Source organism: Erpetoichthys calabaricus, chromosome 7 (assembly GCF_900747795.2).
Source record: "Erpetoichthys calabaricus chromosome 7, fErpCal1.3, whole genome shotgun sequence".
Lineage (NCBI taxonomy): Eukaryota > Metazoa > Chordata > Cladistia > Polypteriformes > Polypteridae > Erpetoichthys > Erpetoichthys calabaricus.
The window spans coordinates 98309476-98566277 of record NC_041400.2 but is presented as its reverse complement, the minus strand read 5'-3'; the positions used below and the strand labels follow the sequence as shown (position 1 = coordinate 98566277).

At 38.1% G+C, this 256802-nt stretch overlaps 2 protein-coding genes across 2 annotated transcripts; one reads left to right on the top strand and one right to left on the bottom strand.

The window, feature by feature from the left end:
• The first annotated feature begins 13272 nt into the window (after positions 1 to 13272).
• Positions 13273 to 78593, top strand: manba (mannosidase, beta A, lysosomal). Its single transcript, XM_028805207.2, has 17 exons — positions 13273 to 13573; positions 29428 to 29522; positions 34281 to 34386; positions 34474 to 34644; positions 38885 to 39008; positions 40048 to 40226; positions 46357 to 46464; positions 56342 to 56493; positions 57921 to 58038; positions 59229 to 59315; positions 59765 to 59932; positions 64329 to 64547; positions 65635 to 65799; positions 67519 to 67663; positions 68664 to 68806; positions 77707 to 77964; positions 78201 to 78593. Exons 1-17 carry the CDS (start codon positions 13373 to 13375, stop codon positions 78423 to 78425), a joined length of 2664 nt encoding a protein of 887 aa, XP_028661040.1. The 5' UTR covers positions 13273 to 13372; the 3' UTR covers positions 78426 to 78593.
• Positions 78594 to 90078: 11485 nt separating this feature from the next.
• LOC114654582 (nuclear factor of kappa light polypeptide gene enhancer in B-cells 1) lies at positions 90079 to 239450 on the bottom strand. The gene is made up of 24 exons (XM_028805206.2): positions 239060 to 239450; positions 191442 to 191482; positions 190828 to 190915; positions 184706 to 184746; positions 184337 to 184435; positions 138421 to 138569; positions 138055 to 138218; positions 131435 to 131593; positions 130048 to 130152; positions 128047 to 128138; positions 125393 to 125531; positions 122921 to 123079; positions 117889 to 117981; positions 116820 to 117023; positions 115629 to 115770; positions 115068 to 115182; positions 109105 to 109306; positions 104353 to 104522; positions 104025 to 104127; positions 100843 to 100976; positions 99984 to 100050; positions 98476 to 98642; positions 96049 to 96208; positions 90079 to 94186 (listed from the first exon to the last, which is right to left on the bottom strand). The coding sequence occupies exons 2-24, from the start codon at positions 191478 to 191480 to the stop codon at positions 93993 to 93995; spliced, it is 2985 nt and encodes a 994-aa protein (XP_028661039.1). The 5' UTR covers positions 191481 to 191482; positions 239060 to 239450; the 3' UTR covers positions 90079 to 93992.
• Positions 239451 to 256802: the final 17352 nt, after the last annotated feature.

The following is a 256802-nucleotide window of genomic DNA, read 5'->3' as shown; positions in this document are numbered from 1 at the left end:
TCTAATAAATTACCAACAGATTTTTACTGATGCATCTGGAAACCGCAAGGTGGTGCAGTGATTAGTGCTCATGCAGTACCCTTAACATGCAAAACCGAAGTCTGACAGATACCTATACTGTTTTGATCCACAGTCATCTCTGTTTACATTTCTGGCAAGTAAAAGTTTTTGGGCAAATTATTTTCAAGCCTTGAACTTAACATTTAGTGGTTGGTAAGCTTGTACACTCAATCATTTACATAAATTAATACCATCAGCATCACAAAACTGTTAGTCCAGTCTTTGCTGAAATGCATTTTTAGGTGTGGTTTCTTACTTGAGTTATAGATGTGCTTGATTCTCAAGATCTACTGGTAGGTTTATCTTTCTAGTAATTTCTAGCTTGGTGTCATTTTGGTGCTAATGTGATATATAAATCTGTTCTGTGGAGGTTCCTGTGGAAAAGGATTACGTTTTACCCTTCACTTGTATAAGTAAAGGTGCCAGTGTGATTCTTCAACGAAGGGGATAATTTTGGAGTCTGAAAAAAACATCCACATGAAGGTTTCAGAAAGAACCTTTGTATCAGGTTTCCATAAATAACCATGAACTGATAACAGATTTGGGAAATACCAATGGATCAATGATTTTAAAAAGACGAACACTGGCTAAGTTCAGGATTTTCTTGATCTGTTGCATCCTGCTAGATGGCCTACTACTTATTAAACATTTGTTTCGTCCAACTATTAGGAACCTTTTCAAAGCCAGAAAAACTCGTATGCAAAGAATGCTTCCCAGAATGAAATGGTTCATTGTCAAGCAATGATTCTTTGAGGAACCATACACTTTTCCCAGTAAAGTGCCATTTCAGAATCACTACTTTTAGGTTTGTAGTTTCCTTGCTGTGGCTGTTATAGAATTTCTTTTCCATTCAACAAAAATGCATTTTTCTCATCTTTATATTAATAAGCCTTATTGACTTCAAGTGGAAGGGCAAACACAAAAAAAAATACTGCACCACCACCCACAGAACAAAGCCAGAGCTAGCAATCTGTTGATCCATTTGGTGCCTGCCCCAGGTGTGGTTTTCCATCTGGAGTCAATTATTCATTGATGTTCATTATTGGTGTAGGAGGAATTAGTAGAAAATTGTCTTCATACTTGTACAACTATTAGATGTGAGCCTTAATGGGTAGAAAAAGTAATTTTAACTTCTCTTCCTCAGTGCTTATTTGGGACTTCATTCTGTTAACGCCCAAAAGGTTTTCTGAATTGCAAATATCGACTATTAGTATTGTGATATTGTTTATTTTTTATTCAAGTGTAGCATGGGTGGACTTATTAACAGTTGGAGATAGCTGTTACTGGAAATGCAAAAAATAACACTTGAATACTTGGGTGGAGAAAACTGTTTTTGATTGTCCACTCATTCTTGCAAAGCAAAGTGTGGTATGTTGAAATGACGCATCAAAATTGTGGAATTTCAAAGATCCAAATTAAGTGAAGGTGCTGAGAGCGTACTTGTGTTCCACTACTTAATAAAAAAACATCTGAGAGCATGCTGCACTGAAATATCTGTAAATTATACAAGGACCTTGTTCGTTAAAAGTTGATTTTTTTTTTTTCCCTTTATAGAGAATGCTCCCTTTATAGAGAAAGGGGGCAGTGTAACTGATTGACATTGCCATTGGACTGCAGTGCAAAGCATGAGGTTCCATGTCCGAACCAGTTTTATAGTCCCATAATTTGCCTGTGCTGCACAGTAGTGTTAGTTCTTTTAGTTACATAACAAGTTACTTTGTGAAGGTATTTTACTATGAAGATAGTGTAGATGATTGGACAGTCTTTGTTGTCCACATATCTGCTATTATGGACATTAGCATAGACCAGTATTAGAACACACACTCTGCTATGCATTCATTCAATGCAAACTTTGGCCTTACAGGCAGACTTTCAAAGTGAAAGCCATATCTCTACAAACTGACAAAAATAAAGAGGGTTTAAAACTGGCAAAAGACACTGGACTGTGGTTGACTGGACAAATAGTATTAAGGTCAACATCTCCGAGTTCTTTTTTCACTGTTGCAGTAGACACTGGTATTTAGCATATACTATTTAAGGAAGCAGCCAACTGAGGATGTAAGATGTGTGCTCCACAATCCACAGACTGGTGTACTTGTCCTCTTGAGCAGTTGCATATCTGCACCTTCCCCTTTTGTTCTACCCTGGTCCCGTTTGCCCTCTTCTCTCAAGACAATGGCCACCTTTGAATGCAATCTTTATTTTTTGGCAATCTGTTGCATGAAATATGTTTCATTCTTCTTTTTTTTTTTTTTCCTTCCTTTCTTTCAACGCCCTAGATCAGGGGTTCTCCAACTGTCCTGAGGACCTACTGTGACTGCAAGTTTTTGTTCTATCCACCTTGTGTTTTTAATTGGACTCCTTGGCTAATAAAGTGAACTGTTATTTCCCAGATTCTATGTTTTGGAAACAATATAGAAATTAGAAAACTAGCAGTTATGTGGAAATAATGTAGATTTTTTTCTTTCTAATAACATTTTCATCTTAAATTTCATTCAACTTTTCCAGGTGTTTTGTTTATTTAATCCATTTTTACTAATTAGTGGGTCTAATGTGAAAGTAAATTCAGCCTTTAATAATTCAGTGTTGCTTACCTGGGTGTCTACTCTGCTCATTTTTAACTGTTATTAATATACAATGAAGGCAGCAAACTGCATAAAGGGCAAAATATAATGAAATCAACAAAACAGTTAAGCATTTAAATCTAGATAAAAACAGAAATATTTTTAAATGTCTTATAAATGTAAAAATCATGATTCTGTGTTTTTCTGAATGTAGAATAAGACAAGGAAAAAAAAAATACCCACTAATTAAATGAGATCAGTGTTATCAGTTGTTGCCACTGATGAATGAATCTGGTTGATACAAAAACTTAAAGCAACAGGAATGCCACCTTGCAATCCAAATAAAGAACCTCTTTTATAGAACAGAATAGCAAGTTTCAGCTGTGCCAATACATAGCTTTCTCTTTAAAAACCAATTAGCATTTAAATATCATTAAAGATGAAGTTTACAATCAGGATGCTGCAGTAATGGATGCTAACAAATTTAGGGCTTGACTATGCACCTAATTTCTGCAAAATAAAACTGAGTTTTGAATGTCCGTAGTGTCCAAATGCCTAACCTACTGATTGGTAATTCCATGTGTACTGTATATGGTTCTCTGTGTGAAGAAAAGCTTAATATTTATACATTTGCCCTTAATATTTTTTTTTTAATATTTTTTCCATCCTGTTTACCTTAAAGTCTTTGAACTAAACAAGTTGCATGTGTCTAGACTTTAACACTATTTTCTTTCTTTCTATTATTGGGACCAAACTGCACACAGTGCTCCAGATTGAAGCCTTAATTTGGGGTTTTTGTTTCAGCCTCACTTAATCAGAGCCATTGAATTTGTTAAGCATATTGGTGGCTGCTGCAAAAAATGAGAACTAAACCAATTTTTTTGAAACTGGGAATCAGCATTCTGATGGGAGTTATACCACTGTCTCACAGACCTGTATTTCACATTCCTAACCCCGCTTAACCCTTCAATGAAACCTTAGGTTGATATGCCCCACACTTATAACCGTTGCGGTGAGAAAAATGTAAAATCTAGACCAAATTATTATTACATGATTTTTTTCTTGTTTTTTTAAAGCACAGAATAAAATACAAAAATGAAAGATTAAATGCAAATGTTATCTAAATTATTTAGCTTATTGCCTGTTATAACTTCTGGCTCTTATACAGTGTGATATTTGCCCGGACACCACCAGTCGGAGACCACATCTTTATCAAATGTACTTTTTATTTTGTCTTCCCACAACACACTACTCAGTCCCGTACAACAACAATGTCTTCAGCCCCAGTCACCTTTCTCCTGGGCCACCTGTCTCCTCTCTCCAGGAGCTTCGTCCTGCTCCTGCTCCCGACTCCAGCTCAATGACAGGAGGGAGGTGGCCCCCTTTATCCTCACCCGGATGAGCTCCAGGTGCTCTCCATGACGTCACGTCCTGGTGTGGCGGAAGCATCAGGAGAGCACCCGGAAGCACTCCGGGTGACCCTGGAAGGATCGTCCTCCATGGGTGTGGCGGAAGTGAATAAGTCCCAGGCTCCATGAGGCTCGGGGCGCCCCCTGGTGGTGACCAGAGGCCCCAGCGGTCTTGAGCCTCCCTGCTCCCCTTCCGTGGGCCTCTTCTATTCCAGGGTGGTTGCCCCCTCATGGCCAGGAGGACAAATATGCCAGCACCAAGTCCTTCCAGGCGTCCCGGCTGGGTCTGACGCCCAGCCGTGTACGACAACAGTTAAAAGTATATGTAATCAAAATATTTTTTTAAATAATTCTGCAGTGATGACATGCATTGAGATCTTCCATTCTGTCTTCAAGATGATCTCTCTCCAATTTTTTGTGTATGTTGTATAGTAATTTCTGTAAGATATTTGCAGATGTGTCAAAGACATTCCCTTCAGAGTTGGTGCAATGCTTTTTTTCTATAAACCTATGATTAAAGTATGCATTTCTTTTAATAATGAATATTTGCTGTATTTTCTATTCACACTAATATTTATCAAACATTTCAGGCTTAATATTGTAGGACAAAGTGGGCGTTACCCATTTTGCTAGGTTTTAATGGCATACCAGGCCTGTTACGAAAGCAGATTTAATAGGGATACAGGCATCCAGCTGAATAAAACATCCACTTGCATTCCACACTAAGTCCCTTAACTCCAGCTTGTACCAGCATCCCCCTACACATCATCTGATAAAGGTGTAAATCAGGAGTTGCACTAACATTTATCCAGAGGCCCCCTCTACAGACCTAATGAGCCAGAAGGTGTGAAATGGGCTTGGGCAAGGACAAAGACTTATAATTCAAGGCATGACAACTAAGATGGACAGAAAAACCCATCAACAGGAATACACTAGTTTTGTAACTGGAAGTGACTTTAATCCAGTCAGGAGAAGGCTCAACCTTCCTTTAAAACAATCTGCACCACCATCCTGAAGAAGCACTCTCTCAATCTCTCTGGGATATTTGCTGGATACTCCCTGAACTCTCTGGGATTCTCTTGGGTGGGTGGGACTCTCAAAAATGACTAGAAACCTCTGAATTCTGATTTCTGAACCTAAAAGCTATGAGCCTCTTGCTTCGGAGATGTGATGCCGACAAACTTCTCTCTTTGTAAGCCTGAGAGTAGGGATCCTGTCTGCCTATGAGCAGCCATTACTTCAAGAAGGGAACTTCAGCATCTAAAGTCTTGGGCCAGAAAGACTAATGCTGTTTCCCTATGAAGTAGCAAAAGGCAGCAGAACACAAGCTGAGGAAGCAGCAGCAGAGAAAGTACCCTCCAATACATGAAGAATCTTCTAGTTTAACCCAGAGCAACAGGAAAGCAATGGCTCCACACCACATCAGACATCATCCATAAAAAACTGGTATTGTAAAACTGTTTATCTGTGCCAAGATAAAGTAGAACTCTAAATACCAGTAAACAGTCATGATGTATGTTATGTTTGTCTGTGCAGTGTGTCCTTGTCCAGTTTTTAATATGTTAACATATACAGTATATGTAGTTATCCTACTTCAATAATCCTTGTGTTTATCAATAAATTGTTTTATGCCGTTTCTTAAAACAAGTGTGCCTCAGTTACCTTAATACAAGTCTAATTGCCACAGACCCACCTCCTACAACAGACGAAGGTAAGGCAAATAAAGTAGAAGCCTTGCCAAACTACTGGAGTAGCCTCCTTAGGCATTAGACCCAAGTATTACTCGGGTTGCGAAAACCGTGCTAAAAGCATTAGTACCAAGTGTCACTCGGGCACCCGAACAGATGAGTCTTGTGTAAGCATTAAAACTGAGAATTACTCAGGCTGTAAAAGTGCTGTTAGTACTGCCATTATTTTCAGAAATTATGTCCGAGTGAAGGTTTTCACTAATTAAGAAGTAGCTGCACTTACCAGCAATGAAGATTTTGATGAGAATATCCATCCAGCACCCAAAATGAAGAAAATTTGGAAGCGTTTACATTCCAGACCATGATGTCGGCATCAATGAAAGTCTCATGGCTTATAAGGGCAGAATGTCAAGGATGCAGTACATTACAGCAAAAAGAGCAAGATTTGGCATAAAGCTTTACGAGCTTTGTGAATCTAAATGTACACAGGGAAAGGGATAATGTTTGATCAAAATACAATCAGTACAGCATTGCTACATCATCGGTGCCAACTTTGGCAGATGCTCTGCTGGATCAAGGTTACTGTAAAACCATGGCCAATTTTTATACTTTGCCAGAGCCATTTGACATCTTGCTGCAAAGAAAGACTCACGCATATGGAACAATGCTTCCTAAATGTCGTGGCATGCCTGAAGACTTTGGCAGAGCTAAATTACAGCAAGTGTAAAGTGCTTGCACTGAAATGGAAGAACAAGAAAAATGGTTGTCTTCTTAGCACTGTACATTATGCAGCTACAGTTACTGTACAGGCAAAAGGCAACAAGCAGGTTACAAAGCCTGGAATAAAAAGCAATGCTAAGTAGGTTAATTACCAGTACTGACGAAGGCAAAACTGATAATTAGCCAAGTTAAATTTTTCTTTTGCAAATCCCACATTATTATGGCATCCTCCTGGGTGGCCAAGTTATTGATTTAATAATCATCAAACTATCCAACAATATCTTAAAAGGCATGTCTATGTTTAAATATTCAGCTAATAATTGCAAATGCATAATACTTGCATAATAAAACATAGTGGTTAAAAAGCTGTTTTTACTGCATTACATAAAAGAGAAATTGTTTTTTTGGTTTTAACTGAACTCCTTGTCCTCATATTCAGTTTATGCTTTGATTATGCAAATACATTCAACATTTTTGATATTTCAATATTTTACACGCATATTCATCTTGCATGTGTACATACTGTAAATATGTATTTTAAATGTATACTGCAAATATGAGACATTATTTAAGCTGTAAACAAGAACTTTTCAAATGTTAACATGCCTACCAATTGCCACAATTTCTGATAAAAATGTGTATATTGAAGTCATTTCATTTTTTGGGTAGTATTGCAAGTATCAGAGCAGGATTATGAAAAAATGGAAGGTACTATATACTGTGATTGTGTCTTTACAAGTTAATATCTGCATTGTACTGTCGTGGAAGAAACTTTTCTCCACATTTAAAAAAAGACAGCCATGGAACGCAGATGTGAATGCAGAACATTTTTTGATTTGCAGAGTTATGCACAAATGTATCAGTCAAAGGAGTCAGCCATTAATTAAACAATTCATCTGCTTTTATACTTTTTTATGATTACATCACCTAATACATCACATTATCCGACTCTTAATATGCAGATCTTTATTACCTCCCCTAATCAACCGATGCCACCAGTAATTTCTGACTCCTGTCAATTTTCCCATTATTCTAACTAGTACTTTGTTAAGAGGGGTGTTTTGTAGATTATCCTATTGATTTCAGCACCACTTCATATGAGTGGTGTTTGGCTTTAACATCAATTATCCCCACTTTCTGGAGGGGTGTTTGTTACTCATTTACCTCATTCTAACATTAGAAAATGACATTTGGTAGATTGTATAAAACGGGCAGAGACCTCTCAAAGTGCTTTCAGCTTTAAATTGCATTTAGTTCACCTATGAGTTATACTCAAGGCTTTTCCTTGTGTTTAGCAATTCATTCTGTTACGGCTTCATATACAGTTAGGTCCATAAATATTTGGACAGAAACAACTTTTTTCTAATTTTGGTTCTGTACATTACCACAATGAATTTTAAATGAAACAACTCAGATGCAGTTCAAGTGCAGACTTTCAGCTTTATTTCAGTGGGGTGAACAAAACGATTGCATAAAAATGTGAGGCAACTAAAGCATTTTTTTTAATACAATCCCTTCATTTCAGGGACTCAAAAGTAATTGGACAAATTAAATAACTGGAAATAAAATGTTCATTTCTAATACTTGGTTGAAAACCCTTTCCTGACAATGACAGCCTGAAGTCTTGAACTCATGGACATCACCAGATGCTAGGTTTCCTCCTTTTTAATGCTCTGCCAGGCCTTTACTGCAGCGGCTTTCAGTTGCTTTTTGTTTGTGGGCCTTTCTGTCTGAAGTTTAGTCTTCAACATGTGAAATGCATGCTCAATTGGGTTAAGATCAGGTGACTGACTTGGCCATTCAAGAATTTTCCACTTCTTTGCTTTAATAAACTCCTGGGTTGCTTTGGCTGTATGTTTTGGGTCATTGTCCATCTGTATCATGAAACGCCGCCCAATCAATTTGACTGCATTTAGCTGGATTTGAGCAGACAGTATGTCTCTGAACACCTCAGAATTCATTCGGCTGCTTCTGTCCTGTGTCACATCATCAATAAACACTAGTGTCCCAGTGCCACTGGCAGCCATGCACGCCCAAGCCATCACACTGCCTCCACCGTGTTTTACAGATGATGTGGTATGCTTTGGATAATGAGCTGTTCCAACGCCTTCTCCATACTTTTTTCTTGCCATCATTCTGGTAGAGGTTGATCTTGGTTTCATCTGTCCAAAGAATGTTTTTCCAGAACTGTGCTGGCTTTTTTAGATGTTCTTTAGCAAAGTCCAAACTAGCCTTTCTATTCTTGAGGCTTATGAGTGGCTTGCACCTTGCAGTGCACCCTCTGTATTTACTTTCATGCAGTCTTCTCTTTATAGTAGACTTGGATATCGATACGCCTACACCCTGGAAAGTGTTGTTCACTTGGTTGGCTGTTGTGAAGGGGTTTCTCTTCACCATGGAAATGATTCTGCGATCATCCACCACTGTTGTCTTCCATGGACATCCAGGTCTTTTTGCGTTGCTGAGTTCACCAGTGCTTGCTTTCTTTCTCAGGATGTACCAAACTGTAGATTTTGCCACTCGTAATATTGTAGCAATTTCTCGGATGGGTTTTTTCTGTTTTCGCAGCTTAAGGATGGCTTCTTTCACCTGCATGGAGAGCTCCTTTGACCGCATGTTGTCTGTTCACAGCAAAATCTTCCACATGCAAGCACCACACCTCAAATCAACCCCAGGCCTTTTATCTGCTTAATTGATAATGACATAACGACAGCCTTGCCCACACCTGCCCATGAAATAGCCTTTGAGTCAATTGTCCAATTACTTTTGAGCCCCTGAAATGAAGGGATTGTGTTCAAAAAATGCTTTAGTTGCCTCACATTTTTATGGAATTGTTTTTTTCACCCCACTGAATTAAAGCTGAAAGTCTGCACTTCAACTGCATCTGAGTTGTTTCATTTAAAATTCATTGTGGTAATGTACAGAACCAAAATTAGAAAAAAGTTGTCTCTGTCCAAATATTTATGGACCTAACTGTGTATATACTTGTAATAAATTGTAAAAGGTTATCTCTCTATTATAAAAAAAAATCTTGGAAGGGAGACTAGGGAGACGAGACGTGATCTTCTTGGAAGACAATTTGACATCTCGCGAGAGAGACGGCAGTGAAAGAACATTTAAAACAAGTTCTAACCTAACAGTTGTTGGAATGCTTTTGGCAGACACGCTTCATGTGCTCTCAGCTCTTAAAACAACGACAAGCGACAAGCAGAACACGCAGCTCACCAGCAGCAGCAAGCCAGCAGACAGATGATCTGACCGCTTCTCCTTACCATGAGTTCAGCCCCCCCTTCACAACATGAGCAGCGTTATACATCCTGCGAGAAAGAGATTAAACCACGCCTGGGACCGGAAATAAAGGACAAGTACAGTACTGTTTTTACAAAAGTTTTAAAGCAAAAGTGGAAATAATGCATATGTATCAATTCCAATAAAAATAAGAATCTCTTTAAATTGTATATCCGGTAAACCAAACCCAGGGGTGGGCGAGCGAAGCGAGCAGGGGGCAGAGCCCCCTAGTTATATATTAACTAAAATTCCATACTGCCTTTTTCCTGAATGTAGCTGTTTGGACAAAACTGGAGTTTTTTTTTTTTTTCTTTTCATTTCATTACCTCAAGCTGTGGAAGTTAAATTGAATAAATGTTACACATTAAACTCTATTCACCCAACTCTCAGTGGGTGATTCACCCCATTAATATTAGCCTATAAAGATATTAATAAAATAATTTCTACATAAACTGATACAGTATTTACACACTATCATATCTCCAAAGAATGATGTGAAAACTTTCTGGGAAACACTTTAAAGTACAATATACCTGAAGGGACAAATAATCTTTGTGGTTTTACATAAAAACAGATTTCAAACTAGAAGACCACCAAAATTAATTACAGATATTTCTGAAACCAATCGGAAATGTGCAAGATCACCCAATACTGTTCTCTACAAAATAAGGTTGTCATTACAAACCAAATTCAGTTTATTGACTATAACAAAAATACTGTAAATGATTAATAATTGGCAGTATTTTCATTGAGAACATGAAGAAAAGACTAAGAAGATTCTACCTCAACAAGTACAAAAGATGGAAAACTAAAATGCAATTACAAAATCTAATAATGGGTCTGTAGGACAGACCTGCATTACCTGCTTTGCTTTGCTTTGGCTGGCCAGGTCCTCTTAACTTCAGTTCAAATGTCACTTCTGTCCTCACTTTGGAATGCAGTTTCTGGGGTTCATCTAATAAGAATGATTTCTAACCGACTTCCAGAAATGTCTATATGATGCATAATTTAAACACTGGTCCATGAGCAAAGAGTCGTAACTCGGAGACTGGCAACCTTAATGGACAAAACTTTACACCAATTGATAAACAAAAGGTTGAGCTTATGCACACCCAAGAAATCAATGGCAAAATATCAACTCCTTTCTTTATAACTTTATAACAAGTACTAGATCTGGGCTTCTTATATGCTCTCCCTGCTTTTGACCAGGCTGTAACTTTCTGCTCCATTGCAGGAGACCTGTTGTGTGACTGTAACAAAGGCTGGAGGGACCAACTTTATTCTGAAGCACAACCAGGTGTTGGACTGAGCAACAGTGAGACTGCATGTAAAGCCATGTGTTGTTTTGCTAAAGATGGGAATCGAGTTCCCAGCACACATAAATTTTATGCTACTAAAAGAGGATCACTATATGTGAATCTTCAGAGATGAACTCCAATACTGCCTGCAACCACAAAATTCGGCATAAGCAAGGAAGAAGAGCTCCTGATCATTAAAGAAAAAGTGTGCATTAAAGAAAATGCTAGAATCTTACCTTGCTAAAAAAAACTCCCTCTTGACAACATTAATTGAAATGTAACAATTTGTAAGTTACATTCTTTTTTTATAGGCGAGATAAAGTTCAGACTATGCTAGCATAAATAAATGTTTTGTGTTTGTTATTGTCCTTTAGATATCTATATGTGTATATATATACTTGTGTGTATATATACACATCTTCTGCTATTCTTATGTTAAGAATAAATTGTATTATTTGGTTTATTGCGGGCAAGCATGTTTAGGTTATTTAAAGAAAAATAGTCTATCACCACTTCTGAACCACAAACAGAGAAAGTGAATATTATTTAAGGTGGACTTTCACCAGTTTAATAACTTTGTTCATAAATTGTATAAATCTCTTCATGATCGTGGTGTCTCAGGCAGAAGATGAAAAGGAGATCCCTTATACACACACACATCTAGTTACTGAGTGCAAATACATTAAGTAACAATTTAAGGACTGCTAAAGGCTTGGAAACTACAATTAACAGGCACCCAGTGCTGCCAGACTCTGGCCCTTTGCAGCACTGAATTAAGAATGTTTGAGATTGTTATAATGCTGTAGGAAAAGGGTGTGGAGACTGACATGAAAGATTAAATGTATGGGATGTATAGTAGCACTATAATATCCTTGATTGTGTCTTACTAACTGCAATGTAACATATAACCTGCAGTTTATTTAATTTTTTTTTTGGTATTTGGTACACTATATTAATCCCTGAGGATTAATCCTCATATCCAGATTTCCAAAAAGCAGATAAAAGTTAACAGAGTTTCTGTGGATACTCAGTTTTTTTTTTTCATAGTCCTTAAGTTTTATACATTAGATTAACTGGGAATTCTAAATTGGTGCATAATATGGTTTGCTGTTTGCATGACTATACTCTGTGATTGAATAGTACCCTGTCCAGGGCAGAATTTTGTCTTGTGGTCAATGTTGTGAGAATGGACTCTGTCCTTACTGACTCTGAATTGAAATAAAAAGCTCTGAAAATAAAAGGATAAAGAACTAGTGGAAAGTTATTCACCTTTGAATGTGTTGGCTTCCTTGAGATAAACAGGTGCTGTCTTCCTGTTAGTTATACTGTATAATAGAAAATTAAACTTGTAGATCAGAGCAATCCTCTAAATATTTAAATTTATATACAATTTCCACAAATTAATCTCTAATGTACATTTGACAATTTTCATAAAATCAAATAACAAATCTTTAATCTTGGAAAAATAATTGTAAAGCCCATGGGCTGTATTCATCTAATTGAAACAATAATCAAGTTGAGATCATATTTAATTATATCCCTGGGCTGGAGTTTGCTCTCTTATTATTCACATGCTGAACAAATATCTATAAAGTCAGTACACAACTTTGGTGGGAAATAATTAAAGAATTAATCTTCCTAAACAAATCTTTGTTTACTCTAATCATCAGTCACTTGAGTTACAAAGTAAGGACTGAGAAAACTGAAATACTAATATTAATAACGATGAAAAGTCATAAAGAACCTCATTAAGGTTAGCCTGACATTTTACATTAGCATGACCTTTGGGTAGTTTAAATTCAGTATTTTATAATGACGTCGACTTCTGCTTTTCGAATTGTAAAAATCTGTAGCTTTTAAACGTATACCGTACTCAGTAATTTTCTTATATTCTTAATTATCATCATTACTTGCTAATAAATCACTTTCAGTATAAAATACACAACTAAAACCAACGAAAATGCACAGAATTCAATACAAAATTTGCCTTGTGAAGCTGTGCTGAACACATACACCATGCTCACACCCGACTACGTTTTAGCGAACATCTTGGTCTTGAGTGCATGCTTTAAAAGAACTGGCAATGATCAGATTAAAAACAATAACCTTCATCGTTAACATTCCTCAAATGTAGCTACACAAAGCCCCTGCGACTTCTAAGCGGGCACATAACCACACCTCTAACATACGGGTACTAACGCGATCAGCTGACTCTTCACGACGTGTCTTATGACCGTCTTCACTTGACATGAACAGGAAGTTAACAAACAAAATATGAAATCGACAGTATTACATATGCTTCCTTGCTAATCGTTGGACATTTTATTTAGTCGTAAATTTTGGCCATGTTTGTGCAATGGCGTAAAACGGAATTAGTCCAAGTTGCGAGAGGACTGATACTGTTAATTTTCGGTTCTGGCGTTTTATCGGCATCTTATTCACCAGAAAGCAAGTGGAAAGTGACCAATGCTAATGGCTCTTTAAGAGTGGCAGCCGAAGTGCCGGGCTGTGTGCATACAGCGTTACTAAAAGCCCGCCTCATAGAGGTGCGTATCCAGTCAGTTAACACTTTTTGTATTTATTTAGAAGTCTGTTTTGTGTTAAATTTTTGTGTTGTCCGTTGCTTAATTTAACAGTATAATTCATATATTACAATACATCAAATATAACAGTGATTCAAAGGAAAATGTTTCAGTATTTTTAATTACTTGGAAATTTCAAACTTAATTATCGATTTTATTCTTCTCAAGTGAAAATGACGAATCTGTGTTGGTTGTGTAATAAAATGCAATTTCCTCTTATTATTTCGGCTGCTCCCATTAGGGGTTGCCACAGCGGATCATCTCTTTCCACATCTTGTGTCCACTGCATCATGTTCTGTTACACACATCAGCTGCATGTCCTCTCTCACCACATCCATAAACCTTCTCTTCTCTTTCCTCTTCCCTGACAGCTCTGTCCTTAACATCCTTCTCCCAATATACTCGGCATCTCTCCTCTGCACATGTCCAAATCAACGCAATCTCGCTTCTCTGACTTTGTCTGCCAACCGTCCAACTTGAGCTGACCCTCTAATGTACTCGTTCCTAGTCCAATCCATCTCGTCACACCCGTACATACATTTCGCATTCTCACAATTTCATTTTGTATGTGTGTTTTTTTTTTGTCGGCGCGTTTATAGCTGTTGGGCTTGTATTATCACTGTTCTCAGGGGGGAATGCAAGTAAGAATTATGTACACATGACAATAAACTTGAACATGATTGCTTAGAAAAATTGTGACATGTTCTCATTTGTAGTGGTGAAAATATTGGGGAGTATAGGCATCCTTCTTAGCAAGTCATAGAGAAGTGAAATTTAAAAGTTTATATTTTGCTAGTAGAGGCTACAGAGTGACATAACTATTTATTCGGGATGTCTTGAAACCAAATCCAAATTTCGTAAATGGTAAATCAATGTTCGCATTCAGTCCTACTGAATACTTTTTCAAAATATTTATGGTCAGAGATCAGCATATCAGAGAATTCAGATAAAGGTGAAATATATATTATAATGCTAGTGAAATGCACATTGTTAAGGTAAGGATTTCTTCTGTTTTATTTTGAACAAGATGTACTGTAATATTGATAAGCATAAGTAGGATTTTTAGCCACCATTCATATCAATGTAGTTCCAGGGTTGTGGAGAGTCGAACTTGTCCAAAGTGCAAATTTGAAAGCAGACATACAGGAGATACGATATTGGCCTTCTGCAGGGCAAACTTATGCAGACCCACGCTGGGGTTCAGCGGAAGCCCTGCCAAGATCCTAAAAAAAGAGAGAATACAAATTTAAACGGTGGTCTTTAAATTATCTCACTTAGTTTTTAAATATGTATAACTGAAAACCTTCTTCAGTTGTTGCTTTAAAGTAGTTCTACATCAATGGATAGAAATACTGGCTCGCGACCTGTTCCCGGGTATATAATGTGAAGGAATAACGCGCACACAGTGAAAAAGTGATGCTAGCGGCTTCCCTTTAGCACCACACTTAAGCTCTGTTTGACAGTTTTCCTGCTAACAAACCTAAGCCCAGTCTCGCCCACCCCAGGCTGTTATCTCGTCCATGTCTTCCGTCTGCGCAGATTCGAAGCCTTCCCTCTTCATACGTGGAATGTGACGTAAACCCATCCCTCTCTTTTTCCACCTCTTTGAGTCGATCCATGCCAAAATCGAGACTGCTTGGAAACCACGCGTCCAAAGGGAAAAGGCGGAAAACAGTATATAGCAGATGACTGTTGTCTTTCTCACCTTCTCCATTCACCAACGGGAAGTTTTCTCTTTGTCTTTTTTGCCAACATTACCGTATTTGACGATTTGATAAACGTTTTCAGTGTACTGTACCATCATTTTTACAACAGCTGTAGAAATACACAATACAAAGATGAATGTTAATAATAAACACATACAGTATACAGTGGGATAAATAAGTATTTGATCCCCTGCTAAAGAAATGGAGTCTCTATTTTTTATGGTAGCTTCATTTTAATGGAGAGAGACAGAATATCAACCAAAAATCCAGGAAAAAACATAACATTGTCATTGAGTGAAATAAGTATTTGATCCTCTGCAACTCAGCCAGAATTCTGGCTCCCACAGATTGGCTGGGTGCACAGATTACATGGGTGCACAGATTACAATCAATCAATCAATCAATTACAGATACACCTGATCTCAACTCGTTATATGTATAAAGCACACCTGCCACAGAATGAATTTCTTCCATTCTATCCACTCCACCATATATATGGGTTTAATAAAGACTTCAATCTCTAATGAACCTTTTCCCAGGGAGCTTGCGCCCCCTGGTGGATACAGGCTCTCATTTTAAATTCATAAAAATAGTAAAAATGATGCAAGTAAGAAAGATCACCATACATGTAACAATAATGTTCCTCTATGCATCCGGACTGGAGGCATCACGGTTTGGTAATCTGACTTGCCAGCATCACAGACTCCTCCAAAGGACTGTCCATACAGCTTCTAAAGGTCATTGGGTCTTACTTTCTACAGCTTCTACTCAACCATATGTCTGAGAAGAGCTGAATTCATCATCTCTGATGACAGTAATCCAGCACATCCTCTGTTTTCATTTCTGCCTCTGTTAAGCAGAACTGGAGTCTCTCCATCTGATTCATGAATAGCTTGTGCCTCCAGGCAATAAAGTCACTGAACTCACAGTAACCTGATCCTATACCTGCCCTGCACTGTATTACTATACCCACCTGCTGGTTCATGTTATTTTACTGTACATTGCCTTTTTAACTGTCAGCTACTGTAATTTTTTATGCTGTTTTTTCATAAATTTATCTTCTGCTGCTTTAGTTTATGGTATTATGCATCACTACAACTGTGGCACAAGAATTTCACTATGTTTGTGCAGTGTATGTAACAATAAAGATCCCTAATCTATAAACTATTAAAGCTCATACATTATCACACCTGCTTAATTCAATTCAAGGTTATGGAGGTTGAGATCCTATTCTGGCAATTAAAGATGGGTACCAGTACATCTTGGAAAACATTCCTGCATGCATCCACATTTGCTCACCCTGGGCCAATTTAGTGTTACCAATTAACGTAACAGAGAATTATGGTAAGAGAGCTCAAGTACCAAAAAAATAGCAAAAAAGCCAAGCAATGGGGTGAATGTGCAAATTCCACACGTTAGAAACCAGGACACACAAATCTGAGATGACAGTGCAAACCATTATTCCTTTACGTTGTTCATGACAAGCCAAACCACAGCACAATTTTTGTAAAAATGCAATTGAACAGTGTCATGGAAATCAGTGTTTCAAAAACGTCATCTTCACTCATGAAATAAACTATTAATAACATAGGTGCTGCATATCTGAGTGATTGATTGGCCATTGTGGAAGATGACTGTATAAGACTGCTGTTCAGTTCAGAGGTTTATAATGGTATTACTCCAAAAGAAATAACTATCAGTAAAACATAATATTGTCTAATCCACCTAATCCAATTTGGGCTTGCGGCGGGTCTGGGGTACATCCTGGCACAATGCAAAAACCAACCCTGGACAGGTCACCAGTCCATTTCAGGAGCTATCCACACATACATATACTGACAGGGTCCTGGTATAACTCCTTCTGTTGGCCTTGAGATATGTCTGATTAAGTACTTAAAAGCCCTCTGGGGAATCATTGTCTTAGTGTGCTGCCCATATTCTAATATTTTTCCTGTACAACAATCTTAAAAATAAAGGTGACAGAGAGATTCTTCAGAGCAGTGCTGTATGGGAACCATTTTTTTGGCTCACAAAAGACAAATCCACATGAAGATCCCTGAAAAAAAACTATTTCTTTTGATCCATAACAGGTTCCATATAGTAAATATCCATGGATAAGGTGGTAGCAGATTTGTGAAATACCACTGAGTTTCTGATTTTAAAAGGACTCTTGCTACACACAATCGCACAGATTAAGTCCACTTTTCCTTAATCTGTTAGTGTTCTGTCAGGAAGCCTACCATACATTTAAGATTTCATCTTTTTCTACGTATTAGGAAATTTTTCACAAGAACAAAGAATCCTGCCTGGAATGAAAGGTGCTTTTTAAAGAAGTAGTTCTTTGAGGGACCACACAGTAAAGAACCATAATAATTTGCCATTAAAGAAGCTTTAAGTTCCTAGAAACTTAGATCAATATACAATCGCTTTATGTTTAATTTATTTGAACCAGCAGAGTTTGTAAGAAGATTTGTGCAGGGAAGGTTTTGATAAACGTGCTCGCTTATTTTCCATTGAATGGTGGCACTCAGTTTCCAGACCGCCTTGACTGTGTACATTCCCGATTAACATCGGATACGTCAACCCTGGTGGTAACAAAGAATAACACAGTTCAGGGTGTCGATCAAATTGACAAAATACCTACACTGAAACAACAACAACATTTATTTATATAGCACATTTTCATACAAAAAGTAGCTCAAAGTGCTTTACATAATGAAGAGAAGAAAAATAAAAGACAAAATAAGAAATTAAAATAAGACAACATTAATTAACATAGAAAGGAGTAAGGTCCGATGGCCAGGGTGGACAGAAAAAACAAAAAAAAACTCCAGAAGGCTGGAGAAAAAAATAAAATCTGTAGGGGTTCCAGGCCACGAGACCGCCCAGTCCCCTCTGGGCATTCTACCTAACATAAATGAAATAGTCCTCTTGGTAGTTCGGGTTTTTCACGGAGTCACTTGATGCTGATGGTCATACAGACTTCTGGCTTTTAATCCATCCATCATTGTTGGAACATCATGGTGCTTTGGGTAGATGGTGGTGGCGCACGCCACCACCAACAGGACACCGGAAAAGGAAACAGAAGAGAGAGTAGGGGTTAGTACAGATTTTGAATGAATAGTTATTATAATGAATTAGATATACAGAGTATCAGGATTAAATTAGAGTGAAGTTATGAGAAGGCCATGTTAAAATAATGTGTTTTCAGTAGTTTTTTAAAGTGCTCCACTGTATTAGCCTGGCGAATTCCTACTGGCAGGCTATTCCAGATTTTAGGTGCATAACAGCAGAAGGCCGCCTCACCACTTCTTTTAAGTTTTGCTCTTGGAATTCTAAGGAGACACTCAGTTGAGGATCTGAGGTTACGATTTGGAATATAAGGTGTCAGACATTCCGATATATAAGCCGGGACGAGATTATTTAAAGTTTTATAAACCATAAGCAGAATTTTAAAGTCAATTCTGAATGACACTGGTAACCAGTGTAGTGACATCAAAACTGGAGAAATGTGTTCGGATTTTCTTTTCCTGGTAAGGATTCTAGCAGCTGCATTCTGCACTAGTTGCAAACGATTGATGTCTTTTTTGGGTAGTCCTGAGAGGAGTGCGTTACAGTAATCTAGCCGACTGAAAACAAACGCATGAACTAATTTCTCTGCATCTTTCGATGATATAAGAGGTCTAACTTTTGCTATGTTTCTTAGGTGAAAAAATGCTGTCCTAGTGATCTGATTAATATGCGATTTAAAATTCAGATTACAATCAACGGTTACCCCTAAGCTTTTTACCTCCGATTTGACTTTTAATCCTAATGCATCCAGTTTATTTCTAATAGCCTCATTGTATCCATTATTGCCAATCACTAAGATTTCGGTTTTTTCTTTATTTAATTTGAGAAAGTTACTATTCATCCATTCTGAGATACAAGTTAGACATTGTGTTAGCGAATCAAAAGATTTGGGGTCATCAGGTGCTATTGATAAATACAGCTGTGTGTCATCAGCATAGCTGTGGTAGCTCACGTTGTGCCCTGAGATAATCTGACCTAATGGAAGCATGTAGATTGAGAAGAGCAGTGGACCCAGGATAGAGCCTTGTGGAACACCATATAGAATATCATGTGTCTTTGAGTTATAATTTCCACAACTAACAAAGAATTTTCTCCCTGCCAGGTAGGATTCAAACCAATTTAAGACACTGCCAGAGAGGCCCACCCATTGACTAAGGCGATTCTTAAGGATATTATGATCAATGGTGTCAAATGCGGCACTCAGATCTAAGAGGATGAGAACAGATAAATGGCCTCTGTCTGCATTTACCCGCAAGTCATTTACTACTTTAACGAGTGCAGTTTCTGTGCTGTGATTTGTTCTAAAACCTGACTGAAATTTATCAAGAATAGCATGTTCATTGAGGTGCTCATTTAACTGTATAATGACTGCCTTCTCTAGAATTTTACTTAAGAAAGGCAGGTTAGAGATGGGTCTATAATTTTCAAGAGCAGAGGGATCGAGATTATTTTTCTTAAGTAGGGGTTTAACTACCGCAGTCTTAAGACAGTCTGGGAAGACCCCCGTATCTAATGACGAATTTACTATGTCAAGAACATTATCAATTAGCACGCCCGATACTTCTTTGAAAAAATTTGTTGGTATTGGGTCAAGGGCACAGGTGGAGGGTTTCATTTGAGAAATTATTTTATGTAAATCAGGTAAATCTATCCTAGTGAAAGACTTTAATTTGTTTATTATGGGGTACTGGGGTTTAGGAGGATCCTTAGTGTTGGGGAGATATACTATGTTATTTCTAATATCATTAATTTTTTGATTGAAAAATACAGCGATAGCCTCACAGGTTTTACTGGAAGTACTTAGGAGGCATTCCTTTGAGTTACCTGGGTTTAACAGATGATCAATTGTCGAAAATAAGACTCTGGGATTACTAGCATGGTTATTTATAATCTTAGAGAAATAGCAGCGCCTCTCAAGACGGACTGTGTTATTGTATTCTGTTATTTTAACTTTTAATATTTCATAGTCAATAGTTAGTTTAGTTTTCCTCCATTTACGCTCAGCTCTACGGCATGTTCTCTTTAAATCAGACACTCTTTGGGTCTTCCATGGTATAACAATGCTAGAAGATTTTTTAACTGTCTTTTCAGGTGCAACTAAGTCAACAGCAGCCCTCACTTTAGTATTAAATCTTTCCACCTTACTATTTACATTCTCCTCGCTATTATAGTTGGCACTATAAACAGACTGATTGGTTAGAATGTTTGAAAGTTTTAAAGCTGCTGATGAGTCAAAGAACCGTTTTTTAACAATATGCTTCTCATGAGTGTTTTCTATCATTATGTCTATATTAAAGAGTAGAAGAAAATGGTCTGATAGACCAATATCAATGACCTGCTTTATATCAACTTTTAGTCCTTTAGTAATTACTAAGTCTAACGTATGACCTGCTTTATGTGTAGGCTGATTAACGAGCTGTCTCAAATCAAAAGAGTCCAGGAGGTTCATAAATTCTTTTACTTTTTGGTCACATTGATTATCTATATGAAAATTAAAGTCGCCGACTATTAAGAGTGTGTCATAGTTCGTAATTAAGATTGACATCAAGTCAGAGAATTCCTCAAAGAAAGACGCGTTGAATTTTGGAGGTCTATACACGGATAATACTAGAATGTGAGAATCTCCCTGAATAATAATGGCGAGATACTCAAAAGATTTGAATTTACCAAAACTGATATTTTTACATTTTAACCTGCTTGAGTAAATGTTTGCTAGCCCCCCACCTCTCTTTCCTTGGCGATCAGCACGAGTAAAACTGTAATCCGGAGGCGCAGATTCGATTAAAACAGCTGCGCCATCTGAGCTAAGCCACGTTTCTATTTTTTTATCACTAATAAGATCGTTGATAAAAAACGTCTTGTTAGTTAAAGCTCTAACATTTAATAGAGCCATATTCAATGTTTCGGAGGAGCAGAGATGAATACTATGTGCGTTATTGATATATGGAACAGGAATTAAGTTATTTTTATTAGCGCCGCTCTGCGTGTATTTTTTGTTTAATCTATGATATGTTTTTATAGTTTTAATACATTGTTCATCTAAGGTAGTAACTTTAATTAAATTATTGGTGTTTATGCCGTATTGCCTAGATTTTCTATGTGCATTAAGATTGGTTATTACAGTATTTATGTTGTGCACTTTTATGGAAGATTTTATTAAACAATTATCATGACCAAGCACAGGAGTGGCATTTCGGAAGGGGTTAAAAGCAGAGATAGATAATCAAGATAAACGAATTACCTTGGATATGTTTTCGGAGAGGACCCGGGCTCCGAAGCTATTCGGATGCAGGCCATCTTGCTTGAAAAAACGCGGTCTTTCCCAAAAGAGGTCCCAGTTGTTGATGAAACCGATGTCTTGATTCTTGCAGAAGCCCTGCAGCCAGTTGTTTAAACCAAGCAGACGACTGTAGTACTCGTTTGATCGTCTGACGAGAGGGAGTGGACCCGAGATGAAGATCTTTGCCGATGGGGTCCTCTCCTTTGTGTCTTTAATTAATGCAGTGAAGTCTTCCTTGAGGATCTCGGACTGTCGGTGCCTTATGTCGTTTACGCCAGCATGTAAAACAATTGCTCCAACTGCCCTGTTCTTGTAGATCGCCGGCGCACGTCTCGTCACATCTCGGACACGAGCACCGGGAAAACAAGAAACAAAAGATTTTCTATTAGGGCAAGTGATATTGAGGTTCCTAACAATAGAATCACCTACCACTATTACATCACTAGGAGCTGAAGGCGAACTGGGGACGCTTAGAGGGTCAAACCGGTTCTGCGTTACGATGCTTGCCTGTGCCGATGGAGGTGTTCTGGCCTTGAACCCCTGCCTGCATTGCTGAAATACACCGAGGTCATCATCGGTGTTGCTCCTACGAGGCGCGGGGGTGAAGGTGACTTGAGCGGCACAACGCGGGGTTGACGTTACGCTGATAACAGATGGCGAGGACGGTTTATCCAACAGCCGAGCCTTCAGATCTCTGAGGTATCTTCGTCTGGACAGAAGTTTCTGAATCTGTTCATCGAGTGCCTGGAGTTCCTCGACTACAATTTCAACGCGATTCACCTCTCTATCGGCCATTGTCCGCTTCTGTTTCTGCTTCCGCTTCCGCTTCGTGCCTTAGGAAGAATGAGAGAGAGATAGGTTAGACGTAATTCCAACTAACGCCAACAAGATAGGGCATTTCTGGTATAGAGAAATTGTGTTTTTTTTTTTTCTCGTCAAAATAACGACACAGAACTGAGACACTCCAAAAGGTATTTGGTACACGAAATTAAAATTGAACTTTTAGAGTTGAAGCAAATTTGTTAAATTTGGTGTTCTATGCAGGCAGAAAAAAGCTGGTCATGCTTCACCTTTCCTGCTACAAAGCATAATGTTGGAAGTATTTATGGTTATCTATGATCAAGTATTAACAGTAAAGTGGTTAATAAAACGTACAAAATGATTGATCTTTTCAACATTGAAAGTGAGCACAGTTAAATATGTAGTTTGCTTCTTGCAGAGTTTTGATTTTGGCAGAGGTGAAATTTGAATGGAATTCTAGCCAGTACAGTACATACATATAATACAACGCAATCATTTTATGATTAAGGGTCGAAGATTGAATAACTTTGGGAGAAACTTCACATACGCAGAAATGGGGCCTTAGATCTCAGTGTTGTGAGACAGCAGTGGTAATTACTGTCCATTGTGTTGCACTGTTTCAGTATAATTAATAAAAAAGTTTTCCTCAAAGAAAATAAGTCAAAGACTGAGCACCTTTTCACTTCCTTCAGCAAAAATAGAAAATACTCTTGTGCATATTCTCTGTTGAAGAGTAATGTTGCCTCTGTTAATGGAATACATCTATATATATAATTCACTAAGCCAGAAGACAAATAGCCGACCATGGAAAGCACGCCGGAAGGGGCGTGGATTCACTAAACCGCCGACAAGTAAGACGCCAATGGCGCACGCAGGAAGGAGCCACGCCCACCAACTCGGATGCGAAGCCAAGGGAAACATGCCGTCATTTCTGTTTGTCTGTGCCACAGTACAGTTGCATCTCTGAGCCACGTTGACTTTTCATTAGTCAACCTCAGTGGAACCTTGGTTCACACAGAGGCAGCGCCAGAGAGATACAGAGGCACACACAGGCAGCGCGATAGAGAGAGCCGCGCACACACAGTCAGCGCCAGAGAGACAGAGGGGCGCGCACACACACACACAGAGAGGCAACGCCAGAGAGACACAGAGGCACACACAGGCAGCGCAAGTGAGAGCCGTGCAATCCTTTAAAACTGAAGTTAAAACAATGAAGGAAGCAGTCTTTAAAACCCAATAAGCCCTGTGCCTCATTTTCATTAGCTCTCACCTGCTTCAGGCCCTGCAACAGTCGAGACGCTCTCTCTGCAGCTGACCTTCTCTGTGCCTGACTCCACTACTGTCAGTCGCCTGATTAAAAATGGCCTTTTGAAAGGGAGCTATGGACCCGCTATACCACAGGAACACATTGCCTTCGAGCCTGCTCTCGCTCACTGTAACGTACCGGCTTTCTCTCTCTCCTCACTCGCTCACACACTGCACAGGGGAGAAATGCCTGAAGCAGAGAGACAGAGGGGGTGGGGGCTCGCGTGCTGCTGAGAGAGAGAGAGGGCACGCGTGCTTCTGAGAGACAGAGGGGGAGGGGGCTGGGGAGGCTCGAGTGCTGCTGAGAGAGGGGGAGGGGGCTCGCGTGCTGCTGAGAGAGAGAGCGAGGGGGGGGCTGGGGAGGCTGCGTGCTGCTGAGAGAGAGAGGGGGGGGGGTTTGGGGAGGTTCCCGTGCTGCTGAGAGAGAGGGGGGGCTGGGGAGGCTGCGTGCTGCTGAGAGAGAGAGAGAGAGGGGGGGCTGGGGAGGCTCGCGTGCTGCTGAGAGAGAGGGGCTGGGGAGGCTCGCGTGCTGCTGAGAGAGAGAGGGGGGCTGGGGAGGCTCGCGTGCTGCTGAGAGAGAGAGAGAGAGGGGGGGGCTGGGGAGGCTCACGTGCTGCTGAGAGAGAGGGGGGGCTGGGGAGGCTCGCGTGCTGCTGAGAGAGGGGGAGGGGGCTTGCGTGCTGCTGAGAGAGAGGGGGGGCTGGGGAGGTTCCCGTGCTGCTGAGAGAGAGCGAGAGAGAGGGGGGGCTGGGGAGGCTCGCGTGCTGCTGAGAGAGAGGGGGGGCTGGGGAGGTTCCCGTGCTGCTGAGAGAGAGAGAGAGAGGGGGGGGGCTGGGGAGGCTCGCCGTGCTGCTGAGAGAGAGGGGGGGCTGGGGAGGTTCCCGTGCTGCTGAGAGAGAGAGAGAGAGGGGGGGCTGGGGAGGCTGCTTGCTGCTGAGAGAGAGGGGGGGGGGCTGGGGGGGGCTGGGGAGGCTCCCGTGCTGCTGAGAGAGAGAGGGGGCTGGGGAAGCTCGCGTGCTGCTAAGAGAAGGGTAGGGAGCTCGCGTGCTGCTGAGAGAGAGAGGGGGGCTGGGGAGGCTCGCGTGCTCCTGAGAGAGGGGGGTGCTGGGGAGGCTCGCGTGCTGCTGAGAGAGGGGGGGGGCTGGGGAGGCTCGCGTGCTGCTGACAGAGAGAGAGAGGGAGAGGGGTGGGCTGGGGAGGCTCGCGTGCTGCTGAGAGAGAGAGGGGCGGGGGGCTGGGGAGGCATGCGTGCTGCTGAGAGAGAGAGAGGGAGGGGGGGGTGCTGGGAAGTAACTTTCACCAGCGTGGCCTCCATCGTCACAGACGATCCCACTTTCAGTCACAGACAATTGTATGTTGCTCTCTCCAGAGGTCCATCTTTTCATTCACTCACACTGGTATCCACAAACCCACCCCATTTGGACAACTGTGTTGTTCAGCAAGTGTTCACCCATCAATACATAATTATGCGGCGTATGTTACGCCGCGGGTTGGCTAGTCTTATTAATTCTGCATCTGGTATACTTGGTAATGTTTAAGTTCAGAGTTAAAGGACATTAGCAGTTGTTGCTATTCAGAGATGGAAGAAAAGAATGCATAGTTAGTTCTTTATGAAAGTGTTTCCTCCCTGTTTTTTCAGAACTTAAAAGTTGGTGATTAATTGTGAGTATTCCACACAAATTAATAGGTACAAATTCGATTTTTTCATTGTGCAAATGTCCCGCAAACGTTTAGTTCCTCAATCATGCACCTGGAGGGCCTCAGTAGCTAAAGGTGTTCATTCCAGCCAGTTTCCTAATTAGAACTCCGTCATTCCTGGTCATGAAACTTGGTATTTAACTGTATGTCTTGTTAGTGCTTTGATGCATCAAAGATTAATTTTAGTTACATTGTAAATCAAAGGTCCTCAGTCGCAGTCCTGGAGGTCCTCTTGGGCTTCAGATTGTTACTTCAACCAGTTTCTTAATTAGAATGCATTTCATTACTACTAAAGCAATATGTTTTTGGGCTTAATTTTAGTTATCTTGCCTGTTATAATTCCGAACCCTTAATTGCCTGTTTTTGTTTTTAGCATCTGCATTTATTTTCCTGTTTTCTTAACTAGACATTAGTTAATCATGAAATGCAAATAACCAATACACCAGCAGCTCTCCAGCTAATGTTCTTCCTTTAAAACATGTGCATATGCACCATGAAGTATCTGTGTTTAAGAAAATGTTTAAAAATAAATGAGAGGGGAATTGGCAGGACAGGTAAGTTTAAATCTGTTCTAGTCCACAAAACACATGGATAATGTTGTCAAAGAAGGAAACTCTACAGTGCAATTAAAATTTCTCTTGGATAAAAAAATACTAACATGACAAATATTTAATTACCAAGTTTCATTATCAGCAAGGACTGTCTTCTAATTAGGAAACTAGTTGGAAGGAAAACCTGCAGTCACTGCGGTCCTCCAGGACTGTGTTTGAGGACCCCTGTTTTAGTCTCTCTTGCATGTTGCATAAATGTTCAACGTCTTTTTAAATTTACTAATTTATAATTCGACCTAATTGTTCTTTCGGAATGAATATATTTTATTAAATGTTTGTTTTATTAAAATCTCATGCATTGGATTTCCCCTTTCTGTTGTGGTTGCTCTTCTGGAACGGGAAGGTGCTGATTTGCCACTCTTATTGGCAAGTGCACAGCAGGAGTTGAAGATGCAGTCGGATGTCTTTTATTTAAACTGCGCTTTACAAGGAACATAAATAAAATGTGTTAAATCAAGTATAAAAACAGGCTGAAATACACTCCTATACTAAAACCAATAGAAAAATTCAGGAAATTGACTTAGATTGTTTAGTGAATTCGTATTCAGTTTTGCTCCCTTTTATTCATAACCTGACATCAGACACTCATAATTGTTTTTTCTTTAAAATGTCTGTGTGATGGATTTACTCCCTAAATCTGAAAGGTAAAATCAGTGATGCAAGGAAAAAAAAAACAAAAAACATACAAAACTCAAGGAAATCAGCTGTAGAAGTACTCGTGGTTAAGGATGCCACTTCTCTAACTCTGAAAAGAAGCATAAAAATGAGAACGTTCTAGAATGCTTTACTGTGTGAAAGCACAAATCACCTCTGCTTTCTGTTATGTTCTTTATAAATACTGTATCTTTTGCTTTTGGAAACATTCCTTGGTAATCTCAAAGCAAATATGTTAACTGGCAAACTAGTAATGTTCACAGTCATTCTTAAACCTGATTACTGTAATTCAAAGGAGCAGAGTGTAAGAGCCTATCCTGGCATTACTGGGCATAATGCCAGAAAAGGCCCTGGATATGATACCAGTCAATTGAAGGGCTCACACTCACACTGGGACCATTTAACCAAACCTACAATGCTTTGAGAATGGTGGAGGAAGACTGGCATATCCAGAAGAAAAGCTCAGAGACACTGGGAGAACATGCAGACTTCACAGAGACAACGAGATGCTGGATTTGACTCTAGTACGCAGTATCTATAATGTGGCAGTACTGATCAGTGTGCACTGCTAAACCAAAGCTAAAATTTATATTAAGTATATTTTAATTAAATATCTCATATTTCCTAAACAACAGCAGTTACACTTACAGCCTTATGTTGACTGCTATTGTAGCAGAGTGCAGAGAGTTTTCTTATAGGCTCTCTGTGAGCACTTCACAGGCTGGGAGGGGCTAGATGACATGTGGTAGTGATATCAAGCTGGGTGCGGTTGATGTTTGAGTGGAAGGAGCTTGTCAGCAAGGAAGGAAAATGCATTCTTTAAATCAGGAGGGTTTGAGAAAGAGACTATTTTAGTTTACACATAAATAACGAGCCCCACAAAAATTACTGCTTGACTATATGGGGCATATTCTTAATGATAATGAAGAGTGTAATGATGATTATTGATAAAGGGTTGCTCATAGTGTTCAGGTTTGGGTCATCCTCAGCCAGCCATGCCTTGCTCCCATTTGGTGTAATTTTTTGGCATCGTTTTCTGTGATGCATCAAATTTAGAAAGTGAAATTATTGCTGTTATCAGGCTGTTGAAGAACTGTGTTGCTATATATTGTTGTTCAATAATTAAGTCGCTTATTAGGATGGACCTGTGACAGTTCTTCAGAGAGGACTCCAAATCTTGGCAGTTGACAGGAGTTTGTAGAGGCCTATAGGTGGTCATCCTTTTGTAATATGCACAAAAGTTTTCCAAACCGACATCTGCAGTGATTTTCCTTCCGCATCTATAAAGACATACTGTATACATTATGTCAACTGGTGACTCTAAGTTACAAGTATGAGCATGAATGTGGGTTAGTGAATGAATGAATGAATGAATGAATGGATCCTGCATTTAGCTGCTGTCCTGTTCAGGACTATTTTCTTTCTACCTTACACTAGTGCTGTTGGAATTGGCAGAACTGCCTAAGACCCTGAATTGGATTAAGCAGCTTTGAGAATGTTATGTAAATAATCCTATTTAAAACCCACCCTTTAAGTAAAATATATAATGTATAATATGAATATAATTTATAAAGCAAATTACAAACATTTACAATTTGTACTACAACAGAGCAGATGTTTAGATTGCTTAAAAATAAGCCTATTCACCTTATTTATTGTAAAAAACCTAAAAAATGTTTAGTAATACTATTTGTAATATGATTTAATAAGATATTTGAACCATAGCCATCTTCCCTTTCCTTTAGCTTCTTTGGTATTTTGTCTACATCCATTCTCATTATAGACCAAAGTTTAATAATCAGAATGACACTGTCATTGGTACTAACTACAGTAAGTACTTCTGTGTAGTTTGTGGTCCATTTCTCTTGTGAACCTATTGCACAAAACTTAAACTGTTTCAAAACAATTAAAGCATGTGTTTAAAGTTAGTGCGAGAGCAACAATAATTAATTTACCTTTATAGTCTTGTCACCTCACACATTCAGCATCATCGCAAATAAAGTAAACTGCATGGCATTGTCTAAACATAGGCTCAGATCAGTATAGCACACTACTTGAAATTGCAGAAAGAAAGCAGACAGATCTTGTGCATAGTAAATTTAAATATATATTGCTCCTCTGTATTTCATTTAACAGTTGCTAAATGTGTGCACCCTTAGGTTTATCATAGCAGAACAGTAACCCACTAGTTAATGAAGTTTTATAATTTCCATAACACTGTCACATTCTCTTGTCATCTTCCTGACATCTGTGTTAAGTAATTGGCAAGAATATGGAAGCAACTGCTGAAGCATCAAAACTACAACGCTGCTGAAATTCACCAAAGGTAAAAGATGAACACTCCAAGGATAAAGAAAAAAAAACACAATAGGTAGATTTGCAAACTTATTTTATACCAGATTTCAGTAATTTATGCTATCAATGCTCTTCCTTTTTTCCAGAATTATGATTTAAAGACAAAGTAAAAATAACATCAATGTAAGAGAAAAATGAGGCAGTAAAAGGCACTGCAAAAAGCAAATAACAATTACTGGTTTTATTGGATAGGTGGATAGATATAAAGTTTCCATTGTCTTGTTTATATAAAATATTTACAGTATATCCTATTATTCATGAAATATGTTGTTCAGCATACTATAAACTGTATCTGTCATCTATAGATGTTTATTAAAATGTTTGATTTCTTTTTAGGATCCCTATTACAGGTTCAATGATCTTATATATGGCTGGATTTCCCATGACAACTGGACATACTCAACAACCTTCTCTCTGCAATCCAGCTTCAGGTAAACAACATTTAATGCTGAATTAATGACTCAGTGTGAGGGATACAAGTAGTTTGCACCTTCATACTGACATGTTACTGAAACACATTTGTGCATTTCTTTCAATTTCATTTTGCAAAAAGCAATGCTAGATATTTTTCAATAAGGAAGCATAACCACAGTAGAGTCTGAAGACACAAGGTTAGTATGACTCTAGATCTGCACTTGATTGTTTCTTGTACTTTGTTTTGTGACTTTTTAAGCACTTAGTGTTTAGTAGAAAAACTAATTCCTTAGTAATTGTCAAATAAACTGCTGCATTTTGTTCTTGAAAGTCTAGACCTTGCCTATTCAAATGGCAGCCCGTGAACGACTTGTGGCCCAGAAGCAAACTCTGAGTGGCCTAGCCCATGTTCCCTCACGAGACGCAGATAAAACCCGAGAAAAACACATTTTGCGATCCTTCAGAAATCAGAAATTCCTACAGTAGTACAGACCATGTATGCAAGGAGCAGCCTAGCAACATTCAGCCCACAATGTAGCACGTTGTTAGATATCTAGAAGTGGTGGTAGTAGTCTGTGATAGTATGACAACCTGTCGAGTATGACACACAGGAGCCTCTTCTCTGGGGGAATCTCTACCTGCTCCCCTCCTACCCTGATCCTATTACTCAGGAGGAGGTGCCCTGAGCCCCCACAAAGTGCTTTCCCAAGAGACTCCACCCCCCACAGCCCATGCTGTAGCTAGACATGTCACAATATCAACATAATATGGGACGTATAACAAAGCCTTGTCTAAACAGACATGAGGTGATTTAAAACAAACCAGTTTTTCCTCATTGTGCAGTATTCGTTGTAATAATGTGTGTTAGTTACTGTTATCACTTGTTATGGATTTGTGCACTGATGGCTTTTATAGCATTGATAGTTCTTTTTTTATTCTGTGAAATGCACCATATTTAATGTTGCTTGGTTTTACTGTGGGAATAATGTGAGTAGGACTCTGGATGCCCATGGGATATATGGCAAATAAATCATTCAAATGAAAAAGTTGGTGTTTCACTTAACTGCTCAGAATCTCTATTGCACTCATTTTTCCCATAAAAAGATGGCATAATTTAATGCCGTGTACAGTATGTTTGTGTGATATTTCTTTTTTTATAACTGAATTTTCCAAATTGTTTTCTTGAATGTTTTTTCTGTTTCACTATGTACTGCCTGAAAATAAGATGACATACACTTTCTTAGTGAAGTTGTAACAAAAAGAATATTTATTAATGGAAGTATATAGTAAAAGTCATGGCTTTAAAATGTTTAAAGAAGCATCTGTCCAATTTACAATCAAAAATATGGTCACTTCTATTTATCACTGTAATTTGCCCTGAATAAGTGCATTGCTAAATTTCTTGGTGTCTCTTCTCTATAACAAGGTGCTGCCGTGTGTCTGCTATTGCAGGCATACGTTTTGCTCCTGAGTTTAACATATGATAGCACAATGCATAAATTTGTTACCACATTTGTAGCTGATATTTATTGTAGGAGATCCTTTGTTTATTATGTTTGTAGACAATTTTTAAACTGAGTGATATAGGCAATTCCTATATGAAAAAAATGTGAAGCAGTGGTAGTGTTTTATGGGCTTCTTTTTCTTATTGTAATATTTCAATGAAGATTACAGGGGAGGGTTAAATTAGTTTTAGGATAGTTGCAGTCCTTAAAGAATACATTGTCAGGAGACATATAACTGCTGGATACAACTGGTAGTCTTGTCCACTAGACAAATGATTAGTTTACAAATTTGATGATTCACATGAATATGTACTTTGATTAACACACTTTTAACTGAAGAGCAGATATGATTGCTAAGAGCACAGTTGCATTATATTCCAGTTTTGCTTAATATTGTCCTAATTAGGGTGGTGAAGGCATTCCTTTATCTGTCATGCAACGGAAAATTAAGTCTTAGAATTTGTAAAATATGCAATCTTATACTGAAGAGCTGTCTCTCAGTCAAGCAAGTTTCTAGTTCAGGAAATAAATGTACAGTGCTTAGCCAAAAGCAAAACACCTTTCATATTGTACTTCTAAAGTGATCATGTCATTAATATCTACATAAATGGCTTTTGGTAAAAAGGAGCTTTGGTGTTAAAGTTTGATTATTTTATGAATGCTTCACTATAAAATTTAAAATTACATGGCATAATATCGTATAGCATATAATGTCTGGTTAAATGAGTTTCAAATAAATTAAAAAAATTTTAATTGTAATTTGTCTTTAATTCTATTTACCTTTGGTATAAAGCTGTTCGGTGAAAAAAAAAAAAGAAAAGCACGTCAAAAACAGCCTCAGACTCTAATTTCTGAGATTTTGTAAATGAATGCTATGACTGGAAAAGTTGCCTAATGTGATATAACTATAAGACTACATGAGAAAGTTAAAAATGTTTGGAAATTAAATTGTCTTTTCCTATTGCTGGGCGAATTAGGCTGTATTTGGCAGAGCACATAGTGTAATCATGATTACACAATAAAAATATGTTAATGAGCTGGCCTAATACATATAATAATAATTCATAGATCACCTAGATATCCTGATTTTGTTATTTGGTTTTTTAAATAAACTACGGGGCTCGCCAACCCCCGTGTTTGGTTAATCGGATATACAATTTTAAAAGCTTTTTTTTTTTCTTTGGAATTATTTTAATTTCATTATTTGCACTTTTACTCTAAAGCTTCAGTTAAAAACAATATTTGGAATTACCTTTTCTTCAAGATTGCATTGAATTTTGATTCCGTTTTTGGAGATACATTGTGACATCGCAACACATAACTGCCCGTGAGTGAATATTGTTTCTTTTTCTCAAATAAATAATCCGACTTTTTCTAATATTTGTCCCTGTGATTTATAATTGTCATAGCAAAAGCTATTCTCACGGGAAACTGTAAACATTCTAATACGAAGGCCTATCAAGATCTCCTTTGGTGTCTAATGTTATTTACGGAATATATACTACATTACCTTTCTTGTCGCCTGTTAAAATTTGCATTGCTTCTCGGAGATCATAAATATACACCTGACCAAATTGTGTTTTCTTCGCAATTAAACTTGTTGTTGCTTTAATTGTTGCGGAACCACAGATTCTCATAACGTATGGTCCATTATTGTGTAAATCTATTGTTTGAGCATTGAATGATGCGAAGGCGAAAAGATTATTGTAGACTCGTATATTTTGCCTGTAGTGTTTATAGATCCTGTGGTTGCCTGGCACCCTGCCCGGGGTTTGTTCCTGACTTGCTTCCCTGTGCTGGCTGGGATTGGCTCCAGCAGACCCCCGTGACCCTGTTTTCGGATATAACGAGTTGGGAAATGAATGACTGACGAACTGTTTGTGGATTTCTTTTTCCCCAAACATCAAATCTTTTAATTCTCTTGGATACGCCTTCTCATTGTGTACGAATTAGATGATCTACAAGTCTCTGACTTAAACTTCAAAGCCTTACAATATTTCCATAGTTCTGACATATCATCTATGTCCGTATATTCGATCTCTATTCGCCTTTCCGTTATTTCACCGAGTAGTAATTTCTACCATCTTTTTTGATACTTTAGAATTTTTCTGCTTTTATATTCTGTAACTTGCTCTGCATGTATATCGCACCTACATTTTTTTTTGTGTCTTTTGTATTCCACTGTTTTCATTATCTCTAACCTGCTCTGCATGTGTTTCACCCCCTTGTTTTTGAACATCTTTATGACGTTTTACTTTATTTTCTACTCTTTGTATTTTATTTCTGACCTCGCTTTCCCTGCTATTTTTTCAATTACACCTGGTCCGTGATGATTATTTTCCCCTTTTTCGAGTAATAATTTCCGTTTGTTTGCGCTAATGCAATCTTTACTATCTTTTTTTTGATACTTTCGAATTTTACTGCTTTCATATTCTTTAGCTTTCTCTGCATGTGTATTGTGCCATCGTTTTTTTTTTTAGCTTTTCGAATTCCACTGTTTTCATAATCTCTTATCTGCATTTTTTTCTCTCCAACGCTTTTGGGTCTCTTTTCTCCATGCTGCTCTTTCTTCTTCGCTTAGTCGTTGACGTTTCATCTAGAACGTATTGTCCTTATGCGCTTTATATGTGCTGAGAGCACAGGATCTGCGTCTGCTAAAAGCCTTTACACGACTGAATGTTTTGTTGACCGTGGTCTTATTTGAAAATGGTTGTAAGTAGTGCGTGACTTGCAAGAATCTCATGTTCCATGTCCCTGCGAGACGGTCCTAGGATAATCTCTTGGCACCAAATCTCCGGTTTAAGGTCCCCGCGAGAAGCTCCGTGGCCAATCTCTTTCATCTCATGGGTCTTTTAAGTGTCTTCCAAGAAGATCACGTCTCGTCTCCCTGTTCTCCCTTCCAAGATTTTTTTTTATAATATAGAGAGATACAAAAAGCAGTTTTGATAACACTTTTAAGAATAATTATTGTTTTCTTTTAAATTAAGTACAAATCTTGTGTTAGATGTTTTCCATTTAATAGGAGTGTGTCCCAGTATTTCAATGTATTGTAATTTGTAGGTATACATCATTCCTAGTATTAAGAATATAAATCTGTGTTCATATTCTTGAATATAAATCTGTGTTCATATCCTTGATAAGAATAATGTGGCTGTTCAAACAGTTAACTTTTATTTACAGTATTTACTTTATGAGAGTAGAATTTTTAAATGGACTCATTAAAATGCAAAATATTAAACCAAGAACACATTTCTTTCCTTTCACACACAGGCAGCAAAAAAGGGTTAACCTTATTCTTGAAGGCATTGATACAGTAGCAACTGTTTCTGTTAACAAAGTTCTTGTGGGGAATACCAACAACATGTTTCTGAGATATGTGAGTTAAGCTTGCTTTATTATAACTTGCTTCACAAGTGAGTGGACATTTTGTTATGTATTCTACCTCTTTTTGTTCTTGTTTTAGAGTTTTGATGTAACAAATGTTATCAAAGAAGTAAATGTTCTAGAGATTGCCTTTACCTCTGCGGTTACTTATGCAGCAGCACAGTGGAATGCTCATACTTCATATCCTGTACCTCCAGTGTGTTCACCACCAGTGCAAAAGGGAGAATGCCATGTCAATTTTATCAGAAAGGTAACAGCATCATTTTTGGATCTTGCTAACGTAGAAAATATAAATGGTGTTAGAATGTTTTATTTTGAGTTTCATAAGTAAAGACAACACAGTAAAAAAAAAAATAGTAATGGTAGGCAACAACATAGATCCCACCCCACCTTCCTAAAATCACCCTATAAAAAGGGGGCCTATAGGACTAAAATTACTGTTAAACTACTGACTGGAACACAATCCCTTCATTTCAGGGGCTCAAAAGTAATTGGACAAATTAAATAACTGGAAATAAAATGTTCATTACTAATACTTGGTTGAAAACCCTTTGCTGGCAATGACAGCCTGAAGTCTTGAATTCATGGACATCACCAGATGCTGGGTTTCCTCCTTTTTAATGCTCTGCCAGGCCTTTACTGCAGCGGCTTTCAGTTGCTGTTTGTTTGTGGGCCTTTCTGTCTGAAGTTTAGTCTTCAACAAGTGAAATGCATGCTCACTTGGGTTAAGATCAGGTGACTGACTTGGCCATTCAAGAATTTTAAGAATTTTAAGAATTTTGCTTTAATAAACTCCTGGGTTGCTTTGGCTGTATGTTTTGGGTCATTGTCCATCTGTATCATGAAACGCCGCCCAATCAATTTGACTGCATTTAGCTGGATTTGAGCAGACAGTATGTCCCTGAACACCTTAGAATTCATTCAGCTGCTTCTGTCCTGTGTCACATCAATAAACTCTAGTGTCCCAGTGCCACTGGCAGCCATGCCATCACACTGCCTCCACCGTGTTTTACAGATAATGTGATATGCTTTGGATAATGAGCTGTTCCACGCCTTCTCCATATTTTTTTCTTGCCATCATTCTGGTAGAGGTTGATCTTGGTTTCATCTGTCCAAAGAATGTTTTTCCAGAACTGTGCTGGCTTTTTTAGATGTTCTTTAGCAAAGTCCAATCTAGCCTTTCTATTCTTGAGGCTTATGAGTGACTTGCACCTTGCAGTGCACCCTCTGTATTTACTTTCATGCAGTCTTCTCTTTATAGTAGACTTGGATATCGATACGCCTACCCCCTGGAGAGTGTTGTTCACTTGGTTGGCTGTTGTGAAGGGGTTTCTCTTCACCATGGAAATGATTCTGCGATCATCCACCACTGTTGTCTTCCGTGGATGTCCAGGTCTTTTTGCGTTGCTGAGTTCACCAGTGCTTGCTTTCTTTCTTTCACCAAACTGTAGATTTTGCCACTCGTAATATTGTAGCAATTTCTCAGATGGGTTTTTTCTGTTTTCGCAGCTTAAGGATGGCTTCTTTCACCTGCATGGAGAGCTCCTTTGACCGCATGTTGTCTGTTCACAGCAAAATCTTCCACATGCAAGCACCACACCTCAGATCAACTCCAGGCCTTTTATCTGCTTAATTGATAATGACATAATGATGGACTTGCCCACACCTGCCCATGAAATAGCCTTTGAGTCAATTGTCCAATTACTTTTGAGCCCCTGAAATGAAGGGATTGTGTTCAAAAAATGCTTTAGTTGCCTCACATTTTTATGCAATCGTTTTGTTCACCCCACTGAATTAAAGCTGAAAGTTTGCACTTCAACTGCATCTGAGTTGTTTCATTTAAAATTCATTGTGGTAATGTACAGAACCAAAATTAGAAAAAAGTTGTCTCTGTCCAAATATTTATGGACCTAACTGTATGTTTAATTTACAAACTCTTCTATTAACTTGAATTTTCTGATGTGATATATAGAACTGCTCCATGACGTTTTACCTGCTTATTCTAAATCTGACATTGTGAGGATTTAACAGCTATTGTATATATGACATTAATGTTAGTATAGACTGCAAAAAGCAGTGTCCTCCTGAGTTATCTGCTCTATGGAAATACTCTTTGTCCTTGAAAATGTATCCTCTGTCCCAGAATAAAAAAGTAAACCAGTAACCCATATAAATAACAATAAATACCTATTCACTGTTCTACGTTTATATGAGGGACAGGAAATTTAGCTGAACTGCTTTCTTCATAATAAATGTATCCATTGTCTTTAAGTTTCAGTCTTTTATATCTGGATCTTTGTCATTTTTTGCAACCTTCCATTTGTCCAAAGCAATTTATAATCTGAGGAAATTTCAACTTAAACCCTTTTTTGATATTCTATTCAGAGTCAAACAAGTGTTTGTCTCCAGTTTGTTTACAATATGAGCACTAGGCAATGCTAAATATTTTTTTCTTTAGTTGTACTTACTCAGTCAGTTTATTTTAATGCCATATTGTACACAGAATGCTGTAAATGTTTTTCACTGATATTGGGGAAGTGATTAAAGCTCTTTACAGATAAGTATTTGCAGTATTTCTCTTATCCTAGACAGTCACTTTTTATATATAATGTAGTTAAAAATGTGATTTTGGGGAATATGATAAGCTGAAAACTTTCTGTAGAATACACTCTTTTGTCCTCATTTTGAAAATTTTAGCATTCTTGTTGCTCCTTCCATGCAAGACTGAAGAGGCATGCTAACCAACATACCATAAACTACTTTCAGCATCTCTCTTTGATTCTCATCAGAACAAACCTGCAGCCTTACCATTACACAGGTTTTTAAGCACGGCAATAAACCTGGCCTCAATAATTGACTCCATCCATACAATTCAGCACTTTTCTCCCCTAATATCAATGCCTTGTCTATGTTTCATAATAATTAAATATTTTGGTAGAATGTCTTAGAAAAATTTTGTTTCCACACAGAGGCCACTGTTTCAGCAGCTTCTGTCTTGGCCTTCAGGTGCCTTCTGTGTAACCAAGTATCTAATTAATCATCTAAATAACTTCTGTTCAGCGTCTGGTTTTTGACAGAAACAAGTCCACTATGATTTAAAACTTTCCAACACTTCATTATGCAAGTTATATTTAATGTTTGTAATTCCTCAATATGAAACATTACATTAATTTATATTAAACTTTGGCTGCCACATACTGTATTTGCCCAACTCTGAATTCTGCTTAGGTTCAAAGTAACGATTTTGCATGTTAAAAGGTGTCTAGTCCACCTTATTTATTGTGCAGACCTCACATGGCCTGTTAGTAACATACTGTTATGCATATCCAGATCATGAATTATATGAATTAAAAAAAGCATCCTACCCAGCACTGATTCACAGGTATCTTTACATTAACATCAACTAGCACCTTTAGCCATAATTTGATGCTTCCTGTAGTTAATGTGTGTGTGTGTGTGTGTGGATGTATGTACTTTTTTCCCCTCTGTATATATATGTTTGTATGTGTGTGTGTATATATATGGTTTGGAAAGAGCAACATTCTACTTTTAAGCAGTTCTTACTCAATATAGAGCTTACAGTATTTTATGGATTTAACACCAGTGCCCAAATCTTATAAGTGCATGAAAATTAGAAATCAATTCTCATAGTAAATAAAACTTGTATTTTTGTTACTTTTGGTGCTCTCGTTTTACCTTGTCTTAAGATTGTAGATTTTGCTTTTTCATATATTATCCACATTTTATATCAAGTGGAATAGATAGGATATTCTCAGTCTTATAATTTTTACTGTTGTTTCCAAATATTTTATTGAAAAATACTGTATGATGAGTCCCTTGCCTTGTATGTATCCCCTTGTTAACTATCATTTGTGTTTTTTTTAAATAAAAAAAAAAACAGGAGGCAGTTATAGATTTTTAACATTAGAAAACAAGTGAACAAAAATTAAGCCCAAAAGAGATTATTGTGTCAAAACCTTTAAGATCTTTATGTAGGAAAGGACCTCAAAACTGATTTGTTAGAATACTATATATTCCATAGGTAATTACAGAATCTACATAATTATTTACTACTTCACATACTTTGTTGATTATCTCAATCAATGGAAAATTGTTTAAGCTTAATCACTTATGAAAAAGAATAATCTTCAATTACAAAAGGGTTATGATGAGAGCTTGTAATTCTCATCATTTCACTTCCCATCATGTTTATGTGGCTTATTGTGTACTTAGCTGAAACACAAAACCTATATGCATTCATCAAATAAATCCATTTTTTTTAGTTATTTTAATTATTTTAGGCTCTCGCAGTAGAAAATGTTTCACATGGTCTAAAGTAGACCATTGGTAGAATCAGAAGGTAAAGTGTTTATAATGGAAAAAAGGCCATACAGTGAAGGTTACAACATGAAGTTTTTATGTTTGTTAGAGTTTATTTGCTTAAAGTAAAAATTCATGCCATTGACATGGTTTTTATTGTCTTTTTGTAGGAACAGTGCTCATTTAGCTGGGACTGGGGACCTTCCTTTCCAACCCAGGGAATATGGAAGCCTATTGAAATTGAAGCTTTTGATATTTTTCAGTTGGTGTATCTTACATCAGTTCCCAGTTATGGTATGTTTTTTATGTTTGTGAAATATGCAAACATTCATAATATAATTGAATAAATAAATTTGCAATACATCAGAGAGTCTGGTATTAAACAGCTGAAATGCAAACTATAATTCTTAATACATTTTTACTTTTTTTCTTAATAATCATTTTAGAGAAGGATCTCTTGTTAAATTGTGATTTTTCTGGTGACTTTATATTTTAGTTGTATTTCTCTTTTTTGATGTCTGGCATTTCTTCATTTGTAATGTTGGCTGTCTTGTAGTGTAGTCAAGAACATTCCATGTTTTTTTCAAGTTTGTGACTCTCTCTCTCTCTGCCACTGTTTGTCTGTTGCCACTGTCTTTTGCCTACTCGACACTTGGTTTATAAATGGCTTTACTGTTTCCTGGTAGTGCCCTTAATTACAGAATGGAATAATAACTAGCATCATACTTTACCAGTGCATGATTCCTTCACTGTCTTCACTCTAATTCTTTTATAGCCCTTAGCTCTGTTTCTGTCCCATGGTAGCATTATCAGACTTACCCTTGCCCATTAGGTAACCTATCACAGCCCACATGTATGAGTTAGGTAGTTAGAAATTAAAAAAAAAATGTGTTCTTGTATACATGAGTGTTCCCTGTAGTGGACCAATATGTCTACCAGAGTTAACTCTAGTCTTGTGCCTAAAATTGCTGAGGTCTGCTCCTGGTCCCAGTCATTCTAGTTTTGAAATAAGCAAGTACATTCAAAGCAGCCAGATGGCAAGTAAACTAGAATTAAAAACTATAAAACATGACTTAAATGGTAGCAATGATGTCCATGTGTTATCTGTGCTGTCTGCCTACTTGCCTTTTTTAAAGGTCTGATAATATCTTGCAGTATTGCTGTTCTTTATATGATTTATTTACAAAATTATGAAAATATATTGAGATATGCAATGTAATATATTTTACTACATATATCTTCCTGTATTATTTACTTCTTCATACCTGACTTCAATTTCTAGCCCTTTTGCTTTCTTTTGATTTGGTTTAATGTCATCTACATTAATTTGCAGATCTCGTTTCACAGCAGTGGAGTATTGAAATTGAAGTGTACTTAGAATTACTTACTCTGATGAGACAAGTTGAAGGAAAAGTGATAATCCAGATTCCCAAATTAGAAACCCTGGAATTGCACAACTTCATACTTCAGCCAGGGGAGAGTAGAATCAGACTCATCCAGGCTATAAATAAGGTAAACTTGTATAAAGAAGTTGAGAATGGAGCTTGTGGAATAGTTTTGTATTTAGTACATTTTTATGCAAGTTCATATTTTACAAATTTATTAACAAGACTGATGGTGACCAGATTAAAAGGTTATTTGAATATTTAATTTTATATTTGATAAATTTAACATACTGGAATAATGCTTTATGGATTACAAACCAGGATAGATGTACAGTCATGGCTGAAATTATCGGCACCCCTGGAATTTTCCCAGAAAATGCACCATTTCTTTGTAAAAAATAACTGAATTCAAGCGCTTACTATAACCATCAACAAGCTTGTTACACCTCTCAACTGGAATTTCCGACCACTCTTCTTTTGCAAACTGCTCAAGGTCTCTCAGATTTGAAGGGCGCCTTCTCCCAACAGCAATTTTGAGATCTCTCCATAAGTGTTCAATCGGATTTAGATCCGGACTCATTGCTGGCCACTTCAGAACTCTCAAGCGCTTTGTCTTCAACCATTTCTGGGTGCTTTTAGAGGTATGTTTGGGGTCATTGTCCTGCTGAAACACCCATGACCTCTGACACAGACCCAGCTTTCTGACACTGGGCCCTACATTGCGTCCCAATATCTTTTGGTAGTCTTCAGATTTCATGATGCCTTGCACACAGTCAAGGCATCCAGTGCCAGAGGCAGCTAAACATCCCCAAAACATCTTAGAACCTCCACCATGTTTGACTGTAGGTACTGTGTTCTTTTCTTCGTAGGCTTCACTCCATTTTCTGTAAACAGTAGAGTGATGAGCTTTACCAAAAAGCTCTACCTTGGTCTCATCTGTCCACAAGACGTTCGCTCAGAAGGATTTTGGCTTCCTCAAGTACATGTTGGCAAACTCCAGTCTGGCTTTTTTATGTTTCTTTGTCAGCAGTGGGGTCCTCCTTGCTCTCCTGCCATAGCGTTTCATTTCGTTCAGATGTCGATGGATAGTTCAAGCTGACACTGTTGCACCCTGAGTCTGCAGAACAGCTTGAATATGTTTTGAAGTTGATTGGGGCTGTTTATCCACCATTCGGACTATCCTTCGTTGCAGTCTTTTATCAATTTTTCTCTTCAGTCCACGTCCAGGGAGATTAGCTACAGTGCCATGTGTTGTGAACTTCTTGATTATGTTGCGCACAGTGGACAAAGGAACATGAAGATCTCTGGAGATGGACTTGTAGCCTTGAGATTGTTGATATTTTTCCACAATTTTTGTTCTCAAGTCCTCAGACAATTCTCTGCTCTTCTTTCTGTTCTCCATGCTTAGTGTGGCACACTCAGACACACAACAGAAAGGTTGAGTCAACTTTTCTCCATTTTAACTGGCTTCAGGTGTGATGGCTATATTGCCAGCACCTGTTTCTTGCCACAGGTGAGTTCAAACAAGCATCATATACTTGAAATAAAACGATTTACCCACAATTTTGAAAAGGTGCCAATAATTTTGTCTGGCCCATTTTTGGAGTGCTGTGTGACATGATGTCAAATTTGGCTTTTTTTCTCTGTTTTTTCGTGTTGTTCCAATGCACATAAAGGGACTAAATATGTGTATACCAAAACATTTGTGATTGCAACAATTTTCTGGGAGAAATAGTGCATTTTCTGGGAAAATTCCAGGGGTGCCGATAATTTCGGCCATGACTGTATATACAATTAATTTCATAACAATGCATACTAATTGGCTTCATTCAGTAAAGAGAGTCCACCACTTCCAGGTCTTTAGTAGCTCCTCAGTAAAACACACTAGCAAAATACTATAGTCGTCTCTTGCATAGTCCATTGTCTTGTCTAATTTTAAACACTTCCAAGAGGTGAAACATAACTATACATTAAGCAAATGTTAACCTGTTCTTTCTTTGTATTTGGTCTTCTGTGATCCATGTAGGAGGACACATAATGGACAAGTTATCTAGCTGTAAATGTAAATGAACAAAAATAAACCTGTGGGGTTTTGATGTTTTTTTTGTTTTTTTTTGTTTACTGTGACCTACATTAGTACATAAATGTATTAGGGTTTAATAATCTGAAAATATCCACTTTAATCTCTTTGTTTATTTCATGGCTAAAGACAAAATTTCGACTTTAATCTCAAACTGTCCAATTCAATCTCAGAGTTTATTCAGTCATTAAAGTAGAATATCATAAACTTCATCTTAAATTCAATTTAATTTACTAGAGTTTGTCAAACCCCATCGTAAATAAAGTAGCATGTTAAATGCTTCATATTCTAAGTGCTCCCCAACCCAGTCATTAATTGCTGCAGTCTTCTTATATAGACTCCCTCTTGTGCTGAGAGGAGCTGCAGGCAGCAATCATCACACAGAATACATTAAGTTCATGATATTACAGCTAGCTGTCTGAACTATTTAGAATACTAAGATTTTTACATTTTAATTGTGAAATAAATTAAAATGAATTAAATTGAAGCATCTATATTACATTTTACAGAAGTGTTAAACTTCATTTAAATAATGTATACTGTTAATAATTTAACATGTGGGGACACGGTGTCTGAGCAGTATTGCTGCTGTCTCACAGTAAGGGGGTCATGTCCTGGGTGTTCCCTGCTTGGAGTTTGTATGTTTTCCTGGTTGGTTTCCTCTGTGTGCTTTGGTTTCCTTCCAAAGCCATGCAGGTTAGGGGATTTGGTGATAGTAACCTGATGCTAGTGTATGTGGGTGGTCATATTCACCTTGCGATGAGCTAGCGGCTCATCCAGGTATTGTTCCTGGCTCACGCCTGATGCTTACTGGAACAGGTGTGACCTTGGATGGATGGATGGATGGATGGATGGGTGGAACAATTAAACATGTATAATGATGATTTTTCATTATTCCTTAGAACAATAAGAACTCAGTGTTCTAAGTTTATAACTAGTTTTACTTTCACAAAGACATTTATTGTGATTGGTTATGTGGAGAAAGAAAAAGAAAGGATAAGAACTGTGGTGTTTTGCATAAACGGTGCCCCCCATGCTATTTGGGACAAAGACACATTTTTCTGTGATTTACTCCTCTGCTCCAGAGTTTAAAAATTACAAATCAAACAATTCAGACTTGATTAAAGTGCACATTGTAGACTTTAATTTAAGGGTGTTTGCATACATTTTGGTCTGTCTGTAGAAGCTACAAAGCTTTTTATACATGGCCTCCACTATTCATGGCACCATAGTAATGTTTAGGATGTGGTAATGGCAGGTATATTAAAGCAGTCATATTTAGTTCTATGTTGAATATCCCTTGCATGTAATAACTGCTTAAATTCTGTGATGCATAGACATCACCAGGTCCTGAGGATCCTCTCTGGTGTTGCTCTGCCAAGCCACTAATGCAGCCATCTTCAGCTCCTGCTTGTTTCAGGGCTTCACCCATTAAGATTTCTCTTCAGCCAACAAAAGACATGCTAAATTGGATTTATATTGGGTGACTGGCTTAGTGATTCAATAATTTTACATATTTTAGCTTATAAAAACTTCAGTGGTGCCTTAACCATATTTTTGGCATCATTATCTTGTTGTAGGATGAAGTCGTCCAATGAGTTTGGAGGCATTTACTGGAGCTTGTGCGGATAATGTTTCTGTACATCTTAAAATTCATTGTGCATTTGCTGTCAGCAGTTACATTATCAATAAAGAGAAATGTGCCAGTACCTGTGCCAGCCATACATGCCCAAACCATAACACCCCTGCCACCATGTTTAACAGATGAGGTGATATGCTTTGGATCTTGAGTAGTTTATTTTAGTTTCCACATTTTGGTCGTGCCATCACTCTGATACAGTTTCATCTTTGTCTCGTCTTTCCACAAGATGTTTTTCCAGAATTCTGCAGGCTCTTTTTAATAATTAACAAACTGTAATCTGGCCATTCTGTTTTTGTGACTAACTAATCATTTGCATGTTATATTGTAGCCTCTGTAATTCCGTTCGTGAAGTCTTCTGCAGGTAGTAGTCCCTGACACATGCACATCTGCCTCCTGAAGACTGTTTCTGATGTGTTGGATAGGCGTTTGGGGCTTTTTCTTTATCATAGTGAAGATTCATCAGTCATCAACAGTGGAGATCTTCCTTGTCCTACCAGTCCCTTTGTGATTATTAAGCTCACCAGTGTGCTCTTTCTTCTTAACGATATTCCAGACAGTTTATTTAGGTAATCCTAAGGTTTCACCAATGTCTGTAATGGTTTTGTTCTTGTTTTCCAGTCTCATAATGGATTCTTTTACTTTTATTGGTACAGCTGTTGTCCTCATGTTGAACAAAGGCAACTACAGACTCCAAAGGGCAGAAGCAAGCCCATGTATCTTATACCTACATTACTGAAGCAATGAAACACACCTCAGTAATCTTCAACATACCACCTGTGAAACCAATTATCCCAAACAATATGGTTGCCTGAAATGGGGGTTGGGGGACCATGGGTAAAAAGTGTTGTGTAGTGTTCACTTTGATCACGACTGAATTGTTAGATCTGTAATTTTAAACTGTGGAATAGATGGGTAAATCAAGGAAAAATATGTCAATGTCCCAAAGATTATGGAAGGGTAATGCATGTGGTAGAAATCAACATCTTAATTAAAGAAAGAAACTTGTCCTCTAACAGGACAAATCAATAATTAGGCAGAAGAAAAGCTTGTCCATCTGCGTCATGTATTACTATTCAGCTAATGCTTGAACAGGGAGCCTTTTTCTACAGCATGATCAGAATGTTCGGAGAAATAAAGGATAGACGTTCATTTTATAAAGTATTGAATTTGCATACAGTTTCAATCAATGCATACATTTTACTCTGATTGGTTTATTGGTTTACACATCAGGTAACTTAGAAAATAAAAGTCTATTTTTGTTATACTCCTGTTCCTCCTGTATTGTTAGGTTTAGCCATTACCCTTGAAATTTCTGTGTATGTGACAGCTGCCCATTCTGGTTATTCACAGGAAATCTGCTGACTTCTTAGTCATCCTTCAGTACAGTGTATAGATCATCTTTGTCTTTGTTGTTCACTTGACATTTATCTGTTTTCTGACATTTATTAACCTTTTATGTTGTTTCTTTAAGAGGAATGCTATATTTTAATGTGGAAAGGATATCAAAACACTTAATCCTAAATGACTGTGTGACCCCTAAGTCTAATTTTTCTTCCACAGTAGTTAAAATAAAACTCTTGGACAAAATGCTAGCACTGGAAATGCTACACTTTATTTATAGGCATGAGAGACATTTTCCTTTTATCTTTGAGCTGAGACAAGGATGTTTTATCCAAAGTCTGTCTTACAGATATATTAGGATAGTTAAGGAAATACCACTACTAATGTTAAGAGTAAAATAGATTGGTTTTGAAACAAACATGTCTGTGTTTTCTTCTAAGCTTTTGAACACTTCTTATATGTCGGTTTTGCATTTATCATATTATTCTTATATTAGTTTATTCTCATTTAACGAAGAGTTCTTGCAAACTGTGCATCATTTAAAAGCTTTTTGAAACTTAGTCTTCACAGGGATTATGTTGAAAATAAAACATATTTTGTTTTATTGGTGGTGCTTCTCCTGACAGTTCATGCTCAACATATTTGAATTACTCCAGTATGATTTGGCCCCCTTGTGTTCTGTGTTAGAAGCCACTGTCGTTTGTTGTTGTTGTTTTGTTTTTCTTATATACAGGTGTTGTTTCTTTATAAGTGACCTATTTATAAGCTGTTTTGGTCGAGAATGGAACTCTGTTTTTTCATTAAAACAGCTAATGCTATTCTAGCACAAATATCATTGGAATATAAGTTGGTCTTCATAAAAAAATATAACTGTAATAAAAATGATTTAACTTTTCTAAAACAAGTCTGCCTAATGAGAAGAAGGAAACTACAAAAAAAAATCTGACAGCAGCAGAAGTTTTGTTAAGTGAAATGTAAGAAGAAGGAAGCACCAGTTAAAAGTTTTAAAATTTTACATAAAAATAAACCAGGTGTTGATAGTATTCGCAAAGTATAACCATTTTGTAAAATTCTCTGTATTTCACAAAGATTTTTGATGTTCTATTTGCATCTTATACTAATGAATTATAACACTGCACATTGCATTTTACATCTTTGCACTTGTTAAAACCATTTTTAACTTTTGTTTTAAAGAGTGTTCCTGTTGATTTATGGTGGCCTCATGGACATGGAGAGCAAAATGGGTATGATACTGTAATCAATATTTCTATGAATGGGCACAGTATTGAAAGAAGGAAAAAGGTGAATATTTTGTTTTACTGTTTTGCTTTACAGAGCTGTGTATTTAGATGTATTTAAAGAGCTTCTGTAAAAACAAAAACAAATTACCCACCCTAGGGAACAAATAAAGTTAGTTCTCCCCCTCCCTCTCCTCTCTCTGTCTGCCACCCACAACCCCCAAATGCATATCTCTTTTGTTGTATTTTCTGCAGTAAGCCTTGTATGTTACATTGAACCATATAGATTTTGTGAATTGTTTAAACTGAGAAAATATTTTGTAATAGTTTTCTTTTTTTCTCTTAATTGCTTCCACTATTTTAAAGTTTTAACTCTATGAACAATTTTTAGTTATGTACTTTTAATCTGAATAGTTTAAATTATTTAAACTAAACCAGGTCCTCTGTTAAGGAAGTGTCAGGCGTTGTTGTATAAATCCATAAATTGCTGAACTGATATTAGTAAGCATCAAAATAAACAGTAGTGTCAGTAATTTTTGACATATAATTTTAGCACTTGATATTCCTGTGAAGAATAATTAGAAATCTACAGCCTGATGAAATGCCTCTCTTTTCTTGAAGCAAAATGCTTTTCTCAGCCCATGATCATTTGTTCACAGCTCTAAAATGGGTGGAGTCCTTTGTCACACATTTAGTTTCAGCACTCTGTTGCTAGGCTGTTGAATGTACTGCAAAACAACTGCTATTCACTGTAATTTGACCATTGGAAAAGCCATACATGCAAACTGCTAGCACCTACAAAGCCTTGCAGGAATTAAGCACATGGCACTCCATAAATGGATGATGCTTAAGCCTGCAGTGGAATGGGCACTATATCATAGAGAAACTATGGTGCATACTTTTAGACTTTGTCTCTCCTGCTCCTCATCCTCCACCACTGACTGCCTGTTTCTTCCAAATACAAACTCTGCATGCTTCATGCTCTTACAGTGCATCTGGAAAGTATTCACAGTGCATCACTTTTTCCACATTTTGTTATGTTACAGCCTTATTCCAAAATGGATTAAATTCATTTTTTTCCTCAGAATTCTACACACAACACCCCATAATGACAACATGAAAAAAAGTTTACTTGAGGTTTTTGCAAATTCATTAAAAAATAATAAAATTGAGAAGGCACATGTACATAAGTATTCACAGCCTTTGCCATGAAGCTTAAAATTGAGCTCAGGTGCATCCTGTTTACCCTGATCATCCTTGAGATGTTTCTGCAGCTTAATTGGAGTCCACCTGTGGTAAATTCAGTTGATTGGACATGATTTGGAAAGGCACACACCTGTCTATATAAGGTCCCACAGTTGACAGTTCATGTCAGAGCACAAACCAAGCATGAAGTCAAAGGAATTGTCTGTAGACCTCTGAGACAGGATTGTCTCGAGGCACAAATCTGGGGAAGGTTACAGAAACATTTCTGCTGCTTTGAAGGTCCCAATGAGCACAGTGGCCTCCATCATCCGTAAGTGGAAGAAGTTCGAAACCACCAGGACTCTTCCTAGAGCTGGCAAGCCATCTAAACTGAGCGATCGGGGAGAAGGGCCTTAGTCAGGGAGGTGACCAAGAACCCGATGGTCACTCTGTCAGAGCTCCAGAGGTCCTCTGTGGAGAGAGGAGAACCTTCTAGAAGGACAACCATCTCTACAGCAATCCACCAATCAGGCCTGTATGGTAGAGTGGCCAGAAGGAAGTCACTCCTTAGTAAAAGGCACATGGCAGCCCACCTGGAGTTTGCCAAAAGGCACCTGAAGGACTCTCAGACCATGAGAAAGAAAATTCTCTGGTCTGATGAGACAAAGATTGAACTCTTTGGTGTGAATGCCAGGCGTCACGTTTGGAGGAAACCAGGCACCGCTCATCACCAGGCCAATACAGTCCCTACAGTGAAGCATGGTGGTGGCAGCATCATGCTGTGGGAATGTTTTTCAGCGGCAGGGACTGGGAGACTAGTCAGGATAAAGGGAAAGATGACTGCAGCAATGTACAGAGACATCCTGGATGAAAACCTGCTCCAGAGCGCTCTTGACCTCAGACTGGGGTGACGGTTCATCTTTCTGCAGGACAACAACCCTAAGCACACAGCCAAGATATCAAAGGAGTGGCTTCAGGACAACTCTGTGAATGTCCTTGAGTGGCCCAGCCAGAGCCCAGACTTGAATCCGATTGAACATCTCTGGAGAGATCTTAAAATTGCTGTGCACCGACGCTTCCCATCCAACCTGATGGAGCTGGAGAGGTGCTGCAAAGAGGAATGGGCGAAACTGGCCAAGGATAGGTGTGCCAAGTTTGTGGCATCATATTCAAAAAGACTTGAGGCTGTAATTGCTGCCAAAGGTGCATCGACAAAGTATTGAGCAAAGGCTGTGAATACTTATGTACATGTGATTTCTCAATTTTTTTATTTTTAATAAATTTGCAAAAACCTCAAGTAAACTTTTTTCACATTGTCATTATGGGGTGTTGTGTGTAGAATTCTGAGGGAAAAAATGAATTTAATCCATTTTGGAATAAGGCTGTAACATAACAAAATGTGGGAAAAGTGATGCGCTGTGAATACTTTCTGGATGCACTATACATGGAGTGGGGATTTGGGGGGATCTGCAAGCTCCATCCCACCACTTGGGTACATTTGTTTTACTTGGAAAAATTTAATGGACGACAAAGACCAAATTTATTTTCAACCCCCCTACTTAAGAAACCACACACAAAATCTCCAAGGCATCTGTTTAATAACAAGGAACATCATTAGACAACCTATGGAAAAGCTCTTACCCTGTAGTGAAATGTTTGTTGTCTCTAGTAATACATTCATAGTATCCTTAAAAATAGTGGTAAAGTGCTAACTCACATATTCTAAGTCAATGGGTAACTGATGTTATATACTGTTTGAAACTGGAAAAAATCAAATTCGCACTTAGAGGATCTGTACAAAACGTTTTCAAAACCTGGCAGGATCTAATCAATAACATTTTAGAATAAGCATTTAAATTGAGGAAGCAGGTTCTCTCCCCTCTTTTACTCCATTTATCTTTATTCATTTATTATTTTATCTATTCATTTGTCTTTACTAACATAATATTTTACACTGCTGGCCTAGCTCTCTTTCTCAGGAATGGGGGTTGATTTGTTTTGAACCTTTTTCTTTCTTTTTTTTTCTTTTTGTAAAACTTGAGTTATGTGTATGGAGTGTTGTTTGATTTAAAATTCAATAAAATGAAAATATACTTCAAAAAATTTTTGGTAAAGTCTAAGCTCCTGGCAGTTTCATGACAAGTAACTATTTTAACTAAACTATGAAATCATATGTATATCTACTGCCATTAGTAAAAATGATATTGCATCAGTTTTCTGCAAGAAGATAAACAGTAATCTTAACAACATTACAAGTATAATCTTGATAAGTATAACTAGGACCTACTTTCTTATAGCTTTTTAAATGTCTGCTTCAGTACTTTCAAATGGATAGTTTTAGGGTAGTACTGTACTTCAAAACAATCTGTATCCAATTTGGATAGAAACACCAGAAAAACTGCCCTGTCTAGTATGTGCTGAAAGATTGCTACTGTCTAGTGATTCAAAGTGGCTGTTTTTCTGAAAATGAAAATGCACAGTTTTTACTCACTGTAAGCACATTGTTAAACTTGCAGACAACACAAACATATTATTTAAGAGTACATTCTTTAAATGTGCATTTTTTTCATAAATCTATGCTGCTGTAACATGCATCAAATACTGACTTCAAGAATATTTCACAAATAAATTGCACATATGGATGTGCTGTTGAAAGGTACAAAATAATATTAATGTCATTTTTTTCATACAGTCCTAAGTAATCCTACATTAGTAGCAGTCTTTGAAACATTATCTGTAAATCCTACAAATAGATAGTTCTTTCAGAGAAAGGTCATTATTTCTTTATTTTAAATGAGTTTGAAGCTTAATGCTGTAGTTATTAACTATCATAGAAAAATAAAAACCTTGCTGTGGTCAAGTGTATGATATATAAGTTACTGTCTTTGACTGACTAAGCTTATCACATCATATAATTTGAGGTGTTTTACATACCACAGCTGCTGCATGACAGTTGCCTTCTGTTTACTGAGGTCACGGGTATCATTTAGGCGTACACGGAAAGCACAGATGTTGCAACCTTCATATTTGATTTTAAGTTTCTTCTAAAATCTTCATTGTGGTATTTATTTTACATGTACAGTGCCATCTATAATGCACTGTTATAATGTTAGACATTATAATACATGTTACAGTCTTGTTAGTTTTAGTTATCATTTGGTGTCTGTTTCATGCAACGTCTTGGTCTGCTGAAGTTGCTTACACATTCCAAATTTTTATAGTCTGTATTACAAAAACAGTGTACATTTACAGCAGAGACAATGTCTAGTACTGACCAGAAAATGCTGCTATAAAACAGGTTTAATTTGATTGGTATATTAACAATGGTTTATAAGAATGCTGGTTTCTAGAGTATATTGGATGGCTCAAATATTAATGCCTCAGAGCAGAGATTAGGGCAATATGTATTTAGGACAGTATTTAACACATTTTCACTATTAAAATGAATATAAATGCATTTAATACCCCTATGGTATATAGCTTGTCATGTACTATAGAAACCTTCATCTAATATAAAGTGTAGAAGTGTCTCCTTGTTTATCACAGTTTGTAACACACAAATAGCTCTTAAGGTCATCTCAAGTGCGTAATTACTATGCAAAAAAATGTCAATCTCTGATTATGGAGGTAAAAAAGCACATGAGGTCTAGCTGTAGTTCTCTAGCAAACAAGGTAACAGAGTGGCACTGAAAGTGAGAAGTTTTCAGGTTTTTTAAATAAGAATCAAGGGAACAAGGAAGTAAGACTGATGATGAAAGCCAAATCATGCTATTTAAAGGAGTGAGTAAGCAGAATGGGAAGAACAGATAGTTAAAAGATAATTAGAAAGACTGAACATTTTCCAAAAAGCACTGGGCTCTGTACTACATGGGGTGGAGGGCTAAGATATGGTACTGAGTAAGCAATATGAATGATTCATAAAATAAGGCACATATTATATAAGGTGGGTCATATTTCTTTCACAAAAAATTGTTCATTCCACTTATGCATTTTGGCTGTGTTCTGTAATGTTTTTTATTCAGATGGAAAAGGATGTCAGTGTATATTTTTAAGTGATCCATGAAATTTATCTGTCTAATTCAGAACATAGACACAGATGATGTACATATGCAATGTTGTTTGCACTCTTAAAGTAAAAATTCCTCTTTAGTCTGAAAATTTTTAGGTGCAGTGCATCATGTACGTCTGCTCCACACATATGTATTAATACAAGCTTTTTTTCACTATGAGACTATGTTAAGCAGACTTCAGGTTGAGCGTTTTGAGCAGTGAGAAAAGCGCTATATAAATGCAAAGAATCATTTATTATTATAGGTTTATTAAAAAAAAAAGGATGAAAGTAACTCAGTACATTTGCAACCGTGTCTGTATCATCATTAAAATCAACTGATTGAACATTACTTTGCCATTATTATTTTGTTTCTTTTTTTGTTAATGTGATAGATCACACCAATATTTTTACTTTTAACATTTACTGTCAATGCATATGTAGAAATATTGTTGAAATATTACTTAATTATATATATTGTAAGATTTTTATGCATGAACACTTTCTTTGATGATAAAGAAGCTTTTAGCAGGTGAGATGTTGGAAATTTGGGAAAGCTCTTGGTCCACAGCCATAAATATGTGACCTCAAGAGTTTAGAGATCACCCAATGGTAGGCTGTAGTCATTCTAAAAGGACTATAGCAGTGGTTCTATAGTAGAATGATATTTTTTTTTTATCTCTGAGATGATCAGCACTAACATTTAGTTAATATGGAGTTTCTTACATCAGTGATAGTTATTTTTCTCAAACTGCAACACTTTTGTGTGCAATATAATAAAGGAAGGTAAAAAAGTACTGTACTGTATATCCTGCATCTGTAAAGATTTTGAGCACACTTTTTAAAAAGGTGTCTTTTGTCTGCATCCGTCTTCCACCAATATTTTCCAAAGGAATTTAAACTGCAGTGGTATTTGAAAGCTCAGCAAGCTATGATGCACAGTGTGTTCTGAGACCTTTCCCTCATGGCCAGGACTACATAATATGTATATACATATCTATATATATATATATATATATATATCTATATATATATATCTATATATATATATCTATATATATATCTATATATATCTATTATATCTATGTATATATATATATATATATATATATATATATATATATATATATATATATTATATCTATATCTATATCAATATATATATTTACCCCCTGCTCGCTTTGCTCGCCCACCCTTCCCCGGGGCGCACAACGCACCAGCCACTTTGCGTCTCTGCCGCTCATGTTGTGAAGGGGGGTGGGGCTGAATGAACGCTAAGGAGATGCGGTTGGATCAACTGCTGTGCTGCTGCCGAGCTGCGTGTTCTGTTTGTCGCGCTGTGTGTCGATCATTTAAAAGCCTGTACAGCAGCTGTCCTTTCCCCTCACTGCCTTGTCTTGCGGAATGTTAAAGTGTTTCTTGCGGGACGTAAAAGTGTCTCCGAGAAAATCATGTAAGCTACAAGAGACTTTTGTAAAGTCTTGTAAAGGCAACATTCATACCCTCCCACAGAACAGGATAGTGTGACGATGCGGGTTCAGCTCCGTGCTCCCATCGGCTGTTAGGGAGCCCTTGAACCCAACACTGTCGGTAATGTCACAGATGAGCTAGACAGTGAGGCAATAACATTTGAGCAAGGGGATGGTGTGTAAATGTGCAAAAGTGCTTTTATTAAAATACAATCAAAACAAAAGTGCAACTATGCAAAGTTCAATAAATAAATGATCCTTAAAACATGTGGAGGTTAAAATCAATAAATAGAAAAATCTTCTAAGAATAACGAGATTAAAAATCCACCAAGAAGCAATCCTTTAAAATTACAAAGCCTGGTGTTTTCCTTTACCATGGCGGCTCCCCTGCTACTCCCATCTGGGCTGCTCTACAGGAGAGTCGCCTACCTGCAGGAACAGCTGTCCTTCAACCTAGTCCGGTAACCCTCCGACCCTTGGCTAGGTCGGGCTCCCAACCGGACCAAGACTTGGGTTATTTTCCCAGCGGCCAAGGCGTTCATGCTGGGGCTACACCAGCCCAAAGCCTTCTCGACTCCCGCTCCTATCGAAGGTGATGTTGATGCCTCTACTGGTCACTCTAGCTACTTAGTCGCTCAGCTGGAGCGACCGCTTCCTTCAGCCCCACTGAGTGTCGGCCAAACACTCCCCTTGTGGGCTCTCTTCCCAGCTGCCTGCTTTCTCTAATGCAAGCCACGCTCTCCTTCCTCACACCGGCTTTCTCCACCTGCTTCCTGTCTTCTCGCTACCTCCTGTTCTCCTTCCTTCCTTCCTTTCTTTTCTTTTCTTTTCTTTTCCTCCTCCTCACCGTCTCGGGCTTCTCTATATATGCAGAGAGGACATGGCAGCTGCAGCACATTAGTCCCAGGAATAATCACGGATGTGGGCAGTCTCTCACCTGTGCACTTAGGTGAGAAACTCCTACACCACAGATCGCTGCAGCCACCATGCCCCCTCGCTAAGCCGCGAGCGCGGTGATTATTTATTTAAAACAAAACTGGCCTGTACTAAAGGAGCTGTAGACCCATAACACCACAGATAGGTGTTGTGAAGGGAGGGGCTGAACGCACGCTAAGGAGATGCGGTCGGATCAGCTGCTCTGCTGCTGCTGCCGAGCTGCGTGTTCTACTTGTCGCTCTGCACGTCTATCATTTAAAAGCCTGTACAGCAGCTGTCCTTTTCTTTCACTACCTTTTCTCGCGAGGCATTACAGTGTCTCAGAGAAAATTATAGTATTGTCTCCTTTCAAGCCTTCCAAGATTTTTATTATATATATTTATATATATATATATAATAATAATAATAATTCTTTACATTTATATAGCGCTTTTCTCACTACTCAAAGCGCTCAGCAATTGCAGGTTAAGGGCCTTGCTCAAGGGCCCAACAGAGCAGAGTCCCCTTTGGCATTTACGGGATTCGAACCGGTAACCTTCCGATTGCCAGTGCAGATCCCTAGCCTCAGAGCCACCACTCCGCCTTATATATATATACTAGGGGGTTGGCCTCGTACTCGCTTCGCTCGCCAATCCCCCTGGCCTGTGCTACGTGCCAGCCACTTCACATCTCTGCTGCTCGGGTTGTGAAGAGGGGGGCTGAATGCACCCCAAGGAGATGCAGTCGCTCCTCCGAAACCCCCTCTTAAATGATGATACAATGGGAAGCAAATAGTTTTTTTTTTTTTTTAATCTCCTCTTTGCTCAGTTAGTTACTGGCTTGCTGCTGCTGCTGCTGTGCCGCGTGATCTGCATCTCGCGCGGCACTTCCAACATTTAAAAGCCTGTAGAGCAGCTGTCCTACTCATTGTCTTTTATTTCTGGCCCCGAGCGTAGTTAAATCTCTTGGCACAAAGTCATGTCTTGCGGGACATGAGTTCTTGATATTTTTTAGTTTATAATTTAAAAAAACGGAATAAGAATCTGAAAATCTAAAAAAAATCACATTAAAGTTCGATACATTCTGAAAAGAATGATACCAAACATATACATGTAGGTTTTAAAATAAGCCCGACTTAAAACGTGACATAAAAACGTCACATAAAATCATTACACTTTTAGGCCTAGGATTTTATATATATAGTTATATATAAATAATATAATTTGTATATATCTATATATCCACAGAAACCTAAGGCTTGATACACAGTCCCCATTAATGAAAACTGGAGCTTGATCCTCATCACATCATCTTCTGAAATCGATGATGAGCTCCTTGGTCTTCCCTGTGTTGAGGGATAGGTTGTTCACTGAGCACCATCTCACCAGATTTTTCACCTCCACTCTGTAAGGTGAATCATCATTACTGGGAATTAGCCCAGTCATTGTTGTGTCATCTGCAATTTTTTTGATAGAAGTAGTGTTATATGCAGGTATGCAATCATGAGTGAAGAGAAAGTAGAGGATGGGGCTCACTAAACAGCCTTGCTGTGTGCCCATGTTCTTGGTTATGGAGAAATGGGGGCCAGCTGTACCACCTGATGGAGCTCTGATAGGAAGTTAGGATCCAGTTACATAGTGGTATGCTGGGGCCTAACTGGTGGAGTTTATGGATGAGATGGGAGGGGACAACAGTGTTGAAAGCAGAGTTATAGTCTACAAATAGCATCCTCAAGTATGTGCCCTTTCCTTCTAGGTGAGTCAGGGCTGTCAGGGCTAGAGAGATTGCATCTTCTGTATATCTACAGTATTAGCTCTGTAAGCAAATTAATATGAGTCCAGGGAGGCAGGGATGTTGTCTTTAAAGTATAAGAGAACCAGTCTTTTAAAGTACTTCATTATTATCGGTGTCAGGGTGATTGGACGATAGTCATTCATATTACTGATGTTGGTTTTCTCCTGCAATGGCACAACAATGGCTGACTTAAGGCATGCAGGGACCATTTCCATTGTAAAGATACTTGTAAATACCTCATCAAGCTGCTATGCACAGTATCTAAGCACCTGTCCTGAAATTCCCTCCTGTCCAGGAGGTTTACATGGATTGACCCTTTGCAGCACACGCTGTACATCGTACATCATAGTGTTCCTTGATGTGGGGTTATAAATAATTAAATAATTTTAACACAAGGGATCTGAATCCAGTGTGTATGTATGTATGTGTTGAGCGTATATGTACTGTATGTATGTGTGTCTTTACACATAAATATTGTCACATAACATTAAATAGGAAGTTCTATCGCTTATTTCTGTATTTCTTGACAGGTGTATTTTCGCTCTGTGGAGCTTATACAGGAACCTGTTCCAGGATCGGCAGGCCTTAGTTTCTACTTTAAGGTTAATGGACAGGCGGTTTTTATCAAGGGTTCTAACTGGATCCCGGCAGATTCTTTTCAGGATCGTGTCACTCTAGATATGTAAGTTTATAGTTGTTTTTTTCATTTTTATCTCTCCTGTCATTCGACCCAGGGTGCTAGAAAAACTAATAAAATATATATTAAAATAGTTGCTTTGCTCTGTAGAATCTAATTGTGCAGATTAAGAAAACAAAGGAGCTTGTGGTGGACTTTCTGAAGAAGTAGTCTTCTCCGGCTTCTGTCATCATTCAGGGTGAAGAAATAGAGATAGTTAAAAACTACAAGTACCTGGGTGTTTACCTGAACAATAAGCTGGGATGGGAGCAGAATGTGTATTTTGTAGAAGAGAAGCCAACTCTGTTTTTTGAGGAGGCTGAGGTCTTTCTGTAGTATTGAGTGCCATCTTTTATGCTGTGGTGTGTTGGGGTGGCAGTATCACAGCCAAGGATACTAACAGACTGAAGAAGATCATCGGAAAGTCCAGTTCAGTCTTTGGGGTGAAACTGGACACAGTGGAGGTGATAGTAGACAGGAGGATGCTGGCAAAGGTGGCATTAATTATGAAGATTCTCTCCCATTCGTGCTATAAATTGCTGCAGGGCCAAAAGAGTGCAATGAGCAGCAGGCAGGCTGCTCCTTCCTTGAGGCACTATAATATTTAATTATTAGGTACATCCCATATAGTTAAGATGAGGGGATATTAACTTATTATTTATTTTACAAATTGACTGCCACTTGTTATCTTCAGTTTAGTCATGTGTGCTATTGGATTTTCATTTCTTTGATATTGTTGCCTGTTGCTCCTACATTATAAATCATATGCTGCACAGGCTGAAAACATATGTACAGTGTCTCATGCTAATAAACCTGATAATGTGTAATTCACACATTTTTTGTTTCTCTTAATGTCTCACTGTAGTACTAGGGTATTGTACCGTGTTAGTCATTATGAATGTAGTGAAAAGTCAAGCAAAATGACACCTTTTCTTGGCTAACTAAAAAGATTACAATATGCAAGCTTTCGAAGCAACTCAGGCCCCTTCCTCTTCACTACATGTCTCACTGTGAAACAGTATATAAGTATGTGAGGCAAGCAGTATTTTATGCTATTAAATATAAACTATTTTTTTTTCACTCATTATAAACAACAGACTAATGCTTTCTTTTACTCAGAGTTTCTTGTGGCATTTCTTACTTGCAAAGATGCATTAATCCACCTGGGATGTGACAGTTTAAGTTAACAGGTGGTTGTTTTTCTTTTATTAAAAACTACTCTCTCATTGCAACTTTATTGCATCCAGATGAAATTAAAACGTAATGCATTGTTTTATCACTGTGGGTAACAGTATGGAACAAGTAATGCCATGCAATAACTGAACTAGTTGTGACTTCTTTGCCAAAAATCAGCTTTATCTTGGTTTAATCATTGATGCCAAAAATAACACACTTTGAAGTCCTCTGTTGCCAATATTGACTTTGTTTTTTAGCTTAAGAAACCTGCTGCAGTCTGCTGTTGATGCTAATATGAATACCCTGCGTGTCTGGGGAGGAGGTGTTTATGAACAAGATGAATTCTATAAAATCTGTGATGAACTGGGGATTATGGTAATTGCACATTCTTATTTCTTCAGATAGAGTATGTGAAATATGTAGGATTTTTTAAATATGATCTTAGTAGGATGTTATCTATGTCTTATTGATATGTAATGTATTAATCTTAATGAAACTTAATTTCAATAACATAAGGCAGAAAAATATTTTTAACATTATGAGAACTTTACTACGCATTACGCCCTGATTTTATTAACTAGGGCCTGAAAAGAAAGGTGCAAGATAGGAAAAGCTGGAGTTGGCATTTAATGACAAAAACCTGGCCAGGCAGTAATAGCACCAGTTGCATTTAACGTGTAAATGCAGTTTTTTTTAAGGTCAACTTTTTTTTACAGTGGTTTGCCCTAAATATTTTAAAAGAAGCTGTTTTTAGTGCCTTTATTAAAAAGAAAAAACTCCCAGTTTTATGAAATGTGTCATTTGTTTTTTTCCAAATATTGTAACAAGGAAATAAAGTTGAAAATAATTTTTTATTGCATCATATGCTTGTGCTGTGCCTACAAGTTAAAGAGAAACAAGGACAAGAATATTTTATTAAAATATCAGATTTAGTAAACCTAAATTATTTTGTAATTAGGAGTGTAGTTTGATTTAAGACCTGCATCCCTTCAGTATTAATATTTTGTATACATGGTCTGCATGGAGATTCCTGCAAACATTGCTGTTCTTTTGAGATTTAAGTTTTTATGCATATTTGCTAAGTTGTTTCTTTCTATACTACTTGCTTCCAGTTACTAGTTTGTGTTGGGATAGGCCTATAATTTCAGTTCATCTCCTTCTCATTTAAATAAACACTAATCTCTATATATATGTTATTTTTATTATTATTAAGTAGCTGTTATTTCCCTGGCATTAAATTTGTCATTTTGAATAAGGAAATAATTTGAGTATTGTGCTAGATATATATAAGACACTACATTTAAGTTATATGAAGCTACCAGCCTTTTTCCTTGGTGGCTGACAGAATGTTCAGTTCAATTTAAGTAAAAAGAATCATCTGTTATGTTTGCCAGTATGTAAACTGGTGGCAATACACAAAACAAGTACCGATAAAATTGTTAAATGTATATATTTGTAAATTTACATAAGTGTGTGTATTGTATTTTTATATTTATGTATTAATTTGTTCCTTTTAAATCATTATATAGTATATGTTTCACTATATGTTGACTATTCTTTTTCAGATATGGCAAGACTTCATGTTTGCATGTGCATTCTACCCTGTTGAAGAGAGTTTCCTAGAAATTGTAAGGAAAGAAATTACACATCAGGTATACATTTTCCATTGAGAACTTGTATTTTACCATTAACCATAAACCTTGAATGTTCTTTAAATACTTAGGCAGTGGAGTTATTGTTTATTAGACTGGTAGATCAGGGAGTTGGAGTTAACAAGCTAAGGGAAGTTGATGGTAAGTTGGCAGGCAATGAACAGTTCAGGTCAAACATTAAGAGTGTTTATTCCTCATTCATCATTTCATTTAACATTGTTTTCCATGGAATATGTGGTGAGTTTGCACTTTGTTCATGAAATGGTGTTCTTGTACTGTTATTTTCTTTTAATGTATTTGCAAGTTAATATGAAATGTTTAGATAAAGGTATTGCATCTTATTTGCATTTACTATATCTTACTCTTATCTTGAATGAACTTCTTACGGATAGCACCTATACAATTACTATGCAGTAATTCTTAAAGTATACTTTATATTTTTATCATAGCTAAGAAGGCTGAAATCACATCCTTCAATTATATTATGGAGTGCCAATAATGAAAATGAAGCAGCAGTTGCAACCAATTGGTTTTCAGTTCCTTCGTCAACATTACCAATTTATATGAAAGACTATGTAACACTTTATGTGAATAATATTCGAGATATTATTATAAATGTAAGTATTTTATGCTTCTTCAACATCTGTGGGGATTTTACAGAATAAATCATTTTAACTGTAACTTTTTAAATCAAATGCATTATCTCATTGGTATTGCTCTGGAAATTTTAAAGAAGAGTCTAAAAAATGTATAAAAATGTATAAAAGTCAAAATTAAACCTTACTATGGGATCTTGTAGTCCTACAATTTAATCAATACTTTGAACACTAAGTCATGGTTAAAATGTCATGAAGAAGTTACAAATAGGGATGAAGCTGAGGTTTCTGAATAGCCAAGGGGATTAACCAGTGGAAAACTTTTTATAACACAGATAATTTGTGGGTTTTTTTTATTACTATGGTAATTGTGCCATATCAGAATATATGGGTTGTACAAAGTCCACATCAATATTTAAAAGCATACTACTACAAATTCAAATCACTGCAGCAAATGTATAAGGTTGAAATATGATGGAATTGGTGTTTTTGTTTTATCTTTTTCTTCATGAAAAAAATAAGATCAGCTTTTAGGAGAATGGGCTGTTTAACTTGATGGGGTTCATTGTTTCCTACTTGTCTAATATTGCCACACTTGGATTGAAAGGTTTCTAAGGTGCTGCTTTCAAAAAGGATGATTTAGAAAGTTAGCAGTGTAGTTGTGATTACTTCGGATGTAAACAAATATTTCTTAATGTTTGTGCAGAATTTATCCTTATCTAATCTCTGGCCATGTTTCCTTTGAAGAAAAAAATAAAATAACACCTGCCATCCTATTCTCATATGTGGATCAATAAGGGAAAAAAATGAAATTCTCAAGAAAGTAGTGCTCTTTTGTAATCCATATAAGGCATATGAGACCAGTGATGCCATGGCCATTATTAACCTAAGAAATATGTAATCAAGAAAGAAGTTAGAAATGTTGGAAGGCAGTGAAAAATACAGCTTCTAATTTAAACATTGCCCTGAAAGCAGTCTTCAATATATTTGCAGTAGGAGAATGGTCATGGTGAACTGTATAAAGACAGCAGTGAGTAAAACTAAACAAAAAGAGAAGTAGACAGGAGTGAGTAAAACTATACAAAAAATAAAGTAATATAAAATAACATTCTCAAACCCAGCTGAGAGTCATCGTTAATCGGAGCCTGTCCTGGCAGGAAGCATCTCTGTATTGAGCACCAATCCATTATATGGTCCACACATGGAGACATCCACAAAGGGCTAATGTATAATTTGGCAGATACTCCAATTTCTCTATTTTTCAGAAATTTTCAGTAGTGAAGAGATTAGCAGCATGCTACTGGTATTACAGATATTGTTAAAGAAATGCTGACTGATTTGGAAATTTTGAAACAGTGAAAAGCTTCTAGGATTAGAAAGACTAAAGATAAATACATTTCTTTGATTGGATAATATTTACTCAAGAGTACTCAAAGAAATTTTCAATTGTATTTAAAAGCTCGTAATATGTATTTCAGAAGTCACTGCATGTATGGATGTTCCTAAAGGTTTATTAGACTTTACCTGAGTCAAGCCAATTTACTTTGTTTTATTTTAGTAATATTACAGAATTCAATTTGAGTGGAGAATATAACAGTACCTTGGCTTTCAAACAACTTTTAAGATGGTACTTTGTGTATTACTAAAGTTGAGGACATGGAGAGTTAGAGGGGAATATACAGTTAGGTCCATAAATATTTGGACAGAGACAACTTTTTTCTAATTTTGGTTCTGTACATTGCCACAATGAATTGTAAATGAAACAACTCAGATGCAGTTGAAGTGCAGACTTTCAGCTTTAATTCAGTGGGGTGAACAAAACAATTGCATAAAAATGTGAGGCAACTAAAGCATTTTTTAACACAATCCCTTCATTTCAGGGGCTCAAAAGTAATTGGACAAATTAAATAACTGGAAATAAAATGTTCATTTCTAATACTTGGTTGAAAACCCTTTGCTGGCAATGACAGCCTGAAGTCTTGAACTCATGGACATCACCAGATGCTGGGTTTCCTCCTTTTTAATGCTCTGCCAGGCCTTTATTGCAATGGCTTTCAGTTGCTGTTTGTTTGTGGGCCTTTCTGTCTGAAGTTTAGTCTTCAACAAGTGAAATGCATGCTCAACTGGGTTAAGATCAGGTGACTGACTTGGCCATTCAAGAATGTTCCACTTCTTTGCTTTAATAAACTCCTGGGTTGCTTTGGCTGTATGTTTTGGGTCATTGTCCATCTGTATCATGAAACGCCGCCCCATCAATTTGACTGCATTTAGCTGGATTTGAGGAGACAGTATGTCTCTGAACACCTCAGAATTCATTCGGCTGCTTCTGTCCTGTGTCACATCATCAATAAACACTAGTGTCCCAGTGCCACTGACAGCTATGCACGCCCAAGCCATCACACTGCCTCCACCGTGTTTTACAGATGATGTGGTATACTTTGGATAATGAGCTGTTCCACGCCTTCTCCATACTTTTTTCTTGCCATCATTCTGGTAGAGGTTGATCTTGGTTTCATCTGTCCAAAGAATGTTTTTCCAGAACTGTGCTGGCTTTTTTAGATGTTCTTTAGCAAAGTCCAATCTAGCCTTTCTATTCTTGAGGCTTATGAGTGGCTTGCACCTTGCAGTGCACCCTCTGTATTTACTTTCATGCAGTCTTCTCTTTATGGGAGACTTGGATATCGATACGCCTACCCCCTGGAGAGTGTTGTTCACTTGGTTGGCTGTTGTGAAGGGGTTTCTCTTCACCATGGAAATGATTCTGCGATCATCCACCACTGTTGTCTTCCGTGGACGTCGAAGTCGTTTTGCGTTGCTGAGTTCACCAGTGCTTGCTTTCTTTCTCAGGATGTACCAAACTGTAGATTTTGCCACTCGTAATATTGTAGCAATTTCTCGGATGGGTTTTTTCTGTTTTCACAGCTTAAGGATGGCTTCTTTCACCTGCATGGAGAGCTCCTTCGACTGCATGTTGTCTGTTCACAGCAAAATCTTCCACATGCAAGCACCATACCTCAAATCAACTCCAGGCCTTTTATCTGCTTAATTGATAATGACATAACAACGGACTTGCCCACACCTGCCCATGAAATAGCCTTTGAATCAATTGTCCAATTACTTTTGAGCCCCTGAAATGAAGGGATTGTGTTTAAAAAAAATGCTTTAGTTGCCTCACATTTTTATGCAATCGTTTTGTTCACCCCACTGAATTAAAGCTGAAAGTCTGCACTTCAACTGCATCTGAGTTGTTTCATTTAAAATTCATTGTGGTACAGAACCAAAATTAGAAAAAAGTTGTCTCTGTCAAAATATTTATGGACCTAACTGTATATCTGGATGTAGAATTGGCTTGCATACACAATACAAGAAACATTTTCAGCATTTATTGAGGTCAGAAATTGGGGTCCTGCAATGGTCTGTCCCTCTTACAAATAACTATATCAACTGTGAAATTAAATGGCTAAATCAAGTTTGAAATAAAAAGTACTATATTAATCTTGTAAGCAGTAGCACATTGCTTAGTACTGTTGCTTCTCAGCTCCCTTCAAAGTGCTACTAGGCACAGCTTTATAGACTACTGTGTGGGATTGATGGAATCTACATGCACACTATTTTTCCTTGCTATTTTCACATCACGGGTATACATTTTAGCTGAAAGGCAGCGTTGTTCTTTAATTCTAATATACACTGGGTGTTTTTACATGAAAACACCAGCCATGCCCATCACTGTGAACAGAGAACATAATATTTATCCTTCCACAAGGAAGACTGTGCTAAGACCCTGCTTTGCTGTATGGTCTTCCCTTGGAAGGCATGTTTTCTGAAATATGAATTTGTGCCGCCTTAAATTTGTTAGGTTTTAAGGATTTTGTTTCATATTTTGTTGCCTCATTAGCCTCCATTATTTTTTTTATTTTTTTTTTTGCTTCACAACACAGTTATTCTGGGCAAATGAGTAAATGGTAGGATTTTGAAAATATAACTTTGAGTTGAAAAATATAAAACATTTTCTTTAAAAGAGTCTCATCTTTGTCCTTCAGCTGCTCCCGTTAGGGGTTGCCACAGAGGATCATCTTTTTCCATATCCATGTCCAAAAAAGTGACTAGTAGTTTTAAATAGCAGGTGTGGTTCAAAAAAGTGCTGATTTAGGAGAATTAATATTTAAAAAGGAGGATGAGGTCTGAATATGGTTGCACAGTACTGTATTCATTTAGCAGGATACAGTATTTAGCACTGATGATCAAATATAATTATTTCATCAAGCCAAGTCTGAAAGTGCATCTGAACTTTTCATTTATCTAGTCTGAAAATTCATCCAGTTTTTATATAATTCCCAATTAGAAACTCTAAGCACTCAACATGTCTAAGTGCAAAATAGATCATTAATATTTCTCTGTGTTTTGACTTTTTCTCTAGGAGGATAAAAGCAGACCATTTTTATCATCAAGCCCTACAAATGGGCAGGAATCCATTAGAGAAGGGTGGATTGCTAAAAATCCTTATGACACAAATTATGGTGATACCCATTTCTATAACTACACAAATGACTGCTGGGACTGGAAAAAATTTCCAAAAACTAGATTTGCCTCTGAGTATGGGTTCCAATCTTGGCCATCATTTTCAACTTTACAAAAGGTAAACTCTATGTTAGTACTTATTTGTAAAGGTTTTAATGCACACATTTTTATAAATATAAATAAAATAGGCAGCACTTAACAGAGAAATAACAGCATAATCTATGGTGTTCACTGCACATACAGTACCTATTGCCCTAATCCAGTACAGGTATTTTCAGGTTCAGTCCTGGGGGCATCCATGGCAGCAGGTTTTCACCCCAACCAGCTTCCTCTTTTAATAAAACTCCTACATTAATTAAATAAGTTGTCATTTCCTAATGTGTTTGTTTTCTTGTGTTAATCCAAAAATTACAAACTGGCCATGATAGATCATTAATGGATGAAGCAAGAATGTATATGTATATTGTACTTTTTTATTATTCAGGTTATTTAAGCCATTATTTGTGCAAGTGGATAACACTAAAGTAGCTGCTGCTATCTTTGCATCTGTTTCTCCTTTTTTCATCTTTGTCTATTTGGATACAGTTTAACTAACAAACTCGCTATAGAAAAGTTAATTAAATTAATACCAAAATTGAATTAAGCATTTAAAACTATGGCAAAAAACCCTTAACTTCTTATTAATGTAAATCACCTTTTCTGAATAGAAAGTAAGACAAAGAAAAAGGTCGGCTAGGGGGTTTGGAATGAAGGTATGCTCTAGTGAAGCAACTTCAAACTGTTAACTGCCAATGCAGTTTCACTAACCAAACACACTCCTTTTCATTGTGTGTACTTTTACCTGATAGGTAGACTTGCACTTATTTCCTAATCTCCCCAACATAATCCAGTGTGCTGTTACTCCTAATATCTGTTGTCCTTATTTTGTGATAGTCTGTGTTTTCAAGGTGAAAAAAAAAGCATACAATATACGGTACTTAGGCATCAGAAAGTACACTTAATGGATTTCCCGTTTTTCTCCACAATTTGCATCCTGACAATTAAATATGCATGGCCAGAAAGATGCAGGATAAAGAACCAGAATCTGAGCTGCTTTGTTAACTTCCCAACTATTCCAGTAATACAGATCAGTGCAGCATTATGTATACATTTCTTAAATTAAGTTGTTGTATTGTTTAATGACCCTGAATGTGTTTTTACCATAGATTTCCATACCAGAAGACTGGGATTTTATAAGTAGTTTTACAGATCATCGCCAGCACCATTTAAAGGGCAATAAAGAGATGATAATGCAGGCGTATCTTCACTACAGCCAACCCATGTCTAAGGATCCCCTTCAAAAGTATAAAGATACACTTTATTTAACACAGGTAATAAGGTTATTTCTTACCTAAACCATAACTTGTTTTACTGCTGGCATTATTTCTTTTATATTCACCCTTTGGACTACTTCACATTTGTTTTCAGTTACAACAGGGAATCCTTATATTTTAAAACTGATATTTTAAATCAACTGAAAGTACTCACAAATATTTTTTTCTAAACTAATTAAAAATAAAAACACAGAAGATAATTAATGGCACAAGTCTTCACTAACTTACATTGGCGTGCCCAAATTAACTCTGAAGTAACAGTTTCTCTTCTCTTAGCAAATATTTCCTTGAATGCAGTTGATTTATGTGGATTTGACATGTTTGACATCCTTTCAGCATAGATGCACCATTAAATTAAATCAAATTTTATTTGTCCTATACAACTGTACACACAGTACAATATGTAGTGAAATGCTTAGGTATGTGGCATTTCTACAGAAACACTACACAATGAAATCCAAGGACCATTTTAGGTAGATCTGACACAAAGTTCTTAAAAAAAATAACAGGGCAAAAATATAAAAAAAATCCAAAGCAATGAATATACCTTGAATGTGAGAGAATATGGAACACCTGTGGATCTACCCAGAAATGGCCATCCTCCACAACCACATGTCCAGGCAAGAATAAACCTAGTAAGGTAGACCAACAAAAGGCCCATGGCAACTGTGAAGGAGTCCCACATGACAGAGAAGGGTGAAAATCTCGCTTGTAAGGAATGGAGGCAAGAAGAAAGCTTTTGTTGAAAAAAGATAACCTCTTGTCAACTTTTCCTCTAAGGCATGTGTGAGAGACTTAATGATATGAAGGGAGAGTCTATGGTCTGATGAGATTATAATTGAACTTTTGAATTGTCGCCCCTCTGTGGTGGTGTTGCCAACTAAATGCCACTTGTCAGGGGCCATGAACCAGGGGCTTTTGGATTACAAATAGGCTCTCATCTCTATTAGCCATAAAAGAGTAACTACTCCTGCTTTGCAGTTGAGACAGCTTCTAAGCTGCAATGACATGCTTCCATGTATGCAATATCAAACTGACACTCTGTCCCAGCCCCTTGCTTCTGCCAGCAACTGGACTGTTACATGGGACAAAATGGCAAGTGTTCTGTTTGGAGTGGATTTAACACTGAACATCACACTGGAGGATACCATCGCTACAGTGAAGCATGGTGGTATCAGGATCATTCTTTTTTGTTGCTTCCCTGTCATAGGGACTGAAAAACACATATAGAAGAAAAATTAAGAAGTATAGACAAATAAATTACAATCCACGAAAGCACTGGGACTTGGATGACAATTTTTATTCCAACAAGACAATGACTTGAAACATACTGCATACATAGATTAATACCAAAAAGGTTAATGTGCTTGACCAACCTAGTCGTAGACCAGACCTCTGTCCAGAACAGCATCTGTAGAATGATTTAGAAATTGCTGTTAACAAATGGCTCTCATTAAGTTTGATGGAACCATAGTATGAAACTTTTTTTTTTTTTTATCTTAAACTGCTTTTCAGATAATGTAAATAAGTGATAGTTCTTTGCTTAAATTAGTGAACCATCATTCATTTATTTAGGAGGACATATGCTACAAGTAGCTTATACTGCAGATACATAATCAGATTTGGGGTGCAGGCTATTTTTATTTATAGCAACATTGTTTGTTACATAGGATCAGTGATTCAAAGTTAAAACTGTTCTGCATGTATTATGTCTAGGTCATGCAGGCACAATGCATTAAAATACAAACTGAATTTTATCGGCGCAGTAGAAATGAAGTGGTTGAAGGGAAAGGTCATACAATGGGTGCCTTATACTGGCAGCTGAATGATATCTGGCAGGCTCCTTCCTGGTCATCTATTGGTAAGTATATAGATATTAAATGAATGAACTAACAAAAGTGCAGCTGAATGATTGAAGTATAGAATTTATACTGTCCACATTCACCTGAAATGTTCAATAATTAAAAAAAAATCCTTGTCCGGCACATTACTTTCCCTACATGAAAATGGGATATCACCACGAAAATATTGCAGACTAATATTTTACGATTTAGAAAGAAACAGAGGAGTTGTTTCTTGCTCGAAAACATTTTGCTGGAGTGGTTTTGCTCACAATAACTAGGCTTCTAACCAGTTTCATTTTTGAGTTATGATGTCCATAGAGTGGCATCTTGACACACAAACACAACCATTACATAGTCGGAAAAATCATGTTCAAGGAAAACGTAAAATTTGTAAATCCTCTGAAAACTGAAAGCTGTGATTTTGATCTTGTGATAGATATAGGGAATGTTGTATATGTGTCTAATCCCAAATAATAATCATAAGCAATAAAAATACTATAATATAATATTAAAAGCAGTAACTATGATGAAGAGCAGATAGTGTTCAAGAATTGGCTTTTCTAGAGACATGTAAAAGAAAAAGCCAGTACCTATCAATGGCACCAGAGCAATCCTTTATTTATGTGTGTCTTGTACACATCAGAACAACTTGCCTGAAAATGCATCATCTGTAAAGTGTAATTTTCCTGAGATTTTTTTTGTATAATTTACATCAGTGGTTCTTTAAAAATTAGACTATAATCTAGATAGTACTGATTTAATAGTTTAGTATGTTGACTCCTGTGCAAATTCTCCTTGCCTAACCAAAGTCCAAACTCATACAGTCTGATTTACAGGCTAACTCTAATCTGGCGCTGTGCGTGTGTTGCTGTGGAATGACCTTCAATGTGTGTATTTCCAGTTTCCCACAATCATGTTGAAAAATTGGATTTAGATAGCAATATAAAGTACTTCTAACCTTTAAGGTGTTCAAGTTTGATGGGTTTAGTGAGTTTTTCCCCATGTCATCTATTTCAGAATATGGTGGAAAATGGAAAATGCTTCATTATTTTGCAAAATCTTTTTTTGCACCTGTGCTGCCAGTAGGATTTGAAGATGATGGGACACTATACATCTACGCAATATCTGACTTGCCAAAAGACCTTCAGCTTCAGCTATTGGTTAGTAACCAATCTTTAAGGTACAGCAGATGGTGATGGGGAGCTGGCAGAGACTGAACAATTTCATGTGTCACAAAAATTAAATGTTTGTGCTTATATTTAAAAATAAGGTTTAATTTTTAAACACAGATCACTTTCAAAATGTTCTGTTGTTAATGTGAAGATTTAAAATAATTTGTATTTCAGACTAATACATCAATTTGCAGGAATGCTCAGAATGCATTTAGTGCAGAGAAGCAACATTTAAACTACCAGTTATATTAAAAACTAAGTACAGTACTGTTAGTACTGCACATATGTAGAAAATGTAAATATGCTTTCTACCAAAAAGAAAAAATCTTCAATGTGTTAAACATTGATTTTGCCAGTTGATTAAAATGAGAAGCTAATTTTTGAGCCATTATTTCATTTCACATTTACATACCACTACAAATGCACACATGCCTTACATTAGCAAAACAGTAACATACCACACAGCGTAAAGGAACAAATTCTGAGATATGCAGTAAACTTACAACATACGTCAATCTCTTTAAATTGTGGTTTTTCTTACCCATGAAATTTTCTTTAACAAGCACCATTACATCCAACAAGGAACTATTTTATAATGTTTGGTTATCCCATTATCACAACATTAAGAGTACACTGAATGTTTTTTGCATACAATTAAGGCAAGACATGTGGGGTTGCAGCTGTATCTGACAACTTTTTTCTGGATGTGTGAAACAAGAATGGCAAGGTAAAATCCTGCTTAGATTGTAAAGTGACTGCAATGGATGTCCAGTGTCCATATTCTTCTATATTTGGTGAAAGACTGCAGCCTCTCTGCCTTCTGAGGAAAAAAAAGGAATGAGGTTTCAAAATACATACCCACGAAAAAGTGTGTCGTAGCTACTGTTAATGTATGTTGCCCGCTGGTTCATCCAGTCTTTTTGGAATAATAAAACTTTCAGTGTGCTAGTGTGTTTGGAGAGTGTTTTGTGCTCTCCAGTCAACTCTGCAGATTCTGTACGTCATGGTCTTACAAGACAATCCACTCAGTGGAGCAGTGCAGTCGATGGCTCACATACCCCCGTCACTGGTCCAAAAATAATTTGATATGGATTATTACAACTGAAAGCGATGCCACTTAATTTAACTCCAGGCTATAACAGATTCTTTATTTTGTACAAGTGTACAGTTTTGGAGGAGTTGGAACGCTGACATACATGGCTTAGCAAGAAAAATATCAATGATTTAAAATGATATGTTGAAAACAATGTGTAAAGCAAACAAACTTTACTCAGATAAATAATGTGAAATGACTGTGGTACCATTGTGTCCATCTCACATTGCCCTGCTTATATTTTGTGCTTTTTTAAAAATCCATGAGCACCAATAATTTACAGCTGGTGAGACGAGCCTTCAGTGCTTGTGATAGTAGCATTGGCTAAACTGGAGTACTCCGTCAGATTGGATAAGTGCAAATGGCTACTTGGGTTTGTCGTTTGTGAATCTTCACAACCACAGCTTTACTGCTTAGTCAACAAATGCCTTTGGTTCTCCATACTCATTGACTTTGAAACTGAAGTGTTGCCAAATAGGCAAAGGTGATTTCTTCTTAGCCTCCCATTCATCTGTTTTTTATTCTTTATTACAAGGTACGTTTAAGGGGATAACTGATCAACCAAAACATTTTTCATATCACCCAACCGTATTAGATACCACAGTCTGCATCTTTGACAGTTTCTGGCTTGACATTGAAAGCATAAAACAAAGACATAATGAAAAATAAATATTTAGACCTCCTGTTTTACATTTTTGCTGTAAAGACCAGAGTACTGATTTTAGTGCAATTCTGTAAATTATTAATTGAGCAGTATCAAGCTGAGTGGTGCATGTCAAATGTTTGTCTTTATGGCCAAGTTCTGCATTTATTTATTTTTAAAACCCTGCTAGGAAAAAAAAAAAAAAAAAGTTGATTAATGGCTGTGTTTGATATGAACAATCACAAATGATTTTGGCCTGATCTGTTTATGTGCATTTCAGGAATAAAATGGCAGTGAATTCTCTTCTCCATCCCATTTTCTGTTTGGTTATGTCACCACTTTGTGCCCACTGCTAGTCCTGTTGTTTTGTGAAGGGCTGTGTTTTCAAGTGTTATAATCATTTGTAGCCTGCAGTTTTCACCTGCTTCTTTTAACTGTGTATGAATAATGAGTGTTTAATGTTATGTAGATCCACTTGTAAGAGGTAAATATATTAATAATAAGCAATATAAAAAAGTACACACATGTGTAGCACAAAGAATATCTGAGATACATTTAAATGTATTTGAATAGTACCTACTGTTATTATGAATCTTAAAATTTGGCTAATTTGACTGTCATACTTCAGATTTATTTATTCAGTATTGGAAAGTTGAAATTGATTGACTATTTTCCCCTAAAAGTAAAAATTAGAGCATTACCTTTACCATACTTCTAATGTCTGCATCGTGACACCCGGTTTGTATGACGTATACCATTTGGGCTACTCCAGAATTCACAAACATATTCACAAAACTATTGTAGGACCCTACACTCAAAGAGTCAACATTATTAACAAGGTGGTTAGATGTATTTTGAAACAAAATGATTCTATTAAGACAACAATATGAATAGTCTTTTTCAGTTGATTTACATTTTTTTTGTTTCAAGATATATGTACTATACAGTAATCCCTCGCTATATCGTGCTTCGCCTTTCGCGGCTTCACTCTATCGCAGATTTTATATGTAAGCAGATTTAAATATATATCGCGGATTTTTTGCTGGTTCGCAGATTTCTGCGGACAATGGGTCTTTTAATTTCTGGTACATGCTTCCTCAGTTGGTTTGCCCAGTTGATTTCATACAAGGGACGCTACTGGCAGATGGCTGAGAAGCTACCCAACTTACTTTTCTCTCTCTCTCTTGCGCTGACTTTCTCTGATCCTGACGTAGGGGGATTGAGCAGGGGGGCTGTTCGCACACCTAGACGATACGGACGCTCGTCTAAAAATGCTGAAAGATTATCTTCACGTTGCTACCTTCTGTGCAGCTGCTTTGTGAAGCGACATGCTGCACAGTGCTTCACATACTTAAAAGCTCGAAGGGCACGTATTGATTTTTGATTGTTTGTTTTTCTGTGTCTCTCTCTCTCTCTCTCTGCTCCTGACGGAGGGGGTGTGAGCTGCTGCCTTCATTGTAACTGCTTTGTGCCGCGGTGCTTCGCATACTTAAAAGCCAAACAGCCCTATTGAGTTGTTTGCTTTCCTCTCTCTTTCTGATTACATCTTGCCTGAAGAAGGGGCCTGAGTTGCCTCGAAAGCTTGCATATTATAATCTTTTTAGTTAGCCAATAAAAGGTGTCATTTTGCTTGGCTTTTCTCTACATTCATAATGGCTAACACGGTACAACACCCTAGTACTATTCTCTCTTTCTGACAGTCTCTGCTCCTGACGCGCACTCCTTTGAAGAGGAAGATATGTTTGCATTCTTTTAATTGTGAGACGGAACTGTCATCTCTGTCTTGTCATGGAGCACAGTTTAAACTTTTGAAAAAGAGACAAATGTTTGTTTGCAGTGTTTGAATAAAGTTCCTGTCTCTCTACAACCTCCTGTGTTTCTGTGCAAATCTGTGACCCCAGCATGACAATATAAAAATAACCATATAAACATATGGTTTCTACTTCGCGGATTTTCACCTTTCGCGGGGGGGTCTGGAACGCAACCCCCACGATGGAGGAGGGATTACTGTAATCCAGATTTAGCCATAGAACAGGTCTATAATTAATGTACTCTGAATAAATATGTGCCATATGTCCCTGCAGTGTGTTTGTTACATTTTGGTTATTGCACTAATAGCCATGCATGTCACCTCAAAACCCAATGACCATCATAAATTTATTGTATGCTAGTTCTTTATTAGTAGGGTGACCATCCGCAACAGTCCTGATTTCGGGCTATGCGCCCTGTTGTCCCAAGAAATAACTTGAATATGACAATATATGCCCATCTAAAAAGCTTTTATTGTGCATGAAACACAGCTCATTCGGCATAGACAAAAGAACAACAACACCCACTATGCTTTGTACAACTGTCAATCACAACTGACAACCATCTCTGGTCTTTTACACTGCAAGGCAGTTTGGATGTAGCCTTAAGGCATTTTCATCTGCAAGAAAAAATATAGAGATGAAGGTACAAACCCATGCATTGGTCCCTTTCCTCAGACCAATACCAAATGATGCGAGTAAAGCTTGCACTAATTACAAAAACATTTCTTTGGTCAAGCATGGAGGAAAGTCAGCCCTTAATGACCACCTGTCTACTTTATGTACCCTAAGTTCTTGTCAATAAGCCGCGGCTTATCTAAGGAAAAAAGTTGTGAAAATGAAAAAATAGAATATCGGCTTATACATAAGTCCGGCTTATACATCCATCGCGGGGGTTGCGTTCCAGAGCCACCCGCAAAATAAGAATATCCGCGAAGTAGAAACCATATGTTTATATGGTTATTTTTATATTGTCATGCTTGGGTCACAGATTTGCGCAGAAACACAGGAGGTTGTAGAGAGACAGGAACGTTATTCAAACACTGCAAACAAACATTTGTCTCTTTTTCAAAAGTTTAAACTGTGCTCCATGACAAGACAGAGATGACAGTTCTGTCTCACAATTAAAAGAAAGCAAACATATCTTCCTCTTCAAAGGAGTGAAGCAAACAAATCAATATGTCTGTTTGGCTTTTAAGTATGCGAAGCACCGCGGCACAAAGCTGTTGAAGGCGGCAGCTCACACCCCCTCCGTCAGGAGCAGACAAAGAGAGAGAGAGGGAGAGTTTGTTTTTCAGTCAAAAATCAATACGTGCCCTTCGAGCTTTTAAGTATGCGAAGCACTGTGCAGCATGTCTTTTCAGGAATCAGCTTTACAAAAGATAGCAACGTGAAGATAATCTTTCAGCATTTTTAGACGAGCGTCCGTATCGTCTAGGTGTGCAAACAGCCCCCCTGCTCAATCCCCATACGTCAGGATCACAGATAGTCAGCGCAAGAGAGAGAGAACAGTAAGCCGGGTAGCTTCTCAGCCATCTGCCAATAGCGTCCCTTGTATGAAATCAACTGGGCAAACCAACTGAGGAAGCATGTACCAGAAATTAAAAGACCCATTGTCCGCAGAAATCCGCGATATATATTTAAATATGCTTACATATAAAATCACAATTTAAATGACCGCTACGCGCTCGTGTTGACTCGGCGACGCCCAGAGCAGAAAGAACGCGCTCCGGTCGCTCCAACCGCGCCATGCGGGGAGTGAGAGAGACGGCAATATCTCACACTCTCTCCCCCCTTAAAGAAATTAAATGGGCGCGAGTGAGACCACTGACCTCCCTCCCTTCTATTAGTTATAGGTTATAGTACGTTCGGCTTATCCATGAGTCCGGCTTATCTATGATACGATTTTATTTTAAAAATTCGTATGATTTTTGGTCTCCGGCTAATACATGAGTCCGGCTTATAGACAAGAACTTAGGGTACATAAAAAGCTGTTGATGAGAATCCATTCTTCAGGTAAATATTCTGCCATATCAAGTCAGTAAATTAAGGTAACAATTGAACCTAATGTTCACAGATGGATCTAACTAAAAGCATATACTAGCAGATTAACCTTCAAAATGGAACTTTGAAAGCATACAAAATACACTGGCTTTGTCCAAAAAGCAACAGAGAATGATTATGCTGTATTAAATGCATTGAGTTTGTCCATAAATGTAATGTATTCAATTCACTAGGATGTTTAAAGGAACATCACAATTTTTTTTATAAAACATTTAAAAAAAATGTGTAGTGATTTTTATATAGCAGGATATTTATTTATTTGTGAAAACATTTTTTCTTCTGCCCTGATCACTCTCGGACGATGATGAGACAAAGCAAGCATTAAACAAATGAGGATGCGCATTATGCATGGGCATGAGTTAACACACATTCATACTTTCTACACAAGTGTCCCTGTTTGGGTCTTTGAAAATCTGGTCATTCTGTTTATTAGCAGAGAACTACATCGTTGTATCTGCCTCAAAAACTGCATTTTGGTAATTCTCTGCTGTTGAAATTGGAGTTGTCTACATGAAAGTCAAATGTACCTGCTTTGTGCCTTGTGCTCTGGACTTTGTATGGTGCTTTTATTAACTAATGATCCATTTTGCTATCGCTTTTAAATTCACTCATGCAACTGCAAAATGCAACAGTAGCGACTTTCACTTTCAAAACTGCATGAATCATATTTATTTATGTTTTTTATTACTACACTCGCACCGTAATAGGATATCAGTACAACTGGCAATTATAAAGACCATTTTTATTCAAAGAACTGCAGGGTTTTCCTGCTTTACAAAGTCAGTTTATGTGCGATTTGTAAATATAAAGCACAATTTAAACATTCAAATTAGTTTATATTTGGTGTTCATTTGTATTTCATATATGAAACAAAAAACCAAACGAAAGTAAAAAGTGATTTTTTTTATCAATATTTATTAGTTTATTTGTTATTGTGGTCTAATATAGATCCATCCATCCATTTTCCAACCCGCTATATTCCTAACTACAGGGTCACGGGGGTCTGCTGGAGCCAATCCCAGCCAACACAGGGCACAAGGCAGGAACCAATCCCGGGCAGGGTGCCAACCCACCGCAGGACACACACAAACACACCCACACACCAAGCACACACTAGGGCCAATTTAGAATTGCCAATCCACCTAACCTGCATGTCTTTGGACTGTGGGAGGAAACCGGAGCGCCCGGAGGAAACCCACGCAGACACGGGGAGAACATGCAAACTCCACGCAGGGAGGACCCGGGAAGCGAACCCAGGTCCCCAGATCTCCCAACTGCGAGGCAGCAGCGCTACCCACTGCGCCACCGTGCCGCCTCTAATATAGATAGGTGTCCAAAAATATTGCATATCTTAATCGACCCTTCCCTGTGACCAAATTTATCTGAGAGGGTGGGTGAGTTTTTCCATTAAGCATGTTAGGAGGAAATGTAAAGAAAGTTTATTATTACATTTTTTTTTTTATATATAACTACAGTGGTCCCTCGCTATATCGCGCTTCGCCTTTCGCAGCTTCACTCCATCGCGGATTTTATATGTAAGCATATTTAAATATATATCGCGGATTTTTTGCTGGTTCGCGGATTTCTGCGGACAATGGGTCTTTTAATTTCTGGTACATGCTTCCTCATTTGGTTTGCCCAGTTGATTTCATACAAGGGACGCTATTGGCAGATGGCTGAGAAGCTACCCAGCTTACTTTTCTCTCTCTCTTGCGCTGACTTTCTCTGATCCTGACGTAGGGGGATTGAGCAGGGGGGCTGTTCGCACACCTAGACGATACGGACACCCGTCTAAAAATGCTGAAAGATTATCTTCACGTTGCTATCTTTTGTGCAGCTGCTTCCTGAAACGACATGCTGCACGGTGCTTCACATACTTAAAAGCTCGAAGGGCACGTATTGATTTTTGATTGAAATACAAACTCTGTCTCTCTCTATCTCTCTCTCTCTCTCTGCTCCTGACGGAGGGGGTGTGAGCTGCCGCCTTCAACAGCTTTGTGCCGCGGTGCTTCGCATACTTAAAAGCCAAACAGCCCTATTGATTTGTTTGCTCCTCTCTATCTCTCTGACATCTGCTCCTGACGCGCACTCCTTTGAAGAGGAAGATATGTTTGCATTCTTTTAATTGTGAGACGGAACTGTCATCTCTGTCTTGTCATGGAGCACAGTTTAAACTTTTGAAAAAGAGACAAATGTTTGTTTGCAGTGTTTGAATAACGTTCCTGTCTCTCTACAACCTCCTGTGTTTCTGCGCAAATCTGTGACCCAAGCATGACAATATAAAAATAACCATATAAACATATGGTTTCTACTTAGCGGATGTTCTTATTTCGCGGGTGGCTCTGGAACGCAACCCCCGCGATGGAGGAGGGATTACTGTATAGCCATAACTTTCAGCAAGGCATGAATTTGTATCGTTAAGTACAAATTCAGTTTATGAACAAGTCACTTCTCATATGCTTTTCTCTACAACTATATGGCACTTTATTTATTTACTGGGGGCTTTGCACCTGCTCGCTTTGCTCGCCAAAACCCCCCAGCCCCCCGCCTGTGCCATGCACTGTTGTGAAGAGGGAGGCTGAATGCACCCCAAGGAGACGTCACCGCTCCTCTGAAACCCCTCTTAAACGGTGATACAATGGGAAACAAATAGTTTTGTTTTTTTTTTTAACCTCCTCTTTGCTCGATCAGCTGCTGGCTTGCTGCTGCTGCTGTGCCACGTGATCTGCATCTCATGCGGCGCTTTGAACTTTTAAAGCCTGTACACCAGCTGTGCTTTTGTCTCACTGCCTTGTCTCTCTTCTCCCCCAGACATCCTCAAACACTATGCAATCTCTTTTCGCTGTTCCGTTATTTCAGAGTAATATTTTCCAGTTGTTTGCACTAATACGATCTTTACTATCATTTTTTTGAGACTTTCGAATTTTCCTACTTCCATTATCTCTAACCTGCTCTGCATTGTATCACGCCAACGTATTTGAATTATTTGTGAGGTTCTACTTTGTCATCTACTCTTTATCTTGGTTAAATCTCTGGGCACAAAGTCTAGTCTCATGGGACGTTTAAATGTCTTTATGAGAAGGCCATGTCTCGTCTTGTCCCAAATTTTTATTTTATATTTAGAGATTTATTTATTTTACAAACTAAACATCTTTTTGGTTTAAGTGGGAGTATAGATTAGTTATTTAGTATTTAATCAAACTAGGCTATGCTAGGTATTGCTGGAAAAAAAAATTCTGCATTGACAAAAAAATACTGACTTTTTATATTTCTATGGCAGATAGAGGTGTATCAATGGAGCAGTATGGATCCTGTGTGCTCAACGATAACTGAAAGTCTTGTTGTGAAAGCTGAAAGTGCTCACCCAATCTATAAGGAATCGGTCAGCAGTCTATTAAAAACAGGTGGAAATTGCACAAGAGAAAGATGTGTTGTTGTCTTCTCACTTCAAGCATATGGGAAACAATATGGTCCGAACAACCACGTCTACCTTTCGTCTCTTAATGTGGCAGAAGGCCTGAAGAAACCACAAATATCAGTAATTGTTTTCTCTTTGTTTCTAACTGGTCAAAACACTTTTGTCTGTCTAGGGGTAATTAGGTCTCAAGTACTAGCAATAATAATAATAATAGCAATGATTTAACTTAATAGTTGTCCTTGTGTAAGTGACATTTGATTTTCTTATCTTTTTAATCTATAAAATTGAACCAAATTAGATTTGGGACAGAAAAGTCCATTTAAATTTGATTGATTTGTTTCAAATTTTGATTGTAGGCCGTTATTGGACAGAGAAAGGAGGATTTCATTATCACCTTGAAGACTACAGCCATTGCTCCTTATGTTTGGTTGGATGTGGGCGATATCCCCGGGCAGTTTGACACAAATGGATTCTTGATGCTGGAGAATTTGAAAAACATTACATTTTTGCCCTGGAAACCCACCACAATTGCTGAAATGAATAAGTTGCTCCAGATCACCTCACTTATGGATATTTCTTAATGGAAAACCAGTATTTCAGTTGTTAAAATATCAGCCATATTGGCAAAATCTATTGTTTTGCATTACTATGAAATCTAGTATTTGTTTTTGTATGAAGTATATAGTTTTTCTAATTATAAAAGTGCTGGTATGATAATTATAAAATAAACAATGTATGCAGGAAACAAATGTGTCCTAATTTTTCACACTAACAAGATCTGTTTCTTCATCTTACTGTGATTAATTCCTCCATGTTGAACAAGAATTATTATTGTTTCAGTTAAAGTGGAAACTTTACTTTGTTACTGTAACAGTCTCCAGTTATTTGTTGCTCTTTTGAATGTTGTTTGTTTGGGTATTATAGATAATCTTGTTTTAGATTAGAACCACAAAAGCCATGCAGTTAGCTGCTAAGGAGTGTTTATATTAGTGTTGTATAGTGTATTTGAGTGTATGAGTTGATAGATAAACTTATTCAGTGTATCTTCATGTATTTCATATGTTTTTATTTTACTTTTATTACTTTAAAAATCATCCAGGACTTTATCTTTAACTGGGAAATAAGAGATAAGACATGAGTATCATGAAATGACTGATTTCAAAATGATACTGCATAGCAGAACATGGATGCTTCCTGCTTTGAATTTATAGCTGCCTGATAATATAGTAATAGGACTTGATATTTGTACTTTATGTGCACAAGTCTGTCTTTAAAAGAGGATATCAACAAGTCATATTGTTTATTTAAAGTTGTTAAAATAGTTAATGACATTGCAAGGCAAAAAACCCTTAAAAACATACACAAAGAACAAAGGTAGCAAACCTAGCTGGCTGGAGCTTGATGATGCATCAGAAGGTAACAGTTCATTAATAGTCGTGGGAAAAATAACAACAGATAAATACCGCAGAGTAGAGGTCTGCGTTTCTATGGGACCCGACTAAAATTTAAGAACAGTGAGCAGACGTGGGCAAGTAGACTTTATTCCTGTGGTCATGAGTGGGCGGTTAAAGCACATGTGAACCTCTGGGGAAATTCTTGAAAATGAAATACATTTAAGTTGGTCTGATTACTGGTTGGATTGCTGGTTGCTTTTTTTTTCTCCTTTGCTTCATATCTGCATAAACTAACCTTTGAGTGGACAGAGCCGGTGACATGTTTGGCTGTACGGTGGTCAGATTGTGTTTTTGCTTGGTGTGCATTATTTTAGCATGTATTTTAAATGCTTGTCTTAGCAGCACCTGCTATAGTATGTTTATCTATCTATTTATCTTTCAAAGTAACAAGATTTTGTTCATCAAAGAAGATGCTCAGGAGCCAGAGGAAGGGTGTAATCTAAACATGATGCATGCTTTCATATTTGATGGTTATTTATTCATTTTTCTAATCAAACAATTTGGTCAATTTAAATGTTTTAGTTTATACTCAACAACTTGGTAAATATTTTAGGACTTCCAGGGTTGATATCTCTTGCAAAATAACTAAAAAAAAAACATAAGTGTACTATTTTAATATTAATATTTTTTTAACACATCAGATGCCTTCATATCCAAAGTAGAAGTGAAGATAGCTACATGCATCATAACCCAGGAGAAGCCATTGGCTTTAAACATGATCAGTTTTGATGGAACATTTGGAATTAATCTCGACAATTTGTCGGTCATGTCGGTTGATGAGCGTTCTCCCCATCAGAAGATTTGTGCTTTTCAGAGTGAAGGTGAGCTTTAAATTGCACATGTCAGCTCCACTCATTCTACATTTGGACTTAGTCACATGTTTAGTTTCTGGACACATTTAAGTTAGTGTCAAATACTAACCAGGCTCAGCCCAGTTCTCCCTTCACTGAAGGCCAAATCTCATGTAGGCTCTTTAAACAGACCCTAAGCTGCACTCCAGTTATATGCATGTCACATTAGATCAGACATAATATGTAGGTCTGTTGTCTGTTTACAGTCTAAACAATGATCAAGACAAAATCCAGGACAGTTTTTGAGATTTTTATTAATATCGGCTAGACTACTATTAAATCGTAAAAACAGGACATTAATGGGGAAAAAGGGGACATCTGGTCACCTGTATCTATTCATTCTATTTATTATTTTATGAAAATAACATTAATAGATTTTCTTAAGTTGTGAAAAAGAAAAGAACACTCATAAACCTATTGACTCACATCTATGTGATGTTTTCCCCGCTTTTAGACTCTGCTGTTTGGCCACATACCTACATGAAGTGCATTTTAAAGGAGAAAACAAGATGCAATCGAGAGTGAAGTGGAAAGCAGACGGAAAACAGGATGAAACTATGCATGGTCTGAAGTTGATCATTTTTGTCTGTCTGTCTGTTGAGGTTTGGTTTTCTCACAGGTTTGTCCTTTCACATCTCAAAAATTTGCTCTAAGTAGCATCTGTTAATCAGCCTGGTATAAGTGAGTTTTGGGCATGAATTAAAATAAATCAAATAAGTGAATTCTTTGTATATCAAAAATTACAAGGCTAAAACATCACCAATATAATAATGCTTTATATGAGTTACATATATTGCAATATGAATGTTTGAAATTACAAATATAGTAAAAGCTACCAGTGAGTATGTTCATGTACCAAATTCATATTGTTGTAATCATCATTTTCTATATGTATAACAAGAAAGTATATTTAATCAAAATTACTTGCAACTTGGTAGCAAATACATATTTATAATATACCGAGATCACTTTTGACTTGTGCATAACTGCATCTGTTTAGTACTATATTTATACAAAAGTACTTGCTTGAAAGTCATTGAAAGTAATTTTCACCTTCCATCAAATTGTCTCTTTTATGTTACTCCCTACTACAACTTGTCTTTCACTAACCCAGAACTGTTCTAGCTGTCTTGATTATATGCCCTCTGTCATGAAACCATTTAAGGCCTACAGAGATACATTTAAATAATATGTTTTAGGTAGGGGCTAAATGAAAGATCTACATTATTACATACTTATGGCAATTAAAGGAGAGAGAGGACAGAGCCGGCTATACTTCCTTAGAAGGCTGGAGTCCTTCAACATCTGCAATAAGATGCTGCAGATGTTCTATCAGACGGTTGTGGCGAACGCCCCCTTCTACGCGGTGGTGCACTGGGGAGGCAGCATAAAGAAGAAGGACATCTCACGCCTGGACAAACTGGTGAGGAAGGCAGACTCTATTGTAGGCATGGAGCTGGACAGTTTGACATCTGTATGCTGCTGCTGGAGTATGTGAATTTCCTCTTGGGGATTAATAAAGTTATCTATCTATCTAAAAATCATCAGGGTTATAAGTTTGTTTTATGCTTCTGTCATATGGTGCTGATATGTTGCGTGTTAGGCACAGACATGCAAGTTACTGCACTCCACTCCGTACACATGACACTATTATTTTACTCCTTCTACTAAATTCCTCCTAAAAACAAAGTCTGATCTATCTGTTAAAGGAAAGCAACTAGGCAACGTCCTTGCTCGTCACACCCCCTGCCCACTCCACAATTCCTCTTTGAGGAAAATTAGAATATTGTGACAAGGTTCAATATTGAAGACACCTGGTGCCACACTCTAATCAGCTAATTAACTCAAAACACCTGCAAAAGCATTTATTAAAAGAGAAGTGATGGTTATTGCTTTCTTAAACAAAATTGAACATGTTGTGATAAGTAGTCACTGTGGCGCTGTGCAAATTTTAAATAATCGCTCTCCAAAAAGTGTAATCTCGAATTGGGGTGGGTGTGTGCGAGTGCGTTTCTCTCTGCTGTTAATTGCATCAGTCCGGTGTCTCAATGGTGCTGCTCATTGCACTTATGCCCAATTAGAGAGCTAATATACAGTAAGAGGCCGCCTGCAGGACAGCAACGGAGACAGAAAGAGACAGGAAAAGGAAAGAATGGGGAGAACAGCAGCAGAGCCATTAGAACAACATTGGGTGGCGAGGCAGGATGAGCCAGCCAGTGAGTGTGGGAGAGGCCCTGCAAAGGATCGGCGTTCTAGGGGCAGATGTACCCCCCTGAATATTTGTAGAAGAGTGGGTGCAATCAAGGCAGTGTCCCCTCCAGGGATCCGAGGCATACCAGGGGAGCGAGAAGGACAACGAGAGGACAACTGACCCCGAGTGGTCTGGCTGATGTCGCTGGAGGCAGCTAAGATAGGGGTCAGTTTGGTGAAGACCGTGGCTGAATGAGTAATGAGGGAGACGAAGAGGGAGTTGTGCTGGGGCCCATCCAAGAGTGGAAGGAACATTGACCCGATGATGATGTTGTTGGTTTCTATTCTTACTTTAAGTCTTGAATTTAAACTCACAGATTGTGACTGTTTTAAATGAGTATTTATTTGTTGCCAACTTTGCACTGCACTTTGATTTGGATTGTTTTAATAAAAGCACTCTTCACTTTTTCACACCTACCCCTTGCTATGTATGGTCCTCATTTCCCTGGCTCATCTTGGTAACGTTCTCGACTATGGCGGGTTCAAGAGGCTCCCAGAAGGAACTGGTAGCGTGGATTCAACCTGGACCAACACATGTTTAGCTGGACAGCAGAATGTGTCTTTTTGTTATAATTCAAAAATATGATTTCAGAATGGCACAGAACTCTTTCTTAACCAGTTATTCAAAAAATTTGGAATATGGCGTTTTGAGATGAAATTATTGATCCACCTTCTCAAGCTATGTGCCAAGCATACCATCCTCTTAGCTTTACTTGGTGCGTACAATGATGAGTGTTTGTTTATAGCCAGTTGTCACTAGAGGCCATTCTTGTTACTTTCTTAGCTGGCCTGTTCCTCCATTGCTTACAATGTGTCTTTGTCTGTCGGCAAGCGGGCCATATACTTTTATCAAACTTCGTATCAAGCTTGATATTCTTTCATCTCCTTCTTATCTTGTATATCATTTCTACATTTCCTTTCATCACACCGTTGCTCCCCCACAAGCACATCTGTCTCCAAACAGGGTGGTGTTTTTTGCTTCACCCACTGGAAGACATCTGTGGCAGATTCAGTGCCAAATGGAGTCTACAATGCCCCAGAGTTGAAGTCAGTGATGGCTTTGGCCGTCAGCTCATTTGACAACCTTATTTAGCTCGGGCTGAACCACCAGTGCCTATTTCTGTTTCAGACAATCTGTTAGAGACGTTTTTTATTTGTTTATTTTTATGTTTGGAATTTTGGGGCGGTTAGCTTTTATTCCAGAGGTTCCCAAGCTTTTTTGGTTTGTGACCCCATTTTGAAATCTGAGCTTTTTGGCTGTTTGGAATACTGATGACATCCACTTCCTATTCAATACATTGTTTAATGTTTTTTTTTCTATTGTTAAATATTTTCTCATCCATTAGCATATCAAGTTACCCCAAGGTTGGGAAATGCTGCTGTATGGCATTGCTGTCTATCACAGGGCCTACTTGTGCATTTACGTGTGTGTGTGTGTGTATATATATATATATATATATATATATATATATATATACACATATACACACACACACACACATTACAGTAGTCTATTAGTCCATCACCTAACACTCGTAAAGCTTAATTTAGGACTAAATATGATTTTGTAAAATGTAAAGTATTCATATGCCAGCCAGTTTTTTATGAGCATATTCAGGATTGTGTATGGAGTAATGCTTTAATTTTATTGCCCACTGGTGAGCCATAATTCTGAAACTAGAAAAATAAAATTCCTAGTGTAGAGCTGTCATTAAAGAACCTGTCACTTACTATGAAAACAAAAGTGTTCTGTTATATTCTTGCAAAACTTACAGAAAACAAGGTTTGTGGTTCAAATGGTTAGCTTCTGCCATCTTAAATGCTGACAGTTGAGTAAACTCGAGGGCGACGTGCCGCAATATAATCCAAGCCGTTGCACTACAGGAAGCTGTCAGGCAAGAAATGAGAAATCACTATTTATGGTCGCCCAGGAAATTAGTCTCATTGTGTAAAACGAAAAGTGGGATGGGTGTAATGCAGCACGTGGAGTCGAGCAACGTCACCAGCAGCGCCAACCAGAAAACGTGGAACTTAAAACCAAGCCCTATAGAGGTGGGAGGCCTAAATGTCAAAGGTCACGCTTTCTCTAACTTGTTTCTTTTGTTTAATTACATCACTTGTTTTTGCTTACTCCTTTACCTCATAATAACTCGTACTTGTTTAAATGCCATTAACTAAAAAAGGCTGCTGTCTAAACATTATTTACTTATTTTTTAGAACATTAGAACAATTTGGACGAGAACAGGCCATTTTAAAATAACAGTCTTGATCCACTGTACTAATTCCCTTCATAATTTTTAACACTTCAATCAGGTCACCTCTTAATCTTCTTTTGCTTAAACTGTATAGACTCAGCTCTTTTAATCTTTCCTCATAATTCAACCCCTGTAGCCCTGGAATCAGGCTAGTCGCTCTTCTCTGGACCTTTTCTAGCTCTGCTACATCCTTTTCGTAGCCTGGAGACCAAAATTGCACTCCGCTGGAGAACCTCCTTGGACTTGTACTCCACACATCATGGTGCTATATAACCTAACATTCTGTTTGTCTTAACAAAGGAACATTTCTGTAGTAAGATTTGATTTGTGAAGAGCCATTGGCACTTCCAGAGGCTGGTTGATCTTGACAGAAAAGAGAACACGGATGTCACCAGAAATGGTAGAAATTTCAGGTTCCTGCCTCCTGCGAGTTACAGGGACTTGGGGGAGTGTGTGAGCGGCCAGATGTGCCACGTGGCATTTGCTTCCATAGATCTGAAGGGAACCATCCGAGATGCTCCAACTTTGGTTTCTGTGGCTCTGCTTCACGAGACTTGACTTTGAATGCTTTCTTTAACACTCTGGCCACAGCAGCTGAAGATATGAAAAGGCTCTGGTTTACCGTGAAATGGTGTCTGAAATGAGCAATCAAAGACTTAATTGAAGAGCAAAGTGTTTTGTACTAATTGTATTGTACTGGATTATAGTTTGGCCATCTAGCCTTGTGAAGAGAATTACTTGTGTTCTGTTTTGTGTGTTAAGTTTGCCCCATTTTTTGATGCCCACTGCACACCCGACCAAGCGTAAAGATCTTAGCGACATTGACAAGGGCCTAATTGTGATGGCTAGTTGACTGGGTCAGAGCATCTCCAAAACAGCAGGTCTTGTGGGGTATTCCTGGTATTCAGTGGTTAGTACCTTCTAAAAGTGACCCAAGGAAGGCCAGCCAGTGACCCGATGACTATGTGATGGGCACCCGAGGCTCACTGATGAACGTGAGGAGTGAAGGCTAGCCGACAGAAGAGCTACTGTAGCGCAGATTGCTGAAAAACTTAATGCTGCCCGAGCAAGAAAGGTGTCAGAACACAAAGTGCATCACAGCTTGCTGTGTTGCTGCAGACCAGTCAGAGTGCCCATGCTGCCCCATGTTCACCACTGAAAGTGCCTACAATGGGTATGTGAGTGTCAGAACTGGACCATTGAGTAAAGGAAAAATGTGACCTGGTCTGGTGAATCACGTTTTCTTTTAGATCATGTGGATGGCTGGGTGCATGTGCGTCATTTATCTTGGGAAGAAATGGGAGCAGGATGCACTATGGGAAGAAAGGCAAGCCAGCAGAGGCAGTATGATGTTCTGTTGGGAAACCTTGGGTTCTGGCATTCATGTGGATGTTGCATGGACACAAACCACTTGCCTAAAGATTGTTGCAGACTACATACACCCGTTCATACCAACAGCATTCCCTAATGGCAGTGGCTTCTTTCTGTACGATAATGCACCTGATCACACTGCAAAAAAAATTGTTCAGGAATGGTTTGAGGAACATGACAAAGAATTCAAAGTGTTGACTTGGCCTCCAAATATTTCAGATCTCATTCTGACCGAGCATCTGTGGGATGTGCTGGAAAAACAAGCCCAATCCATGGAGGCTCCATTTAAAGGGTCTGCTGCTAGCATGTTGGTGTCAGGTACCACGGGACACCTTCAGAGGTTTTGTGTAGTCCATTATGCTTTGATGGGTCAGGTGGCAGAGGGGGGTCCTACACAAAATTTTGGCCGATATATAAGTATGAGCATTCACTTGATGGTTCTAATTCCAGTAGAATGTTGTTGTGAACCAGTCTGGAGGTGCTCAGCAACTCAGTGAGCATTTCATTGGCTCATGAGAAGAAAGTGGAGAACACAGTTTATTCTTTTCTGAAAGATGTGGACATTGGGAAGGCACACTACACTGTATACATGCATGGACCATGAGTCAAACTCAGACTCTGTCCCACCTTTGAATATTATTCTTCCTGTTCTGCTCCTAGTAAAATGGTGGGCCACATTGCACTTGAGGTAAGTTGTTGATGTTTTTTATTGAGCTTTTCCATGATTTGCATTTGTTTGCAAATTTTCCTCTTCTTCTTCTTCCAGAGTTTTTCATTTTAAGCAGGACCAGTTTTGGGGACATGGACCACATCCTCAGAGATCAGCGTCCAATTACTGCTTTATTTTCTTGTATTTTAAATTTTTTTAATTAATTGAAGTCTTTTTTTTCCCCCTCATATGATATTATAATATTAAATGGGTCGAGAATAGGAGTGAAAATAAATATGCCAGTAGCTGAGTTTGCATAGATAAATTTTTAATTAATTACAGTTCCAGAACTGAAGGGAATTTCTAAGGACGGTGGCATAAGACTACCATCTGTACAAAGCCAAAAACTGGGCTTTTAAAAGCAGCGGTCAGCCACGTGTGCACGTTGATGTTGCATTTCCATTACATCTATTTATTTGGCTGAAGCCTTTATCCAAGGTGACTTACACAATTGGTTCCATTTCTTTTGGTTTTCCAATTGGAGCACAGGCAGGTCAAGTGACTTGCTTAGGGTCACATGGTGTCAGTACTGGGATTTGAAGTCCACAGCCTTAACCACTACACCACACTGCTTACATTTTGCATGTACAATAGCTGAGCAAGATGGCGAAGCAAAGACAACTTTATATTTAATAATTCATCTGTGTACAGCCCCACTAACAAATTTAATGTGTCCACTTTCTGTGAAGTCTGCACTGGGCATCAAGACACGGCCACTTCAATCAGGCGTCACTAAGGGCCTGCCTTAAAATGTGCCACTTTATTGCTGGCTGAAGGCTGTTTGCAATTAAAGGTAAGATTCCTTATTTTTCTTAGTGTTGTATGCCTTTAAAACCATCTTTCTACCGCCAGTGTCACAGCCCATTTGGATCAAATGCATTTTCTCATTTAGTTATTTATAGGAGTTGAACAGCATGCGACTCCCAGCTATACACTGTAATGTGGCCAGCTTTCTTCCCAGTTCCTTCATTGTCTTTACTGTCCACTGCAGGATAAAGCAGATGAAGGCTTGCCGGCTAAACTCTCCTGTCGCTTTTGAGACGGCAGCAGTTTAAATTGTCAGCTCTTCCTTCTTCTCTGGCCTTGCTCTAAGTTCACTGCGGTTCAAATCAGCTACTTTCTCTTTGCTTATGGCTGTGCATACAAAGTCCAGACCTTTTCTTCCTTTGGTCCAGGATGGTATTACAAAACCTCCTGGCTTTATTTAAATGGCAATTCATCCTATGAACCTCATTCTCTGTATGTCCGTATTTCAGCATTTTATGTGAAAGTGACCATTAGACAAAAAGCATTTACTTTGAAGCAGACGCAATGAATTAGTTTCTTGATAATTCAGCCTCATTCCCATCCATCTTGACGGCCACCATAGAGCTCATCTTCTGAAGGTGTTGACAAGATGAAGAAGAGTGGCTGATAAATCTGTGTGGCCTTTTCTTCCAGCACTAGACTACTGTACGTGTGGGCTTTTACCTCTGAGGCCACACACACCTCATGCTCTTAGCTCTGGTGTTAATGGTATGTGCTGCAGCATCTTGGAGCTCACAATATGAAACACTAGCAGACAGCCACTACCTTCTTCACTGGTCCTCAAGTGTAGACATCTCCTCGTACCACCTGATGGCTCCTCCGATTCACCAGGCAGCCAGTTTCAAATGCATGTTCTGACATACTCATTTCTGAAGCATTGCTGGGCAATTACTTTTATTTTCATTTGAGTCTTTATCCTCCATCTGTTCTGAACGTATTTCTTCCTATCCTTAGTTACGGGGGCACACTTGGGCCAACATAGAGGGACACGTTAATCTAACCTAATGTAACCCGCATCGTTTTGGGTTAGTAGAGAAAAACTGGAGAAAACCCATGCAGATACAAAAAAAAAATCCCACAGACTCTGAGCGCAGTGGGTATATGATGCTAGTTTCCATTTCCATCTCCTGATGTGATTCACAAGGCTTCTGGGAGGTTCTGCTGCTGTCAATCTGGCACTTTAACCTTCCTTTACTTTATATTATATATATTATATATAAATAAAAAAAAAAAGTTAAATATGGAAATCAGTGAAAACAAGCAAGTGTAGTTAAACTGGCACGACCCCACACATCCGAGATCACTGGGCATGAAGTGTGACATCCCCAGCAACTCGGTCTTAGCGTTCTGCAGCTAGCTACGACAAAATCAAAGCGGCTTAATTCTCACTTATCCCCTAGTTGCTGTCTTGCCTACTGCACTCATTAAATTGTTGTCGTTGAAAGCGTTGTTTCAATGAACACAAATTTCTTTAGCCACTGTATCCACCTTGACCACTTTTGCAGATGACCTCCTTTTCTTCAGATTTATAGTTGTGCCATTTGTTGTCTCAGTTTTTACAATGAACTGCACTGCTGATTTTCTTTGACTTGGAATTTTCCTTTTACCCTTTGCTTGACTGGCACTCTTCTTAGGATTGCTTTTGAATGCTCCTTTATTTTCTTGATGTACTTTTTATATGGAGGTAGTCTATCCTGAGCCCACCTTGATATCACATCATGAGGGTCACTCAGACAACTGTATGGCTAGAGACTTAGCCAAGACGAGTCTTAGCTCCACTTTAATACCCTGGCAGCTTTTAAGGCATGAGGATGAGATGATGGGACACTTGTCTATTGACCAAGTAAATGAGAATGAAGGGCCGAGTGGGCTCCTCTCATTTGCAGAGCCTGTTCAAGTCTCCATTTGGATAACGAATGCTTGTGTTCAGAAAGCCGCATTAAATTCTGAAAGATGGGTGGGGTACATGGCTGCTTGGGCAGAGCGCTCAGCCCCCAATTCTACAGCCATGGTTTTATATCTTGGCCTTGTCACTGTGCAAAGATAATCTCACAGATGTTAGTGGTATATAGGAAGGTGACTCTAAATTTAGGCTGGCTAAATGCAAGTGTCCATGCGCATGTGTCCTGCTAGGTTTAGTCCATACCTTCGTCCTGCTTTTGCTATAATGGCCTGTGGTGACCCTACACTGGAATATGGCTAGCCCATCAATAAATACAAAGAGAAAAACAACAAAAATGGACAGTTCGGTATTAGCAGTTCTCAAGTGTGTTTTGAGGGTTTGCCTGTATGCCCTCTGCCAAAGCTTTTTCATCATTTGCTCCCCTCTTCTTGAATCTTGAGTGTCTGGTTTCAGCTTACTTATCTGGAGGTATGGTATGACCTGTCTGAATTGGCACTGTAGGAATGGATTAATAAAGTGGATGAGTATAGCAAAATGTATTCTAACAGATGGTGCACTGCAAACATTTACACAGCTTCAGCGACTCCAATATGAAATGCCATACAAATTAGACTATATAACAGAAAGGCAAACATTACTACAATTTAAAGCCAAACTTTATAACATTTTTTATATTTAGTGTCCTTTTATTATCTTGGGCAACTAACAAGTGTATGGTGCACAATTCTTCATCGGTCTTACTTGAGCGGTTCACACTGCTTAGGTGCTGCTTGTGTGTAAATGAATTGTTTGAAAAAAATCATTAGGCACATCATAAAAAATGTGTTACAGATACTGTATGATAAAGTGAAGTCGGCAGAAAATGTTATTTGAGTACTTACTCTGTTAACAATGCGACGCTTCATGTCACTCTGGTTTTTGGGTGCTGTTGCTTCTTCCTGTGATTTGAGGAGAAAACCAAACAACTTGAGGGCCGAGCTGGAGAAGGTGTCGCTCCTAGAAGTGCAAGCGTGAAACTGGGCTCCAAATATGCAAACACAAGACAACACAACAGAGTGCGGCTAGTTTTAAAGCAGAGTTAAAGTCCAAACCTTGGGGGGAAAAAAGGCCGTATTTTATCTTAAAAAATAAACTTTGCATATATACTGTATATATACAGTAGATATATATATATATATATATATATATAAATGCGTTTTATTACAAATATTTACACACAGAAAATGTAAGCGATTAACAATATTTAAAAATACTATTTAGTCCATGATGCACGTGAAGGTATTGTATGTTTTTCAGTATTTCTAAAAGTTAACATACAGTTCCACTTTAAAATAATATTTATATACAGTGCACATTATCCCAAGGTCTGCAGTTAGCAGGGTGTGACAGTCTGTTTTCACTGCTGCCCACCACATATCAATATGATAAAGCTGCAAATGCAAACACTACTGTAAGTCTAAATCATAAGATTTTTCTAAATAAAACTCAACAAGGAAAAAAAAGCAACATAAAAGTCATTTTCTGAGAACTGTACATAACAGAAGTCCACAGTTCCTGAAGGAGCCAAAAGGGAAACACTTACACAAAATGGTGTTAAAAAAATTAAAAATTACACTGTATGGAAAAAAAAAAAATAAGATAAACATCAAGGCACCAAAAACAGCTGCAACTTTAGGAGCCATCATTGAAAACATTAAAAACAGTAGAAAGTCGCACATGGAAGGCTGCTTTAAACGAAAAAAGTTTTATGGCTGCACAGCCCAGGCAATGCAAACCAGTTTTATTATCTTTAAATACTACTTTATTATTACATTAAATGAGGCAACTGGAAAAGACCACAGCTTCATCTCTACAGCTGTCTACATTGTGACCAAACTCCAGACTTGTTTTTATTTTAACAGTTTATCTGCACATTTTCGGCACTTAGGTTTAGAGGAATTTCACAATTTGGGCCGACTGAAAAGAAAAAACAATAAACGCTGTCATTGTCATGTCATTAAGCCGTTACTTCAAAGTTCTGCTGAGTTGATTAGTTTTGTACTAACTACAGATAAAATGTTTGATGGAGCGACGGGGTCCGTCTACATTTGAAGCTCTTCTGGCACACTTGCCATTCCCTGCAGTGTTCATTTTGATTAAGTTTTAGTCTTGGTCTTCTGACTAAATTGCATTTTAGTTTTAGTCACATTTTAGTCATTTAATTATTGTTAGTTTTATTTGAGAAAGAGTAAACTGATGTTTGATCGACTATAAGTAAATTAGTTAGTCAAAATCAGATGGATATCTTATTTCACATATGAATATGCACAGAGGGGCGGCACGGTGGCGCAGTGGTAGTGCTGCTGCCTCGCAGTTAGGAGACCCGGGTTCGCTTCCCGGGTCCACCCTGCGTGGAGTTTGCATGTTCTCCCCGTGTCTGCGTGGGTTTCCTCCGGGCACTCCGGTTTCCTCCCACAGTCCAAAGACATGCAGGTTAGGTGGATTGGCGATTCTAAATTGGCCCTAGTGTGTGCTTGGTGTGTGGGTGTGTTTGTGTGTGTCCTGCGGTGGGTTGGCACCCTGCCCGGGATTGGTTCCCTGCCTTGTGCCCTGTGTTGGCTGGGATTGGCTCCAGCAGACCCCCGTGACCCTGTGTTCGGATTCAGCGGGTTGGAAAATGGATGGATGGATATGCACAGAATATACTGTACCTCTAAACTATTATACCGATATGAACGCTAACGGGCCAAACCACACACAGTGATTACTGAACACAAAATGAAGAGTAGGTGTGGATAGGATTTACTCCAAAGATCTTCATCAGATAATGGCAGCTCTGCTCTATCATCACAGTTTTCTGGCCCTCAACATGCCTTAGATATGTTGCTGTAAGATTTTTACCAAAAAATGTATATGACATAATTGCTTTTACTGCGTTTTTCACATTTTGAGGGGTTACAGTCATAAACAGTAGTTTGCCCTCAAAAACCAAATGAATAACACAAATTTAGTGTCTGCATATTCTTATTCAGCAGTGATGCTGTTTTTCCATACTGTACATGTACGTATCGTATTAATCAGGAGATGCGCTTCAAGAACTTTAAGCACCGAAATCCTAAACACATTTTATGTTAGTATTAACAAATGGAATAGCTCATTTCATCCATGATGGTGACAAGCCAAATAGCCACTTCGTTTGAAACTTGCCTCAATTATTAATTACTACGACTGCTGTCGACCCTGCCACTGTGCCCTATTAAGTGGATGTGTGTGAGGCGGTTTCACCTGCAACCCAAAACTATACCCACCAGTTATAAAATGGATGGATGCACGGACAAACGTGTAGATGTAGTACTCATTACAATCGAGGCACGAATGCAAACCATGTAGGACACTGTATAAAAGAGATGAACCCCCCCGTCATTTCATCTGCTGTAACACTACTAACCCTAACAAACAGTTACAGCTCACATCTGATTGCACTCTCAAAGCTGCCTGAATCTGTTTAAGTAAATTGCAAAGGGTAACACTTGTAACAACATAAGCCCGTCTGTGTCTGCGTCTTTTTTTTCCCCATTAATGGTAGGTTTTCCCTAATCACACGCATTGCCAGACATGACTAGTGCTGTTTCTCTTTTCAACATGTTGATGCTGTACTGTATCATCACCACTGTAGATTTTACTCACATTTTTGTCACATATTATTGTGCCATCTTAAGTTATTCATATATGTGCGGTCATGCCAGAATGCAGTACCGACCTTACTATCGATGTGACATTCCTACTAGCAGCACACCTAAAATTAACTTGACACGTTAGTATTCGCAGAGTGAATAAGAGCCAAAGATAGCGGCATTGGCATCGGGCAAGTCGCCACCTAGATAACGTTACATATCTTGCCATGAATCTCAGGATGGCGCGCCTATAGAAGCCTCTCAGGTTTGTGGTGTTCTTTCCTGTGAGCTTCATTCCATGAGGCTTACACTGCGTTTTATTTTCATCAGTGTTATGATTAAAGTTGGTCCATATGTCTGACCGCTTTTTTTGCCTGAGACATAGCGGAGCTGTGTGGAGCAGGATTCTGGCTGAAGTGATGATTTCCTGATGGTGCCCAAACTAGTCTTACAAGTATATGCATACAAGTTTTTAAAATTGAGTCATGTGTAACTGAGATGTGCAATCACTCATTGTCCAGTTGTCTGTTGTCTGTTTCTAACATTTTCTTTTCATCAGCAATGATTTTAAAAGCATTTATCTTAGTTTTTATCATTAATGGTGCATTTTTATTTAGTTCTTGTTGAGTTTTTGTTGCAGAAAAAACGTTGAGCATTTGTCGTCTTGGTTTTTATCAAAAAAAATTAACACTGATTCACTGGGCCTAAAGTACCTTCTGCAGGCCTTAGAAAAAGGGCCTGAGGCTTACAGCAGAAGATTGCATCTAATTGGCATCACTTTTGCTGCAGGTATAGAAAACTGCAAGTAATGTCTTTCACAGATAGGCGATTTTCACAAATACAAATGCCACAAAAAGCAATGATATTTTTTCTTTCTTCTGTTCTTGTGTGGTTCTCAGACATCCATACTGCTTGTTAAAGTAAAGACAGGCTGGTCACCCAGTAGCAGGTCATCAACAATGCTGTGCAGCGACTCCTCAGACATGCAGCTGAGCTTCCGGAAGGATGTTTCTACGCCACTGTCACACACACCACCATCTTCATTTGTGTTGTTCTTCAAGTCTTGAATTCTTCCAGCACCCTGGCCAGCTGTGAGAAAAAAGAAAAAAATATGTATATAGCAGGTAATAAATCTGGAATAAGGAAAATAACTACTAAATAAATAAATAAATAAATAAATAGTCCTTTAACTCATTTTATATTACTGACACCCTTTGTCAACACATGTGACACAGGACAGAAGCAGCCGAATGAATTCTGAGGTGTTCAGAGACATACTGTCTGCTCAAATCCAGCTAAATGCAGTCAAATTGATTGGGCGGCGTTTCATGATACAGATGGACAATGACCCAAAACATACAGCCAAAGCAACCCAGGAGTTTATTAAAGCAAAGAAGTGGAAAATTCTTGAATGGCCAAGTCAGTCACCTGATCTTAACCCAATTGAGCATGCATTTCACTTGTTGAAGACTAAACTTCAGACAGAAAGGCCACACAAACAAACAGCAACTGAAAGCTGCTGCACTAAAGGCCTGGCAGAGCATTAAAAAGGAGGAAACCCAGCATCTGGTGATGTCCATGAGTTCAAGACTTCAGGCTGTCATTGCCAGCAAAGGGTTTTCAACCAAGTATTAGAAATGAACATTTTATTTCCAGTTATTTAATTTGTCCAATTACTTTTGAGCCCCTGAAATGAAGGGATTGTGTTAAAAAAATGCTTTAGTTGCCTCACATTTTTATGCAATCGTTTTGTTCACCCCACTGAATTAAAGCTGAAAGTCTGCACTTCAACTGCATCTGAGTTGTTTCATTTAAAATTCATTGTGGTAATGTACAGAACCAAAATTAGAAAAAAAGTTGTCTCTGTCCAAATATTTATGGACCTAACTGTGTGTGTGTCTGTGTGTGTGTATATACACACACACACACACACACACACACACACACATGCTTTGCTTGCCCACTGTCAGGTTTGGTTAACTGGATATACACTTTTAAGAGATTGTTATTTTCATGGGAATTGTCACATATGCATTATTTTCACTTTTACTTTAAAACTTTAGTAAAAACAATATTTGGAATTAACTTTTCTTCAAGATTGCATTGAATTTTGATTGGACTTGCATCGTGACAACACAACATATAACTGCCTGTGAGTGAATATCGTGTCTTTCTCTCTAATAAATAAAATTACTTTTTCGAATGTTTGTCCATGCCCTTTCTTCTTCGCTGACGTGTCATCTAGAACGTATAAAATTATTGTCCTGTTAAAATTTATAAGAGCTGAGAGCACAGGAAATGTGTCTGACAAAAAGCATTCACACGACTGGGGTTAGATGACCATGGTCTTGTTTGAAAATAGTTGTAAGTAGGGCGTGACTTGAAAGAATCTCATGTTAAAAGTCTCTATCTTACGGGACTTCGTACCGCGCCAACGTTTTTGGAATCTTTTAATTCTCACTGGCAACACAAATTAGACTATCTACAAGTATCCAACTTAAAGTTTAAATCTGAACAATATATTTGATCTCTTTTCACTGTTCCGTTATTTCACCGAGTAATAATTTCTGCTTGTTTGCACTAATGAGATCTTTCCTATCCTTTTTTTGAAACTTTCGAATTTTCATACTTCCATTATCTCTAACTTGCTCTGCATATGTACCGCAGCAACATTTTTCAATTCTTTGCAACGTTCTACTTTGTCATCTATTCTTTCTCCTTTATTTCTGGCCCCGGGCGTGGACTTGTCTCCGAGATAAACTTTCAATTACAGTCACAATCCATATATTCGTTTTTTCACTACAGTTAGCCATCTGCTTGCAAATGTTGAATGCCAAACTGTGTTAAACCCCTCATGCTAAAGGGCCAGGCCTGCATCGATCATCTCTATCACATTCTAGAAGCCTTTTACACCTTCATGATGGATTCTAAATGCAGAAACACACACTTACCGGTTTGTTGCTGAAGATAAGGGACACTTTCTGAAAGTTCTTCATCTTCGTCTGGGCTGTATACAAACCCAATGAGAGCTTTCTGAACAATTTCAACAGCCTTGACATTTTCTATTGCTTTTAGGCCATCCAGTAGCTCAATGATTGTTCCACCAGAAACCTAATTAAGCAAAATGCATACATGTCAGGAACATTCCTAGGAAAAAACTTTTTGTGACTCTTGCCGCACAGGGTAAGGACACTGAGTTTGACATACTCTTCTCCAACAGAAAACAGATCTGGAATTGTCAAGAGGTGAAGAGACCATTTCTTTAGCTGAAGTCAATGTGGCAGTTGACTGAAAGTGTGAACATCAGCTACAAACTGTGAAGGAGCCTAGATCATAGTGAGATCTCTTCAATTTGGCATGAAACGCAGGAACTGAATCTCTAAAGTTGTGTCAGCGTCACACTACAATACCTATCCAGTTGCAGTCTTTATTAGCCTAATAATCTTAGCAAGTCCCAGAAAGTCATGTAGTGCAACACCCCAAGCCTCTGTGATACGCCATGACAAAATAGGGCTGGTAACATTTTGTCTAAAGTCGTAATGGTGGCTTCTATGTCTGTGAAAGTTGGAAGCTACCAAATGCTCAGCCCATACAATGCGTCTGCAAGGAAAGTGAGAGTTCTGGACAATGCAAACAGAGAAGAGGCTGGCCTACCGACGTCTCGCGTTTGTCATACCACGGCAGAATGCAGAAAGGAAAAACGTGGACTGAGATTGCAGCTGAACTCACTGTAACTGGAAACCACTGCCATTGCCACTGGTGCTGTCAGGCTGCACATTAATTTACTGTCAAAATGCAGTGAGGCTGAGATACTCTGGAGATTTGAAACTGCACTAACAATTTACAAGCGGAGTCGTGTAATCATGAAGTGTGACCTGCTCTTCTATTAAAATTTGGGTAGTGCTGTGGTTCTCAAGTTTAGCCCTGCAGGCCTCCTGTGGCTGCAGCTTTTCGTCCCAACAATTTTCTTCTTTTAATTGGATACCGATGTTAATAATGATACAAACTTTTTTTTTGCGTGTCATACTAGAAATTATAAACTGTTTCTATTGGACATTTTTTGCAGCTGTCTTACCCAACATATTATGAAGAACTAACTTTACCAGAAATAAATTCCTACATAAGAAATTTGAAGAAAATTACCATTCTTCTCTAGTCATTCAGAGGTGATTAAAGTGTTTTTGTATGATTTTGCAAAAACATTAAACAACATTTATTTGATAGCAAAATAAAGAATTTAAGTAAGACAAAAAAAAAAGATATTATCCAAAGATGCTAAGGATCTCTCTACTCCAGGTTGGTATTGTGGTGGAGCGGTTAACACTGCTGTGTCACAGATCTGGGGTCATGAGTCTGCATCCTGGGACTTGTTGCTGTCTTTGTAACTCTGGGTTCTCCAATTTTCCTTCGACTCTGTGAAGATGTGTGTTCGGCTAATTAGCGATTCTAGATATTGCTGGTGTTATTGTTCAGTTTAGCATATCCTGACTAGAGCTGCTGATTAACTGTACAGACTGCATCTCTGTTGTTAGTCATTAGCACTAAAACATAAGTAACATGATAGTTAGAATTTGTTACTAACCCTCACCTATTCTGTTTCTCTTCTTGGTACTCAAATGTGGCACTTGGTGCCACGGCCCACCTGCCAAGTTGTTTTGCCTGCCTAAGGTAAAGTCATCCCTGATGGAGAATCGTAGGAATCGTGGGGTAGAGGAGTCCTTTCATCGGATTGGCTGGCCCACCGCTGTTTCAGCTGCGGAATGGCCAAATGGGGGAGGCAGCTTGATGGCTGAGGTCTCCAGGACTCTAAACAAATCCAAATCATATTATATCATCTACTGTTAAATTCTGCTCCGTACTTGTAAAATTTTTTATACTGTATTTAGGATTTGTTCTGTTTTGTGTATTGTATTGTATTGTATTGACCCCCTTCTTTTTGACACCCACTGCACGCCCAACCTACCTGGAAAGGGGTCTCTCTTTGAACTGCCTTTCCCAAGGTTTCTTCCATTTTTTCCCTACAAGAATTTTTTTTGGGAGTTTTTCCTTGACTTCTTAGAGAGTCAAGGCTGGGGGGCTGTCAAGAGGCAGGGCCTGTTAAAGCCCATTGTGGCACTTCTTGTGTGATTTTGGGCTATACAAAAATAAACTGTATTGTATTGTTACTGTGTGCATGAGCAGGCCCTGCTACCTACTGGCACGCTGTCCAGGTTGGATCCAGGCTTGTGCCCAGTATGGCTGGGATAGGCTCCAAATGGGATTCCTTAACTGAATTAAGCAGGTAAGAGAATATTATGTTCTCTATACTACAAACCGCATGAATACTAGAGGCCTCCTTAAGGTAAAGATCATTTCAAAAATTAAAACATGCCTTGTACCTCATAGCTGTCCAGAAGTGTTTTTGCTGGAGATGTACTTGATCTGAAGGCACAGTTAAGTACACCTAGACCTAACTTTTGGGCTAAGACCTCCCATGTCTGCTTTGGAAATTCCAATGCTTTACACAATTCATATCTTGCTTCTTTTGAGAGATGGTTAATATCTCCTACAAAATTAAAAATAAGCAAACATTTTAAGTATCAAAATTTTACAATAATTACACAAAAACACTAATACAGATTTCATTAATCAAGAAAAACTACACTCTCTATTAGTCAGGTCAAATACCTGTTGTGTCTATCAATAACATTCTGTCCTCAATCAAATTTCAGTATATTCTTGAAAAAGAACACTATATTAATATACAGTACATAATCAAAATATAATCTGTTCTTCATAATGTAGTTTAACTATGAACTTTTGTACGTAGTATATGTTACTGAAACCAATACAATGTTAGTGGTTCAAAGACTAATGAAATTAATCAAATATGCACCTCTTCGCAAACCAGATTTCTAAGAAGAAATAAAAAAAAAATAGAAAGTAACAGGCACAATTTATATAAAAAAAGCTGCAGGCAAATTTGTGTGGAGTCATACAGCCTGACAAGACATGACTTATATGCATAACAAAAGAGAGGAATGAAATGCGTGTTACCGTCAACCTTTCAGCAATTCCTCCATAGCATTATAGACTGGCATCCTGCCTTGTGCTGTATGTTACCAGGGTAAGCTCCGACACCCCTCGAAACCTCCATGATGACCTCAAATTGGACTCACCCGTCTTAAGAATGCATGCATAAATGCATCAGAATTGAATAAGGTGGGATTTTATGATTTTATGTACTTAAGTATTCCTTTTGAAAGCTTGACTGTATTTTTGATAGGCCTGTGTTCTACGTATTGTAGTTGTGTAAACTTTATAGTATTTTGTGTCTGACTGCTTGGTTATCATACTTCTCTCAAACTCCAGCTGACACAGCGTTGGCTTTTTGCATGACAGATCTTAGATCTAAGAATGCTGAGCAAATTTTAAACTGGACAAGACGGAATCTTCACCTGTTCCTCAAAAGAAAAAAATGACATTTCTTAATGTATACAAGAGCCGCTGTAAGAAATGATTTTTTTAAAATCTGTAGGGCCCAGTATGAAATCAGTCTTTAATAAACACTGATTGTGGAATGATGAGTTGTAATGTTTATTCAGGGAATTGCAAGTGGCTTTCCAGTTGCCAAGCCTTCTGTGAGAATTCTGCTTGGGTTTAGATGTTACTGGTGTAAAAATGTCCCGTTTTAACCCCTGCTGTTAACACATCACTACAGGATCTGACCTGCGCCTCAGCCTCCATCACCTGGACTGGGAGAAAGCAAGTATGGCAAACAGATCAGTGAGGGATTGAAATGCAAACACTCTACAGTATGCAACAGAGAGACACTTCATATTGAAATATTCATTATTTGATTAACTTGAGAGAGGAGGGAAAAAACACAAAAACAGGACAAAATTACCTTGTGGAAGGAAAACTGGCGAGTCCATCTTTGGTTTATATTCTTTTCCATTTAGAATATCATAAATCTTTCAAAAAAGAGAGAATACAATAATTCCCTTTGTATGTTTTTACAGATTACAATCTTGTATATTTCCTTTAGCTGTCAATGTTACTTAAATAAAATTCAAAGATGGGAAGTATACCTATAACTAACAGATAAGATTGATGAGCACAGTATTGAATCTCTCCTAGAAAGTCCCATGTAACTCACAAATCTGTTCTGTACTCGGCCTGTGATCCATCATGTGGCTCTCAGCAGTTGTCAAGAATGACATCAGACAGACAGATGGACTTTACATACAACACGTGCACCTGCTGGTAATGTTAAATCTGTTGTAATAAAACTAATCTGGCCCCATTTTAAAACATTAAGGTGCCTGCCGAATCTGCCCCTGTAGAAAGAACAGGCCATAAGCAGGTTAGCCCCTTAGAACTGATGATGGAATGAAGGCTTTCTGGGATCCAGCAGCACCAACCCATACACAAAAGCTTGCCTTCCACTCCCATAAACCTTATTAGATGCTCTCATTTTTATAACCCCTGATGTTTCTAGCATTCCTGCCCACCCTTTCTCAATGCTCTTCTTCGTACTTGCCTGAAACCAAATATATCGTCATCAGAAATTTGATTTACAAATTCAGGGTCCAATGGGCTACAAGCCACCAATTTAGTATCTCCTACCCCAAAGACGTTAGAAACCAGTTCAAGAGTCAGGTTAATGTGTCAGTTAAAAGAAGTCACTCTAGGTTTTAGCAGTTTGCCCACTTCAGTTCCTTCCTTCATCCTGCCTGCGCATTTCTATTACAGACAATATATACCTCATCAGAAAGGGCCATGTCCAGAGGAGTTGTTCCAGGCACAAAACCTTCATCGTCCTCTTCCTCTTGATCTTCACAGTATTTATTATGTATTTCATACAAGGGCTCAAAATTCTCTTTATAAATATCAGCACCTAAATGGAATTACAACAGTAAACAAAACTGGGTACTGATATGTCTTTATATTAATATAAGGAAAAAGTGTCCTTAGCAAGTATTTTAGATATTATTTCAACAACAAAAGGCAAAGGGGTCCACACAAACCTTTATCACCAACACTATTACACCTAGTGCCATCAATATTGGTTAATGACACATAAAATTACAGTTAACGGACAGTGTAAATAACAAACAAACAATTAATATGAATTAATATGGACAGTATAAGCACCAGTTTCAGTGCTCTGTTTGAAAAGTACAACCCCTGGTTAAAAAATAAATAAATAAAATAAAGTATTTTATGGTGGATGACAAGATCTGATTGTAGTTTTAAATAAAGTTACTCTTATATGTACATATCAGATTAATTCACAATAGAAACTGTTTAAAAACAGTTTATTACTCTGGCTGAGTAAAAGTCTTGTTTTTTTCTTTCCTTTTTATGATAAGGCAAACAGAACGCAAGATGTTTAAAGGTGGGGATGTTGCTGATAGAAAGAAAATGTGGATGTCATTAGATGTGAATTAATATCGACAAGGTTTTGAAGAAATAAACTTGTGTAAAAATTAACTGATCCTATTCCATACCTTGTGTACACTAATTAGATGATGTATACAAAACATGTACAAGGAACATGGTACCGATTTGTAGCTTGTGTTTTACACAAACTTGTCAGACACAGAGTACTGAATAGAAAGTTTCTGCAGGAAACTGATGGCCAATGGTGGGCACAGGACCCAAGTGAAGGACTCTAGTTTGCACTTGCCCGGTAATCTTGAATTGGATAAAGAAGTTTACAAAAAATTGCTGAATGGGAAGGATAATAAAACAAGTAAGTTAATGGAAAAAACATTCTGCGTATCTGCCAGTGGGTAGAGTGTTGTCCAGTTTCCCAGAGTTACATGCTGTGCTAAAGCTCCCATTGCCAAGCACTTCTGCAAAGGTGAATATGTGTCTTTGACCAGTGATGCTAAGGCTTCAGGTAACTGTTTTGTGGTATTATAAAAATAACGTTATTTATGTCCAAGATTGGTTCCTGCATTGCCTCAGATGAAGATGGCATTGGACCCTGCAATCTGGAAATATATAATGATGGTTCACTAAAGAATGCATGGCTGGATTTTTGTTTTTAAAAAAAAGAAATTTTTTTTTTTTGTAGCAATTTTGGAAGACAGCAATTTCAGCGGGTGCAGCACGTGAAAAGAAAATTCTGTTTTCGCACTCCAATGCTAAGGGAGTGCAGACTAGCTGTCCAAATGCATACGTCCTGTCAACAGTGATATATAAAGATAAACGTCCACCCGTCACCCTGTTGTTTTAATGAACAGAAACTGTCAGGAGGTTTAATTCACCTTTAAATAGTAATCGGGCCGTTTCCTGCCACAGGGTCAGTACTGCTGGCATAAGCTGCAGCCCCACTGGTGAGCGTGACTGGATTAAAGAAGGCTGGAGGACGCCATGTTAAACACACATGGGGTGCCATACCCTCCTTCCTGTGCCTAGAAATACGGCTGTCTCTCTGGCAATAAATCAGGGGGATGAATGCAAGAGACAACCTTTTTATTTCTTGAATGGCTGTCTTTGAATGGCTGTTTAAAGGTGAATTGTGGAAAATATTACCCTGAAAACAGAGAAGAATCAATATATTGCAGTTTTTAAAAAATATGAATGTTTGCATTTCTTCCGAACTTTTTCAAGGTGAAAAAAAAACTTTCTAGAATTGTTGGGTAGCAATCTTTAACTAACAAAAAACTTAAACTGACACCTAATCAAAAATAAGTTTGTTTAAATGTGTTTATTTAAGATCATGTTTTTTTCCTCTAATATACTGTTTTATTTTTTCAGGTACCATCCCAACAGCAGAAAGCATGCCTTGCAGACATGTCTATGGTATGCTGAATTAAATTACGTTTGGAAGAAGATGACCTCCGCTTTGCCACTGATTGGGCTGCGTGCAAATGTAAGAAATATGAGAAATGAAAGGAGACCAATCAGTCCATCAAGCTTGTTTGTCATATGCACTTGTGATACTCAGAGCTCTTTGACGTTTAGCTAGTAATTCTTTAATTGCAACTGCTAATTTAGAATACATGCATCTTGTTTTTTTAATCAGGGTATGTTTAATTTGACATTTATTGCTTGTGGGGAAGCATACATATATTTACAGTAAGTCAAGTGGATGAGAAAGTGTAGGAGCATTATGTGCAGACACTGGAAGAAAAGCGCAGAGGAGCCTTTGGCCTGTTTCAAATATTTCTTCCCCACAAATGTATGGTGACTTTTTTACAGTTACAATTTTATTTCTCTTTAACAACACAAGTCTTGCTAAAGTTACCAGTGTTTACAAAAGGAGAGTAGTTGAAGAGTAACAACGGTATATTGTAAGAAACATTTAGCAATTAATCTCCATCTATAAAGCACGATCTCGGTTTTCAGTTGTTCTTGAAGCACAAGCCATAGACGTGAACTTTAGCACTCTGCTACTTCTAACCATAAGTCAGGTTTCTGACGCACTACGTAGCTTTCGGCCTTGTTCCCAAGTGAAGCAGCTTGGGGGTCAAAGCAAGTAACAAGATACCGTATATTACAGTGTGATCTATTGACAGACACAGTGCAGCAAAGGTTATGATGGTGGTGCGATGGGTTTGGGCCCCAGCTGTTACAGTTACCTTTTTCCCTCACTATTTCTGTCACAGCCCCATTTAGCCCTACATCTGGCAATACAGAATTTTGAGTTCTTTGCACCAGAATGGAAAAACAACAAACACGAATACTGAAAAAAAATTCCCCGTGCTAACAACAGCTACATGCTAAATGAAACAAGCGTAAGGGTAATAACATTTGGTACTATATAATTTGGAATTACTTTTTACCTTTCCCCCTTTCTACTTTCTCACCTAGGCACAATAACATGACCTATTGAGCATACTTTAATTATAACTTCTATTATTTGTCCTAACTTTTGTTGCATATTTGAAAGCATTTAAAACATATTTAATCATACTTAAAAAAAGTTATATACCTGCAGCTTTCAATAATGCGGTAAGTTTAGCAGACTTCCTTCCAACTGCAATGTGTAGTGGAGTGGACCCATCATATGTGCAGGAGTCAACATGCGCATTACCCTAAGAGAAGTGCAAGAGAGAAAGACTTTAGAAAAGTACATGACAATATGGAGCTCTGTTTGCTGATTATTACTGCTCAGATAATGAAAAATGTACATAAAATAAGACATTCTTGTTTGTTTAATTATTCTGAATGGTTTGGAATTCCAGGATAACTCAAATTATTTATTTAAAAAAAAAAGCAAACAGCATTTTTAGTTAGATGCTGCATTTGATCAGCATTACCTCAAGAAGAAGGCTGCCTGCTAGAGAGACATTTTCTTGCTCTGCTGCAAGGTGCAGCGCTGTTCGTCCCGAGCTCTGTTCACGGGCATTCACGTCCACTCCAGCAGCCAGCAGCTGCCTCACCGATGACAGACTGTTTGCAAGTACGGCAAGGTGAACTGGGTATAAACCTGCAAGCCAAGATTACAAAGGATGCGGTTACTGGGATAGCCTTTGGAAATCAAAATTGAAGGTAGTGTCAAACTGCAAAAGTTTGACATTCTCCAATTAGTCTGGCAGTAGCCAGTTTATTATATTAATCATTATGTAAAAAATACAATCACATAAAATAAATAAAATAAAACCAAGGTTATTATAGTTTTGCCTTTTTATATTAGTTTTTATTTCTATATTTTTTCTGACCTTACTTGGAAATTCAGTTTAGTTTTAGTTTTCCTTCATCGTGTATTTTTAGTTTTAGTTTAGTTTTTATTTCACAAAGACATTTCTATTTTATTTTCAGTTTTAGTTTTAGTAATTATGGCATGGAACACCTACGGAGTTAGTTTTGTGTCACAATCAGACAGAACTGTACACTTAACAGATTTGGATACGAGTTTAATGTTAGTGGAAGTTAAGTACATTGCCTGGTTTACTATCTGGTTTTGTTTTTGTCTGATAAAAACAAGCATAATCAAAACTAGATACTGAATATGAACAATTTTACACAATTTTATAATTTTTAAAATATTTTCTCATGAAAATCACGGGGGTTTAGGAAGAACAGGGCTCTTAGACTTGAATTAGTGTGCAGACATCACCTAGATGTATTGAGGGAAACAAAGAACAACAAGCATGTAGTGTCAAGGTTAGGGGCAGAGAGACTTGAATAGACCACCATAAAGGACAGTAAACCCATAATGACCAGAGCAAGAGCAGGTAACAGGAGTACAGACAGACATAAAACAACAGAGATAGCATCTGAGATTAAGAACAATATTTACATTATCTAAATCTGTTTATCCATTGCAGGATCACAGGAATCCTGGAGCCTACCCCAGCAGGTTTGGATGTAAGTCAGGAAAACTCCCTGGTATGCAATATGTATGATAAGAACAGACGTTAAGAGTGAAAAAGAATATGATATTTCAACTATCTATTTTGAGAGAAAGAGAGAAAAACATTGAAAAAGGGAGACAAATATTTTAAAATATAATTCTGCTAAAGGATTACTTTCACAATATCAGGTATTTTGAGTTGTGAATATGAACTAAAAAAGATAAATTAATAAATATAGAATAAATACAAAAACACATTAGTATGTTTCGTTTTTCATCACTTGTCAGACTCTCTACCTTTGTTTGTATCGATTTGTTGTTAAACGATGTTTTTAAAGCAAAAGTGATTGGTCAGCAACAATATGCTGATCTTGTATGATGACCTAGTCAGTCTCTCGATCAGCACAGTTTTATTTTCAAAAACTGGGAGTGCTTTCCCCTCGACTTTCTTGTATACTCAGATATGGGGAAGGATATTTAAGGAGTAAACCACAAGACAATTATTATATTTTTATATTATATACATTAAGGAATCATCACCAACAAATCAAATTAATAATATATTGAACAATTATAAAAGTAATGTTGAATAAATCGGACTGCAGCTGCTTAAAAAAAAAAAAAAATCATATGTGTTCAGGTAAAGTACCACTTCCGGGTGATGGATTTGGCCGAAAGTTAATACAGATCTACAATTATGGTGTAACAACCACATGCAGAATTTCATCCATCTATCCAGTTGCGTTTTTGAGTTATCGTGTTTACACACACACAGACACACACACATGCGCACACATACCACACAACTCCAAAAAACAGTATTTTTGGACTTTGGGAGGTCTATAACGTCAAGATTCATCAAAATATCAAGGTCGATTTTTTTCATGATTACTATACTTTCTCTATAGTTCGTATATGAGAAAGTAAAAACAATTTTTCCTATGAAAAGTGGCAGGTCAATTGCAGTCAACAAAAAGCAGTCACCTGAGAAATAAACTAAAATGTTACTCGTGATTTTTCTGTCCATATGGTAACATTTTTGTTGACCAGCACATTCTGATTTCAGCCGTTTGAATTACATCTTGATATACAACAAGCGCAAAGAAAGGCGGTACAAAAATCGCTTTCTATTTCTCACACTTTATGCACCCGCACTCAGCTTGCTCTGTCACCGCAAATGCTGTGTGAACAGCCGCCCTCCGTCACCAGCCGACGATCACTGGATGAATACGTGTGGACAGCTTGTGGTGGATGACTTTCTGTTTTAGAGTTAAAACTTACAAGGGTTAAAGACTAACGGCAAGAATATTCATTCAAAAACGAAAACTAAAAATATTTCAGTAAATTATTATTTTATTTCAGTTAGTTTTTCCAGCTACTTTAATAGTTTCGTTTAGTTTTAGTTTTTTATTTCGGTTTTGTTAATTATTTTAATTCAGTTTACGAAAATGTTTTTTTAATAACAGTTTCAGTTTTGATTTTAGTTTCGTTAACTATAATAACCTTGAATAAAACCACTTGTGCACAACTAACATAACAATGTAATGCTTTGGATCTAATCTACCGTGATGACATTTTTGTATTTTTCTGAATCGTATTATTTCCTATAACAATATCAAGTGGAACAGTGTAGGTGAGTGGCATTAAAATATGATTTACGAATATTAATGTTAACAATTTGTCTGCTTCTCCATTTTCTGCCTATGTGGTGGAAGAAATATTTTACACATCCTTAGAATGACTGTGAGAATATAATTACTGAACATTATGCTTTCATTTTCTTTTTCATATTTACTGCTTCTGAAACATCACTAATCATGATAGGAATAAGAAGCAGTAGGACTCAGAGTTGAAACAATCGTGTACAGCCTGATGTCAAAAACTGCAATATATGCAGAAACTCAAAATGGCCCCTTATTATGGGTGTCTTCCTTACTAAGAACCCAAGTATTACAGTTTTGTATTTGGTTATAAACATTCTCCGTATGTCATCATCCTCTTTGCCACTCCATAGAAATATTAGAAAAGATCAAAGACATAATGTTTTACCATTAGCAATGACATGATTTTAAGAAATTAATTTGTCTGCATTAAAATTCTTTTGAAAGTCTACAGCTGAAGCAGCGTATACATGTGAGAGTGTAATATGGAGAATTCATAATGGTACAAGTGCTGTCCTCACAAATGTTGTTTACTGGATCCTCACTATTTTTTAAAGCATATTAAAGATGTACAAATGTATTAACAGTTAGTCACAGAATTGGCAAGATTCTTAAACTTTATTATCCACTTCTTGGATCAGATACGCAGATGAAATATTTAGTGTTGTGTTTGGTTGTTCCCTTCATGTCTACCTGTGTTGTCGTCTTGTTTTGTACTTCCATTTTCCTCACATGTCTCCGTAATATGGGCAGGTTGGGCTAATTGGGGCTTTGCAAATTGGCCCTGTGTGGGCCCTACAATGGACTGGCACCTTGCTGTTTCCTGCCTTGTGCTCAACGATAGTGGAATAGACTGACCCTTTGCAACCTTGTTATGCTATTTTATACAAATTTACACTTAAAAGTTTTACAGTACTAAATCAAAACTAATACTTTCTCTAATATACAGCTGTGAAGTGTCTTCTAGAAGGATGCAAGTTCTCTGTGTGTGTGTTCTTCCCCATTTTATCTAACAAACCCCTAATTCATGTGGAATAAAACAACTGGCTATGCTAGAAACACCATACTTGAACAACGAACCATATTAGTTTCCACATTGTTCTTTGTCCAGCTGTAAGCACTCTTATCAAATGTTCTCATTCTGTCTTCCTATTAGCAGATGGTACCTTTGGCCTCTTGTGGAGGTCTTAACTGTATTCTGCCTATATATGAAGTATTTCAGATATACAAACACAAAAATGTCTCCTACTAGACTTACTGGTCACAGTGAGCCCACCTCCTTTCCTTCATTTCACCTGAATAATTGAATAGACTAAACAGAGCTATTTGCTTGACTTTTGTTCCTAGCAGCTCGTGGCTGTTTATAAGGGGTGAGCAATGTTGGTCGTGGAAGGTCGCAGTGGCTGCAGATTTCTGTTCCAACCCATTTGCTGAATTAGAAACCAATCTTTGTCAGTAACAGGTCTTATTAAATTGCACGGCTTATTACTGTTTTACCTCTGTAATGTCAGGTCATTCTCATATCATTGACTTTTTCCTTTCTAAGGATATCATCCAAAAAACAGAAGTTATTTTCAGTTCTTCACTTTCTCTTCAGTTTTCTTCTGAGTATTTTATTAAACCAAATAGTACACAATGAATACACACAGGTGTAAATGGAAACAAGCTAGATGGAGAACTGCTGGTTCCTTTGTCATTCGCAACTTATTTCTAATAAGGTGCAACTAAAAACAGAGAATACTGCTGTTTAAGATGAAAATAAGCAATTAAGGGTTGAAAATCTTAACAAGTGAGACAACTGAAATGAAGCAGAAAAATGTCACTTGAGCAATAAGTGCTTCATTAGCAATGATTGACTCCTCAACAAAAACCTGCAGCCATTGCAGTCCTCCAGGGCCGAAGTTGTTCACCAGTGCTGTGTCAAACCCTGCCATTGGTTTTTGTGTAATGTAATGGACCATACATGTGACAATATTGATCATAAGCCTACAATGGAGTGTCTCACATTATTCTGTTAGGGAAAAAAAAAAATCGATATATTTCATAGTACAAACCATTACTATTTGGTTGATTAAGCAGCAGTTTTACTTCTTTATACTGAAGCAAATGTCCCAGAATGGTTGCCTGGCCTTCTTTGGCAGCCAGGTGTAAAGCTGTGTTTCCATTTCTGTCAGTGAGTGATACGTCAGCTTTGGCTTTCAACAGAGACTCTACGACATTCACTTGTTCTGTGATAACCGCCAAGTGCAAGGGAGTCTGAAACAGATAAGGAGAAAAAAATAATGCAAGAGGTATATCAACTGTAAATCTGACTATGAAGTAGTTTATTTAAATGCATTAAACTTAATTATTAGTTAGTTCATAAATAAACTTTCGTATAGAGAAGTTACAAAAATAAGACGAAGGGAAAAATGATGGTTTAGGAATTGGAAATGTCCTTTATATCTAGACTAGCTGAACTCCATGGCTGCGCTCACACTGTAATGAAATTTCATCAGTGGACGTTGGCACTGTATCTGATCGTGTTCAGCTCTGACGGGAGAGAGTTCCCCGCGTGGGGAGAAAAGCACATGGCCGTGATATCTCTGGCAATCAGCAGCTACCCTTTAACACACATGGAGCTCCGATTTCGCTCTCAAAAATGTCAAACATTACTTCTTAACAATCTGTAGATGATAAAGTCTGTTGAACAAACAGGTAGCGCTAGCTAAGCGGAGGCAAGGTGCACTCCAACACGTGGTGAGACGTAGACCAACTCGAACAGAGGCTGACGAGTGAATGAGGAAGGCCCCGCCTACCTGCTCTCGGCCCACAGCCACTGTCTTGGATTTGCATAAATACATCGGTACCGCAAGCGAACTATGATACTTAGCGTGATGAGAGAAATCACTAAATCAACCAGAAAGTCCAAGCAAATTATAGAAAACAACCAGATCTAAATCCGTTAAGTAATTCTCTCGTGAAAACCGGTCAGACATACAGACAGAATGCACTTGGACCACAACATTTTTAAAACCGTTTCTTACGAGCACCTATGGGCCAAGGCTAACTTACAAATTTCAAGTCCCAAGTCATCATGGTTCAGGAGATTTTGTGATGAGTGAGTCAGTGGTATTTGGCTTTTATATATATTTACTGTGTAACTGTTATTAAAAAAATCTGTATCTCTGAATATGATTTATGTAATTAGTAATTTGTAAAGTTATAACTTCATGTTACCTGTGTATTTGCTACAGTGCTTTGAGCCTGCACTCATTGAAGAGTGCTATATAAAAATAAACATAGTTGGTCTCGTCCGTTACGGGAGATGGACGTCTGAAGTGGAGCTCCGTTAGCAGCGGCTTTATTTTTTCACTTATTTCTTATTATTTTGAGATATCCTGTATTTGCCCGACCCGAGGAGTTTCCACTATAGTATATAAACATGAGTAACAAGAAAGGGGGTCAGAAAGAACCGGAAAGGAAACTGAAAGCTACACCCAAGTCTAGACAGACATCAAGCCCAAGTGCGAGGTACAGCCTTTCAGAGACTAACCTGGAACTGGCAGGCGAATGCACAGACTTCCCAGGACCCCGCTCCACTGCATCATCTCCAGTCGAGAGTGAAAATGGGAGCGAAGGTGCAAGTGATGCAGGTCACAACAGCTCGCCGATTCCAGAAGATCACTTGAAACTAGAAACGGCCTTGCAGTCCGTGCTTTCATCTACTCCTCGCGAGCCCGAAGCATCGGCTATAACCGGGGTTGCTACTTCACCCGCAGAGCACAAAATCTGAAGCGATTTGTCCGAACTGAAGGAAACGATCACAACATTGGCCACGGCCACAGTCACAGCAATAAGTGTGCTTAGGAAAGACATTCAGAAAAATATGAAGAAAGAAATAAGTGACTTGCTTAAGACAAACGAGAAGCTGCGGCAGCATAATAAAGACCTGGAAATGCATCTATATAATCGTTTTGATGCAACCATTAAAGGTATGCTGGGGAAAATTGAGGAACACATTCAAGAAAATACGTCTAAACCGAGAAAACTTGCAGATCAGCTAGATGACGTTAAGCAGACATTCACAGCTCGAATTGAAACAGCGGAACAATTGGCATCTAACGCCGATGGAAAAGCTACAGCTGCAAATTCCGAAAGCAAAAAACTTGGAGACAGACAACTGTGATTGCATTTGCTACACTTTTGGCACGCAGACTTATTTTGCTAAACTGGAAGAATCCTAATTCTCCTCTTTTAAGTCGGTGGGAAACCGATGTTTTATACTATTTGAAATTGGAAAAAATCTAATTCTCAGTTAGAGGATCTGTACAGAACTTTTTCAAAACCTGGCAGGATCTAATCAATAATATTTTAGAATAAGCTCTTAAAGCACAGAGGAAGCAATTCTCTCAAGACATCTCCGCATTTCTTTCTCTTCTCCATTCATCTATATTGCCCTATAAAACTAATCAATTTAGGTATGTTTACAAGCTTTAAGGTTTACTCCATTGGCCATGCTCTCTTTCTCAGGGGTGGGGGTCGATTTGTTTTCAATCCTATTTTTTGTAAAAACTGATCTATTTGTATGGAATGATTACAATAAAATTAATAATATTTTTAAAAATTTAAAAAAATAAAATAAAAATAAACTGAATTGAATTGAACAGGTAAACATGGTGGTATCAATGTTGTTTTCAAACATCTAAACAAAAAAAAGTCAGTTGCCTGTATGTTGCTTTCAGTTTTAAACTAAATCCTTTTCTTTTCTAATCTTACATTATTAATTTATTTCTGGATTATTTTCTGACTGAGACTGCCTGCAGTGCCTTCCTTATTCAGAACAGATTACTCCATATGATCAAAAAAGACCCAGAATTAAACATTACACAAGCATGTAGCTCGGAGCTATACAACTCGATTATCTGTATATGTTCATCATCTGTTGCACAGCTCAGGGCTTTTACAAAATGATCATTTCACCATGTCTATTCATGAAGTAGGTAGTAGGATCCACTTAAAAATAAACTGTGTCATCCGCCATGTTTATTGTTATATATAAGTAACAGAAAAGCATCATTTTTAGAGACACTTTTTGGCTGAATTAGTTTATAATTTAACAATTATATTTGTAACATGCAACAGAGTTTAATGTATCACAGAGTAAACTCCTTATTGGAACAGTTTCATGTAAAAATCTATAGTAGAGTATATGCTGTTTTGTTAAGTTGCAGTCTAACAAAGTGGTTTTTAATGCAACTCTGTTAGCCCAAAGTAGTTATCTAGGGAACTGTGTCTGAACAAACGTGTGGTGGAGACTGAACTCTGCCAGCATGTACTTTTATTATAATTTCAGAATCAAAGAAATGTATTCTTGAAAATTGGGCTCATCCCGATTCTGCACCTATGCTCAGCCATCTATTAATGTTGGTGGGCTGCTTTAAGGTGTGGGTTGTGCATTTACTTACAAAGACCATCTTGAGATTTCCTTGAAAACCCCTTGGACATCTGACTGTAGGCAACTTTAGCACAATAGTGCCAGGGTTGGACACTTTCAGCTTATCTACTGCTGCTTTCAAGAAAGCTTTTACCAGCAGCAGCTGTTACTGCAATCATCAAAACTGTGACATCAAATGTTTGGTGTTAATTAAAATGTGGGGGTGGACATTACGAGACAGCAACGGCCTGAGCACAGTAGTATGGGGGGCCCTAGGCCGGCCAAACCTCACCACCACCTCCTGCTCTTACACCAATCTCACCTGACATTTTGCTCATGATAAAATCTGCTCCCTGATGTCACGGACCCCAATATTCACTCTTTTCACCAGTTTCCATCTTGAGATGGACATGGACGTAAGTAAGGAATATTGAGACACCCACGGTCTTTTTAGCTTCTTAAGAAATTCAGTTTGACTGTTGGACTTTTTGTTAACCGTGAAGCATAAATTTCAGATAAATGGAGGAATCCAAGCTTAGCCAAGTACTCTGTAGAATAATCAGTGTATTTAATTATCAGTAGCTTTTGTTTTTTTTTGTAAATTGCAGCATGCAAGTAATTGTTGCCTACATTGTCCTTTAGCACTAGGACTTGCTTATGTAGTTCTGCAATTAATCAAAATTAGAATGAAATATAGTGCGTATAAGTTTATTGATGCATTATTCAATTTTTTTTAATAAATAGCCTAAATAAATACTTCTTTGTTGCATAAATGGTGTGGTAAACAGACTATTTATCATTATACAATGTAAATAAACAGCAGATGGTGTTAGTTGCCCCTTTTATAAAACCATAATAAAAATACAAAGTAATTTTTTCTTGGAAGAATGCATGCTAGGTTATAGATCCAAATAGATTAAATACACAACAAAGTTTATGGTGTAGAATGTCAGATTTGTTTGTGTCTGTCAAAGAGTAAAAATGAAAGCAAATTCACCAACATTAAATTACTTGTTCTGCGTTTACTGGTTACATGTGCTGCCAATCAAAATAAGCAACGACTGCTATGGTATTTTCTGGTGCAAACAATTCTGCTCCATTTAGTCCTGGAATAACCACCAGGTGGAGCACTTCAGCTGCTATTAGAAAAGACCTGGTCAATGCTCAAAATTATAAAATTTTAATTGTACACTGGATTTAAACATTAACAGAAATGAGATTCAATGAAGCAATTAATTAAAGGTGTCACTCAAGAGTGATGAACAATGAGCACCATCTTTCAGTCATTTTGGCTTGCACTGTGTGTGGCTACATCTGTACACGAGATAAGCAGTTTTTACAAGAGAGAGAATTCGGTACTTGTGTCTTTTGAAATATGTATTAAGTACCAGAAGCTTATTGATAACATGCTTGTTCAACTTCTTGTTTTGTACACTATAAGGCTTCTATTTTGTGAAAAAGTATGTGCTAATGCTATTTGAACTTGCAGTTTCTATAGAGTGCAGGAGTGGGCAAACTGTCCATTATGACTCATGCAGCGGGCTGTATTTAAAATCTAGGTGTGACTATGAACCCAAGTAATCTAACACACATATGAATATGCATTTTAATTTAAAAACTATTAGGAGCAATGCTCAAATGCCAAAAAGAGACACTGTCCTAGTCATGATCATGAAAATGCTTACTTCTGCTGAAGTTGTTACTATCAACTGATTGCAAAGATCTGTATTTATTATTGTTAGTTTGCTTCGATACTAGCTTTTAGTTATTTTCATTTGTGAAAAGACCTGCTCGCAACTGTATATGCTACCAAATAATGATTGCTGTGCACACAAAATGTTTGCAAAGCCTTTGGAACAAATCCAGAGTAGTGTGCAGCTGGTAGAAATCAAGCACTGAAACTCTGGTAAATGTATTTTCAAGTTTACTGAGTGCGTCTCGTTCCTTATTTGTCTCGCCAAACACACAGATTGATGTACAAAAAAATCTGTTTTGGTCAATCTGCAACCATTAAAAACTGTGTTCTTTCTAACTTCCTTATTACACATTTGAAAGGTCCTCTTTATTCTGATTTGAGCAAAGACCTGGAGTAGCACCCAAAGTCCTGCCTTCAAGGCTGTCTCTGCCAATCAAATCAGTTGCTTATAAAATCAGCCATACACAAAGCTCATATTGTAAAAAAAAAATAATAAAAAAAAATGCACATGCAAGGAAATCAGTTAAAACATACATACTGTACTTCAAATGCTAAAATCTTGGTTTATTTAATCAATTTTTGGTTATTTTTGGATTATACAGCATGGCAATTAATTTTGCTAACACTTGCCAGCTTTACCGTAACATCTTCTTGTTAACACCTCACCAGGACAAGAATATCAGGTATTCCTATAAGAAGCCTGTGGACTGGATGCGGCCCACAAGCTCTAAGTTGCCCACTCTTGATAATGGCTAAAATACAAAAGATATGCCAGTTTGGAACCTCATTGTATCCTCAGTGATGCAACATTTTGTTTAAATGTTGCTATCTACATACTCATGATGGACTTACCTGTTACATGACACAAGAAAGATACTTTCAAATTATTATTTTTTTAATCATACCTGGTACAGGTCATTCCTCATATTGATGACATCTTCGCCAGGAATACTGGCTAACACATCGGCAAGATTTTTTACTGCCTCACTTTTGCTATGGATAACACCCAGGTGTAAGCCCCTGCATATTTTTTATTAAAAAAAATAAACAAAAATAGTATCAGTTTTAAGTAGACAATATTAATGCAAACTTATACAATAACACACAAATGTCTGAATGTTCTCTTTTAACTTGTCTGTGGTTTTTACTAAAAGCTTAAGCTACTTTCCCAGCAGAGAGGTTTTTTGGCATCAGTGGATTTCAGCACACTATGAGATGCTTTGATTAATCAGATGTTTTTTTTTGTTAACCCATAAAAACTCTTGAAGCTTCTTATGAATAAATCTTCTGTTTATATTCTTTGTTGGGTCAAAATGTACCCTGAAACATTTCCTAAATGTCTTATATAAAATGACTCCTATCTGAAGTGATGTACAAGTATAAAAAGAGAGCCACTAATCTGAATTGTAAACTGCATAAAATAAGTTATAGAACTTTAAAATGAATACAAGTAAATTGTCACTTACGTATCTCCATTTTCATCCTGAGTAGCTATGAGAGGTCTCTGAACAGCCAGTAACTCTTTTACATCCCCTGTGATAGCGTAATTGAAAAGAGCACAAGCATGATGCAGTGCAAGCTGAGCTTCCTTTTCAGTGAACTGCAGGTCTACAATGAAGAGATACCATGTTAAAAATCACTGAACGCAGACACTCTTCCATGCAGTGTGTCCCATTTTGAGAAGACAGCTCAAGCAACACCATTGTTTTTTTTTTTTTCACAGGAAGAGGATTTGTTTGTTTCCTATCTGACTGTTTTAGCCAGAAGAATAATTCAATTACAATATTACAATTCAAGCATTCTGCGACAGAAAGTCCAAGTCAGACTCGTCGTAAGTGGTAATAGTAGTTTAAAAAAAAAAAAAAAAAAGGTGTCTGATATTTGAGAAAGATGTTTCTCGACTGTGTGGATAATTTTGGAAGTTTCCAGATGTCTCTCTCATGAGGACATGAAAAGACTATTATTAGCATTTAGAGCTGTGGCCAGACAGAGATGGGTCAACAATCACAAATTCAGTACAGATAATAGACCTGGAATTGAAGGAGGAGGAGAAGATCAATGCCAGTGTGTCAAAGCATGCAAGTACTAAAATGTATAAACTAGAGGAAAGATTTGTCAATTCAATTGAATAAAAGTGTAGAAATCTTACAAAAGCATTTAAAATCTGGTTTTGTATGACTTGGGGAATTCTTTAGACCAGAATTAAGGAGGGGAAGTGTATTTTTAGCCCCCTTTATAAGAGAAAAGGGAAACTAAGCTAACTTATATTTAATTTTGTGTTTTTTTACCTATTGTCCTACATCCTTACATACCTGTATGTATCCATCTTCTATTTTCACCATGTTATGAACAACCTGTTTCATTTCCCTAATCACAGTGAGCATGTTTGGATTATTTATTGAAGAATATTCTATAGCAATGTCTACATCACAAACAGAGAATGAGAAGGTTGATCTGTGTGGATGGTGAACAGTTTATGAATGTTATTTATAACATTTATAAAATAGATGTCTTTACATCAATTTGTTTTTCTTGTTCAGTGTTCAAATATTGTAGTCCGAGTATAGGCAGGATGTGTTTCCTGAGACCTGGACAAAGTACATAATGCATAACAAATACTTTCTACTTTGACAATGTTATCTTCTATAGCAACTTACCAGGAGTAACAGCATCTTCTATTGTCACTTTTTCAGACTCTTGCAAATGTTTCACATCATCATCTGATGTATTCTCCCCCTTTAAAGTTACAGCACCAGGTTCTAATGTTTTTTGACAAGAAACCACTGAATTGCCTGGTGGCCACCTGTCCTCATCCAGATCACTGTCATCATCACTGTCAACGTTAGGAGGACCTAGTGCTGCTGCAATATTGAAAATGTTTAAAAAAACAAACAAAAACAAATGGGCTTACTTGACAAAGTAGCAGATATTACAGTAATGGCAAATTATGACAATCTGGTTTAAATACAAAATCAGAAAAACAGAAATAATAATATAAAAGTAAATTTACATTTTTGTACTTTTTTTTGAAGGTTTACAGACTGGGACACTATTGTAGTAAATTAAATCAAACTTGGCAGGCCTGTAGCTCTGAAAAGAAGGCATCTTCTCAGTGCGAGTCTATTTAAAAACACACTGCAGCTCCATTTGAGACATTCACATTCTTCTATCTGAAGCCATCTCCTCCTATCATCTGTACTTCTCCAGACCAAGAGTTTGAGTGCTGGATAAATCAATAGTTTAAACTCAAAACACACTTTGTGGCCAGAGGATCTTTGTGGATTATGTTTGGAACACAAATGTCTAGTCTTCTTCAAAATACAAGCCTCAACGTGAGTCTATCTAAGCAGAACTTATGATGAAAGACAAAGTCCGTATGCAACTGTATTTGCCACATCCACTAACACTATCTTCTTCTTCTTTCGGCTGCTCCTGTTAGGGGTTGCCACAGCTGATCATCTTTTTCCATAATCCACTAACACTATAAAACATCTAAACCTAGCCTGAATATAATCCCCTACCCTATCCCTAATATACATTGAGTATATAAGCATATAAGTTGATATAAGTATGCAAACCTATGTAATCTAAAAAATGGAAACAGATTTTTGAATTTATATATATTTTATATTTGAATTTATATATAATTTATACATATCAGCTATTAAATATGGAAATACCACATACTTCATTTATTGAAAAACAAAAAGAACCTGCTGGCCTTACCATGTTTTAGTCCAGGACCACTTCCACCTGAGCCTTGAGGAAAATAACCAGTTCCGAAATTATTGTAGTTTGAGAATCCTTGGAAGTTAAATCCTAAAACAAGAAAATGATGACTTAAAATTTCTTTTAATTTGAAAATAAAAATGTTACTTAATTATAAATATTTGAATATATTACATAATATCATATTATGCAGCAAAAGTGTTGAAAACCTCACCCCGTCACTGTTTATGTGTGGTCTAAAGCTTCTCTTTCTGTCCAGGAGGACTTTCTCAGAGCACGCCATTTACATTGGATGGCAATTGTAATTTTGTTTGTTGTAAGTGAGCAGTGGGAATATTTGTGAGTGCAGTTCTACTTAAAATAATAAAATGCAGAACTCACAGAGTTCAGGCGTTTGTTTCTTAATTTCACACCCCCTATTCTTATCCTTTTTAATACAATGTGTAACTGAAATGACCAACTCTTTTCCAGAAGGAATTGTGATATTGATCACCAAATGGTTGATTCAGTTTAATAATATATTAACAATTTCAGCTGTTTTCATATTCTTCCATAGAGTGTATCAAGAATAAAATGAGAGAAATTCTAAATTTTAAAATATCAGAATATTGATTTAAGTTTATTAATCAGGTGTACACACTATAATGAGATTCATGCACCTCTTCCACTGTGGACAGTGGACCAATCGAACTACTGATAGCCAGCACTTAATGGTTACTCACTGAACCAATTAGGAATACAGAGATAATTTACCTAAAGCAGAAGCACATAATCAAACTAAGTTGAGTGAGAAACCACTGGGAGCAAAAAACAAGTCAAGTTCCAGCATATCAGCAGCTCAAGAGCCTGAATGTACAGCCTAGCATGGACATAGCTTATGAGAAGGTGGGAAAACCCACAGACTTTGAAAGACAGTGCTATTAAATTTTGTTCAGATGTGGCTTCAGTTTCTCAAAGTTTCACTGCAGTCAGTGCATGGTCACAACCAGCAGCACCAATGCTGCCACAGGGCATGTAAGAGGTCAATTCTGACCTGATACTAGTACTTGGTGCTCAGCAGCATGTCTATTGAGACTGAAAACCTCTGGAGGATCAAGGAAAATAATATTATACACCTCTCTAATTATATGCTATGGAAAATAAATATTAGTACAGTTTCAAATTCTCAAAATGAGTATGTATTGATAAACAAATATTTTGACAATATTTGAACTCTGTCTACTTACTGAAACCTGGCTTAGTAAACCTGACAATATTCCTAGAGATGATGCAGCATCCAATGGATTACCCTTCCTTCATATATCAAGAAATCTTTGTTGAAGAGGAGGCCTTAGAATAAACCTATGTCCGAAACTGTATATTGCTTCTACAATGTAGGTATCTTCACATTTTGAGGTGGTTATAATAGACATTAAAACAGAATCTGCCACAGTTTCTTGGGATTAATAAAGTGAACCTAATCTAATCTGTTTATAGTAATAATTTACTGAACACCATGGGCATCTGAGTTACTCACATGTGAATTTACTGTGGCAGCTTTTAATCTGACCGAGCTATAAAATCATAGTTATGTAGTGCAGTTGATATATAATGTTAATATTCACATAGATATGGAAACAAGCACTAGCAAATGTGTTTCATACTTGTATAAGTAAGGCTCTTCTAAATTGTTAAAGGTCTAAATCATAATCATACATTTCATGGACATCTCGCCTGCAGCTCATAATTTTGGGATATTATGAGGATCCTAATTGAGAATATAGAACAACTGACATAAGTATAATATGGCTCTGCCAGAGGCCATAGATACTGTATAGTAGCTTCCTGAAACAAAATCAAATGGAGCACTACATCATTACAAGATAAATAAAAAAGTTTCCTAGGTAGGAAGGATACAGATAAATTAATTCATCCATTAGTTCTATCACATGGTTCCTGCTCTTAAGTCTTTACACTGGCTTCCAAGTTTATTAAATCCAAACTTGTATACATAAAGATGTAAATGGCCTTCAGCTTACTTGCTTATCGGAGTTGTCACAATTCCAAAATTTTTGTAGTCAATCCTAATACAAGTGACATTTCACAATACTTGATACCCATTTGATACCATGGCAACAACAAAAATCCCATTCAAATAAACTTATTCAAAAAAAAAAGAAAAAAAAAAAAAACATGAACAAACTAAATTTAAACAATGGCAGGCTGCCTTCAAGTAACTAAACAGTTTCCTTTCATTAGAAGTACTATGTTATTCAAGTGAAAAATATTTTCTTTTGATTCTGTAGCAGAGTATAAAATATATAAATAACTAACGGTAACAACACCTTGAAAATGGTGGCACAGACTTCATGTAGTTACCCAACTACTATTTAAATAAACTAGTATTGACATTCATAAATATCAAAATGTAATGAATTTTCTATTACGCAACTTTCCATGCAGAACAATACAAGCGCCATGAAGAAACAAAAAACCATATGGAACAAAATAAGGTCACCAACTAACAGATTATGTTATAATCTCTCATTGTAATCACCACGATCAATTTGTGCACTCAACAGTGCTTAGAACACATCAGAACCTTTAAAGTTGATTTTCTCACTTGTTGTGATAATGTAGGCATTACAATAAAAAAAATCTGGACAACACTGTTAAGAAAGTTAAAAACAACAAAAAGTTACATTTTCATCAAACTGAGGCTTTGTGTGGGTGTCCAAGCTATACCTCTTTTATGAACACAGTGTAGACAGGAGTCAAAATTTACTGAAAAATCCACTTAAAAAACTATCATTATACTGTGTTGAAACTTGACTAAATGGTAAGGATGTTTCAATGAACAACAGCTTAAAGAGTAGCATAATTTAGCACTTGAACATATTAAACAAATAAAACATACCATTCATAAACTCATTATTGTCAAAAATAAACAGTAGTCGCCTCAGGCACAAATAATGACAAGAACTGTTATTCTGGATAGAAATACTTTAATAACACATTATGATACTGCTTGTTAATATAATGTTAAATTAACCTCAAACATGCTCAGTATAAAAATCAAGATGTCAGTCCTTCAGGTGTTTAGCCAAGTTAGATGTCTTTCCTCTATGGTTTGTATTGGTCGGAGTCACACAAGCTTACAGACTTGTTTTCAGAATGAATAATGTTGCCCTGAGCATCTGCCTCGAAGGCAAAGCATTTCTAGACTTCACTCTACTCATAGATCACATTACTGGAGGGACCCCGATGACTTCAGGTTACTGTTTGACAATTATATTCTGTGCTGTTGTTTTATTTTATTTATAATTTTATTGATTTTATTGTAATCATTCCATACAAATAGATCATTTTTTTACAAAAAATAGGATAGAAAACAAATCAACCCCCACCCCTGAGAAAGAGAGCATAGCCAACGGAGCAGGACTTAAAGCTTGTAAAAATAAATAAACTGATGAGTTTAATAGGCGGATAAAAATAAATGAAGAAGAAAAAGAAATGGGAAGAGAGTTAACTTCCTTCAGTGCTTTAAGAGCTTATTCTAAAATATTACTGATTAGATCCTGCCAGGTTTTGAAAAAGTTCTGCACAGATCCTCTGACTGAGAATTTGATTTTTTTCCAGTTTCAAATAGTATACAACATCAGTGATATATGTTATATTTTACCATACCTACATAGAGAGATTCGCACTGCCAAAGAATGGGGGTGTGTATTGGTCAAGTATGTAAATAAGATTTAAATTGTAATCTTCGTATATGATAATACATTTTTTTTTAATAGCAATGCCTTTGATTTTGAAAGAGCCAATGACACTGTACACCTGCATACCTTTACTAAGTTTGTACTGTAATACCAATCAACACTCAACATTTCACACTTTTCCACAGAGTGTTGTATGCACACATGTTAAAAAATATTGAGGAAATAAAAAAAAAAATCTATGTGATGAAATGGAATAAAGTGCCAAAAACCAATTACTGATTTATTTTTATAGCACATGTCAAGCCATTGTTGCAGAGAATATGGTATGGCCGAGGATGGTGGTTTTGATTTAAGTCAAAGTAATTACCATTTCTTACTGACAGAGATTCACTCAAATCCACAATATGATGAGGTAGGCTTTGATGCAATACACTGTTGTGATTCACAGTAATTTTAAATCAACTCGGAATGATTATTTATAATCTTTATAACACCACCAAAATCCCGCTACTGGTGCTATCTCTTGTAATACGAAATCATGAAGCAATCTGTGCCGCAATTCTTCATAATCTCCTTCTCACTGCTATAGAAGCTTTTTGCAGCCCACACCTCTAATGTTTTGCCTTTCGAGTGTTATAATTGTGATGCTGTATCATCACTACTGTCAGCCATTTCCTCATGTTTCTCTTTATGTTCTTTTCACATGCTGGTGCGTATTCCCAAGTAATTACTCTACTTGCTGTCAGACTGAGTGCAGTACCGCACTTTTACTCGGTAGTGAAAGAAGTGTACAAAGTACTGATACAGTTTTTTTTTTTTTTTTTTTTTTTTTTTAAACTGTTCAGTTACATTTTCTGAATTCTGGTATTTATTTGGTATCAAAATTTTGGTTCTTACGAAACCCTCACTTAACATTACATACAGATTATGATCAAGATGGCAGTGTGCTACAAATTCCAAGAATGACTAAAACAGTGTGAGGTTGGTCTTTTGTCTTATTTTATTAGTTTTTATCCACCTACTCAGGTGCATCTGCTGACCCACTTCATTTAGTGCCGTATGCAAATTTAACAAATCGTCTGTTAGAAGTGATGAAATGTACTGCACTACCATCAGAGCACTGCATCAAACATTAAAGTAACTTTATAATTGTGGCACAGCAAATTATTTAATGATGAATGTATTATTCAATTAAAGAAATTAATGGTTTAGAAAAAAATTATTAGACAAAGTCCTATTGTTTATTTAAAATAAAAGGGAGAAACAGTCTGCAAAAAACATGAAAATGATTACTTTCTTTAGTCAAGTGGATCCTTCTTGAATGTGCTTACCCCCTCCAGGGCCACCAGTGTTGCCTCCTCCTCCTCCTCCTCCACCACCACCTCCTCCTCCTCCTCCTCTATAAATTCCTCCTGATCCAGACCCTGGTGGTCCGTAATCTGGGAAACTGGGTAGAGTCTTCTGTCTCTTCCTCTGGACCTCCTCCTTGTCTATGAAAGGAAAACAATGTTTTTCATGAGGCTGTTATTACTTAACTTCTTTCTGTTTAACCTACAGTCATATGAAAAAGTTTGGGAACCCCTCTTAATTCTTTGGATTTTTGTTTATCATTGGCTGAGCTTTCAAAGTAGCAACTTCCTTTTAATATATGACATGCCTTATTGAAACAGTTGTATTTCAGCAGTGACATTACGTTTATTGGATTAACAGAAAATATGCAATATGCATCATACCAAAATTAGACAGGTGCATAAATTTGGGCACCTCAACAGAGATATTACATCAATACTTAGTTGAGCCTCCTTTTGCAAATATAACAGCCTCTTGACACCTCCTCTAGCCTTTGATGAGTGTCTGGATTCTGGATGGAGGTATTTTTGACTATTCTTCCACATGAAATCTCTCCAGTTCAGTTAAATTTGATGGCTGCCGAGCCTGGGCAGCCTGCTTCAAATCATCCCATAGATTTTCGATAATATTCAAGTCAGGGGACTGTGACAGCCATTTCAGAACATTGTACTTCTCCCTCTGAATGAATGCCTTTGTAGAATTCGAACTGTGTTTTAGGTCATTGTCTTGTTGGAATATCCAACCCCTGCATAACTTCAACTTTGTGACTGATGCTTGAACATTATCCCGAAAGATTTGTTGATATTGGGTTGAATTCATCCGACCCTCGACTTTAACAAGGGTCCCAGTCCCTGAACTAGCCACACAGCATGATGGAACCTTCACCAAATTTGACAGTAGATAGCAGGTGTTTTTCTTGGAATGCAGTGTTGTTCTTCTTCCGCCATGCAAAGCGCTTTTTGTTATGACAAGATAACTCAATGTTGGTCTCATCAGTCCAAAGCACTTTGTTCCAAAATGAATCTGGCTTGTCTAAATGAGCATTTGCATGCAACAAGCGACTCTGTTTGTGGTTTGAGTGCCGAAAGGGCTTCTTTCTCATCACCCTGCCATACAGATGTTCTTTGTGCAAATTGCACTGAATTGTAGAACGATGTACAGATACACCATCTGCAGAAAGATGTTCTTGCAGGTCTTTGGAGGTGATCTGTGGGTTGTCTGTAACCATTCTCACAATCCTGCGCATATACCACTCCTGTATTTTTCTTGGCCTGCCAGACCTGGGTTTAACAGCAACTGTGCCTGTGGCCTTCCATTTCCTGATTACATTCCTTACAGTTGAAACTGAAACTTTAAACCTCTGAGATAGTTTTTTGTAGCCTTCCCCTAAACCATAGGTGTCGAACTCCGGTCCTCAAGGGCCGCAGTGGCTGCATGTTTTCATTCTAACCATCTTCTTCATTAGTGAGCTGTTTTTACTGCTAATTAACTTCTTTTGCTTTAGTTTTAATTAACTTGACTCAGGCCCCCTAATTGTCTCTTTTTCCTTAATTAGTAGCCAAACAATAATGAGACAACAAACAAGCCACCATATGACAGAAAAAACAGAAAAATTAACAGATTTGGAAATGTCTGCTGTGGCAGAATGAGAGCAGCAACAAGCCATTGAATTAAATAATGGGCTTAATTAACAGCAAGAATCAACTTCTTATTAAGAGACTGGTTGGAGTGAAATTGGTTGGAGTTTGTAACCCCAGTTTAGCTGGTCATCTGTTGGCTTGTTTCATGTTTCATTTCTGTTTGGCTGCCATTTAATGAAGAACCAAATCAATTCAGAGGACTGAAACTTTAAAAACAGGGCTATTAAAATGAAGGGAAAAGGAGTTAATTAGCAGTGAAAACTACACACTGATTAGGAAAAGGGTTAGAATGAAAATCTGTAGCCACTGTGGCCCTCCAGGCCTGGAGTTTGACACCCCTGCCCTAAACCATGATACTGAACAATCTTTGTTTTCAGATCTTTTGAGAGTTGCTTTAACGATCCCATGCTGTCACTCTTCAGAGGAGAGTCAAAGGGTAGCACAACTTGCAATTGACCACCTTAAATACCTTTTCTCATGATTGGACACACCTGTCTATGAAGTTCAAGGCTTAGCGAGCTAATCCAATTTGGTGTTGCAAGTAATCAGTATTGAGCAGTTACATGCATTCAAATCAGCAAAATTACAACTAAATACTGCTTCACTAAAAATCTTTGTTTAGAAAACACCCCAGTACTCAGATGTACCTAGGAAATGAAAGACATACCACTGTTATCTTTTTTTGTTGAAAGTAAATTATTATGCAGGCTGAGTTCCCAAATGTTTTCATATGACTGTATATACCTAAATATATAGTATATATTTGTTTTCTGTAGCTAGTCATACTTTTAAACACTGTGACTTAATTTTTACCTATTATTTGGGGATGGTATGTGAAGGGTTTTGGTTCACTTGTTTCATTGTCAGATTTTCTTTTTAGCTGGACAAATACCGATGTTGGCTTTTGTAAATTGAGGTCTCTGTATTTTGGAGTCTTGAAGACAATAGCAAACTATAAAGATAAAACAACAGTTAAGTCTCTTCTCATAAATAAATGCTCAAGTTCAGTAGCCCAGATATATATACAGTAGTATGAATTTTCACTATATATAGATGTAGCTTTCAAAAATAATCCAGGATTTCTATGCTACTTAACTTACTTCAGATATTAAAGTACGGGAGATAGACTGGTACTATGTTTAGATTTGCTTTATCTTGTACTTACCATTAAAAAATAACTGTGTATAAAAACATCTTTCACAGTGGATCTAATTAGTATAGTAAGGGCCAATTACTTTTCCTATTCTCTGTTCCCTTTAAAATGTTTTAATATCTTATACAATAAAAATGCATGAAGTGAACTGCAAAGTCTAAAAAAAAATTCTTAGGTTAACTGAAACGATCTTACATACACACAAATGCTCAATGCCAAAGAAAAAACGAGGTTCATTGTCTCAGAAAAAGGCTCTAGGTTGGAGTGTAAAAGAGGCAAGCGTTTTTCTGGCAGGAGTAAGGACCCAGAGATAGGAAGCAGAGAGGACTGTTCAGATCAGTACATTTAGTGAGCAGGTGGACAAGCCACACCACTGAGCAGACAGGTGCAGGGGGTTGCTGCATGATATTTATTGTGCCTATAAAAAGTATTTACCCCCTTGGAAGTTGTCACATTTTCTTGTTTTACAACACTGACGCACACTGGATTTAATTTGGGCTTTTTGACACTCTTTAACAGAACAAGATTCTTTAATACTAAAGTGAAAAAAGATCTCTGTAAAGTGGTCCTCTCCCCTCACAAGCCTCCCAATTCCTGCTGCAGCAAAGCAAGACACAGCATGATGCTGCTACCACCATATTTGAAGGTGGGAATGGTATGTTTTTGATAATGTGCAGCGTCTGGAATCAGAAAAACATGCCATTTAGTCCAATAACCAAAAAGCTCAATTTATGTCTCATTAGAACACAGACCCTTTTGCCTACTGACTTCAGAGGCTTCCATATGCCTTCTGACGAGCTCTAATCGAGATGTGTTTTTTTTTTTTTTTTTTTTTAACAGTGACTTTCTCTTTGCCATTCTCTCGTAATCCTGCAACTGGTTAAGCACTTGAGGTACAGTTGTTGAATACACAACTTGCACAATGTCATCTGCTGTAGCTTGGAACTCCTTCAGAGGTATCAAAGGTCTCTTGGTAGCTTCACTCCGCAGTTTTCTTCTTGTGCAATGACTCAGCTTTTATGGACTATCTGCTCTATGCAGATTTACAACTGTACCATACTCCTTCCATTTCTTAATGACTAATTTAAATGTACTTCAGGAGATATTCAGTAACTTAGATTTTTCAAATGCACAAGTCAGATAGAGTACAAGAAAATATCCTTCTTGAGATGCTTGGAGTGTTCTTTTGTCTTCGTCGTGTAGGTCAATCCATGGTACTGATTAACCACAAGTTGGACCTTCCTGATACAGTCAGATGCATTTATACTACAAGTCAACTGAAACCCATCAACTACAGACAGGTGATCTCGATTTAACCAACTGTGTGACTTTTAAAACAAATTGGCTGCACCAGTGAACATTTAGGTGTGTCATATTAAAGGGGGTGAATACTTAATGTGATCACTTCTGTGTTTTATATTTGTAATTAAATCCGATCACCTGTCAGAAACTGTTTTTCATTGTTTATCAGTGTCAAAAAAGCCACTTTGATTCAATCTTGTATAACAATAAAATGTGGAAAATTCCAAGGGAGTGAATACTTTTATAGGCATTGTAGCTTGTCTGTCTTATTTGCCACTTTCAACTGCTCTCAATTCGCTGTGTTTATTTGTAATAATTTTTTTGTCCTCTTTGGTATTATTTTAGGTTTGGAAAGTCTAGGAGAGATACTCCTATATTTCACCACATATAAAGTTTTGTACGTTACGCTATTAAATATATATAATCTATCAACTGTTAAATCTATGAGTTGATGTCCAGTTTTATAACATATTCTATGGTCAGATGAGCCAACAACTGGTGAGGATGCTGGAGGAATAAAAAAACAAAAAAAAAAAAAACTCCGAGGTTCCGAGGCCAAAAGATTGCCTTGCCTATGTGAGAATTAACAAAACTTAAATGTGACAAAACAGTTTAGAATGAGCAACACATGAAGAAATCCTTGAAGTTTCAAAACTGCAGATATGTTCTTAGCAATAACATCTTTCAAATTTTCCAACATCAAGGGCGGTTGTATGTCAGTTTCAAAAATGTGAATTACAGCACAACTACTGTAGTCCTATTTTTGAAATTTATAGTTAAGGGCTTTAGTGTTTTTCATTGTTTGTACAAAATAATATATATAAATATAAATAGAAGTTGGCTACTGACAATCAACTGATTTCAACTGAACACATTAAGCACTTAAGCCACCCAGGACTGAAGTTACCCAGGCTCATATACAGTTTTATTATATCTATTACATATATACTTTTTGTCCACTTTTTTTCAAATTTGTATTTTAATGCAGTTATTTTTGTTTTAAGGGACAGACCTGCCTGTGAACGTCTGTAGGAGAGAAGTCCCCGAATGCTTCCCAAAAACCTCCAGTATCATCCTCTTCATAGAATCGTACTTGGATATCATCTATTTGAAAATAAATAGATTTTTTTTCTTTAAGTAACTGGAGTTTTAGCACACCTTCTGTTTTTATCTAAAACCCAAATAATGCAAGTACATTTTTAAAACTATTCAATATATTTTCATACTACAGGGGAAGTCCCACACTGGAAACTGACTTGGATATACTTCCCTGATGCAAATCATCCACTACAATGCATCATTGAAATAGTTTTAACACTGACAAGAGCAACTTCCTGAAAATCTTCTTTGAGAAATTTGCACTTTAGGCTGTAATGCAACCTGCAAGTCTTTATGCCAGTCAGTAACTGAGAAATGAGCTGTCATTAATACAATATGTGATTAATGAAATAAAGTCTTTTTAGTGAAATGCCAATGTGGATGGTCTTGGCAAGTAAACACCCAAATTAGTATGAAAGAATCAGGATACTAATCTTCCAAGCAGTCACAATTAGAATTAATAATGCCTCTCCTAACATTTTTATAACCAAACATATTTAAAGAAGAGGGGGACAAACAGAAATATTCCAAAGAGTATGTCCACAACAGCTTGGCAGATGTTTCACCCTTCATAACTAAACATGCAGCTGTTCCTGTGACTTCTGAGCAGATCCGCAGCTGTCTTATGTTATGTTTACTGGAAGGTAAAAGATTTTAAAACATCCAACACAATTTCAGCTTCTTGACATAGCTAATAAATTACTTGGAACCCTAGTCATAGTTATGGACTCTCATGCATGTATAGTATGCTATGGTACTGTAAAAATAAGGATACAGCACATTTTGCCAAAAAAATTGGTAGTCTTCTGAAAAAGAAAATAGAGAATAAAAAAGACCCCCAAGAATTTTCTAATAACTCTAAGAGAACCTTTAATAGAACAGGGATACTGTGACCCACTCCTCAGAATGAGTTCAACTCCCATCTACTAAAGGTCAGGAATACAGAGTTCAAATAGACTATGTTCAATATCTCTGCACTGCTGGCAGGAGCAAGGAGCTATGGTCAAGGTGGCAACTCTATGACTCGTTGATGGACACCAGCGACAAGAAAGACATGATCCATTCAACTGAGAAGCACCAGCAGGCCAGAAAGTTTGTAAGCAAAGCAGTGGTCAAAGCAAAGGCCCTTGTGTGGGTGGAGTATGGGGAGACCATTGAAAAACAGTTTTACAAAGCTTTGGTTCTAAAAATGATTTGACTACTCAAGAATGAGAATACTGTAGGATGTTGCCCAGATCATTCTCTGCAAGGGTGGGAAATGGTCACCTCAATTAGGGATATTATTGAGTGATGGAAAAAACCTGACTGTGACTTAATCAGAGCAACGTAAAACATCTAACAAATAAAGGATCTCCTGGCTACCAGTTTTTTAAATGCTTATACTCACTTGAAATAGGGGTGTGGCAGGGGATAGCAAAGAGTTAGAGTCAGAGAGTGACCATTCTGTAATATGGTACCCTTGACTTTGCAGTTAGAAATCAGAAGCCTGCTTGCTCACTTCAGTGTAAGGGAGGTCGTTTTTTGCTCAGAACTTTCTAATTCCAGGGCCCTAAATTTGCACCAGTCTCTTCATTTGAGGATATGAAACGGAGAGGGGAGGGATCCTAAATGATTTCACGCTAATGAAAGAGATTATGTGACACAAAAATTTACTATTCCAACACATTATAATACATGCCCAGAAATACTTGGAGAGAAAAAGTAAAATTCTTTTCTTTAATATGCCTCATATTCATCTTTTCATATGAAATGTAAACTCCCTATGCATACAACATTAACACTGTCCTAACAGTAGCAGAGGGTACTGAACATTAATATATTCACCCAACATTATAACTGGAGTGAGAGAGGAAATGCCATATTATGGCTTCTACAGCCAAAGTTAGAACAAATCAAACACCATCATTTTACCAACCTTTTTGAACCTTATCACAAAGTAAATAGACCTCTTCTCCTCCAGTGACACAACCAGCAGTTCGATCCATTCTCACAATCTTTAAATTAGATGCATTAGGGGCTTCTACCAAAAATAAGAGCAGGGAAAAAACAAGTAAAATGGGTTTTAATTCACATAATTTTAGATGTAAAAAAGCATAACTTCCTAATTGAAATATAAGCGAAACCTAACTTAAATTAGAATAATTCCTCAATTCATATTCATATTCAGCACTCCTGATAGTAAATGGTTGACAGTAGAATCAAAACACATATTTTGTTATTTTGGTACATGAAAAATTTTGAAAATACAGTACTAGAGATGATCCGGCACGAATACATATACACTACTACAAGATGGTCTAAAGGTATTTAGAAATGAAAAAAATGATACAATTAAGCCAATGCCACAAACTAAAATCTAACCTTGGTAAGCGACAGACAACAGAAGTGTATTAACTGCTTCTGTGGACTGATGTACCGTATACAATGCAGTAGGTCTGCCCTGGGTCACAAGAGATTTGGGAAAATTATTCAGTTTCTCTCACCTTTATAAATTAAAGAATTGTCAGCTATAAAGCCTGACTACTCAAGAATGAGAATACTAATGAGAATTTACTTTCTCATAAGATGGTAAAAAAGGGATTACTGTATTTATTAATCCTTAGAGTTACTAAATATCTTTATTTTTATAAAAGGCACTTTCTTGATAATTACAAATATAATGTGGCTAAAAGACATGCAATATTACAAGATGTTAAATCAGAACCACGTTGTTTAGTTTAAATTCTGACACTAGAAATTAAGTAAAAAAAAAAATGAACAGGCCACAATTTGATTCATATGAATATGCACATTTATGGAAGACAGCTATGTCTGAATATAAAAAGCTCTTACCAAAAATAAATAAATAAATAAATAAATATATTATATACAGTATATATATATATATATATATATATACACACACACACAGTATATATATATATATATATATATATATATATATATAGATATAGATATATATATATATATATACTGTGTATATATATTATATATATATACTGTGTATATATATATATACTGTGTATATATATATATACTGTGTATATATATATATATATATATATATATATATATATATATATATATATATATATATATATATATATATATATATATATACACACACACACACACACACACACATATACATATATATACACTTTATACATATATTTTTTATTGTTTTTTTATTTTTTTTAAGTACTCTCCCAAAGGTCATGTAAAAAGACAAATTCTGTTTTTTATGTGCTTGCATAAAGAAGATTAAAAAGTGTAGGACAATCACTTCTCTTTGTACTTACTGCTGTCGTATATTGGGTCAGAAATAACAGGGTCTAATCGCCTTGTATAGCTTCCATCACTGTCTGGTAGAAAGGCTGTAAACATTAGTCTGACAACACTGAGATCCATATCTTTTGCTTGATTGATTGCTGCATTACTGATTAGACTTTTTTGGTATTCTGTTAAATATCAAAAAGAAAAAAAAATGGTTTAAATTCTGTTTCCACAGTACATCTCAAAACTAATATGTGATATTGTAATGCAATGAGCGCCTTACTCTCACCTCCCCATCTGTCCACAAAACCCTATCCCTAACCAATATTTTTTATCCAGAATTACAAATATTTTAGCTAATCCTACCACTACCATGAATAGGACGCAAAAAGACATATTTTGACTTGTATCAGAGTCCATACAGATATTATTAGGGTTTTGGTTAGAGAAGATGAAGATTACATCTTCTAATCCTATACCTAATTTTAATTAATTCTATCCCCTACCCCTACCCTTATCTTAAAAATTGTAAAACTAGTAGCTCTTATCTTAAGAGCCTTGATGGGAGCCCTGAGGCTAAAAAGACTCTCCTCTGGGCCCTAATTTTAACCCTTTTGATGAATTTGATACATTTTATATGAATATAAATTATTTTAGATAATCATAAAAATAATTTTAAAGGGTATAAAACTGCACTTTCAAAACATAACAGCATGGGGCGCTTTAAGACTTACACCTTGCTTTTTTAGAAATGTATTGGCAATATTTGTCCCAAATATGACGATTATTATTACAGATAAAGAATTGGAATATATACAATAAGAGGTTTCTCTAATAACTACAATGGAAGGGTGGAAATTGGTGTGATAAAGTAAGTGTTTATGGAAGGGATCAGGTGTGCCACAGCATTGCCATAAGGCACATATACCCTATCCTACCTCTAAGCCTAACGCCTAACCCTAACACTACACAGTCATTCCTCCTTATCTGACTTTTCTTTATCCAGTTTTTTTTTGTCTTAATGGGTCTTTTTTTATATCATAGATCTGGTATCTATTTCTTTGTTATAAGGCAGAATTGATCTGATGCTTCTCAGAAAATATTTTGGACGTTGCGCCACAACGTGAATACAAGTGTGCTGCAGTTTATGCTCACATACTCTACTCTGAGATTCCTGCCACTGGTCTTGTGCCATTGTTTGCCTGACTACAATGCTCTTGTACAGTGGCTACATTTATCACTAAATATCTGCTTAAACTTGAAAAATGCTTCTAAAAATAATGGAAAAAATTGAAAGCAAATTTTAAAAGTAGTGCATTTTTTTTTTTACCAATTTCATAGTTAGATTTTGCTGTGAGACAAGTCCATAACACTGATCAATGTTGGAGACAAGACTTACATCCACAAAAGTCTTAAAAAAGACCTGGTTTCTCTCTCAAATCCTAAATGTGAGTTAATGTACAGGTATGTTAAAGTGTAGAAACATTCCCATTATGGACCTCATTAGCAGTTGGTAGGTGTGTTTGCATATAACGTGTGAACTACCTAATACCATGTCCATCTATCTGTCTACATGAAAAAACTCAGGGGGCCCGCTTTACCCACCCAGATGCATTTTGTTGAAATGTGGCACACTTCTTCAAGGAAGTTTGTCAAAAAAGTTCAAGATATCTCAGCGAAAATTGAACAGATTACGCTGTACATAGTTTTAAAATTTCAAAATCTCCCATTGAAAAGCATTGATGACTTTGTGAACTCATCTAGCTTAAAGTGAAGAAACATCTTTACTCAGTTACCAATCAGTTCACGGTTTTAATTTTACATTGACTGTGGTTACATTCACGTCTATATTCCCCTCTTTGTCATCTCTGATAGCGGATACTGACGGTAAACAGATCCCCAGTACAAGTTAATGAAGCACCACCAGACTGTGTGTGTAGTTAGGAAGTTGCCATCACTGGCTGACTGAGAGCATATAGGACTGCCATCCTTTATCAGCAACTCCGGGGAAGGCGTGTAAAGGAACCTCTACATCACTAAGTTGTTTTTGCTCTATGAAGTCTTTCTAGTTGTTTGAATGCAAGAACGAGAAGAGAATGAGTGAGTCCTTCTGTTGCTTTAAATTGTAACATGTAAGTTGAACAATGTTCCTAATTGTAAACTGTTATCCAGATATGAGTGATGTCCCTTGTGATATTATTCACAAGTTTAAATAAACAGTTACTCAGTATTAACCTTACACTAAACCAATCGCACAGTTTCATTATCTGCAGAATACAATGATTCACTATTTCACTGTCAGTCTAATTTCCCAGGGTGACCAGACGTCATAGTCGTGAATTCAGCCTATGCATCTCAATAAGTCACTAAAGAATATCAAAATGTCCCACTTTTAAACAAGCTGGCCGTCATATAAAACATTGCTCTGCCAAAACAAAATATTCTCACACATATATTTACAACACCCCTTCACTGTCTATTCGAAGTAACGTACGTGATAATAGCATGGTCAAAACTCTGAGGGGGGATAGGCTGATTAAGAACTTGTGTTAAATTTGAACAGCATTGCTAGGAAAACCAGACAACAACTCAGTACTACCATTTGTTTGATTCCACACCAATTACTGTGTCGAATCCTATATATTAATTTGTGAAAGGTTTATTTTTTCTGGTGGTGGCTCTGAGGCTAAGGATCTGCACTGGCAATCGGAAGGTTGCCGGTTCGAATCCCGTAAATGCCAATAGAGACTCTGCTCTGTTGGGCCCTTAAGCAAGGCCCTTAACCTGCAATTGCTGAGCGCTTTGAGTAGTGAGAAAAGCGCTATATAAATGCAAAGAATTAATTATTATTATTATTATATCCTGACAGTTCTAGGATGATGATGAGATAAAGTAGGTATTAAACAAGTGAAAATGGGCTATATGGGTGGGCACACATATTACACAAGTGTCCACATTTAGAATCTGGTTAACTTATAATTTACCATTAGAGTACCATAGTCACCTGATATCCATAATGGTAACTTGCTGAAATAAAATTTGCCTTTTACTTGTTATTCCCTATCAAGTGTCATAACTGAATGTCCTATTTCATAAAACTTAAAATGGTCAGACATGCTCAAGAAAAAAAAGGAATTAATCACACATTTTTTTTAGGTTATGTTAATTGGCAACTGCAATTTATGGTGTGTGTGTGAGTGAGTGATAGCAGTCCCTGTGATGGACTAGCCTGTGGATAGCCTGTTTTCAGCCTCTTGCCTAATCCTGATGAAAGAGTCTTTAGCCCCCAAAGCCGTCCTGAAACGGATTGAGAAAGTTCTAGAACCTACCTACTGAACTCAGTCCATTGACAGCTACAGTGCCTGCACAGTCCTCAAGCATTCCAAAATGTTACATCATGCATATATTTTCTAACTTGTTTAATTACTTGTTTGATCAATTAACTATTTTATAACATAAAGAAATCAGGGGGTGGTAGTAATAGAAGTGTTTTAAGAGTGGTCCAGCTATATTTGGGGAATTAAAAGGGCAGGGTGGTTCTGACAGGCTGGGAACACAGTATTATTTTTTTTTCTATTTAAAATAAAAGAAAATAATTTTTTGATATCCGATTGTGTATTTTCAAGAATGAATTGGAATCAGATAATGAGGGATGATTGCAGTTTTCTCCCATTACATTTGGGAAACATCTGAGCACAAAAATTCTGTCTTAAATATTAGTGATCAGTTGACATATAACTGCATATATTTTCTACCATTTTGAGACATCAGAGGAACTAGGCATTTGCTTAAAGAGCCAAACATACTGTATATTACAAATGTTAAAACTGTAACACAGTATTCTTCAAAGCTGAAAACAATAAGTGATTGTAAAGTTTCAGACAGAAAGGAACTGTATTTGTCTTACTTGAAACATCACAGTGCTTGGGATATTGTACAAAACATATTACATGACATTTAAATATATGACAAATTTACATATACTGGATAACTTTGAAATGAGAACTGCTAAAAGAGCGGTCAGCTTTGCATGGTTCCTTTTTCAGATCCAGGAATATCTGAACAGACACAACCTACCCTGCACTGCACTTCTCTATCAAAAGGACACCCACTGAAAACTTACTCAGTGCTTTCATGCTCACACTATACAGCATGTTTATATTAAAAAGGGTTACACATAGAGTATCCACTTAAAATGCAGGTTCAAACACTCACTACATCATTTTTGAACTGCAAACAATTTTAAGAAACTACTGACACAGTCTTCCTCACTGTGACAAGTAATGATTCAAACTTGTCTTTTAATTTAACTTGATTCGACAAACTACACATATTCCACTTTGCACTGCTTGGTAAGCAACAAATTCTAAAGAAAATATTATTTGTCAAAATTCAATGAGAGATTAAAATCTAACCTACAATTGCAGTTAAGTATTTGTAAAATCTAAAGACAGACGAGAAATACAAAATATTATTTTTATTATTATTCAAAACGTGATGGCAGGCCTGATCCATGTGCATGTAGTTTAACATAACATCAGTCATTAATGAGTGTACAAAATAAAGTACAGAGAACAGAAACAAAATTGATACTGCAATTAATCATTTTTCACAGTAACCTTTATATTGGTAATTTCTTCAATGTGTTAAGATAAATACTGCAATAAATACTTATACAGACACTGTTAAGAATTGTCCATTGCTACCATCATCAGTCTTAATGTTGTAAACAGTAGCATCTTTTGTGAGTAAAAATCATAAGCAATATTACAGTCAATTCTTAGGGCTGCAGAAAGAAATCATGAAAAATATTATTGCTGTGCTTATATAGTGCCTTTCAGAGAAAGAATAATAAATAGGTATTGGGTAGAAGTGTGTAGACCAATATTATTGTCACCTTCACAATACTAAACAGAAAAAGCAGATTAAAAATGCATTTATATTTTTTAGTAAGGAACAACAACAACTGACTACTTATTTTTGAATTTATTGCTTAACTAGTGGATATGAAAAGTAAACACTTAAAAGCAATCTTGAAGTCAAGTTTCTGCAATATTACAAATGAATTAGTATAATTTAAACTATGAACTTGCTGGTCTGAAATTACCAGTACAGTAATCCCTCCTCGATCGCGGGGGTTTTGGAACGCAAAGGTGAAAATCTGCGAAGTAGAAACCATATGTTTATATGGTTATTTTTATATTGTCAGGCTTGGGTCACAGATTTGCACAGAAACACAGGAGGTTGTAGAGAGACAGGAACTTTATTCAAACACTGCAAATAAACATTTGTCTCTTTTTCAAAAGTTTAAACTGTGCTCCATGACAAGACAGAGATGACAGTTCCGTCTCACAATTAAAAGAATGCAAACATATCTTCCTCTTCAAAGGAGTGTGCGTCAGGAGCATAGAATGTCAGAGAGAGAGAAAAAAGCAAACAAAAATCAATAGGGCTGTTTGGCTTTTAAGTATGTGAAGCACCGCCGGACAAAGCAGCTGCAAGGATGTACAATGTAAAGGTAGTCTTTCAGCATTTTTTAGAGGAGCGTCCGTATCCTCTAGGCCAGTGTGCGAACAGCCCCTCTGCTCACACCCCCCTCCATCAGAAGCAGAGAATGTCAGAGAGAGAGAGAGAAACAAACAATCAAAAATCAATACGTGCCCTTCAAGCTTTTAAGTATGAGAAGCACCGTGCGGGAAGCATGTCGCTTGACAAAGCAGCTGCACAGATGGGAGCAACGTGAAGGTAATCTTTCAGCATTTTTAGACGAACGTCCGTATCGTCTAGGGGTGCGAACAGCCCCCCTACTCACACCCCCTCCGTCAGGAGCAGAGAATGTCAGAGCGAGAAAGCAAACAATCAAAAATCAATACGTGCTGTTTGATCTTTTAAGTATGCGAAGCACCGTGCTGGAAGCATATCGCTTGACAAATCAGCCATATGTAAGCCCAGCAAGAAAGAGAGCAATGTGAAGGTAATCTTTCAGCGTATATTGAGGAGCGGCCGTATCCTCTAGGGGTGCGAACAGCCCCCGTACTCACAATATAGTTGAGGAGTTTTATTTAATACGTAATACGCGCTCTGGTTGGGTAGCTTCTCAGCCATCTGCCAATAGCGTCCCTTGTATGAAATCAACTGGGCAAACCAACTGAGGAAGCATGTATCAGAAATTAAAAGACCCATTGTCCGCAGAAATCCGCGAAGCAGCAAAAAATCCGCGATATATATTTAAATATGCTTACATATAAAATCCGCGATAGAGTGACGCCGCAAAAGTCGAAGCGCGATATAGCAAGGGATTACTGTATGGCAAGGCCATCAAATTATGAAATTAAACTATGGATATCTTGTTAGAAAAACAACTGAACAATATAAGATAAATGTGTTACAAATAAATATCTGATTATGCCTTATATGCTGTTCTACACAGCATAACATGTTAGCTTTGGCATAGTATTCTGAAAATTAAAAAATGAGAAAAGTGACAGTTGACAATACTTCCAAATTAAGCTACACTTTCTGTTGAAAGCTATTTCTTCTTTATTTATTTCTATCATTTACTTACAAAGAACTGAACGTGATCTAATTCAAATCTGAAATATAACTTTAATATAGTTTAATGACTTTTACAAAGATGAAGCCTTACCATTAATGTCTCTAGGTATCCTTCCCTCTGCTGATAAACAGTCTATCTCCTGGTGAATTCGAATCCCTGCATTAAAGCCCATTTTACAAGCCTCTATCATTCTGTCCTCCAGGGTTTTGGCAACATTCTTCTTAGTCACATGGAGGATCCCCAAGTTTGGGAAACTAATAAAACATAAATGTAAGGTAAGATAAGGTGGACAGTCCAAACCAAAACCTGGCCATTATAAAGATGTAAAGACAGTCAATAAATAAATCAAAAGGGAATAATTCTGGCTAAAGTATGTTTTACAACTTAACATGGATATTATAAAGACATAAAAGTGTATAAATATTACTTTCAAACATACCTCATATTGATACTAACCTGACACATGAATCCTTGGGTGGTATGTCAACAATGCATATTCCTTTGTCACACTGCTTTCCAACCAAGCTGTGTGCATGCAAATGTACCTCTTTGGAACAAGTAACCAGCTGAACCACAATTCTTCCTGGGCCCTGGTAATTGCAAATCTACAAGAGAAATGGATGGGAAATTATTATTACAGGCTCATAAAGTTCTTTTGGAATCTTATAATTAATATGGGGTATATGTAACTGAGGACCAACTCTTGAAGGGATCATGGAAATTCGCCATTCATCTACATATGCTCCGTGGTCTTTGAAAAAAACTTCAGAACATGTATAATGCAGTATCTTGTGACAGGTGTAACAAATGTAGAGGGTTCTAAAGTCACTGATGCAAACCATGTGGTCCCTGTACTGTATTTGCAGAGTGAGAGTTGTGTTTACATATTTGTCTTTAAATAGTTTCTAAGCAGCAAACATAAGGGGGCATAATGAAGAAACATTTTAGAAGTTATATTATTCTTATTATATATATATATATTATATATATATATATATATATATATATATATATATATATATATATATATATATATATATATTGTGGCACCCGAACGGGGCTCATGCCCGGCCGGGACGCCCAGGAAGACGGGAGGAGGGCTCATTCCTCCTCCAGACCGCAAGGAGGCGTCCGCCCTGGTTGTATTGGGGGCCACGGGTACAGGGCTGGGAAGCCCAACCCTGTAGGGGCCCATGGTCACCGCCAGGGGGCATCCCCCTGCCTGAAGGACCCTGGACCCCAGTACTTCCGCCACACCAGGAAGTGCTGGGGGAAGAAGAGAGGGAACACCAGGAGTGCTTCCGGAAGGACAGCCGGCATTTCCGCCACACTGGGGCGTGTCCGCGGGATTGCCGGTGCACACCTGGAGCACATCCGGGTATGGATAAAAGGGGCCGCCTCCCTTCATTCAAGGCTGGAGTCGGGTGGAACAGGATGAGGTCTTGGAAGGAGAGACAGGAGGCAGCCTGAAGAGTGAGGCATCGTGGTTTGGCCTGGACTTTGGGGAAGTCTGTGGGTTGTGTGGCACAATTGTAAATAATAATAGTTGTAAATAAACGTGTGTTGGGTGACATGAACGTGTCTGCCTGCCTGTCTGTGTCCGGGCTGTCCCCCACAATAAATATATATATATATATATATATATATATATATATATATATATACATATACATATACATATACATATACATATACATATACATACACACACACACACACACACAGTACACTAGTCAACCTGCAGCGATAATTATGTATTAATGGGTGAACACTTCCTGAAAGACACAGTTGTCCAAATGGGGTGAGTTTGAGGATACGACTATAGGTGAATGAAAAGATGGAACTCTGGAGAGGGCAACAATTGTCCGTGACTCAAAACTGGAGGACCAACATCGTGCCTCCACCTCCCAGAGCGAGGGACGGGGCTGGATGGCGCTTGGACGCGGAGGGCAGAATGGGGGGGAGTGGGGAAGGACGCCCATTCTGCCCCCCCGCCATTCTAGCCTGCTGATTTCTTAGTCATCGTTCAGTACGCACTGCCTGCTCATGTGCCTGACCCCAACTCCTCACCTGAGTCGCTTTCGTCTGTGTACAGTTCACATGCACCTCTGAGCCACGTTGACTTATCATTGTTCTTTGCGGTTCCGGCTGCTTTTCTATATATAATCCACCAAGTCACCCGACCATGGTAGTAGTGACGGGGGGGGTGTGTACAAAGGGCAGGGACTTAATCAGTGCGAGCGTATGACCCGCACTTACTGGGAATTCCTCGTTCATGGGGAACAATTGCAAGCCCCGGTCTCCATCACGATTGGGGTTCAATGGCTTAGCCACGCTTCTCGGCGCCAGGTAGACACACGTTGATCCATTCAGTGTAGCGTGCGTGCAGCACCGGACATCTAAGGGCATCACAGAAATGTTATTGCTCAATCTCACATGGCTGAAAGCCACTTGTCCCTCTAAGAAGTTGGACACCGACCGCTCTTTTGTCGCGGAACTATTTAGCAGAAGGGAGTCTCGTTCGTTACCGGAATTAACCAGACAAATCGCTCCACCAACTAAGAACGGCCATGCACCACCACCCACAGAATCAAGAAAGAGCTACCAATCTGTCAATCCTTTCCGTGTCTGGGCCGTTTGAGGTTTCCCGTGTTGAGTCAAATTAAGCGAAAGGCTCTACACCTGGTGGTGCCCTTCAGTCAATTCCATAAAGTTTCAGCTTTGCAACCATACTCCCCCCGGAACCCAAAGACTTTGGTTACCCAGTTGGCTGCCCGGTGGGTCATGGGAATAATGCCGCCGGATCGCCAGTCGGCATCGTTTATGGTCGGAACTACGACGGTATGTGATCATCTTCGAACCTCCAACTTTCGTTTTTGATTAATGAAAACATTCTTGGCAAATGCTTTCGCTCTCGCTTGAATTGTTGGTGGGCGGGGCTCTGTGAGTTGGCGGACATGGCTATGTCGTGCGTTTCCCATGGTTGTCTTGCGTGCCCTGTCAGCTGCTTAGTGAATTATATATATATATATAGATACACAGTATCTATATATATATATATATATATATATATATATATATATATATATATATATATTGTCACAAGCAGCTGGGGGACAGACGTGGCCACCAGCAGGAGGTGCCCTGAGTCTCAGAGCCCGGGAAACATCTACTTTCGCCACACCTGGGAACATGGAGGATGATCCTTCCAGGGATGCCCGGAGTGCTTCCGGGTGCTCTCCTGACACTTCCGCCACGCCACACCAGGAAGTGTCATCAGATGGAGCAACTGGAGCCCATCCAGGTCATTACAAAAGGGAAGGCGGCCCACAGACAATGAGAAGGAAGCCTGGAGTAGGGGTGAGCGGGACTGTGTTGTGTAACCTTTAATAAACGTGTGCTTTTTGATAAAGACGTGGTCTCTGGCTGGTGGTGTCCGGGCGTAGCTCACTATATATCATATATACAGTGCATATACAGTGGTGTGAAAAACTATTTGCCCCCTTCCTGATTTCTTATTCTTTTGCATGTTTGTCACACAAAATGTTTCTGATCATCAAACACATTTAACCATTAGTCAAATATAACACAAGTAAACACAAAATGCAGTTTTTAAATGATGGTTTTTATTATTTAGGGAGAAAAAAAATCCAAACCTGTGTGAAAAAGTAATTGCCCCCTTGTTAAAAAATAACCTAACTGTGGTGTATCACACCTGAGTTCAATTTCCGTAGCCACCCCCAGGCCTGATTACTGCCACACCTGTTTCAATCAAGAAATCACTTAAATAGGAGCTGCCTGACACAGAGAAGTAGACCAAAAGCACCTCAAAAGCTAGACATCATGCCAAGATCCAAAGAAATTCAGGAACAAATGAGAACAGAAGTAATTGAGATCTATCAGTCTGGTAAAGGTTATAAAGCCATTTCTAAAGCTTTGGGACTCCAGCGAACCACAGTGAGAGCCATTATCCACAAATGGCAAAAACATGGAACAGTGGTGAACCTTCCCAGGAGTGGCCGGCCGACCAAAATTACCCCAAGAGCGCAGAGACGACTCATCTGAGAGGTCACAAAAGACCCCAGGACAACGTCTAAAGAACTGCAGGCCTCACTTGCCTCAATTAAGGTCAGTGTTCACGACTCCACCATAAGAAACAGACTGGGCAAAAACGGCCTGCATGGCAGATGTCCAAGACGCAAACCACTGTTAAGCAAAAAGAACATTAGGGCTCGTCTCAATTTTGCTAAGAAACATCTCAATGATTGCCAAGACTTTTGGGAAAATACCTTGTGGACTGATGAGACAAAAGTTGAACTTTTTGGAAGGCAAATGTCCCGTTACATCTGGCGTAAAAGGAACACAGCATTTCAGAAAAAGAACATCATACCAACAGTAAAATATGGTGGTGGTAGTGTGATGGTCTGGGGTTGTTTTGCTGCTTCAGGACCTGGAAGGCTTGCTGTGATAGATGGAACCATGAATTCTACTGTCTACCAAAAAATCCTGAAGGAGAATGTCCGGCCATCTGTTCATCAACTCAAGCTGAAGCGATCTTGGGTGCTGCAACAGGACAATGACCCAAAACACACCAGCAAATCCACCTCTGAATGGCTGAAGAAAAACAAAATGAAGACTTTGGAGTGGCCTAGTCAAAGTCCTGACCTGAATCCAATTGAGATGCTATGGCATGACCTTAAAAAAGGCGGTTCATGCTAGAAAACCCTCAAATAAAGCTGAATTGCAACAATTTTGCAAAGATGAGTGGGCCAAAATTCCTCCAGAGCGCTGTAAAAGACTCATTGCAAGTTATCGCAAACGCTTGATTGCAGTTATTGCTGCTAAGGGTGGCCCAACCAGTTATTAGGTTCAGGGGGCAATTACTTTTTCACACAGGGCCATGTAGGTTTGGATTTTTTTTTCTCCTTAAATAATAAAAACCACCATTTAAAAACTGCATTTTGTGTTTACTTGTGTTATATTTGACTAATGGTTAAATGTGTTTGATGATCAGAAACATTTTGTGTGACAAACATGCAAAAGAATAAGAAATCAGGAAGGGGGCAAATAGTTTTTCACACCACTGTATATATATATATATATATATATATATACACATACATACACACACACACACACAAACAGTGTTCTCCCCAGAAATTTTTTCCAGCCGGGAGTGGCGTGACGGGGAAATTTGGTGGTGGGGAAAATGAAATGTGCACTATTTTTATTAGTTAAACAGGCTATATATATATTATATATATATATATATATATATATATATATATATATATATATATATATATTGTGGTGGATTGCCGGCTTTCGATTCCGGCTCTCACCCCCAGGCCGCCAGGAGGAGCTCTCCCAACAGCATGAACGTCCCCCGAGATCCAGCAGGGCCTCATGGACTATGTAGTTTTTATACGCAGCCCTGCTGGATACCTTGGGGGCCACCAGGCGTCGCTGTAGGGGGGCTCGTAGGCTCGCATGTGCCCTATAACCCGGGAGTGCGTCATGGTCACGTGACGGGAAGCAACGACATGCTCCCGGGGTGAAGAAAAGGACTGTTTACCCTGACCCGGAAGGGATAAGGAACTGTGGACTGATTGGACAGGAACACCCCCGGGTCAGGGTGTATAAAAGGATTGTGGGAAAGCCCAGACATTGAGCTGAGCTGGGAGGTAGTAGGGCGAAGTGTCTGGGCGAGGAGGATTGGTTTGTGAGAGTTGTAATTGTGATTAATATGAGTGTGGAGTGGAAGGTGCTTTATGCACGTCAAGACAAAATAAAAGAGTCTTGTACTTTTATCCAGTGTCTGGAGTGGTACCTGAGGGTGTTAGTGGTGGCTCCACACCTCTACTGCTACAATATATATATATATATATATATATATGTATATATATATATATATATATATATATATATATATATATATATATATATATACACACACAAACACACACAGTTAGGTCCATAAATATTTGGACAGAGACAACTTTTTTCTAATTTTGGTTCTGTACATTACCACAATGAATTTTAAATGAAACAACTCAGATGCAGTTGAAGTGCAGACTTTCAGCTTTAATTCAGTGGGGTGAACAAAACGATTGCATAAAAATGTGAGGCAACTAAAGCATTTTTTTAACACAATCCCTTCATTTCAGGGGCTCAAAAGTAATTGGACAATTGACTCAAAGGCTATTTCATGGGCAGGTGTGGGCAAGTCCATCGTTATGTCATTATCAATTAAGCAGATAAAGGGCCTGGAGTTGATTTGAGGTGTGGAAGATTTTGCTGTGAATAGACAACATGCGGTCAAAGGAGCTCTCCATGCAGGTGAAAGAAGCCATCCTTAAGCTGCGAAAACAGAAAAAACCCATCCGAGAAATTGCTACAATATTACGAGTGGCAAAATCTACAGTCTGGTACATCCTGAGAAAGAAAGCAAGCACTGGTGAACTCAGCAACGCAAAAAGACCTGGATGTCCATGGAAGACAACAGTGGTGGATGATCGCAGAATCATTTCCATGGTGAAGAGAAACCCCTTCACAACAGCCAACCAAGTGAACAACACTCTCCAGGGGGTAGGCGTATCGATATCCAAGTCTATCATAAAGAGAAGACTGCATGAAAGTAAATACAGAGGGTGCACTGCAAGGTGCAAGCCACTCATAAGCCTCAAGAATAGAAAGGCTAGATTGGACTTTGCTAAAGAACATCTAAAAAAGCCAGCACAGTTCTGGAAAAACATTCTTTGGACAGATGAAACCAAGATCAACCTCTACCAGAATGATGGCAAGAAAAAAAGTATGGAGAAGGCGTGGAACAGCTCATTATCGAAAGCATATCACATCATCTGTAAAACACGGTGGAGACAGTGTGATGGCTTGGGCGTGCATGGCTGCCAGTGGCACTGGGACACTAGTGTTTATTGATGATGTGACACAGGACAGAAGCAGCCGAATGAATTCTGAGGTGTTCAGAGACATACTGTCTGCTCAAATCCAGCTAAATGCAGTCAAATTGATTGGGTGGCGTTTCATGATACAGATGGACAATGACCCAAAACATACAACCAAAGCAACCCAGGAGTTTATTAAAGCAAAGAAATGGAAAATTCTTGAATGGCCAAGTCAGTCACCTGATCTTAACCCAATTGAGCATGCATTTCACTTGTTGAAGACTAAACTTCAGACAGAAAGGCCCACAAACAAACAGCAACTGAAAGCCGCTGCAGTAAAGGCCTGGCAGAGCATTAAAAAGGAGGAAACCCAGCATCTGGTGATGTCCATGAGTTCAAGACTTCAGGCTGTCATTGCCAGCAAAGGGATTTCAACCAAGTATTAGAAATGAACATTTTATTTCCAATTATTTAATTTGTCCAATTACTTTTGAGCCCCTGAAATGAAGGGATTGTGTTAAAAAAATGCTTTAGTTGCCTCACATTTTTATGCAATCGTTTTTTTCACCCCACTGAATTAAATCTGAAAGTCTGCACTTCAACTGCATCTGAGTTGTTTCATTTAAAATTCATTGTGGTAATGTACAGAACCAAAATTAGAAAAAAGTTGTCTCTGTCCAAATATTTATGGACCTAACTGTATGTATATACATACATACATACATACATACACACGCACTGATGATCAGCCAAACCATTAAACCAATTGCCTAATATAGTATTGGTTTCCCTCATGTTACCAAAACAGCTCTGCCATATCAAGGCATGAACTCCACAAGACCTCCTAAATTGTCCTAGGATATCCAGCACCAAGATGTTGGCAACAGATCATTTAAGTCCTATAAGTTGTAAGGAGGGGCCTCCTTTCATTGGACTTGTTTTTCTAGTACATCCCACATATGCTAATTTGGATTTAGATCTGTGGAATTTGGAGGCCAAGTCAACACCCTGAACTCTTTTTCATGATCCTCAAAAAATTCCTGAACAATTTTTACAGTGTAGCAGGGCACATTATCGTGATGAAAAAGAATACTGTTGCCATGAATGAGTGTAAGTGGTCTGTAACTATCTTTTGGTAGTTGGTACGTATCAAAATAACATCCACATTAATGGCAGGAACCAAAGCTCCTAGCAGAACTTTTCCCAGAGCATCACACTGCCTCTGCTAGCTTGCACATAGTGCATCCTGTTACCATCTCTTCCCAAGGTTATTGATGAAGATGCACCCAGCCACCCTCATGATCTAAACAAAAACATGATTCATCAGACCAGGCGACCTTCTCCCATTGCTCCACGTTCCAGTTCTAATGGACATGTGTCCACTGAGGACACTTCTGCCAGTAGAGAAGCATCAGCATTGGCACTTTGACCGGTCTGTGGTTATGCAACCCCAAATTCAGCAAGCTGAGATGCAATGTGTGTTCTGACACCTTTCACTTATGGGTAGCATTACATTTTTCAGCAATTTACGCTACAGCAGATCTTCTGTGGGATAGGACTTGGCAGGTCAGCCTTTGCCACCCATTCTCATCAATAAACCTTGGATGCCAATGACCTTGTTGCTGGTTCACCAGTTTTCCTTCTTTGGGCCACCTTTGTTAGGTACTAACCATTGCTTACTGGGAAACACCCAACAAGACCTGCTGTTTTGGAGATGCCCTGACCCCATCGCCTGGCCATCACAATTTGGCCCTTGTCAGAGTTGCTTAGATCCTTATGCCTGCCCATTTTTAATACTTTCAACACATCATCTTCAACATCTGACTGTTCAATTGCTGCCCAATATATGCCATCCTTTGACAGGTGCCACTTTAATAAGATAATCAGTGTTATTCATCTCACCTTTTGCTGGTTCGCAGATTTCTGAGGACAATGGGTCTTTTAATTTCTGGTACATGCTTCCTCAGTTGGTTTACCCAGTTGATTTCATACAAGGGACGCTATTGGCAGATGGCTGAGAAGCTACCCAACTTACTTTCTCTCTCTCTCTCTCTCTTGCGCTGACTTTCTCTGATCCTGACGTAGGGGGTGTGAGCAGGGGGGGCTGTTTGCACACCTAGACTATACGGACGCTCGTCTAAAAATGCTGAAAGATTATCTTCACGTTGCTGCCTTCTGTGTGCAGCTGCTTCCTGAAGCGACATGCTGCACGGTGCTTCGCATACTTAAAAGCTCAAAGGGCACGTATTGATTTTTGACTTTGTTTTTCTCTCTCTCTCTCTCTCTCCCTGCTCCTGACGGTTGGGGTGTGAGCTGCCGCCTTCAACAGCTTTGTACCGGCGGTGCTTCGCATACTTAAAAGCCAAACAGCCCTATTGATTTGTTTGCTTTCCTCTCTGTTTCCTTTGAAGAGGAAGATATGTTTGCATTCTTTCAATTGTGAGACAGAACTGTCATCTCTGTCTTGTCATGGAGCACAGTTTAATCTCTTGAAAAAGAGACAAATGTTTGTTTGCAGTGTTTGAATAACGTTCCTGTCTCTCTACAACCGCCTGTGTTTCTGCGCAAATCTGTGACCCAAGCATGACAATATAAAAATAACCATATAAACATATGGTTTCTACTTTGCGGATTTTCTTATTTCGCGGGTGGCTCTGGAACGCAACCCCCGCGATGGAGGAGGGATTACTGTATATACATACAGTGCATACATTTATATTTACACATTCATATACAGGGGCGGCACGGTGTCACAGTGGTAGTATTGCTGCCTTGCAGTAAGTAGCCCAGAGTTTGTGTCCTGGGTCCTCGATGTGTGGAGTTTGCATGTTCTCCCCATGTTTGTGTGTGCTTCCACAGGGTGCTCCGATTTCCTCCCACAGTCCAAAGACATGTGGGACAGGTGGATTTGTGATGCCAAATTGGTCCTAGTGTATGGTTATGTATGAGTGTGTGTGTTTGCCTGACAATGAACTGACATCCTGGGTATGTTCCTGCCTCATCCCCTGTGCTTGCTGGGATTGGCTCCAGCACCCCCCTGTAACCCTGTTCAAGACTAAGCTGGTTAGGAAATAACTGACTGACATTCATATACACACATGCATGCATATACACATACACACATATACTGTATATATGTTACATTAACTATGTTTAATTCTGCCACTGATATGATTATACTCACCACTGTGTTTACATATTTGATATGTTGGAACTTAACTGGAATACCTAGTGAAAATTCCACAAATACATCAGTAAAACATACAAACTCCAAACATTCAGCACCTAGGTCAGAATTCAAACCAAAGATTCTGAAGCTATGAGGATGAAATGCATCAGTATTGTGCCCCCTGCTGTAACTTGATCTTTTTCAAATGCAATGCCTCTGAGCCATTATGTCAACTTTTCTATTGTGGTGTGACTGGCACTTTATCCAAGACCTACGTAGAAAAGTAATGTCTACTCTCTCTGACTACATACTTTGTCAATCTCCATCGTCTTTAATTTACTCTACAATTCCCTGTATGTCTCTTCTTTCAATAGCAATTTCAACACCTAAGATCTCTTTAAACCAAAATGTCAATTGACCTAACACCATCCACAAAAGATTTTTCTAGGCACTGCTGCCGCCAAGGTTTTTGTGACCTAACGGTGAAAACTCACTGAACAGTAAGCCTTTCATGACTCGTCTTCTCTGACACTAAGCACTATCCCAGTAACATTTGGCAGTGGCTGCCAAGCCAATCAAAGAGAAAAACTTCCCACCTATATGACAACTGACATAACAGAATATAGAAATAAAGCATCCCATTCCCTTTCTTTCTCTCTGTGAGACTCTCCCTCTTCCAATCATATCAGATGGGCTATGTTGGGTAAAAAGGACTATACTTTTCCATTTATCATTCACAGATTTTAAAATGTATTTTCTAAAAAAAACTCTAAATATTTTCTACAAAATAAAAAAATAAATCACAAAAATTTCACTTCCCCTTAAATAAATTTATCTTACAATAGGTTTTAACAATTTTTTACATTTAACAAAAATTATGCAATAAAGGAAGTTCATGAAGCCAAGTTTCACTGTTGCCCTACTACATATATTTAATTACAGAAGTGAATAAGAAAATTGGATTACTTTTAATAGTTCAGTGTTTTTCAGACTCGTGTGTTGCAACCTGTTTTCACAAACTGATTTTTAGTTGTCAGGCAGCATTAATGTTACAACTGCTGCCTCACAGCACCGGAGTACTGCACTCAAATGTTAGACTGTCGCTGTGAAGTTTTCATCTTCTCTCATGGATGTGTGGATTCTTCCTCCAGGTATTCTGGCTTTCCTCCCACATTCTCATGAATGAGTAGATTAAATTAACTGACATCTATCAACTAGCTCCTGAATGAATACGTTTGGCTATAAGGACTGGGTGCAGGTAAGGCAGATTGTAGTCTCTAATCTAGAATGTTGGACTAGGTTAAATGGGGTTGATAACGGATGGATGGAGTTTGTGATCTGCCACTAGTTTCCATGACTGTCCAGAACAAATTGATACAATAGGTGTGTTTTTCTAAAATTTCCAACCCTAACTTTGAAAAATACTGCTGGTACGTACACCATATATACAGTATTTAAAAGCAATATTCGTCCGTAGTTTAAATACAGAAAACATATGCATATTCTTTGGTATATTAAAAAAAATGGAAAAACAACATGAACTTAGAAACAATACTTAGCACTTTAACCAAATAGAATCACACACAAGATTAAACAATATTAGTGAAAATAATGTAATAGGGAAAAAATATTATACCAGCACATTTATACTGCAGGAAAAATTATATTGCATACGGTTTTGATCATTCCTAAACTGCAAACATTTGAAAGCTTTTCTTTAAATGTGAATATTAATTATTCTCTGGTCTATTTCCCTAGGGGAGTCAAAGGTTTGTTTTGATGCTTCTTTGTGCTTCTGTCCTAAAATTTAAAAATTTTGTGTTAAATGTTCTTTCATTATAGCTATGAATATGTACAGCTAATTAGCAGTGAAATCCTCTGCTTCATGAAACTTTTATACGCCACTGATTTCAGAATGACTCCAACTCATTATTTAGGAGCTCAAATAAGCTATGCAAGTTCTGAAGAAACCATAGCTTACTACAAATTGAGAGAATGTCTGCTCAGCCTTTTGCCACAACGCAAGTCAGATTCTATTGAAGAATCAATATCAAAAAACAAGAACACCCTGCCATATGAGAAAGCTGTAGTTTCTAAACACAAACAATAAACAGAACTAAAAAGAATGAAAATAATATTTAAAGTGTTGTAAGGAACAAATTCATCGAAAGAATGGATGGTGGTTACTTTTTCCAATTTTATGTTATTTTCAATGTCAATCCTTATTCATAAATACTAATATTTCACACTTATAATAAACAAATATTGGGTGATCAAAACATTTTGAGCCTTACCTAATAAGTGAAACCAAACAAGTTTTTATTTTTCAACATAATCTCTATAACTAACAATACACTTATTATAATTTTATAAGCGCTTTCATACGCCACTCTTGTTCACACAACAACTCTGACTTGAAATGTGAGAAGCGACATTGACAGTTCTCCTCATCCATTTTCCATGAATGACTGCCATGAATGCCAAAGCATAATACTGACTGTTTATGTTAACCTTTTCAGATGTAACCAATATGGACTCTTCCCTTCAACACAGAAGTGCCCTAAAATCTGTACCATAATATCCACATTACTAACCGAGAATGCTAAACCGGATGGACGCAGGGACATCCGGCCATGGGCCGTAGCCGCAAAAAGACGTACTGCGCAGGCGCCCCAAGAAATGAGGCGCCGCGAGAGGCGGCCGCGACCACAGAAAACAGGAGTGAGCACAGAAAAAAGGAGTCAAAGAAATGAGGCGCCGCGACCACAGAAAAAAGCAGTCAGCACAGAAAAAAGGAGTCAAACGCAGGCGACGCACACAGCGCCGCACGAAAGCCATTGCACACGAAACTAACACACAAAAAAAAAAGAAGCCCCACAAATCCCACACCCACCCAAGCACCCCCCCCACAAGCAACGGACGGGACACACACAAAGAGGACGATTCAACAAGCCCCTGGCACACAAAAAGAAAGAAGACGCTCGCGCCCCCACCAATCCCCCCCCCTAGACGCCGGCAAAGCACACAGCACCGCACGCATCCCATTGCACACAAAACGGGACGCACACAAAGAGGAGGATTCAACAAGCTCCTACCACACCAAAAAAAAGAAGCCGTGACTGCCACACCAAGCCCATTAGAGACGAAACGGGACAGACTACGGACATGGCACACGAAACGTTCACAACAATGACGATTCAGACCCACAAACACACTAACATCAATAAGAAGTGACACCCAATGCCCCATTTCTAAAGGAACCGTCCGCAGACACCTGCTAAACGATTGCGCCACTTAGCTGACAACGCGTTCAATAATGAGTCCACTATTGAGGAAAATTCATTGGGATTAATGAATGTCATTTGCAATCATTGTCATTCACTTAACTTCCCTGAAGAAACAACTGGCAATACAAGTAATGAATTTACACGTTGTTGTCAAAAGGGTCAGATTAGACTGCCTCCTTTACATTCATATCCTGAATATCTACAGAAGCTTCTAACTAACGATGTACCTGAAAGTAAAAACTTTATGAACTGCATTAGATCCTACAATAGTTCATTTGCTTTTGCATCTACCGGAGTAAATATCAGGCCACCAAAAGGCAATGGCCTATACTGCTTTCACATATGTGGACAAAATATTGCATCGCATTGGAACAGTGCACCCTGAAACAAATCAACAACGCAAATATGCACAAATCTACACACAAAGCCCCATTTCTAAATGAACCGTCCGTATTAAACATACGTCATCTCAACACGTTCACACTATGCAGCATAGGTGGATCTCATTACAATAAGGCACTATTAACCGTTCAACCGCAGAAAAGGCTCCATATTAACAGTGAGTGCGATCCTCCTTATTACTTATCCATATTTATCACGCTCAAGAACAAACAAGTCATAAATTCACGATCACGGGTACAAAACGACACGGCTCGGATAACGGGACCAAACACAATTCACACTATGCAGCATAGGTGGATCTCATTACAATAAGGCACTATTAACCGTTCAACCGCAGAAAAGGCTTCATATTAACAGTAAGTGCGATCCTCCTTATTACTTATCCATATTTCTAACGCTGAAGAACAAACAATTCATGAATTCACGATCACGGGTACAAACCGATACGGCTCGAGTAACAGGACCAAACACACGAACCCGCATGAAAAAAACAATACACGTCGGCTCCAACGCGCTACTGAAACTCTGGAAGAAAAAATGTCTCGGCTCCAAAAACGCAAAGCTCAACTAACACAGTTACAGAAACGAACCCAAATGGACAGACACACTGAACATGGACGCATGCAGCGCGCGTCTCACAGTACTGCATCGAAACAGGCACGGCTTCAAAACGAAACACCTCCCGTCTCAGACATACAGAAACGGCAGCGAGGGGACAAAATAAATAAACGCAGACGTCTACACCGCGCATCTCAAATGCCGGAAAACAAGCAGGCAAGCCTCCAAAAAGAGAAAGCTCAACTGACCGACATACAAAAACGGGCAAGGTTCAATACAAACAATGCACGCCGTAAACTACAACGGGCTTCTCACACCTCACAGGCAAATCGATTACAGCTCCAAAACAACACGTCCCAAATACTGGACATACAACGACGCGCCTCTCAAACGGCACAAGCAAAACATACACGTCACGGACATCAACGACAGACACCTGCTAAACGATTGCGCCAGTTAGCTGACAACGCGTTCAATAATGAGTCCACTATTCAGAAAAATTCATTGGGATTAATGAATGTCATTTGCAATCATTCTCATTCACTTAACTTCCCTGAAGAAACAACTGGCAATACAAGTAATGAATTTACACGTTGTTATCAAAACGGTCAAATTAGACTGCCTCCTTTACATTCATATCCTGAATATCTACAGAAGCTTCTAACTAACGATGTACCTGAAAGTGAAATCTTTATGAACTGCATTAGATCCTACAAATCGATATCCACTATGAACATTAACAGTGGCACTGCACATGACAGCCGTCTTGCAAAACTGTTAATTATTGATGAATGTACAATGGCATCCACTCACTTACTCAACACCATTCATAGACTTCTACAAACGTTTATGAATAATAATCTTCCATTTGGAGGAAAGGTACTTTTATTACGAGGAGATTTTAGACAGTGCTTAGCTATTGTTCCACATTCCATGCGCTCAGCTATTGTTCAGTGCACCTTAAAATACGCAGACAATTGGCATTGCTTTCAAAAGATACAGTTAGTACAAAACATGCGATGTCCACATCCAGATCATAACAACTGGTTATTACAACTGGGAGATGGTACACTCACCAATACAGATAGACTTCACCCAGATATTATTACAATTCCTCAAGCCTTTATCTGCGCCGACTTAGTTACAGACAGATTTGGAACAGCAATCTCATTAGACCAAATGCCCCTTTTAACACAACGCACTATATTATGTCCAAAAAATATTAATGTGGAAAACATAAATACCCAAGTCATTGCATTACTTCCTGGAGAGACACAACTCTTTCTAAGCTCTGACAAACTTGACTCTGATCACGACAATAACCATCTTCATTGACCTTACAAGTTCTGACCTGGAATTACCTTTTACACTTAAACGGCGTATACAAAGAAATTTTCCAATAAACCTTTACACTGTGCCACACACTTTATTGTTTGCTTTCTATTTGCATCATCTACACCTTCACACTATTCTATATCTCATTCATACATCACGCTCTTTCTCATTCCCAACACCAGGGGTTGGCGAGCGAAGTGAGCAGGGGGCGGAGCCCCCTAGTAACTAAATAAATGGGACTGATCCTCATACACAATGAAAGGCAAGAATGAATGTATGATGTAAAATTGTTTTCTAGCTATTGAAATTTAATAATAGCATGAGTGCAGATTTCATGTTTTTTGCCAACCATGTCGACTTCTGAAGCAAGAAACATACAGCTTAAACCACAAATGATAGAAACGTATGTATTTTGGTACACGTGAGCTAATCTTAAGCCCTTTACAAAATTACCACCACGAAATACCCATGATTCAGGTTTAACCACGACTTCCCTGTGGAAAATTAGTAAGAACTGCACAAAAAGCTGCCAAGAATCAATTCATTCATTTCTTCGACACACACTGTGTCCCAGACAGTAACCATCCACAGGCAGGATGTCAATGAAGATTACTGAAATCAGCTCTTACCTAAAATAAGTTTATTATATTCTAAAAACAAAATAAGCGTGCAAAGAAATGGAAGAGTTAAAGATTTTAACAGATTTACTGAGCAATGAAACTGTGGTATATGCACAGTAATAAAGAGTGATCATAGTTCAAAACTGTTGATTTTTGTTTTCTAATTCTTTTTAACATTTATCAAAAAATATTTAAGTTGTAAAGAAGCATGTGGAAGGACTGTGGTCTGCTTGCTACTATAAGAGGTGCCCCTTAAATCTCTGCTTTTAAATCTAGGCTAAAGACTCACTGCTTCAGTTTGGCATACCCAGAGTAGAGCCACTGAATAGCTGTGCATACTGCATTTCTGTTGTTAGTTATTTGTACTAAAATATAAGTAATATGATATTTATAAATTGTTACTAAACACTCCTATTCTGTTTCTGTTCTCTGTATTCTCATGTGGCACTTGGTGCCACTGCTCTACTGCCAAGTTGTTTGTCTGCCCATGGAAATTCATCTCTTATAAAGGAGCACAAGAATCATTGGGTAGAAGGGTCCTTTCATCAGACTGGCTGACCCAGCACTGACTCAGCTGTAGAATGGCCAGCAGAGGAAAGGTGGCTAGTTGGCCGAAGTATCCAGGACTCTGACGGTGTCGGACTACTTTTCTACAATCTGACAGTGGTTCTACAATTAGCTGAAGAACAGATATTGTTGCTTTTCATTTATGTTAATTAGTTTTTAATGTAAATCTGTATCCTCACATGAAACAGTTCTGTAATTAGTGAGTGAGGTAATTAGTCTATTTTTGCACTCTGCCTTGTAGTTTGTACTGTTGTATTTCTGAGGTGGCAATGATAGACTGGCCATCTAATTCTGTGAAGAGGATTACTTGTATTTTGGGTGTAGTATTTACCCAACTGTTTTTGCACCCATTGCATGTCCAACACCCTTGAAGTGGGTACATCTCTGAATTGTCTTTCCCAAGATTTCTTCCATTCCCCCCTACAAGGATTTATTTTTTCTTAAGGAGTCAATGCTGGGGGGCTGTAAATAATTGGGCCTGTTAAAGCCCATTGAGGCATTCCTTTTATGATTTTGGGCTAAACAAGAAAAAAAGATTGTTGTTGTTGTCTAGGCTAAGATGGTGGAAGTTAGTGTTCTTGGCCAGGAGTCCAAAATAATTGAAGAATATTGAGGGTGCTACCTCCCAGAGTTATGTGTTGTCTAAGTACACTAGTAGCAATATCTCCAATTTGGACACCCACAGTGATGCATGGGATACGTAGTCTTAGCAAAAGTCTTACTGCGGTCCTTCAAAGATACTGAACTAAGTTACTAGGAGGAGTTTTCCTGGGCACCACGGAGCTGTCCCTGGCTGGATAAGATTGGCATCTGATGTGTTGAAAGTGTTCCTGGATTTAACTTTAAAGAGACCTTTCCTTTTGTGGTGAGTTGGAGTAGGAAGCAAGGTGACTGAACAAAGGTAAAAAATAGAGATTACAGTAATCCCTCCTCCATCGCGGGGGTTGCGTTCCAGAGCCACCTGCGAAATAAGAAAAATCCGCGAAGTAGAAACCATATGTTTATGTGGTTATTTTTAGATTGTCATGCTTGGGTCACAGATTTGCGCAGAAGTACAGGAGGTTGTAGAGAGACAGGAATGTTATTCAAACACTGCAAACAAACATTTGTCTCTTTTTCAAAAGTTTAAACTGTGCTCCATGACAAGACAGAGATGACAGTTCTGTCTCACAATTAAAAGAATGCAAACATATCTTCCTCTTCAAAGGAGTGCATGTCAGGAGCACAGAATGTCACATAGATAGAGAAAACAATCTCTAGCAAACAAATCAATAGGGCTGTTTGGCTTTTAAGTATGCGAAGCACCGCGGCACAAAGCTGTTGAAGGCGGCAGCTCACACCCCCTCCGTCAGAGAGGGAGGGAGAGAGAGAGAGAGAGAGAGATAGAGAGAGACAGAGTTTGTTTTTCAGTCAAAAACAAAAATCAATACGTGCCCTTCAAGCTTTTAAGTATGCGAAGCACCGTGCAGCATGTCGTTTCAGGAAGCAGCTGCACAAAAGATAGCAACGTGAAGATAATCTTTCAGCATTTTTAGACGAGCGTCCGTATCGTCTAGGTGTGCGAACAGCCCCCCTGCTCAATCCCCATACGTCAGGATCAGAGAAAGTCAGCGCAAGAGAGAGAGAAGAGTTAGCAATCTAGCTTCTCAGCCATCTGCCAATAGCGTCCCTTGTATGAAATCAACTGGGCAAACCAACTGAGGAAGCATGTACCAGAAATTAAAAGACCCATTGTCCGCAGAAATCCACGAACCAGCAAAAAATCCGCGATATATATTTAAATATGCTTACATATAAAATCCGCGATGGAGTGAAGCCGCGAAAGGCGAAGCGCGATATAGCAAGGGATCACTGTATTGTGTCCATTGTGCTAGCGGTATGTTCTAGAGAACTTTGGTTGCTTAAAAAAAAGGTACCGACAGTAAAAATAAAGTGCTATTTTACTACTGAAACTTGTAAAGTAGTTGAATTCTGAATATGAGGGGTGGGATGTTCCTTATTGATTCAAAGCATTAAAGTGGAGTTACTAGTAAAAAGTTGAAAAGCTCATCATCAGAAGACTTTTAAATCTGCTATTTTCAGCCTAAAGTCAAACCAGAATTACAAATTTAAAATAAAAAACAGTAAACTCGTTTAGAGAAGTAATGAAACATTATGTTGTTTTATATAAAAAGATAATAACAATATTTTGCACATGCTAAAACATTCAAAGTCAAATAAAAACACATAAATTCACTATATTATATATATACTAGACAAAGAGCCTGTTTCGACAACGTAAGATGAAATGGGCACGAGTTTGTGTCAGCAGTGTATGAAGAACAAATGATAAGTAACAAAGAAGTTGTTTTGTAATGATTGTAGTCCGCTTTACTCATTACTGTACAGGCTTGTACTGTTAGTTGATGAATTTTCCAGGCCTATAGTATAATATTGAATGATGAATGTTCCAGTACAATATAGATTAGTAATAAGTATAAGCACCACAAACCTGATATAGGTGTATTGAATGAATGCGTAATTGAATCACAATGCATAATTAGGCCTCGAGCTGTAGTCGAAATCGCCTTTCAGGCCTCTAGAGATTTAATCAAAGTCGCCTTTCTCTTTGAATTTTTGCGGCCGTAAATCTGCCGCCTGCCGCAATGTTGGGGTTGGATGTCAGTCTCGTTAGGTTTTTTGGGCAGCTGCGCAAAAGGCGACTGCGCATTCGGCTTCGGACGGACGTGAGTGAGTGAGTGAGGAGGCAGGCGAATTATGTATTAAGATATATATATATATATATATATATATATATATATATAAAGTGTATTTGTCATAAACTTTTGATACAAACAGTCATTGTTTAAATTTCTGTCAGGTTCCACTTGCCTGACTAGCCTTTTTTGTGGTTTAAAGAAAGGCTTTTACTTGTTTAAATGAGTCATCACTGCCATTGAATCTTAGTAAAATATAATAAAACAGATCAGAAAATTCTTTGCTGCTCACACTATAGCCACAAGATTTCACATACCAAGAAAGGTACAGACTTAGGGATTTTTGCATTACACACTGTTTATAACTTTCATTGCTATTTTTACCCTGTGTATAACTGAGAAATTATGTTTGGCAAGTTACAATGAACTGGACAGTAATTAAGTATAAGTAAATGTATTATGAAAAAATACCTTAAAAGAACAAGCATACCTTTATGTAAATAAATGTTTTCTCATACAAAATACAGAAAATTGCTACTTAAAAAGCTGCTTTTGTAATTCACAAATTCTGCACGTTTTCAAAATAATAATTAAGATTATCAATTCATTTGAACCAAAATACATATAATAATATAGACAAATAATTTCTGACTAATAAATGACAGTAGAAAAAGTTAAGTAGAGGATAAAAAATTATTATGTCTGTCATATCAACCTAATTTAAATACAATATAATGATAAACAAATAGGTGTTTTGTAAAATAAAACAAAGCATTTTTCTGTAATTATAAACAAAAAATAGAAGGTGAATTGTTCTTAAAATTATAATGCTATATACTTTAGGGGATTTTAACTGCTTTATATTATTATTTAGATACGGTGTGTTCCCTTTATGAAATCAACTTTCTAGACGTAGAAGCTTTGAAGTGGCTTAAGCCATGGCTTAGCAGGATGCTTGCCATATATGGTATTTAGATAAGTGCTGAAAAAGGTGTTATGTAAACTATTTAACAAATATTTCACTGTTGTGGCACTCTATATACAGGGTGAGTCAAAATTATGTTAACATTTGAATGGCGGAAACAATTTATTCACAAAACACACTTCATATGTGCAAGATGATTTACAGGAATGTCTCAACCTGTTCTCCATCATGTTCAACACATATACCATATGTGGCACATAAATTGCCCAAAAAAATTGTATATAAGTATATACATAGCAGTGCCATTAGTGTTAACATAATTTTGACTCATCTTGTATTAAGTAAGTTGTATTTAAAAGAGTTTATAGGTCTATAGGGTCATTATCGTCATATGTACAGAGTACAGTGAAATTCTTACTTGCGTGAGCAAATGCAACACATCACCACTTCCCAGCTTGATGCATTTATCTTCTTTAAGAATATATATGTAAATGTTGCCAGATATATTTCCATTTGTAACATAATAATGCTTAATAAATGGCAAAGGTGGTTTAGAACTTTAAAGCCTAAAATAATTTTGGCATCTTTACTAATAAAACTTTAGGAATTCTTGTATTAATCAAATTTGCTTTTATTTTTAATGACACCTTCTAAATAAGACACTTATGTAGACTTAATTAAAATAGGTCTTTTTCTTTCAAGAAATTACTAAATCATAATCCAAGCAGAGGATCACCTAGACAGTGGATAAGTATTTAATAAACTGACCTCACAACAAGGGTGCCCTTCTTCTGAGGTAGTTGTATCCAATTACTTAATATAAAAGCATGTCCTGTTACTTCTTTTTTAGATTTAAACTATACTGTTATCTAAAATGATCACTGGTACTTTAAAATAATCTCTTTAAATACAAAACCTCTTTTTCTGAACACCGCTATTATTGCTTAGCTGTCCTACAGTACTACAATACTTAAATTATTTTATTAAAAAAGTAGATACCTTTACTTTTTTCAACCTGTAGGTAAAACCATAACCATCCCTAGTCAGTGATGCTAGAGTTTTGTAGGACAATTGTTATAGTAGGTTTTGTTATTTTTAATGTCACTGTTCTCTGTGCCCACTGTTATGGACTCATTCATACAGGCAGACCAAGTATGGTACACAGGGGCACTGCATCTTCATTTAGAATTGCCGAGCCAAGCACAGGACTAGAGAGCCGAAAGACAACCGGAGAATTGAATAGTCAGCCTAAAGACAGACTAGTATATTTCTGTCCTCTGTCAGCACATTATCCTTGTTGGGAGAATGAGAACTGTATGTAAGCATTGTGCTATTCCTGTATTTTTGAAGGTGGGGTTTGAGTCCTTTCCTGTCCTTGTTTGGATCCAAGAGAAGGAGCCTGCACATGGAACAACCCGAATATAAGGATGGACCTACGGCCAACACTTTGAAGCTGCCGGGCGGAAGATTATGTCTTTCGTCCGAGGCCAAGCGGACGATTATATTTTCCATCCGGTAAAAATCCTTTCAGTGTGGCAAATGAAAGATAGCAGACTGTGTAGGTCAAGATACCCACATGCTTGATATGTCTGTCATAAGCTTCCCGTTTGTAATACCGCGTGAACCCGTCAATAAAGAGCTAAATTATCCTTTTTACTTCTCGTGTAATCTTGTAACCGTCTTATTGCATGCTGGAGGGGGATAATACCTTTTTATTTATAATTATTTAAATTCAGGTTAATTAAAACGCCGCAATAGAAAAGAACACATTTCCAGAGAGCTAATGCCTCTTAAGGAAACAACAATCAACAGAACCATTCTTACTTTGTATCATTTTAGGCTGCCAATGAAGCTGCTCACTTTAATCACACAATGCACTAAGTTGTTCAGACACCAGAGAAGGCTAGGGTCTAAAACTGAACCCATTTCAGAACCTAAACATTTTGGGTAGAGAAACAAGTAGATAATGTATGGATGGTGTAACATTCAGATGCTTTCAAAGCTTACAGTGTGCTATATTTAAGATATTGCAATGAAAATTGAACTTTGATGACACACTTCATTGAAGAACAAGTGTTTCAAATTTAAACGAGATGGATAAATTGGGGTCCAAGTTATATCGTGTGCATGGACAAAGATACGGACAAGTCAACAGTAGGTGCTTTTCATATTAAATGTGAATGCACCTAAAACCACAGTCATTCAGGTAAAAATCTTTTTCTTCACAATAAAGAAAACAAGCAAGATACATTTAGGCAGTCCATAGTTTCTTTCTCTTAAAATTACTTAGGTCATCCCATAAGTTTCAGTAGAAAATTGAAGCATTTGTGGTAGATGGAAGATACAACAGAGTTAGTGGATGGGCTTAAGTCAGATTTGGCGATCTACTAACTCTTCAGCAGGGAAAATGCCAGGCTTACTCTGTACAAAAACCTTAAGAGAAAATAACAAAGCTGCAGTCATCATCAGTTCCTTGTGGTGTGGCATCAACAACATTAAACAAGTGGAAAAAATAATACCAACGCTTGTAAATATTTTAAATAATATTGAAAAAAGTATTCTAAAACGCAAGTAGCAGATCAACTTCTGCAGAGCTATCTTTCAGATTGTCCTTTTTTGATGCTTATATGCTGGTCAGCTGATGGAAACATATGTAACCATATTTCTCTTTCTGACTTTCTTTATCTATTCATAGAATTATGTAAAAAACCAAGGCATCTTTAGGTCATTAAATCCTGTATTATACTTTGTAATTCAATACAACTTCTAATCAGAGGCCATAATACATTTATGTGTGCATTTGCTAAATCCTATCCTTACAACTTTCTATCACATTTCTAAGTCTTCTGTTACGGTGCAAAAGCACTGTAAGACAGACTCATGTTGGCAGCCAATCAACGATGTAGCAGCCCTACGGATTAATGGACTCCATTTCCCAGCCTGCCCCGAGGGTATTGCCCTGATTGGACATTTGCAACGGGTGCAGGGGCTGCTGGGGACAAGAAGGGCTGGCGGGAACTTTAAAAAGGAGCCAACTAAGCAGCAAAGACACCCCGTTGTTCTGTGTTCATATTCACCCGTCTGTCTCATTCCCAATACCTCCTATGGAATACCGTTTCTATCTATGATCTTCGAATCTGTTGTCACACACGTGTGATTAGGGGACAACTAAAGGGCCTGAATAGATGTAATTCCACGCCAGACAGGGGGGTGGCGAAGTGCACTGATTCTCTCTCTCTCAATTCCTTGCAGACCATTCTAGGGAAATCCCGCCCGGTTCTGGGGCAACCAACGACACCACTTCCGGTTCTGGTCCTGATGACATCACATCCTCTGCGGGCATTTAAAAGCCGCCATCTTAAGACAACAGTCAGTTCTGTTTTGGACTCAGTCTTGTGAACATGTCTGTTCTGTTTAATCAATTTTGCAGCCGGGAAATATTATATGGGTGGCTGCCCCAAACCTTCCTGATATCTCTTGGTTGTTCTTGTTACAGTGGCGTAGTCAGCAGGATGGAAGAATCCTAGATGGAAACGGGACCGGACCTGAATTATGACCAGGGGCCTCATGTATAACGCCGTGCGTAGAACTCACACTATAACATGGCGTAAGCACAAAAGCGGGATTGTGCGTATGGACAGAAAAATCCAGATGCAGGAATCTGTGCGCACGCATACTTTCACGTTCTTCCACTACATAAATCCCAATCAGCGTGAAAAGTAACACACGTGCACGCGCCTTCTGTCCCGCCCCAACTCCTCCCAGAATTACGCCTCTTTGAAAATGCAAATCAATATAAATAGCCTTCTGTGAAAAGACAATGGGAAAAGCACAGGGGAAAATATAAGAATTTCAGCGAATACCAAGTGGAGGCAAAGGTTGGTTTAAACAGTGGTATAATCAACAAAAGAAAGTTGATCGAGTGACAGAGTGTCGGAAAAACTCGAAAGATCAAATTCACAAAGTCGCACAGTGCCCGAAATAAAAAAGAAATCACATATCAAAGTCGCCGTGAAAAGGCAAGTCGTAGCCCACCGTCTGAGTGTCATATGAAAGTGTATTAGGGTACAAACAAAAAACATAGGCACACAGTGGGAAAAAAGCACGAAATGTCAACTTTAATCTCGAAATTTCCACTTTAATCACGTAGTTTATTTTGCCATTAAAGTAGAACATCATAAACTTCATCTTAAAATCGTTTAATTTACTAGTTTCTCAAGTAGCACATTAAATGCTTTGTTCTGTGTTTGATCTTCTATGTGCTCTATGTGTGTGAATCACTACGTGCTTCCGTTCTTTCTCTTTCTCCGGCAGGACACAGAATGCATTACATTCGAGATATTACAGCTCTCTGAATAATTAAAATACTGAGATGTATACGTGATATCATTTTCATGATGATAGGAATGAAAGCATGTTATTAAACATGGGAACACGGTGGCGCAGTGATTGTTCATATCTCACGCAAGAGGCTTGCTGCACCATGTGCGACCTTCGATGAAATAATTTATTACAGAAGTACTGTCTCTTTCAAACGTACTAACCTCCAATTCCTGTCCATACTTTTCTTTCTCCAATCGCCACACAATCAGCTCTGTAATAGACGTTAAGCCATTTGTAAGCTTAGAACGCCGATTCTTCAAAACTTTTAAGGAACATTGAAATATCTTCGTGGTACATGTTTAATTATTCTATTCGTCTATCCTTCCAGTGTCGCGTCAGCACCAGCAAGAATACAGCGCAAGGCAGGAGCTATCCTTGAACTAGCTATACGCGGCGGCACCGTGTCCTCACATGTTTAATTATTAACAATACAGATTATTTAAATGAAGTTAAAGTTTTATCTGTATACTATAAGCAACATATTTTGCTGCATTTCATCTTAAAAATGATATTGTCATCATACGCGCTTTATAAAGTAGTGCAGGTTGTGCAATATTATAACTGTAGTGTAAGTTTACAGTGAGGTAATTGTACTTATAAGTACAAACAGTTCTACAAGGAGCACTTGATGGACTGATTAAGTGCGTTTATAGTTCTTGGGATGAAACTGTTTCTGAAACGCGAGGTCCGTACAGGAAAGGCTTTGACGTTTTTTGCCGTGGTTGAGGTAGTGTGTACTTGAAACTGTATACCGATAATTCTCTTTCCGATCATCTGCTGCTGTGATTCACACTCAGATACAGTGATATAAATACTCTGAGTGGAAAAAGATGATCCGCAGTGGCAACCCTTAACGGGAGCAGCAAAAAGAAGAACAAGATGCAGTGAGAGTAACAACGCTAAAGCAGTTATGGTATTTGGAATACTATGGCTATTACCTGGACCATTATATAGCTACAGGTTAATTACAATCAGATGCATTACACTAATTAACAATATGCAGTTAATTTCAGTGTATTTATAAAGCCGCGTCAGGAATGTGGAGCTAAGAAAGAAAGGATGAGCACACAGGAACAGTAGTTTGACCATTCTGTGGACCATTATATTGTTACAGGTTAATTACAATCAGATGCATTAAATTTATGAACGATATGCGGTTAATTTCAGTGTATTTGATAAAGCCGCCGCCATGGATGTGGGTCTAAGAAAGGGTAACCACACAGGAACAGTAGCACTGCTTTGACGCTGGGTGCCGCCAGTCTGCAAAACCGAGCAGAGAAATTGCATACGCCAAGGTATGAGTTACCGTGGAAATGTGCGTGGCTTTACGCCAAGTTTAGGTTTTATACATCGCGATTTGAGCGTGGAAAGGTTTGTACGCAACATTTCTGTGCGTACGCACCGTTTATACATGAGGCCCCAGGTGGGAGAGTACTGGGGCCAAGTTTCCGGGGATGGGGTTCGTCCTGGATTTCGGAAAGAACCGGTGCAGACTCCACTCCCTTTGTCTAGTTCCGGGCCACATAGAATACATAGGCAGAGTGTCGAGGGGTCACACAGAAGTGGGCTGGTCTCTGTGGGGGAAGCAACAGGGATTTATTATGCTCTCTCAGAGCAGGGGGCTGCCTTCCTCGCTGGGGCCAAGGCCCCAGAGAAAGGTGGGGATTCCCCAGACCAGAAGGTGAGTTTTTTGTAGACCTGGAAGCTAGATCCCGAGAGATCTATCCATGAGCAGGCTGATGCTCTTTGGGAAAAGGTGGCAGAGTGGTTAAAACTCTGAGTGCTCCACCTTTCAAATCGTGAAAAAGTGGCCTGCTTTATCTTTATGAACAACATACCAGAACTTTTCACCCAGCTGGTCTGCGGAGAATTTGCTAGTATGAACGAGCTCATCAGGCTCATAGAAACCTCTAAGACAGCCTTACAATCTGAGAGAGCAGAACAGTCCTTTAGTAGACACTATGGAGATTACGTCCCTACTAAACTGCCCTCTCGACACAAGTCAGAGTTTGCGCCAGAGTCCCCAGATCCGTGGGTGCACCACTCACTTGGGGACAAGGGGGAATAAAAGTGGAGAGAGGTAGGTGATTGTGTGCACTTTCAAACCCCCTATCAATGCCTCATACGGGAGTGATGGTTGTTAACGGATTTAAAGTAAAAGCCCTATTTGATTCCGGCAGCAACATTTCCATTGTTGATCGCCGGTATGTACTGCCACGACAATGGATAAAAGTAAAGACCAGTATAACTTGTGTACACAGAGATGTCCGATACTATATGCCAGAGATGTCTGGCTGCACCGTAAGATGGCTGCACCGACGAGAGCTCCGAGTCATCTCAGCAAAAAGTTATTATTTATTTTCTTACTACTTACTCTCTTTGTGCATACTACTTTATCACACTTTCAGTATGACTGGCAAACACTTTTGGAATTACGTTCATCAGCCAGTTCGGATTTTAGAACAGTTTTTGATATCACGGACACTGTACTGCCTGGAGTCTTTTGCTTACTCGCGCGACGCCAAAGGAAAACAAAGAGGGGGAAACGCGCCGGAGTTCTGTGCCGAACCCGACAGAGAAACAAGCCTCCTCTGCTTAGCATCCTGCTCACTAACGTTCAGTCTCTGGACAACAAATTAGATGAGCTGCGCACATGGATAAAGCGCCAAAAAGACATCATGAACTGCTGCGTTTTGGCGTTCACAGAAACGTGGTTGGAGCCCAGCGTACCCAACTGCGCAGTCACACCAGACGGGTTCACAGTTTATCGGGGAGACAGAAAGAAGAACTCAGGCAAGTCGAGGGGAGGGGGTGTGTGCTTTATGGTTAACTCTTCATGGGCTATGGATGTGTGTGTCATAAAAATGCACTGCTCACCGGTTCTCGAGCTGCTGACCATTAAAGTTAGACCCATTTACCTCCCAAGGGAGTTCAGTTCAGTTCTCCTTTCAGTTGTTTACATCCCCCCAAAAGCTGATAAAGCTTCAGCTATGGATGAACTGTATGATGTTATCAGTGGACTAGAGAACGCTAACTCAGAAGCAGCATTTATTATGTTGGGAGACTTTAACAGAGCAAACATGAAGAAAGTTCTCCCTAAATACTATCAGCACATCTCTCCCCCCACAAGAGGTGATCAAACACTGGATCATTGTTACACCTTATTCAAGGACTCGTACAAACCCCTCCCTCGACCAGCTTTTGGAAAAGCAGACCATTGCTCTATATTGCTGCTGCCCACATATAAACAAAGACTTAAACAGGAAAAACCGGTTTACAGGAACATCTACAAATGGGACAGTGAAGCTGAGGGGGTCATACAGGACTGCTTTGAAAAAACTGATTGGCAGATGTTTGAGGATGCAGCTGATGGCAACATCAATGAATTCACAGACTCTGTCACAGGATATATCAGCAAGCGCATTGACAATGTTGTCACTAAAACCTCCATTTGCATATATCCTAACCAGAAACCCTGGGTAAATGGGGAGATTCGGGCTAAGCTCAAGGCACAAACCTCTGCCTTTGGCTCAGGGGACTCTGATGCATACAAAGCAGCCAGATACGACCTCCGGAGGTCCATCAAGAAGGCCAAACGGGACTACAGGGACAAAGTGGAGTCAAGCTACCACAGCTCTGACATCAAGTGCCTGTGGAATGAACTGTGCTGCATCACGGACTATAAAAAGAAAAACACAGTCAGTGTTCAGCCCACTGCATCTCTTGCAGACGAGCTCAACACTTTCTATGCTCGTTTTGATGCAGCCAACAAAGAACAGGTGCTATATCCTCAAGGGGGCAGTGAGTCCATCACTCTGATCCTTGAAACGTCTGACATGAGAAGGTCCTTCAAAAAAGGTTAATCCTCGCAAAGCTCCAGGACCAGATAGCATCCCAGGCCGTGCCCTCAGGGCGTGTGCTGACCAGCTAGCAGGTGTGTTCAACATCTTCAATCTCTCCCTGAGGCAGTCGGTGGTCCCCACTTCCTTCAAGGCATCCACCATCATTCCTGTCCCAAAGAAACCAGTGGTCTCCTGTCTGAATGACTATCACCCATTTGCACTGACATCAGTCATTATGAAGTGCTTCGAGCAACTGGTCAAAGGGTTACATCTGCTCCTCCCTCCCCGACACGCTGGATCCTCTCCAATTTGCTTACAGAGCAAACAGATCTACAGAGGATGCCATTGCACAAACAATAAACACTGCCCTCACCCACCTGGAAAGAGGAAATACATATATAAGAATGCTGTTCATACATTACAGCTTGGCATTCAACACCATCATCCCCTCAAAACTCGTCTTGAAGCTTGACGACCTTGGGTTGGGGACGACCATCTGCAGATGGATTTTCTCTTTCCTCACAAACAGGCCCCAGGTGGTGACAGTCAGCAAACACATGTCCTCATCACTCATTTTAAACACAGGAGTGCCACAGGGCTCTTGTATTCCTTGTTCACCCATGACTGTGTTGCAAAACACGGCACAAACACCATCATCAAGTTTGTAGACGACACAACCATCATAGGCCTTATCACTGACAACGATGAGACGGCCTACAGAGAGGAGGTGCTGACATTGAGTAATTGGTGCCTGGATAACAACTTGTCTCTTAACGTCAGCAAAACCAAGGAGATGATCGTGGACTATCGGAAACAGCAAGGCGGAGAACACCAGGCCATCTACATCAACGGCATAGAAGTTGAAAGGGTTAACAGCTTCAAGTTCCTTGGAGTAAACATCACCGAGGATCTCTCATGGACCCTTCACATAGACACTGCGGTTACGAAAGCTCGCCAGCAGCTCTACTTCCTGAGGAGGCTGAGGAAGTTTGGCATAAATGCCAACATCACCTCAAACTTTTACAGGAGTGTGGTTGAGAGTCTGCTGACGGGCTGCATTACCGTCTGGTATGGGAGCTGCTCTGCCAGCAGCCGGAAATCACTACAGAGAGTGGTGAAGGCAGCAGAGCACATCACGGGCAAGAGTCTCCCTGCCATTGAAGACATTTACCTCCATCAGTGCAGCATCATAAAGGACCACAGCCATCCATCACACCAGCTGTTCTCCTTGTAACCGTCTGGCAGACGATACAGGAGTCTGGCTGCTCAGACTACAAGACTTAAGAACAGTTTTTACCACCAGGCCATTCAACTCCTCAACAGCAACACCTGAACACTTACATTACACCTACATTGCACTACTCGCACACAAACTGTACCTGCACACACTCTGAATACTGACTGGAACATGCATCTGCACTTTATGGAATATGCATCTGTACTTATAAAACATTATCTGTGCAATAACTGCCATTTGTACTTGCTGCTCATTCAACTCATATTGCTCTATAACTTCTTTTAAAACTTACACATTTTATTTTATATGGCTAGCCTATTTTTAACTTGTAATTTTTTAAAATTATTTTTAGCTTTATTGAATCTAGGCTGCGTGACTTGTTTTTCTCGTCATACATATTTCATTGTATGTTGACCATGTGTTAACCTATATATGACAAATAAACCTAAACCTAACCTATAGAACCGCCCAATGTTTCATCAGCCAGGGAGGATTGGAAAGAAAAATTCCAGTAGCGGTCTTCCTGAATCCACCTTTCGCTGTTAATTCTAGGGTGGGACTGGTCTGATATTAAAAGCGGTGAAGTACTGATCATTCCCAAACCTAATTTAGGCCTAGTAACAGACGCGAATAATATGTCGCAGGTTGTCTCCACACCGTGTACTCAGCCGGCAGAGAGGTGTTACGTCATCAGATCGCGTCTCAATGGACCCTCTCTCAGAATTAAGTTTTCAATTTAGACAAACTCCAGCCTCATTTAAAAGGGAGCAAAAAAGGGAGCAATGGAATGATGACTCCCTGAAATTTGCAAAGAATGCAGGATACTAGTGGCCAACGCACCCATCAACCCATGCTACAGGGCCCCCACTTTGTTATTGAAAATGACTAATTATATCGGGTCAGTGAACATGAGGGGGAAGTACGGAAGTTGTTGCTGATTCCATGAACCTTCCGGCGGCAGGTTTGTAAGTTAGCACACGCCCACCTCAGCACCGAGTAAACATTAGAGCGTATCAAGCTCTGATTTTATTGGCCGGAAATTAACGAGGAGGTTTGCCGTTTTTGTATCTCTTGCCCAGAGTGTCAACTGCAGCAAATTCCTAGGAGGGACCGTGCTCCTCTCGTTCCCCTTCCCTTAATTGATGTCCCATTTGAGAGAATAGGGGTCGACACAGTGGGACCCCTGGAGCCCTCAGCTCAAGGACATAAGCATATATTAGTCCTCGTAGATTATGCGACCCAATATCCAGAAGCTGTTCCGTTGCACTCAACTACTTCTAAAGCCATCGCACAGGAACTGGTAGGGGTCTTTGCACGAGATGGCATCCCTAAGGAAGTCCTTATGGACCAAGGAACGCCGTTTACATCAGAGACATTCAAGGAAACGGCCAAGTTACTTAAAATAAAGCACCTAAAGACCATGGTGTATCATCCTCAAACCAACGGTCTAGTTGGGAGATTTAATCAGACTCTCAAATGGATGCTTCGCAAGGTGGTCAGCAGGGACGGAAGGAATTGAGATCAACTCCTCCCCCTCGTACTCTTTGCCTACAAGGAAGTCCCTCAAGCCTCAACGGGGTTCTCGCCATTTGAATTATTATACAGACGACAACCCCGGGGTATATTGGACATTTTGAAAGAAGGTTGGGAAGGAGAGGCTCTTCCCTCGATTAATATTTTAGAATATATCGCACAGTTACGCGAAAGATTTGGGAAAATTCAACCTGTATTAAAAAGTCACATGGAGGAGGCGCAAGCAGCACAGGTCCGCTATTATTATATTATTATTATTATACAACATTGTGACTGAATCCGGGGTTATAGTCCGAGAGCGCCCCTATCGTCTTCCCAAGGCAAAGAAGGCTGAAGTGGAGCTTGAAATCAAGCGCATGCTGGACTTAGGAGTCATAGAGGAAAGTTAGTCCCTGGTCCAACCCAATAGTCTTGGGTAGTAAGCCCGACGGAAGTTGGAGGTTTTACAATGACTTCCGTCGATTTAATCAGGTCTCCCAATTTGATGCTTATCCTATGCCTTGAGTGGACGACCTCCTTGAAAGGCTTGGACAGGCAGAATATTTGACCACACTTGACATGACCAAGGGGTACTGGCAGGTTCCTTTAACGGACTCTGCTAAGGTCAAGACTGCGTTTAGCACCCCTAGTGGACACTGGCATTATCGTGTCCTTCTATTCGGGTTACATGGGACTCCTGCAACTTTTCAGCGTCTGGTGGACAAAGTGCTCTGCCACCATAACACTTATAGTGCTGCCTACCTAGATGACATCGTCATCTATTTCAGCACGTGGAAGGAACACATACAACACGTCTGTGCGGTATTAACGGATGCTGGGTGAGGCCGGTCTTCGGATCAATCCAAAAAAAATGCTATTTTGAGTTGAAGAAAGCCAAATATTTAGGCTACCTGGTGGGTCATGGTACTGTGAAGCCACAGCGGTCTAAAGTAAATGCCATTTTGAAATGGCCCCGTCCACAATCCAAGCAGCATGCCCAAGCATTTCTCGGTTTAGCCGGGTACTACCGCCAGTTTGTACCTCGGTTTTCGGACAGAGCTGTGCCCTTGAGTGATTTAACAAAGAAGAGGGCCCCCAACATTTTGGTGTAGACCAATATGACAAAAGCTGCATTCAGTGACTTAAAACAGGTCCTGACATCGGCACCTGTTTTGAAAGCACCTAACTTTTTGCATTCTTTTATTCTCCAGACGGACACTTCGGACACGAACCTAGGAGCAGCGCTGACCCAAAGCGTCAATGGTGCTGAACACCCCGTCATGTTCCTGAGCTGGAAACTGCTGGATCGGGAGACCAGGTATGCGGCGGTGAAAAAGAGAGGCTCTTGCGATCAAGAGGGCGATTACATAGTTGAGGTACTACCTCCTGGGTTGGGAGTTTACACTTGTCACGGACCATGCACCTTTACAGTGGATGGCCCTACACAAGGAGTCCAACCCTCGAGTCACTAGGTGGTTCCTTGATCTGCAACCTTATAAGTTCTCGCTCGTTCATCGGAAGGGCTCTCTCCACACCAACACCGATGCTCTCTTTCGCGGTCACGACTTCTTGGTGCAGGTTGCCCAACCCGACGGGTCTTGGCTGAGGGGGGAGGCCTGTCACACATGCGTGATTAGGGGACAACTAAAGGGCCTGAATAGATGTAATTCCACACCAGACCAGGGGGTGGCAAAGTGCACTGATTCTCTCTCTCAATTCCTTGCAGACCATCCTTGGGAAATCCCGCCCGGTTCTGGGGCAACCAACGACATCACTTCCTGTTCCGGTCCTGATGACATCACATCCTCTGTGGGCATTTAAAAGCTGTCAGTTCTGTTCTGGACTCAGTCGTGTGAACATGTCTGTTCTGTTTAATCAATTTTGCAGCCGGGAAATATTATATGGGTGGCTGCCCCAAACCTTCCCGATGTCTCTTGGTCATTCTTGTTAACACTGTAAAGATGTATGGACTTCTCCCATGCCTGCCTATCATGAGTTGTGTTGGATTGGTCATCGTACTTCATCAGGGGGAGCTCTCCCCAGATCTCTTCACCCCTCACTGCATCAGGTCTACCGGTAGGACAGTTTAATACATTGTTTACAGAAAGCCGTTTCCTGGATCACCATCTTTTCCACCATTCCACTTCATCTGCCGCCATTGCTTTTGGACTAGCTCTTTAGTGTTTATTGTTATAGGTTTATTGTTGTGTTAGTAAATAATATCGTTGTGGGGAAAAGGTATGGGTTAGCCGTTTATATGTTGTTTGTGGTTCATTCAATATATCACATAGTTATATATTTAATTTGCTGTTAAGTCGTGTCTCTGTGTGTGAGTGTTGTGAGTCAGGTCAAGGCTGGGTGCGTTCCTGGTATCTCCACCAAAAAAAAATAAACACATCACTGTCCCTTCAACTTAAACTTGTATAGTTAATTTAGTGACTAAACTAGCACTTTCTGGGCAACCCAAACCCATCTTTTCTTTCTCTTTTTTTTTTTTTGTTTGAATGAACACACACACACACACTGGCCTTAAAGTTTAATGAGCCTCTTTCTTGGCACAGTCCAAAACAATTGCTTTCCTTCTTTTCTTTTGCAGCTGCTCACGTCCTTCAGTGATTGTAGACATTATATACATTCCACTTCCAGTTAAATGCTTAATAGCTAATCAAATATTAAAGACACAAGACCTGACCTCTGTAACTGCTTTAAAGAAATCAAGTTGTATAGAGTGTTTGGGAGAGAGTATGTATTTTCAGGTGCTGTATAAACAGAAGTAAAATTTCAGACCATTAAAGTAAACAAAACCAAAAACTGACCAAGATCATTTATAAGATTTCAATAACCTACAAATCACATCTATTAACTGACTAGTTTTAAACAGATACCTCAAAACACCATAATGTAATTAATGCAAAGGGGAAGAGAAAGTAAAGAAAGTGGGTACAGAAAACTAGCTGTGAAAAAAGGTACATTCAGTGTGTTTGTTTATGTTACTCATGATTGGTGAAGTGATAAATTAATAGCAAGTTTCAGGGCTGGTTTTGGCACAAGCAATTAATTTACAGACATTCCCAAATGTGTTGGCACCCTTACAGCTCATTGCTGTATGCCTCCTGAAAAGTGATTAAATGACAAGCAATTGTCTCATGTATACCTGCACACCTTTGATATGTCTTTGAAAAGAGATAAAGTATTGCTTATTGTACAAAGGCATTCTAAAGTGGCCTGGAAACATTTGTTGTTACCCCTAGAAAAGATTATAACTAATAGAATTAGAGTGATTTTTCAAAGTAAATGTTTTCTTTCATTAGTGTTACATATGTATCCAGTCATGCAATCAGTTATTCAGCGCACCGGATCAAGGCATGTTGCTGGCTGAAAACTACAAGGGATCGCCGATCAAAGGACCCCCACCCTAACCCACTCTGCTGCCTCTACCTCACACAATGACCTTGAGAAATATGGTACTTCATTTTGGCTCACTCTGTATGTCTAGAAAAATGATAAAATAAGTGCAATGTACTTGTATTGTTGTTTTCAAAGATATAGTATTTGTAGTAATTTAAATTAAAAATAACAAAGCATCCAAATTGTTTGAATTTTTATACACTGAAACATCCCTAAACTCATTAATATGGCAAATTATTTATTTAACTGTACTAAAATAAACTGATCCTTGTCTTGTATAATATGATCAAACGTTTTAGCTTTAAATCAAAATCCCAAGTTTAAAAAAGACATTCATAAAAAGGAATGAATGCCGTTTTATATAATCAGCATTTTAACTTAACGTTTTAATATGTCTGTGACATAATAGGAATTTCCCACTGCTGCATAATTTGGCTTTCACCCACACAATCTCAAAGGCTACCGGTGCTGAAAGAAGCTTCAGGCCTCAGAGCTCTCTGTGGTAGTTTCTGCTGTATGTCTAAGTTTTAGGAAAATTGTAAGTTGGGGATTTCCCAAATGATGAGAAATAATTCTGTTCAATTCTAACATTAAAAATCATGTCATTCCTTTCAAAGGAAGATTCATTTGAATACAATAAGCCTGATTGTGTTAATAGTTCTCTTACCCTACAATCACACTTACATACTTGGCAAAAACTGATGTTTATGGTTCTTAGTTTAGAGAAGTTGGTACTGACAATAAATGTAGTTAACGTTCACAGGGACATTTTTAAAGATTCCAGCTATTTACTGAAGCTTTGCATCTTAAGTTTAATAAAAATTACTACAGTAAAATTTATTACACAGATATCTTGAGCTGTATGAAAGCTAAAGCAACTCAACCCAGGCTGTTTCTTTGAGTACTATTCTATCCTCTTACCTCCAATTTAAAAAAGAAAAAAGCCATACATCACAAATCCCTATTTTCTTGTATACATTAAAATAATAGTAAATAAATAACTATATGGCATAAATCTAAGCAAAATTTACAAACCACAATAAAGAAATTATGTGTTATTATAGAAGATTGCAAATAACTAAGCATGTTTCCTTTGGAAATTCCCACAGTTAATGCAATTTAGAACATGTTATAAAATACCTTAACACAGAAATGCTGATAAGAATTTATAATACCAAAATATGTTTGCGACAGTACTCTTTAAATAATTATTAAATAACCCTTGTTGACAGAGAAAATTCTAAGTAAACATACAGATTACAAGCATCAAAAAATAAAATATAACAGCATGTCTTAAGGACTCTTTTTGGCCAAACCCACAAAAGCAACAAAACAGATTCTAGAAACTAAAAGATACAGTAACTGTATATTACGGTATGTGGTAAAATGGCTTGAAGTTCAAGAAGAATGCAAAATGCACTTCACACCTTATCAAGTCACGTGACTAAGACGTAAGATTTGCTGCAGTGATAGAAAAGCATGACTTTAACTGGAAGTGATGTGTTTTAAAATATGATTTTTTTCAAATGGTCACGAGAAATACAGAATACAAAAATTAAATCCAAACATGCTCTAAATGTATAAAGATATTTTTTCTAGTATAATGGACTAAAAAATTAAGGTTTATATAATTTAAAAAGATGAATCCCCACAGTTATACATCTCCTTTAAAATACTTTTTTCCATGATTTTTCTTCTTTTATTGATTCCTGATGCTTACAGTCTTTACAAATACTTCAAGCACTGATGCAGAGCAGCATCCAAAAATCACACTGCTGCTAAAAACATGCTTCATGTTAGGGAAGATCGTCTCGGTATGTTGTTATGATTACGGTGAATACCCTGCTTGGCTGTGAGGTCAGTAAGGTCCTTTTTTGACTTAATCATACCACAGAATCTTACTTCAATTAATCAAACCACTTTCTCAATGCTTCCTCAGCTAATGTGGTTTGATTATCCTGAAACTATCCTTCTTAAAAAATACACTAACTGGTACCCAACACCACCTTGAGTTTGACTTGCCATTTGATAGGAAACTAGTCTAGTTGCATGCAAAATTTCTCAAATCTACTTATGAAATTCTAGGTCCTTATATACTATTATAAGCTTTTTGGAAGCATTCCTTGAACGCCATCTGGTTTCTAGCAGAATGGTATTATTTATTCACTGATTTTATAAAAATATATATTAGGATTTTGTGTACTTCCAGTGCCTTGGAGGTTTTATTTATAAATTTCCCTTCACTGGTATATCTGATGAATGTTACTTTGTCTTCCGCATATTGTCACGCTTGAGTCACAGATTTGCACAGAAACACAGGAGGTTGTAGAGACAGGAACTTTATTCAAACACTGCAGACAAACATGTCTCTTTTTCAAAAGTTTAAACGTGCTCCTTGACAAGACGGGGATGACAGTTCTGTCTCACAATTAAAAGAATGCAAACATATCTTCCTCTTCAAAGGAGTGCGTGTCAGGAGCAGGGAAGGACAGAGAGAGAGAGAAAGGCAAACAATCAATCAAAAACTGACAGGCGCTGTTCGGACTTTTAAGTCTGCGAAGTACCGCACGGATCGCACAATACATCAGCTGCAAGTAAGCCCAGCAAGCAATGGAGCAATGTGAAGGTAGTCTTTAAGCATCTTTTTTTTTTAACCTGTAGGTGTGCGATCAGCCTCCCAGCTTACAATATAAATTAAGAAAACAATAACAAAGAAATAAACTACAAGTAGAATATTTAAGCAGGCAGAAAAACAAAACAATAATAAACCATTTATAAGCCAAAGAAAATCAAATATATGTTTTCAATTTAGATTTTTTAAGTGTGATTGATAAGGCTGATCTGATGACAAGAGGTAATGTGTTCCACAACTTGGGTGCAAGAAAAAGCACAATCACCCTTTGTTTTCAGAGGTGACTGTGGAACCACAAACAGGTGCTGATCAGATGATCATAGTGATCTACGTGGACAATAAGGTGTTGTGATGTGAGATTTTACATATAATTTGATGAATATTTTGTACTGTATATCTTTATTTGTAATTTAGACAAAGCAGTGTAATTTAGTGTCCCCCCCCCCCCCTTTAGGAATGGGTCTGTTTGAATTTTACGACAGGATTTGGGGGATGTGTGTTTTAAACCAGTTTGGCAAGTGTTTCTTTGCTAAAGTCATTTCTACCTCCGCAAATGGGCTAAGGTATACGTTAACATATGGTTTGGGGGCAGGTGTTAAGTTGTTCTATTTCCCCCATTGGTCTGAAGTATGGCTGTTTGGCTCGAGGGGTTTGGACAGCACATCTATAAATGTATGTGTTTAACCTCAGTATTTCTCTCTTACCAACCAACATATGATGAAGAAGCATCTCTCTTGCTAACCTGAAGAGAACACAATGAAGAGCACAGCTCAGCAGCCATTTTGAACAGACATGTGGCTGAAAGCTGAGCATCAATGATGCCTAACTAGAGACATTTAAGTAACCAGAACTCTGTGTGCCACCTGAACTACATATCATTTAATCAGGTTGTATGGTTGCCAATATTCAAATGTACTTTGCATTTTGTTATTATTTATGGATATTATCAATAATACTAATACATTGTTTAACTGTAACTTAACTTCTGCTGGTCTTTTACTATTTCTAATTGCCTAAGGTTATAGATATAGAAGGGAAGGTGGGGATAAGTTATATACAATAATACCTTATAAACAGTGGTAAGTCTGTAAGATTAGGCATTCTAAGGCTACATATTATAATACAATAGGGGAAAGTAGAGCAATATATATTACTCTACCAAGACAAAACAATTGGCGTAGTCGGCAGGATTTTGCGGTAACCATTGTTTTGCACCTTGTCAGACAAAACAATTGGCGTAGTCCGGCAGGATTTTGGGGTAACCATGTTTTGCACCTTGTTTGCAAATACTGTTGATGTATATGTGTGTGTGTACTGTATGTATGTGAATTTTAGGGCATCCAGTGTACAAATGCGGTGGAAGTAAACATTGTTTGGTTGCTGAATGGAATATAACCAACAAAGTGTAGAGACTTCATGTGTGTCACAAGGACACCCGCATGTTTGTTAGTGCTGGTGGTAGTAAGTCCCTAATTAAAGTGCTAGAGAGTGGTGGAACATTGTATGCGTCATTCATACGGCATTTAAGTGGTTAAAGTGCTAGGGAGTGATGGGACATGCATGCATCATTCATACGGCACTTATTTGTTTAGAATCTTTGTGTATGTATGTATGTATGTTTGCTTACAGGGGCAAAAGTAGGCCAACCCATAACGAAGGTGGCAAATTGTATTAGATTATAATTGTAGACTCAGAAATGCCTAAATTTAAATTAAAGTCAGCCATCTTCCAATGGAGTGGCAGAAGCAAGCAGGCTAAAGCTAGGAAACCTGTAGTGCAGGTAGAGAAAGCAGAAGCTGAGCTGAGCATGCCACAAAATGGAAGGGGGCTGGAAGGATTAAAAGCAGAAAAACAGAGATCAGGTATAAAGAAGACAGCTGCTGTTATAAGAGGTTTACTATCTTGTATTATTGGTAATAAGGAAGATCAGTGTGAGGAAGAAAATAGCAAAGTGAAGGAAAGTGAAAATGGGATGTTGTGTGAAAGTTTCGAAAGATGTAACAGTTGGTGTGATAATTGTGAAGTGCTAGCATGTAGAACACCCACTGCTGAAGTGGAAAGCACAGAAAGCAGGGGAAACAAGGAGGGAAAACCACCCATGGTGAAAGTTAGGGCAATAGTAATGGGATCTTACTGGAACCCTAAAACATGGGTGGGTGACTTGCATGAGACAGATGGGTGCTCAGAAAAAGAGTGGGAATGTGAGTGTGAGGAAAAGGAGAGAGATGAAAGGAAGGGAAAACAGCAAGGATGTTTTCTTCCATTATTATTTTCCACTGCACCACAATCTCGAGGTGATTCTGAGGTCTGTCCAGTAGTTAAAGAACATGCTTCACCGATAGATATTTCACCACTGTTAAGAAAGGTAACCAGTGCTGTGCTGAAATTTGATTTAGGACAAAGAAATCAGATAGAAGGCAGAGAAGCTGGTGAGTGTGAATGGCAATTGTTGACTAGACGGCATGAAATGGATAATGGTTTAAAGATAATGAGTAAAGAAAGTGTGGAATTAAAACAAAGAACAATGGAAATTAATGGAATTCAAGTGTTTGTGTGTGAAAGGTCTAAAAGTGCTAATGCAAGAATGGCTGAGTTGGAAACAAAGTGCACCAGTTTAGGATTTGGTTTGAATGAATCAGGACAAGCCAAAGAACAAAGGATGGGGGATGGTGCAGCAGGAAGGTTTCCAAGCTCAGGCAGCAAGTCAGGAATGCACATGGGTGTGAAGGTCCTAACAGCTGTGTTGGGGCCAGCAGTAATTAATAAACACACACACTTAGGTTCAGTAATTCGAAACCTGACTGACCAGTTGTTTAAAAAGACAGCCTATGAATCTCCCAGTAATAAAATGGAGAAAAGTAAGCTGGTCTTGGGTAAAGAACACAGGTCAGTTTTAGGAGAGATGCTGGATTTAGAATTGGGATTTTGGAGAGGTTTTAGTCCGCACTTTCAGGTAGCAGTTACCATACAATGAAAAAAAGGACACACAGGCAAATGAAAAAAATAGAAGGGTAGCACAGGAAGACAGGAAAGGGAAAATAGTTATTTCTGTTTCAATTTTCTGGCCTTTTGTAATAGTGCTACTTCTATTATTTAAGGTTTTATGGACTTTGAGTTTGTGCAGGTAATAAATAGTGAAGGCAATTAGCAGAGTAAAATCCATGCAGGAGATTGGGTTACCATTAGCACATTGTAGCAGATTGGCACTAGTGGCCAAGCTGTTCCAATGAATGCCAGGAAGCAAAGTTTGAGTGTTGGCACCAGATTAACAACCAAGAAGATGAGATGGACAGAAACTGCTTTGTCACCTTCCCTTTTGCAGACCTGCCTACATAGCGGAATGAAAAAAGAAACAGGAAAAGACAACAAGCAAAGACTAAAGACAAAGACATGAAGAAGAACTGAACAGACAGCAAGGAAAAGACACTTACTGGGGTTTAAGTGAGTAACAAGTCCACAAGTCACATAATGATAGGACTAGTCAGAATAGCTATAGTTTAAAAGGAAAGGTTTGTTCATTACTGCAGCAAATTTATATTCCAAGGGGTGGAAACTGAACAAACCAGTTAGGAATGCCAAAATAAGGGGATTCATTTTGGGCTCATAAAGTATGCATTCTGAGTATTAATTAATTAAGTGGGATAATTAAAGAGCGGTATACTGAGCAAATTTGTGAACTTTTTAGGAAAGCAGGTGCAGCTGGTACATTTGCAAGATATATGGGTTCCGATGTTTAGGTATAGTTTTAATTGGGAAAATACGGAAGCCCTGCTGAGGTTGTCAGCTGTGGTACAGGCACAGGACCAGTGGGCCAATTCTGAACTGAGGTGTTTAGCACAACGAGTATGCATATGGTGAGCAAACAACTCTAGGGGTGGCCTACAGGGGGAATGATGTGTTGCATAGCTGTGATGTCTCATGGTGGTGATGCCAGCCTATACTGGTAAAGGCTGATGGCAGTCAAGAGTTGCACCATGGGTAGGAAAGCACAAGAGAAAATTAAATCAACTCCAAATGTGTGAAGAGGGGCCACAGAGGTTGGTTTGTGAACAGTTTATGCAGTGGCACATGTGCTCTCACTTGGGCAGAACTGGTTGTACTAGCACCTGTGGCATGTTACCTTTCAAATTTTGATATTAATTGTACAGCTGCATATGCTTAAATGAATAGTTTGGGACAGGGGTCTAATTAGCAGTTAGACACAAAACCAGTAAAGAACAAAGGTCAGTTTTAGGAATTCACACAATAGACTTAAATTTCAGTGGGCTAGTTTAGTGGAAGGTGTGGACTTGTCTCATTTTGAACCACCAGATCTGATGACATATGAAGACTGCAGAAAGCTAAAGGAACAGTTGAAGCAAGCCAGAGCAGATACAAGCCATCAGAAGCGCATCCCAGTTCTTCAGATTGTCTTTGAATTAAAGAAGATATGTAATGGACAAATGGTCATGGACAACTTTTAACACTGGGACAGCAAATACTGCAAATCAATGCACAAGTTATGCATCAGACTCTTTAAACAATTAAGACTGTTTATAAAGACATTGTACAAAACATTCATCGGGGTGGAGTGTTGTGATGTGAGATTTTACATATAATTTGATGAATATTTTGTACTGTATATCTTTATTTGTAATTTAGACAAAGCAGTGTAATTTAGTGTCCCCCCCCCCTTTAGGAATGGGTCTGTTTGAATTTTACGACAGGATTTGGGGGATGTGTGTTTTAAACCAGTTTGGCAAGTGTTTCTTTGCTAAAGTCATTTCTACCCCCGCAAATGGGCTAAGGTATACGTTAACATATGGTTTGGGGGCAGGTGTTAAGTTGTTCTATTTCCCCCATTGGTCTGAAGTATGGCTGTTTGGCTCGAGGGGTTTGGACAGCACATCTATAAATGTATGTGTTTAACCTCAGTATTTCTCTCTTACCAACCAACATATGATGAAGAAGCATCTCTCTTGCTAACCTGAAGAGAACACAATGAAGAGCACAGCTCAGCAGCCATTTTGAACAGACATGTGGCTGAAAGCTGAGCATCAATGATGCCTTAACTAGAGACATTTAAGTAACCAGAACTCTGTGTGCCACCTGAACTACATATCATTTAATCAGGTTGTATGGTTGCCAATATTCAAATGTACTTTGCATTTTGTTATTATTTATGGATATTATCAATAATACTAATACATTGTTTAAACTGTAACTTAACTTCTGCTGGTCTTTTACTATTTCTAATTGCCTAAGGTTATAGATATAGAAGGGAAGGTGGGGATAAGTTATATACAATAATACCTTATAAACAGTGGTAAGTCTGTAAGATTAGGCATTCTAAGGCTACATATTAATAATACAATAGGGGAAAGTAGAGCAATATATATTACTCTACCAAGACAAAACATAAGGTATAATCAAATCAGCAATATATGAAGGGGCTAGTCCATATAGTGCAATAAAATCAAGCAATCTAATTTTAAAATGAATATGATGCAAAAATATTAACAACATACAATTGTAATCCATCCTGGTGCTGTACAATACATCAGTTCGAGTAAAAGCATCTGCCAAACATATATATGTTTTTTTTGGTATTTGGTACACTGTATTAATCTCCAAGGAGAACGTGTTTCTTCACATGACCTTTGGGAGTCAGAGCACAGAGTCATCCATCATTAAATATGCATATTCCAGTCCTGCGCCATGGGGGCCAAGGCTAATCCCAGCAGTATTGCATAAAGTAGAAACCAGCCTTGAAAAGAGGTGCCAATCTATCAAAGGACACAAACTCATGCATATGAGGCGAATGTACAGTCAGTAATTAACATACTACACATGTTGGGGGAGGAAACCACAATGCTCAACAAAAAACCCACTTAGCTATGGGTTGATTTTGGAAACTCCACCCAGAGAGTTTAGGGGTCTGATATTCAACCCTAGGAATATGAAGCTGCAAGGTAGTGCAAATATCACCGTGCCACCCTAATAACAACAATAATAATAATGATAATAATAATACTGGTAACCTTCTTTGTGATTAATGGACATTTCCTATCTGCTGGTGTCAAATGGATTAGTGCTGATATTTACTCTTCTAGCTCTTTGTGTTCATTCAGTGGTAAGCTGCTGCCTCTCAGTAAGGAGACAAAGGTTCACATCCCGGGCGTTCCCAGTGTGGAGTTTGCATGTTCTCCCTATATGCATTTAGGTTTCCTCCCACAACCCAAATACATGCAGATTAGGTGAACTGTCACTGCTAAGTTGACCCTAATGTGTGTGGGTAAGTGTAAGTTTGCCCTGAAAGGAACTGGCACCCTGTTAATGGATTGTTCCTTCTTTGTGTCCTGTGAATGCTGCGATAGGCTCCAGATGCCCTGCAACTCTGCCACAGAAACGCAAGTTAAAAAGATGGAAGAATGAAAATACAACACTTTTATTAATGACATGCTTATGTTACCTGCTTTTTTAAATGTTTTGACCAACACCACTACATCAGTTCATAGCAACTACACACTATAGCTGGGTGATTCACAGAAAGGGTTCCGCAAATGCCCAGAGAAATGGAAAGGGAGATGAGAAATGCCATACCTGGCATCACCACATGGCCAGTGTACACACATTAATTGGCAATTGTTAAGTATTTACAATTAAGTGATCCCATACATTAAAGAGTTTCCAACTACTATATTTCATTTGTAATACCTCTGTTTATTCACTGCTGTTAGTTTGGGTTTAGTGGTGATTTTACAGGTTTTAATTGGTTATACAGATTCAGCATGCTGAAGAAAGGTGTGGTATCAGCTGATGACTGGAGAAAGAAGGTTTTGTATATGCAACAGTTCAGTTTTACAGATATATAGGACATTAATTTTAAATCTTTCTGATCACAAATCTCATTGTATTTGATGCTTGTCTGACCCAGCTTCTGCTTAGAAATAATTGCATTATTTATTTTAAATATTTCAAATTGGTATTTTGACATGTTATCATTAATATCATGAATGATCTCTGACCAACTGTGGTTCATCAAGAGACAGGTGTAACTTTTCCACAAGTGATAAAAGTAAGATTTACTTAATGTTTGGCAACAAGGAGAATGTTTAGTTATTTCTGAATGTGTACATTATCAATGGTATAAAATAACTATTTATGTTAATGCCAGGAAAAATTTAAATTTCAGCTGCAAAAAAGTATAATTCAAAGTTTTCAAATTGCTATCAAAGTGCACAATTCATGAAGGTAGTTAGCAGCAACCAGGCCCAAGATGATGAAAGATTGTTGCATATGGAGTGGGCAAGAGGGAAGTCAGACTTTTAACACATTGAGGAGTCTCAAAAAGATATGTTATACTTTTGCAAAAACAATATGAATCCATGTGAGTCAACATGTAAGACCATTCTTGGCTTTGCAGTTGAAATTTTCTTGCCTTTGTTTCACTTTTTTCTGTTGCCCTATTGAGCACAGTTGTTTGCTGTTGGCAGAAATTAGCTTAGCTAGCTTTCGTTAATCGAGTTTTACTGCTCAATGGACTTTCCTATAACTTTCTTCAAAATTTTAAACTAGGAATAAAGATGTTGGGTGATATTTATGATGGGCCTGGACTGCACCCACTCCAGGATTTGTATACAATGTATTACTTTTCCTGGTCATCCAATTATTTTTACTCAGTTGTGTTCTGTACTGACAGTCTGCAGTGTTAGTATGAAATCTCTCTCCCCTTGCAGTCTCACCCAATACTGGAATGTTTGCTTTTACTTTATACAGTGCCTAATTTAGAAAAAGAAAAACGAAAAAAATACTCCCCCACTCTCTGCTTTGCTCTTAACTCTATATTTTGCAAGTCTCTTTATCAGCCTATTTCTAGTATTAATATTGGTTGTAAGAGTTTTCTTTTTGGAAAAACCTAGATAAAAACAGCACACGTAACAACTGTAGGCACTATACAAAGGGGATTAAGAACTGACCTGCTATAACACCCATACACATTGAAAGTTTTTGGAAATTTCCTCCATATAGTATGTTCTAGTTCTGCCCTTCTGTGTTCTGTTTCTGTTCTTGCAGTGGTCTTTAGTCGTTTCCATAAGGAGATTGGTTCCCTTTTCCAATCACACCTAGATTATGCTCCCAGTCTTTCGTTTTTTTTCTTTTTTGGGACACAATAACTGCTAAATATTTATTAGCCTCAAATTGAATAATCCCATAATGAATAAATTCTTGTCCCTTACTACTAGCATTTTATTTTTTAATTCACCTTGAATGTTCTGCTATTAAGATATATAAGGCATCACAGCATCATCCAAATCTTAGGACATTTGGGAGATGGTGAAAAATTACCTGAAAGCCTTTATGATTTAACATTCATAAGATTTACCTAACTACTCATTATAGAAGAATAAACAGAATAAGATGCTGGTCATATTTTGCTTGTTCGTGAAGACCACTTTGTTTACAGTGCTTCCTTTGTCCTAGCTACATCTGGTAGATCCATTAGCTGGCTGAAATACCATCCTTAAAAGTGGCTTTCGTGGGAGGGAGATAATAAAAAAAAAACAAAAAAACAGGAGAATAGCCCAATAATGCATTCTGACAAAGGTGGGTGTCATCTCGGGTTCTGTATGTTAATACTTATTATTAGAATTATATTGTGTTATTTCCAACATAAAATAAATTATCACAAGAATGATAATGTATGATGTGTGGTACTGTAAACTTTACAAAGGTATACATTGGACAGTGCTAAATACATGTAAAGAAAATCAAAGCATAATAAACTGAAATCAACAGCCTTTACTGCTTGAGAGACTAATTTTCTTTTCTTGATGGAACTACTATGAATAGATTTTAGTCAAAAAAATTTCTGCCACAAGGACAATCGACATTTGTTATATATAATTATATACCTTAATTTGAGGATAGGATTTTCTATTCTTTTCACTTGAAGCTCCAGGTAGTCCACCATGAGATGGCCCTTCACAGCCATAGCGAAAACGAAAGCCTCTCTGTAAGTGAAATCAGTTAAAACAATACATTACGTACACAGTAACTCATGAATAGTACTTCTAGTTACAGCAAACAGCAGCAAACAGCAGCAAACTGTTATCTACAATGCTTAACATATTGCATTTTAACTATGATCCCAAACAGATGGTTATAAACTTCACTATCCTATCAATATTTTGCTATTTTTTCAAAATACTGTCTAATAAATTATACTACTTTAAAATGCATTCTAATACACATACTTTTTAAAACATCTCTTTATTTTTTACCTGTTTAGGCTGTTCTATGATTTCCAGGTACGGCCCATCAGCTGTATAAAAAAAAAAAGCATAAGCAAAAGATAAACAACATTAAAGTCTGCAATGGAGAAAATTACTCTGCCAAAGTTTTTACTACACCTTGACTTTATTCTGTAATCTTCATAAATATGCAGATGACATCAATATTATGACTGTCAAAGAATTGGCAATATTTTCTTACGAAAAAAAAAATCAGAAAATCAATCATAACAATAACAATATAATCCATCCATCTACAGCATCTATTGTTACAGGAAGCATATTAAATTGATGAACAGTTTTACTGGCAGTGATCTAAGTAAATGAAAAACAAGAGGGTTATTTCTACAAGTATTGTTCACCTTAAAAATACTAATGTTAGCCATTTAACCATGAGATAACTAAAATAACTTAAAGCAGGTGGTTTATTTGGATATCATACGGTCTGTCTTCCTGACCTTTGATCAATAGAGGTCATAACTTTAAAATTTAGATAGGTGAAAGGTATCCATTAAGTGACCAGAGAAAACGGGCCATAAAATTAAACACACATAACTTGTCGAAGCTACTAGGAAACATGTCACTTCAGTATCTACAAAATGGCCAGTATCAACAGCTAAACTGTTTGTGGCATTATTGTGGTTCAAATATGGTCAAGTTATTAAACATTTTTATGAATCATCATCATTTAAACAAACTCCATAAGAAAATTTTCTTTTAAATATTTCTTCATTTATTATATCATATTTATAACTAGACAAAGAGCCCGTTTCGACAACGTAAGATGAAACGGGCACGAGTTTGTGTCAGCAGTGTATGAAGAACAAATGATAAGTAACAAAGAAGTTGTTTTGTAATGATTGTAGTGCGCTTTACTCATTACTGTACAGGCTTGTACTGTTAGTTGATGAATTTTCCAGGCCTATAGTATAATATTGAATGATGAATGTTCCAGTACAATATGGAATAGTAATAAGTATAAGCACCACAAACCTAACATAGGTGTATTGAATGAATGCGTAATTGAATGACAATGCATAATTAGGCCTCGAGCTGTAGTCTAAATCGCCTTTCAGGCCTCTAGAGCTTTAATTGAAGTCGCCTTTCCCTTTGAATTTTTGCGGCCGTAAATCCGCCGCCTGCCGCGATGTTGGGGTTGGATGTCGGTCTCGTAAGGTTTTTCAGGCAGCTGAGCAGAAGGTGACTGCGCATTTGGCTTCGGACGTGCACAGAAGGCAACTGCGCATTCGGCTTCGGACGGACGTGAGTGAGTGAGTGAGGAGGCAGGCGAATTATGTATTAAGATATAATAAAATATATAAAGAAAAGCCAAGCAAAATGACACCTTTTATTGGCTAATTAAAAAAAATTAAAAAGATTACAATATGCAAGCTTTCGAGGCAACTCAGGCCCCTTCTTCAGGCAAGATGTAATAAGATTATTACATCTTGCCTGAAGAAGGGGCATGAGTTGCCTCAAAAGCTTGCATATTTGCAATCTTTTTAGTTAGCCAATAAAAGGTGTCATTTTGCTTGGCTTTTCTCTACATTCATAATGGCTAACACGGTACAACACCTTAGTACTACATAAAATATATAATAATACAGTGATCCCTCGCTATATCACGCTTCGACTTTCGTGGCTTCACTCTATTGCGATTTTTTTCTCATACACGCTTACGTCACTATGCATGCGCTTTCTGAGAACTTTTATCTAAGCCCCACGATGGCTCCTAAACGTGCTGTTTTTTCTAAGCCTTCTGACAATGAAACTAAGCGCCGGAGGAAGATGCTTACCATCCAGGAGAAGGTGAAACTCTTGGATATGATCAAAGATGGCAATACCCTACAAAAGCCTCCTCACGCATATGAGAAGACAGCGCCAGCAACTGCCTATCAAGATGTTCTTCAGCCCAGACACCCACTGCCTACTTCTAGTACTCCTTCAGCGGAAGAAGACAACGACGCACCTGCTGAAGTTACTGCACCACCTTGTCACGCTTGGGTCACAGATTTGCAGAGAGACACAGGAGGTTGTAGAAAAAAAATAACTTTATTCAAAGCACTGCAAACAAACATTTCTCCTTTTTCAAAAGTTTAATAATGCTCCATGACAAGTCAGAGATGACAGTTCCGTCACGAGCAGAGAATGTCTGAGAGAAAGAGAGAGAGAGAGAGAAACAAAACAACCAATTTCAAAGCTAAGAGGCGCTGCACAATACTTTTAAGTAAGTGGAGTACCGCGTGAGAGGTTTATCGTGCGTTATAGCGCAAGTAAGAAGGGTAAGGAGCAATGTGAAGGTAGACTGTCAGCTGTTTCAGGGGTTTTCCCAGGGGCGTCTGTGTCCTCTGAGGGTGCGATTAGCGCTCCAGCTTACAATCTGAAGACTCTCCTACTGAGCTCGTGCCTTCATAGGTTAGTGGTTGTGTGTAAGAACTGTGTGTGTGTGTAATTAAATGTACAGTACAATAATAATAATATGAGATTTGTAATGTCTAATATGTCTTATTTTCTCTTATTTTGTCTAATATATTGAGTAATACGAGTGTAATGGTGACTAAAGGGTGTTATTTCATGCCTAGAGGGCTCTAATAATGTTAAAAAAACATATTTAGAAGGTCGTAAACAGGTTTTCTATACTCTAACTGCGAAAATATTCGATTTATAAATAAAGAATCCTAGTTCGCGAAAATTCATTTATCGCGGTAGAGTCTGGAACGGATTAACCGTGATAAACGAGGGTTCACTGTATTATAGTCTATAATATTTACAAAGGAATATTAAATTATAGGCTAACTACAAATTAATACTGAGACATTGAGAATCAAAAAAAATCTTCCTACGGTAAATATTCCTATTAAATGTCATGTATAAAAAAGGTTGAACAAGGTCACTACAACTTCACTCCCTCTTTTCTGAACATCAAAGACAATTAAGATGTCGCTGTTCAAAGTAATTTATTAATAGGCACATATCAAAAAAATGCATGTTCTGTGCAGTATAAGGGCTGGCTTATACGTCACACTCAGAACATGTACATGCATGCATCTTGGCTGCCACGCGTTCCCAGCATTCATTTGACACGTGATGCATAAACATGTGATGAATGGTTTGATGTGGTGAAGTAAATCATCAAAAATAAATGTTGACATACAAATGTATTAGTTGTGTTTTCCTTCATCTATTCCTTGCATTGGCAATACATGCATCGCATATTACTCATCGTAATGACGCAACACATTTTAAAGGTCTCATATACCATTTTCTGTTGTCTTTTTTTTTTTTTTTTTTTTTTTTCACCCTCACAACAGCATCAGAATGTACGGAGTGTATTTGAGCCACACAGAAAAAAATTTAGGGTCACAGTGAAGAAAAAAAGGTTTATTTCATGATTAAAGTGGAATTTCCACTTTAATCTCAAAATTTCCACTTTTATCTCAAAGTTTACAATTAAAGTAAGCATCATAAATGTCATCTTAAAACTGATCCAGTTATGTGCTTCTGGGGCTTCATGTTGCACTGACAGCAGCAGCAGGCAGCGACTGCCACACAGAAAACATTAAATTTATGATATTCCAGCTCTCTGCACATTTAGAATCCTTAGACATATACTTGATATCACTTTCATGATGAAATGTTTTAAATCATGTATGTTACATTTTATAGATAAACTGTTAGTTTCATTTAAATAATGAATACTGTTAATAATTACACATGTGAGGGAGGCATATTGGTGGAGCAGTATTGCTGCTCTCTCGCATTAGGGAGTCACATCCCTGGTGCTCCGGTATCCTTCCAAGGACATGCAGGTTTGGGGATTTGGTGATGTTAAAATGATGCTAGTGTATGTGCGTGCTTGTATTCAACTTGCAATGAGCTGATGCCCCTCCAGGAATTGTTTCTGTCTCCTGCCTGATTCTTACAGGAACGGGTGCATCCCTGGATTAATGGATGTAATCATTAAACATCCAACCTTTTCAGAGATATTGTGGCAAGGTGTCCTGAGAATTTAATTGATGTTTTGGGCAATTCACAACACAGTGAAATCGAAAATTGTTTTCTCACCATGATCATATCTCACAATACCACCTGGTGGAATCCTCCAGATCTACATAAAGTATGCGTGCAAGTATAAACAGTACACTGCTTGTGTAGCAGCAGTGTCTGCAGGCACACATGTCACAAGTATAAATCCAGCCTAAGAATGACTTAAAAAAAGAACAGTTAACACTGCAGATGTTTCCAGCATACCTTCCTTGTCAGTAAGTATGAAACCATCTATTAATTATGTTTCATATAATCAATAAATGAATAGTACTTATTTTAATAATTTTTTAATGATAAAAACTTGGATTCAGGCTGTTAAGACTGGTTCTTGTTAGTGATGTTTACATAAAAGTGGCATAATTGTTAGGGGAATTCTTAAATGCGTAATCAATATACATTTTAAGGTAAGAGCTCAGAAATATGATTTAAAACCTTACCTTATAAAGTATAGAATTTTTTTTTACATGAAAATTTATGAACTAATATCAAAGTTCACATGAAAATGTCTTGTCTTGTTATGTTATCTGATGAGATATTGTCTTTTAAAATTTTGCAATTAAATATACTATACTCTGGATATGACAATCGAAGTAGATTCACGCCTCTGATAGGATGGTGCACTGAATCAAAGCATGCTCTCCAGTGCAAGTACTGTGTAAAGCAAGAGTACAAAAGGTGTTTTGAATTTTCCACCAAATGCACCTTCATTTGTAGTCTGCAATGGCATATTTTTTACCCACTGCCAATCCACAGTGAAGATTCTTGGTCTAGTTTGATCCTAACTCCACAAGGGAACGATATCAATAGAGTTTCCCGAAATTCTCGGAAGTACTGTTAAAGCTAATGTGTAGGGGAGAACTTAGAAAGCAGGGTTAAAGTAAATGAAGTTTAATCATTCCACAGCATGGTGGATTACCTACAAACTCCAAACTTACTTTCAGTCTACTAAGAGAAATCCACTCTGCCAAATTAGGCAATAGATGCTCACTGAAGACTCCAAGAACTCCAGATTAACATCAAAGGATCCAAAAGTATCGCATGTCACAATTGGTATCTTCAGACAAAAGTAAGAAAGAGATTGTACAAGCATGAACTGTATAGGAGGTCAGGAAGGAAGAGGCCTCTGCACTCACAAACGTACATCAATTTACAACTGATATTTGTATCAGTAGGGTGTTGTACCATTTTAGCCATTATGAATGCAATGTAAAGTCAAGTAAAATGGTACCTACCTTTTATTGGCTAACTGAACAGATTATAATATGCAAGCTTTTGAGGCAGCTCAGGCCCCTTTCTCTTCAGATAATCAGGGTGTAGGACAAGGAAAAAAAAGTTATTCTGTCACAAGGCCAGGTGACATATTTAGTGCAAACCAAGTACTACTTCAAAACAAAAGGATAGATAGATAGATGGATGGATGGATAGATGGATAGATAGATAGATGGATGAATACTTTATTAATCCCAAGGGGAAACGCTAGCTGTAAAGCATGAATGGTGGAATAGCATAATTTCAGGTCACTTTTCTGAATCATGCCTTGGGCAACTATGAATTCCGCCATGTAACATGGAATATCAAAAAACAAACAACTGATCTTGCTGCAAGGAAATAAAGCAAAAAAAAAAAAGCAAAAAAAAAAAAAAAGGCTGTAAATCCTATCAAAATACCGTAGGGATAGACTGAACCTGGTGGTAAAGAGTTAAAGCGGCCCTATGTGGAGAATTGGGCGAAGATTTTTCTCAGTCAGCGTAAGTGGCTAAGAGACAGTTACATGAAAAAGGTCCAAAGAGTTATTTCTGCCAAAACTGTCATCATTAGCTATTGAAACAAAAGGTATTCCGTGCCAGTAAAGTGGATTTTTGTTTATTGCCTTTGAATAAATAATTGCCAAGTACTGTCTTAGTGTTATTTGTTAAAGTAAGTCATTTTAATATATTAATAGCAGAGTAGAGTGCAGCAAAACAAGGGTAAAAAATAGAATCAAATAGAAATCTTAAAATTTAGCAAATAATAAAAGTGTTGTTTTTTCTTAACAAAATTAAGAATATAAAAAAAATTGTGTTTACCTATTCGTGGTGAATTATAAGATGGCATATTAGGAAAATTTAAAGGCTCCACTGGAATCAGTGGATCAAAAGCATCCATTTCAAATATCTGAAAGGTAAAAATTTTACATTATTATCATCCGAGATAGAGTATTGATTATTTAAAGAGACATTGTGTGGTAACTTATAAATGTAACAAAGAATTATTTTGTAACAATGAAATGAAAGCTTTGAAATTGAATATTTGTTAGTTAAAAGGAACCTGGTACAGCATTCTAATTGTGACAAATGTTGTATTGCCAACAGTTTAGCTGTAGGCAACTTCAAATTACATCAAAATAAAGTACAAATTGTTCAATTCTGGTAATGGAACAATAGAATCTGTTAAAAATTGTATTTTCCAGTCCTGGCAGAAATCTTTCCCAGTTAAGAAACTAAAATCACACACAATATTAAAAGATTGTTTCTGAAACACTCAAACGTATTTATACAAGAGTCTAAATTTAGCAAATTACAGAAATCAATACAATAATTCTACCTTCTTGCCATTATTAGCAACATTTAAATATTATTTTGGTAACTTGTAAGACAATATCATTGTTAACATAATATGGAAAATATTTATTAATACTTACAGGGTGAGTAACTCCCAGATATACATCTTCATCGTTCATGTCTGGAAAACAGAACAATAAATTACTATTAGTTTTAACTCTTTTGTACATTTTTAAATCACACTTAATAAGGTAGTAACTATAAAAATACAGAATACATTTTCAAGAGGGCAGTTTGTTTTATTTACAGTTACATTATTCACTCAGTCAATATAGTCAGAAGAACAAAGCAATGGCCCAAATAGAATTTTTAGCTTCATATAAAGCATTTTAATCAGTAAGAGTATACTAATGCCATTAAAAAACTTCAAAACACACAAAATAAAGGAGCCTTCAGTTTATTTTTCTTTGATACAACCAAAGAGTACAATTTTACTCAGTTTTCTTTCAGACCTAAAATGTGTTTCATTCTTAATTAACATAAGGATTTTTCAACACACAAAGACTCATGATGTGCCAATCAACTTTTTTTCCAGTTATGATTTCAACAATTTATTCTGACAATCTCAATTTCATTTACAAGTATAAAGAACCTAATTTCAAATTTAAAATAACTTCTAAATGATAAAATACACTGCAATATGTTGTCCTCAAAATTTCACTACTGTTTTTGTCGATTGCTACATGCATTATTCAAGTCAACATCAATTCGGTAATATCCACACATTAACCTGTTCAGTTTAAACAATGTTAGGGCATGGTTATAAATTAATTGCTTCAAATCCTGCCATTAAATCACTGCTGTCATAAGTCTTCCTTTTTCCCATCCATCCTGCTCACAAGTCCATTTAGATATCAGAGCATAGACATTTTAAATGTACTGCATGATACTGCTGTCTCTAATCACCACAGTGTTTTAAGGAACAAAAAGTAATCTCTTGATCAATTTTCCATCCATATTTTTCATTCTCATTTGGCTTTAATTAAAATGCATGTTTCCCCCACTTTAGTTTTACCAGCGCTACAAACCCCCTTCCTCTTATTATATACTGGTCTCAGGTCAGATCCTTTATCTCTGTTGTTTTTCCTGAAGTGTAAAAAGACCACCATTATATATCAAAAACTTCATTTGTGAAAGACTTGAATAAGGTTTGCCCTTACACCACTTAAAACTACACCACTAGGCACTCACCCTCTGCTCTTTCTGGAGGAAGATTGACTATTGAAATAATATGCCAGCTTTCCTCTCCATCAAAATTACACTTCCCCTACTCCTTTTCTTGTTCTCCTCTTCTCTTTTCTGAAAGCAGAGTCACAATTTCCTAAACTGTGAGATGTGGAATTAGGATGGAAGACACTTGGCACCTTTCAAGTTGGCATTTGCAATCTTTTATGCCAAGGTCCTTCTAATAAGTGGATACTCTATTTTCTGTTTTGGGCTCAGTTTATCAGCATTCTTGAAAATATTGTTATATACAATATCTTGCCTGGCCAGGATGCCTCTTCATTCTATGGACTGAGGGAGCAAGCCTTGTCAAGACAGTACCTCCCCCGGAACGCTAGATGGCAGGCCCCCAAACCCCCGGGTTGCATCGGTGCCACGGGCATGGGATTTTGGAACTCAAGTCTGTTGGGGTCTGTGGCCACTGCAGTGGTTCCTGAGCCCATGTGGGCGGTTCTTCCACCACATCCAGAAGTGCAGCCGGAAATGGATCATAAAACACCTGGAGCACTTCCGGGTGGGCTATAAAAGGAGCCAGCAGCCACCACTCTGGGAGCCAGAGTCGGGAGGAAAGGGACTAAGCTTGCCGGAGAGGAGAAAAGGAAAAAAGAAAATATTGTTTGTGCTGTGCTTGGGACTGTGTTGTTGTGCTTGTGGGAATGGGGAAGACGTTTCAACAAGGGGGAAAAAGAAAATAAAGGCCCTGAGTGTTTTGAACCTTTGTCAGGGCTGACCTTTACAAAATTTTTGATGAGTCTGGACCTTGAATGTTTCAGCCGCCAAGAGGTCTTCTATCTCTTACTCTGTTCCCAAAAATCCCTCTGGAAGGTGAATTTTCAGAAAGTGAACCCAATAATATTTGTAATAATATTGATCTACAGTAATTTCTTATTGCATATCTGAAAGGTAGATTACCACTGTACTGCAGGTCTTCAGTGACTTCTAATAAACTTGTGCATGGACTTGATAAATTCTAATTTTTATTTTAAACCGAAAAATCATGATTGCACAATATTTTCATTGTATGTTACTAAACTATAAATTTACATTACAAAGTTGGAGTCACAGCCTCTAGGGTTTCAAACCAAAGTGCTTTCAAACCAGTTAGTATAACAACTGAAGCAAAACTTCTTCAAAAAAATTATTGTATTTAAAAAAATAAGCATATTTAATTTCAATTTAATTAAAATTATATGTAATAAAATACATAGAAAGGAAGTTGCTGTATGCAAAACAATCCTATAAAGAAAACAATAACAACAATTTGGAAAAAGTGCTTGTCACTGTAGTTAGACGCTGAAATTCCTGGACCCTGAAAATGTTACTATAGGCCACAATGAGACCCAAGCATACAGATCAGTCTTTTTTGGACAGAAGCCTAAAAGACCTCACAAGTCATGAACTTACAATACACAAAATTCTAGCTGTAAAAATTCCTGCTTCTGCCTCAATTATCAAGACGGCCTTTGGCAGGGTCATTTGTGATACCTTACCCAGTAAGTCTATCTGAAATGTAACACCCCACTTTCAATTAAAACTGTGGAAGTATACAATCAACTTGTAACGGCCACCCCTTACCCAGCCGGCAGCTACACTACCAAGACCTGTGGCCTGGATAAATTACTGAGATCAATCTACAAATACCAAGTCGTACCTCTAACAAATAATATTTTCCTCTCAATCAACAGTTTAAACACAAGCACACAAAAGCAGGTATGTAAAATAAGTGAATAAATATATTAAATGGAACACAATTACAAAACACTACTGCACCTTCCCCACGTAGAAAATATATATGTATATCCCTCCACCAAAGCACCAACGTGAAAACACCATATATATTATACTGTATATATACACACACACACACAATAACAAACCCTCCCTTGCCCGTCTAACATATAACAAACAACATGAAAAACAACAATGAATGAATTTGGAAATGATAATGATCATGAACTTGAGTCCGGGTATATTACTGTCCTGAATACGGATGACTGAAAGAATGGATATGTTTGAATCTCCCGGAAAATGGAACAATCTCACGGTGTTAGTCCTTGGCGTGTGGAGAATAATGACGTCCAACCCCAGGGTCTCTGGCGATGATTGAACTGAAGTAAATCCAGCAGAATGAAAAACAAACTGGATATAAAAGCACAATGTGAAAAATAGCAAGTAATGTTGGTTCGTTGTTGTAAATTGAAAACTCCGTCTTTCTCCTTCCCTTCCTCTCTCTTTTCCCTCCTGATTGTTTAAATAGTAACGAGCCGGATGTAATTGATTGTGAACAGGTGCTTTCGATCTTGGGGCTGCGGTCTCTCTCCATCATCCATCCCCTCTGTATTTATGGGGACAACATTCACTGACGCACACATTATAAACAGCAAACGGGATAATGGAAACAAAACGCACTCAGCACAAACGTTGAAAACACTATTACTATGTAGCCCCGCTACAAACTTGCTTATCCAAACACCATAAAAATATAAAAACTTGGAGAAAGTCAAATCAAAATCAACACGGCAACAAAATTGGGGGAGAAAAAAAAAAGCTTTCCCCTGCAACAAGAAAAGGCTATAACATGCAGCACCCAATGCAGACAACCCTCCATCAGCTAATTTTTCAAACATGTTGTGGTGCTCTACAGAAGATAAAGAGCTTGTCTTTCTATTTCCTCTAGTTCTCTAGGTACTGTAAGTACCTGTGACTCAGTCATTTACCAACAAGGGGGGCTCCGCCCCCTGCTCGCTTCGCACGCTTACCCCCGCCGTTGGGTATCCTGAAATACATTAGTCGAGCTCGTTCGTCTTGGAGCCGTGCCCGCCCTGCTTGCGGCATTTCAGACGCGCGTTGTAGGTGCTTGCGTTCATTGATTTTATCCAGCCGGGCTCGTGTTTGTATATCCGTCAGTCGAGCTCGTTCGTTTTGAACCCGTGCCTGCTTTGCTTCCGCAGTTTCAGACGCGCGTTGTAGGCGCCTGCGTTCATTGATCTTATCTAGGCGGGCTCGTGTTTGTATCGTTGAGCTGTATTGTGTTTGAATTCGGTGTAAAGAGTTCAGCGGTTTGTACAATCCCAAGCAGCACATTACTCCTAACTTCACGCCGCAGTAGTGCCACTCACAATATGGCGGTGACGCCTGCGCCCTTCGTACTCTCTTTGTGGACCTGTGGGGCCGCCGTAGCCTCTTCCGTTTGAATCCGGGCTGCAGTGCAGAATCCTCTTTTTCCCATGGCTGTGTTGGTAGTCGTTAGCTATGGGCGCCTTGTTGCTTCATTTCTCATTCACGTCAGTTGAGCTGTTTCGTTGTTGGGCCGTGAGTCCTTCGTTCACGGTGGATACAACTTCGATTTCGGTTTATGAGACGTGTGCTGTACGCGCCTGCGCAGTACATCTCATGGTCCCATCGCCGTGTACCTGCGTCCATGCCATCCGGTTTAGTTAGTAAACCTGTGTCCATGCCATCTGGTTTACCATTCTTGGTTAGTAATATGGATGTTATCTCTCTGCTGTTATGAATGACTTACATGAGATAATGTAATGCAGTATATATTATGCTTTATGTATATGCTCATAATTTGTAAAGTTTGTAATTGCATTTGCCTATGAATTTTTTACAGTGTTCTGAGCCTATACGGTGAAAAAAATTAAAACTGAATTGAATTAAACGGAGGACCTAGGCACAATCTGGACCAAGTGGGCAAGCTCTTTGTTCTTGCACAGATATCTAGGAGATCAAGGAAGTTTTTTTTTTTTTTTATCAATAAAGTCTACATGTGCTTTTTTAACTTAGAAAAAAGATTATGACCTCATACCCATGTTGAAGGTGCCCTGGGGATTTCTGCTGTATGTCGTTTTGTCACTAAATCTGCAGAAAGAGAGTCATATTTGCATACTTGCAACTCTTTTCACTACAGATGTAGTACTCCATTAACTTGTTTCTTCAACATAACAATAATAAAAATAATAATAATAATAAATGCTACATTTTATTTATATAGCACCTTTCCTATGCTCAAGGCACTTAAAAGTCTATGCCAATTTATTTTTTATAATTCGCTATCCTAAATACTAATAATTTCTATTTTAGAGTTGCAGAGTGTTATAGCCTTTTTTGACAAAAACCCAGGACAGGCTGCCAATAGCCCAATTAACAATTAAATTGGTAATTGTTTGTTCATTTCAGAGAAATACTTCTACAATCAATTTTTTTTTTTTTTTTTTTTAAACACACATCCTGATCAGAACAAACTCAATTGATTATCTAACAATAAAATAATGCCAATCTTACTTAAAATAGTTCAAGTTCAAGCACTTTATTGTCATTGTGTAACACAACGAAATTACTTTTTGTGACAGCCCCAAGGTGCATTTAAAGAAAAGCCAAATAATTCCAAATATGTCGTATACAGTGTTAAGTGATCAAGTAACCAGAGCAAATTATTATTGCTCAAAGTACAGCAGCATAAATTGTTATTGCACCTGTTAATGAATAGTACATTACATATTATATATTGTACTAGGGGGCTTCGCTCGCCAACCCCTGGTGTCGGGTAACCCGAAATACATTGATGTATGTATGAGATATATTGGAGTGTAAAGGTGTAGATGATGAACAACGCTCGCCAACCCCTGGTGTTGGGTAACCCGAAATACACTGATGTATGTATGAGATATATTGGAGTGTAAAGGTGTAGATGATGAACAAAGGAAGTAAAGAACCCATAGCATGGCACATTAGAAATATTTATTGGAATACTTCGTTTTGTATATCTAGAAATGAGAGCACTCCATCCTTCTTGGCCAGTTGGAAACAAAATGGGGTATGTCAAAGTATCAAGTTTTGGAAAACAAATGTCTATGCGTTGGAAGATAGGTTTGTTGGTTCCATCAGGACGTAAATGCAGGACAATATCGCGGTCAAATGGAGGCTCACCATCTTTACTTTGAAAGACAATTGCAACTTCATTAACAATGGGAAGATTGTATCGTCTTGGATCTTGTTCTTTGTCCTTTATTAACACTAAAGCAATTGTAGTTGGCGCTACACCTTCTGCTTCTGCTTTTGTATTGGCCTCTCTTTCAACCTCATGTAGCATTTTTATAGACTTAGCTAATTGGTTATTGTTTATGACTTCAGCGACGTTTCTCATTATCAGCTCTGTGCATTACTTGTTTTCAGGAAGGTTCATTCGTTGATAGATTGCGTCATCTGGATCTAACACTTAGATCTGTGCATATTTGCGTTCGTGATTTGGCTCAGGGTGCACTGTTCCAATCCGATGTAATATTTGTCCACATACGTGAAAGCAGTATGGGCCATTGCCAGCTGGTGGCCTGATATTTACCCCGGTAGATGCAAAAGCAAATGAACTATTGTAGGATCTAATGCAGTCCATAAAGTTTTTACTTTCGGGTACATTGTTAGTTAGAAGCTTCCGTAGATATTCAGGATATTCATCTAAAGGAGGCAGTCTAACCTGCTCCTTTTGACAACAACGTGTAAACGCATTTGTTGTATTGCCAGTTGTTTCTTCAGGGAAGTTAAGTGTATGACAATGACAGCAAATGATATTCATTAATCCTAATGAATGTTCATTAATAGTGGACTCATTACAGAATGCGTTGTCAGCTAATTGGCGGAATTGTTTAGCAGCTGTTTGTCGTTCCTTTCTTTGCCGTTATCTATTGCCTCTGCTGTTTGAGAGGCGCGTTGTAGGCGCCTGCATTCATTAATTGTATTCAGGCAGGCTCGTTTCTGTATGTCCGTTAGTTGAGATGTTTTGTTTTGGAGCCATGACTCCTTTGGTTGCGTTGTTTGAGAAGCGCGTTGTAGGCGCCTGCGTTCATTGTTTTTATCCTCCGTTAGTCGAGCTGTTTGGTTTTGGAGCCGAGACAGTTTTGCTTCCGCGGTTTCAGACGCACGTTGTAGGCGCCTACGTTTATTTTTTTTATCCATGCGGGCTCATATTTGTAGCTCCGTTAGTTGAGCTGGATCGTTTTGGAGCTGTGACTGTGACTCCATTAGTTATCCGTTGTCTACCGTTAGTAATATGGATAATTGCACTTACCGTTAATACGGAGCGTTTTCTGTGGTTGTACTGTTAATAATGCATCACTGTAATGTGATTCACATATGCTATACGGTTTGGACGTGTGAGGATGCCGTATGTTTAATACGGAGAGTTCGTTTATTCTTATTACCCGGACCATGCTGTGTAGTGTGGACATTTAGTTCAGAAGCGCGTTGTAGGCGCCTGCGCCTTTCGTACTATCTTTGTGGACCTTTGCGGACTCCGTAGTGTCTTCCGTTTCACTCTGGGGGTGCAGTGCAGAATCCTCTTTTCTGTGTGGCTGTGGCGTTAGTCGTTATCTATGGGCGCGTTGTTGCTTCATGTCTTATTTACGTTAGATGAGCTCTTTCGTTTTTGAGCCGTGACTCCTTCGTCCGCGGTGGATCAGACTTCGCTTGCGGTTTATGAGACACGCGCTGTAGGCGCCTGCGCACTATGTCTCCTGGGTCCATCGCCGTGTACCTGCGTCCGTGCCTTCCGGTTTACCATTCTCGGTTAGTAATATGGATTACATTAGTATATTGCACATTACCAATACAGCTTATTGCACATGTTCAATTAAAAATGATCTCAGACTGAGGAGATTCAGAGTTCAGAAAGTTTATGGCAGATGGGAAAAAGCTATTTTTTAGTCTGTTTGTGTGTACACGGATTGACCTAAAGCGTCTGCCTGACAGGAGGAGCTGAAACAAAGAATTTCCAGGATGAGTTTTGTCCTTGAGAATGTTTTTGGCCCTTCTCATACAGCGACTCTTATACAAGAGTTCGAGTAATGGCAGTTCTGTCCCAATAATGGCCTCTGCTATTTTTATGACAAAATAACAGAAAAACTAGCTTTTAACAAGATATGCAAACTTATTTATTAGTTCAAAACAAACACGCATGCATTATGAAGCTTGTGTACCCCAGTTCAGGTTTATTGCCATGTGTACATAGTAAAATGAAATTCTAACATGCACATCTCCTCAAACATTTGACAATAATGCAACAACAAAAAGACACAAACAAAAAGGGCCAGTTTAGAATCTCTAATTAACCTAACACATCAAATACAGTAGTTTATTTAAAAGATTGTTACTAAAAATGGAATCTTTGCAATTCCGTATTTTTTCTTTTGTTTAAGGACCATAAAGAAAATACTGTCATAACCTTGACATGTATTTCTTTAAGTATAACAATATAAAAAATAAAAAAATATTTGGAAATCCCCAACATTTCCTCTTGGGCATTTAGCTTGAATTTTTACAACATTCTTAACCTTCACGGGGAAAAATGTATGTCTCATTTCAGCTTGTGTAATAATAAAAAGCAAAATGTCTCATAAGGTAGTTTACATCATCACTGAACAAACCGGTAGTTCATTTTTGAATCCTTTATGTTTGGGTTAATCATTTTAATAAAATCTACTACTGAAACCATCTACAAATGTAGATATTTTGTTACAGATTTCTAAAATAACTATGGTAAAAGGTCCAGGAAACATGCATTGTATTTAAAGTTTTTTCTGTCTATTTTTTGTATCTATTTTTTTTTTTTTACATCTTTGAAGAGTTAATTATTAGTTGTTGTATAGCTCTTTTGTTTTTGTAATTTCCATTTTACTACCAATCCTGCATTGGATTTTTACAGTTTACAAAATTATGAACATTTCTTAGAAAAGGTACTTGGTATTTCCACCAACCACATTACACAATCTCCTTAGTAAAGTATTACAAACCCTATGATAATTGTGATGTAAAGATAGGAAAATGGGTGAAAGATACTATGAAATAATGCCTAGGTGTGTCATAAAAGGAGACAAAACAGTCCTTCCGCACTAGTGCACTAAGCCACTTGGGAGCTAAAAAAATGAATCAGGTCATTAATGCACTAAGATGATACTTCTGTGGAAAAAACAATTCATAACTTTTTTTTTTTTTTTTTTTTAAGATAGAAATACTACTATATGGAAATAGTAATAATATTATATATATATATATATATATATATATATATATATATATATATATATATATATATATATATATATGATTAACAGAAAGTTTATTATTACCTGAATATTACATGGCTCTGTAGCTGTGTGCAATGAGTGAGTGAGCTGAACGACTTCCGGCCTGTTGCTCTGACGTCACATGTGATGAAGACCACGGAGCGGCTGCTGCTTCACCACCTAAGGCCACAGGTCCGCCACTCCCTCGACCCTCTACAGTTCGCAGACTAGGAGAAGGTGGGAGCGGAGGATGCCATCATCTACACGCTACACCAATCCCTCTCCCACTTGGACAGAGGCAGTGGTGCAGTAAGAATTATGTTTCTAGACTTCTCTAGCGCCTTCAACACCATCCAACCTCTGCTCCTTAGGGACAATCTGACAAAGATGGGAGTAGATTCATACCTGGTGGCATGGATCGTGGACTATCTTACAGACAGACCTCAGTATGTGCGTCTCGGGAACTGCAGGTCTGACATTGTGGTCAGCAACACAGGAGCGCCGCAGGGGACTGTACTTTCTCCGGTCCTGTTCAGCCTATATACATCAGACTTCCAATACAACTCGGAATCCTGCCACGTGCAAAGGTTTGCTGACGACACTGCTATCATGGGCTGCATCAGGAATGGGCAGGAATGGGAGGAGTATAGGAACTTAATCAAGGACTTTGTTAAATGGTGCGACTCAAACCACCTACAACTGAACACCAGCAAAACCAAGGAGCTGGTGGTGGATTTTAGGAGGACCAGGCCTCTCATGGACCCCGTGATCATCAGAGATGACTGTGTGCAGAGGGTGCAAACCTATAAATACCTGGGAGTGCAGCTGGATGATAAATTGGACTGGACTCTCAATACTGATGCTCTGTGTAAGAAAGGACAGAGCCGCCTATACTTCCTTAGAAGGCTGGTGTCCTTCAACATCTGCAATAAGATGCTGCAGATGTTCTATCAGACAGTTGTGGCGAGTGCCCTCTTCTACGCAGTGGTGTGCTGGGGAAGCAGCATAAAGAAAAGAGACGCCTCACGCCTGGACAAACTGGTGAGGAAGGCAGGCTCTATTGTAGGCACAGAGCTGGACAGTTTGACATCCGTGGCAGAGTGACGGGCACTGAGCAGGCTCCTGTCAATCATGGAGAATCCACTGCATCCACTAAACAGTATCATCTCCAGACAGAGGAGCAGCTTCAGCGACAGACTGTTGTCAATGTCCTGCTCCACTGACAGACTGAGGAAATCGTTCCTCCCCCACACTATGCGACTCTTCAATCCCACCCAGGGGGGGGTAAACGTTAAAATTATACAAAGTTATTGTCTGTCTGTATACCTGCATTGTTATCACTCTTTAATTTAATATTGTTCTTTATCAGTATGCTGCTGCTGGAGTATGTGAATTTCCCCTTGGGATTAATAAAGTATCTATCTATCTATCTAATGAGTTTTCCGGAGAACATTGCAATACCTATTTAAATTCAGTACATTCTGGAATATTAATACAATTAATTTTTAGCTCTTTAAACATTTAAAAAACTCTGGGGTAGGGGTTGAATTCTGGTGTGTTACGTTTGACTTGATTGTCATATTTTCTTTGTTGTATAAGTTACACTTGATTGTATGGAATGTTATTTTCTTCAAATAAAATTAATAAAAAAATTAAAACTAGTTAGTGAAATCTTTTCATTTTAAGGAAATAGAAACTACTAGCCTATTTTAAAGTATTTATTTCATTGCATATTTTCTTTATAATGTTTGACAGTCAACTACTACTGGTTTTGCAATTTAATGTCAACTAAAATTAATGCCAGTGAAAGTGACACTACAGTATATGATCAAGGCAATGTTTCTTGTATTTTTGACATTACTGAATAACTTTGTAAAGATAACAGTAAAATCTTAAAATCTCTTTCTACCATTTAGAAGAAAAAAAAAAAGAGGCAGATTTTTAATATGATTACTCTGAAGTATCAAATTACATTTCCATTTTATCATGATGATAATCCAAAAAAGGAATCCAGATAAGCCACTTTTGAATCTAATCATACCTTGAAGAACTGTCTAAAACATTAGTTCATATTTATGTCTTTAAAGTTTTAAATCCAATGGCAACAGTGACGTTCTAATGTTCTTTTTTTAACAACACAATGTACAGGTATGAGCCCCTTGTGTCTCATACCTGTACAAGACAAAATCATCAAAAAAAACCAAAAAAAAACAAAGATTTCTGCTGCAATTTATTAGAAATGGGTGAACTTTCTGGATTAATGCTCTGGATCTGTTGATTACTATTTTGATCCATATAAAGTGTGTTGCAGAATAGCTGGAATTTTATAGGAAACTTTAATTGATGGCCCAGCCTACAATTAAATTACTTAAATTTTATTAGGAAAGCAGCTGAATATTTATGAGAAATTACATGCTTAAAATCGAATGAAAGCATGCATCCGAATGAGGGATAGTGACTCAAGCAATCTGTTCATTTTGTCTTCTTTCTATTAAACAGTGCTTGAATGAACCATACCTGATAGAGGAGAGTACAGCATGTTTTGACTGCTTTGTCTGTCATATTTTCAACAACACACTTATGTCAGATCACTTTAATCATCTAATGTTTTTTTTTTTTTATCTTTATACCTATTTACTGATTATTAATAGGTTGTTGAAAAGCTGTAGAATGAGGATGAAGCTGGGTACGTTCACATAGTTCTTTCTTGATAACAGCATCAGAACTTATTCAAAGTGCTAATAGCTCTGTTGACTGCCTTCTGAACAGAAATATTCTTCTAGAATGTCCAGTTTCTTGTCCAAATTTTCAACACAGAAAATTGTTTTCTCCATATAATTAGCTACTGTAAAACCCCAAGCACAAGATAGTGGTGGAGGAGAAAGTGAAGACAAAACTGTTGGCCATTATAAACTATGCTGCACATCATCTCTGTGACACACTATGTCACACTCTGATTGCTCTCTTATCTTTAGCTAAGTCAGAACTTTTTTCTTCTTTTTATTAATTCTTATGCCTGTATTTTGTTGTTGTTTTTTGTTTCTTTGTAGCCTTTGTCGATTTTTGTAAAGCGTTTGACTCAGTTGATCGAATTGCCCTGTGGGACATCCTGAGGGATCGCGGGATCCCCTCAGAGTTAATGAATATCATGAGCAGCCTGTACACTGGTACTGTGAGTGCTGTGCAGCGTGGAGGCAGAACCTCTGTGTCTTTCCCAGTTGATTCTGGGATTAGTCAGGGGTGTGTTCTTGCTCCTACTCTCTTCAATGCTTGTATGGACTGGGTGTTGGGCAAGGTCACTGGAAAGAAGTGTGTGGTGCTCCCGATATCTATGCAAAAGGACGAAGGTCCAAGTTTTTGGAGTCCTGGTGCTTCCTGTCTTGCTATATGGTTGTGAGACATAGATGCTATCCAGTGACCTGAGACAAAGACTGGACACCTTTGGTACTGTGTGTCTCTGGAAAATCCTTGGGTACCGTTGGTTTGACTTTGTGTCAAATAAGTGGTTGCTCATGGAGTCCCGAATGAGGCACATTACCTGCATTGTGAGGGAGCATCAGTTACGGCACTACGGCCATGTGGCGCATTTCCCAGAGGATGATCCAGCTCGTAGGATCCTCATTGTTGGGGACCCGAGAGGCTGGACCAGGCCAAGGGGTCGCCCACGTAACATATGGCTGTGGCAGATACAGGGTAATTTTCGGAGGGTGGGATTGGACCGTGTGTCTGCCTGGGGGGTTGCCAACTGGGATCCCGATAAGTTTCGTCATGTGATGGGTGTGGCAACGCACTGTACCAGTGCATGCTCCCCAACGTGACTTGACTTGGTTGCAATATTTCTCTACCAGTCTAAATTTCCCCTTGGGACAATATGAGGACCTTTTATATTATAATCTACTACAAACCAGTGAGGATTTTTTAATAGCGACAATTTTGAGTTTTATATTGCATGCTATATTAATACTGTATAAGAATATTATGTAATACTGCAAAAAGATGATAGATTTGTATTTGTTATAAAATAAAATCCTACAAGAACATATAATGCATCCCTAGAAATCTTTAAACAAATCCAAGAAGTGCACGTATTAAACCAAAATATGTCATAACTGTACTTCTTTAGTCATCCATCCATCCTTTTTCCAACCCGCTGAATCCAGCAGAGATTAATTGTTCATTATTTTTATGACTGTTTATTTAAAGGAAAATGTAGATGCATACAGTAATACAAATATAGAAAACAAAGATACAGACTCACAGGACAAATAAAATCACTAGATAGATGTACAAAAAAAAAAATTTTTTAATAAATAAATAAATGTATAATGTGCAGAAAGAGCAAAATGAACATAAAGAATATAAAAATTTACTCTAGGACATCAGGAGAAAGCATTTCATTGCCTGATATCAGCAAGCAGATATTGAGGAATGAGTCTGTGGCTAAAACTGTTCCAAGAGAGCACTTCCTGGAAGGGATTTTTCATAATGGCATTCAATTTTACCACAATTCTCTTTTCTACAACAGCTTTTAGTGCATTCAGGGTTATCCCTGTAATTGTCTGTTCAGGCATTTTGCGTCTTTTAAACTCTTAGCCAATCCTTAAACAGGTTGCTACTCAGATGACTACAGTAATGCTAAAATTCATAATTTTAACAGAATGGATAAAGAGAAAAATTTTGCAACTGAGCAGCTTTAGAGTGTAAAAAAAGAAAGAAAGAAAACTTGCAAACTGCAATTTCCCAGCATCTTGCATTTTTAGTCAAATTTATGGTTTCAACATGCCAGTTCTTAATGGCATTGGGCACAAGCCAGGGACCATTCCAAAACACCTACATAAGAGTTGAGCCACAGAATTGGAACCAGATGCATTGTTCATTTAATTCAGGTTCACTAAACTTAATAAATATAGCCATTCACAATTTAAAACTGCTTTGTCTAATAAAAAGCTCAGGTATTTCCTTTCTTGCACTTGCTGTCTGACATGGATATTTGGAAGTACTTCTTTTGGTTTTACATACATACAAAGCCAAGGCAACAAAATTCAGCCTCCCCAAGTTTTGAGATTATTATAAAAGAAAAGATTTTGCTTATTGTTAAAATGCAATGGTGAACTTTGTTTAACATAAATCTATTAAATGCAATGCAAATATCACAACAATTGCAAACGGCGCATAAAAAAATGTATTAATAAATATGAATGTTTCTTGTCATAAGTGTGGATGTCCTGGGCACAGACAAAATGTCAGTCTCCTACTAACTGATTAATCATCAATTTAATAAATTAGTCACCACAGCACAGCGCATGGTCTTTAAAATTACGCACAGAAACTTTCTATATTATCAGAGCTGAGTAAGAAACAGTAATCAAAGCCTTGCTTCCCCCCACCTTAATGAACTAATTAATTTAGGAAAAGAAATAAATAAAACATAATGCAAAATTAATCTTTACAGCCAACTAATATGTGATTAAAAATGTAAATTTAGAAAGTGAAAAGCAAACTAAACAAACAAAAGACAGCTACTCTACAAGAGGGTTTCTCTCAGTCACACATGACCTGTAAATCCATATAAAACATTAAGACAGTGGCAAACTAATTGAATATTAAAACCACTGATAAAGCTATAACAACTGAAAAATGTAAAATACTACTATTACACTTACTAGCTCTGCATCTCTCTCTGAAAATGTACCCTTCTGTACTCCAAGATTTACCAATTGGAAAAAATGAGTCGAACCTAGTCAGTTTGGTAAGACTCCCAACGGAGTAAATTTAGGTGTTGCCATCTTTGCTTGCACACCTCAATCACTCCTCCATATTAAAACTAACCAGTGTTTTTAAATATATCCCTCTACATTGCAAGAGAAGGCACCTACTTCTAGTTAGTGCAAGCAAGTTAATATTTTATTTAGATGCTGCCTACACACATACAGTTAAGTAGTCTGATTACTGGAATAAAAGCGCTGTGGCAAGTAATCAGAGGATAACTGATACAGTAATTACTAAGTACCATGCATGGATGCATCTTGTTTCTTTGTTCCTGTGGGGACCAGCTGAACTGTAAAGCTGCAATAAAGATTAAATAATTTATCCTTTTTTTTTTTTTTAATTAAAGAATCCTGTACTCATTATGCGATGAAAGTTAACACAGTTCATATACAGTATAAAACCATGTCTGTGAAGGTTACTTAAGATATTTATCCTACTATTATACATGAAATGTTGCTTCTTTATTGATTTATTTGATTTTACTAAATTTCCCCATTGGGACAAATAGACTACTAACTAACTAATTAATTAACTAATGATTTTCTACAGATTTACTCCTGTAAGTACCAGAATTGACAACTTGTTTTCTTATTTAAAACTGATATGTATCTACCAAACAAATTAATCAAGATGATAAGTGTTTGCTCTATTAAACAGTATTTTTAAGATTTCAGTTAAAGCCTTACCTGTACAGCTCTGTATTCCTCATTTCCTGACTGAGTTATCTCTGCTCAATAACTTCACCAAAAATAACGTTAACAGCCTGTTTAAAATACTAAATTGCTATATTTCTTAAACATCGTTACAATATATCTGTCACAACAACCTCGCCAATAGTACTGTCTTTTTGTCAGCTTTAAAATCGTGTATGAAAATGTTGGTTTTCACCAGCAAAGTCTTAACATGAACACCTGAGGATATGAAGTTACACTGCATACCACAGACTGCAGGGATGCTCAACTAAAGTCCTGGAATTCAGCAATTTTTTCCCCCCAACCAATTTCTTAATTTGACAAATTTCCTATTAATTGAACTCATGCTTTAATCAAGCAACTTGCTCTCTGTCAACTTCCTCAGAATTAATAATAAGAGCTTTATTTCTCTTTGCAATATAGTAAGTAGCTTACCTCTGTTATAACTTTTAGTACACACAGGAGACTCTTCATTTTGTATTTTTTTGGTTTTGTTTTAATTCACTTCAATGACTACTCAAAAATATATTTTTGTTTCCTTTTATCATGTAGAAAAAAATGCATTGCATTTTTCAGATGACATGTCACAAATATTAGCACTACTTTAAAGAATTCAGTACCAAATGGCATATAACAGGGGCATAGCAACCAGATAGACACACATAGACACTTGTCCTTTTTATTAATGTAGATTAGATACTTTAAAAAATATGTAAAACAATAGGAAAAAATTAAAAATTGAAAGACTGAGCTTTTACCTTTTTTGTATTGGTTTCTCAAGATAAAGGAAAATGAAACTGAACATTTGCTCCTGGTGAGCTTGCTAACACACGATAAAAACTGATAATGACAGCAACTGATGAAAACTCAGGTTTACATTCGAGTATGTGTCATACATTTGCATCATGTGTTTCTGCTAACAGTATAGTCATGTTAAATGAGTTATGCCTGCTTTGCATTGCTTTGTGTCAAACTTCAATGGCTAACGTAGGCGTGATTTCAATATACAGTGCATCCGGAAAGTATTCACAGCGCATCACTTTTTCCACATTTTGTTATGTTACAGCCTTATTCCAAAATGGATTAAATTCATTTTTTTCCTCAGAGTTCTACACACAACTCCCCATAATGACAACGTGAAAAAAGTTTACTTGAGGTTTTTGCAAATTAATTAAAAATAAAAAAAACTGAGAAATCACATGTACATAAGTATTCACAGCCTTTGCTCAATACTTTGTCGATGCACCTTTGGCAGCGATTACAGCCTCAAGTCTTTTTGAATATGATGCCACAAGCTTGGCACACCTATCCTTGGCCAGTTTCGCCCATTCCTCTTTGCAGCACCTCTCACGCTCCATCAGGTTGGATGGGAAGCGTCGGTGCACAGCCATTTTACGATCTTTCCAAAGATGTTCAATCGGATTCAGGTCTGGTCTCTGGCTGGGCCACTCAAGGACATTCATAGAGTTGTCCTGAAGCCACTCCTTTGATATCTTGGCTGTGTGCTTAGGGTCATTGTCCTGCTGAAAGATTAACCGTCATCCCAGTCTGAGGTCAAGAGCGCTCTGGAGCAGGTTTTCATCCAGGATGTCTCTGTACATTGCTGCAGTCATCTTTCCCTTTATCCTGACTAGTCTCCCAGTTCCTGCCGCTGAAAAACATCCCCACAGCATGATGCTGCCACCACCATGCGTCACTGTAGGGATGGTATTGGCCTGGTGATAAGCGGTGCCTGGTTTCCTCCAAACATGATGCCTGGCATTCACACCAAAGAGTTCAATCTTTGTCTCATTAGACCAGAGAATTTTCTTTCTCATGGTCTGAGAGTCCTTCAGGTGCCTTTTGGCAAACTCCAGGTGGGCTGCCATGTGCCTTTTATTAAGGAGTGGCTTCCATCTGGCCACTTTACCATACAGGCCTGATTGGTGGATTGCTGCAGAGATGGTTGTCCTTCTGGAAGATTCTCCTCTCTCCACAGAGGACCTCTGGAGCTCTGACAGAGTGACCATCGGGTTCTTGGTCACCTCCCTGACTAAGGCCCTTCTCCCCCGATCACTCAGTTTAGATGGTTGGCCAGCACTAGGAAGAGTCCTGGTGGTTTCGAACTTCTTCCACTTACGGATGATAGAGGCCACTGTGCTCATTGGGACCTTCAAAGCAGCAGAAATTTTTCTGTAACCTTCCTCAGATTTGTGCCTCAAGACAATCCTGTCTCGGAGGTCTACAGACAGTTCCTTTGACTTCATGCTTGGTTTGTGCTCTGACATGAACTGTCAACTGTGGGACCTTATATAGACAGGTGTGTGCCTTTCCAAATCATGTCCAACCAACTGAATTTACCACAGGTGGACTCCAATTAAGCTGCAGAAACATCTCAAGGATGATCAGGGGAAACAGGATGCACCTGAGCTCAATTTTGAGCTTTATGGCAAAGGCCGTGAATACTTATGTACATGTGCTTTCTCAATTTTTTTATTTTTAATAAATTTGTAAAAAATCTCAAGTAAACTTTTTTCACGTTGTCATTATGGGGTGTTGTGTGTAGAATTCTGAAGAAAAAAATTAATTTAATCCATTTTGGAATAAGGCTGTAACATAATAAAATGTGGAAAAAGTGATGCTCTGTGAATACTTTCCGGATGCACTGTAAAGATCAGATTTGATTATTTTCTCCCTCATTGTCAGTTTATCATAAATGCCCATTTGCCAAATTTAATTTTGTTCCCCTTCTTTGAATCTCCATCATCCAGAATTCCCTCTTGGTCCAAACATGATTGTACTTCATACACAAGATCTTTATTGACCTCTGATATAGTCATCATATTTTAAATATAGCTAAATGTTAAACTACATGCTTTAGAAAAATATTTTTTTGAGATTTGCATTATCTCAAGAGGGCAGCACGGTGGCGCAGTGGGTAGCGCTGCTGCCTCGCAGTTGGGAGACCTGGGGACCTGGGTTCACTTCCCGGGTCCTCCCTGCGTGGAGTTTGCATGTTCTCCCCGTGTCTGCGTGGGTTTCCCCAGGGCGCTTCCGGCCTAGTGTGTGCTTGGTGTGTGGGTGTGTGTCCTGCAGTGGGTTGGCACCCTGCCCGGGATTGGTTCCTGCCTTGTGCCCTGTGTTGGCTGGGATTGGCTCCAGCAGACCCCCGTGACCCTGTGTTCGGATTCAGCGGGTTGGAAAATGGATGGATGGATGGATTATCTCAAGACTGCAAGTATTGTTATCCTAAGAAAATTAATCCTTCTCACTCAGCTTAGTTTGCTAACTTCTCAAAAATTACAATATAGGTAGTATGGGAGTCTGACACAGCAGAATAATAAGGGTCAGAGTTGAGTGTCCCTTTTTTGTTGTACTGTATAAACCCGTTTAACAACTAAAGCTTCTGGCATTTTTTTCTGTGAGGATTACTTCAGCTTTGTGATGTGACCAATCTTTTGGCTACTTCCGTATTCTGAAACCAGTTTTAAGCACAGACACACACCATTTTCAAAACCTTTGTTCTACCTTTGCTTTTAATATACTATCATCGGGATAACTAACCAGTCACATGACAGTACGTGTCCATACAACTGAAGGTTAGGTGGCTTAGATATCCTTTGAAGAAGATAATTAAAATAAGCCCAGTAAAAGAGAAATGTGTAAAGCTTAATAGTGAAGGAGAAGAACAGATGCTTCAAGCAATAGAATTCCACCTATGTTTCTCCCTGACTGGACACAAAACCTAATCCATAGTAAACTCTTATTTTTTTTTTTTTATTTTTGATTATATTAGCTTGTATCTTTGTTTGTCTGCGAAACAGGTTTATGTTCTATCTACTGCATTTCTTCCCAGGTTTCCTGTGCTTCCATTCTGTGTTGTTATAATCTTATCCAAAGTGAAGTACAGCTAAATTCTATATGGGATTAATCTAAACTGGGCAACTGAAGGCACGGAGATTGAACCTGATTGAGCCCTCTCTCCTGAAATTGTCTTAATTTGACAATAAAATCAAGGTGATGTCCTGGAAGGAAGGAAGGAAGGAAGGAAGGAAGGAAGGACATGCAAATTGCAGACTGTCCAAGAAAAGACTGGACAGTGAAACTGAGGTGTAAGTTCTAGACACATCAACAGTAACAGAAACACCAGACATACATGTTAATAACTACTTTTAATTTCAATAAGAGGAAGGTGTGGTTGTATTTGGATGCGTTTTATTGATGATCATCTCACCAAACTGAAAATCTGTACAAGACATTCAAATCAAGAGTTGAGCAGCACACATGCATACAAATATAACATCCTATGTTGTCTTGTCCCCACAAAATGTTATGAAATGATAAGAGTTCTTTATTTATTTTATTTTTTTTAATATGTCTCACATTTTTTATATCTATTTTCCTGTTGGCTTCTTTATATTATTTGCTCTACCACTTCATAATTTTTACATTTATGTTTCCCAATGTGTTCCTACAAATGCCAAGTCTCTTGATATCTTGATTCTTCTAATTGCTGGGCTGGTTAGTAAGGTTACAAGGTGGTACTTTCACAGTTTGTTTCCTTAATGTTTTCATGACATACTGCACAGTGATGAGAGAGTTACCTGTGATGAATGCCCAGTGATCACTGTTTGGAAAGGATGAAACAAAATCACAAGTAACTACAATCCTGAACTGGATAAGGAAGTTAGAAAATTAATGAATGCAATGAATGTGTTTTGTTGTGTTACGATAAATAGTCTGACCACAAAACCATTTTAATCTCTATTATTAAGGCATACTCACAATCGCTAAGCAGGTTGCCAAAGTAACATTCATGTAGCCATTGGGCTGGGCTATTGTATATATTATGTGATACTGCGCATATCTGTAAAAATTTATCAGCGGCACAGGCCAACATTATAGCTTAGTGGCTAATACACTGTCCTGCTCAGTGTTGATTACAATTCCCACCTCTGATTTACTGTGTGGTAATAAGCAAGTCAATTAATTTCCCTGTGCTCTAAATGTTTATATACACACACTCACAGTATACACATACAGTACATAAACAGTATATTATATATACACACATGCTTTATCATCTCCTTCATCAGTCAATACTGCTCCCCAGCCCGGATTTGCCTGAGCTCCTTCAATGTACAGTGGAACCTCGGTTTAAGACCATAATTCGTTCCAAACCTCTGGTCGTAACCTGATTTGGTCGTGACCCAAGGTAATTTCCCCCTAGGATTGTATGTAAATACAATTAATCCGTTCCACAACATACGAAATGTATGTAAATATATTTTCTTTAAAGATTTTTAAACACAAAAATAGTTAATCATATCATAGAATGCACAGTGTAATAGTAAACTAATGTAAAAACATTGAGTAACACTGAGACAAACACCCAGGCTCCCTGCTCAGCTGCACGCACAGGCTCGCTCGCTCTCAGCTGCACACTAGCCTGTGCGCTCTCTCTCTCTCTCTCTCTCAGCAGCACGGGAGCATGCGCTCTCTCTCTCTCAGCAGAAGAGCCTGCACTCTCTCTCTCCTGCACCGGCTTTATTTATTTATTAAAACTGGCCTTTTTGACGGGAGCTGTGGACCCGCTATACCACAGGAGGAAGCTGGGTTGAGAGGAGGTTACAGTTTTGAGGGAGAGTCCCTCTGCGTGATGCACCAAGAACAATGTATAGTACAGGGAGAGACTGAACACGTGCGGAAATCATCGGCGCGCACAAACCGAAAGGGAAACTGGCTTGTTCGTATACCTAGTGTGTGGTCATGAACAGATGCAAAAGTTTGGCGAACTTTTTGGTTGTAACCCGATTTGTACATGTTCCAAGACGTTCATGAACTCGTGTACTCTCAACTACCAGGTCCAGCGACCGCACATTCATGGCACCAGCTCTGTCTCACAATGCGTATGGTCAGTGTCAACATCATCTGACACATTCACTCCAACTTCATGCACAAATCTAATGCCAATATCCTACCTTTAGCAGCAGATAAATGCTTACAGGTAAGTGCTCTGCATTTGCACCTCCCTCTTCCACAGCTAGCTCCAGCCCTCCCGATTATCCACAGACACATATGCAACGTGTCTCCTTCACGTCTGATCCACAAACTTTACATTATGGTTAAATGTTGTTAAAAAGTTCTCAAACTTCCGGTTTGAGTGAACGCTGGCGGGACTGGTTGCTGCTGCTCGCCGGTAACTACACTATTGATTTTGCTATGACTAGTGATTTTGATGGTATTTTTTGCTGACATCTCTGCGTGGCTGTATATGCTGTGTATGCATTTAGCTTCAGCCTAACCCTCGTTTCGTTTGAAACTTACCAGTTTGTTCTCTGGACGCCTGAGCTGCCTGTGGCCTCCTTGCCTACAATGTGGACTGGTAGGATATTCGCCTGGTTAATGTTTGTTTGGAGTCTTCTGTCACTTGTTATCCAACCTGCGACTGGCCTCCTCCAGTACCCAGCTGTTGAGCTTCTTCGACTGCGTTTTCTCCAGTCTGTGCTGTATTTCGACCCGGATGTCATACTTCTCCCTCGTCGGACATACATCCACCGTGGGTCCCGCCGGAGATTCCGAACGGATGCCTCGAAAGGAATCAACTCTTTTTGGTCTGATTTTCGGCACCCTCCACATAACAGATAGGAACGCTGACCATAGCGTGTTGGCCAGCTTAGCTCGGTCGACTAACACCACTGTCAAATGCGACAGCAACATTGTCAGCTCTGGTCTACTGAACATCCGCTCACTCACGAGCAAGGGACATCTCATTCAGGATCTCCTCATTGACCGTAAGTTTGACTTTCTCGGTTTAACTGAGACTTGGCAGCAACCTCAAGACTTTTCACATGTTAATGAATGCACAACCACCCTCAACTCCAACCCCCACCCCCCAACCCCATGGAGGAGGTGTCGCGATAATTGTAATCGCGAGAAGTGGAAAGTCCTGCCGTTGCCTGCTCCTGCTGTTAGCTCTTTTGAATCAACTGTGTGTCAACTGTCTGGGCCAGTTCTTACCATCATTGCAACTGTCTACCGTCCTCCTAAGTCAAACAACAATTTTTTGAACGATCTTGCTACCTTCTTACCCAATTATCTATAATTACTCCAAATATAATTCTGCTGGGGGATTTTAATATACATCTGGACAATGTCAATATCTCTCTCACTAGAGACTTTTTATCTTGCCTGGAGAGTTCTGGATACCAGCAGCACACTGATGTTCCAACCCACTGTAAAGGACATATCTTGGACCTGATCTGCTGCTCTGCGGGGCTACATAATAATAGTGTTGTCAAATGTTAGTACTGAGTGCGTCTTGTTTCCATTGTCCCGTTTGCTGTCTATGTGTATCAGTGAATGCCGTCCCCGTAAAGGGGGACGGATGATGGAAGAAGACCACAGCCTCAAATCTAGAAAACTCCTGTTCACTATTAATCAATTACAGCCGTCACAGGACTATATAAACAATCAGGAGGGAATAATCAAGAGAAAGAGAAAGGAAGGAGAAGGGAGACCATTTTTTCATGACCACGAGCAATCTGTACCTGCTGTATTCCACATCGCGCATTTTCATCCAGTTTGTTTTTCAACCCGCCGGACTTACTTCAATACCCTCATCAAGAGAGGCCCCGGGGTCGGACTTCATCATCCACCACGCGCCGAGGATTCACGGTGAGGCTGCTCCATTTTGTTCCGGGAAAATCAAATGTCTCATTTATTGCTAGTTCAGTCAACCGTATTCAGGACAGTTTTTATAACCGGACTCAAGTTCACAATCATTCCGTATATCATTCATTTTGTGTTATGCGTGTTGTTTGTTATATGTTACAGGGGCAAGGGAGGGTTTTGTTGTATTTATATATGGTGGTGTCTCATTGTGGATGTGGTGGAGGGATATTTATATTTATATGTTTATGTCTATTTTTGCATTTGTCTTATTTCATTTAATACATTTAATCAGTATAATTTTACATACCTGCTTTTGTGTGTTTATATTTACACCGTCGATTGTGGGGAAAAGTGTAATTTGTTAGAGGTACGGCTTGATAGATTCATACTCAGTAAATTATCCAGGCCACAGGTCTTGGAGGTGTAGTTGCCGGCTGGGTAGGGGGTCGGCCGTTACAATTTTCTCCTTTCATTCAATGCCAAACTTACCTTTTCTGTTCCTAAGCTTCCACGTCTCATAGCCATTCGTAACATTAAGAATATTAACTTGAATTTGCTGTCTTCTAGAATTGATTCCCAAATGGACTTTTATAATTTATCCACTCCCATAGAACTGGTGTCATATTATAACACTTGTGTTAATGGTATTCTTAATTCTCTTGCTCCGCTAAAAACAAGATCCGTTTCATTTCCTTTTTCTGCCCCCTGGTTTACGCCTGAACTTTGGCTTCTGAAAGCTAAGGGCAGGCAACTTGAAAGGTTGTATAAAAAATCCGGACTCTTTGTCCACAAAGAGATGTATAAAAATCATGTACTCTATTACAAGGATTGTATAGCCCAAACCAAATCTAATTATTACACTTAGTTAATTACTTGTAATACAGGTAACACCAAGTCTTTGTTTTCTTTACTTAATAATGTTACACAACCTCCAGACTCTTTACCATCTCACCTTTACTCAACTGCTTTCTATAATTCTCTTATGTCTTTTTTCAATGAGAAATCCAAAGGATACATCAGCACCTTGGGCCAGATCCTCTCTGTATTCCTTCTTAATTACACTCGCCTATTCACTCTCTCTTCTTTCCAGCTTCCCACTTCCTCTGAAATCTCAGATCTCATCTGCAAATCCAAGTCATCTACTTGTCAGCTGGACCCCCTGCCTACAGTTCTAGTTAAAGCCTGCCTCCCCTCTTTAGTCCCTCTCATTTCTGCCATCATTCACTCTTCTCTTACTACTGGTATTATTCCCTCATCTTTTAAAACTGCTGCTATAACCCCAATACTAAAAAAACCTGGTGCTGATCCTACTAATTTCAATAATTTTCGCCCTATTTCTAACTTGCTCTTTATCTCCAAAATTCTTGAAAAAATAGTAGCTATCCAACTTCACACCCACTTATCTCACAATAAAGTAATCCCTCCTCCATCGCGGGGGTTGCGTTCCAGAGCCACCTGTGAAATAAGAAAATCTGCGAAGTAGAAACCATATGTTTATATGGTTATTTTTAGATTGTCATGCTTGGGTCACAGATTTGCGCAGAAACACAGGAGGTTGTAGAGAGACAGGAACGTTATTCAAACACTGCAAACAAACATTTGTCTCTTTTTCAAAAGTTTAAACTGTGCTCCATGACAAGACAGAGATGACAGTTCTGTCTCACAATTAAAAGAATGCAAACATATCTTCCTCTTCAAAGGAGTGTGTGTCAGGAGCACAGAATGTCACATAGATAGAGAAAACAATCTCTAGCAAACAAATCAATAGGGCTGTTTGCTTTTAAGTATGCGAAGCACCGCGGCACAAAGCTGTTGAAGGCGGCAGCTCACACCCCCTCCGTCAGGAGCAGGGAGAGAGAGAGACAGAGTTTGTTTTTCAGTCAAAAATCAATACGTGCCCTTCGAGCTTTTAAGTATGCGAAGCACTGTGCAGCATGTCGTTTCAGGAAGCAGCTGCACAAAAGATACCAACGTGAAGATAATCTTTCAGCATTTTTAGACGAGCGTCCGTATCGTCTAGGTGTGCGAACAGCCCCCTGCTCAATCCCCATACGTCAGGATCAGAGAAAGTCTGCGCAAGAGAGAGATAGAGAAAAGTAAGCAATCTAGCTTCTCAGCCATCTGCCAATAGCATCCCTTGTATGAAATCAACTGGGCAAACCAACTGAGGAAGCATGTACCAGAAATTAAAAGACCCATTGTCCGCAGAAATCTGCGAACCAGCAAAAAATCCGCGATATATATTTAAATATGCTTACATATAAAATCCGCGATGGAGTGAAGCCGCGAAAGGCGAAGTGCGATATAGCGAGGGATCACTGTATATGAAAAGTTCCAGTCTGGTTTTCGCCCTCTTCATAGTACAGAAACAGCACTTGTTAAAATTACCAATGACCTCCTTATGGCTGCTGACTCTGGTCTAATCACTATTCTTATCCTCCTTGATCTGAGTGCGGCCTTTGATACTATTTGCCATACCACTCTCCTTAATAGATTATCTTTGATTGGCATTACTCACACTCCACTTGATTGGTTTAGATCCTACCTCTCAGGTCGCACTTAGTTCATACAGCTTAACACTAGAATTACCAGAGCTTACGAAAAAACTCGTATATCCGGCCCACCTTAAATCGCTTCTTAAATCCGTTCACACCTCTCCGCCAGCATCCTTTGTCCTCTAAATGTGCTGATAAAAGACAAGCTGCCAGCAGCCGGCTATTCCATCCCCCCACCGACTTAGAACGTGAGCGAACTTTTCCCAGCTCACGCATTGATTGTTTACCTGGGAGTGAAGTGCAGTTTTACAGTGGAAATGATAGATCGTTATTTGGAAGACACGCATGAAATGCGTGTTCCGTTTCTAAAGTAATCTGTGTAAACACATTGTTAAAACAGAAACTTTTTCATATTTTAGTAATAAATGTTACAAAATGTAGTAGGCATAAACTATAGAATATGTAAAGCCCGAGTTCCAAAGATCAAATAAACACTTTCACAAAAGCTTCAAGAATGATTTAACAGCTTCTGTGGCGTAGTGCGCTAAGATTTGCCTCTTAGCGCAGAGCAGCTTTTCCTTGCCTCACAGACCTGAGTTCGATTCCCCACTGGGGATGAAGTGTTGCTTTTTTTTCTTTTCTTTTACACCTCAAACGGACATAAAATTTATACATTGGTATGCACTGTCAGTTACTGAGATCGTTATATTTTCATGTGGGATGCTCCTTTTAAAATATTTTTTTAATAATTGAGACTGCAATTAACAGGAACAACTGTCCTTATAACTTATTTTTAAGATCCATAACACACAGACAGACAGAGCACTGCGTAATAGAGAGACAGACAGGCAGAGAAGTCACTAGATATATAAATAAACAGGGAAGCCACGTGTACTGAAAGAAAAAAAGAACAACATGTGCGTTGTCCCTGCTGTACTGAATAAGCGCAGGCGCTCTAACATCACCCCTCCCCCCATCCAAGATCGGATGCACTTCAAGTGTGTGCACGGTTTCAGACCAATTACAAAGAAACACGCATCATGACATGTTACAGAAACCTGGTGTGGCGGACGGCTGGGGATCCTGCCCAGCCGGGACGCCTAGAAGGACCAGGAGAGGGACAATACCTCTCCTGGACCACGAGAGAGCAGCTGCCCTGGTCTGCATCGGGGCCACAGGATCAGAGCTTAGAAATTCCAGGCACACCCTGAGTGCTTCCGGGTGCTCATGTGGCACTTTCTGGTGTGAAGATCATTATGAAGCACCTGGAGCACATCCAGGGTGTTATAAAAAGGGCTGCCTCACTCCATTAGGAAAGCCATAGTCGGGAGGAAGAAGACGGAGCTTGTGAGGAGAGGAGTAGAGGCGGCAGAAGTACTGGGAGAGTGAAGGAAAGAAGGGACTGAGTTTGGCTGGAAGGACATTGTGAGGTGGTGTTAAAGAAGAAGAAAATAAACGTGTATGTTCTGGACATCTGGTGTCTGTCTGTCTGTGTTTGGGGATGAATCTCTACACTGGCTAAATGAAAGCAATTCGGATGTCGACTTGATGATTGATGGATTTGGAGCACCAATCTGTTTGGACAGAGACAAGAGTCATCACCAGTAAGTCACTAGGAGGAGGGGTCTGCCTTCATGTACAGTGCATTCGGAAAGTACTCACAGCACATCACTTTTTCCACATTTTGTTATGTTACAGCCTTATTCCAAAATGGATTAAATTCATTTTTTTTCCCTCAGAATTCTACACACAACACCCCATAATGACAACGTGAAAAAAGGTTTTTGAAAATTTATTAAAAATAAAAAAACTGAGAAATCACATGTACATAAGTATTCACAGCCTTTGCTCAATACTTTGTCGATGCACCTTTGGCAGCAATTACAGCCTCAAGTCTTTTTGAATATGATGCCACAAGCTTGGCACACCTCTCCTTGGCCAGTTTCGCCCATTCCTCTTTGCAGCACCTCTCAAGCTCCATCAGGTTGGATGGGAAGCATTGGTACATAGCCATTTTAAGATCACTCCAGAGATGTTCAATCAGATTCAAGTCTGGGCTCTGGCTGGGCCACTCAAGGACATTTACAGAGTTGTCCTGAAGCCACTCCTTTGATATCTTGGCTGTGTGCTTAGGGTCGTTGTCCTGCTGAAAGATTAACCGTCATCCCAGTCTGAGGTCAAGAGCGCTCTGGAGCAGGTTTTCATTCAGGATGTTTCTGTATATTGCTGCAGTCATCTTTCCCTTTATCCTGACTAGTCTCCCAGTTCCTGCCGCTGAAAAACATCCCCACAGCATGATGCTGCCACCACCATGCTTCACTGTAGGGATGTTATTGGCCTGGTGATGAGCGGTGCCTTGTTTCCTCCAAACGTGATGCCTGGCATTCACACCAAAGAGTTCAATCTTTGTCTCATCAGACCAGAGAATTTTCTTTCTCATGGTCTGAGAGTCCTTCAGGTGCTTTTTGGCAAACTCCAGGTGGGCTGCCATGTGCCTTTTACTAAGGAGTGGCTTCCGTCTGGCCACTCTACCATACAGGCCTGATTGGTGGATTGCTGCAGAGATGGTTGTTCTTCTGGAAGGTTCTCCTCTCTCCACAGAGGACCTCTGGAGCTCTGACAGAGTGACCATCGGGTTCTTGGTCACCTCCCTGACTAAGGCCCTTCTCCCCCGATTGCTCAGTTTAGATGTCCGGCCAGCTCTAGGAAGAGTTCTGATGGTTTCGAACTTCTTCCACTTACGGATGAAAGAGGCCACTGTGCTCATTGGGACCTTCAAAGCAGTAGAAATTTTTCTGTAACCTTCCCCAGATTTGTGCCTCGAGACAATCCTGTCTTGGAGGTCTACAGACAATTCCTTTGACTTCATGCTTGTTTTGTGCTCTGACATGAACTGTCAACTATGGGACCTTATATAGACAGGTGTGTGCCTTTCCAAATCATGTCCAATCAACTGAATTTACCACAGGTGGACTCCAATTAAGCTGCAGAAACATCTCAAGGATGATCAGGGTAAACAGGATGCACCTCAGCTCAATTTTTAGCTTCATGGCAAAGGCTGTGAATACTTATGTACATGTGCTTTCTCAATTTTTTTATTTTTAATAAATTTGTAAAAATCTCAAGTAAACTTTTTTCACGTTGTCATTATGGGGTGTTGTGTGTAGAATTCTGAGGAAAAAAATGAATTTAATCCATTTTGGAATAAGGCTGTAACATAACAAAATGTGGAAAAAGTGATGCGCTGTGAATACTTTCCGGATGCACTGTAAATAAACAATGGTGTAAAACGGCAATGGTAAGAGAAAAACTGTGTACAAAAGATATGGAACTTCTGTCTGTCTTGCTATGCTCTGTTTATCTGCTCAGAAAATTTCCACAGATCAGATTTTCATCATGATCATGGATATTCATGCAAAGCCAGTGGTGAGCGAGGCCGTTGATGCCATCTCCAGAGTGATACAGAGGCATTAATCACTGTCTCCCGACTATCTGAATTTTATTTCAGAAAGTTTTAACTAGTGTGCACTGAACAAAACACTTTACAATTTTTACCAATGTCACTTGCCCAACTCGGATCAACCGAGTGCTTGATCAATGGTACAAGAACATCAAAGGCACTTATTATTTGAAAAACCACAACTGGGTTCATCAGATCATTACTATGTTCAGCTTATTCCAATCTATAAACTGTTTTTAAGAGAGAAAAGCCAGAAAGCAAACAAATTAAAGTCTGGGACAAGGACTCTGTTGAAAGCCTACATGGCTGTTTTGAGTGCACTGACTGGTCAATGTTTGAAAAATTCTGTGCTGACACTGATGAACTGACAGACACTGTAAGCCAAGATATACAGTCCTGTGAGGATGCCATAATACCCATGAAATCAGCCAAAATATACCCCAACAAGAAGCTATGGATTACCAGAGATCAAAAAGAACTGATAACCTGAAAAAATAGTACATTTCAACATAGAATATTAACTGAACAGAAGGAATTACAGAAAGAGGAGAAACGTGCTCAGGATATGAACTGTCTCAACTTTAATTAACACTACAATTACCAAAGCCTACGAAAAAACAGGAGATGCAGAGGAAAGAATAGTACAGAGGGGTCAGTTAGGCGCTATATACAATCATCAAATTCAAATATTAACAGTTCCCACATACCCAAGGACCGTCCTTCCAGAGGAACTTTGTTGTCACTACAGCACAGAGAGAAGTGTGTACATTACAACAGGCACACATGTCGTAAATGTAGGAAGGGCAGTCCTTGGGTGTGTGGGAACTGTTATTATTTGAATTTGATGATTTTATATATCACAGAACTGACTTCTCTGTACTATTCTGTCCTCTGCATCTCCTGGAGTACAAAAGAAACACCACCATGCACCAAAATTTGGAGACTGGGCAAGATCGGGGAAAAAAAAACCCACAGTCGCTGACTTAAACCACATGAAGGCATGCGAATGAATATAATGTTGCATTACTGCAACAATGTTTTCCGAAATGTACTATACAGGTCATAAAATTAATTATTCCAAATGTCATATATACCTAGGTCTCTCTTTTTTTGTTTGTTTTTTTATACCACGTCTTTATCTGAAAACTGTGTCAGATTGAGTTGGGCATTGTGGAAACGTGAATGTGAGTGAGAGAATAAAAGTGAAAAAAAAAAACACTAACTTTGACAAGTACTATAAATTTACACTGGCTGTTACAGAGGCAAATCAAATGTAAGTTTTTATTGTATAATATTAACAAAAAGAGCAGCTCAATACTCAAAATGGTAATTTTGGGAAGCAGCTGGTATCAAACCCACAATCTCTTGATTAGGAGTCAGCAGTTCTTACCATTGAACCACGCAAGCTTTCATATCAACAGCCTAACGTAATCTGCTTTCTTTTTCTTTGGTTATATTCTTGAATAAAAGTGCACTTGTTTTGTTATACTTGTACCTTTTGTGAAAGTGTTTATTTGAAATTTGGACTTCAGGCTTCACACATTATAAACTTCATGTCTACATTTTGTCAATTATTACTAAAACATGAAAAACATTTCTGTTTTAACAATGTGTTTACATAGATTGTTGTAGACACAGAACACACATGAAATGTATATATTCCAAATGATAATGCATTATTTACCCTATACAGCTCCAGGTACTTCACTCCAAGATAAACACTGAGAACCTTCTTTGCAAACTGAAGTGCGGCGTTGGGCGGGGGGATGGGATAGCAGGCTGCTTGCTGTTTGTGCTGATCGACATATTTACAACACAAAAGACGCTGACGGAGAGGTGTGAATGAATTTAAGGTGGGCCGGGATTACGAGTTTTTTCGTAGGCTTTAGTAATTCTAGTGTTAAAGGGGAGACAGTGGAGATGGTAGAGTAATATAAATATCTGGGAACAATCATTGATAACAAACTAAACTTTGATATAAACACAGAGTAAATTTGTAAAAAGATGCAGTCACAACTTTTCTTTCTTAGAAAACTCAGTTGCTTTAAAGTGGACAAAACCAAAATGACACATTTTATAAGTTTTTTGGTGCATCCACCATTACATTTGCTTTTACATGTTGGTTTGGCAACCTCAGCAACAAGAATATAAACCATCTTAACAACATTCTAAAAATTACCAGTACAATTATTGCTTCACATGAGACCTCTATTACTGAAATGTTCTGCAAACATGATAGAAAGAAAGCCAACTCAATATAGTCAGACAGTGGCCATCTTCTTTACTCTAAATTCCAAATGTTAAATTCTGTATTATTGTTTTGTATGCTTTTGAACGTAATTATTCTTCTTTGTACCAATCTTGAGTGTGTATTTATGCAATAACGTTGGTTGTCAAATGTTGTGTATGTATTTATTTATTGGATCTCTGTAACAATGTGTTCTGTTTGTGTACTTTCCTGCTGCAAACAAATTTCCCTCTGGGATAATAAAGCCTACCTAACCTAACCAAACTAGACACTCATAAACATAGGATTGTGGGTCACTAAGAAGCTTTCTGACTCCATATTTGTAAACTAATCTTGGTTGAGTAAGATCCTTCAGGAAAAACTGATGACAACAGCAGACACATCCGAAAGAAACACCAATGGACATATGTTGGAGTGTGTAACAGGCTGAGGGCTTGAGCACACCAATTACCAAAGCCCCATGTCCAACCAGCCAATATCCAGTCACTGAAGAACAAGCTGAGTGACATTATAGCAAGGATTAAGTTCCAGAAAAACATTTGGAACTGCAGCGTCTTTTGTCTCACAGAAACATATCCGACGCCGACATTACCGTATAATGGGATTCAGCCTACTGAATCGCTGTTTACCATATGTACAGAACAGAGGAGTCCGACAAATCAAGTGCTGCATGTATGTCTCATGATTAACAACAACTGGTGCAACAGCAGCAATGCAAGTGTTTGACACACCTACTGCTCACCCAGTATGGTGCTCCAGACTATTAAATGCAGACCAATTTACTTTGTTGTCACAGTCGTGTAAATTCTACTTCAACCAGACAATGACACTGCCCAGACAGAACTGAATGAATCAGTTAATTGCCAGCTGAATAACCTGGATGCTGCTCTAATTGTGGCTGTCAGTTTCAACAAGGATAGTCTCAAAAAGGTAAAGCCGAACTTTTATTAGAACATCATATGTCTTACCATAGGGGACAATACACTGGATCACTGCTATACTCTGATTAAAGACAACTATAATGCACAGACGCTGCTGCCTTTGGGCAAATCTGATCATGCTGCCATCATTCTTATTCCCAGATATAAACACATGAGGCTGTGCACTTGGCAAACCAATTACAGGCCATTGTCCAGGATAAGCCGAGAGTTGCAGACTTGGAAGTGGTCAAACACAGCTCTAAAAAAGACATCAATGTGTTTACAGAAGCTATGACATCTTATATTTTATTTCTCATAAATGAAACAGCACCAAAATTCATCATCAGGACTTACCCAAACCAAAAACCATGAGTGGGTAAAACCATTCATAATGCACTAAACACAAGCACCGCTGTGCACAACTTGGGGGAATATGTCTGGGAATATTAATCGTAGAATTACAAAGCTGCCGTGTACAATCTAAGGAGAGCCATGAAAGCTGTGAAATGACAATACAAGGGAAAATGCCATTTTGAGAAGTGAGCTGCTCAATAAAAAAGAAAAACAATGCTAACCTTTACAAACATCATAAAATTTACACCGGCTGTTACATATTCAAATCAAATGTTTTTATTCTAAAGTAGTAAGAATAAGAGCAGCTTACTTCTCAAAATGGAGTTGTCCGGGGTCAAACCCGTGAACCTTTGATTACCAGTCAACAGTTGTTTACGTTGCGCCACCAACGCAGTTATATCAAAGGAGTGTCAATGAAGCACCCTAACGCGGGTTCTTTTTCTACAGTTATAATCTTGAATAGAAGCGCACTTGTACCTTTTGTGAAAGTGTTCATTTGATATTTGGACTTCAGGCTTCACACATTATACACTTCAAGTCTACATTTTATCAATTTTTACTAAAACATGAAAAACGTTTCTGTTTTAACGATGTGTTTACATAGATCGTTGTAGACACGGAACACACATGAAATGCATGCGTTCCAAATAATGATATAGTATTTATAAATGGTGTCATTTTGCTTGACTTCTCACTCTACACAACTCTAAGCAACTGACACACAGGTAAACAGACTTGAGCTGAGAAAACTGTGCGGCGGTAAGAGGATGTGATAGCAGGCTGTTTGCTGCTTATCGACACATTTACAAGACAAAAGACGTTGACAGAGAGGTGTGAAGGGAATTTAAGGTGGGACGTAATTACGAGTTTTTTTGTAGGCTTTGGTAATTCTAGTGTTAAAGGCACAGTGACTAGAGTTGAACAACCAAGTATTCCACTAGATATTTTACTGTATGTATAAGCTGTATGTGACAAATAAAATTTGACTTGATTTGATTTGAATGAGTGATCAAAAGGATAAACAATAAAGTCATTTTTTGAAGTTCATTTTACTTTTATTTACCAAGAGTGCCAATATGAGTGGTGGGTATTGTAAGTAAATGTATAACTGACTAACATTAAGCGAATTAAAACTCATTTTAATCTCATTTAATTTAATGAGTACTGTCATATTTTTGGTCAACTTGTATAATACCTGTGGAGACCATTTTGAGAACCACTGATATAAGTTTCTAATATGGTTTGATAATGTAATATTTTTGCTAACATTGGCAACTTGTTAGCTAGCTAAATAAACCCATTCATAAACCATCTAAAAAAATGAAACATTATTCATCATATGCAGATAGATGATGCTTGCTTGTTTGCATCAAATGTTCTTTCTCACTCTGACTCTGCAAATTCTCACAGTTTTTTTCTCAAAAATTAAAAAATCTTATGATGCTGTTTTCTAAATATTCTAGAATAAATTTTCTTTGGATATGATTTCTTGCACAGAAGGCAAATATACACATTTTCATACAACAGAGTGCATGGTAATGGTATGAATCAGAATCCCAGAGTGGCTGCATTTATTAAATTTATGTTTATTTTTGCCCTGTTTATAAATTTTGTTTGTGGCTTTCCTTTTTAATGAAAATGATTGTTAATGTATGTGTAAAAGTTGTTGCTCTTTAACAGGAGATGAATGGGGAAAGTAGCACTTACGGCATTTTCCATTTTTGGGGAGAAATCTTTCTTTACGATTCTTTTGTCTGTCCTGGCCATTAGGATTTAAAATGCCACCCGGCAAAGCACGAGATGAGGTTCATCTCACATCATTTTCAATGCCAGTATTAAGCCAGGTTCCGACCTTGACAATATCCAGACTTCAGCCATCTGTAGACCAGGATTTTACCTTTGTTTCATTTCCCCATTACCTCTACTATCAATTTGGACAGTGTTCCCACAGCTGGCTGCAACTTCACAACATGAAAGGTGAGAATATTCTGGTTTCTTTTCCTGGTAATCATGCCATCTGCCTTGCCTTTTTCAAACCATTACCACTGCTTCAGTTTATGACAGGCTTATTCTGGCTTTTCAACTCCATCTCCTCCATTACCTGTTTAAGAACTGGACTGTCTTTTTAATGTATACATAGACTTTGTCTTTGTAATTTGTATGTTTTAGATGTTTAGTGGGGTGGTAGTGTATTGGTGGGGCTTACAGCATGCTTTGTGCTTTGCTTACTGTCTCATATTGTCCATTTACTGGATTGTTTCTTTTTAAAAATATATATAATATAAAATATATATATGTTTAGTTTGAGGTTGTTTGCTCAATTTAATACACTTCCGATTTTCTACTTTAATTGTGTGAATAGTTGTTTTTCTTGATGGCATAAAAGCTATACAACAGCTCAGATTCATATTAGGACTGAGCAGTGCGGCAACTCGTTCATGTTCTTTTTCTGAGCGAGTCACTACAACCTTTCAGTTAACTTCACATTGCTGGAAAGGCTTTATTTAAGTGATATTCAGATTCAATAGGGCTGGCAGCAATCAAGCCTGGATGTGTCTAGTATAATTTAACCCTTTATCATTTCTAGAGGCACCAATCTTTATTTTTGAGACTGTTTGAGGTTCTGATCACCAGTATTCATAATGGGAGATCAGATGGTCTGAATACGATTTCCAATTTTATGCCATGCCTATTCCAGTGTTTTACATGAACAAATAAGTGGAGTCTGTAAATATTAGGATTCTGTTAGGTTCAGTTAAATTTTTATATAACATAGCTTAAAGCCTAAGGTATTGTAGACATTTAAAAAAAAAAAAAAAAAAAAAAAAAAAAGTTTTTCTGCCTACCATAAAGATACACTCCTAAATTCCAACAGCAGTTACAAAGATCCATTTGCAAATCCATGGATAACAGAACAAAAATCTTTCATTAACATCTTTACTTTGCTTTTTAGATCTTTTGAAGCACAGCCTTAACATTAGAATACCTGAAGCCTATAATAAAAAAAAAAAAAAAAAAAAAAACTTGTAATGCTGGGCCACCTTAAATTCCCTCACACCTCCTCATCAGCACCTTTTGTTTTGCAAATGTGTCGATCAGCACCGAAAACAGGCAGCCTGCTATACAAAGCAGCTTTAGTCGTACACAAAGTTCTACCAGCTCAAGTCTGTTTATCTGGGTATGAGGTGCCTTGAATTGTATTGGGTAAATAATATATCTTTATTTGGAACACATGCATTTCATATGTGTTCTGTGCCTACAACGATCTATGTAAATGTAGGATGACATGAAATGTGAGGCAGGAAATGATGAATACAGTACACCTCCAAAATTCGTGGGGTTTACGTTCCTAGAGCACCCGCATATTGTGAAAAACCGCGACTTTTGGATGTGGTTAAAAAATGCCTTTTAAATTCCTATTTTTATAGTTTAAACCCTAAATACAGTATGCCCCCAAAGCACTTTAATTTCGTTGCAAACTCAGCTTAATACATTACCTAAAAACAGAATGTAAAGTTAAACCCGTATACTGTACAGAACTGTACTGCTATGTCTCCCGTGGTGCTAGAATGTAAAATACCGATGTTACCGCTATACATGCTGTAATTCATGCAAGCGCATTTTCTTTGGTTTAAGTAGAGTAAATGCATAATAATTTAATTAAAATACAGTAAAATGTATGGGTACTCACCAATGATGAATGATATTGATGATGATGATGAAGTAGCTGTGCAGTACAATGCAGAGGATTTAAAACTCCTTGGGTGGCGCCTCTTCTTCAGGCGCTTCAGGAGGAGTTGCATCTTTGGACGGGTCTTCTTCTGGTGGGGTTTCGTGCTGGCTTTTCTTTATAGGTTTCAGGAACATTATGATGGGAAGTTGCTACATTGTCTCCTGTAGCGAACTGCTGGTACAATTTCCGTGCTTTCTCACGGATTATGTTACCATCCAAGGGGATGTTCTTCTTCCTGCAGTCGGTGATCCACAATGCCGAGGCAGATTCCATCCTGACGATATTTTTATTCTTTACGGTCGTAACCTTTCTGGCACTATCACACAAACTTACAGATATGGTACTCCAGATCGCTGCTTTGTTCTTCTTTATGTAGCATGCGGTGCTTTCATTAATGCCATAGTGGCGTGCTACTGCAGCATAACTTTTTAGTTCCCGGAGCAAATCCAATAGTTCAACCTTCTCCTGGAGTGTTTTAAACTTTTTCTGGCGCTTAGACTCAATGCCAGAAGCCTTAGAAGGTGCACAGCGTTTTGGCGTCATCTTGTGCATTTAAGAATAACAAAATGAATACAATAAAGTAGAAAACACGAGGACATTCAGCTGGAGACGCGTCACAGGGCAGCAGTCAATCAGCAGCAAGGAGAAATGAATAACACTCTCGTATTGGCTACTTTCACCATCCCAAACCACGTTTCCCTCAGCGGTGGTGAACCCACTCAGCTGGAGCCGCGTCACAGGGCAGCAGTCAATCAGCAGCAAAAAAATAGATAACGCTCTCTGATTGGCTACTTTCACTATCCCAACCCGTGTTTACCTCAGTGGTTGCTTCCTGTTTTCTCTACAGCACAGTATTGCCACGAAAAAAGCCATAAAAAACTGCGGAGGATATTTGCACTTTCCGCTAACAATTAATAGTTAGGTTTTAAGGAAAAATCCGCGAACGACTGAGTCCGCGAACCCTGAACCGCGACTTCGCGGGGGTCTACTGTACATAACTAAAGCGAATTTTTTTTCATGTTCTACTAATAATTGGCAAAATGCTGACTTCTAAATATTAAATAACACTTTCAAAAAAAAAAGAGAGATACAGTATAACAATACAAGTGTGCTTTTTTCTTGAATTTAACCAGAGTAAAAGAAATTGGGATAGGGTATGACACATATACACACACACACATATACGTCTGCTTGGCTGGTGCAGAGGTAAGAACTGCTGTCTCCAAGTTGAGAGGTTGCAGGTTTGATCCCGGGTCCTTGACACATTAACTGTTTTGAGTAGTGAGCGGCTATTATTATTACTATTATTGAGTAAAAACATACATTTGATTTATTTGAGTCTGTAACAGCCTGTGTAAATTTATGGTACTTGTAAAATTTAGCGTTTTGTTTTATTATTCACTTTTATTCTCTCAGTCACGTTCACTCTCCCCCCAATCTAACGCTGTTCATTTTTGAAAAAAGATGTGCTATAACAGAGATTAACTCTGATAAGGATGGGGTTCTACATTGGAGAAAGAGAACAGAAGCCCTCCCCGCAAGAAACATTCACCCACACATAAGAACTATGCAGCTGCACCAGGTGTAAAGACGAAAGATGGCACCATTTGGATGCAGCAAGAGGTTGGGTGTGGGGGGTGGAATAACAGGCTGCTTGTTGCCGGTGCTGATCGACATATTTGCAAAACAAAAGATGCTGATGAAGGAATTTAAGGTTGCCCAGGATTACAAGTTTTCTGTAGGCTTCAGGGATTCTATTGTTAACGTCATCACTGCGCATATTCAGTCTTTTTTCTCTTTCTCGTGTCTTCTGAAAAATGGATTTAAACCCCCTCCCCAGGCACTGTCTCCATCGATTTGATCCCAAAGTAGTCACAGGTTTATTTGTACATCATAAAAATTACTTTTACTTTTTACTGAACTTATGTTTAATGTAGGTTAAGATGACAGACCACAAATTACCCTGATGAGAGTGACTGTGTATGGCTGCGTGTCAAGGTCAGAGAGAGCAGTGATATACAGAAACTATTTGAGAAGTGTGGGTTGCAGTACTAATTTTAGGCTTTATTGCAAATAGAAAGTCAAGATTTTTAGCAGTTTATAGCTTTCAATGAATTAACTTGAAATCACCTTTGTAACATTACTGAATATTGCTATTGGGTCCTTTAGTTCTGTTGCCATCTCTTTCACACCAGCACCACAAATAGTTGCATGTTCAACAGTACAAAGTTCAAATGAACTAATAATTTTAGCCCTTATGTTAAAAAAAAAAAAAAAAAAAAACTATACAAAAAAGTACTTAGTTACATAGTACTTTTGATATATCCGATTAATCAACGGCATTATAACTGAGGCCCACGGACTTAGAAAATTTCCCAGGTAACACAGCTAGTCTTCCTATATATAAAATATACTCTATGTAGTATGACTCATACAAAAAGAGGTTGCTGCAAGTAATAATCTACAACCGGCATCCCAAATATCCTGAAGATTTTCTTCAATTAGAGCAGTTGAAAGAAGAATATGAAGAAGCAGATTGGCTGAGGGATTGCTTTCACACTCAGGGGAGAGGAAAGGACCTACTCAGTAGTACCAGCCATGGAAGATTTTGGCATTTTCTATGTAAGTCCACACTATGGGGAGTCCCTGCCTCACTGCATAACTGCCCCGAAGCAAAAAAAAAAAAAATTTAAGTAGCATAAAAGCACATGAAACGTTCAGTAAAACTGCAAATGCCTTCTTTTAATGTGATTTTCCAAAATGTGCAACTGATTAACTAACAACATGCATTGCGGACAAAGCAGCATCTACTGGAAAGAGTCAAATGCATTTCTTTAACTGGAGGAGGAGGAGACTGGCTTCAAAAAAACTAAAGTCCCCATCACATTATACAAAGTTTCCAGCAATTTTCAGCTATATAAATATGCAGAGATTGGGGTAGTTGCAGCACATGCTCTTGACTACTAGTTGTGTAGTTTGACATCCTCAACAACTCACTCAAACATGTTTAATTTTTTCTTAATTTGAAGAGACAGGCTTGTGTATGTGTGAAAGCTGACAACCAATGAGCACTCAACCTGAAGTACAATGCATACAATGCAGCCACAAGAAAAGAACGAAAGCTGGTGTTTTGGACCATGCAAACAAAATAGACCCTTATCTGTCTAATGTTTCATGTTTCCTGTACAAAAAAGAACTGCAAAAAGATAACAGAAGGGCCAAGATTGTAGCTGAACTCACCATACCTGTGCAGCTTTCGTATGGGCAGCACGTTCATTGGTTGGCATATTTGCAATCCTTTGAAAATGTGAAACTGGGGTAAAATGTCGGCATACAGTCGTATAAAAATTTGTGCCCTGCGATTCCTAGTAGTGTAATCTGACATCCTCTAGGCAATAAGATCTAGCAGCTGCAGCCATTAAGTCCGAGATCAGATGCTGACTTATGGTGACAGAGGTTTCTATTTCTTTGGCCATTATAAAGAAAAGAAAATCAGGACTGTAACATTTGTAGATAACGGACAAATCAATCCACTTTACTCAAAATACAATACAAAACTACTACTCAAAAAACAGAAGAAAAGAATATCAGGACTGTAACATTTGTGGACAATGAACAAATCAATCCACTTTACTCATAATAAAATATAAAACTACTACTCAAAAAACAGAAGTGCAAAATCTACAAAACATGCACAGAATATTAAGGATGAGAAGTAAAATATAGTGCTGTTAGTACTCAAAAAATTGGTTACCCAAAATTATTTGAGCAATTGTTTACTGTCCCTGCCATCCAAGATCTTAAAATAAGGCACACTTGATTCATCACTGTAGAAGTGTAGAATATTATTTCGTAACAGGAAAGGCTGAGAGGTTTTTGCACCACTTAGTCATTTCAGATAATTTAATACAAACCTAATGCTATCTCATTTCCTTAGATCATATATGTGTCAGGATCTAGGACTGAGATCATTTTAGCCCTTTTTGGATTTTTGCCCCCAAATTTTAATTCTTGGAATATAATTTATAGTTTGTTTCACTTATTTTTCATCAAGTAGATAACATGCATGATGATAACATGTGCGTTAGCATCTCTCTTGTCTCCAAGAATACTTTCCTGTTGGTACAGTGCACATGCTAATCTTTGACACAGTAGTAACCATCATATTTAAGAACATAGGCATGTTGATGCTTCCCCATTTAAATTTTAAAATATATTAAATGAAAGACTCTCTTTGAAAATATAACTGAAGGAGTAATTAAACAATTATGATTTTAAAATTTCCAACTACAGATTATTCCTCAGTTCAGATTTTGGTTCAGTCTCTTTCATGAAAGTTCATTTAACAATGCTGACTCTCAGCAAGAAATCTTAAACCTCTGCCACTTCTGCAAAATCATCTAATAAAACATCTGCATTAATTTTTGACATTCAAGCAAAGTGTATATGTCCTATGTTACAGAAAATTACTCGTTGATCCATCAATTTATCCATGAATTTTCTGTACCCTCTTATTCTGCTCAGGATCATGGGAACTGAAGCCCATCCCTACAGCATAAGGAAATAGAAGGAATAAGTAATTAACTGAACAGTTTAATAGGCCATCAGAGAATATTCACTTTCCATAATATAATTTTATGTTTATATTTGTTATAAAAAAAAAAGATCCCTACATTGCCAGAACCATAAGCTCAAATGTTAACAAATTTGTAAACAAAGGGATGGTTATTTATTATTGCAAGGAATATTAATCATATATTATGGGGGTTGGTGGCAGGATTGGCATTTCAGCCAATGTAAAAAAAAATATATATATATATACTGTTCCAGTGTTGTGCTCAAGTGTCACCAGCTGCACTCTGGTCCCAATTCTGCAGGTTCATCGTTTAGTGAGTGCAGCATGCCCCCAACCTCCCTCCCTCCCTCTCAAAAAAAAAAAAAACAGTACTGAGCATAATGTGTACTATAAAAAAACAAATAGTCACAGCAAAGCCATGACATGAAATGATTATCAAATTATAGTTTAGTGTATCTGACTCTAATAAGATACGCAAACACACCAACCAGAACATGGTCAGTTTCTGCTGCTGAATAAATGAAGGGGTGCATTGCATGTAGCAGGCATGAACATTGCCAGTCTCAGTGTGTTCAGTGAGAAAACTGATGAGGATGATGCATTACAAGCATATATTAGCTTAGGTTTTGAGCAAAACTCTGCAGAACATATACAAAGAAGCTTATGACATAGAAAACAAGACAACATACAAAATGCATATAATAAGTCCTTTAAAGCAATAGCCATTTCTATATCCGAATAACCTGGTCAAGAATGCCAAGTCTATCAGGTCGAGGGTGTACATCAGCTTATGGCAATGTGGTAAATATGCCCCTTGAACAACACTTTGACGTTGATTTGTCATTTGGTTACATTCAGTTTTGCCATGATTCACACATGCACCTGAATCAAAATTCAATACACTCAGAGTAGCTGCTAAGCAAAATCAAGTTATGTTTGCTTTGCTTTTAGTTATGACACATGATCAACGGACACAAATTATAATCCAATTCACTTTTGTGTTGAATTTTATATTGGAATGAGAATTGCATGCCATAGTGAAAAACTATCAATAGTTTGGTTCATGTTTTTAATTATGACACACATTATAATAAAACCTTGTCAAATTGAAATGCATCATGTGCATATGCATTTCACTGCAATGTAGTTAACACACTGGATTGCATTTAGTTTGGCACAAATAACCTTCAATTAACTTCAGTCAAATAAATAAATGTAAACTTTCATATGAAAAGTCTGCAGTGTAGTAGCCTTTTATAGTATAACATGCTTAAAGGACCAGTGTTGCTTACACAATTACAGCTACTGCATTAAAAAAAAAATCTAAGTCACTAAAATGGCAGCTTCCTTGTAGTCAAAAGTCTGTAAGCCATCCTAATCTTATGGATTTCAATTTACTTCTTTAAAGCTTTTCGGGATAAAAACTGACAAGTTTAGGACAGCTCTGAGGTACTTTCAAGATTGCTTTGTGTCTTTACGTAGCATTAAGCGCGGGGACTGCTCACACTTTTAAATATTTTAGTGTGCAGTTACTTTTCACAAAAAACCAGCAGCTTTCTTGGAAAAGGCACTCGATTAAGTTGAGTGTTAACAAGCTGTTTCCTGTGTACCCATGCTGCAGCATCTTTTCAATTTTACCAATTGTATTTGTACTGTTCTGCGGTAATCTGGCACCCTGCCCGGGGATTATTTCCTGCCTTGAGCCTTGTGTTGGCTGGGATTGGCTCCAGCTGACCCCCGTGACCCTGTAGTTAGGATATAGCGGGTTGGATAATGGATGGATGGATTTTTACTGTTCAAACTTTTGTTCATAACTCTCCTTGAATGCATTACCTATTAATTCATTACACCTAAACTTGTGTTACAATGTATCACAAACATAAATTTGGATTAGGAGGGTTTAGAATTTGATTTACATTACCCCAGTACCATTACTCAAGCACCTCCATCTTGTGTGAGACTTATTCTTTCATGTTGTTTTTCTCTTTAATAAAATAAACATATTCCAGACCAACACAGTTCTTATTCACTTGCACACCATTCTTACATAAACACAGAAGTAACAGCCGAAAGTAGAAGTACGAAAATACAACTCTAGTTTTTAAAATCACATCACTGGTTTTCAGTTAAGTTTACAGTCAATATTAAAATGCTCCCTTTGACATACAAAAGTTGACTTGGCCCTACCACCTCTAACATTATAGATTTAAGTAATGGCTGGATTTACAAAGTGTAGGCCCGCATTTAACATTAATGTTCTCAAACTCTGGAAAGAACTGCCCATCAATATTTAGCATTTAAATTAATGCTTAACTTTCATTAATTTCATTTTCATTAGTTTCATTATTTTTTAATGCAAATGCCAGTTAGAGATGCAACAAAGGCTGTTCATATAGCTTTCCCATCTTGCTTGGTTAATAGCTGTAGTAGTAGTTTTGCTTGATGATTATTAATTCTTGTTCATTTTATTCTCTTCTCTGGACCATGTGGCAGCACTTGGTGCCCCTTGGAATGAAGGTGTCATCACCAATGCTGAAGCCATAATCAAATCTTTATGGCATGACTAGAATTACTGTTGTTTCTCTTTAATTTGAAAAATCTTTTATTAAAAGTCCAATTAACTCAAGACTGCAAGGTGCAGGCACACAAATTTTGACATTTAAACTTTTATTTGTTAAAACTTACAAAAACGGATGCGCGTATTACTTCTTTGTACTGTATATGTTGCATACAGTTTTCCTTTGACATTGTTTTCGGTGCTACTGACTTTGCATTGTATTGTGACTGTGCTGTACTTTTGTGTTATTGACGTAAATACTCTAAACAGAAATGACAGTGCCTCTCCACTATTATTGGCACCCCTTGTAAAAATTAGTAAGAAGGGTTAGGAAAAAAAAATCACTGTTGGCTGAAGAACCGTCATCTTGCACTGAAAAAATGAGAAACATCTGACTTTTACTTGAAACAAGTTTCTTCAAAGAAAAATAAAGCCCTCATCAAGAAATAAATATTTTTAACAAAAACACATGTGCCACAATTGTTGGCACTCCTGCATTTACTATTGTACAACCTCCCTTTGCCAATATAACATCATGGAGTCTTCTCTTGCAACCTTTCATAAGGTTGGAGAATACACAGCATGGCATCTGAGACCATTCTTCTTTAAATAATCTCTCCAGATCATCCAGGGTCCCAGGCCTTCTCCTCTTCAGTTCACGTCAGGGGACTGAGATGGCCATGGCAGAACTTTGATTTTGTGATCAGTTAAAAATTGCAGGGTTGAATTGGACATGTGTTTCGAATCATGATCCTGTTGGAAGTTCCAATGATGACCCAATTTTAGTTTCCTGGCAAAGGCAGCCAGATTTTAATTTAAAATCTCCGGATATTTTATGGAATCCATGATGCCATGTACTCTAACAATGTTTCCAGTGACTTTGGATGAAAAACAACCCCGAATCATCACAGAACCTCCACCATATTTCACAGTTGGGACAAGCTTCTTTTCATTAACGCCATCCTTCTTTTCATACCAAACCCACTTTGTGTGTTAATTGCCAAAAAGTTCAGTTTTTGTTTCATTAGACCACAAAACATGGTTCCAGTGGCTTCTTTCTGGAATACCTTTTAAATAATCTGTTGGCACGGAGATACCATCTGATGGTGGCTCTGGAGACTTGATAACCTCAGGATTTTACTTTTTCTTGCAATTCCCCAACAGTGATCTTTGGAGATATTATTGCCTCTCCTACCATCCTTCTCACTGTACATGGGGGTAAAATAAACTTGGGTCCTCTTCCAGGCTGTTATTATTGCCCTAACTGTAGAAATTGGCATTTTAGGCAAGTAGCTATTTTTTATAACCATTCCCTGAGATATGAAGGGCAAAACACTTCTCCCTTATTTGGACTGAGTGTTCTCTTTTATTTGCCATGATAATAGTTGGCTAAGGACGTTTGTATCCCAGTTAATCAGGAAGTAACTGATTTCTGCTGGAATGTTCCTATACCCTCCAATCAACCTACCAATGTCCAATTTAAATGGGACACATGCTTCAGTTAATTTGTTTCATATTAATTTCCAAGGCTGCCAACAATTGTGGCACATGTGTTTTTGTTTTATTTATAGGTATATTTATTTATATTTAAAAAATATTTATTTTCTGATGAGGGCTTTGTTTTTCTTTGAATTAACTTGTTTCAATTAAGTCACGTTTCTCATTTTTTCAGTGCAAGATGACAGTTCAACAGCACACAGTGATTTTTTTCTAACCTTCTTACTAATTTTTGCAAAAATTTTTTACAGTGCCAATAATAGTGGAGGGCACTGTAGCTGACTTGCAAACTAAATTAAGTTTTTCATTTACAATTTAGAAATATGCCAGATGTGTAAGCGTCTTTGTTAAGGTTTTGTTTTTTTTTTTTTTGTTTTTTTAAAAACAAAAGTGTGGTGAAGTATACATAGCATCAAACTGTAAACAGCACAGTTGCTGGTTCAATTGTCACCCATGATTTACCCTGTGATCTCGAGCAAGGAAATAAACCTACCTGTGGTCCATGTTTAGAAAATTATTGAACATAAGTATTTTACTGTATTGTGATCTTAAATGTTACCTTTGATTAACATTCGAGTCAAATACACAATAATAATTTTAACAGTATCCTCACATGAAGTAGTACCACCTAGTTTGGAAAGAGTAAGAAGCAGGACAGCAAGGCCCTGCAGAGAGTTGTACAGTCAGCTGAACGAATAGCTGATGTACCCTCTCCGACTTCCTGAACACCTACACCAGGCGATGTCAGACTACGGCAAAGTAAACTTTCAGACATGCCTAACGTCCTAACAATGACCTCTTCTCTGTACTGTGATCAGGGAACTGTTACCACAGTCTAAAGACCAGCTCAGAGAGACAGAGGGGTAGCTTCTTTCCACAATTCACCTGCATCCTAAAGGAGGACAGTGCCTACAGCTACATGAAACCCTATTGCATTCTAATATATTATTTCTTACATGTTTTAATAATTTTAACACAATTCATATTACAGTGGCAGCATGATGGCAAAGTGGTAGAGCTGCTTTCTCGCAGTAGGGTGCTCGCTGTTCACATCCCAGGTTCTCCAGATTTGAATTTTGCAGTTTCTCCCCATACCTGAATGGATTTCCACCCACAATCCAAAGACATGCAGGTTAGGAGGACTAACAACACCTAATTGACCCTAGTGTGTGTGTATATGTGTATTCACCATGCAATGGACTGGCACCCAGTCCAGGTATCGTTCCTGGTTTGCACCTTATGTTTGCTGGGATAAGCTGCAGCCTCCCATTACCTTGCTCTGGATTAAATGGGCATAGTAAATGGTATATAACATACAATTGCTGTCATTTAAACATAATGATTTTTACTGATATTTATAAAGTCATTTGTTACTGTCCTTTTATATTCTACTTAATGCACAGTCTTGGAGGTAAGCAACTAAGCATTCCACTACATATTGCACTGTGTGTATGGCAGTATGTGATAAGTGCATAAGTGTGACTTGATTAATTAGAAATGCAAACAGGTCTCCAATAACACAAGTGCTAATGTAACGAAACTAGCACTCTCCTGTAGGACGTACTACCAGACTCCTGGTTGTTGACTCACTACTACAGTACTTCTAAATCAATCCAAGGCACGAAAACGTCAACAATAAAGCAAAAACGAAACACTAAACGCGAGAGGTAATGACTTTTTTTTACTCTACTATACATTTGGCCATCATAACATGCACCTGTCGACATTTCTTAGAAAAGCAAAAAAACGTTGGAACGCATTCAACCAAACCACAATACCAAGCACTAAGTCTCCTCAACTGTGTAAACGTGGGATTCGGTTAACAAAAGGAATGTACCAGTAAGTAGTAAATCGCTTTTAATTATAACTGTCACCTTTAATAGTACGAGTAGACTACGTTTGAACTGTCTTTAATGGCCTGTGGACATATTTTCAAGAAGTTCCTTTGAAGCAGTTCCTTCAACCGAGATAAGGGTACAGTATACATAAATAAATACGGTATCAATAATGGTGTACACATTAATTATTCCTAAACATACAGATATGGGTTCCATACCCGGAGTGCATACAGAAAACAATTTCTGAACAATTCCAACCCACGCTACTTGTAAGTCGAGATAAAAGCTCCCTACCTCAACAACTTAAAGAACAACTACAGCAAACATTGGTAAATGTCAGTTTTACCTGCCGAACACAAAAAGTAAATGATGCAGGCTGTAGCTAAGGCTGTGGAGCTGTGGGAAAATAAACATTCCTGCCCTCCGCGATTACCCCTTCCCCTGTCACAGACAGAAGGCGCTCCATTCCAAGTAGGCCACATACAAACCCAGTGTTGTTATTGAGGAAGTGAATTCGCGTGCATTTTAGCGGGTGAGAGTCGAATAAGCCAGACCACTTAAACCCGTGCAGACGTTTAGGAGACACGAGCGATCACTGCAGCGGATGACAGGTCAAACTTACCTTCACCGTTTCGTGAAGCTGTTGGTTTTCTATCAAGACTGGTGTAGCTGGAGGCGGGAGATCTTCAAAGTTAACAGTCTCAGGGGCCAGCAGACAGTAACTCACTTCACTGCGCCATTTCCATTAAGAGAAACGACGAGACGAGCAGCCGCGTAAAAAAGCTACGAATCCATATGTAAACAACCAGGGAAATAAAATCAGTCTTCTTCAGTGCGGCTGAGGAGAAACTAGTTTCTTTTTTCTTGTGATTGTGCATATGCCACTTTCAGCCACTCGTTCTATGAGATACAATATTACTTCCTCGCTGGAAATTCCCAGTGACGTCATGCCGTCAGAAATCGAGCGCACCATCTGTAGGACGGAAGAAGCGACGCAGGCGCAGCCGTGTCTGAGTTTTGTCCTGTCTGCGGACCTCACAGCTTCTCCGCCCTTGTTATGCGTTTAATAATATATGGGAAGACTTTCTTTAAGTTTGACAGTAACCGAGTCCTTTACCACAAATGAAAACGTACACAAACAATAGAAGGCGCCTCTCTTTATATCGTTTATACGTTTCTTTGCAGAGCGAGAAGCAAGGCTGACTCCGTTGTCCGTCACTTTATTTCTGCGTGCTGGGACGACAGATTAACCAGATAGAATGATTAAATGAGTGGTTTTACTTGAGACGATTTTCTTGGTTCACTTTTAGTTTTCTATTATAACTATATATATATTTGTTTTTAGACTGTTTAGCTAGTACTAGGAATCAGCTAGGTGTATTTCTTCTATTACGTCTTTTTGAAGTTTTGTGGAACCCCCCCCCCCCCCCCCCCCTTAATTTTAAATCTCAGTTACAATTATTTCGTAAAAGTCCTTCGATTTAGAAAATGTCAGTACACATATATACTGTATATTCCTATTAGTGCCACTGGGTTGTTATACATCACAAATAGTGCGTTAGTTAATTTCGACATATATTCTATATTATGCAATGGCCACCTTCACTTTCTGCACATTTTATTGTGTTGTAAATTTACTTTTAAATGGATAAATTTGTCATTCTATTCATTAATCAATAATCAATATCCCATAATGACAACGTGAAAACGTTTTCAGAAAAGTGTTCAGATTTAAAACCAAAAACTGAAATGTGTTATTCATGTGCTGCAAGTACAGTATTCAGACTCATTCAGTACTTTGTTGAAGCCTCTGTGGCAGCAGTTTCAGCTTTGAGTCTTCTTGGCTGATACTTTATAATCTTTGCACACATGGATTTGGGAATTTATCCCATTTTTCCTAGTAGATCGTTCTCAGCATCTATAAACTGCTATCTTCAGGTCTCTCCTAAGATGTTCTATGAGGTTTATGTCTTGGCTTTGGCTGGGTCACTCAAGGACAGTCAGAAGCTGTCCTGAAGCCACTTCAGCATTGTCTTGGCTGTATGCTTCAGGTCATTACCACACTGAAAGATGAACTGTCAACCCAATGTGAGGTTGTATGCACTCTGGATCAGGTTTTCTTCAAGGACTTCTCGTACTTGGCTGCATTTGTTCTTCTCTCAATTTTGACCAGACTCCATGTCCCTGTACTTGCCACTGAGAAGCACCCCTATATCATGGTCCTGCTACCACCATGGCCTTACCATAGGGATGATATTAAGGATGTGTTTCATAGTTATTGAAGTCACTGTGCTCCTTGGACCACTCAAAGATTTAGAAATGGTTTTATACCCTTGTCTTTATTTGTGCCTTACTACAGTTTTATCATGGAGTTCTACATAGGGTTTCTTGGATGTCATGGCTTGCTGTGTGTCCTGACATTTAGTGTAAATTGTGGAACCTTATATGTACTAGTGTTTGCCCTTCTAAACTACAGTATGTTCAATCAATTCAGTTTGCCACAGGTGGACTCCAATGACACATTTCAAAGATAAATAAAGCAAACAGGGTGCAACTGACCACAATTTGGAGTGCCATAGCAAAGAGTCTGAATACTTATATACTTGAGAGTTTCCAGTTTATCTTTAATACGTTTGCAAATCTTTCTCAAAACATGTTTTCACTTGGTCATTATGGGTTATTGAGTGAAAATTAATGGAGAAAAATAACAAATTTATTTATTTAAAATAAAATTTAAAACATAATATAGTGTGCAGAAAGGTAAGGGGTCTGAATACTTTCTGAATCCACTGTAAATTAGGACATAATGGTGTATAAATGGGAAAAAATCACAGAAGAGTAACTGTCAACATTTGAAGTAAATGCTCAGCTTGAAATAAAAAGAAAACATTCTCTTCAGATATGGTGGGGCTTCTGAACATAAAGATAGAGGCCAGAGCAAATAATATATTGGTACCTTGAGCTCTGGGGTTACAGGAAAAATCAAAATATGCAATACTGACCTATCTGCAAGCTCTCCCACAAAGATTTCTATTGCAAGGAAGCTATGTATAGTGACAACTTGTATCTCCAAAGGATCATCATGATAACACATACTAGAAATTCCAGAGGGCGAGACAGATTTGCTGGCTATAAAGTCGATAAGGATAGCTCTTGTTAGCCAGTCCAAACATAGTTAAACTAATCTCAGAACATATGCTATTTCCATAGCACATTGTTAGAGATATTCTCTAGTAAAGTAAGTGCATCCGTAGCTCTTTGCTCTTCAAAGATTTCTCTCACTATATACAGTAAATACACTAATGTACTTAGTAATTACCAATGCTAGACTGGTGATATCAACAGGTCGGGTCAGGTCAGTTTGGGAAGCATGCACTGGTACAGCACGTTGCTGCACCTACATCATGACAAAAAGCTTGGGATCCTGGTGGGCAGCCCCCCAGGCAGACACACAATGCACCACATGGCCGTAATGCCATAACTGACACTCCCTCATAATGCAGGTAATGTGCCTCATTTGGGACTCCATGAGCAACTGCTCGTTCGACACAAAGTCAAACCAGTGGTACCCAAGAATTCCCTGAAGAGGCATAGTACCAAAGAAGTCCAGTCTTCATCTCAGGTCACTGGATAGTGTCCATGAATGTCACTGCCGAGGTAAGTAAACCTCTTGACAAGGTTGACACTCTTTCTGCAGACAGACACACTGCTGATGGCTGTGGCACAGTGGAGTTTAAAGGCCTGGATCTTGGTTTTTATCCAGGACACTCGCAAGACCAGACACTCAGACACCTTGCTCAGTCTCTCAAGATCCCCAATCAGAGCCTCCATTGACTCCACAAAGATCACAGCATTGTCAGCAAAGTCAAGATCAGTGAATCTTTCTTCATCAACAGATGTCCCACTGCTGCTAGACCTCAAGACCCTGCCTAACACCTAGTCCATGTAAGCATTGAACAGAGAAGGAGCAAGAACACACCCCTGACAAATCCCAGAATCAACTGGGAAATTAAAAATGCAGAGGTTCTACCTCCACTCTGCACCACACTCACAGTACCAGTGCACAGGCCAGCTTTGATATCCAACAACTTTGGGGGGATCCCACAAAATCTCAAGATGTCCCACAGGGCAGCATGATCAACTGAGTTGAACACTTTACGAAAATCGACAAAGGCTGCAAAGAAACTCTGCCGATATTCACGTTTGTGCTCCATGAGAACCCTCACTGCCAGAATGCGGTCAATGGTAGACTTCTTAGGCGTAAAACAAGACTGCTCCGGTCGCTGGTAAGTGAGTAAGTGATCACGGATCCTATTGAGGAAGACCCTAGGCAGGACCTTACCTGGCACAGAGAGCAGTGTTATCTCCCTGTAGTTGCTACAATCCAGGCGATCATCCTTCCCTTTCTAGATAGGGACGACAAGGCCTGTTTTCCAGTCAGTTGGAATGACAGCCATGTCCCAAGTGTAAGCAAAGATTGCTTGCAATGCAAGGAGGACAACATCACATTTTAACTATTAAATATTTACAGTAGTGAGACACAAGCAATGAAAGTTTTAAATGAAACCCCAAAACCTTTACATTTTATAATTCACTTGCTTCCTGCTCTATCTATAGCTGGGGCCCTCGTTTGTGGGCACACCTTCAACAAGGAAGTGGTGATGTCAGGGACACTGATTAATTGTAGCTTTACTATTCGATTACTCCATTACCATTTTTATGTTACACTCAGGGCAACACAGTGGCGCAGTGGGTAGTGCTGCTGTCTCGCAGTTAGGAGACCCGGGTTTGCTTCCCGGGTCCTCCCTGCGTGGAGTTTGCATGTTCTCCCCGTGCCTGCATGGGTTTCCTCCCACAGTCCAAAGACATGCAGGTTAGGTGCATTGGTGATCCTAAATTGTCCCTAGTACCTAGCTTGGTGTGTGTGTGTGTGTGTGTGTGCCCTGCGGTGGGCTGGCGCCCTGCCCAGGGTTTGTTTGCTGCCTTGCGCCCTGTTTTGGTTGGGATTGACTCCAGCAGACCCCCGTGACCCTGTAGTTAGGATATAGCGGGTTGGATAATGGATGGATGGATGGATGTTACACTCACTTGATTTGATTTGATTGATTCAATTGGTTTGTTTTGAGAAATGTTCAAATGGATATAATTTAAGTAAACAATGCCAATATACACAAAAAACAATAGCATAATAAAGTTTCCAAATGAATAAATAGTAATGTATGCATTTGCTACTGTATACAGTCATACCTTAGTTTTTGTGAGTTCATGCTTCATGATTTCATTTATTTGTGGGTAACCTGCATCCAGCCCAGCAAGCAGGTCCTCCAACTTGCAGGGAAAACTTGGGAATTGGTGGCAGGATTGGCAATCCAGCCACTGTAAAAAAAAAACACACTGTTCCAGTGTGGTGCTGAGGTGTCACCTGTTGCACGGCTGCATCGGGTCCCAATCTTGGTGGTTCATCATGTGGTGGGTGTGGCAATGCACTGTAATCAGCACATGCTCCCAACTTCCTCTTCCTACTCAGTGGAAGAAAAAGTAAAACATTTTATAAATTCTCTGTAGTTCCCAGAACATTCTACAGTATAAGGTTTTAAGTGGTGCAATCGTATTTCTGTGTTCATCTTTTCTACCTCTGTATTAGGTTTTTTTATGAGTGTAACCATGCGTGACTAGGTTGAAAAGGGACATTGGCTGCAAGTGAACAAACGTTCACAGTGAGCAAGGGCTGGTTTAAAAGATTAAAAAGGAATTTTTGAAACCTAAATATGTTGGGTGAGGCAGCTTCTGCCAACCAAGTACAGAAAGTACTGGGGGGGGCAGTTTTTCCTGAAGTGCTTTGTGAAATAATACAGTAGGGGAAGTACAAGTCAGGTATCCTTCATGCCAAGAGTCCAGGTCTACATTGGAAAACGAAATGCATGTCAGGTTTTAAGGTAGCTAAATATAGACTGATGCTTCTCTATTCTGCCGCTTGCATTGTGAAGAGGGGGGCTGAACGCACCCCAAGGAGACGCAGTTGCTCTTAAATGGTGAACTAATAGGAAACAAGTAGTTTTTTTTTACCTCCTCTTTGCTCAATCAGCTGCTGGATTGCTGCTGCTGCCGTGCCGTGTGAGCTGCATCTTGCACAGCACTTTGAACATTTAAAAGCCTGTACAGCAGCTGTCCTACTCTTTGTCTTTTATTTCCGGCCCCCAGGCGTGGTTAAATCTTTTGGCACAAAGTCTCATCTCATGGGACATAAGTTCTTGATATTTTTTAGTTAATAATTTAAAAATGGAATACGAATCTGAAAATCTAACAATATCACATTAAAGTTCGATAAATTCCGAAAAGAATGATACCAAACACATATATGTAGGTTTTAAAATAAGCTAGATTTAAAACGTGACAAAAAATGTGATATAAAAAGTCACATAAAATCGTTGCACTTTTAGGCTTAGGATTTTATATACAGTATATAGAGTAGATATAATTAATGCAAGGATAATGCTTCCGTTGGTTATCGGTTGTACTGGAAAATACCTGAAATCAGGCTGCATGCCTTCTTTGAATTTTAAATGATACCTACAGTAGTTCGTGGAAATGTGTCATAAAAGAGTCTTATAAAAAAGCATGTACTGTATGTGAGTGATAAAGTATTATTTAGTATAAATCAACCACACTAAGGCCCATTCAACAGAATTGCATTCCTCTACTTTGCCAACCCATTTTGTAAAGACATATTATTGATCTACTCTTACTGTACACACCGATTAGTCAATCTTTCAATTTTTTCTTGTAATTTTATCATGCATTGAAAGATTGTATATTTTATCTTGTTACTTTGGAATGTGCTCCTCTTTGCATTGTAAAGGCGCCCAAAGTGACATAAAAAATAATTGAAAAGGTTTACACTACATTGTCATGGGGTGCCAATCCCTGCAGCACCCTACAAGACAGGAATCAGCTCTTAGAAAGAGCCAGTTTTTATACACTCCCCACACTTGCTTCCTCCAGCTTAATTTAGACTTGCTAGTTAACAAATTCACATGTCTCTGGGATGTAGACTGACATAGATTTTTTACTATGTTCATCCTTACTTAATTAGGTTAGGTTTTGTCACAAAATGTTTCATGCATGCAATAATCTTGTATTTATCTGATTAGTTTGAATTGTGCCTTCAACTCTAAATTGGATTAAGCATTTTGAGAATGTATGTACTTTGAATTGTGCACAGACAGACATAGTAATAATGTGCTCTGTGAGATGTGCTATATAAAATAAAGACTGATTCATCTTTCAGAAGTGACCTTCCTTTAAGCAAATAAGTGATCTGGCAGAAACAGCATTCATTACTGAACCTGGTTAATACATGTTCACTGGTACTAGAGCATACCCTAGGGGGACTGAACAATGGCAACAAACAGTCAGTTGCAGGGTTCACTTACACACACACACACACACACACATGTAAAAGGGAAAAACAGAGCTGCCAGATTATATGAGTGTATGATTTTGGAGTGTGGGAAGAAACAAGAGTACCTGGAGTAAGTCTTAATGCTGACCTGCGGAACAAATTCAAACACCACACAAATTTGTGAAGTAGTAACACCAACCACTGCATGACTGGCTGAAAGTGTTCCAAGTTAAATACAATCTGACAGTCTCAAAAAAAATACACATCCTCTTTAATAAAATCCCTGTGTGCGTCCAGGTGTCCATGTGTGTGTGTCTTCTGGTGAAGTGTGCATGCGCGGGGCATGGTGCGATGCACGATATTACTGTCAGAGAAAGTTACAAGTGTTTTACGGAAATACAAACCAGTATTACTGCGAGAGGAAATTAAAGGTACACAATACAGTGACTCATATTACAGCCACATACAAGCCAGTATTACTGTCAGGGGAGTTTAAAGGCGTATTACCGATGCGCACGCCTGTATAACCGCCAGAGAAAATTAAAGGTATATTACGGACGTACAAGCCAGCGGACGTACAAGACAGTATTACTGTCACAGAAAATTAAAGACACACAATACACGGCAGCAGCCCACGAAGAACGGTCAGCTCAGCAAGTAAACATCAACAAAAGAAAGGCTGAAAGAAAGAAAAATACGACCAACAAAAAGAATGAGGTCAAAGTCCCTTGCCATTTAATATAGACAGTTCCTACTAATGTTTATGCACTACTGTTCTAGCGCCCGTTATTGTAACGGGCTAAATGACTAGTTTATTATAATGTTTTGGAAAATTCAAATATTTACACAGCCAGAGCATTTTCAAAGTAAGACTAAGTTTGCCCAGCCAACTTTTAAGGAGACACAACTCCTTTTCTGGGTTGCCACATTCAGTATCAGTAGGTTTTATTTCCAGTCGCACTCTTAAAAAGTAGGTGTTTTACTCCTCTGGCTGAATTCCTTGCTTTATTTCCTTATGTTTGTATGTGAAGGAAGCATACTAGCTTTGCATTTTTGTTTGTTTTTCTGAGAGGTTGATCACTGGGATGTGAATGTTTTTTGTGGCAGGCTAGTTACAAGTGACTGTCTTAATTCTATTGAAATAATTCTAGAAATGTGGCACCCCCTTGTACACGCAGGTTAACAAATGGATGAATGAAGCATTGTAAAAGAGCAGTAAAAATGTCCATACATCACTTCATTATTTGTCTATATTAGAAGCTGCATAATTTGTGAAAATTACAGTATGTAAAGATAACATAATAGTAACTTGGAAAGTCAGAATATCTTTCAAGAATAATTTAACGTTCCAAAGATAATCCATGAAACTCACCACTCAAACCCAATGGACTCAGTGCTATCCAACAAGACAGCCCTATCTAAAGTGGTTCTTCATGTAGAATAAAATGGCAAATACAATTTAAAAAGCTTCAGCAAAGGCCCAGCATGCATACTTTACAATTATAGTAATGAATTCTTACTTAATTCTGAAAATAATTTGAAAAGATACTTATAACATGATTTTGACATGTATGCAGTTTGAGAAAATTAGAACACCACTTTCTCACAAAGTTGTGGAGGGTGGATTAGGATTTTTCTAGTTGAGCAAAATAAGTCTTTGCACAAGTAATTTGGTATCTGACTTCAGGACAGGCTTTTCATAGCACACTTTTAAACCTTCTGATATTACCTAAATATTGGTGTTAAAGGTTTTAAGTGATTGTATATTAATGTTCTCTTATTTAATTTTGTTCTTTAAATAGATAAATAAAAAGTGAACAATAAATAAAGAATTTAATGTCAATTTGTAGAAAAAATAATATGCTGTAAGAGGCAAGCATGAAACTTGGGTTAAACACTAATACATAGTGCCTGCAGACGGTGAGAGTAATTTGAGGTGCCAGTAGGTTATTAACAAAGACAGTGTTAAGGAGCTGGCAGGAATTTAACAGAAGGAGGTTCAGTTGATAATAGTAGGAGCCCAAACAGACTGATAACAAGGCAAACACAAGAGGAATAACAAATGTGGATTTGCTACTTTAAGATTTCATGTTTGACAAAGATATATGAAAGGGCAGGAAAATTTTTCAAACATTCATTTGAACAATCTAGACGAGAACAGGCCATTCAGTCCAACAAATATCGCAAGTCCTATCCACTTAATTCTTCCAAAATAACATCAAGTTTTGAAGGTCCTTAAATTTCTACTGTCTACATCACTATTTGGTAACTTATTCCATGTGTCTATGGTTCTCTGTGTGAAGAAAAACTTCTTAATCTTTGTGCAAAATGTACCCTTAAAGCAGTAGAAGCAGTAGGGAAAAAACAGTGTAAAGTATCTCTGTTATTGTATTTGTAAGTGACATAGAAACATTTTTACCTTTCTTCTAAAATTGACTTTTTCCTCTACTTGCTTGGCCAACATAGTGAAGTTTCAACACTTATCATAACAGATTTGCAATTCTTCTGAATGCCCATGGATAGTATCTATATCCTATGCAGGTTTGATCTTTAGTCTTGAAGTACTGAAAAAATATGAAGAAAATGAAAAAAAGTAATGCTGCATGGTAATGAAGGGGTTAGCAACCTACAACAGATTAGAACAATGTTGATAAGAACAGGCTATTTAGCCCAACAAAGTTTGCTAATCCTGTTCATGTAATGTTTCCAACACAATATCAAGTCCCTAAAGTACCCCTTCTGCCATAGTACTTGGCATTTTATTCCATTCATCTTTGTATAAAGACAAAAGTCCTAACGTTTGTGTGAAAACACCTCAATGTGTTTCCATTTGTGTCTTTGTGTTCCAGTTGAAGTAGCAACTGTCCTCCAATAAGGCAAATCAATCACTGTCTATACCTGTGTGGAGTTGGAAAATTCTCTTATAGATGGTTGGAAAAAATACTATATTTACTTTCTAGCATGCAATGCAATGTGTGATATACCAAGGTGTCTTATACTGAAAGGCACCATCTTGTCTTGTGTAGCACATCATGTATTATCACGACGTGCTTCACAAAAAAAGATATATTTACAGCATAAGACAGCCCACGGGATTGCAGCACAACTAGTCATGATTCATTCATTCCCTGTACCCACTTCATCCAAGGGAAGTGGCAGTATCTGATGTTTAGCTTGATAGCATTTGGGTGGAAAGCAGGAACCAAGCCCGGACAAGGCACCAGTCTTAATAATTGTACCTTTTTTAAGAAGATGGCCTGCTTCAGATCTCAAATTATACAGTATTCTGAAATATTCAATAGTATGGGCATTATTCTCTCTGAAATTCAGTTAGGTGCTTTTGTACTTCTATTGAACAGGGCCGTATCTCTTATTATTTTATGTATTTTGGTCACTCACTCTTGTTTAGGTTTTGAGGTAGTGATTGCTTCTTTTTTACATAACCAGTTTGCAATTAATAACAAGATGCAAATAAAATGGTAATTAAACACTAACTTGGAACTAGTTTCACTCATATCTGTTTTCACCAAGAAACTAAAGTATTAAGAAATGCAGTAAATGAGAAAAACAAAAGTGGAGGACAACAAAAAATTTTGTTAATTTTTCTCAGGAAAGTAAAAGGTATGAAGGTAGTAATTTCTGATATGGAAAAATGAAATTAAGTTGGATAACATGTTTGAATATTATTAATCCTAAAACTATCTTTAAAGAATACCTGGAGCCAGTGTGGCAAACTGTGCTGGGAATTCAAAGAAGACAGATTAACAATATTTCTCTCTCTGTGTCTCTCTATCCTGTTGCAAGAAACTATAATCTGTGTTGGTCCGAGTTAAAGAGATTTGTGGACCTGGAAGGTGAGGTGCTGTCTGTAACATCAGAGAATACCCACAGTGTCAGGTTAGAAGTGTTTCAAAGGGTGGTCTTCATTCTCCTGAGCAAAAGTCTGAGAATGTCTGTGTTAATTTTAATTCTCTCTGTTTGTAACTGTAGGTTGTCTCTGTATGCCAGATTCCTCTCACATCTCAAAGGGGTGCACAGTACGTTAACTGTTACCCCAACATTGGCCTGATGTTAAGGAATGTGCTTGTGTTTGTGGGTGTGCACTGTGATGGACTGACATATTATGATACTGGCATGCTATTGGCATGCTTCTTCTTGTAAGAAGTTACCTGGAGGTAAAGAAAACTGAGTAATCAGTAATTTGTACCAATCCAACCAGTCCAAATACTTAATTAAGGATCAGGCAAAGGGCAAGGAAAGGGTCAAAACTGAAAGTCAACAAGAGAGAAACATCAAAGTCAAATTATAAACTAAAAAAGAGTTTTGTTTCAAAATACTAGAAATCAGAGTTCAAAGTAAGCGATTCACTAAGCTTGGTCCAAACTTGGATACACGTGCCTTCATTAGGATGATCTTTATAACGGCCCGTCAGTGATGTCACAAACAGAGCAGCCCCAGTGCTTCATGGGAAGCCTCGTGGAAAAGATGATGCAAGCACATCAAATAGCAACACCATTTCTCAAACAAAATGGCACTGAGAATGACGGTAGAAATATTAAACTTCTAAAACCAAGCTCTAAACAATATTCTGATTGCAGAATTGGATTCCTTGGCTGTTAAAACCCCTAAAATGAGTCTATGATTAATAGCCCATCTTCAGGAAAACCCAAGAAAAAATACAAATAAACTTCTGTCATAACAGACAATAATAACCTAATTAATTTTATTGCATACTGAATTAATAATGTAAAATTATTGGTGGAATGTGATTTTCTTGTCACGTTCCAAAGATGTATATTTTCTAAATTAACCCTGTGTAGGACAGTGTTGATGTATGTGTTTGTATCCTGAAAATGGACTGGCTCCAAGGTTAATAACTCATTTGCACTGAATGATAGTTGGTCAGAGTAACTAAATGCAAATTTGCAGTGGAAAAAAATAACATCAATTTAAGTGGATGAGTAGATGGATGCTGCTGTCTCAATGCACCAGAAATACTGCACAAGGCACACAGGGAGAACATAAAAACCAGGCATTTTCCCTGAGCAATTTCCTTAAGCCCTGCCTTCCCATGATTTCACTTACTGACTAGTAGGTGGGGCGGCTTGTCAACTTCCACGAAGTACTCTCCCCATGTCCTTCTTCTTATGAGCCTGACATCTCTTTCCTGTGCCATTGAACATTAGCTATAACTCTCCTTCAGATGCAGGACTATTTAAGCCCTGCTGTTAGGTCACTTTAAACATTTTTTCTAGGGTCAGGGCAGCCTAATGTGTCTAAAGGAACACAAAAATAGAACCCCTGGAAACACCTGTAGCCTTTACAGGTTAACTGGGGGCAGGGTGCTGGCCACTTACAATTGTTTTTTGGTCTTGGCCTACTTAAGACCCTTCAGCTTCAACCTGTTGGCCAGAAGATGTTAAGGGCCCCTTGATCTCTCTCAAACTCTGCAAGTCGAAGGTCAGGTATACACAGCCCATGCTGTGTTGTCTGGCCACTTGTTGTTTTTTGAGAGACTTGTATTGCTGTTCTTTTGGGTGCCACTCTCTCTCCAGTATCTCTTTCATTCTGATTCTTCTGGAGGTTTTTGTTCCAGGACACCATGTTTGATAGGACTCACCCCTCCATAATGTTTGGGACAAAGACACATTTTTCTTTGTTTCACCCCTCTGCTCCACAGTTTAAAATTACAAATCAAACAATTCAGATGTGATTAAAGTGTACATTGCAGATTCTAGTTTAAGGGCATTTTTATACATTTCTGCCACATGTAGAAATTGCAACACTTTTTATACATGGTCACCCCATTTTAGAGCACCAAATGTTTGGGACAATTGGCGTCACAGATGTTTGTGAATACTCAAGTGTGTTTCATTGATTCTTTAGTGCAGGCACAAAATAACTAGGCTTACTTCTACATATAGACTACCTTTGGAGTCTGTATTTGCCATTGTTCAACATGAGGACAAGAGCTGTGTCAATGAAAGTCAAATAAGCCATTAAGAGGCTCAAAGACAAGAATAAAACCTTTAGAGACATCGGAAAATCCCTTAGGATTGCCTAAATCATCTATCTGGGATATTATTAATAAGAAAGAATGCACTGGTGAGCTCAGTAATAGCAAAAGGACTGGTGGGCCAAAGAAGACCTCCACTGCTGATGACCGAAGAATCCTCACTATGGTAAAGAAAAAGCCCCAAACGCATATCCAACTCATCAGAAACAGTCTTCAGGAGGCAGATGTGTATCTGTCAGGGACTACTATCTGCAGTAGACTTTATGAACAGAAATACAGAGACCTCACTCTAATATGCAAGCCACTAGTTAGCCACAAAAACAGGAGGGCCAGATTACAGTTTGCGAAAAAGTACTTTATAAAGCGTGCAGAATTCTGGAAAAAAAGGTCTTGTGGACAGATGAGACAAAGGTGAATCTGAATCTGAGTGATGTCAAGAGTAGAGTGTGGAGATGAAAAGGAACTGCCCAAGATCCAAAGCATACCATATCAGCTGTTAAACATGGTGGTGGGGATGTTATGCCTTAGGCGTGTATGGCTACCACAGGTACTGGCACACTTTCCTTCACTGATGATAGTGAGAAGTCAAGCAAAATGACACCTTTTATTGGCTAACTAAAAAGATTACAATATGCAAGCTTTCATATTGTAATCTTTTTAGTTAGCCAATAAAAGGTGTAATTTTGCTTGACTTCTCACTACATCCATAATAGCTAACATGGTGCAACACCCTAGTACTTCACTGATGATGTAACTGCCGATGGCAGTGGCAAAATGAATTCTGAGGTGTAAAGTAACATGTTATCTGCTCAGGTTCCAGGAAATACCTCCAAACTCGTTGGATGGTGCCTCATCCTACCACAAGATAATGATCCCAAACACAGGAGTTTTCCAACACCCAATCTTAGCTTACCTCTGGCTGCTGGCTCTATTCTCTTTCTCTTGTGGGAGGGTTGAATTTTGGTTTGTTTCTTTAGTTTGACTTGAATGTATGGAATGCTAATCGCTTGTAATTAAAATCAATAAATAAATAAAATAAAAAAATTAGAAAAGTCTTGAATGGCCAAGCCAGTCACTCGATTTAAATCCAAATGAGCATGCCTTCCATATGTTAAAGAGAAAACCAAAGGAGACAAACCTCCAAAACAAGCAGGAGCTGAAGATGGCTGCATTAGAGACTTGGCATAGCATCATCAGAGAAGATTCTCAGTACCCAGTGATGTCATTACATACAAGGGATAAGCAACAAAGTACTAAATATGATTGCTTTAATATACCTGTCATTGCTATGTTTCAAACACTGTGGTGCCCTGAAATGGGGGTGGGGCATGTAGAAAAAGATTGGTCATTTCTACATGGTGTGACTAAATGAATTTAAATACCACTAAATTAAAATCTGGAATGTGCACTTTAATCACATCTGAATTGTTTGATTTGTGATTTTAAACTGTGGAGCAAAGGGGTAAATCAAGTGAAAATGTGTCTTTATCCCAAACATTATGGAAGGTGCTGTATTTTATTTTGAACTTTGTAATTGTGAGGTGCTCTGGTTTCATGAACAACCTTACCATTCTGGCAGTGCCATTGTCTCTTGTAATCTCTTGCAAACTAGGCATATTAAGAAAAAGTAAATTTGAACAAAGCTTTTATATGCTCAGGCAGAAAAAAGAAAACAATTGAAAACACTCAGTTAAGCATGTTTCAGTTAGAAATCTTTAAAAAAGGCAGGGAGGAATAAATTCCAGTTCAATGCCCTTACAAAAAGCTACAGCTACACACAATACAGACATCAGAATTAGCCAGGAGTAGAGATATAGTCAGAAGGCCAAAATTAATTAAGTGTATACACTATTACCCAGGAAAGCAAAACTAAATGGGTGTAGACAACAGTTAGGCAGATGCAGAAATCAGGGGACAAAACAAAGAAAGTGTAGAAATCTCTCCCTCATCTTAACCACACACAGAAACCAACATCTCGGCTCAGACAGAATACAGAAAAAAAAAAAAGTCAGATACAGAAACTAGCATTCAAATCTAACCAGACAAAGAAACCAGCAGCTAAATTTAAAGGTGAAGAATACAACAGGAAAAAGTAAAGTGCAACAGAAACTAATGCATAAACTTCCTCTGATTAACCAATATTATTATAGAGCAAAACTAATCAGAAAGAGAAACAAGGGCCGCAGCAGAAATGTGCAGAACCTGAAAGGGAACCAGATTGCTATGTAAGGATTTTCAAAATCTCTAACTTTTGGTAATTCATATTCTTCAATGGGTTGTTATCAGTTGCCTTCAAAAGTTGTGGTGTCCTTGTATACTGAAGGATTTAAACATTAATTTTACCCAACTGGGTAATAAAAGACATACTTAGCTGTGAATATAACTCATTCAAACATTTTATGCTTCAATAAGCACAGTAATTTGAGACTTTTTATTGTTGATGGGTCACTTCTGTGCAGCACACAGTATTAATTACTGTTTCTGTCTTGTGCATTGAGAATGCTTGATTTCCAGAAATCTCTAACTCCAAAAGCAGTACTACAGATGTCTTCCCCTTACACTAGGCCCAGTGTATAACTGCCATGCAGTCTAGCTGCTAGTTATATATTATTGTTTTACGGCCATAAATATAATAAGGGTAGCATAAATCTTTTGAGTTATTAAGATCAAGAAAACATTACAGGTCGCTCAGAACACTCTAAACAGTGTGAACCAGAAGGGAACGTTCCACACCACAAACCCAGAGCACAACAACACAAACACATTTTCCTAGGTTCAAAAGACTGTTATTTTCTTCAGTTACCATCACACACATTCCCTTTGCACTTTGAATATACTGCAAAACATTACAATACAATTCTTTGCTTACTCTTCTTTTCCTCTTCTACTACTCTCCATGCAAGCTTTGTCCTTCACCTCCCCTCTCAATTCTGAGTGACCCGGCTGAGGAAGAGGAGCTCCTTTTTAAGCTGAACCCAGGAGTATTTCTGGTGTAATAATATTGTATCCAGGAAGCACTTCTGGTTCATGGGACTCTCCCTCAGCAGCTTCCTACAGAGGCACAGCAGAACCACAACAGGGCTGTGTGTGGGGGCCACAACTCGTGTGGTGCACTGCGGGTGTCCAAAATGGGAGCCCCACTCACTACTGCCACTCAGAGCACATGAGGAACAAATGGCCCCTGGAAGCAGCATACCTTCTGTCCTTTCACTATAGTGGCTTCCTGACCAGAAAAGGGAACACCAAACATCCCAGCTGGGATGTCAATCCATTATGATCCCTTCTTTTCATTACAATGGTAATACTGCACTTTTGTTCTTATTGCTGTTACTGTGGTCAGTTGTGATTTTTCATTCACCTCTGTTTTTCCAAGATCTCCGATCACATCCATCCAACCAAATGTGACAGGAGTTCAATGTTATTTTTCTTTTGTTGTGTATATTTACTGTGTACTGTACACAGTAATATAATTTCCAGATGTTGCAAGTGATGTTGTAGTAATGTTGTATATACTGTAATAGTGTTTGTTTCTTACTATTGTTTTATCTATGGTTGGTACCACCAAACTAAATTTCTATGGATTTACAGGTTACAAGGTAATTATTTTCACTAGCAACTATGTTTCTTGGCAAAAAAATTTAAATAATGTATTCATTACATAATATAAAACAACATTATAATATCTGCTTAATACAATTCAGGGTCATGGAGGGCTAAAGTCTATCTCAGCAGCACTAGGTGCAAGGCAGAAACCACACCTGTCTCAGGGTCTACACAAGTGCAAACACCCACACAGAAGCCAATTTGGAACCATCAATTAATAAAACACAAACATCTTTTAGGATATGGGAGTAGCATCAGATTACCTGGAGGAAAAGCCACACAGTCATGCAGTGAATGTTCAAGTTCAACATGGAACTAGAGCGAGACACAAAAACAGGACACTAGATCTACGAAGCAGCAGTGCTTTCCAATATCCTGCCATCCTCCTTCATTTATAACATAATGCAGTTTTAGATACCACCACAATATTGCAGTTTTTATAGAACAATAACAAATAGCAGTACAGAACACATTATACATTGAATCTGAGTACGGTATATATAATGAAAATCTGACTGTCTCAATTACTCACTCACTTACCCATTCACTCATCAACAAAAACACTGTTTACTGCTTAGTTAAAAAGCTGAAATTTGGCAGGATGATACATCTAGGGCAGTAGGTATCTGTTAAGAAAGAACAATCTGATATATTACAATATTTAGGGGTAAAAAAAAAAAACATACAGTTAAAAAGCTAATTACCCCCAAAATCTCACAAATGCCTTAATGGACTTGACTTAAATTTTAAGAATTATAGAAAAAAAAATGAACCAACTTGTTTTTTATTTGTCAATATTTAATAATATTATGCTTACTTATAGGCTCTGTGCTACATTGAGAATGTGCCTTATGCAAATGAAGGAATGACGGGCCACACAAATAGCATCTCTAACCATTAGGGTGGACAGCTGACTGAAGACAGGGCGGTGTCGCGGACAGAAAAAAAAAGATGTGATCACATTCTGAAATGGAAAAAGAAAGTTTGGTAAAGCACAAGAAAGACTCAAAGCTCAATGATTAGACTTAGTGTTGACTACTAGCAATCTTAGATATGTACTGGCTCTAATCTTGGTTATCGGTCCTGCTCTGTCTACCTCCAGCCTCCAGTCATGCTGCTGAAAATCAACCTCGTGTCACACCTCTGCTCTTTGACCATAGTGCTGTAAACTCCAAGGGAGAATCATCGGTCTTAGATAGTGGCACTTGAATTTGTAATGGGCAAACCACAAAAATTGTGCTGGCAACGCTGAAAGCTATTGCTCCATGCTCCTCACTCTTCATGTTAATACATCAGTGTAATGTATTCGGTACCAGCACTTATGTATATCCACTTCAAGCACTA

Coding starts and splice junctions, on each gene's coding strand:
- manba (XM_028805207.2), top strand. CDS start 13,373: ATGTTTGTGCAATGGCGTAAAACGGAATTAGTCCAAGTTGCGAGAGGA. Junction 34,387..34,473: donor ACAACATGTTTCTGAGATAT/GTGAGTTAAGCT, acceptor TTCTTGTTTTAG/AGTTTTGATGTAACAAATGT. Junction 59,316..59,764: donor GGAAAGAAATTACACATCAG/GTATACATTTTC, acceptor TTTTTATCATAG/CTAAGAAGGCTGAAATCACA.
- LOC114654582 (XM_028805206.2), bottom strand. CDS start 191,480: ATGAACGATGAAGATGTATATCTGGGAGTTACTCACCCT. Junction 115,771..116,819: donor AGAAGATGCTGTTACTCCTG/GTAAGTTGCTAT, acceptor TCTTCATTGTAG/ACCTGCAGTTCACTGAAAAG. Junction 94,187..96,048: donor TTATCTTCAGCAACAAACCG/GTAAGTGTGTGT, acceptor TTTTTCTCACAG/CTGGCCAGGGTGCTGGAAGA.